General features: G+C 46.3%; 4 protein-coding genes, 2 long non-coding RNA genes and 2 pseudogenes across 12 annotated transcripts in view; 6 read left to right on the forward strand and 2 right to left on the reverse strand.

The window, feature by feature from the left end:
* Window positions 1-7,518: 7,518 nt before the first annotated feature.
* LOC110209360 (uncharacterized) lies at window positions 7,519-19,234 on the reverse strand. The gene is made up of 3 exons (XR_002324790.2): window positions 19,140-19,234; window positions 12,182-12,269; window positions 7,519-8,082 (listed from the first exon to the last, which is right to left on the reverse strand). It is a non-coding gene; the product is annotated as an uncharacterized LOC110209360 (long non-coding RNA).
* On the forward strand, window positions 18,925-90,537 carry SCP2 (sterol carrier protein 2). Of its 4 annotated transcripts, XM_020987797.2 has the most exons (16): window positions 18,925-19,116; window positions 27,823-27,880; window positions 29,622-29,693; window positions 35,523-35,654; window positions 38,148-38,212; window positions 42,014-42,140; window positions 44,734-44,797; window positions 47,411-47,497; window positions 48,862-49,012; window positions 50,378-50,525; window positions 51,259-51,366; window positions 62,164-62,329; window positions 76,813-76,906; window positions 80,265-80,394; window positions 84,616-84,695; window positions 89,473-90,537. In XM_020987797.2, the coding sequence occupies exons 1-16, from the start codon at window positions 18,940-18,942 to the stop codon at window positions 89,566-89,568; spliced, it is 1,755 nt and encodes a 584-aa protein (XP_020843456.2). In that variant the 5' UTR covers window positions 18,925-18,939; the 3' UTR covers window positions 89,569-90,537. The 4 variants fall into 4 exon arrangements, with proteins under 4 accessions (XP_020843456.2, XP_078012767.1, XP_078012768.1 ...); XM_078156641.1 differs by lacking the exon at window positions 35,523-35,654; XM_078156642.1 differs by lacking the exons at window positions 62,164-62,329; window positions 84,616-84,695; window positions 89,473-90,537.
* A 9,923-nt stretch (window positions 90,538-100,460) lies between these two features.
* PODN (podocan) lies at window positions 100,461-147,305 on the forward strand. Its single transcript, XM_020987798.2, has 11 exons — window positions 100,461-100,643; window positions 115,926-116,188; window positions 122,395-122,488; window positions 125,896-125,960; window positions 127,564-127,673; window positions 130,784-130,940; window positions 132,371-132,486; window positions 136,261-136,918; window positions 141,437-141,585; window positions 144,818-145,036; window positions 145,670-147,305. The coding sequence occupies exons 2-10, from the start codon at window positions 115,931-115,933 to the stop codon at window positions 145,011-145,013; spliced, it is 1,803 nt and encodes a 600-aa protein (XP_020843457.1). The 5' UTR covers window positions 100,461-100,643; window positions 115,926-115,930; the 3' UTR covers window positions 145,014-145,036; window positions 145,670-147,305.
* A 5,631-nt stretch (window positions 147,306-152,936) lies between these two features.
* On the reverse strand, window positions 152,937-230,458 carry SLC1A7 (solute carrier family 1 member 7). 3 transcript variants are annotated; one of them, XM_078154562.1, is made up of 11 exons: window positions 230,318-230,458; window positions 226,427-226,506; window positions 189,135-189,350; window positions 168,847-168,889; window positions 166,633-166,855; window positions 162,633-162,732; window positions 160,611-160,844; window positions 158,493-158,687; window positions 156,672-156,806; window positions 155,981-156,083; window positions 152,937-153,947 (listed from the first exon to the last, which is right to left on the reverse strand). In XM_078154562.1, exons 1-11 carry the CDS (start codon window positions 230,456-230,458, stop codon window positions 153,723-153,725), a joined length of 1,695 nt encoding a protein of 564 aa, XP_078010688.1. In that variant the 3' UTR covers window positions 152,937-153,722. The 3 variants fall into 3 exon arrangements, with proteins under 3 accessions (XP_078010688.1, XP_078010687.1, XP_020843175.1); XM_078154561.1 differs by having other exon boundaries at window positions 152,937-153,950; XM_020987516.1 differs by having other exon boundaries at window positions 152,937-153,956.
* Window positions 230,459-245,661: 15,203 nt separating this feature from the next.
* LOC110209435 (uncharacterized) lies at window positions 245,662-250,697 on the forward strand. Its single transcript, XR_013486747.1, has 3 exons — window positions 245,662-245,847; window positions 248,136-248,268; window positions 250,625-250,697. It is a non-coding gene; the product is annotated as an uncharacterized LOC110209435 (long non-coding RNA).
* Window positions 250,698-256,375: 5,678 nt separating this feature from the next.
* On the forward strand, window positions 256,376-260,112 carry LOC144457717 (carnitine O-palmitoyltransferase 2, mitochondrial pseudogene; annotated as a pseudogene). Its single transcript, XR_013487149.1, has 3 exons — window positions 256,376-256,651; window positions 256,750-257,676; window positions 258,572-260,112. The product of XR_013487149.1 is annotated as a carnitine O-palmitoyltransferase 2, mitochondrial pseudogene (transcript).
* Window positions 257,673-275,088, forward strand: LOC110209222 (POU domain, class 5, transcription factor 1 pseudogene; annotated as a pseudogene).
* A 3,552-nt stretch (window positions 275,089-278,640) lies between these two features.
* LOC110209363 (carnitine O-palmitoyltransferase 2, mitochondrial-like) overlaps window positions 278,641-286,749 on the forward strand; it is a 20,443-nt gene continuing 12,334 nt past the window's right edge. Inside the window, exons 1-3 of the mRNA XM_020987799.2 lie at window positions 278,641-278,915; window positions 285,328-285,408; window positions 285,943-286,049. Coding sequence (XP_020843458.1) covers window positions 278,734-278,915; window positions 285,328-285,408; window positions 285,943-286,049 — 370 coding nt within the window. The 5' untranslated portion in view covers window positions 278,641-278,733. The remainder of the gene's footprint in view (window positions 278,916-285,327; window positions 285,409-285,942; window positions 286,050-286,749) is intronic.

Genomic DNA, 286,749 nt, shown 5'->3' on the forward strand with positions numbered 1-286,749 from the left:
TTAACAAAAATGTGAAACCTTTCTTATATTAGCTAGCTTGAACTCTCATTTCCCATTCACTGGGATCACCAAGTCAATTAGAACCCCAACACCTCCCCCCACACATACACAACAGCTAGCATTTATGTATGGATTTAAGGTTTGCCAACTGCTTTTACACATTATCTCATTTAACTCTCACAACAATTCTGAACCCCAAATTCATAGGATTCAAGATTTTCCCCTTAATAACTATGTGATGATTAACCCAATCATAGAGCTAGAAGCAGCTGAAATAAACACAATCAAACAATACTTCCAATAGCAAGCTGTAGCCTGGGCTTATTTGCTACTCCCTCCCTTACGGCCCTTCTTTCTTCCCAGCTGGCCTGAGGGGAAACAAAAGGGTTTTTGTTGAGTTGTTGAATCTTTTCAAGTCATGTTGGACTCTTCATGACCCCATTTGGGGTTTTCTTGGTAAAGATACTGAAGTGGTTTGCCATTTCCTTTTCCAGCCATTTTATAGATTAGGAAACTGAGATAAATAGTGTTAAGTGATTTGCCCAGGGTTGCACAGGTAAGTAGTGTCTGAGGGCAGATTTGAACTTGGGTATTTCTCACTCCAGGTTCAGTACTCTATCCACTGTACCATCTATGAAGGGGTTTAGGCAGGTTTAAAAGTAATGGGCATTTCACTATTGGGCTCCGAGAAAGCAAGGGGAGAAAGAAACAGAGGTCGAAGGATATGAAGAGGCAATTTTGAAAAGAAAAGAGCCAAGCTATGAACAACCATATGAGAAAATGCACTAAACAATGAGAAATGCAAATTAAAACAGCTCTGAGGTTCTGCTTCATACCCATCAGATTAGGAAAGATGACAAAAAAGGAAAAATGAGAATTGATGGAAAGGCTGTGGGAGGATAGGCACATCAATACACTCCTGGAGATATGAAGTGGTCCAAATATTCTGGAAAGCAATTAAGAACTAAAGAAATACCCTTTGATCCAGCAATGCCAACAGTAAGTCAATAAAAACGTATTAAGCATCTAGTATGTGCCAGGCATTCGGCTCAGTGCTGGGAATACAAAGAAAGGAAAAAGTCTCTGCTCTCAAGGAACTCACAGTTTAATTTGGGGAGACAATATCTAAACCATTATTTTTTTAAAAATAGTCATTTTTTCCAATTGTATGTAAAGACAATTTTCCCCATTCATTTTTTATGAGATTTTGAGTTCCAAATTTTTCTTCCTCCCTCCATCCCCTCTCCCCTCCCCAAAACAGCAAGCAATCTCATATAGTAAACCATTATGTATTAAGCTATATATAGGATAAATTTGAAATAATCAAAGGAGGGATGATACTTGAATTAAGGAGAATTGGGAAAGATGATGGCTTTCCCAATCCCCCTTAATTCTTAATGTAGCTTAAATGGTTTAATAATGGTTTATATCTTAGTAATGGCTTCAAGTCCCAACTAAAATCCTTACTTTCCTATAAAAGGAAGGAAATCCTGTCTAGTAGAAGGTAGGGATTTTAGTTGGGACTTGGAGGAAGCCAGGAAGGCCAGGAGGGAAAGATGAGGAGGGAGAACTCTCATGGGAGACAGTCAGTAAAAATGCGCTGAGTCAGAAGAGTGAGTCTCATTTGACCAACAGGTATGATGTCTTGTTCAGGAAATACAAGGAGACCAAAGTCAGTGCATTGAAGAGCCCAGATGGGAGGAGGGGGGATATAAGATGCAAGAAGACTGGAAAGGTGTAGAGGGGCTCAGAGCCTTGAACACCAAGGAGAGGGTTTGATGTTTAATCCTGGAGGAATTAAAACTATCCTTCCAGTGGAGAGTGGAAGAAGCCCCTAGTATTTATTGAGTAGGGGATGACACAGCCAGGTCAGAGTTTTAGGAAAATCACTTTAGCAGCTGAATAAAAGATGGATGGAGTGGGAAAGAGACTTGTGGCAGATAGACCAACCAGAAGGCTATTTTAATTATCCAAGTGTGAGGTGATAAGAGTCTGTGCTAGAGTGGTGGCAATTTCAGAGGAGAGAAAGCACATTCAAGAGATATGCTGAAGTTAAAATCAACAGGCCTTCAAAAAAGATTGAATATGAGGTGAGAGGAAGGAGTCCAGGATGACACCTAGCCTTGGTGACTAGGAGGATAGTGGTAATAGGGACATTTAGCCCAAAGAGATCAAAGAGAAAGGGAAAAGACCCATACGCATATCAATATTTACAGCAATTCTTTTCGTTGCAACAAACAATTGGAAACTACAGGGATGTCTATCAATTGAGGACTGGTTGAATGAGGTGTGGTATATGAATGTCATGGAATACTCTTACACCATTAGAAATAACAAAAAGGATAGAGTCAGAGAAATTTGGGAGGAATTATATGAACCAATGCAGAGTGAAATGAACAAAACCAGGGGAACAATTTATATAGTAATGGCAGTATTGTAAAGACAAATAACTATGAAAGACAAGATTCATGATCCAAGATCAATGACCAATGACAACTCTATAAATTCACAGAGGATGCACACCTCCCACCTCTCTGCAGAGGAGGGGGATAGGCTAGACTGGAAGAAAGATGTGCATGATCAGATGTGGTCAATGGGTGGGTGTGTTTTGCATGACTATATTTATTTGTTATAAGCAAGAGTTTTTTACTGGGGGGGGAAGGGGAGAAGGGTGGTGAGTGAGGAGATAGTGAAAAGAACGCTTAAAAAAAAAAAGGAAATTTAGAAGAGAGCCCAGACAAGCAAGGAAATTTTGCAGCTACCATGTTAAATGTGAACTATACAACAAATGGAAATAGTAAGAAAACCCGCCTCACAAGGTGGTTGTCAGGATCAGATGAGATAATGTACATAAAGGTTCTGCAAACCTTGCCGGGCTCTATAAGCATTTGAAAGAAAACACGGAGCTGGAATTCCATTTGACAGAACTGACCGCAGCTCCTAGTTTCAGCATTGCTGGGCTTGGTTGTTTCCCACCTTCAGTCCACTCCCACCTGGTTCACACTGCATATACCAGCTACCCTGCAGCTGGAAAGTTATTAGTATATACCCTAAGGAAGCTGAAGAGAGAAAAAAGCCCTATATACATTCAAATATTGAGGGAAGTATTTTTGAGGGTGGCAAAGAGGTAGAAGCAAAGTGGGTGACATTGATTGGGGAAATGGCCCAACTTCTGGTGGCCCATAAATGTATTGGAATACTGCTGTACCATAAGCAATGTCAAATGTGAGGAATTAAGAACTTGGGGAGGGATCCTCTCTGAATTACTTCTATGAACTGATGCGGAATGAAGAAAAAACCAGGAAAACAATATACTGAAACAACTGTGAAAATGGAAAGAAAAAGAACCTGGAAGTTGGTCCCAAAGAAGAGTAAATACATGTCTTCCTGTTCTTTGCAAAGGTAAGGGATGTGAAAAAATGATTTCTCTTGGTAATCTGTGTCTTGGAGATTCAGAGCTCCACTCAGCTTTCTGCTTCAAAGTTCTTCAGAAGGACATCACTGATAATGAGATTGCATGGAATCTTCTTATCCTGGTCAAACCCAACACGAACCTTAACTGATTTTATCCTACTCAGGCTTGGGTGGAGACAGATACTACTGCCCAGATAGACAGAGGCTGGGAATGGTCTGGAATGACAGTGGGTTGATATGAGCTCCTGTTGAAAGGGTATATGATGTTGTACCCCAAATTCCCTTTTGAGCCAGTTCTGAACTGGCCCCCTTAGGGGGGCCCAGTTTTGGACTTAATTCCCATGCAATGCATGTTAAGCCAGCTTGAGAGAAATTAAACCATGGACACATGTACCCCAATTTCATTTGTCTCTTAGATAACAAATTGGGGTCTGTGGGGTTCGTGGGATTCAGGGTTCACAAGGACCATGGGCCTCCACTGCCAGACACAGTTGATGTGTGGGTTATTTTTGCTGAACTGCTTTTTTTCTCTTTTTCCTTCTTATAGGAGGTAACTTGCTAGACGGGGATGAAGGGTGGATAGGTTCAGAAATAAAGGGGATGCAGTACATCTTACAAAAGATAGTAATAAAATATGAATTAAAAAAGGATGGGGCATCCCAGGCCAAACTAATTTCCATTTTTGACAGTTACTTAGCTGAGAATCAGAGAAATGCTGTAGTCAATCAATTAGCATTTATTAAGCTCCTGCTGTGTGCCAAGAGGATACAAAAAAGGCAAAAGACATTCATTCCCTGCCCTCAAGGAGCTCATAGTCTAGTGGGACTGACAACAGGCAAACAGCTATGGACAGGGTAAATTGGAGACAATAACTAGAGGGAAGACAGCAAGTAACAAAGAGGGAATCGGGAAAGACTTCTCCTAGAAGGTGGAATTTGAGCTGAGACCTGAAGGAAACTCAAGAGAAGGCAAAATGAGGAGGTAGAGGAGGAGGCAGATGGCTCCAGGCACGAGGCACAGCTAAGGAAAATGCTTAGTCAGGATAAGGAGTGAGGTGTTCACAGAACTGCCAGAAGGCCAGTGTTACTGCATCACACACACAAGGTGGAGATGAGGGGAGTTATAGCTCACACAGATTTTAACAAAGCATTTGATAAATGTAGTTTCTTTCATGCTATTCTTATGGAGAAGATAGAGAATTACGAACTAAGTCAGGGACCCAACCTTTTTGGTGTCTTGGACCCTTTTGAAAGCCTGGGAAACCTATGAACCCTTTCTCAGAATGATGTTTTCAAATGCACAAAATAAAACACATAGGATTACAAATGAAGCCAATTACATTGAAATCCAATTATCATTTTTTTAAAAGTCCACCAGTGCCAGGTTAGGAACCCCTGGACTAGAGTTAGACTGGGTGAATGACTGATTTCTTTTTTCTGGCATGGAGGGAAGCCTGCAGGTGCTTCACCCGCCTAAGTGAGGGAGTGAGGAACACACAGGAACACAAACTTCCTGCAGAGGAGCCCTGGCATTTGAACAACACCTCCTGGGGATGGCGAGCACCCGGGAGAGGAGGAAGGAGAAAAAGAAGGAAGGAGGAAGGATTGATGCAGCAGGAAGGATGACGTGGAAGAGCCCTCTCGACCTGCCCTCTTGCTGGTCTGTGAATGACGTGGCCTGAGGAGGTCCTAAGCAAGGTGGACCTGCCGGAAAGGAGACCTGCTTGACATTCTGACTCTTGGTCAACCCTGAATTTCTTGTCCTTGTAGGGGCTGCCACCTGGGGTGATACTCGGAATTTGGAGAGCCATACTGGATCCTGGGGAGCCCAGGTCCACCAGAGGGAAGGAGAATTGTTTCGGTTGTTTAGGGGTTTGGGTGCGAGTTCTGTGCAATTTCTTGTGTGTGGGGGGGGCGGAGGACTAGTAAAATGTCTTTTATATTCAATATTTTGTTAGTCTGAGTGCCTGCCTTCCTGATCTAAGGGATCTTAGAGACTCCAGCTGATTCTGATGGTTCCAGAGGAAACTCCAAGGCATGAGACATAGGGTTATCATTGAGGAACCTCCCGGGGTAACACTAGGCTGTGTTAGGTGTGATCTGAGAGTCATGGTTGTAGGACTGTACAGAGGGAGGGAAGGCATTATCGTTGTGCCTTATTATTACTCTAAGGTGCTGGCCAAACCAGAGGGCTAAATGCCAACTTACACTTGAGCACCCAGTGACAAGAATGGTCTTTCTTCTCCCTCCAATTTCTCTCTTGCCTGCCTGTCCACTTGCGAAGATCTCCCCATTCTTGCCCAGAGGTGCATGGCATTCACGTCTCAGCTTTCTGCAATCTCCCTTCGGACCTCCTCGCTCAACTGGAGCTGTCCTCTCCAAAGTTACCAATGACCTTCTCATTGCCAAAGCCAATGGCCTTTTCTCCGTCCTCTTCCTCCTTGCCCTCTCTGCAGCCTTTGACACTGCTGATCACTTTCTGCTCCTGAACATTTGCTTCTCTCTGGGTTTTCCAGACACTGCTGTCTCCTGGTTCACCTCTTGCCAATCAGCTTGCTCCTTTTCAGTTACTGTTGTGATTTATCATTCATATCCTAGCTCCTGTTCCTGGGTTGCTTTCTCTTACCTCTCTCTGTACGCTTCCATGGAGTCCCCATCAGCTTTTATGGACTTAATCATTATCTCTGTGTACATGCCTCCTTTCTCTCTTCTCCCTTTGTTCTTCATGCTAGAGAGAACGACCTTGAGATTGCAAGGACAGAAGAAAATGGCTAACAGATCTGAAGCCATGAGCCTGTAGATTCAGAGCAGAAGAGAGCTCTCATTTTATGTCCAGTCCTCTCCTTTTATGGATGTGAAAACGGAGCCTGGGAGAAGTTAAGTGACTTGCCCAAGGTCACAGAACTAATAAGTGTCTAAGGTTAGATTTGAATTCATGTCCTCCTGAGGCTAAATGATCTAACCACTGTGCTACCAAGCTGCCTGTAATTTCAACTTGTGCATTATCCAGTGGGGCAGTTAGGTGGCACAGTGGACAGACAGCTGGGCCTGGAGTGAGGAAAACCCGAATTCAAATCCAGCCTTAGACACTTGTTAGTTGTAAGGCAGCTAGGTGGTGCCATAGTTCATGGAGTGCTGGGCTTGGAATCAAAAAGACTCATCATCATGAATTCAAATCTGGCCTCAGACACTTGCTACACGACCCTGGACAAGCCGTTTCTCCTGTTGGCCTCAGTTTCCTCATCTGTAAAATGAGCTGGAGAAGGAAATGACAAACCACTCCAGTACCTTTGCCGAGAAAACCCCAAGTAGGGTCATGAAGAGCCAGATATGACTGAACAACAACTAATTATAGTGCGCAGGGATTGATTCTAGATTGATTCCACAAATTGAGTCCAGAAGTGGGGTGCTGGAAATGAACTCCTGAGTAATTTGGCAATAGTAGGGACCACATAGGATTAGGGGAAGCAGCAGGTGAGGAGAACAGTGTTCTCCCCACTGTGACCACCATTGGATGGTATGGAAAAGTGAAAGAAGATAAGGATTGGGGAGCTGGCCGGAGAAGAGTGAGAGGTTAAGGGCTACGATACCAGAAAACGCCAGCCTTGGAAAAGATGGCTCTGTGGCTGGGGAAAAACCCCTTTACTTGCTTTATGCCTGCAGTGATCGTGGAAGATTGAACACCAGCCTTAGCCTGGAGGATTCATGGGGTGTGGGAGGGTGAATGAGGTGGAGAAAAGCAGTAGGCAAGGCTCTCCCACCTCCATGAGAACAGAAAAGATGAACACCAGGGAGATAAAAGCAAACCCAGGGAAAGTTAGCTTAAGGTTTTAATTCTCCATGTGTGTCTGAGGACATTTGTCTGAGTCTGCTGTTAGATTATATGTTTGTCAATGAATAAAGAGTTAATTTGACTTCTTCCTTTAGCAAACTGCCAAGCACAAAAAACCTTGAGAGGAAAAAAACCCCACCCCTCTGGCTGGGGTGTGTGTGTGTGTGTGTGTGTGTGTGTGTGTGCTCAGTGCTACAGGGGAAAACAAGGGCACTCTCACGATACTCTCATGGATTTATAGTTCTAATGGACTGGTTCTAGATTTTAGAGGCTAGAAATACCGCTTTATTCTTAAATGGGATACTCTTGATTCATTGATTATATACAAACCAGGGATGGCATATACAGAAAAGATGAAAGGGTACACATGCCAATCAGCTCTGCTGGCTGCCCCCCACTTGCTCAGCTGTTGATTCTGAGCCCCCAGAGGTAAAACAGCCCAGGTTCTCCGAGAATTCCAAGTATAACAGCTCCCTCGATGATTACAGGTTACATCTAAAAAGAGGAGGTAGTCCCAAAGTACTGATTTATAGGGATAGGGACTGGACCTGAGAACTCCTCGGTGAGGAAATCTCTTCACAAAGGTGGGTGGGCAATACTCTTTGCAATGTATAGTCTTTGGGAGTTTCCTCGAGCGCTGGGAAGGTAAATGACTTGTCCAGGGTCACAAGCCAGGATTTGACAGAGACGAGACTTGAGCTCAGGTCCCCTTGCTTCGAAGACAGCTCTGCATCCATGACCTTCCGCTGCTTCTCTTGGAAGGCTACTCAAAGATGATTGAATCTTGCTTTCACTGAAAGCATTGGAGTTGGCTATATGAGGTAGAGTCTCTTGATACTGTAGAGTAGGAAGAAAGAAGAGAAATAAATATTTACTAAATGCTTCCTATGTGCCTGGCACTGTGCTAAGTACTGGGAATGCAAATGCAGTTATCCTTCCACATCACAGGGTTAGGAGCTCGATGCCTCTTCGAGCTGGAAAATCTGAGTAAAATTTTTGCCCCTCCCTTCGTACCAGAGAAGTCTGAATTATTATGATATTAACAGATAAAATATGTTGGTATCACACAATACTATGCACATATTTTATACATTTCTGATTTCCAGTGTTGTCTACTGGTCCTTGAGTATTATCTGTGGCTTCTGCAAAACTCCCCCCAAATTCCCATTTAATCTCTTCATGCTGACCCGAGATGTAGCGAAATCAAGACGTGGGAAGTGGAGATGTGCAAGGGATAAACTGTACTAGGAAAAAGAAAGCAAGTCCCTGCCCTCGGGGAGCTTCTGTTCTAATAAGGGAAGGCAACATAGAAAAGGGAACTGAAAAGGCTGGGAGAGGAGGAAGGTGTGAGAGCCGAATTCTGAAATCCAAAAAAGTTAGTAGCAGGCAAGATGGAGGATGAAGATAGATCGACTTGGGCCATTCCATAAAACAGAGGTTCCAGGAAGAACTCACCAATGGGAGATGGTGGGGGGCACCTCAAGGAGAAATATTCCAGGATGAGTCAATGCGCAGAAGGCCTGGTTCTGAAGTTTAGAAGGTCAGAGATCAGGTGGGGAGGAGGATGTCTGACTTGACACCCCTTATTATCACACAGTGATCTGGGTACAAGGGTTTATGCTGATTGGCAAACATTACTCAGCAGTTCCAAAAAGATCGATGATTTTTCTCCCAGATCCAACAGAACTGAGAGAGTTTGGTCTAAAAGGTCAATCTGTGACTTTTATACTCAGAACTGGCTTAAATGTAATGCTCCCCTCTCCTTAGCTTACATCAAACTTCTCTGCATCAATGATAGAAAAGTTTAATATCTCTATGCATTCCTGAATCTATGGTGATGAAAGCATAGGGGTGAAATAATTTTATTTTCTTTTTTTCCCTGAGATCCTGACCTCTGATTTTATTTTCTTTTTCAAACAGATTTTGAACATGGCAAATTACTATGCTACATTTTCTTTGAAAAAAAAAAGCTGCTGTTCTACAGAAATGGAATAAAGAAATAGAATTTTGAGAGATGAAGAGTATGTACATGTACATATGTATATATAATTATGGTTATATAGATATATATATATTTATAAAATATATATATTATGAAATATATCTATATCTTTATAAAATAATTGAATCAGAAGCACTGAGACAATGCTGAAATATCCATGAAGACGGAGGATTTATCCTGTCTACAGCTTGTTTATATGTTGTCTCTCCCATTAGACTATGAGCTTCTCGAGGGCAAGGCTGGTTTTTTTGCCCTAATAGGCTGGCACTTACTAAACGCTAGTCTAGGACTTGACTTGAAAGTCACTTTATTTTATCAGAGGAAATCAAGACCACAGCTACAAAGCTATGGAGAAGCCTGCCCAGAAGCCTCAGCCTTTGATCTTGAGATTCTGGATAAGAGTCGAAGGGAGAATTTAATTGGCAGAAATGACAGTTGTGGCATTCACTTCCCTGCCCCCAACTTGATGTTAGGAAGAAGCATTGCTACCTTTCATTATGGAAAGGGCTGAAGATCCAGGATCCTGACCACACTTTTTTTTTTCTGATCACACTTTCAATAGAAGTTAAAAAGTGAATTTCCAGGCACTTTGGCTAAATTCCAGTCTTGGACATGCAGATCCATTAACAAAGCTTTGATGAAATGTGCACTTTTAGGAACTACGATAACCCTAAGAAATTTCTCAAAGATTCAGGTAGCTAGACTGTGCCTCTGTGCCTGGAATCAGGAAACCCGAGTTCAAATCCAGCCTCAGATACTAACCAGCTGTGTGACCCTGAACAAGTCATTTAACCTCTGGCTGCCTCAGTTTCTTCAACTGTTAACTGGAGATCATAGGAGCACTTATCTCTCAGGGTAGTTGTGAGAATAAAATGAGATGATATTTGTAAAAATCCTTCACAAATCTAAAAGTGCTAAAGAGATGTTAGATATTATTAGCATTAATAAAAATAAACTAAAACGTGACTTTCACCTGGAAGTCTCAGGAGTTCCTTATTAAGCTTATTAGCTGCCCACAGTATGCCCTCCATCTATTAATCTGTCTTTTCTGCACTTTGAGTCTGGTTCTGTTTGGACGTTTGAGTAGTGTGGGTGTCCTTGGGAAAATCCCTGCTCTCTCCTCAGCATTCTGACCCCCCCCCAGCACCCAGATCAGCTCACCTCATGGCTGCGGCAAGAGCCCCTCGAAGGGGAGACTCTCTGTTCTCAGGAGCCCTGCCTCCATGGGATGAGCAGGCATGAATGGGTCGATCCCATTACATTATCTTTCCCCCGAACCCTCCTCTCTCCCCTAGCTCTTACTGTCAAGGGTGCCATCATGCCCCCAGACCCCCAGACTCACAATCTAAATGTCAGTCTAAACGCAAAATCTTGTCATTTCTACCTCCTCGACATTTCTCACATCTGTGCCCCTTTTACTACCTTGTTCAGGCCCCAGCGGCTCTCAACTGTACTATTGCAAAGTCTCCTCATTGACCCCCTGCCTTAAGTCTCCGCCTCCCAGCCCACCCTCCACACAGCTGCCTAAGGGATTTTCCTAAAGTACAAGTCTGATCCTGTCACTCTCCTCAATAAACCCCATTGGCTCCCCATTGACTCTAGAATCCAGTATTATTTCATCTAGTTAAAATCTCTGTTTTTGTATGAGTTTTGTAATGCACCTGGTTATTAGTACAGCTTGGTCAGGCATTGAAGATGCCAAGGCCATCCACTGCGTCCTGGGCCATCACCAGTCACCCTAACTTTAGTTTTGCCACTGGACTTTAATGACTTAGGAAGAGAGAGAGGTCAAAAACTGTGTGCAACTCTGCCTCCCTTAAAACCCTTTCACATGCAACTCAAACCATAGCCATGATGTCACTGGTCCTCTTTGAAAATGAAGAACAAATGATGACAACAGCAGTAAATGCAAACAATTTCTAAATAAATATATATATGTATATGTGTGTGTGTATAGGTATGTGTATATATGTATCTATAGATAGATAGATATGGTGTGTGTGATCAAAAGGTTTTTACTGCAAGGGGCATTTGAACAAAAAATATGGAGACCATTGATGTAGGTCTGATGCTGGATTTGAAATCAGTTCTTCCCAACTCCAAACCCAACCCTTTATCCACTGACCTACCTTGTGGCCAACTTGTATTGGGGTCTTCCTCATCTGGGGGGGGGGCATTCCCTATCTCAATGAAATCACAGGCCCGGTCCCTATGCCTACCTCTATGGAATAGAGATTTTTATTTTTTACACACAAAAGATGGAAAGGATTCGGTAACTTAACCTAGAACTACTGTTATAGCCTCTGAGGAGGCTGATATTTAAAAGTTCATCTCAACATGGATACAGCAGGAGTTCCTCCATGCTCGGGGAACACCTGGAGCTGGTTGAAGCAATACAATAATGATATGATTTTGCCAGAAGGTGACATCATCCAGAGGATGAGTGCAAAGGATTATTGTTATGCCCAGCTCAGGGCATAGCCTGCTTGTTTGGCCTTAGCTCTGGAAAACAGGGTTCTCCTCATGGCATCTTGACACATCCCTTTTTGGCCAAAGGGAGGGTGTCTGAAAGAACCCCCACCCTTCAGGCCAGTAAAAGAGAGGCAGGTATAAGCCAAGATGCCACGAGAGGCCAATTGGTTCAGGAACAACATTTTTATCCTAGGAGGTCAGTTCCTCGAGGGGACCTATTGACAAGTATGTCCCGGGTATCATTGCTAGCTATTGTTTGCTTGCAAGCAGAAAAGAGAGGGGGGATAGCAATGGAGAGGGAGAAAATGCCAGCATACATTTGAATCAGGGCCTTGATGGTTGGGCACATAACGAAAGGGAAGAGGAGAAAAAACTAAGACAGTATACCCAGCCATCATTTGGAATTTTGGGACAGCTATCTGGTCCGGATGTAGGCTGCTTCTGGGCCTGTACTAGACCAACCTTGAGGTCCCTGGAGGGTTCTGCTGTGCACTCAGGAGCAGGGGCTTTCTTCAGATGATCCAGGAGTCCACACTCACAAGTTTGGCAGCTGTGGGGGTAGTGAGAAGGACCTGGTAAGGGCACTTAGAAGACATATGGGCTGACAATTGTGAAAAAAAACTCCTTGGACCAATCTTTGGATCTGAGTTTCTGGTCAGCATAACATACGTCCTTGATTAAGGATCTCTAAGCAGCACATAGAGATCCACCTTTTCCAGCCATACAGGGCTCATTTCAAATAACGCAATAAGGTTTTTCTTCTTTTCTTTTAAAAATTTTTTTTTTAAATTTCAAGGCCTTGCAACTCATTTAAATGGATTAAGGTTCAATGTAGTTATTTCAGAAGAGAATTATAATTTCTTTCTCTCTTTCTTTTTTTTTTGGCTAGGTAATGGGGTTAAGTGACTTGCCCAGGGTCACGCAGCTAGTAAGTGTTATATGTCTGAGGCCAGATTTGAACTCAGGTCCTCCTGCATCTAGAGTTGGTACGCTATCCACTGTACCACCTAGCTGCCCCTGCCATTAGTTTCAAGAGTCATTTCACCTGCCAGGAGTGCACCAGAGCATGGGGCCATTGCTCTCATGGGTACAGTGTGTACAGAGCACTGGACTTGGGAGTCGAGAGACCTGACCCTGCCTCCACCACTTACTGCGTGACCTTGGACAAGTCAGTGCATTTCTGAGCCTCGGTTTCCTTCTTTGTCAACTGGGGATAATACTATTTGACCTTCTAGCTACCAAGGTTGTTGTGAAGAAAGAGCTTTGCAAACCAAAAGTTACACAGAAATGGAGGTTGTTGCTATAGTAGAACAAAATAAATTTGCTTTGTTTAGTTACTGTAGTTGTACTTGTTTACATACTGTATATTTTCATGAGAATGGAAGCTCCCTGAGGGCAGGCAGGACATATTTTTCATTTTGTATAGTATAATGCCTTCCACAGAGCTTTTATTAAGTGCTTATTATATATCAGGCACTGACTTAAGTGCTCAGGATAGAAATAAATAAGCGACAGTCCCTGCCCTCAAGGAGCATACATTCTTTTTTTTTTTTGGCCTATTTTTCTTTTCTTTTTTTAAAAAATCAATTCATTTATTTTTAGTTTTCAATATCACTTCCATAAGATTTTGAGTTTTAAATTTTCTCCCCCTCCCTCTCCTCCCCTCTCCCCAAGACATCATGTGATGTGATATAGGCTCTACATATACATTCGTATTAAACATATTTTTGCATTAATCATGTTATGAGGAAGAATTAGAACCAATAGGAGGAACCACAAGAAAGAAGAACAAAACAATAAAAACAATAAAAAAAGAGAGCAAATAGTATGTTTCTTTCTGTATTAAGACTCCAAAGTTCTTTCTCTGGATGTGGATAGCATTTTTCATCATGAGTCTTTTGGAGTTGTCCTAGATCCTTGCATTGCTGAGAAGAGCTAAGTCATGGAACAACGTGGCTGCTACTGTGTACAATGTTCTCCTGGTTTTGCTCGCTTCACTCTGTGTCATTTCATATAAGTCCTTCTAGGTTTTTCTGAAGTCTGGCTGCTCATCATTTCTTATAGCACAATAGTATTCCATTATATTCATATGCCACAACTTGTTCAGCCATTCCCCAGTTGATGGGCTTCTCCTCAATTTCCAATTCTTGGCCACCACAAAAAGAGCTGCTATAAATATTTTTGTCCATGTGGGTCCTTTTCCCATTTGTATGATCTCTTTGGGATACAGCCCTAGAAGTGCTATTGCTGGGTCAAAGGGTTTTATAGTTACATATATATATATATATAGATAGATAGATAGATAGATAGATAGATAGATAGATAGATATATAGTTTTATAGCCCTTTGGGCATGGTTCCAAATTGCAAGGAGCGTACATTCTAATGACAGACAACATCCCTTAAAAGGGAGTTAGAAAGCAGGAGGGGCGGGGTGTTTACACACCAACGTATCATTTGAAAATAACTTGGTGGCCTGGTTCCAGGTAACACAAAGTGAGTTTGTCTATCAGAGATCAGGGTCCACCAGACTGGACTGTCTTGTTCCTTTCTTTTTTTAAACAGGTGACTGGGGGATGGGCACACTAAAAGAAAGCAGGGAATTAATCAAATCAGCAGTGTGTGGTATGAGTACCTTGCACCATTGCAGGGATCATGGAAGCACCTGGTCCAGCCAGATTCCAGTCTGTCTGCCAGCTGGTAACAATCCAGGGGATTGGGCCCCAACCTCCAGTCAGAGTACGGGTCCAAGGTTTGGGAGGGAGTTGTTGGTTTCACATGGAGCAGCCAGGTGAGAACTGGGCCCTCTGCTCCATATTGTGACCCTGGGGAGCCATCACTCTAGACAGACCTGTGCTCATTGTCCCCCTGCTCTCCTCCTCCTGTTCTAGTGACAGAGAACCTCAGCTCCAATCCTGGCTCCATTCCTTACTCCCTGGGCGACCTCGGGCAAGCCTCTTAACCTCAGTTTCCTAATCTGCAAAATGGGGATAAGGAGAATTGGCCTGTGAGGTCCCTCCTAGCTATAGATATTTGGGATCCTGTGAACATGCCGGACATCTAAGTTGAGCCTTTAAAAGTAGTATAAGGATCATAAGTTCTGTGTGATCAGAGGATGAAAAGACCACTTGAAATTGGAGTGACCTGGGAAAGCTTCTTGGAGGAGGTGGGCCTTGAAGGAAGGGTTGGAGTTTTTGTGTTTTCCATGAATAAGCAAAGTTGATTTACAGGTCAGTTAAAACAGACAACTGAAATCAGGGTTCTTGGGAAATAAGAACAGGCCTTTATGAGCTCCTGTGGTCCAGAAGCCTGCTTGGCCTCTGTCCCTTGGGCAGGCTAACCAGGGGGCTATGTCCAGGTTGGCTTCTCAGGACATGCTTCTTTCTGAGGCTCTTGACTCTTAAGGGGGCTTAGCTCCTCGCTTCACCTTCTCTCTGCATTCCTCTATAGCTCCCAGCAGCTGGAGCAGGTCCTCTGACCTTCCACCCTCTTCTGGACACTCTCCAGCTCACTTATATATTACCCTTCCTGCTGCTGGACACCACATCCCTCTATCATAGCCCAAGTTTACATCACCTTTTTGTTTTGGCTGCTACAGCATAGCTCAAACTGGCTTGTGTTCTCCCCAGTAGGATGTAGATGGATGATAAGGAGGCAGGGAGGTCATGGGAAATGGCTTAGAGCAGGAGCTAGGACATGGACAGTCTGCTGATTAGATCACTGGCCTGGAGGAAAGTTTTGTGCTGAATAGTACAAAGAAAAGTTCTGATTGCTTCAAGATTTAGAAGAATGTCAGAAATGGGATGGTTGAGAAGAAGACCTAGTTGGTGGGAAAGGGGTGGAGTTTGATTAGAAATGTGGCATTGGAGACCAGTGGGCAGTTCAAGGTTACAGATGCAGATGTGGATGGTACCATAAACAAGGTAAAGGTTGAAACCATGGGCATACATGTGACTTTCTTATTGTTGTTATTTCAGGACTCTTTGTGACTCCATTTGGGGTTTTCTTGGCAGAGATACTGGAGTGGTTTCCTTCTCCAGCTCATTTTAGATGAGGAAACTGAGGCAAACATGGTGAAGTGACTCACCTAGCATCACATAGCCAGTAAGTGTCTGTGGCCAGATTTAAACTCATGAAGATGAATCTTCCTGATTCCAAGCCCAGTGGTCTACTGTGCCACCTACCTGTTCTTACATATGACCTTTGTGATTGTGAATTTTGAAGGAGAGAAAATGATCAAGGCCTGAGAGGCTTGGGGTAGAGCCAAAGTTGGTCTCAAAAGAAGGAAGAGAGTTCAGTTAAGAAGATCAAGAATCAGCTGCCGGGGAGCTAGGAGAAGAGCCGAGGTAGGGTAGTGTCATGGAAGCCAAGATACTTCAAGAAAGTGGTTAACACCAATGTCACATTTAGCAGAGGTTGAATAGGATGAAGATTAGAAAGAGTCCTGGGGCTCAGGCGAGAAGGTCATTGGTGACTCACTCACTGATTGTTTGAATAAACATTTAGTAATCACCTACTATGTACAAGGCTCTGTTTTAGTCACTGAGGAGATAGGGAGGTGAATAAGACTTGGCCTGGGGCTGCAGGAATACAAGCATGCTCATACTCTGTCAGTGGAGTTGTAGACTGCTCCAGCTATTGTGGAACAATTTGGAATTACGTCAAAAAGGGACTACAGTAAAACGTCCATGCCTTTTGCACCAGATATCTCATTGTTGGGCTCATTATACTATAAGGAGGTCAAAGACAGAAGGGTCCCCCTATACCCAAACAGGCATTGGTTCTCTTGGAGAAGGAAGAATGAACAACAAGAAGTGGAAGTCCTGAATTCAAACTTGGCCTCAGATTCCTTGTAGCTGTGTGATCCTGGGCAAAAGATTTCATGTCTCCGTGCCCTAATTTCTTCATTTTACAGATGAGGAACAACAGCATCTACTCCCCAGGATTGTTTGTAAGAATGAGATAATATTTGTAAAATGCTGCATAAATGCCAGCTCTATTTTTAGTATTAGTTTTCTCCTCTCTCTTTTGAAATTGTTGTTACAAGAGGTGACTACCTGGGTAAGGGAGGAGGAAAGATACACACAGAAATTCAATTCAAAAAATATTTATTAAGGGCCTACTGTGTGCTAGGCACTGTGCTAAGTATTGGGATACAAAAAGAAGCAAAAGACAGTCCCTGCCCTCTCAGAGAGCTTACAATCCAATGAAAATAAATGTAATCTAAAAAGGCACATCGATAAAAATAAAATCAAATTTAAAAATGCATGCCCTTTGAGAAGCTTACAAACTAACAATAAAGCTAAAATATGTACATAAGTACATAATATGCGGATGGAGTGAAGGGCCTGGAGTCAGGAAGATTCATCTTCATGAGTTCAAATCCAGCCTCAGATACTTATTAGCAGTGTGACCCTGGGCAAGTCACTTCACCTTGTTTGCCTCAGTCTCCTCATCTGTAGAATGAGCTGGAGAAGGAAATGGCAAGCCATTCCAGTATCTTTGTCATGGAAACCCCAAATGGGGTCACGAAGAGTCAGATATAACTAAAAACATGACAGAATAACCTAACCATAACACAAATTTAACATGATAAGTACACATGAAAGATACAAAATGAAAGCTCCAAGGAGGGAGACAATACAGCACTTTTGTTTGGGAAATGAGGGAGACCTCAGGGAAGGCTTCCTAGAAGAGGTGATAGTGGAACTGGGTATTGAAAGCATGGGATCTGTAGGTAGGACTACTGAATAAATATTGAATTGAGCTGTTGAACAGAGCAAAATAGAGGTAAGTTGTATGTGGTGGGGAACCTCAGGCATAGGCAAAGGGATGATTAAAGACAGGAAAAATAAAATAGGCTTCTGCCTATATAATTTTAATTTGTGGGTGCTAGGGAAGGAACCCCTCTTCCCTTTATTGACCCCATTTTCTCCCAGAGGCCTTATATTCCTTTGAGAACAAAATAAAGGTCTGGTTTAACTGCAAACAAAATGACGTCTCCTGTCCTCAAGGTGTTTACAATTTATTTCATTCACACTGGGGTGTTTCAGTAAACTCTCAGTCTGTCTGGAGTAGGAACAGCAAAGCCCTGTTTTTCCCCCAGAGCAGTGAGGCCCCCATCCTTTCCCTATATCCTGATTAGGCAACCCTTTCCCCTATATTCTTAGCTCTATATACTGAGCAGACAACTACTTCCCCCATATGCTGAACAGGCAACCTCCCCACTCCGTAGCCCACCCTATCACCAGCAACCTTGTGGTCAAAGGACTTTCCCAAGACCACACAAGCGCAATGAGTCCTCAATGCCCGATAGTAACTTATGTGATGTCAAAGCCTCCATTAACATCTCATGAATATGATAATGAAGGGACTCTCGAGAGTGAAAGTATAGCTATTTCAAGATAGCCAACCGGTAGCAAATTTCCGTAAGTTACTCCTCTTTCAGCTCTGATACAAGCAAATCCCCACTCCCCTTCCACCCAACCAGTATTCTGAGCTGCTCGGCTCCGTTTGCTTTTACGACGACAATAAAGCCCTGCTTGGAAGGATTCTAGCCCTGGTGTTCCTACCGACTCCGAACCATCTCTCCCTCTGCATGTCTATCTGAGGCTCATCACTTCAAGTCCAAGCCACCCGCGTCATTTGACTGATACAATTTCCTTGGAGGAAAGCAACTTTCAGGTTATGGGGTTGGGTTAGTCAGCATTGATACTAGAGTCACAGAGAACGGTGGGAGATCTGAAATATGAACAAGGTCTTCAATACGTCATTCAGCAAAAAGAACGACTTCTGAGCACAGGATGCTTTGAAGAGGGTCCTGTGGGGGTGACCGTGGTGGTGCTGCAAGGGGATTACAAGCACAGCATAGGCTGTCGGTTACTATCCCAAACACCCATTCACCCTAGGAGCCCAGAGCCTCGAAAGAGATGGTATTTGCAAAGCACTTAGCACTGCCTGGAACATTCCTAGCGCTTAACGAACTTTTACGGACTAATTGGTTACTTGCACGCGCACGTGCACCCACAAGGCAGGCCTAAACCTGGCATCAGCAGGGCATGAACAGCAGCGCGCACGCGCACCTAGAAGTTCTCGAGGGTGGGGATGGGGTGTGTGAGGCGCCGAACCAGACTTGCGCACGCGCACAAGCTGTCCCCAGGGCTCGAGATGGCAGGAGCCGGTGGCGCGGGGGGGAGGGGCCTCTGAGCGCGGCTCCTGCTGATGACGCAAGGCCTCGCCCCTGCCCCCGCCCCCGCCCCCCGCCCCATCCCACCGGGAGCCTGCGCTCCGCTCCTGTCAGTCTGCCCCGTCACTCAGTCCGTCCGGTCAGGCTTTCAGCGCCCTCCCGTCATGGCCGCCTCCCAACGCGTGTTCGTGGTGGGCGTGGGGATGACCAAGGTAACGGCCGGCCGTGCGCTTACCAGGCAGGCCTGCCCTCGGGGAGCTTACAGTCTAGAGCCGCTGCGTCCGGACCTGCGAAGTCCCGGAGAAATTGGGGATGATTAACCGGAAGGAAAGCGCTGGAATTAAGAGGGGAGGGGGGAGGCTTCCTGTCCTTGGAGGAAGCCGGAGCAGGGAGGGCACTCCCGGCGTGGGGCACAGCCGGGGAACATGCCCGGAGTCTGGAGAGGGAGGGGGGAGCGACACATAGGCTAGTGTTGCCTGGAGGGAGTGAGGGAGCATTGGACCGGGAGGAGGGGGCCAGGTCGGAAAGGGCTTTGAATGCCAAGTAGAGGATGTTGTGTTTGCTCCTGGAGGCAAGAGGGAGCCCCTGGAGTATGTGTGTGTGGGGGGTGACACGATCAGACCTCCGCTTTAGGAAAATCATTTTGGTGGCTGAGGTGGGGGAGAGCCTTGAGGCACGGAGACCTCCCCCCGGGGGAGATGTCAGTCGTGAAAAGGGGGGCGTATTCTAGGCAGATGCAATTATTAGCAACAAATTAGAAATGTGGGAGGAGTAAAGGACAAGCATTTATTGAGCACCTACTGTGTGCCCAGGCACAAAGTCAGACAAAAGCAGCCTTCCTCTGTGTGAGGCTTGGGGTCTCTTGGAGCCTGGTGTCAGCACAAAGTTGGTGGTGCTTAGAAGACACTTGTTAAGGAGAAAGGTGGAGGGTTATAGGGCCATAGGATTTAGATCTGAGAGGTTAGGATTCTAGATTTAGAACTAGGGAGGGCCTCAGAGGGCATCTCATCCACCCCCCTTATTTTATAGATGAGAAAACAAAAAGACAACAAAGGAGAAATGGTGTGCTCGTGGTCACACAGATTGTAAGTAACACACACACACACACACACACACACACACACGCACACAGAGCCGGGCTGATGTTTATAAGAAAAAAAGAAAATGAAAACACCACGGGGCAGGCTGTCACATCTCAGGACACTTTCGGTTTTTATGTAAATGACAGAGGTAGAGTTTCAATGCGGGTCTCCTGACATCAAACTCAGTGTTCTTTCCTCTGCTCATGGAAGGTAATGTTTGGGACTCAGAAGCCCGTGGGGGAGCACGGTGGAAGCCTAGGGGAAAAGGAGCCCCCCCTGTAAATGTAGTCTTTTCTGCCAGCCATATTGGCTTTCCTGAGGGCAGTGGGCACTCCACCAGAGCAGGAGCGGCTGTGTTCTGTGGCATTTTTATCAGATATTCCCTGATTATAATCTAATCGCTTCTTGGCTTGGGCCAGCACTCAGGCTGGGGATAGGACTTGGGAGTAGATGGCCCGGAGACCCTTCAGTCATGGGGACTCGGTGGCCTTACAGATCTCTCCCAGTCCAAACGTTGTGTGATACTCGTGGTTTCACTATTGCATAAACATCCAGTCAATACTTGATATGCCCGTTGTTTGTCACCTTCTGAATACAGTTCACAGAATCACAAGACTTGAAAGAGAGCCCATCCAGGCTAGGCCAGCCCAGTCCATGCAGAACTCCACCAAGGAGAACTCCATCAAGGCTCCTGAGGCGGCCTATGCCACTGTGGCTGGCCCTCATCCTTAGCAAGTTTTTCCTTCCTTCAGATGGAATACGTCTCTTTGCCATTTCTCACCCTCTCTGAGGCCACACATGATCATGCTTCCAGGTGGCAGCCCCTGTGCTGCTTGAAGAAGCTGTTCTGCCTTCCTTGAAGCTCTTTTGCAGGTGGGCAGGCTGTTGTAACCTGCAGAGCTTTTACAGAAAGCCATCTCCCCCGCACATCTCCTGCTTTGAACTTGTGAGGACGATTTTTAGACTTCATGGGTGAGAGACTTTATATTTGTCTGCTCTCAGTAGGTCTGGCCCAGTGTTGCCACCTTGTCAGATCTTTGTGGATTGTATCCTACCTCCTATTAGTTATTCCTAGCTTTTTGTCATCTGCACATTGATGACTTTATTTAAGGCATTGATAAAAATGTTACGTAGTCTAGGCATAAACTATTGCCTTGCCACTTAACAGTATAACAGTTTATCCCTTTATATTTTTTTTGAATGTTTGATTTTGCTTTGTCTGATAGCATGATTGCAACACTTATTTTTTGCATTCACTTGATACATAGTAAATTTTTTCTTGTATTCTCAGTTTTATTTTGTGTATGCCTGTTTTTTACTCTGCCATCTTGGCTCCGCCCCCTTGTGTCTGTTTTTTAAATGTGTCTTGTAAGCAACAGATTGTAAGGTTTTGTTTTCTTATCCAACATGTTACTCTTTTTTGTTTTATTGGATTGTTGAATCCATTCACATTTAAAGCTATGAGTTAGGTTTATATTTTCTTCTGTTTCTACTATTGAGGATTTTTTTCGAGTTACAATTTTTTTCCTTCTGTTGTAAATACATTATTATATTTCTCTAGTTACTTTAATCTTTTTTTCTTTTTAAAGTACCTTTGTTCCCATTGGCTTTTTTCCCCTCGCTGCCGTGCTGCAGATTAGGGAGCAGGGGCCTTCCATTACATGTCATCCCCCTCTCTGGAAGCAGGTTTCCCAGCTCTTCCAGGTGGGCTGTCAGCATGCCTCACACGCTGTGAGGTGGAGCTCCCATTGGCCAGGACCCTGTTTAAAAAGTTTCTGATGCCCTTTAATTTCACATCAGTGCTTCTTTTGAAAATGCTTTGTTCCCGTCCTTTACCCACTTATCTGTTGAGGAATGGTGCTCTGTTTTTTTTTTTTTGCACATATGGCAGAAGATGCTTTATTAAATAGTAAGTAAACTATATGTGCTGCATTGTCCTGTTCTGCTAGTTTAGTGACACACCAAAAAACAAAACAAATTGAAAAAGACATTAGGTTAGCTTCGCGTGCCCTGGTTTTGATGTGCCAGACATCATCATTTAGTGACCCATTCCAAAAATTTCCCAGGAATCAAAGTCAGTGCCACTGGTTTGTCATTTTTGACTGTTCTTTTTATGTTTCTGCGAAGCAGACTTTTCTTCCCTTCTCTAGTGCTTTGGTGCCTGCCTGGCTTGAGTCCTTTCACTCTGAGAGTGGTTTGACCATCTCCTCTTCAGGGACTTTGATTCCTGAGGTTGCAGTTTGTCTTGGCCAGATGGCTTGGATTCACCAAGGATTGCTAGGTCATCTCTTAGAAGTTACTTATTTATATCCAGTCAGTCAGTTAACTGACACGCATTTATTAACTGCCTAGTGTCTTAGCCATCTTTGTTATTAGTCATGTTTGTCTTGGCATCATGCTCAGCTCTGCTATTATGCCCTTTGCCCTAGCAGACGTATCTTCTGCCCTGCCGATGCATCTGAACCTGTGGCTGACCCCTTATATATGTTGTTTCCCCCCATTACAAGGGAGCTCCTTAAAAGCAGGGACCTTCTCACTTTCCAGTTTGCATTCCCATCCCCTAGCACAGTGCTTGGCACATGAGAAGTGTTTTTTCATTCATTAACTTTGTTCTTTTCAGTCCAACAGGCAGTAAATCATTCCAAGGCTGGTTCTTTATGGAACCAGAAACTGGGGAATCTGACTAGAGGGCATCCCCTGCCTAACATGCATCCATACATTTATTAAGTGCTCATTGTGTGACCAACATTGCACTGGATGATATAGGAAATACAGAAGCTGAAGAAGGACATGATCCCTGCCCTTGAGTTGACTTAGAATCTATTTGTGAGATAAGGTTACAGGCACATGAAATCATGAAATAGCTAGAAGAGGATTCCACATAGTTTGGCAAGAGGTCCTCGAATTCCAAACCCAGGCCTTCTTCAGCAGTGTCACCTGGATGAGCCATTTGTAACCTATTATTATTAAAAGTACTCCATGATGCAGAGCCGACTTTCAGGGGCTGTGCCAGGCATACTAGCATTATTCATTCATTCATTCATTCATTCAGTGAGCATTTATTAAGTGCTTACTATGTGCCCAGCACTGTGCAAGGATACAAAAAGTAAAACCTGAAACAGTTCCTCACTTCAAGGAGAAATACATTCTGTCAGGAGGTAACAATATGTATACAGATAAATAAATGTAACATACATACCAAGTAATTTCAGAGGTAGAAGGGCTTTAATGCCTAGGGGAAATTGGGAAAAGGTTTGTGGAGGAACTAAGGTCTGAGTTGGCTTTGAAGGAGACTAGATTCTGAGCTTTGGAGGTGAGGGGCAAGTGCATTTCAGGTCTGGAGGCCACAGAAAGGGGCTGATTTTGGTGGACATACCTGTTCAACCAGAACTGTGTAGCTGTGGGTATGCAGCATATGATCAATGTAGTGAAATAGTGTATTGATTCATTATTCATAGATCTTTTTAAAAATTAAAAATTTCTTAATTAACACACACTTTTCTCTCTTGTGCTGGCTTTCACTGCACTTTGAACATTGTGACATCTTTTGTGTATCCTTGTACTACCTCCAGTAACCAGTAGGAGGCAGGAGACGTCAGCTTTTTACTGTTCCCCTTGGCAAAGCTCTACACTTGCCTGGGCTTCCATTTTCCCTTCTGTCAAATAACTGTAAGTGGACTAAATGATTTCTTGAGGTTCCTTTGACTCCAGATTCTGGTTTTGTTTTGTTAATAGCTGACTGCTGTAAATAACCTTTAATCTTTTGTAAAGAGTCTGTCTCTCTGAGGAGCCCTGGGGCAGGGACCACTTGGTCACAGTTTCCACTTTGAAGGTTTCTCTGTCAGAAGAACGTGGGGCTTTTTTTTTTTCTATGCAAGTTCTTATTTATTTTTCCCGCATTTAAAAAAAATTCTGAATTTTGCAAATATCAACTAAAATGGGCACACAGTAGAACAGAAAATGAAGGTTGTACATGAAACTGCAAATCTCCAATGAATGCAGTGGGGTTTTTTTTTCTTTTTATGTGTATAACAAGCAGGTTACTTTTAAAATAATAGCTTGTGGGGGCAGCTAAGTGGTGCAGTGGAGTCAGGAGGATCTGAGTTCAAATCTGACCTCAGACCAAACACTTGATACTTACTAGCTGTGTGACCCTGGGCAAGTCACTTAACCCCAATTGCCTTAAAAAAATAATAATATTAGCTTGTGGTTAATATCTTTTGTTTTAATGTTGACAGAATTTCTCCCAGTATCCTTTCCCTCTTCCTCAAGAGCTATCCCAAACAGCAAATAATATTTGAAAAAAAAAAGAGGAAGAGAAGAAAAATTCACAGAACTGATCAATACACCAAAAAGACCTGAAAATATATGTGATATTTTATCTCCATCCATGGACCTTTGGTACTTCTGCAGAGGAGTGGAGTCAGGGCATCTTCCTAAATCTGTCTTTTGGGCCATGTTTGTTCTTTATCATTTTGTGACATTCACCTTTGGTTGTTTTGTGGCAAACCTTACTTTTACTTGGCTGTCATTGGAGTAGGAACAGCAAGGTCCTATTTTCCCCCCAGAGCAGTGAGGCCCCATCCTTTCCCTATACCCTGATTAGGCCACCCTTTCCCCTATATTCTTAGCTCTATATACTGAGCAGACAACTACTTCCCCATATGCTGAATAGGTGACCTCACTCTCCTTAGCCCACCCTATCACCAGGGACCTTGTGGTCAAGGAACTTTCCCAAGACCACACAAGTACAATGAGACTCCTCAATGCCTTATGTGATGTCAAAGTCTCTATTTATATCTTATGAATATGATTATGAAGGGACTCTGGAGAGTGAAAGTATGGCTATTTCAAGATAGTCACCCAGAAGACCCAGGACAGCACAGGCACAAATCTTTTTTCTTGCATAGCACAAAGTTTATGCCATAAGCTACTCCCCCTTCAGCTCTGATATAAGCAAGTCCCCCATTCCCCTTCCACCCAACCAACCAGTGTTCTGAGCTGCTTGGTGCCTTTCGCTTTTATGATAATAAAGCCCTGTTTGGAAGGACGCTGGCCTTGGGATTCTTACCGACTTTGAACCAGCTCTCCCACTGCATCATTCCTTTGGCCTTCTTTTCTCTTCTGTGAATTTCAGAAACATGGTGCAGTGACACTCTTTTCTTACTTTTTCTTTCTTTTTGGGGGCAACCCCCTCTGTAGCTTCCCTCCGTCTCCACATGCCTCTCCCCCTCCCAAGAAAAAAAAGCAAACCAAAACCTTTGTAACGCTTAAGTAATTAAGCAAAACAGATCACCCCACTGACTCTGCTGGGCATACCTCCCTCACTGTACATCCTGAGTCCATCCTTACTCCCTCAGAGAGTGAGCAGCAGGCTTTATCATCTGCCCTCCAGAATCATGGCTGGTCATTGCACTGATCAGAGTTCGTTAGGCTTCCAAAGCAGCTTGTCTTTACAATGCTGTGTTACTGTATAACTTGTTTTCCTGGGCCTGCCCATTTCCCTCCACGTCACTTCATACAAGTCTTCCCAGGTTTCCTTGAAACTGTTCCTTTCAATACAGTAATATTTCATTACATTCATATGCCCCAATTTGTTCAGCTTTTCTCCATCAAACAAATGAAAAGCCTGAGAGACAGAGTTTCTGGGTAATTAATAGTCAATTTATTAATTATGACTAGCAAATAATAAATTGAGGTCAGTGATTCTTTTGAAAACTAAAGAGGAATCATGGAGATCATCCAGTGCTTAAATACCTTTGGAAGAGTGGGTGATCCAGACAGGTGGACATCAACTCTTAACTGGCTAACAATTAAGGAGAGGATGAATATTCTAAGGAGAGGTGGTGATCAGACAGGCGGACATCAACTCTAACTGGCTAACAATTAAGGAGAGGATGAATATTCTAAGGAGAGGTGGGCTTTTTTTCTAATGAGGGGCTGGGAGATATGACTGATCATGTCAGCACTCTTAGACAAAGAGACTCATCCCCACCTAGATCATTATGCTTCTAGCAATCTATACAAAAGAATCTATTCTCCATTCAGTCCTCCCTGAGTAGAATATGGGCTAGAATTCACCTAGATTAGGGTCTCTTTACCTTTTAATCAGAAATAGCTGTCCAGTGGGGGCAGGGTCCCCACCCAAGCTTGAGGAGAATGTCTCATTGTCAGCCTTGTCCTTTCCAAGGACTGGGTTTTGAATGAAGAAACAGAAAAGGGAAAAAACCCTGGGTCTCCCCCTCCATATGAATAATTGGTTATTAATAATCATTTCTCAGGGCAGCTAGGTGGCACGGTGGATAGAGCACTGGCCCTAGAGTCAAGAGGACCTGAGTTCAAATCTGGCCTCAGCCCAAACCCTTGATACTTCCTAGCTGCGTGACTCTGGACAAGTCACTTAACTTAAAAAAAAATCATTTCTCTCACCCAGTTGACAGACATAGGGGAAGGGTGTTTTTCCTTATTAGGGAATTTGTGTGTGACACCTTTTATATGCTATTATCCCCCACATAACTTTGACTTCATCCCTGTGACAGTGAATGCTTCTAGTTTCTGGAGGGGCCAAATTGTGCCCTCCTACCCTCCTGTCCTTCCCCCATTTCTTTTCCTGTACAAATCTGCAGATTTCTCACCCTCCTCCTCAAGGAGCTTCAGGGGTTCCTTCCATCCAATAAAAACTTCTGCTTGGCATTTAAAGCTTTCACAGTCTGATTCCAGTTCACCCTTTCAGACCGATTTCACCTTGTTTCCCTTAGACACTCTACATTCCAGTGAGAAACTGTCCTATTGACCATTTGAATTTTGAATATTGACCTATTGAAACTGGCCCTGTGGGTGACATTCCCCTTACCTGACCCTGCAGTACAGGCCTTAGTGTACTTCCTGGACATTTTCAAACCTTGCCACTGCACCTCCCCTCTCCCTTTCAGTTTCTAGCTCCCCTTTAGATGTTCCTTCATCACAATGTGAGCTTGTTGAGGGCAGGTACTCTCTTCCTGCTTGTATTTGTATCCTCAGTGCCTGCTTGTATTTGTATCCTCAGTGTTCAGCATGATGCCTGTGACAGAGAAAGCAGTACTAAATGCTTTGTCATCAGTCAGACCTAGCACTTTGAGGATTGGAAATAAGAAGGGGAGTAGAATATAGTGAGTGTCTTGGGTGTGGAATCAGGCAGAAAAGGAGGGGCAGTGTGAAGAAAAATCATGGAGAGAAATGAAGGGGGAGCTTGGAGCATGTCTTAGGACTACGATTTCCAAAGTATCCTCCTGGTGAGTAGATAGAGCCATGTGGATTCTGGCTCTTCCTGCTTCATTTCGGACTGGCATGCATCCAGACCATCATAGTCAATGTCTGGTCATACTAGCTAAAGATGGTGATTGCTGTTAAAACATTTGATTATAAACTCAGTAACCGGCAATGAAAATGAGTCATCAAATGGACATGAGAAGCTTAGGGTCAGCATCTTATTCCAAAGCCTTGGGCTTTAACAAGGCAGAAACAAAGGAAAGAGCCAATGAGCAAAGATGAAGCCTTTGTTGTGTGTCCTCCTCCAGCGGGCCTGAGGCCCTGTGATCTCTTCCCACTTCCCTTTACCTCTTCCTTCCCTTCTGACCCCTTCCCTCTCTCATAGCTAATTATTAAAGACCTTTGAATTCCATAAGTAAACAACATTCAAATAAATTATCAGTAACTCTGTTCCCTAGGTTAGTCATTGTTAAAATAAGAAAAATTACTCCCATTTCTTTATGATGCATATTTTTAGCAGATGTGCGACCCAGTTGGGAAAATCGCAGTGTGGTACTTGTACTGATTATTTTCCTCTTGTTTTTCTAGTTTCTGAAGCCTGGGCTTCAGGATTCAGTGGACTACCCTGACCTGGCAAAAGAAGCAGGTAACCAACCCGTGGAGAAAGTGATCTTTCATCCTTCTTCATTTTTGAGCAGACAGTCCCTGTTCCTTGGGGGTGAGGTGGCCTTGCCATTGGCCCAGTGTGGCAGCACTGCTGGGGGGCAGCAGAGGTTGTCTCCTTTAGGGTCAGGCTGTACTTCCCACATTTTCGGTAGTGGCATGATCAGTAGGGGGGTTATTACTTGACAGCCCATGATCTCTGTCATCCGCCGCTGAGTGGCCGGGTATATTGCATTGAAAATGGCACCTAATCTGTAACAGGAAATAAAGACTGGCTGCCTGGTTTTGGGAAGGCAATAATCTTGCTTTGCAGACAAGATTGGGAAACTGAGTCATGCGTGATAAACAGGAGCATTTTCAAATTCTAGAGAAGGCTGTCTTTTAAGTTGAGCTGCACTTAGTCTTTCTCGCTGTTGTGGACTGGCTGGCAGGGTGTCACTGAAGGGAGACCCCAGAGGTATGCCCGAGCGGGAGGCAGGAAGCCTAGGCCAGCGTGAGCAATCAGGGTGCCCAGAGATCGGGAGGTAGAATTAAGAAGAAGATTCCGAAATGAAAGTTGGAGAGAAGCGGTGCGGTTCAGTAGGAGGTTCTAGTGATATGGGCAGCCCAGCATGGGGGCATAGCATGTCAGTGCCCATTGGGCGCCTCAGCGGCTCAGGCAGAAAAGTGTTCAGACTGACTGTTCTCAGGATCCTCATGCAAAAAAGTCTTTCGAAACACGTCCTGTGTACTATGTTGTCTCCTGGGAGAGCAGACCTTGGCTCCAGTCGCCTGCTGAGGTTCGCCTTCCCCTCGGAGGAGGGGAGTTTGGTGCTGCCCTCTGTGTCTAGGGGCAGGGTCATTTTCCTTGGAGAGGTGGAGCCTTGCCTGATAGATCTCCATGGTGGTGGGCGCCGCATCCTCTTCTCTGTCACACTCGCTCCCTTGAGGACGCCCTGCTCTGCTTGTAGCTTCGGTCTTTCATTCCTGGCTGTGGGCAGCACTGCTGTCATTCTCCCTTCCCCCACTTCCCTCAAGACAGGGTGAGGTGGAGGTGGGGTAGTGGCTAGAGCAGGGACCCTGGAGTCAGGAGGACCTGAGTTCGGATGTGGCTTCAGATACTTACTAGCTGTGTAACACTGGGCAAGCCAATTAACCCCAGATGCTTCCAAGGAAAGGCAAAAGGAAAAAATAAAGACTTGAGGGGCTTCAAATGCTTCTCACTGAAAGGGACATAGGTCACTTGTTTGCCCAATTGAGTCTTCTGGGCTTTGACCTGTGTTAAGTCAGCTAGCTGCTGGTTTTCTCCTTCCCTGACTTAATTTAAACTGCTCCTTAATTATTATATTCAACTGAAAACACATGTGTTAAGCTTGACTCTAAGACTGTGTGAGAGGGGCAGCTAGGTGGTGCAGTGGATGGAGCACCGGCCCTGGATTCAGGAAGACCTGTGTTCAAATGTGGACTCAGACACATAACACTTACTAGCTGTGTGACCCTGGGCAAGTCACTTCACCCCATTGCCTAGCCAAAAAGAGAAAGAGAGAGAGAGAGAGAGAGAGAGAGAGAGAGAGAGAGAGAGAGAGAGAGAGAGAGAGAGAGAGAGAGAGAGATACTATGTGAGGGTATATTTGCTGTTTAAACTTCGGAGAGTGCTAGAACTTAATTCTTGACTCACCTAAAAAAATGGTAAGTGTCAGCTGACAGAAGTCTTTTTGTTAATATACTTTTTTTTCTTTTTGTAGGGCTGAAGGCTCTGGCTGATGCCCGGATCTCTTATTCGGAAGTGGAGCAGGCATATGTTGGCTACGTGTATGGTGAGTTAGTGCTTGGCCTTAGCTCACTATAACTGCATGGCCCTGGGCAGGTCTTCTCACCTCTCAACCACAGTGGCCTCCTCTGTCACATGGGCAATAATACTGTCATCCTCACGTGAGCAGGAGCAGGAAACAGCTGACCGCTCCAGCATGTGCCCGGAAAACCCAGATGGGGTCATGGAGACTCAAACACGACTGAACAATGGGAGGAGCCTCAAGGAAAGCCTAATGTGCCACGTAAATGCCAGTTACTATCGTTATTGTTATTAATTATCTTTAATAAGAAAGAAAAGAACAGTTCTGGAAAGCTCACCAGTATATTGCAGAAGTATGACATGTGATGGTGTCCCACCCCCATGGACTGGCAGAGAAACGCGTGTTTCCAGTTCTTTCCTTATTAGAAATCCTCATCCTTCTTGACCTTTCTGGAGAATCTGTGCCTGTCGACTGCCCTGGCCCCACGGGCTTTTATGCCTCCACGGTCGGTCTCCTGGCTCTCCTCTTGCCTGTCTGACTCCTTCTCCTTGGCTTCCTTCTTGGGCTCATCACCAGTTCCATGCTTCCTCACTGTGGATATTCCTCAAGGCTCTATCCTCGTCCATGGGTTTAGTTATCATCTCTAAATCCAGCCTCAGGCGCTGTCTCCTGAGCTCCAGTCCAGCATCACCGAATGCTGCTGGACATTTCAAAGTGGATGCCTCATGTTGTCCATTGTTTCAGTCGTGTCCGACTTTTTGTGACCCCATCTGGGATTTTCTTGGCAGACACTGTAGTGTTTGCCATTTCCTTCTCCAGCTCATTTTATAGATAAAGAAACTGAGGCAAACGGGGTTAAGTGACTTGCCCAGGGTCACACAGTTAGTAAGTGTATGAGGCTGGATTTGAACTCAGGAAGATGAGTCACCCTGACTTCAGGCCAGGCGCTGTGTTCGCTATGGTGCCCCCTCGCAGCCTCATAGACATCTCCTAATTCAGCACGTCCCAGAAAGAACCATCTGTCCGCTGCCCTTCTGAACTTTCCTCCTGTTATTGAGGGTGTCTCCATCCTTCCACAGCCTCCTGTCTTCTTTCTCACTGTGCCATCCAGTCAGCTCTCAGCCCTTGTGTCTGTCTTCACAATATCGCTTACCTCTGACCCCTCGTAATCACTCACACGCTTTCCCACCAGCTGAGTTCAGATGCTCACGAGCCTCTTCCTAGACCAGAGGTGGCAGACTTTGGCCTAAGGGCCCTGGCCTGGACTGTTGTAGAATTCTGCCATTGGTTTCCCTGCCTCACAGCTATCTCCTCTCCAGTCTGACCTCCAAGTCAAGCCAACAAGCGTTTGTTAACTGCTGTGTGCCAGACGCCAGGCCTTGCCACTCTCCTAATCAGTAAATGCCAGTGGCTCCCTCTTGCCTCTAGGATCGAAAACAGACTCCTCAGGTTGGGTTTTAAAGACCTTTGTGGCCTGGGCCCAAACTGCCTTAGGAGCCTTTTGCATCTTTCTTTCCTGTATTCTCTGGTCCAGCCAAACTGACCTTGCTGCCCCTCTCACACAGTGCTCCATCTCTGGCCTTGGCCCTTGGCCCTCTCTCAACCTCCCACCTTCCATGCAAAGCCTTCCTTAATCTCCTTGGCTCCCAAAGCGAGCTACCTCGTGTGGATTTTGTATCTATTTGTTAGGTATGTACCTGTTGGCTCCTCCAGTGCAGTGTAAGCTCCTTGAGGGCATGGGCCTCTGTAGGGCCTGGCTTACAGTAGGTGTTTAATAAGTGCTTGTTGATTGATTGATTGATTGGTGTCAGAGCTTAGCTGAGTATGGAGAAATCTCATCACCAGCAAGTTGGCTGCTAGGTGATGAGTTCTCTGGCTGAGCCTTCCGAGGGTAGATAATACAGAATTGCCCTCAGTCCTGTGTGGACTCATTATGTATCTGCAGTGATGGTGGCAGTGCCAGAAAGTGGTCAGAGAGTTCTAAGAATCACCTCAGTTTTGGACTGTCTGGCGTTGTCACTTTAATAATTTGTCTGACATCTCGAGTGGGCACCACATGAGGGAGATGGAACCATGTCCATGTTGACATCTTCAATATAAATGAAACCAGATGACATTAAGAAGCTACAATTAGATGGATGGATGGCTTTCAGGTTCTCCCAACACATGACTGACAAAGTTGGTGGAATTGATTTCCTCGTGCCGAAAGACAGAACCATCTCATGGGATGTTTGGCCGTGTCACCTTGCTGTGCTGGGGATGAACAAGTCTGTAGTGAGGATGATGGCAGCTCAGGGTTCAGTTCAGCAGGAGCTGAAGAGGTTAGAGAAATCCTACGAAGAGCTGGACCAGATTTGCCTTTTTATTGTGAAGGCACGTGCACAAGGGTAGGACAGGGAGAAAACTTGACTGAGAAAATATTATTTGGGATAAGAAGTGAAAGTGGCCAGAGCTGGCTCAGAAGCCTCAGGCCTAAGTATCATAAGTACTTTCTTCAGAAAGAGATTTGGAAGGCATTAAGCATGGTAGGCCCCAAATGTCGCAGAAAGTGAAAGTGGTTAGTCTGAACTGACAATCAGTTGAGTTTTTGTGTTGGGCCACTTCTGAGTCAATCATGTGCTGGCAAACCATTGACTAGTTAGAGCAAAGGTCATATTATGTTAGAAAATTAAGGTAAACTGAGAGATAGTGGTCTGAGCATAATCAGTTTATTAGTTAGTCTAGCAATAGCCGATAAACTGGATCTTTGGCTGTCAACAGCCAGAGAACTTGAGGTAGCCTTCACATAGGGTTGGGAAGACAATGCGATTGGTTGGAGGGTGGACAGCATTGTGGGGGTGGGGACAACATGATTGCTTGCCGAGAAAGCAGGCTAATAACCACCGCTGTCTGACAATCAGGTAAGTTCATTGTTTTATGGGACCCATCCTCAGCTTACAGTCTTTGTGAGGGGATCAAAACTACCAGACCTGCCCCCTCCTTGGAAGAGAGAAAACCTCCCTTAATTGCACAAAGACAGGCAGGAACAGACAATAGATCTTGTAGGCCTTTGAAGGCAGATAAACAGATCTCCTGGAATTTTCCAGGAGCTGAAGGTATGAGGGATAACAAGTTTTCTTTTAATTATAACTTTAAACTAACTCAGAGGGAAAGTTTCATTCCTGAGCTTAACTCAAGGACATAGAAAGGTGGCTTTAGGTGGATATAACATGAAATCAGTTACATTGTAGAATCAATACAGTAGAAACTCAAGGTAATATTAATTTTGATCTTCTCAGTCAAAATCAATGCCAAATTAGAAGAAAAAATAAAGATAAGATCACCCTGCATGTAATTATAATAGTGCTAATCCAATCTGTTGACTCCAAATCATCTGTTCACTCTAAAACATGGGCCACCAGGGGAAGGCTGTTGCCTCAGATTGTCATCATTTCCTAGAGAAGCTTAGCTGAAGTAAAGCAGCCATCACAAAGAGGCCCCATCACCAGTAGTGCTTCATCTCCTGGCCAAGTGGGCAGCCCCAGTTTTAGAGCAAAAAACTTGTAAGGAAAGGATCATGTGGTTAATTTGCCTTATAAAGACCCCATCCCTATTCCTGTTACCTTCTAAAACCACCAAAAGTAGTGAATGGGAAAATTAGTCTGTGGCAAGGATAATGTGAGGCCTGAGGTCCTCCTCGAAGCATGTACAGATGAAATGGGAAGAACAGCAAATAGATGCTTACTGGAATGGTTTTGCCAGTATGTTTTAGGCAGCCTGTTTCACTCATTGATGATAGAACCAGCACAGTTAGGCTCAGGACGCCTGTTTGTTATGCAAAAAAGAAGAAAAGCTATGTGAATTCAATTTGGAAAGAACAGCAGAACCTGGCCAAATAAATACGGGAGAAATTTGTGTTAAGAATGATACCATTTGAAAGCATTGAGGGTACAAACTATCTCAAACAGGGAAAGATACCCCAGAAAAATGAGAGTTTGCTATAAGAAATGATGAACAGGCTGACTGCAGAAAAACCTGGAAAGACTTACATGGTCTGATGCTGAGTGAAGTGAGCAAACCAAGAGGACTTTGTATACAATAACAGCCACGTTATGCAATGACTAAGATTGTTAAACTGAACCTTTCTCAGCATTACAAGGACTGAAGACATCTCCAGAGGCCTCGGGATGGAAAATGCTGTCCACATCCAAAGAAAGAACTATGGAGGTCGAATCGCTATCACTTATTTTTACCTTCTGTTGAGTTTTGTCTCATCTTTCTGATGGTTCCTCCTGTTGGTTTTAATTTTTACTTACAACTTCACTAATGTGAAAATATGTTTAACAGGAATGTAAATGTATAGCCTATATTAAATTGTGTGCCGTCTTGGGGAGGGTGGGGGGGAGGAAGGGGGAGAAAAATTTTCAACTCAAAAGCATATGGAAGTGATTGTTGATAAATCAAAATAAATTAATAAAATTTAAAAAAATGAGAGTGTCATTGTCAAAAAAGGCTACTAAGTAGACTTATTTACTGACCCATATACTGGTGTGAATGGTCTGTATGTATATGCAGGGAACCCTTGAATAGATGAGAAGGGGATATGTGTGCTTCCAGATAATCTTCTGTGGTAGAGTGCAGCTTTGTGGTCACATTTGACTGAAAGGTGTAGAGACATCAACGAGCATTTATTAAACACCCACTGTGTGCTAGGCTCTGCTGCTGAGCTCTGGGGATACAGAGAAAGGCAGAAGACAGTCCCTGCCCTCATGGAGCTTACAGTTTGCTAGGTGAACAACTAGGTACAAACAAGGTCTATACAAGATCAAATAGACGTGAGCTCAGAGGGAAGGCCCTGAGGCTAAGGAGGCCTGGAAAAATACCAGCTCCCACTGTGTTTATAGAAAAAAATTTGATTGAATAAACAAGGCATTTCCTACGCAGAGGTTGAGATGGGACCAGATTCTCTGTTAAGTGAGAACAGCGAGCCTCACGTTCTTACTGATAGTCAGGGAATAGCAGGGCTACATATACTCACCAAAGGTGTGCTCTGTGTCCTGGAGCATGTTCCTTAAAGAACTGAGGTAGAAGATGGATTCTCTATGAGTGATTCTGTTATGGACAAGCTTCTCTTCTTGAGATATTGCGTTGATGGCATCCAGTTCAAGAACACTACGGTGTCACCTCCTATAGATCTGTGTCCACTCTGTCTAAAGACAGAGGTTCTACCTGATGCATGCAGGAAAAACCAAATGGTTGACAGATTCCTCTGGCCCAGATGGTGACATGGAGTTATGGGGGTGACCTACTGAGTCAGCTGAGTAGTACATGTATCTTAAACAGGTACTTTGGAGAATTTAGATAAGGAAAAGATGAAAGAAACACCTCTGTGCATTTAATCTATAATTATATTGTTTAAAATGTGATTTATAGCTCTTTTGTTATGGATGGCAAATGTCTTTGGTGAGTATGTGTGACCCTGCTTTATACCTTGCTTGGTACTAAGAGTCAGAGGTTTAATGTGCTCTGCTCTCCTTTATCAAACACTCATAATCTTCCCACGTTTGCCCGTCACTTCCAGATCTCTGAGCCTCAGCTTCTCTGTCTGCAGAACCAGAAGAGTGATGCACTCCCTGTTTTACAGGACTGTCATCAAGAAAGTGCTTTGTGAACTGCAAAGGGTGTTCACCACCATGACTCTCGTGATGCTGCCTTGTAGCTCTCTGCTTCTGTACCCTCTCCTGGCTTAGAGAGTGGCCCGGTTCATGGAGGTGTCGCTCATGAGACACTCTGTTTCCCCAACAGCGCCTTCTTATTTCTGTGGGATGCTGTTGCTTCTTAATTATTCCTTTCTGTCTGCTCTCTTCCACACAGGTGACTCTACCTGTGGCCAGAGGGCCATCTACCATAGCTTGGGATTGACTGGAATTCCAATCTTCAACGTACATAACAATTGTTCCACCGGCTCCACGGCTTTGTATATGGCGCGACAGCTGATCCAGGGCGGTAAGGCACCCCCGGGATTGGCGTCGGGCTGTCTCAGCAGAGGGACCGCAGTGGGCTGTCTTAGTGGAGCGACGGCTGGTCCCTTTTGTTCCTGTATGTGTCTTTCAGTGCTGTTCTGTAATGTGCATGAAGCAGGGTGGCTAAAATCTTTCTTGTTGACAGACAGAACTGGACCCACACCCCTTTGCAGAGAACCCGCCCCATGGTGCCGGTGGCATCAGTGCTGACCGACCCATGCCCTGTAGGGATTGCAGGGGCTAAGGCCCCATGCATGTGATGCTGCGGAGGCTTCCCAGGAGCCCTTTGGTGTCATGGGTCATGTAGCCCAACCCCTGCTTGGGGAGATGAAGCCCATCCACAGCCCTTCATTCAGCCTTTGCTCTAACACCTCCCCAGTGAAGAGCTCACCACCTTAGAAGAGGGAAATGAATGACGAGGCCTGTGCTGGCTCTGGGCCTGCCTGGTGTGCCTTTTCTGTCCCTTCCCTCTCAGTCCCACCTGAGAACTGCTTCCTCCAAGAAGTCTTCCTTGATTCTCTGTGGTCAGTCATGGCCTTCCCTCAGGCCCCACTTAGAGCTTTGCTGGGCAGCTGTTTAATACCATGCTTCATAGCTTTGATGGATTCATGAACTCATTATTGTGTGTCCCTCCCCTCCCTGGTGCAGATCACGGCCCAGCCATCCCTTGTGGTCCTGAGCCCTTCTGTAAACCTTACACACACGCCTACAGCGACACACACACATGCATACACCCTCTCTCTCACACATACACACACACACCACAGACAGACACATACACACACAGACACATGCACACTCTCTCACACACACACACACACACACACACATGCATATGCCCTCTGTCTCACACATATACACACACACACCGCAGACAGACACATACACACACACACACATGCATACACCCTCTCACACATACACACACACACCACAGACAGACAGACACATACCATACACACACAGACACACGCCCACTCTCTCTCTCTCTCACACACACACACACACACACACACACATGCATACACCCTCTCTCTCACACATACACACACACACCACAGACAGACAGACATGTACACACACAGACACACGCACACTCTCTCTCTCTCACACACCACAGAGACATACACACACACACACACACACACACACACACAGACACAGACACACACAGACACATGCACACTCTCTCTCTCACACACACACACACCACAGACAGAGACATACACACACACACACACACACACCACAGACAGACACATACACACACAGACACACACACTCTCTCTCTCACACACACACACATGCATACGCCCTCTCTCTCACACATACACACACACACACCACAGACAGACAGACACATACACACACAGACACACGCACACTCTCTCACACACACACACATGCATACGCCCTCTCTCTCACACATACACACACACACACCACAGACAGACAGACACATACACACACAGACACACGCACACTCTCTCACACACACACACACATGCATACGCCCTCTCTCTCACACATACACACACACACACCACAGACAGACAGACACATACACACACAGACACACGCCCACTCTCTCACACACACACACACACACACACACACACACACACACACACATATTCTGGGGATGTTCCTCTTGGAACATTCTGTTGTTATTTCCTAGGCCAGCTGGCCTTCTCTTCTGCTCTTACATTTCCTTGATGGTGGATAAATGTCTAGGCCTGAGCCGGGGAAATCTGGGCTCACGTCTCAGCGGACACTTCTTGGCTGTGTGACCACGGACAGATCAGGTCACTTCTGACCCTCAGTTTTCTCATCTGTAAAAAGGGAATGGTAAGACCTGCGCTGCCTGCCTCCTGGTGTTATTGTGGGGTGCACACGAGGGAATGCTCACGGGTGTTTTGAGCCCTTCAGAGCACGGTGCCAGTGCCGGTGAATGATGGGCTTGCGCCTCCTGGTGACCATTTGGGGCCTCCTGTGTGTGCCCTTTGGGCCACCTGCGGTTTCGCGTGTTCAGAGATCATTGTTTCACTAGGTAACATGTGGTGTTTATGTCGTGATTTAAGGTTTGTAAAACGCTGTACGTGGGTCTCATATGATCCTTGCTACGATTCTGGGAGGTAGGTACTTTTATCCCGATTTTACAGATGAAGAAACTGAGAGGGTCAATGACTTGGCCAGGGTCACTCAGATGGGAAGCATCTGAGCCTGGATTTGACTTCTGATTGTTTCTGACCCCCGGCTTAGCACTCTGTGCACAGCGCCACCTAGTGGTAATTTATTATCTTATCTCAATAGGAGAATATTGGTATTAAAAAGAAAACGTTGCTAGCCCTGGTAGTAGCCTGGTAGGTGTACTCTGCACCTTGTACAAGGTTTGTTTTCCTCCCATGATTAATGAACTTATGCTTCTGAGTATTTGGAGACGTTGCTTTAATAAATCCCTAACTTTTATTTTCAGGTTTGGCAAACTGTGCCCTGGCGCTTGGCTTTGAGAAGATGGAAAAGGGCTCTCTTGCATCAAAAGTGAGTGTCGTTTGCATTGCGTGGCTTTGAGGCACTTTATACGTGCCAAATATAATCTTCATAAGATAATGGCTAGCGTTTCACTGTTCCTTCTCGCGTTTCTTTCCTGCCCACTGCTTTTATTTAGTGGCCATGATGTAGAGCCAGATTTGTTAGATACAGCTTCATATCTTTGGCTCCGCATTTAAGAAGCTGTGTTTGAATGTTGGTGGTTGTGTCAATGTAAGAAGCTGAGTTTTTGCTTCAGTGTGGAACCTGATGTGGGTCATTATCAGTCTTGGATAGAAAACAGATTACCGCCCGCGGACCTAGCTGCGCAAGATCCTTATCTGCGTCTGTGTGGCCAATCACGGAGATTTCATGAACTCTCTTAGCACTGCCCAATCAGTGTTTATCATCTTTTTGTGAACCTCTTCCTCATATTCAATGAGAATCTCTTCTACTATCATTTGTTTTTTGTCCTACTGTGCAGAATGATTATGATTAACATTTCCCATAAAGCTCCTTCCCATATTTGAAGGGAGCGAACACAGCTAGCTGAACGTTTCCTCAGCGTGCTCCATATGCTGCTCTCTCTGGCACACAGTAGGCTCTTAAATTGATTGTCTGACTCACTAACATTGGGGACATCTCAAATTCATCATGGAGAAGACAGAACTCAGCTTTTCCCTCATCCTACCCTTCCTCCGAACTTTCTGTCGAGGGAGCCATTGTCCTTCCAGGCCCCAGGTTGGCAGCTTCTGAGTCATCCCAGATCCATCCCTTGCTCTCACTCCTATATCCAATCAATTGTCCAGTCTTGTTTTTTTTCTTTTTTAAAATTTTTTTTCTTTTCTGAACTTACATAAACCATAAACAGCAGAACAAAAAAGGGTCTACAATGAAATTGTAACTCTTCCTTTTGTATTGTCTGCTTTTTAAAAAGTATGTAATTTGTCCCATATGTTTCTTTCAGGACTGTCCTGCCCACCCACGCTTCTTTCTGAATCCTCTTTTGTACTCTTGGGGCCCTTCCTTTAAGTGCCTCAATGACCCCTGTTTTTTTGACATCACTATTGAGACCTGCCCTCTAATTAAAAAAACCAAACAAACCCAAAACAACAAACCCACCCCAAATATCTCATAACAAACAAGCAGAATGACCAGGTCCCTAGAAATCTGTTCCCCATCTTGGCTCGTCCCCTCTGGCAGAAAGTGGACAATGCCTTCATCCTCAGGTCTCTGGCCAAGACCAGAATTCTCAGGTATCGTCTTCACAAAGTTTGTCATCCTCATGTCGATTGTTTTCCTGGCTCTGCCCACTTCATGTTTCCCAGGATGAATTTGTCTTGCATCCAGATACCAGCTTTGTTTGGCTGTTCCTTAGTGGAAGGGTGGCCCTTGGATTCCAGAGCTCTGCTTTTCTCTTTCTTTTTACTCCCCTCTTGAGGATCAGGATGTCGTCTCTGGCATTTGCCTTCTGCCCTGTTTCCCTGTTGAGTTTGTTGTGTTTCTGTGCCAAACTCTCTGTACACGTGTGTAGCCTGCCCTGTACGGTTAGTTTGTGCACCCTTCGGCTACCTCCAGGTCTGAGAAATAGCAGGAGACCGGTCTTCTTTGTTTCCAAGCTAGTATATTCCTTTCATCTCCCTTTTCTTTTTCTCTCTTGAAACCTTCAGAATAGAACGGCTCATATACCTCGCACAGTTATGGGTGAGAGATGAATTCTTAACCAAAGAAGGGATAGAGGCAATTGCAAAAGATAGAATGCAGAATTTTGATTACATAAAATTTCCAAGAACTTTTGCTCAAGCAGAACTAATGCCTCTAGGAGGAGAAGGAATGCGGTCAAAGGGGAAAAGAGTCTTTGCATCAGATTTCTTACATGAAGTATGGTAGCCAAGGTTCACAGTCAAGCATCAGCAATAGATAAGGCCAAAAGCTGTTCCCGAGCAGGCAAATGACCAGCATGATTAACAGCCACTGACAATGCCCCAACTTGCTAACAAAGGGCATGCAGATCGAAGCAGCCCAGAGGATTCACAGGCTCCCACCCAGCTGACTGGCAAAGATGACAGAAGGTGGGACTAGCTGAGGTTGGGAAAGACCAGCACATTAATGCAAAGGTATTAATACTGCTACCGCGCTTAGCGCTGTGCCTGACACACAGTAGATGCTTAATAAATTCTGTTAATGAACTGGCGGAACTTTGAATCAGCGTGACCATTTGGATTATGCCAGCAAAATGGCTCCAATGGCCATACCCTTTGACCTAGAGATTTCACTCTTCCGTGTCCTCCATGGAGATCCCTGATAAAGAGAAAGGCTCCATAGACAGCAGTGTATTTTAGCAGCACTTTTTTTTTGTGGCCAGAAAGAACTAGAAACAGAGATGATGTCTGCCCATCAGCTGAGGATTGGCTAACCAAATTGTGGCACACGAATATAATGGGATATCATTGGGCTGTTGGAAATGACAGCTAGGACGAATGGAAGGAAACACGGAAAGACGTACCCGGAGCAAGGAAAAGTGAAGAAAGCAGAGCCAAGGAAGCAGCACAGACAGTGATGAGAGCCACGTGAGGAGACAGAACAACCACCTCGGGACCACTGATGATGAGTGCTGCCATTTACGAAGAGCAGGCTTGGGCCCAAAGAAGAGACGAGGGCAGGCACCTGGCACCCCTTTGTAGGGAGGCAGGGTGTCAGTGGGTGTGGGACACTGGAAACACTGTCAAATTGTTGTTTACGTATTGCTCAACTTTCCATTTTTTCTTTTGATTTATTTATTTATTTTGTTAGAAGGGATGGGTTTCCAGGAGGGGTGATAGAGAGGGGGAAATGAAGGCATTCCGGGATAATGCAGGGTGATACAGAGAGATACTAAGTTGTTGTAAAAACAATTAAAACCCCTTCAGAATAGAGCCAATATAGTCCTAGGTCCTCTGTTTTTCTTAATGAATTCCCGTGACACCCTCTGAAGACATTGGGGTTCTAAGACCCACTTGATTCTTTTTCTTCTATTAGAATGTAGGCGATGTAGTGGGTAGAGCACCGGGCCTGGAGGCAGGAAAACTCATCTTCCTGGGTTCACATCTGGCCTCAGACACTAGCTCTGTGACCCTGGGCAAGTCATTTCGCCCTGTTCACCTCAATTTCCTCATCGGTAAAATGGGCTGGAGAAGGAAATGACAAAGCACTCCAGTATCTCGGCCAAAACCCCCCAAAGGGGGTCACAGCAAGTCAAACAATGGCAGCACCATCGCATCATCGGCATACTTCCCGCTGCTCAGATACATTTATCTTTCCTGCTTGCTCTTAATCCTGCCCATGACCTTGTATTCTCTTTGTGTTCCGTAGCGGTGTGCCCAGGATTATGAATGTGGAGCCCATGGGGGCCAGTCTCCTAGGTTAGGACACTGAAGTCAGAGGTTAAGTGGCTTGCCTGAGGTCACGTCCTCCTGACTCCGATCCAGCACTCTCTCCGCTCAGCCATACCTAGGATGGAAGCTCTTGGAGGGCCGGGACTGCTGGGGTTTGGGATTTGTATCCTTAGCACCTAGCCCCGGTGTCTTACTCTTAGCATCTGATTAATAAATGCTTATCGAATTGAACTGAATTTCTAGGGTGTGTCTGCTGATGTATTTGATTCTTCTCTCCTGGGACACTGGAGAGCAGGGGCGTTTCTGCCCCTCCCCTGGTCCTCATCACTATCATTTCCCTCTGCCCACAAGTCTGTACTTGACAATAATGTGTTTTCCTTTACACTCCATCAGGAAAGAACCATTTGGTCAGCATCTTGAATTTTTGTGTTTCCCTCAGTACTTAGATCGGACCAATCCAATAGACAAACACATGGAGGTGATGGTTGACAAGTATGGCCTGTCCCCAGCTCCCGTGGCAGCTCAGCTCTTTGGATATGCTGGCAAAGAACACATGGAGAAATATGGTACCTTCAGAAATGCTACTTGAGGGTGATTAGGCAAGGCAGACTTGTGGGAGAACCCGGCTGTTCAGGTCTCTGTTGTGCAGAGCGCAGAGGGGCTGGAGGAGGGCCAGGTGGGGCCTGAGCTGTACTTGCCCTTAGAAACCCCCTAGATTGTTGGCCACGTGCCGAAGGCTCTGCCCCTCCTGTGGGCAGGAAGGCGCACACAGGGCTTCTTTTTTAAGCCCCTTGGGGCACTCTGTTCCTATGTGACTTGGATGACCTCTTGGTACCGCTTTCACGTTATCTAGCTGGGTGGGATTTGCTTATATCACGTAGGGAGGCCACATTAATCTAAAATGATATTGGAGTCTCAGCCCATAGCAGTTCTTGCTGCCTTTACTTTCTCCATTGTCCTTCTGTGTCTCTGTAGCAGCACGGTATGGTGGGGGGGGGTGGCAGCCTGGGTTCTCACAGCAGAAGGCAGGCCCTGGCATGTCCCAGCAGGCTGAAATGTTTCATGCCAGGGCCCATCGAAAGGCTTTGTCTATTATCTGATGAACAACCCAATTCAGCCTGGAGAGGCTTTGCCTTGGGATTCCTATGGGATGATAAATGCTGTAGCCATAGCAGATTTCCAAGGGGTTGAGGGTCTCTTGCTCCCTGTTGGCAGAAGGAATCTGCACACTGATGCCATCGTGGCTCTCTGAAATACTGACGCTTACATACTGATGCGTCTCTCATTTAAAAAGTGTGGCATTATGTCTGTTGCATCCTCACATCCTTCTCTGATGACTAGAGAATGGTGGTGGCTCTGGTGAAGCTCCCTGGAGGGCAAGTAAGCTCTAGCAAATTTAGAGAGGACCTGGCCACAGAGGGCGTGAGGGTCCAGCCTCACTCTGCTGTGCCGGACTTGGCACCTGGAACTCAGCCACTTGCGCAGGCTGTCTGCTGATTCGCTTCTGTCAGGAGAGAAATCAGAGATCATTGGTGTATGTCACATCTTTTCTCTGGACGATCTGCTTCCTTGTTTTTACTGTAAATATCTGGAGAGCGCCTGTCTTTGCTCAGCATTCAGAACAACCAAGTAGTGTAGGTGCTGTAAAATAAACCATTCTTCTTCGGACTTTGAACTGTGCTTGGTTGGTTAATGCTACCTAGCTTATTTTCTAGTGTGTTTTATGAAGTTAAAAGAAAAAAAACTGGACCATTTGTTGCCCTCCTTACAGCAACTGAATGTTAGCTTGTTGCAAGTTTTATGCCCACTCTGCAGATGAGGAAACCAAGGCTCAGAAAGTCACAGTGACTTGCTCATTTTCACATGGCTAGTAGGCACAGGAACCAGGGCTTGAATCCACTCTATTATGCTGCTCCTCAGGATGGCATCGTGGCTCAGACTGCGATTTTAAATATAAGATTGGAAAACATCTGGAAAGCAGAATGTGGTGTGTCTCCATTGTTAGTACTGTTAAGTGTTAATATACACGCCCCATTTGGGAATGTTTTTCTCGTTTCAGACTTTATGATATTTAAAACAAATGTCAAGAAAATGCTAAGATTGGAAGCAAATTTTAGTTGGAATACTATTTCTCATTCCCGTGACCTTTCACTGAGCCAGAGACGTTATCAGAATTCGAGGGTATTATTTTACAGTTGCTAAGAGCTCTTGATATGCCTAGCCAGCATATACAGAAGATTATTAATGTTTTTAAACATTTTGAAAATGAGAAGATTGATACAGTTTGAAAGTTGGAGTACTTCATCCTTGATCACTTGACTCTGAGGGTGGAATGCTCATGTCTCCCAGATAATCCCATTCCAGTCTTGGAAAGGCTCTTCCTTTCATTTGACTGATGAAATCTATGTCCTCAGAATTTGCACCAGCTGCTTCTAGTTCTAGCCTAGGCCAGTGTGTCCTCTGGTATGGGGAGTTGGGAATCATGTTCCTTCTTGGGCTTCCCTTCTCTATGCCAACTGGGTCTTAAGATCACTTTGGTCCAGGCAGACCCCTCAGTAGGTTGAATCTGAGTGCTGCTGATGGATGAGCCTTGCATTGTTTTTTCACTTGGTGTCCTGCTAAAAGTTGGCGCTATCACATCAAGTCCTTTGCTCAGATCCAGCTGCTGCTGCTTCAGGCTCCCTCCCTTTCTCACCAATCTTGTATAAGTGTCTTGATCAGAGGAAGAGCAGGATACTCAGCAGGCCTTAAAGAATGATTGTAAATCAAGGAAGTCCAGAGGAGTATAGACATTATTCCAGCCTCTCTGGACAGTTTCTGTCAGCTCTTTACTACAATGGACTCTCTTACATTTTTAGCAGCTTATTAGTGAGCCCAGGGAACCAGCTGAAATCAACCCTTGGGTCAGGTAGAATAGGCTGGTTTTTAGATATCTTCATTGTTTCTGCTTACTAGTTGACTCCAGTTGATAACTAGATTCCAATTTAATTGGAAATAGGTTTTTACGTGTTGGGACAGTTCAGTATGCTTTCCAAGTGGGGAAGGAAATGTGGCATGATTGAATTCGGTAGAGGGTACCATTACCTTTTATTACTGTTATATAAATAAAGTAGTAGGAGACACTTATCTACTTTTAACAGATGTTTAACTTTTCCACAGGCACAAAAATTGAACATTTTGCAAAAATTGCTTGGAAGAATCACAACCATTCAGTCAATAATCCGTAAGTACCCCAGAGAACTGGCAGAATGAAAAATCCAGGGTTTCCTGCAATGATAGGCAAAGCTTTATTGCTCATAATAAAGCGGAGGCCAAGAATCCAGCTCATGTTCTCTGACTCTGAATCCAGGCCTCTTCCCACTCTACTCCACACATCTCCCTTAGTCTTATCTAAGAAGCAAGACCAGCCACCAGTAAGATGGTTGAATCAGCAGTACTGGGATCAGGTGAAAGGGACCTGGGTTCAAGTCAAGTCAGCTAGCATTTATTAAGCACCTGCTTCATGCCAGGCACTGTGCTATGCACTGAGGGTACAAAGAAAGGCAAAAGCCAGTCCCTGCCCTCAAGGAGCTTGCAGTCTAACGGGGGAGACAACATCAGAACAAATATGTCCTAACAAGATACGTTCAGGCTAAATTGGGGATAATCAACAGAAGAAAGGCCCTCGCATGAAGGGAATTGGTCGTTCATTGAGGGAGGCCCCCCTGGGCACTGATTCAGCCCTGGGCTGGGCAAAGTGTGGATGATGGAGGAAGGAGAGGGCACGGTGTGATTTTCTGGGAGTCTACCAGCTGGTTGGGAAGAAACGATCAATATCTTAAGTGATAAGATAACAATATAAAACAGATTATAATTCACCACAAAGTCATACATTGTCATGTTTGAAGAGAGACATTGATGGGCTAGGGAGCCATAGGATGGTGAGAAAACTGGAACTCATGTCATGTGAAGTAATGGTTGAAGGAACTGAAATTATTGAGACTGGAAAAGGTATGACATGGTGGCTGTCTCCAGATGTTTGAACAATTGTCTCATAGAAAGAGCAGTCACACTGATTCTGTGGGGCTTAAGTGGTCAGAAATGGACTGATTGGTGTGAAGCCTTTCCCAAGGTCATTGCACACTGACCTCATGCATGCTCGATGCCAACTGAACAGGACACCTTGTTGTTATTATTACTCTTTTTTTTTGGCTAGGCAATGGGGTTAAGTGACTTGCCCAGGGTCACACAGCTAGTAAGTATTATGTGGCTGAGGCCGGATTTGAACTCAGGTCCTCCTTACTCCAAGGCTGGAGCTCTATCCACTGTGCCACCTAGCTGCCCCTGGACGCCTTGTTGTTCTGAGCTCCCAGCCTTCCATCTCACCCTGCTGGGCCTGGCCTCTGTGCTCGGAATGCCTCTCCCCACCATCACTTCCTGTCAGTGACTACCTTCCCCCTTGGACCTCCTGTAGAACTTTGTTTCACACCTTCCTGAGGCACTTAGGTGATTTTGTGGTGCCTTGCAGTTATCTTTGTTGGGATCTTATCACTTTCCTGGACCGTAAGCTTTTTGTGGGCAAAGATCCTATTATATCTGAATTTGGCAGTCCCCCTTGCCCGGCACAGTGATCTGCATTCAGAAGGCACTTAATCAATAAGAAGCATTTATTAAGTGCTTGCTATATACAGAATGCTGGGGATACAAATTAAAGCAAAAAGAATCCCTGCCCTCAAAGAGCTTACATTATAATTAGGGAAGATTACACAGAAAAGGGAGTGGAAACAGTCAGGGAGGAGGAGGTACCAGTGAGGGAGCATGTTATCAAAGTCTGAGAGTCAGCATGGAGCCAGCAGAGCAGCAAAAGCTGGTGAGCTTTTAAATGGAGGTTCTGGAAGGAACTCGCCAAGAGGAGGAAGGTGCCTCTGAGGCAGAGGGATCCTCCAGGATGAAGAGGCAGCTGAGGCCTTGTGCCAACATCTCGTGAGTCAGAAGCAGAGCCAGGAGAGGAGGAGGAGGAGGAGGAAGAAGAAGGAGGAGGGAGGAGGACAAGGAGGGGGAGGAGGGAGGAGGAGGAGGAAAGAGGAGGAGGGAGAAGGAGGACAAGGAGGGGGAGGAGGAAAGAGGAGGAGGAAGAAGGACAAGGAAGAGGAAGAGGAGGAGGAAGGACAAGGAAGAGGAGGAGGAAGGGGGAAAGAGGACAAGGAAGAGGAGGAAGAGAAGGAGGAGGAGAAGGGAGAACAGGGAGGGGGAGGAGGAAGAAGAAGAAGGACAAGGAAGAGGAAGGAGGAGAAGGGAGAAGAAAGAGGAGAAGGAGGACAAGGAAGAGGAGGAGGGAGAAGGGGAGGAGGGGGGAGGATGGAGAAGGAGGAGGGAGGAGGAAGAGGAAGGAAGAGAAAGGAGAAGAAGGAGGACAAGGAGGAAGAGGAGAAGAAGGATGAGGAGGTCGTTTGCCTCATCTTCATCAGATGTGACTCCTCCAAACAGGCACAGAATCTGGCCCAAAGGGAACCGATTTGTCTGGATTGGCTTTGGCCCTTATTATGTTATCCTTTGAGAAGAAAATAAAGTATTTAAGAGTGAGGATTTTTTTTCCTACTTTGAACAGTAGCTTTGGATAGTAAATCCTTGGCATCCAGGAAGATGCGTTGCTGAACCCTGGAGCTGTTCCCAAAGACCTTTGCTCTTGTCCTGGCTGCTCCCTCCCTCCATCCCTCCCTCCTCTGTCCCTCCCTCCTTCCTCCTCCCTCTCTCCCTCCCCCTTCTGTCCCTCCCTCCCTATCTCCTCTATTCCTCCCCTTTCCTGCATGGTAGCCCCCATCTCACATGCTCTAGTAACTGACCATTTTGTACCTAGGTATTCCCAGTTCCAGCAGAAGTACAACTTGGATGAAGTGATGAATTCTCGAAAAGTCTTTGATTATTTGACTCTCTTGCAGTGTTGGTAAGAAAGATCATTCTGACATTGCGTGGAATCTGCAACAACCCCTGTTCTGAGGACAGGCACCACCTGCCCTCGGGGCTCTCTCTGCCGAGGATACCCCTGCCAGTAGCAGAGGGAATCCTTCCTCTGCTGCTCTGGAATTGCTGCCTTTTCCTCTTTCCTCTCTTCCTTGCAAACTATTAGACACATTGCTCTCAAAACTTGCCTTCCTTTCTCTTAGTTCTCTGCTGAGTTTTCATGTTTATACCTAGTTGTGTAGCATCTTTTTAAAACTTTATCAATTCCTTTTGTTTTTACACCATCCCACTCCATCTGAGCAGGCCATAAGAAAAACCCACCCTTGTGCTGGGAGGAAGGAGGTGTGTTCTCGTGTCTTCTCAGTGGCCAAGATTGGTCATTAGAACCACTCAGCATTATTGCCTTTAATTTTTATGCTGCATTGATGTTACTGTTAAATGTTCTCCCTCTCCTTGAGCCTTCCCTTATAACCAAGAAGACCGTTTACACACGACTAAGAGACCTAGCTGCCACACCTGGGTGCCTGTGCCCTCATTCTCAGCTGTGGTTCCCCCTTCCCCTCTGCCCAGAGGAAGGAGGCGTGTTTCAGCCTCAGCTCTTTGGGGCCCAAGCTCGGGCTTCACTCTTAGTCAGAGCTCACCTGCTCTGCAGGGCGTATTGTTCTCAGCCTACTCGCTTCCTTGCTTGAAACCCCCTTGAGAGGAAACTGCAATGTGACCATCCAGCCCCTCCCCATTGGGTTCCGGTGAATCCCCCCAGCTGTAGCCTGCTCTGCGATTCGAGGCTGTTCTAGTGAGCTCCCTGGGAGGGGCTGGCAGTGATGGAGGCAGGCCCTTCGTGGCTCTGGGTGTGGATGCGTGACAGCCCTTGGCAGCTGCCCGTGGCCACAAGGCAGGCAGAGACACCTGCAGGACCTTCCTTGGGTGCTCTTCCCCCTCTGTCAAAGGGACCTTTGTGATGGAAGGTGCCTTCTCCATAGTTGTCCCATGTAATGGGCGATAGGGACAAGATGGACAAGTGAGACCCATAAGTGAGGCCTACACCTCCTAGTTGCTTCATAGAGCTTTCAGTTTCTAACACTTTCCTAGAAATGTGAGAAACTGCATGTATGATGCAGTGTGTTTTCTTCTTTCTGTTTCCCTGGGGCCCACCAGTTCAAAGTAGGAGTAGAATAAGGGAGAGGAGGCTAGATGCCCAGGGCCTGGATCCTCCAGTCTGTAGAAGCCAGGGGGGTCACCAGGAGCTGGCTGGACCAGAATGGATAGGCATTTTTCTCTCTATCCCAGGGTGAAATGTAAGGCCTAATCATGGTCTGTGAGGAAATGATGATTTCTGCTTTTTCTCAGTCCTACTTCTGATGGTGCGGCCGCAGTGATTTTGGCAAATGAATCATTTGTAATTAAGCATAACCTGCAATCCAGAGCTGTGGAGATTGTGGCCCAAGAGATGGTGACGGACCTCACCAGCACTTTCAAAGACAACAGCATGATTAAAGTGGTACGCCTGAAGTTCTGCTTTTTCCTTTACTTCAATTTACAAATCATAGCAACTCTTAGGGTGGGAGGGGATGCTGGATACTTCTGTACCCAACCAGAATCTCCACCAGCTTTTGCTTGGAGGCATCCAGGGAGGGTGGAGCCCATCCCCTCTTGGACATCTCTGATGGTTGGGAAATTAACATCTGTTCTGTCTAGTCTGAATCTTTCTCTCCCTACACCCTGGTTCGGAGCTCTTTCCTCTGGGGCCAAGCAGAACCAGTGGGGACTTCTGGTCTTTCTTCACATGGTCACCCTTCAGATACTTGAAGGCAGCCTTTCTATTCCCCCTTAGACCTTCTCTTTTGAGAAATACTCAGCGGATTTGTGTGTGTGTGTGTGTGTGTGTGTGTGTGTGTGTTTACACATTCTTCGCATTATCTATCATCACACTCTTATTTTCTCTTTTTACTCTGGTCGTTAAATTAACATGCAAAATGAGTGAGGCACAGTGGGCAGAGTGTTGGCCATGGGCTCAGGGAGCCCTTCTTCCGGCACGTGCTAACTTTGTGACCCTGGGAAAGCCTCCTACCCTTTCAGGTGCCAAGGCAGCTCTGGAATGCTGTCAGATCTAGACAACTGGCTGAAGTCCATTGATGGAGAGAGTTTTGATACCAGGACCTCCCTACAACAGTAAAATTGTAGACCTGTCTGAAAAAAAATCCCCAAATTAACCTACATGGTTATCAGCTCATTGGCAAACCCCAGGACCTCTGGTCAGTAAATGGGAAAATGCCCAGTCACACAAGGTTGTTCTTCGCTGGGCTGGATCACTAGAGAAGATGCTGCTTAGAAGGGCAGAGGTTAATTAAGCACATTCCACATAAATTGTCCTCACCAACTTTGTTTTATAATCACATTGTTATGTTAATCTCTTATAACCAAACGCTGCCTTAGAGGTGTAAAACTTAACTGTGGCATCACTGGGCCTTGGGACTCCCTGACCACCATGATGTTGTGGTCATTTAGTGACGGGCAGGATATGTCTCTACATGGAAGCAGAGATTAGTTGGCTATTAGTGTATTATTCAGGAGACCTGAGGTGTGTTTTAGAAGCTGCTCTCTAATAGACGCTTCATAAAGGCTTGCGAGGGTCTAAGGCAGGGGTGGGGCCTCCGCTTAGAGACAGAGTCTTTGGATTGTCTGTCTGTAAGTGGGTGGATGCCTCCCTGAGTACTACAAGTGGTACATTTGCCTGTTCTCTGGTGTGGTCGATCCTCTGCTGGCAGGGCCATGTACAAGTTAACCAAGGGTTGTATTTCTGTAAATAATTTTTGCTGAAGCCACCCCATTTTCATGCTGTTAATTTGTTTCTTTTTGGCTTCAGGTCGGCTTTGACTTGAGTAAAGAAGCAGCCAGAAGGTGCTATGAAAAGTCCGGTCTGAAGCCAAAGGATGTCAATGTCATTGAACTTCACGACTGTTTCTCTTCGAATGAGCTCATCACTTATGAAGCTCTGGGATTATGTGCTGAAGGTACGAGCAGTGCTCATGCCGCTCTGGGCTCTGTACCCAGAAAAGGTGGATGGGACATCGGCGGATGGGGATAGCTTGTGTCTATGTGGTGCTGTAAGGTTTGCAGAGGGCAAGACAAATATGGTCTCGTTTGAACCTCACAGCCCTGGGGAGTCAGTGTTATTATTAACCGTTTTAGAGATGAGGAAACTGAGTCAGGCAATGATTAAGTGACTTGCCCAGGGTCACACAACTAGTAAGTGTCTTCTGCTTCTAATGCTGTTGACATGTCTTCTGGCACTTCATATTAGCTGACAGGAAGCCCAGGTCCTGCTGGGCTGGTTTGTGATGGGCCCCTCCCTTCTTCCAGGGAGCCATCTAATATCACGAATGATTAAGCACGAGAAGAGGAGAAACCATCCGTAAAACCAATCAACACTTTGAAACAATTTGGCAGGAGGTGTAGCATTCCTTGCCAGGGACCCTGCCTCACGCAAAGGGCAGGGGGACTTTTTCTCTTTCTTTCATCTTGACAGTGTCCCAGCATCTGATTTGGTTTGTCTCACGGTGGTGATTCTTTCCATGTATGTGATTGCACCAGTTCATAGAATTTTTTCTATGCCCCTCTGTCAGAATTGTTTTTAATTTGTACTGCCATGAAATGTTTGCCTAAATAAATTTCCAACCATAACACTGAACTTAAGAAACATGTCTGATATCAGCTTCAGTTTTATTTTTGATCTTTATTTTTTAGGAAAGGCAGGAGAGCTGATTGATAGAGGAGACAATACTTACGGAGGGAAGTGGGTCATAAACCCTAGTGGTGGATTGATTTCCAAGGGCCACCCCCTTGGGGCTACAGGTAATCCTAATACCGATTTTATACTTACTAGTGTCGGGTTTGTGCATTAAACGGGGTGGTTCTGGGATTGGTCTGAAGGGAAATGTGTCTTCTCTGGGCTCAGATAGTGCTTCCAGAGCAAGGATTCCTCCTTTTTTTGTGTCATGGATCCCCTGGGCAGTCACTCTGGGGGAGCCTGTGGCCTCTTCTCAGGGCAGTATTTGTAAGTGGATCAGATAAAATCTGTAGGACTGCAAAGGAAAGGAGTTATGTTGACATACCGTTTTCAACACGCGCAGAGGCTCGACTTCATGGGCCCTGGAGATTGAAGACCCTACTCTAGAATGGGTGATCTCCTTCTCCCTAGTGTCTGCCCCTTCCGCTCTGCTGAAGAGGCTCTTTGCAGAGTCAGAGATTGCGTCCTCTCTAAATCCAGAGGTTTCACCCACGTCCTCCTGCCTCCCTTCTTTGTCTCCTTGACTCCTCTGCACTGTTTGGCCTCCTCAATAGCCTCTCATCTCTTGGCTTCCATGGCACTGCACCCTCCTGGTTCTCTTCCTGCCCCTTTAACATGGATTCTAGCCTCCCTCGTTCTCTGTCAGCGCCCTCATCACGTCCACTCCTCTGCTGTCTGTGAGTGTCTCTGTGCAGTGGGCTTCCAGAGTTCTCTAGCCAGGCTCGAACTGCCCGGGGCTCCTGGGCTACGTTCCCGCTCCCCTGTGCCGAGCTGCCTTGCTTGGCTCGTACGCTTGTGCCTAATGAAGACAGTTGGTGACATTTGCCCCCAGTCACTCTGGGAGCTTATGTGCCGCTGCCTCACACCAGGACTCTCCTTATCGCCTTCCCTTTGGTTGACATAGTCACTGACCACTCTCAGAAGGTTAAAAAAAAGCAGCACAGAGGGGGTTTAGTTCAATTCCATAAACATTGAGTAAGCCCTTATTGGTTTTGATTGACTGGGCCGGGCACTGGTGATGCAGGGAAGGAACGAGGGGCACCTTCTGCCCTTGGTGAGAGGGGTGCGTGGGAGGCTCTGACTCCAGGTATATTGTAATGAGGGCTTCAGAGAGGCCCAAATGGTGGTAGGAGGACTGAGGAGGTGCAGTCAGGGGATGTGGTGCCATGAGATTAGGGGTGGATTGCCACAGGTGCAGATGTGGAGAGAGACTACGTCACACCTGGGGTGGTGATTTAATCTGCATTCCTGGCTGTGGACAGGACTAGATAGAAATCATTTTTGCCAGATGAGATCCTACCCTTTTGTCAAGAGATAAGAAAGAGAATTCCCCTCATTCCAGTGCTTGAGTCTTCATGGAGAGTTGATTCTTCTTGAGTCTCTGGGCGAGTATCTAGTGATGGGGCTGCTCTTTGGGGGAGACCATGGAAACCCTGATGAGTTGAGTTAAGTCATCTGAAAAGGGCTGACAGTTACTGGAAAGTAAAAGTTTACATGCCATATATTGACAATTTGGCCACATTTTGAGGACATCTGATGTGTGGCCAGTGGCTGGAGTGTCATCTAAAATAGAATTTAGATTCCTGGAAAATGGCCTGGGATGATGACCTCCGAGGCGTTGTTCCACTGGCTACTTGAACAACACATGACAAGAGGGTTCTGAGAGAATTGGAAAATGAAGCTTGGAAGGGCTTCCAAGCATGCAGCAGGAAGATGGGATGGTTGGGGGGAGAGGGGCAGGATGTGGAGCTGGTATCTGGACCTGAATGGGCTCAGTGGGGGCATGAGGTCAGATCAGTTTGGTAGCAGCTAAACATTTCCATAGAATTAGCTTTGAAAATGTGCTGCCTGGATCTGTGAGATGTTCCTACCTGCTTTAATACTGTCCAGTTAGGGCAAATGGGCGTATGTGCTTAAATTATGTATTTTCTGCTTAATTGCCAATGAATTTGGTTATGTTTTTTGAATAAATATTTGTTGAATTAAACTGACCAATTTTACTTCTTCAGCTAAGAAAGAGTCAACAAGCATTTATAATACTATGCATATAAGGAAAGGCAGAAACAGTCTTTGCTCTGAGGACTCACAGTAGAGTGGAGGACACCATTTGTAGGTGTCTCGATACCTACAAGATATGACTGAATAGGTGGAAGGCATCTGAGTAGAAAGGGACCAGGAAAAGGGACCATAGACATTTTTCTTTGAGTGAGAATTTTCTTCAATTTTGACCCAGGAAACTGAGAAGTCACAGTAAATCTGCTGATCTTTACAAATGTTAATAGTGGTTTTGGAAGTGTTATCAATTTTTGGGTCATTTCAAGGCTGCTTCAAACCTTCCTGTTTTTCGATCCTTTCCAGCTATAAAGTTTTGTGATCTCTGAATTAGGATTGGGATGCTATTTTTTGTCCCTGCCAAAAAGGGCTGGAAAAAAAATGATAGAGGGCATTAAGGAGAGGCTAAGGAGTTAACACCTTATCTAGGAGGCTTTGGGGAGAGGTTTTTGATTAGAGGAGGGGTATAATTGTAGAGATATATTAGAAAGATTACCTGGGATATAGTGTAGAAGGGAGAGACCAGAGGTCGAGGGAAGTGGGCTGGGAGATTTTAATTAAGGCGATTGCTGCAAGGGAGGGGACCGACAGAAGACATACTTAGCAGGACTTGGCCGCCGGCAGAGGGAGGGGTCAGAGGTGACTTCAGAGTTACCGTCCTGGGTGACTGGGAGGATGGTTTCACCATCAACAGAAATGCAGAATTTAAGGGCAGGGGCTGTGTTTTGGTTTGTTTTTGTTTTCTGAGGGGGAATGTAAAGTTAGTTTTGGTCATGTTGAGTTTTAGGTGCTGGGGAGGCTAGGGAGATTTCTAGCCAGTGGTAAGAAATAGGGGCCTAGAGCTGCAGGCAGAGCTTGTGTTGGAGATGAACATCTAGGAGACATTTGTAGGGAGGTGATGAAGTTACAGGGTAAGTCAACAAGCATTGATTGAGTGCTCACCGTGTGCTGGGCTCTGTGCTGAAGTGGGGATGCAAAGACAGGCTCACATGGGATGGTAGAGGTAGACATGCCTGAGAGATGTCGTGCAGCCCTTGACACGGCCATGTTCAGTTGGGCCTCCTGGAATCCCGGGGTCTCTTCAAGATTCAGATCTAATGCCACCTTCTGGATGAGGCCTATCTGCTGCTAATGTCTTCTCCCTTCCAAGGCTACCTTGTATTTGGTTTGTATGCTATGTGGTTTGGTGGATGGAGCACCAGGCGTCGAGTCAGGAAGACCCATCTTCCTGAAGTCAAATCCCACCTCAGACACTTACTAGCTGTATGACCCTGGGCAAGTCACTTCACCTTGTTTGCCTCAGTTCCTTATCAGTGAAATGAGCTGGAGAAGGAAATGGCAAACCACTTGAGTATCTCTGCCAAGAAAATCCCACATGGGGTCACTGAGAGTCAGATACTACTGAAAGGACTGAACAATGAAATGTCTTATAGGTATCTGTAAATGTATGTACTACTGAATTATACAGTGAAAGCTTCTTGAGGGCAGAGATTGCTTCAGTCTGGCCTTTGGGTCCCTACTGCTGAGCACAGAGCCTGCTGGCTCTGTCAATGCTTGTTTGACTGATTGAGAAGAGTGAATGGGTCTTTTTTTGGGGGGACTTAGGGTTAGATTTCAGGTGAGGGTGATAGATAAGGTGGAGAGACAGAATCCATTTTGTATACAACAAAAAGAGTTTTTTGATTTGAAAATCTTTTGGATTGAGACATTCATTATTTGAACACTTTGTGTTATCCAACTGTCTGCTAACTTTTCTAAGGAATTCAACAGAGTATAAATACTGGTCCTGCTTATCTTTCTCACAGACAGTTACATGCCTCACTCCTGAATGTTGGACTTTGTTGCCCAGATTGGCTGTGACCTCTTATCACACCTTGTTTTGAATTCTCTAATGCACTTCTCATGCAGGGTATGTTGTCCATATTTAAGTTTGAGCCGCTCGCTGCTCCGTTCGGTGTAGAGCATAGAGTCCTTAGAGCTGGGGCAGCATGTGTTCTCCTGGGGGATACAGTAATAACAAAAATAATAACTTGGATTTTGATAGAGCTTTGAAACTTACATGCTGCTTTCCTTGGAATGACCCTGCAAGGGAAGCAGTGTGTTATTGTCTTCTTTTTACAAAAGGGGAAACTGAGACATGAGTTGACTTATTCACATAGTAAGTGTCCTGACTGCCTGACTTCACAACCTAACTTCAGCCCCAGAGTTTGATAGAGAAGCATGCTACAGGGGTAAAGGACAGATTAAAGATCTCCAGAAAAGGAAATTCAGTGAATGGGAGGATCAGGGAAGGCTTCCCAGAGGAGGCAGCATCTGAGCTAGCTTCGAAGGAAGGTAAGGATTCTAAAAGGCTAGGAGAAGGAGAGGGGAATTCATTCCAGGAATGGAGGAAGGACCAGGGCCTGCATGGATGGAGGAGATGGTTGTCAGGTTTGGGGAGCAGTCAACATGGCTAAGTACCAAGGGGAGGACTGTGAACTCTGCCAGGGGCATGGCCGGTCCAGTCCCTTTCTCTCTCCTGGTGAATCATAAGCACCCTCTGCCTTCTTCCAAATGGCCTCAGGGAAGGATGGAGGCTCTGTTCATTTCAGAAGGGTTTTGTGTATAACCTGGGGGAAAGTCAGCACCTTGAACTGATTTGCAATGCAGTGTGAATGTCTGAGTAATCTTATTCCAGTGGCCTTGCTGCTTTATTCACTTTATGTTTATGCTATATTTTTGTTGTTCAGACACTTACTAACTGTATGACCCTGGGCAAGTCACTTAACCTCTGCTTGCCTGTTTCCTCATCTGTAAAATGAGATTATAATAGCACCTGCCTGGCAGGGTTGCTGTGAGGGTCAAATGAAACAATATTTGTAAAGCGTTAGTGTAGTGGCACGTAGCAAGCACTATATAAATATTAGCTATTATCATTATTATTATTAATAATCTATTCTCATCTCTCCCATCAGCTTGTTGTCCTTCTTGTCAGCTCATTTCCATTAGGAATTCTTTCATTCTTTGTGCTTATATCCCCAATGCCCAGCACATGGTAGGTGCTTAATAAATGCTTGTGAATTGGTCGATTGATGTGAGAGCTTGTGTTGACTTCTACCTTTGATCTGAAGAAGCCTCCTTAGGATTTTTGGGACTTGGCCTCTTTGCCATGGCTGACTGTTGCTTTAAACTGGAAACAGGCTTCCTTGTTTGCCCCCCTTTAACAGAGAAGTTTTAAGAAGCAATTGAATAAAAGTGTTGGTTTCCATGAGAGAGGGAACATGTTCCAGATGAAAGGTTCAGATTGCACAATTTAATGTTCTAGTTGAGCAACAGATGGATTGCATACAATTGAGTGCCCTTAAAATACTTAGCACAATGTGATTTGATCTCCTTAATGTGTCGTGAGGCTTGGGAGTTAGCTTTTTCTTATACAACACATGTTCAAGTGAGATGATTTTGGACCAGGGCCTTCATGACCTTTGCATCTGATCTTGATATCTTAAATAAGTAGAAAAAACACTTAAACGTGGTTAAAAATTGACTTCAGCCTTCAGCTTATTTCTGTGGCTATGTTTAATATACTTTTGGGGTGAAGGAGATCAGATTCGGCAGAATTGGTGTTATCTTTGTTAATGGAATAATAACTTTGCAGAACAATCAGTTGGCTAATGTTAAAGTATTTTGGGGGCTAAAATAAAGTTATCCATCTGCTTGCAATTAATTAATGTAATTGTAAGCATAAATTCCATTTGGAAATATCTGGGAGATTGATTTTTAGGCCTAGCCAGTCAAGTTACTTAGAAATAAATGTACAATAGTAATATTACTGCTGAAAAAATGACCCCTAATTTACATAAAACTTTTAACTTGGCTAAAAGCTAAGAGCTGGCACTGATTAAGTCTGTAGAAATAGAAAACTAGATAACTTGAAGTCTGGTTAGCTCTCAGCATGTGACTTATTACAATGAATTTTCAATGATAGGCTTTTTCTCATCAGCTGCCATGCAATGAATTCTTGGGAAAGCAAGCTAATTTTTGATATTCAATCTCATTTTAATACGAATGTTTGAAACCAGTTGGTTTCTTTTTGGTGATATCACAGCATTGAGGTTGGAGGGCCTTCTCTCTAGAGGCCATCAAGGCCCCTTTCAGAAACACCCCAGGGGCCATCCAACCTTTGCTGGAGCCCCTGGTGGAAGGCAGGCTGTCTCACTCTCTGTCATTAGGACATCTTTCCTGGAATCTTTCTTCCATCGCTCTTGCTGTGCCCACTGGTGCCAGGCAGAACAAGGGTCGTCCTCTTTGTTCACGATAGCCCTGCAAATGCCTGTCAATATTGTGTCCCCTGGTCTGCGCTTCAGGTAAATCAAACATCCTCAGCTACTTCCGTTGCTCCTTCTCTCCTGACCTTGAAGCCCTTCCACAGCCTCTGGGTGTTGCCCAGTATATTAATGTGTTTCCTAAAATATGTTGCTCAGAATGAAACCCAATGTTAGAATGATATGTTTGGGTCTTTGATTTAGAACTAGTAGAGACTTTAGAGGCCATACAATCGAAGCCTTCCCTTTCCTGGGGAGGAAGCAGAGCCAGAGAGGTGACTTGCCAAGGGCTCTGCAGGCTGCAAGTGGCAGAGCAGGCCTCTCCATTTGTTCTGACCAGTGTTACCTTCCTAAGCCTGCACTCGATGCTTTTCTTGCTGTAATAGAAATGCATTCTGGCTGTGATATTGGTGTTGACTCATACTGAGCTCACAGTCTTATCCAATCCCAGATTTTTTTTCAGGTGAGCTCCTGGCTCTCCAAGACTCCCCCACCTCATCCTTGTGAAATTGATTTTTGGAACCCAAGCCTCAGACTTATTATTTTTGCCTTATTAGATTCAGCCCAGGGTGCTCTGGCCTGTTGAGAGCTTTTTAGATATGGACTCTGGTGTCTGAAAACTTCATTGGCTTTTCTTCTTTCTTCATCCAAGCTGTTGATAAAAAGTTAGAAAGCACAGGGCCAAGAATAAGATCCTGGGGCATTCAATAAAGACTGACCTTAATGACTCCTCTTGGGATCTAGCATTTCAGCCAGTTTTGAGCCCACCTGCTCGAACTATCATCTAGCCCCCACCTTTTTCTCTTTTCCTCAGAAATATCACGAGACTTTGTCAGAGGCTTTGCTCAAGTCTGGGTAAGCAGTATATGCAGCATTACTCTGATCTCCAAGCCTAGTAACCCTGTCACAAAAGAACCTTAGGGTAAATTGGTTTCTCTTTGGTTGATTAAGCTGTATTGGCTCTTAATGGTCATGGTCATTGCTGCCTTTTCTCCGTGTTTGCTAACCAGATTTTAAATGATACATTTTACAATATTGTCATGAGGTGAAGTAAGGCTCATTGGCCTGTAGTCAATATTTTAAAAAATAAACTCAGAAGTGCACGAGGAAGGTTAATCTGCTAAAAAATTATGTTGTACATTCCAAAACCAAATTTTGCTGCTATAGTGATTATCGTGTTGGACAACTGATGGATCTGCTTGGATTTTCTGTGGCATCTAAAGGCTAAATCCTCCTCTGCTCAGCCCCAGGCTATCTTGTTGAAGGGGCTGAACAGTAGAATGTTGGTACAACTAAGGAGTCTGACTTTATACTTCCATCATCCTGGTCCAGTCCTTCTTTGCCTCATCTGTCATCAGGGCCTGTGAAGGCCTCTCTTTCCTCAAATACACCAGATTAGGAAACTTAATCCACAATTGTGGTCACATCACTGTGCTGCTCCCAAATTTCTTCTTGTTTCTCACTCCCTAAGAACTAGATTCCATAGTCCTGGTATTCTAGATCTGGGGTTCTTAGCCCTGGGGTCTGTGGGTAACCTGAGAAGGGCTTCCCCAGAATGACTGCCCAAGGGGCTCAGGACACAAAGAAGTGTGTCCAGCCAGGCTTTCCAGTTCTAATTCATAGCCCCTTCTCTCATCTCCTGTAAGCTCCAGCCAAACACACTACAGTTTGGCTGTCCCAGATAGGTCCCCCATATCACCTCCCTCTATGCCCTTGCCCATACCTACAGCATTCTTCCACTTTGCCACTGTGAATGAAGGCATGAAGCATTTACTAGCATTTACTATGTGCTAGGCCATGTGCCAAGCAACACTGTTCCTGTCTTTAAGGGCTTACATTCTAATGGGGAAGAGAACAAACACATTTAGGAGGGAGGAGAGAGCTGGGAAGTGGTTGGAGGGAGGCCTGGTTTGGACATGGTTGGAAAGAAGTCTGGTGGCTTTTTTTTACCAGGCAAGACTGGTGAAATCTCACCTCTCAAAACCCATGGGCCCAGGGCTGGGGGCTGACCCATTTCCCTCTGGTGAAATTCTGCCCTTTAAGACCTGGGCCAAATCCTTTGTCCAGGAATCTTTCCTGATCCACCCTAGTCAGAAATGGTTTTTCTTCTTTGAACTCTTCTAGCTGTTTACACCTCTTTTATGCACCTGTTCCATTCTGCCTTGATTCATGATTTTGGGTGTCTTCTTTCCTACTAAGCTCCTGGGATGTATGTCCTGTTTATCTTTGTACCCCATATAACACCCTCACACAGGCCGTTGAAGAGAAGTAGGTAGGTAGTCAGTCAATGTTTTGTGAGTGAATGATTTTTTTTGGACCAGACTCGTAATTTTCCTCAGTGTAGGGAGCCTCAGGTGAAGAACTTCCCCTCTCAAGTCAGGGTATTATCTTCACCCTGTGACTTGCCCAGGGTCACATGGCCAGTAGGTATAAAAGGCCTGACTCAAACTCAGGTCTTCTGATGCTGAGGCCAGCTCTTCATCTACCACACCATGCTTCTGGAATGGATATTGACAATAAGAAAGAAAATTGAGTGGCAGAGTATAACCTTTTTTACCATTTATCCATTCTTTTCTATTAATTAGATAATAGGATTAGATTGAGCCAAATAAAGAACCTTTTTCATTTATAAGGGTAACATTACCATGTTTCCACAGCATTTCTCCTCCTCCTCCCCCCAGGCTTAGGGTAAAAAAAGCTATTTCATGAGGGTGATTATATAAGGAAATAAAAACAAAAGGCAACTTGTTCTAAAATCTTTTGTGTTTTAGTAACTGGCTGTGGGGATTTCCTGGTAAGTGGATTTCTGAGGTCAGCTTCTGATTTCTGTTGTTCCCAGAGGTTATAACGAGCTCTGAAGGAAACTCTTTACCCAGGAACCTTCTTGGAGAGCAAAGCCTGGGAAAGGTGGGAGGGAATGAATAAACAATAAAAAAGCTGAAGGAACTACATTTCCCACCTGCTGTCAGCTTCTGTAAGAGTGAGAAAAATGACAAGGCAATAAAGGATTTATTGTTTAAATAAAAACAACTTCCCAGATATAGCACAGGGCCCATGTGGATTTGGACTAATGTGCCTGTGTTGAGAGCACTCTGTGATAATGTTCCATTGGTGATGAATGAGATGAAGAGAGTCAGTCATTATCAGGGACTCTGCGTGTGGTGGTGTGTTAGGGAGTGAGTCACTGCCACATCATCTGTCTTTGAGGAGGCCAAACCCTGGAGCAGAGGTTAAGGTCAACACTAAGTGAAAAGGAAGGATGAAGACTGTGCAGTTACTGTAGTTCCCGTCTGACTTATTCAAATGAGCCATTGGCAGAGAAAATGGGAGATGGGTAAAGGAGAAAGTCGGATTCTGATCCTTACCATTTTCTGCATGTTTCATAGGATCCTAGATCCTTCCACAGACCTGTAAGGAAACTTAGAGCTCACTTAGGCCATGTTTTATAGATGAGAGGACTGAGGTCCAAAGAGGTGAATTAATAAGTCCTCCTCCCTCAGGCTCCTCTCCTCGCTTTCAAATTGATCCTCCCAAATAGCCAAATGGATAGCCCTAAGGCACGGGATCTGACCACATGACTCTGAGAGTAAGGGCTCCTACTGTCCTATGCCAGTGGCTCTTAGCTTCCTCTGGGAACTACAGGCTCCTCTGTTCGGCATTTCAAGCCCTTCCTATTCTGGCACCAGCCTATTTGCAGACTGATTGTTGTACAAGGTAGTATTTGAACCAAGCTTTGAAAGCAGCTAAGGATTCTAAGAAGAGGTGAAGAGGGTGTGCATTGGAGTCATGAGGCACAGCCAGTGCAAAGCCATGCATCGGTTCAGGGAAAATATGCAAGGGTACCAGTAAGCAGGCCAAATTTAGGCATCATGTAGACTCCGCACTGTAGAGAGCAGAGGAGGAGTAATTTGGAATCAGTTTGGAAATAGATTGGTGACCACTGAGTGGAAGCTGGCCTGGAATGGGGTGAGACTGGAGGCAGCCAGAACTCCGCCCCATCCCCCACCCTGCCAGCAGCTAGTCCAGATGTGAGGTGATGAGGGCCTGCACCAGGGTGAGGGAGGGGGCAGTGTCAGGAGAGAAGGAGGCCTATTGGAGAGATGTTGCAGAGGTGAAATTGACAAGAGATGCTGCAAGGGTGGGGGGGGTTGCGTGTGTGAAATAGACAAGAGATGGGGGGGCGGGGGTGTGTGAAATAGGCCTTGACAACAGCTTGGATATGGGGGCGCAGAGAGTGAGGAGTCCAGGATAACTACGAGGTTGTGAACCTGAGGGACTGGGGGGGGGGAGAGTTGGACAGTGGTGCCCGGGGCACTGGTGGCAAACCCGGGCTGCGTTGTAGCCAGGAGCTCCTCTTGCTCTGGGGGTCGGCCATCGACTGAGCTTGTGGGCTTCTGCTGTTGCGCACGCGCTCTTGGCTCGCTTGCTCCAGGCGTGACCGGTCGGACCTGGCTGACGGCGCGCTCGCTCGCGCGTGCGCGCTCTGTGTCTCTGTGCTTGACTCGGCAGGCCTGGCGCAGTGCGCGGAGCTCTGCTGGCAGCTGCGTGGGGAGGCGGGCCCGAGGCAGGTTCCGGGGGCGAAGGTCGCGCTGCAGCATAACCTGGGCCTTGGCGGAGCGGCGGTAGTGACGCTCTACAGGATGGGCTTCCCCGACAGCGCTGCGGCGGCCGGCAGGTGAGGCGGGGGCCCGGGACGGGGCGGGACCCTGCGGGGAGCCTCGCTGAGGCCGAGGCGTCACCCTCACCCCCAGACTCGCCCGCGTGGGGCTGCCGCGCAGGGGGCGTTCTCCCGCCGGCGTGCAACAATTAAGCACCTGCTGTGTACCGGGTGCTGGCGGACGGGCCCAGGCGACATGGAGCAGGCCCGGGGGCCCCGGCCGGAGAAGCCCCGGAGAGGAGGGGGCGTGGGAGGGCTTGGATCGGCCGAGCCGGCCGTAGTTCTGGGCTGGGGTGCGGACGCTGAGCATAGAGAAGGGGTTTTGGAGGTGACGCCTGGCCGTCCCCCCATCTCTGAATGGTGAAAAGATGGGGACTGGCAGTGTTCAGAGGAAGAAACCCCAACCGTCGTCAGCCATGTGAAATGCTCTAGGTCACTGCTGATTGGCCGAGTTGTGGGGCTGTGGGATGTCAGGTGCATTAGTTCATGGCTGGCAGAGCTGTCAGCTAGCCCACCCATTCTGGAAAGCAGTTTTTTGTTTTGTTTTTGTAGGCAGTGGGGTTAAGTGACTTGCCCAAGGTCACACGACTAGTGTCAAGTGTCTGAGGTCACATTTGAGCTCCAGGACCAGTGCTGTGTCCACTGCACCACCTAGCTGCTCCCATAAGGTTTTGAGTTACAAATTTTCTCCCCATCTCCGTCTGCCCTCACGCCACCCCAAGATGGCATGCAATCTGGTATAGGCTCTACATATACATTCCTATTCAGTAATGCCATCATTGAGGCCATTATTAAGTCTGTATTCCGAGGAGATAGAAGGAAAAGGACCCAGAAGTACAAAAATATTTATAGCTGTTCCTTTTTCTAGGGCAAAGAACTGGAAATTGAGGGGATGCTGAGCAATTGAGGAATGGCTGGACAGGTTGTGGTATATGATTGAGATGAACTATCATTGTGTTTTAAGACACGATGAAGACTTGTTGAGTCCTTTTTCAACTCTTTATGTCCAGCTCTTCTTGGCCCCATTTGAAGTTTTCTTGGCAGAGATGCTGGAATGGTTTGCCATTTCCTTCTCCAGCTCATTTTACAGCTGAGGAGACTGAGGCAGATAAGGCTAAGTGACTTGCCCGGGGTCACATAGCTAGGAAGTGTCTGAAGCCAGATTATTTGACTCACCTTGACTGGGTGCTCTATCCACTGCACCATTTAGCTGCCCGAGGAAGATGCTGAGAAATGTGGTGAAACTTGTGTGACCTGATGCAGAGTGAAGTGAGCAGAGCCAGGAGGAAAATTTCTAGGATAAGTGTGTTGTAAAGACAAGCATCTTTAAAAGCTGTAAGCTGTCTGATCAACCGAATGACAAATCTCAATTCCAGAGAGTTTATGATGAAACATGCCACCCACCCACAGATTGTGATCTGTGTGATTGTAATCAGGCTGCAGTTTGAGACATGTTGTTTTTGAATGTGGCCAGTGCAGGAATTTGTTTTGCTTAACTATACAGGTTTGCAATGTAGGTTTTGTGTTCCTTTCATTCTCAGTGGGGGAGGGGAGAGAGGTGGGAAGGAGAGAAAGGAGGCTCTTCATAAAAGAAAAGTTAAGAAATACTGGACAGCCAGTTGGGTATGTGGCAGATGAGGGGAAGTAAATAGTAGCAGAATGTAGCTGACTCCTGTGTCCACTACAATGTTTAATCTCTGGTGAGGCTAAAAAGAGAGAAAAAGAGAAAGAAAGAGAGAGAGAGAAATCATGCGGACCAGGGGGTAGCAAGTTATGAACAAGCTCCATTTATTGATCTGAGGGTTAGGGTTATTATACCCCATTCATGGGAACAGAACCCAGAGTGGAAAAAGCCAAGTATCAACAATTAATTTTTCTCATGGTAACGGTAACTGGGGGGGGGGTTTCCCCCCAGAGTCGTCTCCTCACTTCCCGATTATCTTTCAAGGTTTATTGAAAATCCTTCATCCTCTCAAGGGACAGACAGCACCTGGAAGAGGTCGGAGAGCCTACGTTCTAACCTAGACGGCTCTTAGATAATGGACAGGAACATCATACCTATATCCTCAAACCCATCAGTGCAAGCCCTCAACAGCAGAAGGATGCCAACTTACCAACCTGGATGACTTTCAGTATGGTGGTATCCTCAAAGAAATGGGAAAGTTAGGGAGAGGAGGGGAGCATTTGAGGGAAAGATGAGTGCTTCTGTTTTGTACATAGGAAGATAGGATGTTGAGTTTACTATGCCTATGAGACGTTTGTTTGGAAATAAGACCAGCACACTGACTTGGGCTAGAGATCCAGGTCTGGGAGTCATCTGTAGAGAGACGGTAGTTGAACCTGTGGAGACTGAGGAGATCACTGAGTGTAGTGAGGGAAGAGAAGAGAGCCCAGGATGAGCCTTGGGGGAGACTCACAGTGAGGTGTGGGATGCTGGGGATATACCGATAAACAAGATGAAGGAATGGCAGACAGGCCAGAGGAGAACTGGGAGAGAAGAGCATTGTGAAAACCGAGCAAGGAAGGAAGTGGTGAGCGGAGTCAGAAAGGATGGGAAAAGACACTGAATTTTTCAGTTGAAAGATCACTAATAAACTAAGGTCGTGTGGGAGTTACTGAAGGAGCCAGGGCTGGAAGCCAGCTCTCCAGCACTGTATTACTGCTTTCACCAGGCCATTGTCCTCATTTAGATTCATCCCCCTTTGTTGAAAACTGTGAGGGCCTTAGCTTCTGTTTTAAACAAATACATTTTTAGTGACTTTTTTTCTGGTCTTACATCACCTAGATTTTCCTCTGGATCCAGAGAGCCAGTCTTTATGACGAAGGTTGACCTCAGTGTCTTGTGAGAATGCTGGCACTTTCACTTATTTATCTGAAGGATCTTTTTTCCTAAAGGAGATCCTGTCATTTTTACTTAAAGGTGACCCAGGTATTTGTAGCTGTGCGTTCTGTTCAAGTCTGTACAGGCTCATATAGCCTGGAAGTTGTCGGTTGGGAAGTTCTGCTGTGTAGCCTCGTTAAGTCACACTGATTTTATCTGTCTGGAGCGATCTTGTAGAAGCTCCATGGAGCAGTTAAAAAAACTTAGTGGCACCTGCTGTGTTCCCAAACCGGATCCACTTACCGCCAGGCATCGTTTGAGTAGCATTTGGAGGCAGCCTGATGGAGCTGACCAGCTAGCAGATTCACAGTCAGGAGACTCGCACTGGGGTTCCCCATGGGATGTCCCCTCGAAGAGCCTCAGTGTGGCCCTAGTTTTAGACATCGAGTACCTCTCTCCCTGCTGTTGTGAGGATGCAGTGAGGAAGGTATGCCCGATGCTTTCTGAGTTGCCACTTGGCCAGAAAGGGAGTAAGAAGAGATCTCTTGAGCTCATGTCCCGAGTCAGAGGCCAGTGGCGAGGTATCGGCAGGAAAGTATGGGCTCCAGGGTCAGAGATTCTGGGCTCACATCTTGCTTCTGACACCTCCTGTTCCATCTTGAGCAAATCAGTTCACCTCTCAAGGTCCCAGTTTCCCCCTCTGTGAAAGAATGAGGGAGGAAGTTTGCCTAAAATGGCCTGAGGTCTCCTCCACCTCTAGACCTTGGACCCCTAGCATCGTAAATCGTTCTTATCACTAGAAAAATGAGAACATTTATTTTTCCAGAAAATCTTTCCTAGGTAACCATGGGCAAGTAGACACATGCACAGAATGTAGACATCTTGTCCTAAGCCAACTGGTATTTCATCCCACGGTGATTGACCTAGTTTAAAGGGCACCTTTCTTCTTTTCGACCCTGGCTATGTTCTCCCCCACCAGGTAAGACTGAATCTTCTGCTGAAGCTTTCTTCCATCACTTACTGGCCCATCCCAAGATATGCCAGTAGCCCTTCCTGGCCTGACTTGCCTCCAAATTCCCCTTCTCTCATTTTCACTAGATCATCCACCACCTACCTCCTCCTCCTCCTCAGAGTCTTTCCTGATTGCTCCCAGGTTTCACATTCGCTCCCTCCTCTGAACCCCAAGTAATGCCTTGTTAGAACCTAGTTTTAGTCACTTATTTTACCCACAAAATTATGTGTTTTTTTGTCTTCAGATGCCCCAGAACAGCTGTGACAAGGCCTTCTGTGTTGTGATGTTGAGTCATTTTTTTGTTGAATACATGACAGCCCCCTCTAAATACCCTTTGCAGTCAGCTGTTCCTTTCCCTGCACTCTCAGCCGGCTGGGGTTTCTCTGTGCCTCTGTCTCATCCTCCCATTTCCATTCCTGGAGACCGTTCCCCACGCTTGAGCAGTCACTATGGTCACTTCGGTCATTGCTCTTTGAAATCTTGCTCTTCTTTCTAGGTACCACTCGGGTGCAGCCTCTTCTTGGAGCTTTCCCTACCACTCTCAGACTGAAGGTGCCCTCTTCCTCTTCCAGTTTCCCTGAATCACACTTCTTCTTTCTGCAAGCAGCCACATGGCACATTCATCCAGGTTACATTGCTGTTTAGGTTTAGGCTTATGCTTCTCAAGAGGAGCAACTGTGTTGTCTTTGATCTTGTATCCCCAGCTCTGTATTTGTTGAATTAAACTGAGTTTTAGATTTAGTGATTTCGGAAAATCGTCACTTTTTGAAGCAGTTAATTGGAGAAGACTTCATTAGAAAGCATTCAATAATAAATTCATACAATTCTCTGTCCAGTTTTCTCATTCCCCTGCTCCAGAACTGTGAGTGCCATAGTCTAGAAAAATAAGGACTGACAAAGGTTAAGAGTAAAGCCAAGGCTGGTAAGAAAAAAATAATTATAATTTAATACCATAGTGTTTTGAGGGTTTTTTTTAATATGGAAAGGTCTTATGAACCAGTAAAGCTATTTCAAAGTGAAAAAACAAATAGAAAACCCAATATCTAGCCCTGCATCATCTGAATAAATATTTACCTTGTATTATGCCCCAGGCAGGATTTATATTCTTTTAGAAAAAATAGTGAAGGAATTTTAATGAATTGCTTTTAAGCATCAGCTTAAGGAATCACAACTTTAGAAAACAGATAGCATTTTTTCCTTCCCGTATAATAAATTTCATTAAGATTCACTAACTTGGAATTATTATTGTGGGTCTGACAGGAGGAGAGTGGAGTTTCCCATTTAAGTGTCTGTGAGAGAAAGGATTCACTTATGTAAGGAGTGTAAAAAAAAAGTGTCAAGGGAATTGATTTCAGACATCCTTAATTTCAGAACATTTTGAAGGCTCTTTTCACAGAGAAACTGCAGATGTACTAAGAATCATTTTTATTTGTTTATTGAAGAGAACTGGATCATTTAGTTCAGTGAACATTTATTAAGCTCGTACTTGTGTGCCGTATCTCATTCTGTGCATCATTGTTTGCTTCTGGTGTCCCATTACAACTCCTAGAAGAAGGGACTGGCTTTTGCCTCTTTCTGTATCCCCAGCGCATGGCACAAGGTCTGGTGCAGGCCCTGCCTTAACTGACCCACAAACAGTTCTTGGCCTCAGCGAGTTTACATCGTGCTGGGGGGATGCTGCAAGCACACGAGGAAGTGAATAGAGATCTTACCCCAAGTTTGAGGCAGCACTCTGTTAATTCAGATTACTGGAGGTGCTCTGTGGCAATAAAAACTGTATTCCTTTAAAAGCATTCTCTGACTGACTCCTTTATCCATCAGTTAGTCTGAATTAGCAAAGTTTTACTGTGATTTCCTTCCCGTGTCAGTCTATTCTAAGTTAAAAATTGAAAGGGCTTCTGTAGATAGGAGGTTAATAGGCTGATGCTCAGATCTGTTACACATTCAGTAAAGTGCGTAAAATAGATGTGCAGCTTAGCTGCTCTAACTTCCTACCCAGACCCTGTAAACAAATTAGCAGTCAATTTTAATTTACCACAGTTTGGTTCGTCCATTTCTGTCTGGAGGATTTTTTGTTGTTTGTGTGTTTGTCTAGCTTTTTGTGTTTGTCACTTTTGTAACTGCATTTTTCCAGGAGCAAGAGCTGAGTGTTACATCCTACTCAATAAATAATTTCTTCTCTTTCGATAAATATTTATTGATTTGACTTCTTATATAACATGTTGACTTGTTAGACCCAAGAGTTCTGGCTAGAAATATTGGAAGATTCACTGTTTATCTAGTTTTCTGTTTCATGCTCCTTACATTTGTTGCTTGTCATTCGTAAGTACAGATGTGACATGTAGGTGCTTGATAAAGAGAAATGCTGGACCGTAAGCATACATGATCATGGAGTGGGAGGCGCTGTACTTTTTGCATCTCTAGAAAGATTACTTCCATGAGTACTTGATTGGCTTCACGGTCTCATGGACATGGGGGTCCTCCCTCCATGGGTACAGATTGTAATTCATCCATACCTGCTTGTGCTGTATGATTTTTGTTTTTGTTCATCATGCCGTTGGCCTTCCTCCAGGTCTTTGACAAGACCACTCCCTTTCCCTAGTGTGCATTTCATTGATAACATCCCTTATTTTCAGCATAGCGTAGTCCTAGAGAGCTAGAGTTTGAGTCAGGAAGACCTGGATTCAAATTCTGCCTCCAGTTTTGGGCAAGCCTCAGGCAACTACTGCTAACCCAACTATTGTCCTTGTGGTAACTACTGACTTTGAGAAGGCCAGGGATCTGGGTTATTGGAGCAAGTTCCTTTACCTGTGACAAAGCAGAGCCTTGCTGAGATCGTGAGTCCTTGAAATGAATTCCTTCCTGCTCACCATGTTGACTGTGAGAAGGTGGTGCTGTATAGTCAGTGGTGGCTTCTTTGCAAGAAGGTATAGGACAAACAATGCCATTAGGGAATTGGCAAGCCAGACCAAAGCAGCTGGGTCGGTCTCATAGTGAGGATGAGGGCTAAGGCATTGATGGACAGCCCAAGGGTCCACCAGTCTCTACAGAGTATGAAATGCCTTTCTGGAGGATTTCTAGGGTAACTAGGACAAAAATAGCACAGGATGGGAAGGCCCTGGGTGGGCCTGTGACCTGCACTAGCAGGTCCACAAGGATCATCTGAAGCCTCAGGGAGGTCAGAGTTCTCCAAGTATGAGAGAAATAATAGTTAACTGGTTTCAGAGTGAGTCTTGTAGCATGTTAAAGTGAGTTATGCTGGTACCTGCCATTAGGCACATCTGCTGTAGATAAGCCATTTGCCTGTCCTTTATGGGGGTGATATCTTCATATTATAATTAATTGAATTGGGAGAAAACTCATTTTTACCCAAGATACATTTCAAAGAGGAGTTGTTTATCAGTCTTCTATCTTAATTTTGTTTTTCTTCCTTAGAGCTTTCCTAACCAAGGAAAGTCATTTGAAAGATTTTATCAACCACATAAAGTATTCTTGATTACAGAAGAGTAAAGTTTCGTTTTATCACTGGCTTAAATGTAGTGGGACGTATTTCATTGTTATTTATTAGGGGAAGGACAGTAAATGTTTCCGTTGTAAAGAAATAATGGTAGTTGTATTTTGATTATCAGAGCATTCAGTCCAAGCTCTGCTCTCATAGCCAGATTGTAAAACTGTCTTTAAAGAAGAAAGCCAAACCAGAACAATCCCATTTCTTTTATCTTCAGAGAGTTTTGGTTTGCAGTTTGACCTTCCCTCCATTTAGACCAGCTTTGAACGTGCCTGGGTGTCGCCTGGGCTGTATAACTCCTCTTGGGGAGAAGGTGAATTTTATTTTTAAGTAGGAGAACCAGCCAAGAATAGAATTAGAACAGGTTTATATTTTGAAACTGGTCTGTTTAAGGAAAAAAACCCACCACATTACATTGATTTTTAATATCAAACTCTTCTAGTTGGTTTGAAATTTTATCCTGTAACATTTGTTGTATCTTCAAACTCTTCCTCCTTTTGATTCCCCTCTACCTACAGACATGTTCCACTACTCCAAAAAACCTCCCTTCTTTTGACCTTGCTGCCCCCTCAAACTACTCCCCCCCCTCCCCCCATACTAGCTGATAGATGGGGAGACCGAGGCTAAGGGAAGTGGCTGCCTGTGGTCACACAGCCAGTAAGTTTGGGGGGAGGGGTGAAATTCACACCATTGTCTTTCCTGACACAAGTTTGCACTTCATCCTGCCGTGTCAGATTGCTGCTGTTTATTGCCAGCCTTTTAGAAAGAAGAGTTTGGACAATCCCGTCCTTGGTTCCCTGCATTCCAGCTGCCTTCCTTGTTTTTGAAACTTGGCTCGTAACCACGAAGGACTCGTCTGACTTTCGAGTCATCCGACTCTGCTGCATTTGCTGCTGTTAAGCATTCCCTCCTTGTTACTTGTCTTTCTTGACTTCCATCACTTTCCTGTCCTGCTTTTTCCCTTACTTCTCTGTACTTTCTCAGTCTCCTTTGCTGATTTTTTTTCTTTCTTCCTCTTCAGTGTGTTTACCAGACTGTCTTCAGCCTCATTTTTTCCCTCTCTTGCCTCTCCTCCATTCCCCTAGCGTCAGTTACCACCTCTATAGCACCGAGTTCTGTTTGGTGGCATTCATTTTATCTTGCTTGGTCTTAGGCCCACCGTGACACTTCTGGCCATTTCCATGTTGGGCCTCTTGGACTTCCCTGTCTAAACACTCTGAGAACTGTCTCATTTGCTTATATTTGTAGCCCCTGCTCTTAGCCCAGTGCATATGATTGAACTTAATCAGTGTTTCCTTTATTCTTAACTAATCTGGCCCTCTGTCCCTGGTCTTCTGTTGGTCGAATTCTCACATTTCCATTTTTCTCTGCCCTGCTGGCATCTCACATTTAACGTGCCCCTGACTGATCTTCTCTTCCCCAGACCTGACTTCCTCCCCTCACCCTTCATTCCTGCATCTCGCTTGATGTACCACTCTTAGTCCAGTCACTCAGGCCTCAGACTTTGGAATTATATTTCATTTTTCCCTCATCCTCCCATACCCACCATCCAGGAATTTGCTAAAACCCATTCTTTCTGCTTCTGACTAATTCGGGCTCCTACGACCTTTTGCCTATTTACTTGAATGCCATCCTTGCCTCCTCTGCAGTCTGTCTTTCACAGAATTGCCAGAGGCCTCTTTCTGCCTGTTCATCACTTAGCTCCCTGTTCAGATCTTCAGTGGTTTCCCATTTCTCCTCACTCTGGCATTGAAGTCCTTCTCTCCTCTATCTCCAGGCTACTTTTCCATTTTCATACTGCTCCCTTTCATGGGGTCTGCATTTTAGCCGCTCTGAATTAGTAGCTGGTGTTTGATTCTTCTCCTGTCCTCTTAGGTTCTCTTTGCTTATGACATTTCCCTGCCTGGAGTGGCCTTTGCCTACGTCTCTGCCTCCTGATATCCTTCTCTTCCTTGAAGATCTTGTTTAGGTGCTGCTGCTTCATAAATTTACCTTTCCCTGTTCCTGTAAGGTGGAAGTGATCCCTCGCTCCCCAGTCTCTCGTCCCCTTTTGGCTTACTCTGTGCGCTTTGCACATTGTAATTTAATAGTTATTTGTGTACATGCCTTGGCCTCCTACTAGGGTATAAGCTCTTCAAGGCTAATGGCTGGTTCTTCCATTTTTCACCTTCGTGTCCCCACTACCACAAACATGCTACTCTGTGGTCTCCACGTAGTATGGAAGTGACTCTAGGTTCCTGAAAATCACTTAAAGAACTTGTCTTTTAAGCTGGGAAGACTTGGAAGGTAAGTCTGTCACCAGACTCCTCCTGTCCAGGGGACTCACGCAGTCAAGGAGAAAGGCTCCTCCACAGGCTGCATATTAGGAGATGAAAGTTCCAGCCTCAGTATCCCCAGAAGGCCATCTCCTAAGCTGAGGGGGCTGTAGTTCGTGTTGGTGGAGGCCGAAGCTGGACTGATGAAGTCGGAGATCCTGGAAATACTGGCTTGTGGTCCCTGAACCGACATGGCAGTTTTAAGGTCAAACTAATACTTTCTCTGTGTGTGTGACACATTATTCTGTCTCTGTCACAAAATTGACTGAGGTGTAGAGAAGTCGAGATCCCACTCTTATTTATTTTTTTGTCGTCCATAAAAAAGCACTTGGTTTGGTAGAACAAAGCTCAGCCTTTGAGGCTCTCCATGTCTCGTGTTGAGGACCTACGGTCTTCATGAGCAGATGTTGCAACAGAAAACCTGGGATGAACTTCTGAATGTATCAAACAAGGAATGACAGGGGTCGACACAGACTCCCCACGGGTGTTTGTGCCTGTCGTGGAGGAGCGGAGCGTGTCCAGCCCAGACTCCTTGTGGGAGTGGGACTCCTCCATGGTGAGGTCCTCCAGGCCCTCCTGGGGGTGGATGGTGTTGTGCTGATTGCGGACCTTGCCATGCAAGGCGGCCCAGCAGCTCATCTGGACGGTGACGTGTAGGTGAGATGGGGTGAGAACGGGGCCAGGTGGTACACAGAGGATTCCATGTGCTTTCAGTGACCCCAGAGTTCTTGAAAGACCCCCCCCCGAAAAAAAAGAAAAGGCGATCCTTCCTTCTGAGAAGCCACAGGAGCTCTTTCCAGCCCTGAGAGACCGTGGTTGCAGAGGTGCCCTCAGACCCGGGAAGGCCTCGCTCGTGTCAGCCCGGTGACTCTGGGAAGGTCCCCAGGCAGCTCTCGGAGGCCTAGCTGTAGGAAAGGGGCCTGTCTGCAGTGGCCGCAGGGATTCCTGCCCACGCACTCTTCTTATGCTGATGGAGCCCCAGGTCTGTTCAGAAAAAATGAGTTTGGGTTGGGGCGTGTGGCAGTCTCCAGGGAAGCCCTGTGGCGGGTGCAGCAGCAGCAGCATGTTGACGCTTTTCGTGGAAAGGCTGGCAGAAGGAGGCCTCCAAGCTGTACAACTTGGAAAGGAGCTGTCCTGGTTAGATAGATAGTGACGTGGAGGCTTTCTAGTAATAATCACTAACATTTATGTGGCACCTACTGTGTGCCGAGTGTGTTACAAATATTATCTCATTTAATCCGCACAGTAACCCTGGGGTTTTACAGAGGAGGAAACTGAGGCAAACAGTCCGTGATGTGTGACAGGACATTGAGTAATATCCCTCAGGCATGCTGGGTGAACCTCCACATGGAAGTTTTCTTGAAGACCATGGCCAGGAGCCACATTGGATGAGGGGGTGTTTTTGGAGCCATGTTCCACCCTGACCCCCAGTTGTGATGGGGGGCATGTGTGATAATTAAATTGGAAATCTTGGTGGCTGCCCCATGTGCCTGGAACCCAACTTCTTTGTAGACTGGCTGTGTCAGGGCTGGGTGTCTGGTTCCAATGCTGTATTTCCTTGTCGTTCTGGTGCTCAGAAGCAAAGGAGGAAATCACACCCAGTGCCTTGTTTGATTAACTGTTTGAGGAAGTTTTCTGGGTGGTAGTTGGCAGCAGCGTGGCCATGGTCAGGGCCCTGGTCCCGGTAGAAAGAAGTTTCTCTTGGATTTTCATCTGTCTCTTGGCTTGTAATTTTCTGGGTTTGTGCTTTTTTGGAGCGTGTGACTTTGGCGGTGATGGGGAGTGTCTCCCCAAGGCCTCTGTGTAGAACCTTGCCTTCTGTAGATCGATCCCTTAGCGAACAGTGTGAATCAGAAAAAACTGGTAACAGGTGGGGCGCTGTGAGTACGCCTCTAGTGCCCCCACCACAGAGAAAAGCGTGGACTTGGAGGCGGGTGGAACTGGAGCCCTGCCGCTCTCAGAAATTAATGTGCTATTGCAAGCTTTAAAAACTGGATCCGGTCATAAATGAATAGGGTGGCCTGCCGTCTAAGGGAACCCTGAGGCAAATCCTTTTATGTGGACCATTATATTCTATCATTTGGGCTTTTTTAATACTTCATAAACATTGATACATTGATTTTCTTTGTAAGTGAATCACATTTGAAATAAGATGTCAGTAATACATAGGGTCAATAATGCCTATGATCAAGGCCTTTAAATATTTGAAAGGCTGTTGTGGAAGAGAGATTAGCTTTGTTCTGCTTATCTCCAGAGATAGGTACAGTGGGTGAAAGTTGCCTGACACAACAGGGACCTCCTAATGGTTGGTGGAATGGACTCTTCCCTCCCTGGTAGGGAGTTCCCAGCTGCTGGATGTGCCGAGGCAGAGTTTGGCTGGCTGCCCATTAGGGATGTCAGTGGGATCCTGGGAGGGGTTGGACTGCATGACCTCTGAAGGTACCATCTGACTCCAGGCTCCTACCTAGAGAGACAGAATTCTCAAGTAATGATATAGCCTTGGGAGGTTTGGTCCTTTGACAATTTTGTCAGTGATAGAGGTGATAGAGCAGAAAGCCAACTCATCAGATTTATAAATCATTCACAGGGAAGCCATTTAAAGCAACATAAACTGACCTTACTATGTAACTGAGGCAATAAGAGGGTGTGGGCTGCTGAGGACACACAGGCCAGTTCACTGGTGTTGGCATAGGAAGTGTTCTTATGGGAAGGAGAGTGCGAAAGAGCTGCAGGCAGCCAGCTTGCATGACGGTGGGCAAGTCAGATCTCTCTCTGCCTCAGCTTCCCTATCTATACAAATGAGAGCATTGGCCTAGATGATCTTTAAGGTTCTTTCCAGCTGTAAACTTCTGTAATTCTTTGTGATTTTGGAGAAGGGGCAGAGTTGATTAGGAGGTAAAGTACCTTGGAGGTATTTTAGTCCAACCTTGGCTTTTTAAAGATAAGGAAACAGGCCTGGAGGGGTAGGGGGAGAAGTGAAGTATTGCAGCTCAGCGTCTTTGCCTCCCAGTCCAGAAAAGGTCACAGGAAAGAGAAGTTGAGAAGAGACTTCATAATGGTGTCCAAACATTTCAAATCATGACTGAAAAGATGATGAGTTTTGGGAGTTTTTTTATTCTGTTGAAAAGGGAACAAAATGAAATGAGCAAAGGGCTGTGCTGCTTGGAAGCCTTGCCGGAACAGTGTTCATTTGGGTTTGATTAAAGACAGGAGGCTTAGAAGGATCCTTCAGGGCCCAGGCTCCTCTGAGGCCTCAGCACAGTTCCTGGTGCATAGCAGGGCCTGGAGAAATGTCAGTTGATTAGTTACCGCCTGCCTTGAAGGGACCCAATGCCCCCAGCCAGGCAGGGCCAGGAGCAGAGCCAGGTGGAAGCCCCCAAGGGTCACATTTCAGCTAGATATAAGGAAACAGAAGGTCACAGTCAGCTGCCTCAAGGTTAGAAGGGGTCGCTTTGGTAAGCGGTAGGCTGCCTGTTATGGGAGGACTTCAAGTTTGTGTAGGTGTAAAGGGCTGACCTAGATGGCTGCGGAGCTCTATTCCAGCCCTAACAGTCTGTGGTTCTGTGGGAGTTTCACATACTGACGAATCTTAGTCTGGGCCAAGCACAGCTAGAAGGCATTGTCCTCAGCGTTACTTCTGCTGGGTTGCCTGGAAGCCTCTCAAATCCAACATGGCCAAAACAGACCTCGGTCTCTTTCCCCCAGCTCTCCCCTCCTCTCTGCTGAGCTTCCTGTTACTGAGGATGTCAGCTTCTGTAGAGTCCCCCAGGTCTGCAGTGAGGCCCGAGCCCAGCTTCACCCCATGTGTCCAGTCACTTGCCAACTCTCATGTTCCCCCTCTCAAGACATCTTTTTAAAAATTTTTTTATTGATTTATTTTGATTTATCAACAATTGCTTCCATAAGCATCTGAGTTTTAAATTTTTCACCCCCTCCCTTCCCAAGATGGCACGCAATCTGATATAGGCTATACATACACATTCCTATTAGACCTATTTTCACATTAGTGATGTTATAAGGAAGAATTAGAACCAACAAGAGGAACCACAGGAAAGAGGAAACAAAACAAAACAGAAGAAAAAAAGACAAATAGTATGCTTCCATCTGCATTCAAACTCCATAGTTCTTTCTTTGGATGTGGATAGCACTTTCCAGCATGACACTTTTGGAGATTTTTTTTTTTTTTGCTTTCTGATGAGGCAGTCAGGGTAAAGTGACTTGCCCAAGGTCCCACAACTCGTAAGTGTCGAGTGTCTGAGGCTGGATTTGAACTCAGGTCTTCCTGACTCTAGGGCCTATCCGCTGCACCACCTAGCTGCCCCCACCAACACCGTATTTAATAGATGAGGAAATTGAAGCATGTAATGGCTAAGGGTCTGAGGTAGAATTGTAACTTTTATTTTTCTTCACTTAGCACTCCAGTTCCCGGGTCCTCTGCAGCCCATGATGCTCCCTCATGTCACTCTAGTGGCCCCAGGCTTTTGACAGCTTGGCTCCCTGTGCAACTTCATCTTTCTAAACCAGCTCTTACCTTCCCTGGCTGTCCTCCACGCAGATACCACCCAAGCACCCCTTTGGACCCAAAGCCTTACCTGGGCCCTGCCCTGACTGCTGACACCTGCCCTCCCTAACTGCCGCGCATCTCTTTATTTTGTTTTACTCTGTGTGTACCTAGATGTGTACCTGTCTCTCCTGGGAGACCATGAGCCTCTGAAGGCAGGGATTGTTTTGGTTTTGTTTTTGGGTCCCCATTGCCTGTCATAGTGCCCGGCACATAGGAATGCTTAATTGTGCTTGTCGATTTGAGTGTTACGTAAACTGACTGGTTTTGTTCCATTCTTCCAGAAGTCATCAGATTGAAGCTTTTCCTACCAGTTCAGCACTTGATGGATTTAAGGCACATCTTGTCTTTAAAGAGATTGAGAAGAAGCTTGAAGAGGTCAGTAACCTTTTTCATCTTTGTCTAGAAGAATGTGGGATAAGGGATAGGGCCCAAGGGAAAGGAAGAGAGATTCATGATTCAGATACAGTCATGAGATGATCTGGATTGAGAATGCTGGGAAGAGCCTTAGCTGTGGAGTCTGAGACCCTCAGGGCGAATCCTGCCTTTGCTGTTTGTGTGATCTGGGCTCTCGATCACTCCTGTGATCCCAGGTACTGCAGACGCTTTCCATTTCTCAGTCTCCTATCAATGAATGATTCTAGCAAAAGGCGTTTGATAAATGCCCAGGTATCCAGGCCTGGCTTCTGTAATGAAATCCAGTGGAATGTGGTCAGTCACCATGGGGAATGGGGAAGGGAGCAAACAAGCCCTGTGGGCCTTCTTGATTGTCTCTGCATTTAAGAGAAATGACCAGGTGTCATGTTAGCTGGTGACGAACATGGGTGGATTTTTAGAGCATAAGTCAGTGCTTTGGAACAAGTTTTATATACCTGGCTTGTGTGTACTGTATTTTGGGAATACTCAAAATGACACTTCTGTCAGAACAGACCTTTTTTTCTAATGCGCATTTTAAGTCTTGAATAAAATGTGTCTGTTTTGCTTGATTTTTTTTCATTACCCCTCTCTAAAGAAGTCTTGAGTCCATTCTTTTTCTGTTACTTAGACAGCTGTCTTGAATAATTTATTTAACTTGACCTTTGGGTGTATGTGGGAAAGCGGTCCACCTTTTTAGGTAAAAGAATCAGGGCCCTGCATCCATTCTCTTCTTCCCTTCTCAATTCCTTTGTAATATTTTCTAGTGGGATCACCATAGGCCACAGTGAAAATATCTGAATATCTGGCTGAATATTAACCAGTCTAGCCACCCTCATTCTATAGGTGAGGAGCCCAAAGGGTGAAGGAACCTCTCCAAGGCCACAGAGTTATTTTAAATCCCTAGAATTTATTTTTAAGTTTTTGTGACTCAACTTGTAAGTGAATTGGAAAAACCCCTGTATTTTAAAAAGTTAGAACATAAGAAATATCATGCTGGATCAGTCCAGGAGGCCATTTAAGATTCTGCCAGTGATGTTTTATGGGAGAAGTAGGTTTTCACAGAATCGCGAGTTCCAAGGGCCCCCAGGTGCCATCCAGTATAACCTCTCTTCCACCTTTTGACAGTTGATCGTCAGCCTCCTGGTGAAGACATCTTCTAGCCGTTGGGACCCCACTATCTCTCGAGGCAGCCTGTTTCACTTTGGGATGGTTCTTGTTAGGAAGTCTTTGCTTCTGGATTTCCCATCCCTTTTGCCTCGTTTTGCCAAGGGGCCAAGCAGAAGCCAGCTGGCCCTTTGTTCACCTTACAGACTTTGATAGACTTGAAGATGACTGTCCCATCCTCACTCATGGCTTCTTTTCCCCAAGCTAAAGGGTCCCCATTCCCATTCCCTCAGCCAGTTCTCGTGTGTCTTGGGGTCTAAGCTATGGGAGTCACCGTCCATGAAGCTTTAAACAAAACTTCTTAAACTTCCTCAAGAAAATCGAGGTTTGTTAAAGAGCCTCCATTTTGATGCAAAATCAGGTTTTTCTAAAATTCTCGTGTTCTTTTGCTTTTTTTTCTGTCTTGGCTAAGGAGTGCTGACATGCTGCCCAGTCGACTCCAGAGAGACCACTTAGATGGGAGGTTTTGTGAGACTGCCCTAAGCACCAGCTGGGAGGCACGGGGGGGCTCAGTTGTGACTCAGCCGCCCCCTGGTGCCTGTCTGCTGCTCTCAGGGGCTCTGGAGATGGAGGTCAGTAGAGCATCGCTGCCTCCTTCACAGGCTTTTTGGAGGAAAGAGCTTTAAGGCGACTCAGGAATCTGATTTGTTAATAATTAAAAGTGTCCCTAATGATTATCATGGAGATGTAGAGGTAGCGTGGCGTGGTGGAGAGATGCTGCCTTTGGCACTCAGTGGCCTTGTGAGCCAGGACACGGAACTTCCTCTCTGTTGCTCAGACTCTCCTTCTGCTCTTGGGGTTATTTGAAGAGTTGGGGAGGGCCTGCGGTCCCCACCAAAGTATGGCAGGCCTGTCCAGTGGCCTCTCAATTGGGATTGCATAGCATCGGGTCTTTTGTCTTGCCCCAGAAGCACCGCGAGGGTTTGCTTCTTTCATTCTTTGGCCCGAGGCCCCAGCTCCATGGGCCTTTCCCGCTTAGTAAGTTCTTCCCACGATTTTCAGTTTTTCCTTGTTCCTCCTGTTAGCGGGAGAAAGCGAAAGCCCAGGACCTTTGGGAACCTAACACTTACTGTGAAATAGCAAAGGAAGCCCCTTTGTCCTGGTTGGCATAGCCCTCTATACCTCTGCTTGGAATTTGGTTGTGAGTCTTTTTGCTGAGTCAGTGTGTGGGGCAGCCCATCGGTGCGGGAGCCTGGCTGCTCCTCGGCATGCGAGAGCAGGCCTTGAGATGGGAGCGGGGTTTTCTTTCTGCAACCCAATACTTTCTTTTCTCTGTTCTCGTTTCCTTCCCACCCAGCCTCCTCCAGTGTAGCACCGTTCAGTGACCCAGGGCTGTGGTGTTGGGAGAGGCCTGACCAACAGCCTGGGCATGTCCTGTGTGTCCAGCGTGGGCAGGAGGGAATCTGGAATGTGCCCCTGGGATTTCTACCTGTTGGTTCTGGTTCTGTCTTTGGGGTCGAAGCAGAAGAATGTGAATATGACATGTGCTTTGAAGACACTTAACGCTCCAGTTGGCTCACAGTGATGGGCAGACAGTTTATGAGCTTGAGGGAATCCTGGCGGTGCATGGGAGGGGCCTTAAAGGAGGAGGGTGCTTTGGTGCAGGAGAGGAGGTGCAGCCTGGGCTCCCCAGGAGTGGGTGGGGGCTCCCCTGGAAGGAGGGGGCCCCTTGGGCCCGGACAGCTTCAGGCAGAGGCTGGAGAGTGGCTTGTTGGCCATGGCTCAGAGGAGCCGCCCTGGTCAGAGGACATTGCCTCCCAGATGCTGAAGGACTCTCACTGTCTGAGGCCCAAAGGGCTGGATTTGTTTGGGCTTCATTTTCGTGGTGCCTTCCTCAGAGCCTGTTGGATTGGTGATCATTGGGAGCTTTGGCGCAGCGTGGCCACCTCTCAGCAACCTTATGATCTGACAGATGGAGATGGTGTGAGTGTTGTGTGAGCAGAAGCTCAGAGACCAGTCTGCTCTCTTTGTTTGGTTTTCATAATTGATACAAAAATAAGTTCAGTCCGAAAAGCCTGAGTGCTCCCCTCATGAGTTTCCTGTGGCTTTTGTCCCCGCAATGGTGGGAAGCTGTCCTGAAGGACGGTCCCCAAGGAGCCTGCGGGGCTCCATCAACATCAATACCTGTAACTCTGATTTTTCTCCTCATTTATAGGACGGAGAACAGTACGTGAAGAAAATCGGGGGTGTTTTTGCCTTCAAGGTGAAAGACGGTCCTGGCGGGAAGGAAGCCACCTGGGTAGTGGATGTGAAAAATGGCAAAGGCTCCGTGGCTGCTAATTCAGGTCAGTCTCTGCAGCTGCGCTCCCACTGTGCTCTGGGGCAGCTGCAGACTCTGCTATGTGGTAAGCTCTGGGAGGGCAGGGGCAGGCCTCCTTCATCCCTTCGGAGCATCAGGCCCAAGTGCCTCGCCCAGAAAAGCTGCTTACCATGGCCAGGAGTGAATGCTGGGTACTAAGCAGAACCGGGCAGTGGCTCTTTGACTGGCCTCGCATGTGGCCCTGGGGTGAGGCCAGAGCACAGGGACAGGAGCTCCTCTTGGCCAGACCCGGGCTTTATCAGGCCTGAATTCTCCCTTCTCTGCCTCCAGTTGATCATAGGCCCTTGGGGCGGGGACACCCTTTTCCTCAGCTTCCTTCGCTATTCCTGCATGGGGTGTAGTAAGTTCCACCACGGCTGCCTCCCAGGCTCTGGGAAGATTCTTGTGGCAAGCTTTAATTAAACCCCTCCTATGACCCCCATGTTCCTGGCTCCGAGCTTGGGCACTACAGGTAGAAGATGAGACAGAATGGTGTACTGGAAAGGAGCTTGAGAGTCTCTTGGGGGAAACAGCTTGTACTCAGGCCGATGCCCCAAGCAGGTGCCAGACCCTGGGAAGGGAGCTGAGCCTGGAAGGGAATGTGAGATTCTGTGACGGAGGCTGAGGAGGGGAGGGCAGTCCCGGCCGTGCAAAGGCTTGGAGAGGGGAGATGGAGGTCAGCTGTGTGGAACAGCAAGTACACCAGCATGGAGGGAATTTAGAGGGCCTGGAGGGGCAGGAGCAGACGGAATTTGGGAGCCCTGCAAGGTTCCTGGGCTGGGAGCTGGGGAGGTCAGAATTGTGTTCCCAGGACATGCCATTGGCCGCTCTGTGGAGCATGGGAGGAAGGGAGGCGGGGTGGGGGCCAGGTGAGAGGGTTGGAGGCTTACACTGGGCTGGTGCCTCGGAGAGGGGAGGGCCAGAGACCCAGATGTGAGACTGCTTTGTAGAGTGTGTGCAGGGCCCGCTTCCTGCCCGTGGTCACCAGCATGCCAGAGTGGGTCTCCACCTTCCTTTTCCCCTGAAACCCTCAGGTCTTCTGATGGCTGTCTCTGCCTGAGGGGAAAGAAGGCGCAGCCTGGGAGAGTTGTGCCAGATGGCCCTGATCTTGGGAATGAGTAACTCTGATTGGTGGGGCATTAGAGAAGACTGTTATCTGGGAAAATAATGAGAAAAACTGGCAATGAAGCAGGATCCTTTATGCCTCGTAGAGCAGAGCAGATGGCTGATACAGTAACACTTTCTCTCTTACACCACACACACACACACACACACACACTCACTCACACACACTCTCACACACACACACACACTCTCTCTCTCTTTCTCTGTCTCTCTCACTCACTCTGAAATGCATGTAACTCACACTCACATATGGAATCATTTCAGTTGTGTCCAACTCTTTGTGACCCCATTTGGGATTTTCTTGGCAGAGATTGTGGAGTGGTTTGCCATTATTTTCTCCACATCATTTTACAGATGAAGAAGCTGAGGCAAACGGGGTTCAGTAACTTGCCCAGGTCACATAGCTAAGTGTCTGAGGTCAGATTTGAACTCAGGAAGATGAGTCTTCCAGACTCCAGGCCAGGCGTTCTGTGCACTTTGGCACCACCTAGCTGCTGACAGACACGTATACATTTTTAGCATTTAAAGGCTTACAAAACAATTTCCTCAGACATCCCTGGGTTAAGAGTAATTATCCTTCTTTTACAAGCTTAAAAATTGAGGGTTGAAGGAGTTAAGTGACCTTTGGCCATTCAGTGTCTGAGCAGGGGGTTGCCTCAGGGTCTCCTGTGGTCCAGTACTCGGGACACAGCCTCGTTGTTCTGTGGAGAGACTACCACCTTGTCTTTCAGACTTTGGGGATCTAATTGAAACAAATGCTTGAGGACTTACTCCACTGTACCAGGGTAATACAGTTTCTTTTTTTTTAGGCGTTTTTCCCAGTGAGTTCCAGGAAAGATGTCTCCCCACATTTTCTCTTCTTATTTCCTGTTCATGCAACTATTTACCTTGTGCCTACTGTGTTCGACTAAGATGGGAGTAACATAGGATGTAGAAGAGAGCTCGTCATTCCCAGAATGTGCCCAATACTCTGACAACTCTGGGTCTTTACTCATCGGGTCCTGTGGAAGGAGGTGAAAGGAGAGTTGTCAGAGGAGTAGGAGAAGAGCAGGCCAGGGGAGGGGACCGTAGCAAGGAGGGCGCCTGGGACACCGGTGGGGCAGGCGCTTTGGCTAAGAAGGAGTGATTGTTAGAGGAGGAGGTGAGGTGGTCGTGCAGAACCAGGATGTCCTTGTCAGAGCATCTTGTTCAGGGTGTGATCAGGATGTAGACCCTCCACTGCTGTGGGGGCAAGGCCAGAAGTGGATTCAGAGGCCTCTGACAGAGCAAGGGTAGAAAGCAGCAATGGTGACCGCAGGCTGGTCTGGCCTCATGCCTGTGATGGCAGAGGACAGCAGGACCTGTGTTTCTCCAGGACAAGTGGAGTTGAGGGGATGTGTTTTTCAGGGGACAGGAGTCTATTTCCAGGCAAATGGGAAGGAACCACTGGAAAAGGAGAGAATAAAAGTGCTTCTGTGGCGGTTGGCAGGGTCAGTGACAGATCCTCTCCAGGGGTGCCCCGTGAGTCCAGTGATGGAGCTGGGGCTCAGACTCAGGGGTTCTGAGTGAAAGGTCCAGGTCCAGTAAAAAGGCTACTGACTGTACCCCCTCTTCCTTCTTCAGAAAAAGTTAACCGTGAGGAGCCTGGCTTGTGGAAGGACATGGAACAGCTTTTGTATTGCCCCGGGCACTGGTGTCAGCTTCAGCCCTCCCCATCAGGCTGCCCCCTCCAGGCCAGAGCTTTCTCCCCCACAGGGAAGGATAATCTGCTGAAACCACTGCTTGCCAGCCCCTGGAATCGCACAAGAAATCTGCACGTGCCCCTTGGGAGTTGGGGCCATGCCTGCACCTTTTGTGTGGCCAACAACTGGCCGTTTGTTAGCGGGCACCGGCATTCGAGTGCTCCTAGCACGTCCTAACTTGGACTGGTGTTGGAGAGGTGGTTTCTGTTCCAACCCTGGAGTCTTTAGTATTAATGGATTATTTATTCATGGCGGTGTTTGCTTACATACCCTCAGGCTCTCTGCACTGCAGGTGGGGGATTTGTTAGGTGACTTAGATGTCTTTCCACCCTGTGTGACAGGCCTTCCATACCTTCTCTCCATCTCCCGAGAATCCCTGTCTCACTTTGCCATCCGATGTGCACTGACAGCCCGTCCATCCCCGGGAAGCCCTCCGTGATTACACATGTAGGATTCCTGGATGGTTTTACTGAGCGGTGCTGAGCATCCTGCATGCTTTTTCAGGGGCTGGCCACCGTGTGCACCCTACCTTAGGGGCGGGGATTGCCTTGCCCCTGAAGTCTGGGGCAGGGGTGACTGCCTTTGCGCAGCCAGGAGGCCACGTGCCCCACCACTAGTCATCCCAGCCAGGGGGCAGCTGGCTCCCTGCTGCTGCGTGATGACGTTGTGGTGAGCATGGGGGGGCCTGTCGCTTGGCTTCCCACACCTCTCCCCGCGCGGGAGCCAGCCGCACATCAGTCTTGCTGGGTCTGTCATTGCTGATGGACCTTCACGGTGCCACGGCCACAGCTGGTGCAGCCCTCCCAGTTGGTGGGCACCCACTTTATTCCTAGTGTTTTGCTGCTACAGAAAATGCTGCTGTGAATACTTTGGTATCTGTGGAACTTTCCTCTCTCCCTCGTCCTGAGATCACGAAGGGGAAGTTCCACATGGTTTGCCGCTCTGGCCGGCCTGGCCAGCAGCTGGGCCAGTGGTACAAGGGCTGCCTGGGTCCCCGCCAGCTAGACCGTGCCTCTCCTCTTTGCCAGTTTGCAGGGTAGGATATCGTGGAACCTCTGGTGCGTGACTTGGAGCGCTTTTCCGGGGGGTGTTTGCAAAGTGTTTCTTCGGATCCTTTGAGCGCTTCTGTTGGGGACTGGCCTTGAGCCTTCTGTGTTCACGTCTGTTGATGTGGGCTGTCAGGCTTCTGTGGGACTGGGAAGACGAGAAGGATTTTCCTCTCCCCGTCCTCTTCCTGTAGCTACCTTGGGGGTGTTTGGGCTGGTGGCTTTCTCAGTGAGAGCTCTGGCTCCTGAGCCTTTGATACAGCTTGTCTCCGTGCTTACTTTCCTCCTTTCTTCCCCCTCCTGTGTCCATTCTAGAGAAGAAGGCTGACTGCACAATTACCATGGCTGACACTGACCTACTGGATTTAATGACCGGCAAGATGAATCCTCAGTCGGTAAGCGCCCTAGAGAAAGAAAGGTTAGAAAAGGACGGCCTCAGTGCCTCATCAGCAGCTGCCCGTAGAGGTTGCCTCACTTACCCCTCCATTTCACAGATGAGGAAACTGAGGGCCGGGGAGGGGAAAGAGTTCTCCTGAAAGGTCACAGGGCCAGGGAGTTGGAAGTTGGGACTTCAGCCCATGCTCTTGACTCTCCTGCTGTGCTCTGTGAGGATTTAAAAACTCATCAGAGCTCTCTCTTACTTGTAAATTCCACAGAATTGAAACGTCCCATGATGTAAGTAATAGCAGTGGCCATAATAATGACCAGCGTGGCTGTAAGGCTTTCAGGTTTGCCAAGTGACTTCCACAGATTACCTCCTTTGGTCCTCCCAGCAACCCCGGGCAAAGTAGGTCCTGTTCTTAGACTGAGGCACAGAGAAATTCAGTGACTTGCCCAGGGTCACACAGCTAGGAGGTGTCCGAGGCTGAATTTAACTTGTGAAGATGAGTCTTCCTGACTCCAGGCCTGCTGCTCTACCCACTGCACTAGCAAGCTGCCTCCAAATGACACATCAGTATTAGAGCTTTGAGACGTCTTTCAGCTTAAATGAAAATGTTTGCCTGCCCAGAGCCTGATGTGTTTTAGGCTTGGACCAGTGTGCCATGGGAGGGGGAGAGGGGACAAGTGAAGGAGTGTTGGGCTTGGAATTGGGAGACCCGGTTAGACTCTTGGGCCCAACACTTAGTAGCTGTGTCAGGGTGGGCAGATGACTCCTTCCCAGAACCTGTTTCATTATCTGTAGAGTGGGGATATTACCTTCATTGCCAGCTCTGAGGGTGGAGTGGAGGAGGAAACTTGGAGCCCTCTGCTGGTGGGCTGAGCCAGCTCTTCAGAGAGAGAAGGGGCCGTGCCTGAAGTCCCCAAGAAGGGGTCACCGCCTCTCTTCTTGAAGCCACCACCTCCAGAGGCAGCCTGGACACGAGGGGACGTCATGCATTGCGTCAGAGATTGTCCTGGCTTGAGCCCACGGCTCCTTCCTATCGGGCTCTTTCTGCTCTCAGGGCAGCCCTGCCCCCGCATGGCGGCTGTTGTTTGGACCCTTTAGTCTTCGCCAGGCTAAATGTGCCTGCTTCTTTGTCCAATCCCCGTGGACTCGAAGCCCTTTGTGCTCCTCATTACCCTCCGCTTGGCTTCCTGTGTTACCTCTCTTTCCATACATTCGATTCGAGGAGCTGGCGGGTTTGGGTATCGGCACCAGCGAGAGGTTTCTCTTTGGTGTCCCCCCGCAGCCCTGCCCCGCCATAGCCGTGGCGGGGATTGGTCAGAGGCCCCCACCGCAGGCCCTGCTAGGCGCCTCGGGGCCTGACCCAGCCCAGACCACTCAGCCAGGTGGGTGGTGGCTTTGGGGGCAGCTCCTTTCCTCGGACCACTTGGTGTTACCAAGTAAAGGCTGCTCATCGTCACAAGAGGAGAGTCAGGAATGCCTGAGCTCACATCTGGCCTCAGACACTTACTGGCTGTGTGGTGATCTAACTTCTGCCTGCCTCAGTTTCTTCATCTGCAAAATAGGGGAGATAATGGCTCCTGTCCCTCAAGGGTGCTGTGAGGCCCAAAGAACACAAAGTGTGCCAAGTGCTGTGCAGATCTGAAGGTTCTATAGAAATGCTGGTGGTGGTTGTTACAGAGAGAAAAGGCAGGTGGCTATTACGTGTTTGTGTACTTCCACCGGGCACAGCAGAAAACACAGAATGCAGAGGACAGTTGAGCATTTAGAATTATCTAACTCTTTGGTTCTGTTTTTTTCTACTGCCAACAGAAAAATCCCATAAAGAATACCTGGAGCAGGACCTGAGGCAGGCAGGGTGATGTGGGAAGAGCTCTGAATTTGGAGCCAGGATGCCAGGGCTCAGATTCTGGCTCTGGCATGCGCCAGCCGTGTGACCTTGGGCAAGTCATTTGACTTCTGAGAGGTTTGGACTAAATGGTCATCAAGAGCCATGCTAGCCGCTAACCTTAGGAATGACTCACGTTTGTATTCCTACTGGAGAGCAGTTTGGCCCAGTGGCTGGAGAGCCAGTCTCAGAGTCAGAAAGACCAGGGTTCGAATCTTGCTTCTGACCCTGTCGTGGCACTGGGCATGCCTCTCAGGTTCACAGGCAGCACTCGTCTGCATCACGGAGGAAGCTCCTCATTGGGAGGACCCCACGCAGCTGCAAAACTGTCCAGAAAGAACTGGTCATGCCAGCTTCATGTCCAGCTTTCATACAATTCAGCCTGATTCAGGAGGCATTGTTCTAAGCACAGACTCGTTCTGCTTGACTTAGTGACTAGAGAGGGGGGTTTCAGTGGGTGTCCCATCAGCACGCTCTTTTTAAGAAGACATATGTTAAATAAATTGTACTTTGAAGCCCCTAAGCTTTAAACCTCTGGGCAGGAGGCTGTGGTCCATATAGAAAGGAAACATTTACTTTGTCCAGACAGAGGAAAAAAGGAATTAGTCATCCTTCCCAGGCAGCCCAGGGAAAGCCAGCGTTCTTTACATTCTCCAGTGTGATGCATACAGAGGCTGTGCCTTTTTTATTTCCTTGCTGAAAAAGTGGAGACCTCCTGGCACTTTTCATCCAACCATTTCTGAATTTAAAAGTATTGAAGCATCAAAAACATCCAATGTGTTGTGTTCCCAGTTCTGCCATTTCTCCTGAGTTTTCCTGGGATTTTATTACATGATAAATTTAGTAGTTGTTAAAATGGCTTCCCAGTACAGATTGGATTGACTTTCCTCATGGAGCCAAGCAGTAACAGGAGTGCCCCCGAATTGGCGGGCCTCCTTCTGTGGGGAGAAGTCCTTTGTCAGGCAGCCCAAGAGTTGGGTGATATTTAATCCACGCTGTGCTGCCTTCCAAGGGCTTATGAATATGTTCTGGTTGGTGCTTTTCTAAAAAGAAAAACTATAGTAAACTTAATCCTATACACGAAGTCCCTGGGCAGTAATTTTAAAGAAAATTTAAGGCCAGGCTGCTCTGCCAAATGTTGCAGATTTGAGTCCTCTTTGTGGGGCATCCAGCAGGAACCGGTTTCCAAGAAAAGGGAGGTGGGGAAAGTTCTCTTGCCTGCTCTTCAGGACAGCAGGAGAACAGAGTTTGGAGGAAGCTCTGAAGGCATCTAGTCAGACCCACCCGGAGAATGCAAGCACTGGCTTTGAGGCTGCCTGGGCGACCTTGGCCAGGGACCTTTCTGGGCCTCCTTTTTCTCATCTGTGAAGTGAGGGGTTCAGCTGGGCTACTTCGATCTCGTAAATCTTACTGTTCCGTGCTTGTCCAGCACCTGCCTAAACACCTCCCAGTGATGGTTAGTGGAAAGCTCCATTTGAGAAGACTCAGGTCAAATCCGGGCCCTCTTATTTGCTCTGTGCTCGAGTGCATGTGTGTGCGTGCGTGCGTGCGTGTGTGTGTGTGTGTGTGTGTGTGTGTGTGAGAGAGAGAGACTTTGGGTGAGTCCCATCACCTCCTGGGCTCCAGTTTCCTCATCTGTTGAAAGAAGAGGGTTGGCCTCATTGACCTCTCTGCTCCTTTCCTTATGCCTGTAGAGCATGCCTCACAGGACCATTCTGAGTTTTAAATAACATAGTAATAACTGACTTTATTTACATAGTATTTAAGGTTTGCAAAGTGCTTCACATACATTTTCCCATTTGCCTCTCACAATCAGCTGTAAGTACTAGAAATATTCTTTGCATTAGAGATGAGAAAACTGCATCCAGGGGAGGTTAGGTCCTGCAGCTGGTGTACAAGCTCAGCCCATGAGGCCTGACTGCCCCTCGCTACATGTAAAGCCTGTCTGAGCGTCTGCATTAGTGTGATGTACCTCCGCTAAGGTCTTCCTTGTACTTGACCCTGGGCTCTAAGGTCATTCCGCTGGAGCCCAAGCTCTGGACCTGAGCTCGGACAAGATGCCTCTTACCCAAGGTCTGTCCAGCATAGCTTCATTTAGAGAGGTCCTGCACTGAGGGGCTGACCTCACAACTCCTGAAGACTGTCCAAGAAGACGGAAAGGGATGGCAGTCTGCATTGGTGGAGGGTGTGCACCTCCAGTGAAATCAGGATCTTCCCTCAGGTTTTGAAGTGCCATGCTACCACAAGGCAGTTTAGGTCATGTTTATTTCTGGACAGATCTGAGTGGACGTTTTTCTTTGTTTTTCTTTTTTTTTTTTTGCAAGGCAGTGGGGTGAAGTGACTTGCCCAGGGTCACACAGTAAGTGTCAAGTATCTGAGGCCAGATTTGAACTCAGGTTCTCCTGACTCCAGGGCTGGTGCTCTATCCACTGTGCCACCTAGCTGCCCCCGGACATTTGTCTTTATGTTGAGCTGAGTCTGCCTCTCTTTCATTTCTACCCCTGGCTCCTGGTTCTGCGCTGAGAGCCAGGCAGAAAGAGGCTTACCCTCCTCTTCACACAGCCCTCCAAGTCCTTGAGGACACGATAATCCTGCTCTCTCTCAATCTTCCTCCTCTGGGCTAACTACCGATAGGCTCCAGCCCCGGCTCTCCTTGTCACCCTTTGGACTCACCTCAGAAGGAGTCTCTTCTGGTCGCTCAGAAGGTCTGTGGCTTTTGAGGAATTTGGTTCTCCTTGAAGCTTTGTGAAGGAAAGAAATTGAGCCTAGCTTCCCATTAGCTGAGCCCAGTGTTTGAAGGATTTCAGATACCCTGGCTAAGCAGCTGATCCAGGAAACGTCAGAAGCCGCGGAGCCTGAGAACAACATAAAGTAACGCTTTTTTCCTTTGCTCTTACAGGCTTACTTTCAAGGCAAATTGAAAATTACTGGCAATATGGGTCTGGCCATGAAGTTACAGAGCCTCCAGCTGCAGCCTGGCAAAGCGAAACTCTGAACACCTTGGAGTCAACTTCTGCAGAACATTGAGACTTTATGTACATACATGTATGGAGTGTGGGGTGTGTGCGGGCATGCACATGCACACACACACATGCACACATGTGTGCCCACACACATGCATGCGTGTCTATGTCCTTACAATCTGAAGCTAGCCAGAGATGGCTTGGCAGTAGTATGGACCATGGGCATCACTGGCCTTGTCCTTCTTAAGCCCTGTATTAACAGAGCTTGATGATACTACTGTGGCCTTGCTGAATCACATAAAAACTGTGCATTGAAAAGTTAATGGGGTAATTATAGTCTGGGTTAAATTGAGGTACAGGGTACAGCAGAAAAATCCAAGAACTCAGTAAACAAAAGGTCTCATATTGCTTATAAAATATATTTAAGGATTATTCTGCTGAGATTTCAGTTTTAGAGTTTTCCTTGGGAGAACTGGATGAAACAAAACACCACTAGCTGGGCAGTAATTAGTGTTGTACACTTGAATACCTAATCTCTTTTACTTAATATTTTTTAAAATGTTGTAATGGAACTTGAATTTTTAAAAAAGAACTTAATTCTTTGTTTCTGTGTAACTGAAAAAGATCAGGAGTAGGTCATAGAGAGAGACTTCCGCCACCTCTTTTAAAATCAAACCCTGTAACGAGAGGGGGGTTTTCTTGGAAATCAGTGTGTTAGATTCTTGAACTGACCATTATTCACAATTAGGTAGCCAATAAAATTGCTTTGAGAGGCACAGAATTTATTGGATTCACTTCACTAAGCAAACTTCATTTGTTCCTTCCTCAAAATTTTGCTATTTCATGTACGTTTCATTACGTAGCCTGATTTAATTTTTCTGGTGTGTGAATGTTAATTATGCAATGTTTCTTTTTGACTTTCTTGTAATTTACTAAGATGGGGGTAAATAATGACTTTGATCAAAGGTTTAATAGAAAATTAAATTTGCTTCTTTCCTGTTTTCCTTTGTTTTTATTTTTATTGTGTGATTTTTGCTTGGGATTCTTTTTGGACAGTGGAAAAGAAAACAGCTGTGACGAAGGTGCTTGTGTGCTGTTGGCAAAGTTTGAGCAGTCAGTCAATAAGCATTAAGTGCCTACTGTGTGCCAGCCACTGCACTAAGAGTTAAGGGCGTAAGAAGGGGCAAGAGACAGTCCCTGTCCTCAAGGAGCTTACTGTCTAATGGGATAGTATGTCTTGTGTTGCTCCAGCCCACTGAGGCTTTGGGCATCACGGTAACGTATCCCAGCTTGGGCAGCCAGGTGGCGCAGTGGACAGAGTGCAGGGCCTGGAGTCAGGAAGACCCATCTTCCTGAGGTCAAATCCGGCCTCGGACACTTAACTGGCTGTGTGACCCTGGGCAGGTCACTTAACCCTGTTTGCCTCAGTCTCCTCACCTGTGAAATGAACCGGAGAAGGAAATGGCAAACTACACCAGTATCTTTGCCAAGAAAACCCTAAATGGTGTCATGAAGAGTTGGACAGACTGAAAGGACGAAACAACAGAAATTCACCTGCCGTAAAATAAACCCCCATGGGCCATGGGGGAGAGCAGAATTCTTCCGCATTTGTAGGAAGCCACATTAAGTGGCCCTTGCGCTCTTGTGTGTTGCAGCCTAGCTGGCTGTCGATCGCGCCTCTCCCCACAGATGCGGCTCTGGAAATGACCACTCAGCTAGAGGATGGGTCTGGGGCCTCTGTTGTAATGTAGCCTTTGTGGGGGGGGGGGTTCCCCTCCCCATCATCCCTCCAGATTGGCATGTTTTAGCTGTACCTGCCCCTCCTTAGGTGTGCTTTCCCCCTCCCTAGGTCATTGACATATCCCATGTCACATTAGGGATCTCCTCTGCTCTTAACACTCTTCCCACCAAGCTTCTGGGCTGCCTCGTATTTCTTTGGCACACACCCAACCACCTCCAGACTGTACTTTTAAGGAATCCTTGTTAAAAGACTCCTCTTCCCCCCTTGGGTGATATTCTTGTCCCTCCCCCACTGCTGGGGTCTCAGGGAACATCAGAGCTTCTCAGCAACCAGGACAAACATTGTAAGGGTGGGGAGAAGCACCCCGAATAAGACAATGCGACAATTAGGGGGTTGTCCCCTGCTGGGAATCGGGGTGACCTTTCACCTGTCTCTGGGAGTCTCGGGCTTTTTGTTGATAACCCAGGACCTTTCCTTCACCGAGCAGCCCCTCTGCTAGAGAAGGAATCAAAGTCTGACTTTATCAGCCGAATGCATCTTTTTCCTCGTTCATTCATTCCACAGACATTCGTGTTTCTGTTAACGTTATTAGACCCGCAGATCACATCCCCCTTCTAGTCCTGAGGACAGAGACTGTGTCTTTTGACGTTGGTGTCTCCTCTGGGCCCTGGCACAATCTTCTGCATAGAAACGGGAAGGAAGGAAATAAACATTTATTAAACACTACGTGGCATGCACCGTGCTAAGTGCTTTACAGATATCTCATTTGATCCTCACAGCAACCCCAGGAGGTAAATCCTACTATCATCATCCCCATTTTACAGATGGGGAAACTGAGACAGGCTGAAGTTAGAAGACTTGCCCAGGGTCACACTGCTAGTAAGTGTCTGAGGCCAGATTTGAACTCAGGTCTTTCTGACTCTGGGTCCAGAACTCTGTCCACTCTACCACCGAGCTGCTGGTAATTACCTGCTGGGAATATGCTACACATTTGGATTAGATACTCACAACCTACACTCTTTTAAGGGATTATGGATCTCAGTTAAGACTTCTGCAACAGGCTGGACCTTGCCATCAGCACAGTGTGACCCTGAAAAGCCCCTGGAGGACAGCACCATCCACAGGGAATCCCCTACAAGAGGTGCGTTTGCATGGGGACGGAGACCTTCAGTGAGCACATCCCTGTTTTCTGCCTAATTTGAAAGCAATAACCGGTCATTGCACAAAGTGATCTTTGATTTATCTTGGATGGTTTCATTATATGCCAGGGGAAACCCCTCGTTGGAAGAGAGCTGTGAGGGGTGGGCTTTGCTTTCCTGAGGAAGGGCTTCGTTAGAGACAACAGACAACATTTGTGGGAGCTTGGATTCCCTGCATCTCTTAGTCAAATGTACCACAATAAAAATGTGGTCTTCAGTAGAAAATGGCACGAACTTGTCTGTTGTCTACTTTGAGGCAGATTCCCTCAAATGCACGTTTAAGTGATTCTTATACAAACTGGGTAGAGAAAGGAAAGTGAGTTAGCTGAATGGGCAAACAGTTGATGGGATTCTTTCCACTGCCCTTTGGACCAGCAGGTTGGAAACGTATTCTAAGTGATCTCCTCCCCCACTTTCAGGTGCTTTGGGCATCTGTCCCTCACTGTCCTCCTCTCTGTGGGCTTGGTCTAGACTAGCTGTGGCCTCATACAGGCTTTCTTCAGGGCTGTTTCCCTTTCCTCATTTAGCCCATCTGGGCCTCTGATTTTAAAGTCTAAATGAGATCACGCCACTGTCCTTGATAGTAAAGAGATGGTTGCCCTTTGTGGCGTATGGGTGGTAATATGTAATATGCATGGAAAGAGAGATTGGAGCCAGGTTGTGAAGGGCTTTAAATACCAAAGAGAAGAGTTCGTATTTGATCCCAATGGTAACAGGAAGCCTCTGGAGTTTACTCGGGAATAAAGGGATTATCAGACCTGTGTTTTTGGAAGGTCTGGTTTTTTTGTTTGTTTTTTTAAACTCTGTGATCTCATCAGTTCCCATGGATTCAGGTGATTCTCAGATCTACTTACCAGCCCTAACCTCTACCCTGGCCTCCAGTTTCACAGCTGGATGTCAAGTAGACTTTTAAATTCACCATGTCCAAAATTGAACTCATTATGTTGTTGAAGGCACCACCATCACCCAGTCATGTAGGCTTCCAACCTAGATATATCATCCTCCATTCTTCACTTGTACCCTCTCTAGCAAATCAATGGACAAATCTTGTTTCTATCTTCATAACATCTCTCTTATATGCCCCCTTCTCTCCTTCAACACTGCCACCCCTTGGTGCAGGCCCCCATCCACTCATACCTGGACTATTGCAGTAGCCACTGGCGGGTCTGCATGCCTCAGTCTCTCCCCACTCCACTCCATCCTCCATTCAGCCACCAGATGGACCGTCCTATTGCACATCCCTTTTATTCAATAAACACCTTAAAGCTCTTCCTACTTTTACAGTCTTCTTATCCCTTAATTCCCACCATACACTCTGTCCACCTTGGCTAGGAACACCTAGAACCCGGTGCTCAGTCTCCTAACTTGACATGTACAAGACGGATTGAAGAGGGAGGAATTTGGAGGTAAGGAGCCTAGTTTGTAGCCTATTGTAATATTCCAGACAGAGGTAGTTGGAGTTGAATGAGTACAGAAAAGAGGGGACCTATGTGAGAGGTGTTGTGAAGGTAAAATTGCTAAGACTTGGCAACTGGGTAGATGTGGGGAGGTGACCGAGAGTAAAGGGCTGAGGAGGACCTCAAGGCTGCAAAAAAGTTGTAGAGGAGAAGGATGATGGATGTGGGCAAAAAGGGGATGGATTCTATTCTAGACATACCAATTTATTTAAGATAAGCATTTATTCTGAATCTTTTTAAGTTCCAGTGGTAGCTGGTTTTAGAGTTAAGGTCAGTTCAAATCTATGTTGGCTGTCTAGTTTCTTATAGGTTGCTACAGATTGAATGGATTTTAATAGTTTTGGCAAACCTATGTGACCTTGGGGAAGCCACTCAAATGTCTGGGCATCTATAAAAACCAGGGGGTTAGATTCCTCTGAGGGGAAAGGAAGAGGTCCAAGGCACCCGCCATGTGCCTGACACTGTGCTAAGCACTTTACCCATCTTATCTTATTTGATCCTCACAGTAACCAGGGCGATCAGGGATGTTATATAAGATTGAGGCAAACAGAGGTCACGTTCAGGGTCACAGCTAGCTAATTGTCTTAGGCTGGATTGGAACTCAGGTCTTCCTGACTCTGGGCCCAGTACTCCATCTACTGTGCCAACAGGTGTCTCTTTATCTCTAATGAACCTTTTGGCTCTAAATCCCATGATCATCCATCCTATAATCAGAGATGTCAGTTTGGCTTTCAAAAAGTTTGGGTTTCAAAGATTGCACAGATAGCAGGGCCAGGATTCGAAAATAATGCTAGCTTCCTTGACAGGCATGTTTTCTTTTCATAAATACTAAGGAAACTTATGAAATCATTAAATAGAAGGAAAGGTGGTCAACTAGGTGGAACCACTGTATGAGCTATTTGGCAGGTTGACTTTGGGGAGAGACCCATTGGCTCTTTGAGTCACCTCTGGTCAGATTTGGGAAAAGCCAGCTGTAATGCACTGCAAACTAACTGGGGTCTGCAAGATTTATCTGCTACCAGAAAGCAAATTTGTTATTAGGATCTGGCCAAATATTAGGGATTCTTCTTAACAGTAAGTTCAATTCTTATAGGGATTCTCAGAATCCACTGAGCCTGCCCATCATTTATCTCAGTCTTAATATTACAACACATAAAATAAATCCCCAGTTCATTGTAAATACAGAAAATCTTGGGCCAGCATTTGAGCTCTCAGGAAATGGGGAACGTGATTCCATTTGGCAGTGAGTTTGGTCTGAACTACAGTCTTATTTAGCAGGATTTTTTGGAGCAGTTGGTTGATTTGAGAAGAACTGGGATTGATAGAAATCCCAGCAGGACTGAGTATGCAGTCACATTGGTTCCATAGGAGGGTTTGGATTCCAGGTGGGAGAGGGTCACTGCCTGGAGCCAGGCTCAGCTGGGCTCTACCTTTCAGTGCCTGAATCTTTTCTTGATTCACATTTTTACAAAGTAGGGGGAGAACAGAGTTACACCGAGCTCCTGGATTAACATCTGATCTTCGGATTTTAGTGCCTTTACCCCTGTGCCACACTTCTTTTCAAGCCCTAGCTTCATTGGCAGTGGACAGAGACATGCACATTGAACTGACCGGATTTCTCCAAACTGTTGTGCCTGGTTTCTTTCGCTGATAGTTGAAGGCTAGTGTTTTAGGAGGAGGAGCCTTCCTCAGTATGGACAGACTGCTTTTTTGCTGAGTTATAAACACCTGTGTGCCTGGGCAGACTGATCTTCTATCAAAGAAGAAAGCAGCAGTCAGAGAGATGAGTTAACTTGAGAAGGCAGAAACCTTCTGCTTGGCAAAGTGATAACTAAGGCAGGGCATGATATCAGTTCACAAATATTTTGAGAGATGGAAACACCAAAAAGGGAGAGGAATTATTTTGCCTGGTTACTAGGAGGAATTGGAGGAAATACAGGAAAAGGAAATTTGAGCCCAAATATCAGGGAGAAATTCCTGAGGGTGAGAACTGGTGAGCTGTGGGTCAGAATGAAAGTTCTGCTCTCTTGGACACTCAGACCAAGGTGGGTTTGTGGGCAGCAGAAATAGAGGGTGATTTATTCATAGGGAGACATTTACTCCCGGCAGAGGTGACCTCAGGCTTCTTCTTGGAGGCTCCTGTTTATGAAAATTCTTATTATAGTTCAGCATAGAGTAGTAGAGAAAACCTGGACTGCAGAGTTAGCATACCCAAGTCCAAGTCCAGAGGTTTACCAGTCTTATGACCTTGGGCAAGTCACTGTATCCCCCCTCTCAATCTCAGTTTGTTCATCAGTACAATGGGGATAGGCAGCTAGGTAATGCAGGGGAGAGAGAGCCAGACCTGGAGACAGGAAGACCTGAGTTCAAATTTGACCACAGATGCTTACTAAATGTGTGACCCCGGGCAAGTCACTTAGCCCCAAATGCCTAAAAAAAAAAGAAAGATGGGCTTCAAGCTAAGCCCTGAAGGAAGCCAGGAGTCCTGGTCTCTTAGGCTTAGTCTCTAGTTTCCCTCCAAGCTCAGGCTAAGGCCACCCTTCCAGCTTAAGGGCCTCTCTTTCCCTCCTACCAAACTACCTTGTATTTATTTTATGTGCACTTTGCATAGAATTGTTTCTATGCCCAGTTACTTCCCCCAATAGAATTGAGTTCCCGGAGGGAGGCAATGACTGTTTTTGTTTTTGCTTTTGTGTCCCCAGCACAGCACTGGGCCCACAGGAGGGTCACTTGATATGCTTGTTAACTGTTCTGTGAAACATATGCTACTGTTAATATTGCTGGGCGTTGTTTTTCTCTAAGCTTTTTTGGGAAGATGCTGCTTCTCTGCCCTGAATTCACCATTCCCCAGGAATTAGAGGTTCATCCTAACAATCTCCTATTGAAAGCCCAAACATACTACAGAAAACAAAGCTGCCATGTCTGGCCACTTGGACAGCATGGGACTTTTCCATGGAGGACCCAGGGGCCACATTTTATGTAGCCATGGTTGGGTTCAGCTTTGTCTTCATGGTGCCTCAATCTTGCATTCTCCAGAGGGTACAATATATGTGCATAAGCAGATACGGAGAGGGACTAAAGCTGGGATGTCTTTGATCAGCTCGGCACCTTCTTGGACTAGAGTTCTGTGATGTGGCCAGGATCACGCAGTTAGTGTCTGAGCTGGGGCTTGAGCCCAAGTCTTCCTGGCTGAGAGGCTATGACACTGCAAAGTAATTTGGGAGTTGGGGAAAGCACTAACAACTTGGGGGAGAAGAGGGTCAGGAAGCATCAGAATTGGTGCTGGAGATGAGTAGAAGGGGCTGGAACAAGATTGAGAGAAGTAGACTAACTTTAAAACAAACCCATTTCTCTCTTTAAGTTTGGGGACATGGGATTGGGAGGGAGATGAAATCTCTCCAGACCATTGTTCTCTTCTGTTTCTTGACTGTGAATAATTTGTTTTAATGGTTACTCGAGTTGGGGATTTCTCTCTTTTTGAAATAGATCGCTTTTCCTTCCTTATGAGAGAAAACCAAAAGAACCAGAAGAAATGAATGTCGAAGGCTTCTTCGGATCGATGAGGGGAAGCACCACTGATGACTGCACCAGAGATGATTTAGCTTTAGACAGATTTCTCAGGTAGCTCTCGTCTTAAATTTGCAAAAAGCCACGAAACCTTTCAGATCAGTATTTTGTACTTAATTACTTCAAAAGATTTGTGATTCCAGTGGTGTGAGGGTATCCCCTTTACCAGTACAGATGGCCACCCCTCCAAAATCCTAGTAGTCTGGCTCCTGACTTGCTGTGGTTTTAAGAAGCAAGCCAATCTCTTGAACCTCTGGAGCTGAGCCTTTCGGAGCTGATCAGCTCTACCTCCAAGGAAGGCAGATTGTTCCAGAGCCAAATACTTTTACAACTTGAACCCTGGAATAGATAGATGAGAGGTATTCAACCAGAGGTGATTTCTCCCTCACCTGATTTGAATATTTTAATTGTTTAGTGTTTACCTAAGTATGTCTTATATGCACCTGTTGTTTCTAAGTGACTTGTGGACTGATATCTGTGCCTGTGTCTAAGGAGTGGGAACTTGCTAAAAGTTTGTGAAATTGAGTGACAATTAATCTTGTTACCCCTTATGATTAACATGTGATTTATGAATTTATGATTAAGTAACACTTAACAGTATGGATCACCTCACTATTGTCATCAACACCTCCCATTCCCCAACAGAATCTTAGACTGACCTTCAGTGGAGTGGGCCTGGCAGCTCCTTGTCCTCCGGACTTCACCTGAACCCCTTCTCAGCTGCCACCTCAACCCTTCTTCCCTAGGAAGCCAGCTGGTCTGGGCCTCAGAAGGCACACGGGCCCTCTCCTAATGCCCTGCTGAGGGCCGTTGTTGAGGAGAGAGCAGTGATGTCTGGTGACCAAAGCTTCTCTGCCTCTCGTTGGGGCCCTCAGCAGAGGAGACCTCTTCCTTTTTATAGGTGAAGAATCGGAAGCTCAGGGGGTCCTAGAACCTTCCCTGAGATCCCACAGGTTTAGTGGCAGAGCTGGGATCCATACTCTGGTCCTTTAACCTCAGACCCGGAGGATCCCAGCTCAGGAGCTGGAAAGAACCTACAAGGCTATTTAATCCAACTCTTTACCACGGCTGAGAAAAGGGAGGCCCAGAGAAGGGAGGAGTTTGATCCATCCCAGAGCTGGTAAGTGCTGGAGGTGGGATTGAATCCCCAGCCTGCCCCTACACTCTCTGAGGAACATCCTGGGCTGCCAGGAAGCCCATAGGAGCCCCAATCAGTCAGCGGCATGTCGGCATCACTAAGTCCCCAGACGTTTGCACTGGCTGCAAATGCCATGCTCTTCCTCCTCGCCTCTGCCTTCTGGCTGTCTCCAGCTCTCTGCCGAAGCCCCTCTTTCTGCAAGGAGTCTTTCCAGGTTCTTCTCAATCCTAGTGCCTTCTCTCTGAGACGATCCCCAGCTTACAGCTTGTTTGTGTTTAGCTGTTTGCGTGCTGTCTTCCCTTAGACTGGGAGCTCCTTGAGGGGCAGGCACCGTTTGTCTGTCTTTTGCCTTTCTTTTTATTTCCTGAGCTCAGCACAGTGCCTGGATCATAATAGGTGCTTAATAAAAGCCAACTGACTGACTGACTCATCTGCCTTCCAAGATTCTCCCCAGCAGAGCCTCTCTGGCCAAGGGCATTACAGCCTATGGAATCACGCTCTCCGGGGCCTCAGGAGACAGCCCAAATGCTGTTGTGCTACTGGAGATGTTGGTGAGATGTGCAGGATGGGTATCCAGGTAGCATCCAGCCTCTCCCACCGGCAGCCAGGCCCTTCCCACACTGGGACACTCGTGACTTAGCTGGTCCCAGTCTGAAGGCAGGGGAGGCTGGCACTCTGCTCCAGGCCAGCTTAGGAAGGAGGAGATTGGATACAGTAGCCGCCCCTCTCCCGCTTCCCCTCCCCCCCAGCAGTGGACTTGCTGCATTGTTGCCACTTGGCCAGAAGATGAAGCCTGAACCACCTCTGTGTTCATCATACATACGCAACTCAGGCCAAAACACAAAATGTTGCTTCAGCTGTTAGCAGTTAATACTAGTTTGCTTGGAAATATTCTTGGCTCGTGGGCTCAATATGGCACTGTTCAGAGAGAGGGTTTACTTCTTCTCTGTCTTGTGATTGGGGTAAGCAGGCACCCCGATCCCCTGCCCAATTTACTGTCCTCTAAGGGGCTGGGGTTCGGGGGAGGGAGACAGAGAAGAGAGGAGAGGGGGCATGATGGGGTGGGGTAAAAGGTAGTTTCCAGGAAAATTCAGCCTTGGCCCCCATTCTGTTAGCAAGGTCTCCAGATATCCCTCAGGCTGGGGGTAAGTAGAAGGAGGCTGACCTACTGGGGCTGACCTAGCGTTCCTTTGTCCCCTGATTTTTAATTGGATTGAGTTAGTAAAATTCTCAAAGGATTGAAGCAAGTAATATTTTTATTGGTAAATAAGGCAAGAGTTCCTTCTGAGGGAAGCTGAGAGGCTGACCACTTCTGGGGAGATGCTGGAAAAGGGTTTTCTGGTCAGTTATGGGTTGGAGTGGATGGCCCTCTTCCAATTGGAGAGGCTGGGATTCTGGTCTCTTTCAAAGAACTCGCTTCCATTGTTGGAGTATTTTTTTTTCTTAGCTCGGGCATGGTCTCCTTAATAAAATGCTTGTTACTTAAATAGTTCTAGAATTTTAACTTAAGGGAGAGGGTAATTCTGGGGCACAGCGGGGAAGCCCCTATCTACAGCCCTCTGGGGACGAGGGAGGGGGCCAGAAACAGAATGTCCCAACCCCCTCCCCCCAAGTCAGGATTTCCTGCAGTAGGAATGGGGGGGGGTTGCTGTGGGGCCAAACCAGGCAGCAGGGGGACAGAGAGGGGTCGCTCCTACGGTTCTGAATCACCAGGAAAGGGAACGGGCCAAAGAGGAGAGGAGCGGAGGGGTGGGGAGGGGGAGGCGGGAGAAAAACCCAATCACTTCCCACACTGGCTTTTAGGAACCTGCGCCTGTGTCCAGAAGAGGAAGCGGTCCAGCAGATACATGCCTAGGAGGCTGGGGGGGGGAGGGGGGTGAGGAGAACCCGACAACAAAACTTGTGTTGACGAAGCGGGAGCCTTGAGTTGAATGGAAGGAGCCAGTGTCCAAGGAGCTCAGCGCAGAACCCCGGGAGAGTCGTAGCAAGCGGGCCGACGCCGCAGGTAGGTACGGCCGGCGGTCCTGGAGGGGCGATCGGGGACCAGGAAGGGGGAGGCGGCGAGGGATTCCCCTCCAGCCCTGCCAGCTACGGCTGGGAGAAGGGGGGAGAAGGGGGAAAGCCGGGCTGCTTCCTCTCCCTCGTTGAAGGCTCGGGCTGGGCTGGGGTATGGAAGTGGGGTGCAGCGCCACAGAAGTCCACGACCAGCCCCACTCCGCCCCGCCTCACACGGCCCTGCCCTGTCCTCGAGAGGGCTGGGGTCCCCCGCTCAGGTTCTTGGGCTCCGCCGCTCTCTCCACCCCACCTCACCCTACCTCACCCCACCCCACCCCCAGTCTCAGGCGGGGATTTGGAAAATTCTCGTCGCGGCTTCCCTGAGGCAAAGGGGCAGCCGGGCTGTCTCCTCCGCCCGGAGGGAGGTTAGTCCTTCCCTTGTCCGCTGCCCCCCCCCCCGGCGCACATCTGGGAAGGATCGGCTTGGAGGACGGATTGGGGCGGGGAGCTGTGCGTGGGGCTGGGGCTGGGGACCTAGCGGGCCAGACAGACACCTTTGCGGGGGCCGGGGGGCCGGAGCCGCGTGAGTTGAGGCTCGATTCGCTCCTTCTCCAGCCTCGTAGCCTGACCCCGGACCCGGGCGCGCACCGACACTCTAGGGCGCAGCCACTAGCAACCTCCGAGGCAGGGCTCTCGCTCTAGCCTGGCGTCCCAAGTCAGCCGGGCTCTCCCTCTGCCCCTGGGCGGACAGATGTTGGTGGAGAGGCAGATAGAGAGAAGGGGCAGGGGTTAATGAAGCTGATTGGATTGGACCATAAACCCCGTCTGCAGTCTGGTTGGAGTGTGTCAGAGATGAAATCGGGTGGAAAGAGCTCGGGTCTTGGAGCTGAAAGGTCTGGCGGCTAGCCCTGGCACACTCGCTCTTTCTAGTGTGTGTGTGTGTGTGTGTGTGTGTGTGTGTGTGTGTGTGTGTGTGTGTGTGGCTGTGGGCAAATCAGAGGGTCGCAGGATACTGGGTCTAGGGCGGGAAGGAACGTCAGAGGAAACTGAGGTCCAAGAGAGAACAGCCGTCTTGCCCGGAGTTACACAGCTAGTAAGTGGAAGAGCTGGGATATGAACCTGCTTTCTTTAACGATTCATCGATCTTTTTACTGGACCACACTGTCTATTCACTTCTGGCCTCAGTTTCCTCATCTGTAAAATGGGTCCTTGTAAGATTTGTAAGTCTTAATGTGCTCTAGAAATGTGCATTATTTTATTCCCCCCCCCCAGGTCCTCACCCCCATTTGATCTTTGTCTTTAACCCCCTACTTCAGTGAGTCATAGCATGGGAGGTCTGGAAGGGACCTAAGAAGTCATCCACTCTGCAACATCCCCAAAAGCTCGTCCAGCCTCCGCTTGAATACCTGTGGGGTTGAGGAGCTCACTTCCTATGGAGGCATCCTTTTCCCCTTTTGGACAGCCTGGATGATACACAAGTTCTTCATTCTATTCTGGCAAAATCTGCTTCTCGGTCACTTCCTTCCCCCAAATCCATCTTTCTCAGGACTTCTTGAATTCGGCCCAGCACTCTATCCAGTGCACCACTTAGCTGCCCCATCTGACACTTGCTTGGTAGGCACTTAAAAATGCTTGTGGGTGATGGCCCCTGTGAAACAGACCACATCTTTGCCTTTCTAAAGTGCAGGCTAATTTTCTGGCTCAGCTGATGTCTGATCTCCATCAACAGCAAATACCTGGTGAAAACCTCCCTTTTGGCCACATATCCAGAGTCACAAAATTGGGGAGAGATCAAGTCTAGCCCCCCTTTAGAGACTGTGGCTTCCAACAACTGAATTTAGTTTTACAAATGAGGAAACCGAGTCTCAGAGAAACAGTACCTTACCCAAGAGTCAGTGGCAGTCACCCACAGCATTGTAGCATGTGTCCTTCCAAACACTCGCTTGCTGTGTCTGTGTGTGTCCCACATGAATGTTTGACATAACAGATGGCCCCCTCAGGCCCGTCCCCCCAGATCTCCTGTTCAAGCTGACGCCAGTCCCAGAGAAGTCCAGTTACTTTAGCTTAGCTTAGGTGCTCTAGGGCCCTCACCAGGCTTTCTCTAAGTGTTAACCCTGCCCTTTACTTTCATGCCCCTTAGAGACAAAGAACACAGAAAGCTAATAGTAATATTAACTAGCATTTATATAGGCACCTTCAGGTTTTCAAAGTGGCTTCACAAATAACCTCCTTTGATCCTCACAACTACCTTGAGAGGTAGATGCTATTATCATTCCCATCTTACAGATGAAAAAACTAAGGTGTACAGAAGGTGTCACACAGCAGTTAAATGCGTAAGGCAGGATTTGCACTCATGTCTTCCTGACTCAAGCCCTACCATTCTATCCACTGCACCACCTAGATGCTTCTTTTCTGTTAAAAGAAGGTGTGTTTTTCACAGGGACATTCTGGAGACAACACTCCAGCCTTTGCTGTGCAGGGATTGTTGAGCCTTCATGTGCTCACAGGCTCTCAAGAGTTGGAAGGTTCACACTCCCTCCCAGGCCAGCCCATTACCCTCCCCGCCTCCCCCATTTAATCATGTTTTATTTTTTCCAATTACATGCCTATTGCACTTTTGAAAAGCTGTAATTGTTAGGAAGTTTTTTCTCCCACCAAGCCTGAATCTGCCTGTCTGAAGCTTCTGTAGCTTCTAGGCAGCAAGGTGTCCAAGCTGATAGAGCGCAAGACTGTGAGTCAGAAAGGTGGGAGTTCAAACATGCCTCAGACACTTCTAGCTGTGTAACCCTGGGCCAGTCACTTAACTGCTGTTTGCCTCAGTTTCCTCATCTGTAAAATGGAGTACTAATACATAATGCCTACTGTGAGGGTCAAATGAGGCAATATTTGTAAAGTTCTTTACAAACCTTAAAGTGTGCTATAAATGCTAACTATTATTATTATCATCTCTGTATTCTGGGTCAAGTCCAATCTTTCTTCTGCTTCATAGCCTTTCGAACTCTTGAAGACCGGCATCAGCTTTATAACAGGAAGGGAAGCTGACTGGATCGTAAGACCAGAAGTATCAAGCTCAAGTCAAAATGGGACCACTGACATGCACAGAAGGTTCCTGCGGGCCAGTGACTTAGTGTTAAAATGAAACGTCATCTCTGTTGTGTTGTTTTTATTTCTTTTGTTAACTATTTCCCAAGGGTCAGAGTGGGGGCGTCTTTGACACCCCTGGCGCAGACTATAGGGACTGTTGTGAAGGGACACAAGAGCGTCAGAGCCCATTGGATCTGGGAGGACCTTAGGAATGGCCTGGAGATGGTGTGGAGTAGTGCAAAGGATTCTGGACCCCAGGGCAGAGACCTGGGTTCATTTCTCAGCATTGTCACTTGCTGACCATATGACCTTGGGCAAGTCACAGCCTTCCTGGGCCTTAGTTTATTCATTTGTAACACAAAGGCATTGACCTTGGACAGTACCTGAAGGTTCCTTTTAGTTTTAAATTCTGTGAATTTTATGTACCCCTTTATTTTATAGGAGATAAACCTGACACCCAGAGGGGTCGTGACTTATCTGAGATCTCTCAGGTAATAAGCAGAAAGGCAGGACCTGAATCCACGTAAGGGCGGCTTCGGCTTCGTGGTAAAGGTCATGGAAAGGGTGCTGGGCTTGGGCCAGGGTGTTTGACTTTGGAGCCTGACTTGTGGTCTTGGGGAGATCCCTCAGCCTCTTGGCATTTCAGGTTCCTCATTTGTGTCAGACAGGACCAGATAACTCCTAAAGGCCCCTCCAGCTCTGACCTTGTGATAAATGTGTAGTATGTGTCCCTCAGGCCACTGCTTCTGCTGATTCATTAGTCCTTGCTGCTCCCAAATTAAGTAGAAGGCTTTGCAGCATCACTTAATCATTTTCGTGGCCAGAAGCAGGCTCCCTAAAATCCCACATGTTGGATTGGACCCACCAACGTTCTGTTTACCCCACCAGTAAGAGATGCATCTGAGCATTCGCTAAGCACTGGGCCCCCATGACAAATGAATGAAATGCATGAACGAATGAAGGTCTAGACTAGGATGACACTCGGAGGAGGAGGAGCAGGATGGCCCAGAAGGGACCCTTGAACAGAGTGACCACGGTGGTGAGCTGATCTGTGGGCAGGTGATTAACATATCCTTGCCAGAGGCTTCACTGGATTTCAGTCCTGTGCCCAGCATATGACGGTCCATTCTTGACACTCACGAGACTGATTTTCACTCTGACTTAGTCACCTCCAGTGGTTCCCAGGAACTTCCAGGATCAAATAGAAATTCCTTTGTTTAGCTTTTCAAGCCTTTCAGAACCCAGCCCCGACCTCTTCACAGCCTCCTGGACATGATTCCTCCCTCCTCCAGCTCACTGCTCCTTCCTGACACGTGACGCCTCATCTCCTGTGTGGGCCTTTGGGCCAAGCATGCCTGATTTGCCTGGAATGCCCTCCCTTCTTCCCTCTGCCTCATAGAATCCCTGTATCTTCAAAAACTACCATCTACAAGGACTACCAGCTTCAGGAAGCCTTTCCCAATGCCTTCAGCTCCTAACTCTCTCTTAATTATGTGTAATTATTTTCTATTCTGCAGTTACTTACATAAGGGTAGTGGTTTACCTTTCTTAATCACAGAAGGCTCTGACAGCTAGATCGAATCAACCAAGGACATAAATGAGGTACAAGCAATCAATCTGAGAGGAGTGATGCTAGCTGACAGCACACAAGAAATGTCTTATTATTGGCCCTGCTCTGGTCCTCTGTAGGACCCAGAAAGCTGGTGGAACATCCAGGACCCCAGTAGCTGTGGCCAAGGTCAGTGGTGAATGGACTTCAGAGAGGGGAGTACCCTGAGGGGAGGAAGGATGGAGTTTCTAAGCCTCTGAAGGGGAGTTCCCATCGACCTCAGCAGCTGCAGGGGCCAGGACTGCCTGGCCTAGGAGACACTGAGGTCCAACTGAGGAAAATAAAGCAGCATCCGAACATTGCAAGATTCTTCCTTTGGAGTCCAGCTGAGAACTGCTGTCTCTGGCGATGACTGTCATGAGGACTCGTGGGGAAGAGAAGAGAGCTCCCAGGAACCAGAAGCCTTGAATTGATCCTGGGGCCGTGTCTGCTTTCTAAGTTTGAGTTCACTTTCCTGAGGGACCTTGTGTGTGCAAGGGCACTGTGTGCCCCTGGTCTGGGAGGATGCCTATCGTGACAGCTGCCCTTGAGTGACTGTCCACCCTCTTCTTCCCTCCCCTCCACCCCCAGCCCTGACATTCCCTCTTCTAAGCCCTTCCCAACTCTGATATTCCCTGTTCTAAGGCCCTCCCAGCCCTGACATTCTCCCTGTTCTAAGGCCCTCCCAGCCCTGACATTCTCCCTGTTCTAAGGCCCTCCCAGCCCTGACATTCTCCCTGTTCTAAGCTCCCTCCTAGCTCTGATATTCTCTGTTGGAAGTTCCCTCCCAGCCCTGACATTCCCTGTTGTAAGCTCTCCACCCCCCTCCAATGACACTTTCTATTCTGTGGTTCCTGCCCTTCTCAGCCTCTAGTATCCCATGGCCCCAGAAGCCCCGGCTCACATCCCATGCAGGCCTAGTGTTCGCAGACGCCACATGGTCCTTGTTATTCTTCTCTCATTTGCCTCATCTGTTACTGTTTCTTTAGTTGGAGGTGGGCGGGCCACCCAGGAAGCTTAGGGCTAATGTAAAAACTGGGGATCAGTGAGACTGGACCTGCGAGGACACTGGGTGGTGCTGGAATCAGGTGGTCTGAGTGTAGAGAGAGAAGCCCCTGAGGAAGCCCCCCAAGGCCCTGCACTGTCAGAGCTGGCAGGTAGCTTAGAAATCATGGGGTCCTAACTCCTCAGCCCATAGGTGGGGAAAACTATGGCCCCTGCAGGAGAGATGACTTCCTAGGATCCTCTGTGGTCCCTGGCAGGCCCCAAACCCCAGGCTGAATCTAGAACCTCAAGCTGGAGCCAGAACCACAAGCTGGATCTAGAACCTCAGGCTGGAGCCAGAACCTCAGGCTGAATCTTGTCATGCTGCCTTCCCAGCTGAGGCAAAGCCTGTTCTTTGTATTAAGGGGCTCCCAGGGAGCATGGGCTGCTGATACTTTGAATTAATAATAGAGTCTAGGCCCGGAATGAAGAACTCATGGAACACTTCTCCCCAGCAGATTGGAAGTTCCTTGAAGGCAGGGACTGGCTTTGTCCTGGCACTCCTCAAGCCTTGCAGGGTGCACTGTGCAAAGCGGGATCTTAATACATGTTTATTGAACTGGCTTGATCAGAGGGAGACCCCAAAGCTGGTTAGGAACACTGGCCTCAGGAAAGAGGGGAGGAGCTCTGGGCTTTGGGAAGCCCTAGAAAAGACTCTTCCTCATTGCCTGCAAATGGTCAGGCCGTGGCACTTTCTGAGTCTCCATTTTCCCATTTGTAAAATGGAGCCAAGAAAACCTGTAGCCTAGCTTCTGCCTCACAGGGTGCTGAGGCAAGTGGGGGTCCTGTGTGTCTTTGCTCCCCACTCCCAGCCCCTGGGCACTGTTGATGCAGGAAAGCGGCTGGGATTCACCAAGAACAGACCAAGACGAATGCTCCTCACTCTCCCTTCTTTTGACAGGATGGGAGAAATGTTGCATAAAGAATTTTTTTTCTTAGGTGTTAGCAAAGCATTTTACAAAATATTTTGCTGTATAGTAGCAGCCTGGGAGCATGATAGCTATTTAATCCTTGGTTTTATACACAGATGACACTGATAGAGGCAGTATGGTACCATGGACAGAGTGCTGGCCCCGGGGTCACAGGGCTTGTGTTCAAATCTCTTTTTTCTTTCTTTTCTTTAAGTGACTTGCCCAGGGTCACACAGCTAGTGTCATGTGTCTGAGGCCGGATTTGAACTCGCGTCGTCCTGAATCCAGGGCCAGTGCTCTATCCACTGCGCCACCTAGCTGCTTCCCTGTGTTCAAATCTCACTCCAGAGACTTCTTACCTGGGTGACTTTGGGCAAATCCCTTTCCCTCCCTGGGCCTCAGTTTCCTTATATGTAAAATGATCGATTTGGGCTAAACAGCCTTTGCGGTCCCTTTCAGTTCCACATCTGTGATCTGTCAGACAGACAGACAGTTGGGTTGTTCAGACCTGACTGGAGGGAGGACTCAGTGCAGCTTGTCAGGGTCCAGGGAGAGTGTATTTGGCACAGAGCTGCAGGCATCTGGGCTTGGCCCTGAGCTGGTAAACAGTTTTATCAGCACCTTAGATCGATGCAGACATACAAGGCAGGCCCATCAGGTTTACAGATGATGCAGAGCTAGGAGGGGGAGCCACCACGCTTGGTGACAGAATGCAGAAAGATTTTCACAGGCTATAACAAGGATGGAATTTAATAGGAAGAAATGTAAACTGTCTGACACTTGCGTTCAAAATTCCGGCTCACAAATACAAGCTGGAGGAGGCCAGCCTGGATGGCGGCCTGTGAGCTCAGCTTGAGTCAACACTGTGGTTTGGCAGCACGAAAGCCTGGGAGATCTTGGGCTGCTTGGGGAGAGGAGCTGTGGCCCCTCTGTCCTCTGCCCCCGCCCGGCTGGAGTATCCCACTCTGTGCTGGGATTCCCATTTGAAGGATGCTGTTGACGATGGAGACCTTGAGCTCTTTCCACCCACACCACATTTCGTCTCAAGCCAGTGGGTCTTTGCTCACGTCTAAAGTGTGCCGCTTCCCTCCAGACACATCTCAGGTGTCCCCTTCCTGCTGCTCATGGACCTTCCTGATCTGCCCCCACTGCCCCGTTGTCTGGCACACACTGCTTTGTGGGTTCATGTGTTGGGTACCACAGAGACTATGGAATATATGTCTCTATATGTCCAACATCTTTTGCATAAGGATAGGGACAGCAGGAGCAGTGATTTCACTGGCGTGGAGTTGCAGGTTCCCTAACTTTTTGGTCTCAGAACCCCTTTCCATTCTTAAAAAATTAATACCAGGGGCGGCTAGGTGGCGCAGTGGAGAGAGCACCAGCCCTGAAGTCAGAAGGACCTGAGTTGAAATCTGGCCTCCTATCAAACACTTGACACTTACTAGCTGTGTGACTCTGGGCAAGTCGCTTAACCCCAATTGCTTAAAACAAACAAACAAACAAACAGAAATTGAATACCACAAAGAGCTTTTATTTATGTGGGTTATGCCAATATCTAACATATTAGAAATTAAAATGTCAGCATTATTATGGAAATAGTTTTGATGTTGCAGACCTGAAGGAGTCTGAGGGACCCCCAGGGGTTGGTCCCTGGGCTACATTTTGAGAAGCCCTGGTGGTAAGTAAACCACTAACAAAGGCTGGCGAAGCGAAGGGTCCCAGAGTCCCAGAGCCAGAATGTATCAGAGGTGGAATCTGCAGCCAAGCTAGACTTCTCCCTGGTAGAGTAAAGTATCCCTGCAGGCAGGTGCCAGACTGCATCTCACCCTGCACAATCGACATCTGATGAATGTCCTAGAATAGGAGGTTTAGGGAGCCTGGAATACTTCGCTGGCCCGGAGGAGAACACTTAAGGTGTCTTGGAGGCTTTGCAGGGCTGTCTTGTAGAGGAACCATCAGACTTATTCTGCTTGGTCCCCAAAGGCAGAACCGGGAGTGGGGGGGAGGAGGAGCTGTAAAGAGGTGGTCATTTTAGACCAGATGCCAGCAGAAACCTCCTAAGCAGTAGAGCGGGGCACAGGTTAAATGGCTGCCCGGGCACAGGGAGTGGCTTTGCCCTCACCAGGGGTTTTCAAGGCCAGACTGGATGCTGTCCAGTTAGGTGGGATGTAGGAGGGCTGTGGAGATGCCTCCTGGGTACCTTGCTGTAGTCCTGACATCCTGTAATTCTGGATGATACCTGTTGGGAGAGTCATTGCCACAGCCCCATGGCTGGGACAGCCTTTCTGCTCTTCGTGTGGGAATCTCCCTTAAGTTGCTCTCAGTCATTCCCGGCTCCCGCTGGGGATGGATTCTGTCTTCAAATTGCTGAAAGCTTAGCAGCTTGTACTTGGCCAAGAGGGTGGAACCAGGACCAGTGCAAGGCAGGCATGTGGAGGCGGGTCACCCTCCCCACGAGAACCACCCACCAGGGAAGGGGCTGTGTCTCCTACAGTGTCTCCAGCTCGGGCCTGGGAACCCCCCTGGCAGGTTTGACCTCATGAGAAAGGTCTCTTGGTACAGAACTGCTAGCAGACTGTATGCTTTCTGAGTACCAGCCTAGCCCAGCGTGGAGGATACATGGCAGACTGGCTCCTTCCTTCAGGAGGAATCATTTGGGCCACTGGGTGGTGTAGGAAGAGAGCAGCGAGGGGAACCTTCGACCCCGAGGCCACATCAAGTATGGCCCCAATTCTGACAATTCCTGGCACACAGGAAGCCTTCCATAAATGCCTGCTGACTTATCAGTAAAATCAGAATAACAACAGCACCTAATTCAAAGACTTGTGAGAATCAAAGAAGATAAAAGTGTAAAGTGTTCTTGGAACCTTAAAGTGATATGTAAATGCACGCTTTTAGTATTACCAGGGCGGCTTGGTGGTGCAGTGGGTAGAGTGTCCCACCTGGAGTCAAGAGGACCTGAGTTCAAATCCAGCCTGTGTGACCCTGGGCAAGTCACTTAACCTTGTTTGCCTCAGTTTCCCCATCTATAAAATGAACTGGAGAAGGAAATGGCAAAGCACTCCAGTGTCTTTGCCAAGAAAACCCCAAATGGGATCATGAAGAGTTGGACACGACTGAAACAACCTAACGACAACAGAGATCAGGAAAGAAGAAACACACCAGGAACGAAGATATCATATGTTCACAGACACATGGTAGCCAGATAGAAAGACAAGTTCACTTTAGTATGTTTTTGGTGTGATCTCAGGTGACTTTGATGGATCTACGACCCTCATAGGTCACCAAGGCACTGCCATCTTAGGATATTCATTGACCTAAGATCAAGGAGGTGCCACAACGAATAGAGTCCAGGGACTGGATTAGGAAGACTCATCTTCCTGAGTTCAAATCTGGCCTCAGGCACTTACTAACTATGTGACCCTGGGCAAATCACTTAACCCTATGTTCCTCAATTTCCTCATTTTTAAAATGAACTGGAGAAGGAAATTGCAAACCATTACAGTATTTTTGTCAAGGAAACCCTACAAGGGGTCATGAAGAGGTGGACACGACTGAAACAACCTAACGACAACAGAGATCAGGAAAGAAGAAACACACCAGGAACGAAGATATCATATGTTCACAGACACATGGTAGCCAGATAGAAAGACAAGGCCATCTATAAAATGAACTGGAGAAGGAAATGGCAAAGCACTCCAGTGTCTTTGCCAAGAAAACCCCAAATGGGATCATGAAGAGTTGGACACAGCTCAACAACATTATTGTTTTTATTTATTTATTATTAATTTATTTTGAATTATCAACAATCACTTCCATAAGCTTTTGAGTTTTAGATTTTTCTCCTCCTCCTTCCCTACCTGCCTCTCCAAGTCAGCATGCAATCTGATATAGGCTATACATAGACATTCCTATTAAACATATTTTCACCAACAACGTTGTTATTATGGTCTACCTGGCACATAGTAAGTGCTTGATAAAAGTTTATTGACTATTATTATGGAAACCCATGACTGGAATGGGCTGCCTTGGGAGGCACTAAGGGCGTCATTACTGGAAGTGTTAGCAGAGACCAAAGAACCCTCCTTGGATGCTGTAGAGGGGAAATTCTTATCTAGGAACAGACCTTGACTCCCCAGCATGGTCTGCTGGTAAGAGCGCCGGGCTTGGCATCAAAGGCTCTGATTTGAATTCTAGCTCTGTTATGTGCTAGGTGGGTGACTTTTTTTTAAATGTATGTTTATTTATTTTTAGAAATTTTTTCCCCAGTTACATGTAAAAGCAATTTTTAACATTCATTTTTAAAACTTTGAGTTCCAAATTCTCTCCCTGCTTTCCTCCCCAATTCCATCCCCCACCCCGCATTGAGAAGGCAAGCAGTTTGATACAGGTTATGCATGTGTAGCCATACAAAACATATCCATAATAGTCATACTGTGAAAGAAAACAGAGACCCAAAAAAACCTCAAGAAAAATAAAGTAAAAAAAAGTATGCTCCATTCTGTATTCAGACACCATCATTCTTTCTCTGGGGATGCATAGCATTTTTCATCATCAGTCCTTCAGAGTTGTCTTGGATCATTGGCTGAGAATAGCTAAGTCATTCACAGCTGATCATCTTACAATATTGCTGTTACTTTGTACATAGCACATTTTACTTTGTATCAGCTCATGCAAGTCTTTCCAGGTTTTTCTGAGAGCATCCTGCTCATAATTTTTTTTTTTTGGCTTTTTGGTAAGGCAGTCAGGGTTAAGTGACTTGCCCAGGGTCACACAGCTAGTGAGTAATGGCCGGTGCACTATTCGCTGCAGCACCTGGCTGCTCATCATTTCTTATAGTACAGTAGTATTCCGTCATTCGTTCAGCCATTTCCCAATGGATGGGCTTCCCCTCAGTTTCCAATTCTTTGCCCCCAGAAAAGAGCTACTATAAATATTTTTGTACACGTACGTCCTTTTCCTTTTTGTTTTTTATCTCTTTTGGGATACACACCTAGTAGCGGTATTGCTAGGTCAAAGGGTATAGCCGGGTGACTTTGAGTAAGTTACTTTCACACTGGGTGGGGGGATTCCCTGTAAATCTCCCTGTAGAATGAGGGGGTTAAGCTAGATGTTAAAGTCTAAATCATATGATCCAATTTCCCTGAAAATTTTGGGTCGCAATCAATCAACATGTATTTATTAAGCACTCGCTATGTGCCACAAAATAAGAAAAAGTTAGGTAAACTCTTCTCTCAATGATCTTGCATTTTAATGGAGAAGACAACAAATATTTATACGTATATATAGAATGAAAAGAAAAAGAATAAATAACAGATGCTTAGAATCTTAATTTCCCCCCCTCCACCTTTGAGCCTCCAGTTCCTCATCTGTAAAATGGGGATAATACTTACACTGCCTACCTCGTGGGTTGCCTGTCTTCCATACTTTATGGGAAAAGTGCTTTGCAAACCATCTCGTGCTGTGGAAAGGTGAGTTTGCATTATTCTGTTATTATTCCAGCAATTACTCTGCATTACTCCAGCAAGCAGAGTGTTCTAAGACTTGAAGGAATGAGAGTCAAACCCTGGACTTGAAGGGAGAAAAGGAGGCAAGGGGTCAGAGCATTTCAGGCACGCGGATGGCCTGTTAAAGACAATGTTGAGGGGAGCAAGAAGGCCGCTTTGGCTGGATTTCAACTTTGCTTGAAGAGTCTGTAAAGGAGAAGAATGTATAATCAGGCCAGAAAGGTGGAGAAGCTGGAATTATTTTTTTCATTTTTAAAAATTGTAAACTTAATAGTTAATGAAAACAAACACAAAATAAGTGGTAAAATCCTGACTCAATTCTTAGCCTTAAACAGGCAGAAGCAGACAACATCAGACAAGCAAAGAACAATGTTAGGAAAACAGCACATTGGTCTAGAGCTTGGGTCTACCAAGTATAATCTACTAACAGATTATACTGTTGCCCTCAGTATTGCAAGCAGTTATTATGCCCATTTTACAGGAAACTGAGGCTCTGAATAGTTAAATGACTTGCCCACAGTCATACGGTTTAATGAATAATGAGAATTGTTGCTTATGTTCTTCCTGTATGCCAGGCCCTGTGCTAAGTGTTGGGGCTACCAATATATAAAAAGAGAGAGAGACAGAGACGGTACCCTCAAGGCACTTACATTCTGATAAGGAATGACGGGGCGTCTGGGGGAGGGGAGACCAGGGAAGCAAATTTTGTCCTGGTGGGAGGAAAGGGAGGGTACATGGTCAGTGGCAGGCAGATGGTGAGCTGGCTTGAGTGCAAGGCGGCTGGCTGGGCTGTAAAGCTGCTGAAGCATCCAGCCCGTGGCTGGAGAAGGCTAAGAGGTCCCAGTGTAGATATACTCAGTCAGTATCCAACTTCAAGGAAGAATAGACTGACTGTCCTGGGGACTGGGGCTTGGGCTCTGGAAGGCTTGGGTATGGAGCATGGTGGGAGAGAAGCAGGTCAATTAGCTGTATGGTGGGATGGGTAGATGGAATAGGAAGCTGAAGCTGGTGTCTGAGGCAGGAGAATGCTTCTGTCTCCTAGGCTGCCTTTGTTGGGAGCTGGAGGTTTTGAAGGAGAAGGTGGAGGGCAGTCACTTGGGATTATGGGGCACAAGTGGGGACTGTGATAAACAGCCTGAGGAGCCTGGGGGCCTGGAGGGGACCTAGGAAGGCAGAGGGTCACAGAAGAAGGAGTGGGAGAATGCCAAAGGGAGAAAGCTCTGACTCTGTTTTTCCAAAGACTGGTGTCATCAAAGTGAAATGTGGGAGCTTGGACCTAGGGATGAGAATGTGGGGTAGTGGTATGTGTGTATGTGGGCAGAGGGTGGGTGTGGGTGAGTATGTGTGTGTAAGGGGCTGAGCTTTCCCAGAATCAGAGCATTTGAGAACTGGAAGGTGCCAGTGGTCATTTAGTCTGACGTGCACCTCGTCACCTGTCTTCTCTGAATCGATCCCTTCCTCAGGTCTTCAGTCCACTCCCACACATCTGCCATTTTGGTATTCCCAAAGCCCAGGTCTGACAGTGTTACCTCTCCTGCTCAGTAAACTCCAGTAGCCTCCCATCTCCTCTGAGTTCAGATTTAAACTCTGCTTGCCTTTGGAAAGCCCGTCATACCTTGGCTTCAGCCACCTTTGTGGCCTGATTATACATTTTTCTCCTTCACAGACTCTTCAAGCAAAGTTGAAATCCAGCCAAAGCAGCCTTCTTGCTCCCCTCAACATTCTGTCTTTAACAGGCCATCCGCTGTGCCTGAAATGCTCTGCCCCTTTGCCTCCTTGTCTCCGTTCAAGACCCAACTCAGATCCCACCTGCAACTGGGGACCTTTCCTAGGTGCTCCTCCATGCTTTCCCTCTGAAACAATCTCTTCTGGATAGGTCTTATACGTGCCTGCTCATTCAGGTGTTGTCTTCCCCAGAGACTGGTGGGGACTGTTTTTGCCTTTCCTTATATCCCCAGGGGTTGCCTGGCACACAGTAGGTGCTTAATACATGCTTGGTGACTGACTGGGCCCCAGGGTGCTTGTCCTAGTTTTCTATGCCCTGGGAGGGATTATTCTGCCTGCTGCCTGAAGCTCAGAGGAAGGAATGAAGGCCAGCCCCAGACCTGTGGTTGTCTGAGTTCTGAATTGTAAGGAAAAGGAGATGACAGTCTCCATGGGAAACTTTGACACCTCCCCCCAATATTGCCTTTATAAGGAGAAAAAAAGAGTTGCATCCTCCTGGCGGGGGGTGTGTGGGGTCCAACTGCCAACCGCAAAGCTTTCTGTGGGTCCAGTGCAGCTCGTGCTGGCCCTTGGGGCTTCCAGCCGGTGCCAGCCAGTGTGTGGTTACACCCCTCGTTCTCTCCAGGAGAGACAAGAGTAGGACCCCACAGGGCAAAGTAAGCAGGGGGAAGGGAGTTGGTAGAGGGCTCTAGTTCCCTCAGCTCCACTCCAGGCTTCTGTTCTGGCCTCTTTCCACCTGGAAGCTGCCCATCTTGTCCTCAGCCCCATCTTTTCTCACCAGCCACTGGCTTCACCATCTTCATCTTCACACCTTTCAGCCCTTCCGGATTAACTGTGTGTTCACACGGACACATCTAGGTGATACCTGGAGAGCCAGACATAAACAGAAATAGACACTCATATACCCAGACTTTTTCTCCACCTCCTCACCAACCCTCCCCCCACCCCTGCAAAATTCCATTCAGAGAACCTGTAGGTGCAGACTCAGACACCACTGCCAGGAGCTTTTATACCTCTTTTACAGATAAGGAAATTGAGGCTGAGAGAGATGACCCTGGGGTCACAAGTGTCAGAGGCAGGATTTGAACCTAGGTCCTCCTGACTGCATATCCAGCACCATGGCCCCAGAGAAGTCTTGGGGAAAGTTGTCAAGAGGCGCGTCTATGGTGGTCTCCGTTAGAACGGGTGACCCCTAGGAATGGCAGGGGCTGTTTCAGGTGCTGATAGCCTCTCTCTCCAAAGAGGGCTTTCAGTGATGGCGGGAGGAGCACCTCCTGAACATATCGATAGGGGAGATGGGTCGGGCTGGGTGGCCTCCGGGCTCCCCCCAGTTCTGGATCGGGGGCCAGGAGCCAGTGAGGAGCAGCTTTGCCAGCCCTGATCCTTCTCCCTCAGCCATCCGCATCACTGTGCCTTTCCTTCCTTTTCAGAGGCAATGGTCCCAAGCAGGACGTTCCTGCTGGCGCTCTGGGCATGGGCCTGGGGGCCCCACGGCGCTCATGGTCAGACCGATGAAGATAACGAATTTCTGGAGGATCCCATCCTTTTTCTGAGGCCGGAGCCGGGGCAGGGGAGCCTTGATTGCCCCCGAGAATGTGTGTGCACACAAGAAGGTGTGGTAGACTGTGGGGGCATTGACCTCCGGGAGTTCCCTGGAGACCTCCCTGAGTATACCAATCACCTGTCCTTGCAGGTAAGAGCCAGATGCCTCAGTCACACAGCAAACTCTCCAGGCAAGATCTTGACCCATAGTGAGCTTTGTAAATGCTGAAGCCCCTTACAAATATCACTTCTTCTGTTCCTTTGGACTTAATCCAAACCTGGGCATTTAGCGGTGTAGGAAACTTCCAGTGTGGACAGCCCCTCCACAGCTTCTAATCATCAACTCACCTGTAATTTACACTCAGAGCTTGGCCTGGGGAGAAATGAGGTGATTTGCCAAGGGTCACACAGCTAAGATGTCTGAGATGGGGCTTGAAGCCTGTTCTTGCTGGCTCCAAGATGGATCCTCCGTCCATTCCATCACTCTCCTTATCAGATATCAAGTGGGGAAAGAAGGGAAAGAGTGTTGCCCCATTTTGAAGCAGCAAATGTGGCTTCAAACCTCATCCCATCTTCTGTGTAACCCTGATCAAGTCCAAAAACAGTTATTAAGCACCTACTATGTGTCAAGCACCATGCTCAGGGCTGGGCACACAAAGACAGCACACAAATACAGACAAGAAGACAGTCCCTGCCCTCAAGGAGCTCAGAGTCTAACAAGGAAGACAGCATGCAGGCAACTACATCCTCTTAACCTCCTTGGACCTCAGTGTGTGTGTAAGATGAGGAAACTGGTCTAGCTAATCTAGAAGGCAGGAACTCTTGACCTTTCTGGTGTCATGGATGCCTCTGGCAGTCTGGGGAAGCTTCCTCAGAACCATGTTTTCAAAGGGATAAAATACCTAAAGTTGTAAAGGAAATCCATTACATTGAAATAAAGATATATTTGTGTGTGTGTGTGTGTGTGTGTGTGTGTGTGTGTGTGTGTGTGTATTTGCCATCCAAGTTAATTGACCCCTGAAATCTATCCCTCAGGTTATGAACATCTACTCTAAGGTACCTCCCAGCTCTACATTTATGGGTTTTTTTTTTTGTTTTTTGGGTTTTTTTTGACTAGGCAATGGGGTTAAGTGACTTGCCCAGAGTCACACAGCTAGTAAGTGTTATGTGTCTGAGGCCAGATTTGAACTCAGGTCCTCCTGAATCCAGGGCTGGTGCTCTATCCACTGCACCACCTAGCTCTACATTTATGAACCAAAGATCATATATATGCATATATACATAACTAGTTGTAGATAGAGATATTATGTAAGAATGACTGACAGTTCTATGATGCTTTAAAAACAAGTTTTCAAAGGGTTTTTCTGGCTGTTGTTCATACACTTTACCCTCCTAATAAACTGAGTGTTCTCCGTCCCCCAACCCAGTCAGCCCTACTCTGTCCTGTCCCTGTTTCTTTGCCAAAGCACTTACCTGTATCTGGACTTACCTGTAACTGTGTCTGGTCTCCCTGTCCCCCTGCTCCTCTTCACCTCAAGAAATCTGCCTCATCCTTTGATGTCCCCTCCTCCAAGAAGCTTCCCTGGTCCCGTCTCTCCTGCCCCCAAGTCACCCTTTTTCTCCTCAAACCTCTCTAAAGCTCTCCTCCGACAACATGCAATGTCAGGTCTCCTGCCTGTTCTCCTGCCAGACTGTGCACTGTTTTGTCTCCTCCTTCCTTGGTCACCCCAGCTGGACATGATCTTCCCTTTGTGATTTGCAGTTGAATTGGTGCCGCCTCGTAACACTTTAATTAGTCAGCCAATGGTCTAGACTAGATAAACACCTCCCATCTCTAGAGAGCATGCTTTGCCACCAGCTCCAGGTGGCAAGCCCAGGTAACTGGGGGGGGGGTGCTGGTGCCCTCAACAATAATAAAGAAGTTGGAGAAATAATATAGATCTGGGAATTAATTAGCTGTTTAGAGATGATTGTTAAGCCCATGGAAGCCAATGAGAGAATATGGAGGGAGAAGAGAACAGTACTCAGGATGGAGACTTGGGGGACCCTTGTGGTTAGTGGACATGACTTAGAGGAAGAAGCAGCAAAGGACGCTGAGAAGGAGCAATCAGACAGAGAGAAGAAAAACCAAGAGAGAGCAGTGTGGTGAAAACAGAGAGAGGAGAAAGTATGGAGAAGAGAGTGAGCACCAGTGTCAGAGGCCACAGAGAGGTCAAGAAGGAGGAGGATGGACAGAAGTCCATTAGATTTAGCAATTAAGGAATCACTGGTGACTTGGAGACCTTAAAGTGCCATAGAAACACTAGCTAGCTCTTCTTTGGGCGTCAGTTTCACCATATGTAAGATGATGGAGGTGGACGAGGTGCTCTCCAAGGTCTGGTGCTAAGTCCTGTGATTCCACGAACATAAAACGTTAGGACCCAGAGTTTTGAAGCTTGAAAGGTTTTTAAGAATCTCTCAAATTACACATGAATCAGAATTTTGTTAGAAAATGCTGATCCTGAGGACAAATTAGTATAGTATGGTCCTACATAGATGCATATGAATGTATAAGTCTGTCTATGAGTATGATTATAGATATCTAAGTATATGTATGTGCAAATGTATGTATGTAAGGGTATATGTATGTATATAAGTACATATATATTTGTGTGTATGTGTCTATGTATGTATGTATGTATATATCTATACATCAATATATCCTTTGGGGACAGGGAGGAAGGGGGGAAAAGAACAAGAGAACAAAAGAAAACTTACAAGGAAGCAAAAAAGAAAAGACGGACAGCTCTCAACACAGTATGTAGTATTTATTATACAGCCTTTCTTGAAATGAAAATTTATTGCTGTATATTTCGAATCCTCTCTTAGGTTCTGCTGTTTTTTAATTTTGTGTTTAAGTTTCAATATTTAAGTTTATAATATGTTTCTTTTTCTTTTCTTATTGTGTATTTAAGTCTAAAATAAAAAGAAAAGAAAATGCCAATCCCAGTGCTATTTTCCCTTCGGAAGTATTAAATCATTTCTATTCCAGTGCCTGGCACATAGTAGGTGTTTAATACATGCTAAATGATTGATTCCTATTGAAAATATGTATTAAGTGTAACATTTTGGGGTGTTAAATTATAATTTATACTTTTAATTTTATATTCTTGTAGAATTTCTTGTTATTTTTATTAATGTGTTTTGACATTTCCTTAACCTCTCTCCCTTTATGTGGGAGAAGTAAGGTAGAGGATTCATAGTCCAGAGGAGCTGGAAGGCATCTCCTTCCCTGAAAGGTCCCCCAAGCCCTCCACCATGGACTTGGCAAGTGGTCAGGTGACTTCTGCTTGACAGTCTCCTAGGAGAAAGACAGCTTCTTCCTCTTTGGGACAACTCCAGTTCTTAGAAGGTTTTTCCAGATAAACCTAAGTTTCTCTAAATTCATAATGTCCCCCTTTGCTCTCAGTTTGCCCTCTGGGACTAAACAGGACAGATCTTACCCCTCTCTGTACCACAGTCCTGGAGAAGTTTAGCGCTGGACCTCACCTGCCCCGGGAGTCTTCTCCAGCTCACCAGGCCCACGTCCTTGAACTGATTCTCATACGTCAAGGACTTGAGACCCTTCCTCATTCTGGTTGCCTCCTTCTGGAAATTCTGCAGCCTATTCTGGGCACCCAAAACTCAATGCCCTCCTCCAGGTGCACTCTGACCAGGAGGAGTGCAGAGGGACCATTCCCTCTTTCTTCCTGGAAGTGTGGCTCCCTTATTGCTGCTGCCTCAGAGCTTATCAGAGCTTATCGGCTTGTCTGACTGGCCCATCACATGACTGACTCACAGCAAGCTTGTCGTTTAATGAAACCCAATATTTTTTCCGGACAAACTGCTTCCTAGCTCTGCCTCTCCTATTTTGTATTTGTGAAGTTGGTCATTTGAATCCAAGTGTAAAACTATATTTATTCTTACTAAATTTCTTTTTTTTTAAAGTTTTTTTAGGGTGAGGCAGTTGGGGGTAAGTCACGCAGCTAGTAAGTGTCAAGTGTCTGATGCCACATTGGAACTCAGGACCTCCTGACGCCAGGCCTGGTGCTCTACCCACTGCACCGCTCAGCTGCCCCAACCCCTGATCTCTTTTCCAGGCGGTCACTAGTCATCACTTTAATAATCCATTGTAGCATTTCCCAGGAATCTCAGTCAAGCTCACCTGCCTACAGTTTGATTTGATTGACTGGAGAGGGGCAAATGTCCCAATTATTGTGAAAGGGAAGGCCGTCCCATCTGCCCATTCTTTCAGACCCCACTGATGTTGTGCATCTGGGCCAAATGACTTTTGAATTCATGAGGAGCTGCTCACTACTTCTTCCCATCTCCTAACTTATTATGGGCATCAGCTCCTGGTCGATCATTTCAGTTCTGTCATTTCCTATTAGAGGACCTTCTCTTTGGCAGAGGAAAAAAAAAACAAATTAAGAGTTGAATGGCAATGCCATCTCCCTGTTGTCAGTTATTATCCCATACGTCCCAAGCATTGGGAATCCATTCTTAGAGCCTCTTCTTTCCTTCAGGTTCACTTCAAACTCCCATTTTTGGTTGAATTTAGCTTTCCTCGACATCTTCCACTCATTCTGAGCTTTATCATGTCTGACTGTTCTTGTGGTAATAAAAGTGCTCGTATATTCATCTTCACCCACACGTCCCATCAGTTGCTACATTTTCTTTTCTAAAAATTACTTTTATTTTCATGATCACATTTTCAACCTCCCCTTTCTTCTCTCCCCCCACCCAGCCCACTGAGAAAGCAAGAAAAACAACCGCTGTTACAGACGTGTACAGCGAGGCCCTGATTAATGCAGATATTGAGTCCCATGAAGCAGTTGCATGTATTCAAATTCACACTATTCAAAGTTATAATTAGGTAAATTTGATAATTGTTTTAGTCCAATAGAAATATGCCATGCATATTCAAATACTGTGACCATTTCAGGTGATTCATTATTCGCACTCATCAGAACAAATTCCCACCTTGGCCACGTCCCCCCCAAAGAGCCTCTGCACTTAGAAACCATCGGGAGGGAGGGTAGCATGGTTCCTCATTAGTCTTCTAGAATTGTGGTTGGTCATTGTGTATATACTGGAGCAGAGTACAAGCTCCCTGAGAGCAGGGCAGGGCCTGTTTCACTTTCATCTTGGTGTCCTCACCCCTAACACAAGGCCTGGTACATGCTAAATGCTTCTAACATGCTCAGTGCCTTACTGCTCCTGTTATCTGCCCTCGGTTCCATCTTTTCTATGTGTCTTTTCACATAGAAGTCAGTGCTGAGTTCCCTGGGCCTGATTGCCTTAGACAACTCCTGATTTTCCTTTCTCTTCCCATTGTCACCCTTTGTGCCTTCAGAACCTCATTCTTGGTTAACTGCGTTCCTTCCTCCAGACTCTGCCCCTAGAGTGGGCCAGCTCTTGGGGGGGGGGTGTCAGACTCGGCCTCGTTTTCTCATCCTCCATCACGAGAGCTGGGAGGAGGTGACTCCTATCTTCCCTCCCCACCAGGGTTCCCATCATTCCCATGCAGCAACCAGGGCTCACCTGTTAGCCAGAATCAGACCCGGCAAGGAATTTCTTCCATTGGTTCTGCCACTTTTGAAAGGCAAAATGATCTTTAATGCAGATCTTGAAGTTCTGAGCTGCTGCTATTTTGGGGGGTGGGGTGGGGAGGGGGAGACAGAGAAAGAAGAAAGAGAGAGAGGAGGAGGGAGGACAGAAAAAGAAAGGGAAGGAAGAGAGAGGAAGAGAGAAAGAGAAAGGGAGAGAAGGAAGGGAGAAGGAGGGAGGAAAGAAGAGACAGAGAAGAGAGACAGAAAAAGAAAGAGAATGAAAGTGGAAGAAGGGAGAGGGAGGAAAGGAGAGAGTGAGAGGAGAGAGAGAGAGAGAGAGAGAGAGGGAGAGAAAGAGAGAGGAGAGTGAGAGAGAGAGAGAGAGAGAGAGAGAGAGAGAGAGAGAGAGAGAGAGAGAGAGAGAGAGAGGAGTCTGGATACTTGGGCTTCTTCGCCATTGCTGTGTGATGCCTGTACCTGTGGTGCCAGGCTGGTGATCTGTTTCCTAAGCTCCTTCTCTATTCGGTCTCTGTGTCCAGGGCACTCTCTGGGATGCCCCCATCATCTGGCTTTCTGCTGGCTTCTCGCCCCCCACCACCTCAGTGCCACTGATGGTTCCTGTCACTGTATTTCAAGCCCCAAAGTCCTGTCACTGAGTTGCTGTGGGAAACTCTGGCCTAGTCCAGCTCTCTTTTTACTGAGGAGAGAAACTGAGGCTCAGAGAAGGGAAAGCCTTGGAGATCTTCATCCTGTTGACGATTAACATTGCCCATGTCCCCTCCCACAGAATAACCAGTTGGAGAAAATCTACCCTGATGAGCTTTCACGACTCCACAGGCTAGAGACCCTCAACCTTCAGAATAACCGGCTGACGTCCCGAGGTGAGCAGGCCCCCGGCAGGGAGAGGGTGAGGCAGACCTCCAGGAAGTGTGGGATGCGGAGCATTGAAGGGATCAGGGGGTGAGCCTTGGTTGTCGGGGAGGCCCCTACCTGTGGCTAGCCCTGGGTGTTTGGGAGTGTCTACACCAGTCCAGGGCAAGGGAGGGCTGGTCTTCCAGGGTTGGGAGGATAGTGGGGAGGTAGGCACTCAGCAGGTATGACAATGAAATCTCCTTTGGAGATTCCTAATGTGCTTCTTCTCCCTCCAGCCCTGAGAAGGAGAAAGGAACAGGTAGAATCCCAGAGTGTCCGAATGAGAGGCCCCTCGGAATCTCCAGTGTTCATCCAAGCTGGGCTGGAATCTCTCTAGTGACGGGGAGCTACTGCCTCCCAGGGCAGGCCCTCTCACTCTTAGTTCTCACGCTGACCTGAACTCTGTCTCCCTCTTCTCCCTCACTCCACACCTCCTTTTTCCCAAGCGAAACGTGCCAGGCCACATATGACACAGACTCTTAATTTGTCAATGGCTTTCCTCAAATGGGATGCCCAGAACTGAGCCCAGGACTCCAGGATGGAGGCTGGCCAGGGCACAGGACGGTGGAACCATTACCTTCCTATTCTTGGACGTTGGCCCTTTCTCAATGAGTCGTCTTGACTGCCGCATCATACTCGAGATTCGTATTGAGCTGGCAGCCCACTCAGACCCCCAGATCTTCTTCTAACCACAGTCTGGCCAGGTCGCTGCTCTCTGTGAAGTAGATTTTTTTGAGCCTTGGTGGAACCTTTTACCTTTATCCCTATTGAATTGGTTTCTGCCCTCTTCAGGTGCCACCTCCAACTCAGCTTAAGGCCAGGATGCTCCCAAAGGCAGTGATTCATCATGGTTACTGCCCTCCTCTCCCCCATCCCTCCAATCATTCATACAGAACAAGCTCCAAGGGAACCAGGGCAGGTCTCCTTGTTCCCATTTTACAGATGAGAAAATTGAGGCCCAGGTTGGGGAAGGGACTTGCCTAAAGTCACACAGTGAATTAGTGCCCTTCTACCCCTCCCTTTCCTTGCTGTCCTGCTTTAGCTATTTAAAGAGCTGAGAAGGCCACCAAAGAGGGAATTCCTTTAAGTTCAGGGTTCACAGAGACTGTCTGGTGCAGTTTAGAGGATCCAGGAGTCAGGGGATCCTGACCCCCCCCATGACCTTGGACAAGTCACTTCTGTCGAGGCCAGACAATCCGTAATGACTAAACCCCAGCTGAGTTCTTTCCTTTTAGGCCTGAAGCGAGGTGTCTCACTCCCAGGAATGCTGCCTGGAGCACAGGGGAGCAGGGGAGGATGAGGATTGTCCCAATGAATTATCACAGCCTCCCTGGGAGGGAGACAAGGCAGAGAGCTTTTTCAGCCCAGAGAGTCCTGATAACTGGCCTACTCTGAGACACACAACAAGTCAGTGGCCAAGCTGGGATTCGAACCCGTGTCTCTTAACTCCCAGCACAGTGCTTTTTGCATTAACTCATGGCTGTTTCCCCAGTATTTGATAAGAAACTTAAAAAATAAATCAGCCACAGAGACCCTGAACCTGTATAGTTATTCTGGTCACTAGCTGCAGGTAGGGTGGTCAAGTAGAAAGAATGCTGGAATTGGATTCAAGAGACCTGGGTTTGAATCCTCCCTGCCTCAGTATCTGCTAGCTGTGTGACTCTGGGCAGATCCTTTCACCTCTATGGGCCTGTTTTCTCATCTGTAAAATGGGTAGAATAATATTTGCAGTCTCTTACCTCAGAGGAGCATTGTAGACAAAAGATTCTGGAAATGCTTCAAGAACTTTAGGAATGTGAGTTGTTATTATATACAAGTTGTCAGAAAGAAGCTCAACAGGGCTTGGGGAGCAAAGGATGGGGTGATGGGATGGGGGGCTGTGTGCTAGACTAGAGGGCTCCCTGGGAACCTTCTGTGCTCTGGGGCTAAGGAAGCAGCTGAGGAGTCACGGGGATCCAGGACGTTTAGGGGCAGTCAGATGGAGAGAGCAGAGCTAACATGCCATCGATCAGACTGGCCTCATATGTTGTAGAAAGTGGAGACAGTGGAGGCAGAGAGGCCAGGGGAACTTCTCTCGGGTGGGGTTGGGAACTTTGAGTCCTAGCCTTGTCCTGTGTGTAGGGCTTTCCCTCAGTATCCTTGGGGATACTCAGGGGATCTGGGACTTATCCACGGTCATAGCCAGTGACTTAATGGCTGAGCCAGGGTACCTAGCTAGCTAGAGCGTTTATTATGTGCTTACAGTGCTCGAGGCACTGGGCTAAATGATGGTGATGGAAACGTAAGAAGCAAGGCAGTCCTTGCTCTGAAGGAGCTTACGTTATTAAAAGTACTTAATTAACAAGAATTAACAAGAATTTATTTCTCTCCCTTCCTTTTCCTCTTTTCACTAGAAAAAAAGATAAGCAAAACCTTTGAAACAAATATTTCTAGTTGAGAAAAACAAATCCCCACATTGCCCATGTCCAGGGATGTAGCAATCTTAAGTCTGTCGGCTCTCTCTGCATCTTATATCATTACCCTGGTCTTCGAGGTTAGTCATTGTGTTAATCAGAGCTCTCAGGTCTTTCAAAGTTGTGCTTTTATTACAATGTTGTTGTTATAGTATAAATTGTTTTCCTGGTTCTGCTCATCTCACTCTGTACCAGTTCACACAAGTCTTCTCAAGTTTCTCTGAAACCATCATTCTCTAATTGATGGGCACCCCCTCAGGTCCAGGTCTTTGCCACTTCAAAAAGGAGCTTCTATAGATACTTTTGTACGTATAGGTGCTTTTCCTCTTTTTGGGGGGGTATGGGCCTAGTAGTGGGATTGATGGGCAAAGGGAGTTCCAAGTTGCTTTCTAGAATGGCTGGGCCAGTTCACAGGGAGCTTAGATTCTAATGAGGAAAAATACATAAGGGGGGACTGGAGAAGGTGGGTGGGTAGGGATGGTGGCCAGAGAGCAGGAATCATGGGGTGGAGATGGCCTGAAAGTAAGCTGGAAGCTTGGACCAGGGCACGATAATGGGAAAACTCACCTGTTGGAGGCTAGGGTGGTTCCTGGGATGGAGTCCAAGTTTCAGGTGGGAATATTAGGTAGAGTGGAGGTGCCATGGTTCAGAGATGGTTTGACAGTGATTTGAACCCAGATCTTGTGACCTCCAGACCAGAACTCTTACCAGGCTGCCTGTGGCTCTGATCCTTGTAACTCTAAGAGCTGCTGAGACTGGAAAAATAGCAGGAGGTAACGATGCTGGACAGCTTGAGTGGGACCACATAGTGCAGGACCCTGAATGCCAGGCTAAGACCCCAGGGGGCGTTGCGCTTAGCTCTCTAGCCCTGAGCATTCTCCTCTGTCCAAGGTACTGACCTGCCTTCATCCTTTCATTTGAAGGGCTCCCAGAGGAAGCCTTTAAGCAGCTGACAAACCTGAATTACCTGTATCTGGCTAACAATAAGGTAGGCTGGGGTGTGTGATCTGGGTGGGGGGAGGCAGAGGGGTAAAGATACCTGGCTCAGGCAGATTCTTAGAGTGCCTGATTTCCTTCCAGGCCACAAAGCTCGGAGAGGGGGTAGTGCATGGCCAAGAGCTCCTCCCTGAGCAGACAGAAGAAAGGCTGGTACTTGGCTGTCGACAGGCCCGAGTTAGAATCTAGCACTTCATTAACCACAAAATTTTGTGGGGGCTGCTGGGGTCCAGAGGCTGCCTGGAGCTCACATTGTCCCAGCTGGTTGGAAAGAATAGTTTCTTCCCTCAAGGTTAAGGTTGGAAGAAGTGACCTCTGAGAACCTTTCAAATCTGAGTCTATTTTGGAGGGAATTCTGGGAAGGACCCTTACTAGGAGCATGACGGGCAGGAGCTTGCCTTCTGTCATTTTTTAGTAGAGGGGGTAGAAAAAGGAGCAATGGCCTAAGTCCCTGGGGGCCCTACCCCAAAGCTTGACAGTTTGAATGGATCTTCATGGAGAGTGTGTGTGTGCGGGGACAAGTCCTAGCCTCTCTCCGGGCCTCAGTTTCTTCCTCTATAAAGTGAGAAATAAAGTAGGCTCTAGGAGCTCCCAGGTCCCTTCTAGCTCTGCCAGACTCTACTCTGTGCTCCTTCCATATCTTGGGGGGAACCATCCCTCTGCACATTTCTGGTCTGGCACTGTCCCTGGAGTCTCTCCTTTGGCCTTTTGGGACCTCAGGGACATCAGTATAGCCTCCCTTCCTCTTGCTGAATCATAGTCCTTTCTTTTCCAGTCATACTTGCCTCCGAGGCCATCCGATCACACACTCATATGTGTGTGTGTGTATACATATATAAATATGTGTGTATGCATGTATAAACACATCCCATTAGACTGTGAGCTCTTTGAGGGCAGGGATGATTTTTTGCCTTTTATTGTATCCCCAGCCCTGGCACAGAACAGGTGGTAAGTAGATGCTTGGCGGTCAATTGATTGGGAATTCAGCTATGTAAAGTCGCTTGGTTTAGGCTAACACTAGAAGGGTTAGCCTAATGAAGGCTGGAGTCTCTAGAGGATGTTGCAAGGAGGAGGAAGGGCTTGGGGGCAGTGGGGACAATGAGCCTGGATGTGTGGGAGTGGTTTGGGGAGGATCTCGCTTCCCTAGAGCCTGTTACAAAACTCAAGGGCAGGGTCAAGGGTCATGAAGTTGTTTCATTGAGAAGTGAAGGCCAATCAATCCCTTCCTCAGAGGGGAAGCCAAGAACTTTCAAAGGAGTAGGCTTGGAAATCAATTCCTCCCTGTCCAGCCCTGGGAAGGCATTTCAGAGCCAGCTGGCATCCACGTCTGTCCCTGGTGCCAAGCAGGAAGTAATCCAGCCAGCGGGACTGGGGGAAGGCTCGGTGCCGCCGTTGGCCTGTCTGTCTTCTCATCCATCTAGCTATCTGTCCATTCATCTACATGTCCACTTGTCCACTGCTTGTTTGCCTTTCTATTTGCTCATGCGCTGGTTTGCGTGTCCCTTAGACACTGCCATCTGTCCATCCATCATCACTCATCTCCATCTCCATCTGATCTTCTCCCCACCCCCACCCCAATCCTGCCCCCTTTCCAGCTAACTCTGGCTCCAAGGTTCCTGCCGAGTGCCCTGGTCAGTGCTGACTTCGCTGCCAACTTCCTTACCAAGATCTACGGGCTCACCTTCGGCCAGAAGCCAAATTTGAGGTCAGAGGTCAGAGTGGAGCAGGGTCGTGGCAGCGATGGTGGGTGCAGTGGGTTGATTGGATTGGTGAGCACCTTATGTATGGCATGATGGGGTGGGGGTGGGGGAAGGATGTAGCTCAGAGGAGTCCCGGGCTGGATCCACCTCCATTTGATGGGAGTGTGTGGCTTAGCATGGCCTCTGGCACTCAGTAAGTGCTTAGTAATGCTCATTGAGTGAGTGACTGACTGACCAACCACTTTTTCAACCTGGTGAGTCAGGGGAGGGAGAAAGGGAAGGGGGTGTAGTATGCTAGTTGGTTTTCTTCCCTTGGGAAAATATGAGACAGGAAGAGAGCCAACATGAAAGTTAGGAGAGTTAAATTAACTCTCTCCCCTGCCCCACTGTGTGACCCTGGACCCATCACCTCCCCTTTCTGTGCCTCAGTTTCACATCCTCGTAAGATCTTAGATTTAGAGCTGAAAGGGGCCCCTGAAAGGGGACAGAATGCTGATTTCCTGATGGGTGCTCTTTACCAATCCATTGCTATTGCCTCTTCCAAGATGGTGGGTTGGGGGAGATGCTGGCTGTCCTTAGGAGGGGAGCCGAGTCTCCCAGAGGCCAGTGCTGAGCAGGGGTTCTTTGGGGGTCGGACCCCTGCTGCCCTTCTTCCTCCCTCTGGGAAAGCACAAGCAGAACATGCCGTCCTTAACACGAGTATGCCAAATACCTATTGGCTGATTGCTGCTCCCTCCCAGACCCCTGGCCTGTCCCTGCTCGGTATCAGGGGGTAAAGAGCCCTGGAGGACTTGGGTTCTAATTCTTACTATTAGCTCGGGCTTTGGACACATCCCTTTCCTTCCTCTGCTCCAGGCCTCCCTGGGAATGATCTCCAATAATTCCCATGCCTGCCCTCAAGACGCCCTGGTGCTGCTGCAAGGGGGCCAGTTCTGAGGAGGCAGTGACTTGTCCAAAGTCACACAGACAGTCAGTTTCCGAGCCAGGATTTAAACCCAGGCCTCTTTCTCCTGTTCCAGCCTCAGCTCCCTGGTGCCAGGTCACTGTGACACTGGGAATTTCTTCTCTCAGTGACTCCCACTTTTCTCCCTCTCCTGACACTTCCCATGGGGAGGGGAGGCTGGGCTTGAGGATGGGAGGAGCTGACCCTGTGGAATTTCCTGTACCTCCTTCATATCCCAGCTCACAAAGCTGATCCTGGGGCACCTGGCGGGGCCCAGAGGCAGAAGGGGATCAGCCTGTCTGCAGATGGGACCGTCTGTGTGCAGAGCAAAGCTTCTGGGATTCTGGGCTTAACGACCAAGAATGTGAATTAACCCCCCCCCAAAACCCCGGCCCTTCTTATATTGACAGGTAGTCCCAGAACATAGACCTGAAGCAGGGGCCCAAATCCCCAGGTCCCCTTCAATGAATTCAAAAGCCAGGGAGACTGGCTTATTAGCTTGACGACTTTTGCACTCAATAAAAACACTTTGGTTTTTTAAAGGCATTTCCTAAATCATTTTGACTGTTCATATTCAGTTTTGGAAGAAGGCCTCTCTCTGTACATATCTGTTTCTGTCTGTGTCTCTGTGTGTGTGTCTCTTACACACTCAGATTCTCACCCACTCACCCTCACACTCAGCCAATTGCACAGCCTTACTACCCATCAACATTGTCCTTTGTGCTCACATCCTGACACTTGTTCACTCACACTCAAATTCACTTGCAGTCAGACATACGTTTGGCCTCACACACACTTATACACACATGCACACATGCACGTACATGCAGTCACCCTGCCCTAAACCTAAAGTGATAAACCAGCTGCAATCGCCCCACATAGATTTGTTCTCCAGCAGCGTCTGTGCCCAGCCATCAGTGTGGCACAGCAGGGAGAATCCTGAGCTGGGAGTCAGACGGCCTGGGTCTTAGAAAAGCCACCACTCTCTTCTGGGCCTCAGTTTCTCCATCTGTAAAACAAGGGAAATGGCCCCTTCCAGCTATAATACTTAGTGATCTTACTCGTTTTCTGTTCAGCGTAACCTCTGGGTAACAGAGAATTGTAGAGCAACACGGCTTGGCACTTCAGGCCAAGACTAGGTCTATTGCCCAAGGACAATATTTGTAAAGTGCTTGGTATCTAGCAGGCACTTAATAAATGCTTGTTCCTTGCACCCATCCCTCCCCCAAGGATCATTTAAGCCTAGCTAAGTACGGAGAAGCTTATGTCTGGAAGCTGAGAGGGTGGCATCAGTGCTGGGGGACAGAGAGAAGAGGAGAGGGGAGGAGCACCCCACCCTACCCTGAAGGGACCCCAGCTCTCATAGATGCCCATACACTTGTGCCTGCACACACCCATGTACATGTTTTATATGTGTATATGGATTTTGTGGATGTGAGTGTCAATGAACTTGACTTCTCCCTATGGCAATGCTTCGGGGTTCTGGGCTTTCAGTAGGGTGGAGATTCCCTCCTACCCAAAGAAGGAAGAATGATGGAACTCAGAGATGACAGGGACCTGGGGGCATCTCCTCCTGTCTTAACTGAGCAGGAATTCCCAACGTCCAACCCTGACGAGTGGGTGTCACCCTCCAGGACAGGGGAACCTTCTCCTCCCCTTCCCTGCAGCCCAGCCCATTAGGAGCACCTCTGACTGACTGGGAAAAGTGTTAACCCAACATCTCTTTCACATATGTGGCATTGAGCCCCCACACACACCTTCCCTCCTTTTCCCTCCACACAATAGTCTTTAGACATTCATTCATTCAATGTAGTCAGTCCTTTCATGCATTCATTCACACATACAACCCTTTGGTTACCAAGGACTGTGAATCCAAGTCTGTTTTCATTTATACTATGGGGGAGAAAGGGAAAGGAGGAGACATGGTCCCCACCCTTGATGACCTCCCAGTTGCCCCAAATGAGCAGATTGATGCAAGATGGTAGAGAGCCCTAAGGCCTAGAGGAGGGCTGGCCTGCTGGGAAGGGAAAGAGGAGGAGGGCTGGGATTTTTAAAGATGTGTTATTGTGTGGGAGGGCCATGGGTGGGCTGGGAATAAACTCTGTGTGTGGGGGGGGTTGGAGCTGTAGGCTAGACCCTCCCTCAGTGCAGCACAGTCCCTTGATCCCCCAGGTCTGTCTACCTTCACAATAACAAGCTGGCCGATGCCGGACTCCCAGACAACATGTTCAACGGCTCCCACAATGTGGAGGTCCTCATCATGTCTAGCAACTTCCTCAAGTATGTGCCCAAGAACCTGCCCCGGGCCTTGTACAAGCTGCACCTGAAGGTAAGGGAGACTGGGAGTGGCCTGGCCCTGGGGAGAGGGTTGCACCTGCTTACTGTGAAGGGAAAATGGTGGCAGAGAGCTCCGGGAGGCCTTCCTGGAGGAGATGGTGTCAGGAGCCTTCTGGGGGATACGAGAGGAGGAGCAAGTTAGAGAGGGGGAGCTCTCTGGAATGGCCTCAGCTTTTTAGTGAAATATGAGACAAAGTTCTCATCTGAGAGAGTGGGAGAAGAGGAGCCCTGGGAGGCTTGAGGGGAGATGGAAAGGTTTGGAAGAGTTGCTATTGTGAGTGGGATGATGAGTTAATTAGGGAGATGTAAAAGGATTAGGTGGATACAGGCCTAGTTAATTAAGGAGCCTTGTGGGCCATCAGCAGCTTCATGATTTTCCACCTTCATTTAGCAGCATGTGAACAGTAACGGCAGTAGATGGTAGGAGTGACCCAAGGCTGAGGCTCGGCAAGGCGAGATTAGTGAGACTACAAAGAAGAGGACAGTGTCCACTGGGACTGGTTCCCCAAGGGTTCAAAAGGAGATGGATAAAGGAGAGGAGAGTAAGCCAGTACAGGTCTGATGGCCTGGGAAAGACCTGGGGTAAGGAGGTCAAAGGATTGGAGCCCATGGTGTGGATGGAGAGCAGGGCCTAGGATTGCAGGGCAGAGGAAGAGTGCAATGACAACAGATTGCAGAGTTCATGGACATGGAGGTGGTGCCTTTGTGAGTGATGGTAAGATCTGGAGCATGGTGCATGTGTGCATTGCTGATGTAGGATGAGGAGGGGGTCATGGGAAATGAGCAGGCTGAGGAACTGTGAGGTTAAAGTGATTGAGGGGCTGCCACTATCTGGACTGAAGGCCCCCAGGATGAGCTAGCAGGAGCAGGGGATGAGAGAAGGGCTGTGAGCCAAGCACTGAACTCATTGAGGAAGGAAGGGCAGTGTCCTAGAGGTCTGGAGACAAGAGCCATCGGAATCTGGATTGGGTGGTCAATGTGGGTGGAGTGACCCTCGAAGGAGGAGAGATTACTGAGGGATGGAGGGAGAGGGTGAGCTTGGAAATGGCTGTGAGGAGTGGCCCCATCCTCATCCTGTGCGTGGGGGAGGGAGGAATGAGAGACGGGGCAGCCAGTGCTGGAAATGGAGGCCAGGAGGCTGCATCATCAGGAAGGAGTCAGGTTTCAGTGAAACCAGAAGATGAAAAGATCAAGAAAGGAAAAGGTTTAAGATGAAGGGAAGTTTGTTATCATGAAGCAGGCAGCTAGGTGGCTGAAAGCCTGGCCCTCCTGCCTCTTTCCTCCCCTTGGGACCCCCGCCCCCTCCCCAAGGCTTCCCTCCTCTCCTGCCTTGCTATGGTCTCCAAGGCTCCTGGGGCTCTGGAAGTCCCCTAGAACCAACCCTTCCCTTCATGCTGCCTTCCTACCCTCTCTCCTCCTCAGAATAACAAGTTGGAGAAGATCCCACCAGGAGCCTTCAGCGAGCTCACCAGCCTTCGGGAGCTCTACCTACAGAATAATTACCTGACCAATGAAGGCATGGACAATGAGACCTTCTGGTGAGCCTCCTCCTCCAGTCACAGGGGCAGAGCTTTAGAACTGGGAGGGACCTTAGGAGCCCTGGTAGCCAACCTCTGCTTTCACAGATGAGGAAACTGAGGCCTAGAGATGGGAAGGGATTTCCCCAGAGTCGGATGGGTAGTAAGTGGCTGAGCTGTGATTTGAACCCAGGTTTTTCTAGCTTTTGAGTTCAGCTTTCTATCTACTATACCACGCTCAGGGTCCCATCCACCTCCAGCCCCAAGATTGGCCAGGCTTATTCTCTCGACCCCCCAAGCCTGGTGCTTTCTTTCCCTCCAGGCCTGATGAGCCCATTTCTTGGGAAAGCCCATTGTTAAGGAAAGAGACATGAGCTTGAAGACTGAAGAGTAGGGCTTTTGGGAAACTGCTGCCCCTCTCCAGGCTTTGGCCATTAGTGGTGGTGCACATTTCCATCACCCTCCGTGCTTTACAAATGAGGCTTCCCATCAAGTGAGCTAATGTCTGGGTAGCACTTGGCAAGGGTTACAGCCCTATGGTGATTGTTGTTTACCAAATGCTTCCTGCATAATCTCTGTGGGAGGTAGCTAGTGTAAATATTATTACCCCATTTTACAGAGGTCGAAACTGAGGCTCAGTGGTGGCATGACTTACCTGTGCTCACACAGCTCATAGATGTCTCTTCTAAGCCCCCGTTTGTCAGAGACTCTCACTTCCTTGGCCTGCCCTGAGTTCCTGAGTCACTGTAGGGCCAGGTGGATGTGAGCCAAGGGCAGGAGAGGCGTCTGCCAGGCCAGCTGACCAATCTGTCCCTGCTTGCCATCCTCAGATGTCAGGTCAGGTCTGACTCACAGAAACGTGGTGGTTTCCATCAGGATTGGCAAAAGAACAATTATTATACACCTTCTAAGTAGGGGAATCCAAAGACGAAAATAAAACAGTGTTTGCTGTCAAGGAACTTCCGTTCCACTGAGGGAGATGGCATTGTCCATGGATATGTGTATGCCAGACCCATAGAGAACAGCCGTGAGGAAACCCTGGAGAGGAAGGTTAGCAGCTGGGGGACCAGATGAGGCCTCCTGCAGAAAGGTGGTTTTTGAGCTGAGTTGTGAAGGAAAGCAGGGATTCTAAGAGGTGGAGATGAGGAGGGCAAACTTTCTGGGCATGGTGTGGAGATGGCAGATTGTGGGTCACAGGTGAGGTCCAGGGGAGAGCAGGAAGCACATTGGGTCAGTCTCTAGGTTGAGCTGCTGTCAGAGAGAGGGCAGAGCAGGTGGCATCAGCAGCCTGACTGAGGATGGGCTTGGCGAGAGGCTGCCTCTTATCCTGGTCTGGACAGCAGCCACCCTACATGCACTCCAGAACACCCCTTAGAGAGTCGAGAAGGGGCTCAGACCAAATAACTTGCTGTATCCAGAAGAAGCCATGGGGGTTAGTATTACAGCTCTGAGTCTGGGAACTCCCCTGAAACTGAAAGAAACATTTAAATATGAAAAACCCAACAAGGCAAATGGGCAGACTCAGGGTTGGGGAGAGAAAAGGTTTTTTGCTGGTCCAACCCCTCATTGTAGCTTTAGATTGGGTCAAGATATTGGTCTGGGAGTCAGGAGACCTCGGTTCTAATCTAGGCTCTATGAGCCTAGGCAAGGAATTTAATCTTTCTGAAACCCAATTCATCCACCTATGAAATGAGGAGAGTAATTTTGGCCCTCCATGCCTCCTAGAGCTCTTCTGAGGAAAGTGGTTTTTAAGCCTTAAGCTGCTGTAGGTGATAGTAATGAGAATGGGTCCCTGGCTAGTGCTAATGTTCTATGTTTTCTTATTCTTTCCTTGTATGATCTGGGAGAACCCTATAGAAAGCAGAACCCCAGCACATAGGGAGCTATGGTCCAGCTGGGAACACAGGTCTTTCCCCAAGGTGCTATTTAGAGCCTATCCACCAAGTCTTGGAGTCAGGCATGAGCCGTGTGATATAAACTCAGCACTTGGAGTGTGGATTCAAGGCCTGGCTCTCCTACGCCACGTGTGATCCTGGGCAACATTTCCTCATTTATAAAATGGAAACCATGGTCTAATTCTCAGACAATTGTACACGACACGGGGTTGGAAGAATGTGAGCTGTTGTGATGATGATGCTGGCAGAAAGGGAGAAATCTGCCACCTCTAGCCTCCTGCCCCCTGCCTCAGCTGGAGGGAGTGTGGTCAGGGCCGGTTCTCTGAAGGCCTGGGGCAGGCGCCAAATCCCTGGCCTGCTGCTGACCTCTGGGTCTTGTGTTGGAGAGCTGGGGCCAGGGCCTGTCAGGCCATGCTGGGGCTCCCAGCCAGAAGACTCCCAGACGTTTCCAGTAACTCCCCTGTCCTCAGAGAAGTTGGCTGCAGACGGGGTTAGGCTTCTCGAACTCGGGAGAATTCTGGACTCTGTTGGCCCCTGGGGTGAGGAGGGGAGGAGAAGGCACGTGGACTGAACACAGTCTTTTCAGAAGAAAGTGGGATGAGGCAGAAGATAGGGGCAGTGAAGAGGGAATTGAGAGGTGGAGTGGCAGAGCAGAGGGAGATGCGAGGGGGTCCTTGGAAGGCCTGGGATTGAGGCCCGTCTCTGACACTTCCTGGCTGTGGGACTGAGGGCATGTCAAGACACTGCTTGACTTTGATTCCTGTTCTGTAAAACAGGATGATAATGCTGAGACTGCTCCTGGCCTCCCGGAGTTTAGTTCAATGAACGTTAAAGGGGCAGAGATGGGAAATGGTCTGTGGAGTTTGGGGGGTAGCAAGTGGTCTTGTCTGGTAGTAATCTAGAACATGGGAAGGGAGCGATATGAAATAAGTGTGCAAAGTTAGGCCGGCACCATAGGGTGGGTGGCTTTAAATGCCAGGCCAAGGAGGTGATATTTTAACCCAGAGGCAGCAGGGAGCTAGTCAGGAGTTTTGAGCTGGGGAGTGACATGGCCAAGCCTGGACCTTAGGCATATCTCTTTGACAGCTGTGCTGAAGGTGAATAGGACAGGGGAGAGACTGGAGGCAGGAAGGCCAGTTAAGACCAGATATTACAATAGCCTAGGGGTGAGATGAGAAGAGCCTGAGATGGGGTGGGGGCCTGAGTGAGTAGAGACAGGGAGGGAATGATTGAGAGAAGTCATGGAAGTGAATGGACAAAACTTGGCTAGACCAGAGAAGAGAGAGTCAGTGAAGGGGATATGTCCTTTTTGGCTTGCCTTGAGGGAGAGAAAGAAGACCGAGATTGTTTAGGGTTTGTGAATCCTGGAAAGATAGTGACATCCTACAGAGAAGCAGGAGAGTTGGAATAACAGGAGCATTTGGCGGATTTGGTGGGGCCCAGAATGAATTCGTTCTGGCACATTCTAGCATGTGGGATTGGAGCTGTCCAGCAGGCGGCTGGTGAGTCTGGGCTTCAGCTCAGGACAGAGGCTGGGGCTGGATGTAAAAACTCGGGGTCGTCTGTGCAGAGATTTTGAGATGACAAGCCTGAGGCCTTACTTAAGTGGTTAACCCTGGCCACAGAAGTGTAAGGATAAGGTTAATCACTGAGCTTGTGATTTCACTGATACAGAGAACTCCCAGGTGAGGAGAGTTTCTTTACCAATGCAGGTCACACCCTCTCTGCAATGTAGAGAGTTACCAAGAGCATTGAGAGAGGAAGGACTTGAACCCAGACTTTCCTGGCTCTAAGGCCAGCTTTTTATCTGTAGAGCTAATGCTGCTGATGTATAAGCGCTGGCTCGAATTTGGGTCTCGGCCCAGAGGTGTTTCAGTCTTACCTTCCCCTCTTTCTTCAGGAAGCTTTCCAGCCTGGAGTACCTCGACTTGTCCAGCAACAACTTGTCTGAGATCCCTGCAGGGCTGCCGCGTAACATTGTGCTTCTGCACCTGGAGAAGAACGCCATCCGGACGGTGGGTCCCGATGTACTGACCCAGATCCGCAATCTGGAGTACCTGCTGCTTCACAGCAACAAGCTTAAGGCCAAAGGAATCCACCCACTGGCCTTCCAGGGCCTGAAGAAACTTCATACCGTGCACCTGTACAACAACGTGCTGGAGCGCGTGCCCAGCGGGCTCCCCCGCCGGGTCAAGACCCTCATGATCCTACACAACCAGATCTCCGGGATCGCCCGCAACGACTTTGCCACCACCTACTTCCTGGAGGACCTCAATCTCAGCTACAACAAGATCACGAGCCCCCAGATCCACCGGGAGGCATTCCGCAAGCTGCGGCTGCTCAAGTCGCTGGACTTGTCGGGAAACCTCCTGCAGACGCTGCCGCTGGGACTCCCCAAGAACGTGCAGGTGCTCAAGCTGAAGAGCAACTACCTGGAGGCCATGGCCCGTGGGGCCCTGGCCGGCATGGCCCAGCTGAGGGAGCTCTACCTCACCAACAACAGGCTGAAGAGCCGGGCAGTGACCCCGCGCACCTGGGCCGACCTCAGCAGCCTCCAGGTAGGGCCCGGCGCCAGCCGCCCTCCAGCGCCCCTGGCCTGGGCACCACCGAAGGGGAGGTGCTGGGGCTGCAGCTGGAGGGCTGGGCGGGGGCTTGTGCGTGCACAGGGTCTGGGGTGTTAGAGCTGGGAGGAGCCTGGGACATCGACTAGGCCGACCTGTCCTCTTCCAGGTGGGGAGACTGAGGCCCACAGGGATCTGTGTGACTTGTTCCAAGAGCACACAGATGATAACTGGCCAAACCTGGCCAAACTGGGATTGGGAGCCTTTGTGTTTTTTTCACAGCATTTACTGCTCGTTGCCCAGCTTGGCTGGCCCTGTTTATAACCTGGGATTTATTAGAATACACAAGGGGATGGGGGGGGGGTCTGGGCATGTCCCCCCATCTAGTACCCTGTAACCACTCACCTCTTTCACCTTCTGCCTCCTAACATGTATTTATCCTATAAAATCTAGCATACACACTCGTATCATGAAGAGGTCAGGTACATCAGGCACACAATGTGTACAGTTTTGTACAGACATGGGGATGGGGTCAGGGTTAGCAAACAGGAATCTCTGGGTTTAAGTTCTCCTTGTGATTCATACTAACTGTGAGCCTGGGCAAGTCACTTAACCTCAGTAGCTGAGGCAGCTCTCTGAGGATGTCAGTTAAAGAAGATCTGCTGACCTGTACTGGTGGAGGGAATCTGCATGTTGGTAGTTCTTTTCATGGATTAAATTATGGGCACAGACCCTCCTACCCTTACCACTGAAGAAGGAAAGAGACAGACAGATGAGTTCAAATCCTGCCTTGGACACTTATGAGATGTGTGACTACTCACAGCTACTAAGTATTCGTGTTGGGATTTGAACTCAGGTCTTCCTGACGCCAAGCCCCTAAAGCACCACCTGACTTCCTCATTTAGGACAGCAGTCCCCCCATTTGACAGTTCTTACAGAAAGTTGGGGTCCCTAGAAGGGTTCCTCCCCCATCTCATGGGATATGAACCAGGCCCTTCCTTCCTTCCTCCCTCCCTCCCTCCCTCCCTCCCTTCCTCCCTTCCTCCCTCCCTCCCTCCCTCCCTCCCTCCCTCCCTCCCTCCCTTCCTTCCTTCCTTCCTTCCTTCCTTCCTTCCTTCCTTCCTTCCTTCCTTCCTTCCTTCCTTCCTTCCTTCCTTCCTTCCTTCCTTCCTTCCTTCCTTCCTTCCTTCCTCTTCCATTGCTTCTGCTTCCTCCTGCTCAAGTGCAGGGGAGACTCCCTGTGTCCTTTAGAGCCCCTCCTTCTCACTCTGGTTCTGTGGTTCTGCTGTCCTTGGTTTCCCCTTGGCCCCGCCCTGTACTGATGCTGGGGATACAAAGAAAAGGCAAAAACATGGCCTGTGCCCTCGAGGAGTGGGCATTGGGCAGCCCGAGGGGGAGACAACAGGTTAGTGACAAGAGAGATTCAGAGATGAAGAAGACCAATCCAGGGGGAAGGCGCCAGCAGTGGGGGCCCAAGAGAGGCCTCCCGCAGGAGGTGGGATCCCAGCTGGATCACATTGGAGTGAAACCAATTCATCCACCCAATAAACATCGAGGAAGGGCCCTTAGGGGCCGTTTGGTTCAATCTGATCGATTTTTTACAGGTGGGAAAAGGGAGGGAAATGCCCCCCAGATGGGCAGTCGAGCCTTGTCTCCAGGTCTCCTGTATTCAGGGCTCTTCCCACAGCCATATCTGCCCAGAGTTGGCCCCGTGTCCCTGAATGCTGCTGAGCCATCCTCTTCCCTTTGGCCAAGGGGGCGTGGGGGGGGGCAGGGGGAGGCAGAGGTACAGCTGCCTGGGGCCCCTCCTGGAGTACCCGGTGAAGATCGGGTGGCTGGAGGGATTCGTCTCCAGAACAGTCTCTGGGGTGCTTGCCAGACCAGCTGGGGGGGAGTTAGTAATGCAGCTGGTCCGAGCTTTTCCTTTCTCTCCTGATTTCTGCTCCGGGGGGTGTGGGGACAGGCGGGGCTGACCCTGAGTGCCGGGCTGCGGCCTCCTACCCACCTCCCCGGGCTGACCCTGAGCTACACGGAGGCGGGGCAGGGAGGAGCCTCCCACTGGAATCTAAGCTTCTTGAGGGCAGGGTGCCTGGTCTTCACTTTCATCTCTGCACCCCCAGTGCCTAGCACTGTGCTCTCACCCTAAATGTGCTTGTTGATTGGTCGGCGGACAACCTGGAGTGTGTCCAGTGTCCAGAGGAGGTGGCCAGGGCGGGGTCAGACTAGAAGACCTCGTCAGCATTGCACACTGGGAAGAACATCGGCTCTCGAGTTGAAGGACCTGACTTCAAATCTTGCCTCTGATACTGCCTATGTGGCCTTGGACAAGTCACCTCACTGCCCTGGGCCTCAGTTTCCTGCCCTGTAAAATGGAAGGATCGGAATATGAGCCCACATACTGCTTTACAACAGTCCTTTGAGAGAAGCAGTGGAAATGTTATCTCCATTTTACAGCTGACAAAACTAAGTCTGAGAGAGCTGAAATGCTCAAGGCCGTACACTGAGTGAGTCTCAGTGTCAGGATTTGAGTCCAGGTCTTTGCAGACCCCAGGTTCAGCACTCATTGGGCTACCAAACAGAGTCTCTTGGTGAAGTTAAGGGGGCGGTGTTAGAAAGAATTTACCTGGGTTTTAGCAAAGCATTTGACAAATTGTCTCCTGCTCCTCTGGTGGACAAGGCAGGGGGTCACAGGCTAGACCCCAAAGGGTCCTCTGGGGTTGTGCCCCAGGGCTCTGTGCTTGGCCCTGAGCTGCTGCCTGACATTATGAGGCAGAGGATGGGTGCCACTTACTGTCTGTGCAGCCTTGGACATGTTCCTTCCTGCTCTGTACCTTACTTTCCTTATGAAGGGGGGTGCAGTGGATTCAGTTTTCTCCAAGCTCGTGACCCGGTGACCCTATGATTCTCCAGAATGGAGTCAGGATTCAGATCAATTCATCAAGCATTAATTAAGCACCTACTATGTGCTAATACTGTTAGGTGCTGGGGTTGCCAATGCCAAAGAAATGAAGCCCCTCCTAAGGAAGCTTCTGTTCTCTTGGAGGGTAGCGCCACGTCCCTAGAGGTGCTCAGTAGCTACGTTTTGGTTGGTTGCAAAATAATTTGGGGGTGCTCAGAATTGGTGGGATCAGGCTGGCCTTCCCGTAGATTCTAGTGCTCGAACAAGCTTCTAAGGGACTGGGAGGCAGCGATGGGAGGAACACATCCCTGTCATGAGGGACAGTCTAGGCACAGACAGAGATGGGCGATGGACTACTGGCTAAGGGAAACGGCAAACGAGCCAGGTTGGCTAAACCAGCAAGCAGGCAAAGGAGAGTCACACACAACAAGTATGCAAGCTCTGGCTGGAGCCAGACTGTGCAGGGCAAGTTTGTATTCGATCCTATGGGCAGTAGGGAGCCTCTGGGTCTGCTTGAGCAGGGGAGCGACACGGTCAGACCTGGGCTTGAGGAACGCCATTTGGCCGCTGTGGAGAGAGCAAATCGGAACAGGGAGAGACCAGTGTCAGGGAGACGAGTCAGAGGCTTAGTTCAATTCAGTAGCTATTTTTGAAGTGTCGGCTGCGTGCCCAGCCCTGTGTTGGACGTGGGGGTCTGGACTTGTTTCTTTACTCATGACTTCCTCAGTGCCTGGAATCAGCTCTGCCCCCTCTAGCTTCCATCTCTCTGCTAAAGTCCTCTCCTTTTTTTTTTTCTTTTTAGTGAGGCAGTTTGGGGGTTAAGTGACTTGCCCAGAGTCATATGTAGTTCCCTCCTTTCAAGGCCTAACTTAGAAGACTCCTCATTCAGGAAGCCTTCCTGGACATGCTCTTTATTTTTCCAACTTTTTTTCATAGTAATTTGTCCTTGTTTTCATCGTGCTCACCCCTCATATGGGAGTTATATGAGTAGTTGTCTCCCCCCGCCCCATCTCATCAGTCAGATCAGTGGTGTAGTGAATAAAACTCTGGGCTTGGAGTCGGGAAGACTTGAGTGTTCAAATCCCAGCTCCGACACTGACTAACTGCTGGACCCTGGAGTGTCCTCATCTGTAAAAGAGATGGTTGGACCAGACAATTTTCTGACTCTAAATCCTCCAAATCTATAACCTTGTGATCATTGGAATGCCTTGCACCTAATTGGCAATCACTGAACCTTTGCTGAACTGAAGTGACTGAATGAAGGTCATGTAGACTCAGGTCTTCTGACTCCTAGTTGGACACTCCAGGCTTGGCTCTTACACTTGCAGCCATGTGATCTGGGGAAATGTCTGGGTGGCAGCTCCCTCCCTCTTCTGTAAAATGGGACAGTAAACTATATGCTGTCATGTAACACAGCATGCAGCCCTATCTCTTAAGGACTAATGTGGTGAATCAACCCGTGGGGCAGAGGAAGGGTGGGGGATCTGGAGGCCTGGAATGGTACTCCTGCTCCCACCCATTCTTGACTCTTCTCCAAATCTAGAGGAATTAAATTCCACTCCCTCTCCTCTTAACCCCTTCCTATCTATCTCCCCATCTCCCCACACCCTCTTCAGCTGCTCAACATGGCCGGGAACCAGCTCACAGAGATCCCAGAGGGGCTGCCCGAGTCCCTGGAGTACCTCTATCTGCAGAACAACAAGATTAGCACCGTGTCTGAAAATGCCTTTGAGTCGACCCCCAATCTCAAGGGGATCTTTCTCAGGTAGGAGGCTGGGCGGGGCCCCCAGGATCCAGGGCCAGGATATGCCTGAGGAAACTTGGGTTTCCTCTGAGTGCTTCTCCTTGTACCTATTCCCCAGCGACCCCCTCCCTGTCCCCCACATCCTAGGCTAGGTTCAAATCATTTAACACAGAACATTAGAATACAGAGTGGTGGAGTGGATAGGACCTTTAGAACATAAAATTAGAACATAAGATGTCAGAACTGGAAGAGGTTCTTGAACTCAGCTTCCTCATCTTACAGGGGAAGAAATGGAGGCTTTGTTTGCCCAGGGTGACATAATGGCTTAGCTTCAGAGCCAAGATTACAACCAACAAGTCTTTATTGAGTCCCTACTATACACCCAGTTATACACTTAGAATTGTGGGAGAAACAGAAAATGGAGCCTCAGCCTCCAAGGTACTGAAGGACCTTCAGGCTGTCAGTCTTGTTAGTTGGCTGGGTTTCTTGGGTCTTACCCCAGAACCTCAGAACTGGAAAGGAACCTCAGAAGTCCTCTTGTCCAATGCATGTCTGAGCAAGAATTCTCGCCTTGAACAGCTCCAGTGAGGGCTAGCCAGCCTCTCCTGGATAACCTTACTACTTAAGGAGGCAGCTCTTTTCGCTGCTGGACAGCTCAGTGCCAGGAAGTTCTCTCTATAGATTTGAAATCTAGCTCTCTGCAGCTTCTGCTCCTTGCTGCTGTTTCTGTTCTCTAAATGGCAGCCCTTTGGATATTTGAAGATAGCTATAATATCCTCTCCAAGACTTCTCTTCTCTAAGATAAATACTCTCATTTCATTCAGTTGACCCTCTTTGACATGGTCTTGAGACCCCTCACCATACTTGACACTCTCCCCTATCTGGGTTCTATCTGGTCAAGATCTTTTCTAAAATCTTATCTAGAATGGAATACAGTGCTCCATGTATGAACTTTTTCCTTTGAATTCTTTGAAATCTGTTCTCCCCAGATCTCAGGTGAGCATCAGACCACAGGAAACACTCTGGCTCCTGCCACTCTCATCATGCCTATCACAAAGATTCCTATTGTTTCTGTTTCCAGAACTCACAATCTCTTTCTTCCCTCTGGCTAGGTGGTCTGTAGCCTGCCCTTCCCACAATATTGTGTCAGTTTCTCTCTCCATTTATCTTCACCCAAGCGCTCTGTACCATCCTTCCTCATTCCAGATTTTGGATTTCTTCACATCATATATTTTCTTGATATACTGCTCCACCCCTTTTGTCCAATCTCTTTGTTTTAAATAAGAAATCTAATATCTTCATGCCTCTGCAGCTCAGTATACTGGAGGAGTTGTTCACCTGGGGTGAAGGAGGTCTGTGGACAGACTCCAGGTGAACTTGGATGGGAAAATGACATCTTTATTTCAATAGAATTGGTTTCATTTGTGAGCTTATGGCTTTTGTTTTGCGCATTTAAAAATAGCCTTCTGACAAGAGATCCTTACACAAAAAAAGAAAAGAGTCCTTGGTGGAGTAGATAGAGGGCCAGCCTTGGGGTCAGGTTCAGGGTCCACTTCTGACGCATACTGGCTGTATGACTATGGGCAGAGGAAGTTGGGGGCAGAGTGGCTAGGGTGCTGGACTTGGAATCAAGAAAACCGGGGTTCAAATCTTGCCTTGAACACTTACCAACTGTGTGACTCGGGGCAAGTCACTATGCCTCAGTTTCCCTGTCTGTTAAATGAGGGATCCTTTCCAGGTCTGATTCTAGGATGCTGTGATGCTTTAAGTTGCAAACAGTTCCCCCTTTACATCAACAGTTCATGTCAGAGCTCTCTGTCATTGAAGACCCACCAGAGCAGCCCTTTGCATTGCTACATTTTCATCCGTGTCACACCTGTGTGTGTCCTGAAGGCCAATCTTTGCATTCAGCATTGGCGACCTGTACATTTGTGGGCAGATGCTTCTGGCCATGAGTATTGGATGTTCTCTCCCTCTTGGACACCGTCTTCTCCAAGGGTGTCTTTCCTCCTTTGTCCTACTCCCTGTGGTCTCTGGCTTGGCAGACCTATGTGAGATGTTTCCTCCTTCTCCCTCTACATCCACTTTGGATCAGAGCCACAAGTCTCTTGGCAGATATAGTTTTGCTGGCCCTTCTTAGATGCCCAAGCTCCCTTGCCAAGAGCCTGTCATTCTTTGGCTGAAGCTCTGGTCCCAGAGTCCACATCCCAGTTTTAGGCACCTGAATTATAGCCTCTCAGCATGGGGAGGAAACTCAGTGGCAGCTAGTCTGACCTGTACTTGAAGAAGAATTTCTAGAACCACAAATCCAACTGATAGCCATCCAGCCTTTCCTTCAGGACCTTCAGTGAAGTGGCCCATCCCACACATGGGGCACTCTGACGCTGAGCCAAGTGTGACTTCCCTTTGCCTCTCCTCGTTCTAGCCTCTTGTGCTAAGCACATCCAAGTCAAGCCCTTTATCCGTGACAGTCTTTCAGGTGCTGAAAGAGAGGCATCGTGTTCCCTCAAGCTTCCAACATCCCCAGTTCCTTCATTTGATCTCTGTGTGGCAGGCTCTTGGGGCCCTTCATTATCCTGGCTACCATCTTCTGGAAGGTCTTTAGCTTATCAATCATCTTTCCTAAAATGTGGCACCCATAAGCGAAAAGAGTCCAAAAGTAGTCTGACCTTCTTATCCCCTCAATAGCTTTGGACACCATGCCTCTCTTACTAAATGCAGCCTGCGATTGCATTTGCCTTTATTTATTTTAGTATTATTATTATTTTTATTATTTTTTTGCTGCTTTATAACTCTTATGTTGAACTTGTGGTCCACCTAAACCCCCAGATCATTTTCAGATGAACTGCTGTCCAGCCAAATTTTATAGTTCTATATAAATATAAGATATACTTGTACACATATATATAATACTTGTAAAATGGATTTTTTAAACCCAATTAAACTTTTTTTTATAACCATATACTGATATATAATTATTATATATGGCTGGCACTGTGCTAAGCACTTTACAATTATTTTCTCATTTGATCCTCATAATAACCCTGGGAGGTAGGTGCTGTCATTATCCCCATCTTACAGTTGAGGAAACTGAGGCAGGCAGAGGTTCAGTGACTTGCCCAGGGTCATACCACTAGTAAGTATCTGAGGCTGGATTTGAACTCAGGGCTTCCTGACTCCAAGGTCAATACTCTCCTACCCCTCAAGACTTTGCATGTATTCCAATTGAATTCCATCTTCTTGGTCTGTACAGGTTTAACAAGCTGGCTGTGGGCACCGTGAGGGAAAGCACCTTCAAAAGGCTGATGCACCTGCAGGTGCTGGACATTGAGGGCAACTTTGAGCTCGGTGAAGGGTCCAAGAACCGTGGGCGCCCAGAAGAGGAGGAAGAGGAAGAGGAGGAGGAAGGCGAGGAAGAGGAGGAAGAAGATGAAGAGGAAATGAGATAGCCACATGAGCCGGACTAACCCAGGTAGGGCAGGGGCAGGTCCCAGCCAGGTGGACTCAGTAGGTGTGAAGGGTCATCCCAGACAGAGCCCCTCCCTGCCACCCCTTGGGCAGTGGGAGAAGATCCTTGTCCCCTTTGGGCACCTGCTTCTCTAATGCATCCCCCATCCTGGAATCCAACAGCCTCAAGCCTCTTCCTGCCATGGCCTGAGATCTAGGCCAGACTCTGCTGGAGTACTGCAGTGGGGGTCTGTCTTACTCTTAGTGAAAACCAGAGCTTGCGGCATGCAGTTCATTCACTTGGGAGGCTGGGGCATGGAGGAAGCCGTATCTGTGTGGGTTGGTCATGGTTGGGTGTTCCTTTATGAACGTGAAGGTGTGTGGCCGTGTGATGACGTACCTCATGGCACTGGAGGTGAGACCCTGGTCTTTGAAGGCCGATCCAAGAGAATCTGATGAGTCAGAGTCTGATGTATGTTATTTGTTTGAGGAGAGGAGACTCAAGGCCAGGTTACCTGCAAAATGTAATTTTAGATGACATCAGCTCTTAGGGGGGGTCTTTGAAGTCAGAGAAGGGCCATGAGAAGGGGATGGCTGGAAGTGTGAGCCCACCTGTCTGACAAGGCCTCACCTTGCTTTCTTCTTGTGTCTCCCACAGGACAGCAGATGGAAAGTGACGCCTCTCTGTGTCTGCGTAATTAAACCCCTGTGCTTCCTCCCACCCAGACACGCTGGCATAGCCCTACACAAACTACTTACCCACATAGTCAGCATCTCTCTGTCTGTCTGTCTGTCTCTGTCTCTGTCTGTCTCTGTCTCTGTTTCTCTCTCTGTCTCTATCTTTGTATTTCTGTTTCTCTGTCTGTCTGTCTCTCTGTCTCACACACACACACACACACACACACACACACACACACACACACACAATCATAGCCACATTTAAGCAGTCATCCCTCCACCCTACCCCAGGCCCCCAGCCACACCTGCAATCTCATGGATTGTCACAAATCAGCGCACAATCACCCACACAGACATACATTCAGCACTAGCTCCACATATGTAGAGAGCAATGTGGCTCCTTAATCCTGGGTGGGGAGAGCCTTCCTTTCCATTTCCAGACCCCAGTGGCAAAGGTCCAGGGTCTCTAAAACTCTCCACAAAAGCTGGCTTTTGTTTCTTCTCCCTGTGAACAGGAACCTCGTAGGAAGGTTCCTCACCATCTTCCTCCCTCTCCCCACCATCTTCCTCCCTCTCCCCACCATCTTCCTCCCTCTCCCCACCATCTTCCTCCCTCTCCCCACCATCTCCCTCCCTCTCCCCACCATCTTCCTTCCTCTCCCCACCATCTTCCTCCCTCTCCCCACCGTCTTCCTCCCTCTCCCCACCGTCTTCCTCCCTCTCCCCACCGTCTTCCTCCCTCTCCCCACCGTCTTCCTCCCTCTCGCCACCGTCTTCCTCCCTCTCCCGTCTTCCTCCCTCTCGCCACTGTCTTCCTCCCTCTCCCACCGTCTTCCTCCCTCTCCCCACCGTCTTCCTCCTCTCCCACCGTCTTCCTCCCTCTCCCCACCGTCTTCCTCCCTCTCCCCACCGTCTTCCTCCCTCTCCCCACCGTCTTCCTCCCTCTCCCCACCGTCTTCCTCCCTCTCCCCACCATCTTCCTCCCTCTCCCCACCATTTTCCTCCCTTTCCCCCCATCTTCCTCCCTCTCCCCACCACCTTCAAGGATCCCAGGCCAACCAGCTGTAGGCTGGTAACAACATTTTCATCCTTTATCTAACCTGCCTTCTCTCCAAAGTGATACATGTGCCCCTGAGCTCGAGGCTTCAGAGGATTTAGAGCTGGGTAGGCGAGACCCTGTGACTTGTCTGAGGTTGTACAATTGGAATTGGCCCAACTCTGATCCAGTGGTCCTTACACAGCCCAGGGCCATTTTTAGTGGCCACAAATTTCTCTAGCCCCTCAGGAAGACCTTGTCAGAGCTCTGCTGGGTCTTTGCCCAGTGGCTGAAGGTGTCTTGTGTTCCAGTGGGGGGTTAGGCTTGAAATTACACCTGCTTTATTGTGGGGTGGGGGGCTTGAGGTGGTGGCTGATGTGGGTACCTGGGGGAAATAGAAGCAGGCAGAGATTCCTCTCCCCAGCATGGTCAGTCCCAGCCCTTTGGAAAGTATTGTTTATTTCTGTCAGGTTTGGTGGTGGATTTCTTCATGTTTTGTTTTATTTTGTTTTTAAAGAAAGAAAAAATTCGTTTTTGTGCCTTGTTAAAGAAAAAATAATATAAAAAGCATATTCCTTTCCTTCTGGCCCTGGGTGCCTGCATGTGTGTGTATTTTTTTTCCCTTTCTTTCTGGGTTCCTGCGATCTTGGTCCCCTCTCCCTGGAATAATGGCTCTTGTACCAGGGCTGCTTTGACAGGCTGGAAGGTTGGATATTTAGCAAAATGCCTGGTATGCAGTAGGAGCTTAATAAATGCTTATTGCTTGACTGGGCCAAAACCCGGCAAGAAGAGAAAGAATGTTAGGTGCCTTCCACTTGGCTTCAGAAACTCCAGACTGAAAGAGATACAAGGTTGGGGAAGGGGTCAGAAAGTGGAGAAAAAGGTCTCTGGATTCTTGACTGAGCACAAATGTAGGATGAGTTAGCAGCAGGATATAGAAACACAAAGAGCCGGTGGGATTTAACAGCAGCCTGGAGTCCAGAGTGAGGGTTCTCCTACTCACCCGTGGACAGTGATGAGGGAGGGACAGAAGCCTGGGCACTGCCCTGCTGCTATTACCACCCATCTCTCTGCAGCCCAGTGGGTGTCTTCCTAGCACCGAGGGACGGATTCATGGTGTCCTAGAAGAGACCTTGCAACATGCAGCCTTGTGATACCAGTGCTTCAAGGCCCCTTAGCACACAGACTGTCAGAGCTAGACAGGGCCTTGGAGACCACCAGGTTCAGCCCTCTCCTTTCACAAATGAGGAAGCTGGGACTGCAGACCACACAGCCGGTAAGCCAGGAGAGGCATCACAAGCCTGGAGAGGGACAAATGCTCTGACTCTTTTAAAAGGGGTGTGTGCGGGCAGCTAGGTGGCACAGTGGATAGAGCACCGGCCCTGAAGTCAGGAGGACCTGCGTTCAAATCCGGCCTCAGACCAAATACTTGACACTTACTAGCTGTGTGACCCTGGGCACGTCACTTAACCCCAGTTGCCTAAAAGCAAAAAAAAAAAAAACAAAAAGGGTGTGTGTGTTTGTGTGTGTGTGTGTGTGTGTGTGTGTGTGTGTGTGTAGATAATAAAATCTGCAAACCATAGGCCAATAGGCTTGACTTCAATTCCCAGGAAAATTCTAGAATTCATTATTAAAGAGACAATGAACATCTAGAAAGGTTTTTGCAGTGATTACAAAGAGCTTCATCAAGAGCAGACCTCATGCCAAACCAACCTTATTTCCTTTTTTGACAGGGTTACATCGAGAGAACGAGGCAGATGTCATTTAACCACCAGGTGGTGCTGCTGGCCACTCACCTGATCCAAGTCCCAATAAGAATCAGGTTCTGGGAAATCTCACATTCACCTTGATGTCTATGTGCTCACCCAACACCAAAATAATCTGTAGGAAGGTGTTAAATCCTTTATCATCCTCAAAGAGCCAGCCACCTTTCCCCCTCCAGCTCCATCTCTTTCTAGTTGGTTTTGGGTATTTGTCTGATGGGTATGGTTAGGATTTATCCAATCAGATTAGCCCTAAACCCCATCCCGCTTGGAAAGCCAGACTCTCCCTGAAGCAGTTCTGTGTCACCGATGGCACCCCACACAGAAGCAAACATATGGGCCAATCTGTGTTAAACTGAGTCTTTTTTTAAACTCAGGAACAGAATCAATAAAAAAATCATAACTGGAAATAGATTTAAACTGCTATAATCCCTGTAACGTTTCCCAGGCCTAGGCAGTCTTGGATCAATTTATTATTGTTGATCTTTCATTCTCGAAGAAGACCACGCCATCAAAAGGATGATAGCCAGTTTAGAGATGTGCTACAAGCCCAGTCATTTAGGAACACGGTTTAATTGTTTGGTCTCACTTTTTGCTTTCCCTACCCTGACCTCTTTCCCCCAACATTGAGCCAAGGAAGCTCATACAATAAAACATTTCCAAATGCTGATTCACTCTTGGCTTCTAGAGGGTCATAGGAAGTTGAGGAAGTTGGTAGGGAAGAAGGCTCTAGTTGTTTTGCCCCATGAGCCTTTCTACTCACAATTCTGTCACAGTGAGGGACTCTAATCCTCGCCCCTGTTGTCTCCTAGCTCTCTCTGAACTGGCTGGGCTGCAGAGCACTTCAGTTTCTCTTCTTGGTGGAGCCTTGGAGTGTGGTCAAGGGCAGGCCAACCATGAAGCCTCAGATGTCATCTTACCTTCTCTATCCCTCTGACCTCGAACTTCCCTATCCTTCTGTGTTCCAATTCTGCCTGGCTGAGAACAACAGTACGTCACTGACCTTTCAGCATCTTCCAATCAGCCGATGAACTTGACCTCTTCCTCCTCCCCCACCCTAGCCCCTAGGGTCACAGCAAGAGTTACAGCTGCACATCTTGAAAACCATTAGCTAGAACCTCTCATGCTGCCCTTATGGAGAAGATGAAAGGATCAGGGCCAAATCCTCATCTAGATAGATAGAAGCCAGATTGGTTGGCTGGCCAGAGCTACGGAGCAGTTGCCAAAGATTGGAGGTCATCTTGGAAGGAGAGGACCACTGCCGAGCCCCAGGGATCTGGGCTGTTTGATATCTTTTTTTAATCAAAGGTTTGGATAAGCAAGGAGGGTTTGCTAATATATTCAATGACAGCATCAGAATCCAAAAAGATCTTGTCAAAATTGAGTTAAATTTTAAAAAGGCAAAATAAAATAGTTGCATAAATGCTTACAATTGGATGAAATAAAATCTGCTTCATAAGTAAAGGTGCTAGAAGCCTGGTTGGACAGCAGTTTGTAAAAAAATGGGGGGTCTTAGCAGGTCACAGAGAGCCAGGAGGCAACTGGGGAGAGGATTAGAGGTCATCCCCTGTGACAAGACTGTGAGTAGAAAGGTTCGTGGGGCAAAACAACTGGGGCCTTCTTCCCTGGCACAGCCCAAATGACCGTGACCCTGCGCAACTTGGAAGCCTGAATTCCTAATACAATCTTGGGCTACATCAAATGTGTGGAGGGGGTGGGGCATGGCTACCAGGATTGAGAAGGGGATAGTCCCTCTGTCCTCTGCCTTGGTCAGACCAGGACATATCTGGCTCAGCACTGCATTTGAGGAAGGACATTGGAAAGATTCTGTTGTTCAATCATGTCTGACTCTTCATGACTCCATTTGGGGTTTTCTTGGCAAAGCTATGGCAGTGGTTTGCCATTTCCTTCTCTAGCTCATTTTACAGATGAGGAAACTGAGGTAGACAGAGTGAAGTGACTTGCCCAGGGTCACACAGCTACTATGTGTCTGAGGGCAGATTTGAACTCGGGAAGATGAGTCTTCCTGTCTTAAGGCCTGGTGCTCCATGCTTTATGGCGCCAGCTAGCTGCCCATTGGAAAGCTGGTGGGCGTCTGAAAGAAAGCAGCCAGGTCTCAAGTGCATGCCCCAGGAGCATGGGTTGAAGGTGAAGTTTAGTGTGGAAAGAAGGCTCAGGTCGGGCACAGAGCTGCCTTTAAGTATCTGGTGAGTCACCGTGTGGGAGAGGGATTAGCTTTGTCCCATATCTGCTTGGCCGCAAAGGAAAGAGCTGGGAGCAACACATGCCAGGCACTATGAGGGGACCTAGTGGGAATCTGTTTCAGCTTGCTTCCTCCTTGTGTCTCTGCCTCACCTGTTAGGTTCACACTGTTTTACCTTTTCAGAGACTAGTTTTCTAGGATTAGCAACCATGCAGCATCTTGTGTCAGAGGGCAGCTCGTTGGCTTTATCATCGCTGAGCTCACAGCTGCCCTGTAGCTATTCCCTTCATTCTATGAGATTCTGGTCCTAGCTCACTGGCCCTTCTTTGGTGCCTGCCCACGGCTTACCTCTCATTGTGAGGTAACGGGCTGGTGCCCATTGGAGCAATGATGGATCTCATTGAAGAGGCTTTGTCATGGTCTGCGGTTCAACGTAGCACAATGTCACCCACAGAGGGGCATTTGGGGGACCTCAGCATCTGGAGGGCCTGTGGCCTCTTTCATCTGGGCCCCCGTGGGATGTTCTTCATCTCAGGGGGACCCCCTTCAGGGAGCCCTTGGCTAGCTGCTTCGGGCTTCCGTTGACCACAATCTTGGGGCTTGCATTTACTGAGGAATCCTTCATAGGACACCACCCCCCTTGGAGGAGCACCTTCAAGGGCGCACCTTTCTCTTCCAAGCCAAGTACTTTTGTCATCCCTCTACCCCTAAACAATAAACAGCACCACGATTCTCTGCAGCTTTTGCTCACTCATGTGGATTGTAAAGACGAGGCACAAATCTGGCCTCAGACACTTGAGACTTACTAGCTGTGTGACCCTGGGCAAGTCACTTCACCCCATTGCCTAGCCAAAAAAAAAAAAAGATAAGATATGGTGAAGCCTGTCCAATCCTCTCTCACGTCTCATCAGGGACATTCTCCATAGGAATATAGATCATTTTCAAAAAGATTTTACAAAGAGAAGGTAAGCAACTTTTCCCAGCTTAACATATGAAAAAAAGATATGACAAGTCTTCTCACAGTTAGGGCGCTCCTGCGATGGCATGGAGGCAGCAGGTTTCCTTCCCTGGTGGCGGTGCCATGGCCACAGGCCAGGGCAGACTTGGTGGCAGCTCACTCGGAGCAGAAGCTTGGGCCATGGTGGGGGGCCTTGGCCCTCAAGCTGCCTCACAGAGCAAGGGGGAGATTGAAAGAGACTGACCCATGGTACCTGCTGCTGGGAGAGAGGAGGAGGAGCCAGCCTTGGTGAGTCGAGGTTCTGCAGCAGAGCAGGGTTGAGATGCAGGCATGCCCCTACCAGAAGCCAGCCAGGGGAGCCTAGATGTGTCCATGCCCAGGCATCTCTGGTGCCCCACCTGCAACTGACACCTGTGACCTGAAAAGCTCTCAGCAAGGCACTATCATAACGGTGTCACCCTGCGGCCACCCAACGCTTTCTGTACAGGGCCCGTGACGGACAGTTTCTGCTGTCTGAGGACCAGCCCAGCTACGTCTGAAGACAGTCAACCCCAGGTTGGCTAAAGAGGGATGGAGTTTTGGGTTACAGCCTTTCTCTAAGGCTTTCTAGTAAGCCCTGGAGAAGTTGTGATTTGTGTCAGGGGACAGAGTACCCACCCTGAAGAAATCACAGTTGGTGAAGGATCAATGGATGTGGGAGAATGGACATGAGCAGACCTCCACTGACATGCCAGCACCTCCTGAGAGTTTCTCGCCATCATGAACAAGAGCGCTCAGCCAGCGGCTCTTCCATTGGTTGTACTCTGAGTAATTCACCAGAGCCCGGTCTGGTGGGGTTCGGAATTGACCCAGCACATGCCACACAATGGTTCTGAAAGGGATGGGGCATTTTAGTGGAACTACAGATCAACCTGGGTGAGCAGTGGGGTGTGAATACCTCAACCTCCTGTAAAATGACAAAGTTGAATTTTAAAAATCCTTTCCATCATTTTCTTAAGTCTGACAATCAACAATACAAGAAACGCCTCTCCCTCATGTAAAGCATCTGCAGATTTCTAAGGCGTAAAAGCGCATACCAAAAGTTTAACAATGGGCTCTCCAACCAGTTCAGCTGTCACCAGGCCCCACCCCTCATATAGTAGGTGCTTCATAAATGCTTATGGACTGCTCTCTACTCACCAGTCAGGCTGCTGCTGCTGCTGCTGGGATTCCTCCTCTCGCCCTTCCCCTCCTTGTCCGCCAACACCTCCCCCCCCCTTCGATTCAGGTTCAAATAGGCTTTTTCCCAAGCTTCAGGTTTATTATGAATACACTCCCATGAAAACCAGGAGCAGCTCTGTCCTTGTTATCCCACTGCAAACGCCCATCCCCACCTTCTCCTTTAACCCCAGGACAAAGTGTGGGGCCCAGAAGCCGGGAAATCTCCGGTTGATGTCAGCAGAGACAGAAGGGCTCCTGAGCTGGATGTCTGGAGGCCCCACTTTCAGAGGTCCTGAGAGCCAGCCTGTACCCAGGCCTCCCATCAGGGAGCCCCTGTCAGGGCTGAAGGGGTGCTTGGAGCTGGCTGCCTCTCACCTGCCAGCTAGGGTGAGTCCCTATGGAATACCCTTGGGCAGGACAAATCACAGCAATAGAAGGTCCTGGAGCCCTCATTCTGGGTCTGAAGGCCATGGCTCTTCCCAGGCTTCTCTGCCCTGGCCCTGAGGGGACCCCCAGTTTCTGGCAGGGAGCTGTTTTGGCTGTGGCCAGGGGCCCCTGACGAAGCTTCCAACAAAGAATGGCTTAGGGGCTGAGGCGTCTAGGGCCCAGGAGTCATGGAGGTATGAGCTGGGCAGCCTTAGGGAAAAAAAGAGGCAAGATAATGCCCCCACACCAACGGAGCCACAGGGCAAGGCTAAGTCCAACTGCTTCCCAATGCAGAGAGCAAGGACTTTCCTGGGGCACAGGACCTCCCCACATCATTGACTTCCAGGCTCTGGGCAATCCTCAGAACCCTCTGAGTCTGGGAAGAGGCCCCCGGGAGCCTCCTTTGACCTCCCCATGGCACAGGGGTGTGTTAGCCAGAGAGGCTGCCTAGACGTTTGTCTCCAGCTCGTTTATCTCGATGGTGCAGTGATCGGCGCTGGACGGGGGCTGAGCTGTCTCATCGTCTTGTTCCACTTGCACGGGGACGTGGTGAGAGATCAGGGCTGTGTCCAGGGCTGGCCCATGGGCCCCTGTCATACTCTTCACGCAGCCATTTCTCTGCGATGCCACAATCTCTTCCAAGCTGACGGGCTTGGTGTCACAGGGTGGCGGCTTCTGGCCCTGGAGCGAAAGAACGGAAATTGGAGGCAATGAGCCTTGGCAGTAGCAGCAAGAGATTGGGGTTAGACACCAGAGGCATGAGGCTTGTTGGGCTTGGCCTTTAAGGACCCAACGAGGGGCAGTGGGAGGTCATAGGGGCCAGATTTTTGATCTAGCGCATGGAAGCAGAGCTGTCCAGCCGTGATAGAATGGTGGCCTTGGTAGGGTAGGTAGTGAGCTTCCCATAACGTGGAAGGGGAGACTCCCTCCCATGAAGGGTGAAGGCTGGTTACCCTTTATGAGGATGTTATGGGGGCCCAGTTCTTAGGTACAGGTTGAACTGCCACTCCCAGATCCTGTGGTTGGGCAGAGCACCAATCTCTGAGGAGTTAGGAGAGTGGTAGATACAACTCCAGCTGGGAGTGGAGACTTGGGTCCAGTCCTTGTTGTGCTTCTAATGCACTGGGTGACCTCAGACAAGTCCCTTCTGCTCTTGCGGTCTCAGTTTCCTCATTTGTAGAACAGGAACAATAGTGAGAGGCTCACGCGAGATGGGCCACACAAGGCCCTGTAATCCTTTACCATCACCTGATCAGAGTTGCAATGGGCCTTGGTGGGTGCCTAGACCAACCCCGAATCTGATCAGGGATGCTTTCTACAAGACACAAGACAAGCGGTCATCCTGCCTCCGTCTGAAGGGCTCCACCGATGGGGAGTGAGTTCCCCATCAAGCGGCCCCTGTCGCTTTTGGGGATAGCTCACTTGGTAAGAAGTTTTTTCTTTCCTCTTTCCTCCTCTTTGATTCTTGAATTCCTATATAACTTGTAAAGCCTAACCCCCTCCATAAAGCTTTCCCTGATCCTGAACGCCAGAGAGGGAAATGGCAAAGCACTCTGGCATCTTGGCCAAGAAAACCCCAAATGGAGTCATGGAGAGTCAGACACGACTGAAAAAAGACTGAACAACAAAACCCTCTAAATGCACGTGTCGTTTCCGCTATCCTGGCGCTCTTTGTCCTGTCTTCTCCTCCAATTAGACCGTCTGAAGCGCGAGGACAGAGGCGCTCTCTTAGCCAAACTTGGTGTCTCTGCCTGAAGCCAGCACATCTGGAATTCCGTAAATGTTCCTTAAATTTGTCAGTAAGTGATCACTAGCCCTCGCTCTTATGTGGGACTTTAAACTTTTGAGCTATTCTCAGCAATGCAATGATCCAAGACAATCCCAAAGGACTCATGATGGAGCATATATACTATCCGCCTCCAGAGGAAGGGCTGAGGTTGATGGAATACAGACAAGCATGCTATTTTTCTTTCTTTCTTTCTTTCTTTCTTTCTTTCTTTCTTTCTTTCTTTCTTTCTTTCTTTCTTTCTTTCTTTCTTTCTTTCTTTCTTCTCTCTCTCTCTCTCTCTCTCTCTCTCTCTTCTCTCTCTCTCTCTCTCTTCTCTTTCCCTCTTTCTTTCTTTCATTTTTCCCTTTTATTTGAGTTTTCTTGTACAAAATGACTAATATGGAAATGTTTTACATAATTGCACATGCATAACCTCCATCTGATTGCTTACTACCTCAAGGAAGGGAGAGGGAAGAGAGGAAGGGGTAGGGGAGGGAGGGAGAGATAGAATTTGAAACTCAAAACTTTAAATAAAAATGTTAAAAATTATTAAAAAAAAAAAAGAAATGAAATCCTTTTCTGATCTATCATCTTATCTGAGCCCAGAACAAGCCTGTGTGGCTGCTGGGTATAAGCATTCCCATTTGATTAAGAACCGAGGCCCTCAGAAAAGTGACATGCCCAAGGTCACATAGCACAGTGGTAACAAAGTCTGGGTTTCGGTCCTGTACTCTGACCACTACCCCACACTGCCTTTTACAGAATTATTACTATTATTTTTTTAAGAACAAGAAGAAAGGGAGCTTTGGTATCATTGAATCTAACCCACTGGATTTACAGGTAAGGAGACAGAGAGCCAGGCTTGATGAGATTTGAGGGGATGGCCAGGCCTGGGTTCAGGCCGAGGACGCGAGTGAAGTTTGAGCCTCATTCTTACCGCTGTGCCCACATCTCGGGCAAAATCCTTCCGGCAGATGTGAGCCATGATCCCAGCAGCCAGTGCGTCACCCAGGACATTGATCATGGTCCGGAAACGGTCTCTGATAAACCAAACCAGGGACTTCAGAACCAGGGGCCAGAGCCCCTGATCCCTAGTCATTCAGTCCATCAGCAGGACTCTATCCCAAAGTAACTCAGTCCTTCTCTGGGCCAGATGGCCCCTTTGTTTTCTGGGCTAAAATGGTTTGCCAAGCTAATGAACAAGGCAGGCAATATGGTGAGGGTGAGGGAGTAGACTGCTGAGCCTCCTAAGGACAAACTCTGGGCCAAGGCCTTCATTGGCTGACCAATGTGCTAATCCCATATGATCTGCTCTTTAAAGCGTGTTGGACAGTACATCCACTTGGCAAAGTGTTGTGAGCTTTCGGGTTTTAAACTAGTCTCCCAGACCTCCAGACATTGAGAGGAGGGAGGGAGAGATAGAATTGGCCCTTTGGGGGCCAAGAGGACATTCCCAGAACCCACCAAAACACCGTGCAGGAAACTGTGTAATCCCTGTCTGATTAAATCCGGCACTGGGCCGGGCAAAGGCCAAAGGGAAGAGGTCCCCTGACTTTACTCTGCCTATTCCCCAACATAGTCCCCATGGGGACCCTCCCTACCCCTTCCAAAGAGACTGGGTGACTCACAGGGCCCAGTCAACGGCAACGATGAGTGTGATGTCATCAGTGGGCAGCCCCACAGAGGTGAGCACGATGACCATGGTGACGAGCCCTGCCTGTGGGATCCCAGCTGCCCCAATGCTGGCCGCGGTGGCTGTGATGCTAGAACAGGAAGAAGGAATAGAGGGAGAGAGGACACAAGGCCAGGGCCCATGAGAAAGCCCAACTATCAGGGTCCCATGACCTGTGATACGGGGTCCCCCAAGAGAAGGGGAAAGAAAGGCTCAGAGGGTGTTGTCGAGGACTTGGCCAGCGCTGCCCTTGTGACACAGAGTCATTATCCCATCCTCTGGGGTTCTCTGGGTGAAGGCCTCAGGTATCTCTCAGCAAAGCCCAAGGCACAAGATGCCCCAGGGGCACCCAAGGAGAGTCACCCAGGTAGCTTGGAGAAGAGTGATAGCAATAATAATAATAATAATAATAATAATAATAATAGCTATAACAACATCCTAATAATATTATTAAACTACAAAAGGCAGTGATTTTAGCCACCTGTGCAAGGAAGGGTCCCTAGAACATTAAATATGAAAGAGTAATAGCAGGATAGAGACTTGTCTCAAGGTTAGGTTTTTCTGAACTCCATCAAACTGAGAAACTAATGACAATAACAATAATAACTTTCATTTCTATAATACTTTAAGATTTATAAATCACCTGGCTCTGGGATACAGTAAATAGAAGGATTATCAATCCCTCTTTTATAGATTCAGACACCGAGGCTCAGAGAAAAGACTTGCCTGTGATTGTAGCTAGCGAGAGACAGTAGAAAGAATGATGCCTAGGTTCAAATACTGCTTCTGTCACACACTTCCTATGTGGGCAAGTCCACTATTCTCTCTGAGCCTGTTTCCTCATCTGTAAAATGAAAGGCTTGAACTAGCTGGTCTATTGGGTCCTCTCCAGCTCTAGAGCTAGGATCTGGAGCTCCACTGCTCTCCACTACCCCAAGCTGCCATGAGAACCTAGAGGGGAGAGAACTCACATGGCAGGTGCCCCATAAATGGGAGGCCCAAGCACCACTTTTGTCTTTGCTACTAACCATTGGTGTGATCTTGGGGAAGTCTTTCCCCTCTCAGGTCTCAGCTTCTTGATCTATAAAATGATCAAGTTGGACTGGATAGGAGCTAAGGTCTGTCTTTGCTCTAAAATTCCCTGTTCTAAGCTCCCTCCCAGCTCTGACATCCTCTGCTCTAAGGCCCCTCCCAGCTCTGACATCCTCTGCTCTAAGGCCCCTCCCAGCTCTGACATTCCTGGTTCTCAGGCCCTTCCCAGCCCTGACCTTTCCTGTTCCAAGGCCCCTCTCATGTCTGAATCCCTTTTTCTAAGCTCCCTCCCATCTCTGACATCCTCTAAGCTCCCTCCCAGCCCTAACATTCCCTGTTTGAAGGTCTCTCCCAGTGTTAAGATTCACATTCTAAGGGCCCTTCCTTCCTTCACTGTCTTTATTCTACGGTCCCTTCCAGCATTACCATTCTATTTTCTGACATCTTTTTCAGTTGAATTTAAGACAGTTTCCAGTTTGGACTTCCTTAGCCTAAGGCCTCGTCAAGCTCTAACACTCTAAGCTTTATGTTCTATAATTCTCTATTCTAGGGTCCCTTCCATATTCTAAGGCCCTACCCATCACTACCATTCTGTGTTCTGTGTTCCAGGGCCCCTGCTGTCTCCAGCGCTGTGTGGTTTCGTGGTCTGCCGTAGTGGGTGGTGGGAGGCACTTTGACCCTGGTCTTCCCCTCCTCCCCTCCCCCTCCTTTCCTTGCCCCTGGGTGTGGGGCTGGGGGTTGGCACCTGACGGTGACGATCTGGCCAAAGTCCAGCTCATGGTTGTTGACTTGGGCGATGAAGATGGCTGCCACAGCTTCGTAGAGGGCCGTGCCATCCATGTTGATGGTCGCTCCCACGGGGAGCACGAAGCGGGCAACGCGCCGGTCAATGTGGTTGTTTTCCAGCAGGCATTTGAAGGTGATGGGCAGAGTGGCTGAGCTGTGGGAAGGGAGGCGGCTTCAAATCCTGCTCCCTGGCCCTCAGAGCTCAGGAGAGGGCGCTTACTGCCCCAGGCATTACCAGGCTCTGTGGCTGCATTCCTACAGGGCCGTCCAGAGCTCTCTTGGTGTCTGAACCAAACTGACTGCCCTGCACCCTTCTGAGACTCCCTTCCTTATTCTTTGCATAGATCTTGTATGTATATGGTTTGCATGCCCTCTCCCTCATTATAATGGGAGCTCCTTGAGGGAAGGGGCCATGAATTTGCCTTTCTTTGGGTCCCCATTGCTTACCACAATGCCAGGCACACAGTAGGTGCTTGTTAAATGCCTGTGGACTGACTCCCTAGCCTTCCTCCCTTTCCCTTTAGACCTATGGGAGATGTGCTGCTGAGGTGGCAGGGTTAGCCATAAATCAGGCCTTGTATGAACATGGCAGAGCATAGGCGTGCTCACAGAACCTCCGAGGTGGAAGACACCTCCCAGGCCATTGGCCAGCAAAACTGAAAAGGGATGTCCATAATAATAAATTTAGCCGGCGCTCCTCCCTTCTCATAAACATCTCCAGTGACAGGGAGATCACTACTCCCCAGGTCATTCCCTTCTCCTTGGGGCCAACTTTCCTGGTTAGAAAGTTTTCCTCCATAACAAGCTTAAATTTGCCTCCTTATAACTGCTCTTCCTCCCTCACCTTCCATTGCTCCTAGCTCTTTCCTCTGTGTCCAAGCAGAACAAGGCCAATCCTTTCTTCACAAGACAAACACTTAAAGATGTCTACCACGTCCTGGCCCTCCCTCCCCCCAAGTCTTCTCTTCTCCAGGCTCAATCCATCTGAGGACATGGACTCAAGGCCCTTCACCATTCTGGTTGCCCTCTTTATGGCCACTCTCCAGTTGATGAATGTCCTTAAACTAGGGAGTCTAGTACTAAACGCAAGACTGCTGATGAGGTCTAATGAGGTCAGAGTCCAGTGACATGATCCCTTCCCTCTTCATGCAGCCCAAGACTGTATTAGAGTTCTTGGCCGCCATCTTGCATTGCTGACTCCTATTGAGCTTGTGGTCCATTAAAACCCTCAGATCTTGTTCAGAATAACTGCCATCTGACTATTCCTCACTCATACTGTTCTTCAAGTTTTTTGTGAAGTTGATCCTTTGAACCCAAATTTACAGTCTGGCTCCAAAAAGATCTCAGGCCAGACCATAGACTTGGGTTCAATGTATTTGTTTTCCTTCTAAGATCCCCTCCCCAAAGGGACATTCTATATTCTAAGCTCCCTCTCATCTCTGACATTCTCTGTTCTAAGACCCCTTCCATCTCTGACATTCCCAGTTCTAAGATGCTTTCCAGCTCTGACATGTTCTGTTCTAGGGTCCATTCTATGCCCACCCTCCCCAGAGTTGCCATTCTCTGAGTCAAAGAGTCTAGGTTTGGAGCCACAGGACAAGGGTGGTGGTTGCAATGGCAGCAGGACGTGCCTTTAACCAGCCCCAGATGCCTGGGTCTAGTGAGGTCAGGACTTTAGCCAAGAGCCCAACTCGTTTGGATATGGCTTCTTCTACATGAACAGACTGGCCCCACCCTCTCAGCAGCACTCCAATCAGTAGAAACCTCTCCCATACTCTCCCCCTAGTTCTCACTCCCTTCCAGCTCTATCTTATGACTTGGAACCAGAGGAGTTTGGTTCCAGTCTCTATCTTACTGCATACTAACTGTGTGTCCTTGGCAAATGAGCCTCCTAATAGAATTGGGCAAGAGGTTCAGTTTTAAGACTTTAAAATTTTGTGAAGCCAAGACTCTACTCTGTCATTCTGTGGTTGTAGGACATTATGGTTCTAAATAAGATTCAGTGGGTCTGGGTTTCTAAAAGCCTCAGATAGTTGGAACTCTGAAATCTGAGGGTACTTGAAGCCTGCGGTTCTACCTGGAAGATGTGGCCAAGGCAATGAGCAAGGCTTGGAGGACGCCCCGGATGAAGACGATGGGGTTTTTCTTAGTGATGACGAAGTACAGCATGGGGAGGATGAGAAGTCCATGCACCACCAGGCCACAGACCACAGTGACAGCATAGAAGCCGAGCTTCTTCCCAATGGCTGTGGGGTCGTCCATCTCCAAGATCTTCCCAGCAATGAGGAACACGATGCCAAAGGGGAAGTACCTGAGAGGGCATGGCAGTCACTTCTCACTATGTGGCCTTGAAAGCCCTGGCCAGGCATCACCTCCCAGGGCAGCCTTCCCTGACCACCCCTAGCCCACCGTGCTCACTGTGAGGTTCTATGAGAACTTGGACAGCCCCGACTGTTTGGGCATCTCCCCAGTGGATACTGATAAGAAAAAAGCCTTGCATTACCATTTTGTTTTGTTTTGTATTAACTGTGCAGGAGACACAGACTGATAAAGTTGGGAAGGAACCTTAGAACTTGGAATGTCAGAGCCTGGAGGAGCCTTAGAACAGAGAGTGTCAGAGCTGGGGAGGGGACTTAGAACAGAGAATGTCAGATTTGGGAGGAGGCTTAGAACAAAGTATAACATAAACCCTTGGAGATAGGCAGTACACATACTAGTAATCCCAATTTACTGATGAAGAAACTGAGGCATGAAACCCATGGTCCCAGTCATCAAGTATCAGAAGCAGGATTTGAACTTTTGCAGCCAAGTAGCAAAAAGGATAGAGCCCTGGACCTGGAGTCAAGAAGACCCAAGTTCAAATCCTGACTCAGTCACTTACTAACTTTGTGAGCCTGGGTAGGTCATTTACCCTCTTATAACCTCAGTTTCCACATTTTCAAAATGGGGATGACAACAGTGCTTACCTCCCAGGGTTGTTATGTGAATCAAGTGATATAGGTATTTGTAAAGCACTTTGTAAACCTCAAATATCTGTAGAAATCTTGATGGTTATGGTGACAGTGAAGATGGTGATAATGGTGATGAAGGTGATGATGATGATGATGGTGGTGGTGGTGGTGATAATGGTGATGGTGATGATAATGGTGATGAAGGTGATGATGATGATGATGGTGGTGGTGGTGGTGATAATGGTGATGAAGATGATGGTGGTGATAATGGTGATGAAGGTGATGATGATGATGATGGTGGTGGTGGTGGTGATAATGGTGATGGTGATGATAATGGTGATGAAGGTGATGATGATGATGATGGTGGTGGTGGTGGTGATAATGGTGATGGTGATGATAATGGTGATGAAGGTGATGATGATGATGATGGTTGTGGTGGTGGTGGTGGTGATAATGGTGATGAAGATGATGGTGGTGATAATGGTGATGAAGGTGGTGATGATGATGATGGTGGTGGTGGTGGTGATAATGGTGATGAAGATGATGGTGGTGATAATGGTGATGAAGGTGATGATGATGATGATGGTGGTGGTGGTGATAATGGTGATGGTGATGATAATGGTGATGAAGGTGATGATGATGATGACGGTGGTGGTGGTGGTGGTGGTGATAATGGTGATGAAGATGATGGTGGTGATAATGGTGATGAAGGTGATGATGATGATGATGGTGGTGGTGGTGGTGATAATGGTGATGAAGATGATGGTGGTGATAATGGTGATGGTGATGATAATGGTGATGAAGGTGATGGTGGTGATAATGGTGATGGTGGTGATAATGGTGATGAAGGTGATGATGATGATGATGGTGGTGGTGGTGGTGGTGATAATGGTGATGAAGGTGATGGTGGTGAGGCTATCTCCCTCGACTCCATGTCCTGTGCTCTGTCCACTTCACCATGTTTGCCCTCCTGGCATTCATTCAATGTGTAACTCTGGACAAGTCCCCTCTTCTCTCTGAACCTGTTTAAGATGGGGGCAATAATCCCTGCACTCCTTCCATCAAAGGGTTATTGTAAGGAAAGCATTTTTCAGATTGTAGACGTGAGCTCTTCTGAGCATGTGTGGCTCCAGTCCCTGCATACTCACCACACAGCCACAGCCACGATCTTCATAACAGACTCATTCAGGCACTGGCAGAAGCTGACCAGGGGAGCTCCGCTATCCCCCATGCGGCCCAGCATGATCCCTGTGGTGGACACAGGCAATCATGGATGTTGATTTTGTACATGCAAAAGCTTTTTAATTGCATGAAATCAAAACTATTTTCTTGTGTGAAAATGTCCCTTTATTTTTTTTTTAAAGTTAAGAATTCCTCAAGCAATAGCTACAAAAGGTCCTTATTGTGATAGGGTTTTTTAAGTGTGATCTTTAATAGTCATTACATGTCCATTTTGTGTTTATTGTGGTATATGGTGTAGGATGTTGGTCTAAATTAATTTCTGCCAAACCACTTTCTGGTTTTCTCGGCAGTTCTTGTCAAATAGGGAGCTCTTCTCCAAGTAATTTAGATTCTCAGGTTTATTGAGCACTAAGTTATTGAGATCAGTAGTTTCTGATCCTTCCTTGTCTAGTCTGTTCAACACACCTGCTTTTCTGGGTTGTTTTTAAACCAATGCCAAAAAATCTTTTGTTTCCAGAAAGTTTTGATGCTGACTGCTTTATTGTATATTTTGACATCTGAAAGTGTTATTTCTCCTTCATTTTCCCTTTTTATTGAGACCTTAGGATTCTAGACCTTTTATTTTTCCAAATGAATTTTGTTGTTATCTTATCTAGCTTTATAAAGTATCTCTTTTGTAGTACTAGATCTATAAATTAATTGAGGTGTTGTTTTTATTGTAATTATTTTATTGTATCAGCATGTCCTGCCATCATCACTGACTATCCTCTCAATAATTTAAGTTGTTCTTTGCTTCTCTAAAAAGTTGCCTTGGTAGATTGATTCCTAGATATTTTGTGCATTTTGTAGTTATTTTCACTGGGACTTCCTTTCTATTGTTTTCTTCTAGATTTTCTGATTTATATAAAGAAATGCTATTAGTTGCATGGGTTTATTTTGTATTTTGAAAATTTATTGAAGCAATTACTCATTCCAATTAATTTTTTTTGCCGATTTGCTGGGGCTTTATAAATACACTATCACATTGTCAACCAATAAGAATAGTTTTGTTTTCTGTCTGTCTATGTTTGTACCTTTAATTTCTTCTATTTCATTGCCATTGCTAGAATTTTTAGAATTATATCAAATACCAGTGGGGAAAAGGGACATGCTTGCTTTGCTCCTGTCTTTATTGGGAAAGTCTAGTGTCTCTTCATTTCAGATAATACTAGATTTGGGGTTTAGATGTTTATTTTTTATCTTATTGGAACGGCCCCAATATTCCTATGCTTTGTTGGGTTTTGTTTTTAGCATGTATGAGTGTTATACTTTGTCAAAGACTTTCTCTGCATCTATTGATGTAACTCTGAATCCTTTTCAAGTTACCTGGGCCATATCAACTATATCTTAGCATAAGAGTGGGTGTCTACCCTTACCCCAACTAATCACTGAAGGCCCAAACATCTATTGAATCAACCAATCAGTCAAAAATAAAAAAGGCACGCATAAGTTCTTAATTAATTTGAAAGGATCATAAGTGCTCTGGGTCATTGCATTAAAACAAATTATGTCACAAGGGGATATCTTATGATTAGTTGATTAAAAATAGTAATATTCTGCAGGGCCGTGGATAAAACAAGTTCAGAATCACACACTCTATTAGCAATCCAGTTGAGTATTTGTTGAATCCAATGGTGAAGATTCCTAAGAGAAAACTGCCCTTTTGGGTGGGGGTATTTCTCTCCTTGACCCCCCTGCACTGACTAGGTGAACTCAGAAGATCTGGATTTCCCATCAGCATCAGTAAATATTTTCATGCTGCAGTGGCTAATGGCAGCATCAGCCTCAGGAACTGAGAGAAATGCCAAAGAAAAACTTGACGCACCAAGGAAAAAAAGTGTTAGGGCGTTAATTCTTGGAGCCCGGGAAAGAACAAACTCTTAGTAACCAGGAGCCCTGAGTTTATACTTTGGCTACATGTGCCCTCTAAGCTTGAGCCCATTCTCCCCGAGACCTTTTGTATGCAAGGTGAGAATACATGTCTAATTTGGGGGAATGTGTCTATAATTGCTCTTGTTCTATCCACTTAGTAAATACTCTTACTGAAAGTTGATCCATTCTGACTGGTAACCAATGGGAAGTACACTGGTGGGGGCTTGTGGACAACAGTTCTGGAAACTCTGATTCCATTCAGAGTTACCTCAAGAACTCTGAGTGAAATTATTGGTATCAACTCCTCTCTGGGGACCTGGCCTGCCAATTCAAGGGGGAGTTAAAGAATTAGCCCTGAAGGGGGTGCTACATTTGCAACATGGAAGAACTGGTATAAGCTATTTCTGAACCACTGTTAATGATTTTTGAAATATCATGGCAACTGGATGAGCACAAATTTTCTGATTTTCCAAAGAGATTGGGGAAAAGATGGTATTTTGTCAGTCTAAAAGTCTAAGAGGTGGGTCCAGATATTCCCATTGTTCTCTTGCTGCCTTGGTCTCCTTCCATCTCTGGAGTCCTGCAGTTCCTCCTCTTCTGGGGATACATGTACTTCTCTAGAGGCGGTAGGGGGCCAAGTGGTCTTATCTCACAAGCTTCTCTCCCATTCGTCCAGCTCTGTCTGTACCTGTCTGGGCAGCTCCTCCAGTCCATTTCAGCTCACTCTCCTCCCCTGTCTACCCTCACCCTTCATCCCCAACTTCGAATATCAGCTCCTCACAAGTAGGGGTTGTTTTCATTCTGTGTACAGCTGGAGAATGCCTGGCACACAGTAGTTGCTTAAAATGCTTGCTGATTGATTGAGTGAGCCAGCCCCATCCCACTCTCCTTTTTAAATCCAAGTTCAAGGGCAGTCTGGACCATTAACATAAGCAGCAATCGGGTAATGGAGGCTAATTCAGCGGAAATACAGGACTTAACCAAGGACACATCTCAATGACCAAAGGAAGCCCTCATCTGTGTTAACTTGGTTTGTAAGGAGTTAACATTATCAGAGAAATGCTTCTATCCCTCCTTAAGGAGATAAAGGTGATTTTTTAAAAAATTCAATTTTGTTTTGCTTTCCTTTTTTTCAATTAACAAAGCAGTTATATATCCCTTCCCCATTGGACAAAAAAAAACCCCAACCCAATAAAAACAATAAGAAAATCCTTGTAACAAATATGCATGGTCCAGAAAAGCACATTTCTTCATTGACTGTGCCCAATAATGTATGCCTCATTTTGCACCCTGAACTCGTTACCTCTCTGTCAGAAGGTGGGTAGCATGTTTCCTCAGCAATCCTTCAGAATCATGTCTGGTCATTGCATTGATCAGGGATCTTAAGTCTTTTTAAAAAATTTTTTTAAGGTCATTGTTTTCCTTTACATTATTTTGATCATTCTGTAAATTGTCCTCTTAGTTTTGCTCACTTCATTTTACATCAGTTCATACAAGTCTTCCTAGTTTTTTCTGAAACCATCCCCTTCATTTCTTACAGCACAATGGAATTCCATCACATTCATATACTGTAACTTGTTTATCTGTTCTCCAACTGATGGGCATGCCCTCAGTTTCCAATTCTTTACCAAAATGTTTTTGTACCTATGTGTTCTTTTCCTCTTTTTTGTACGAGAGGGAATTAAGAAAGTTTTACCTGGATTTTCTTAAAAAATAACCTCTACAGAGAGAATGTAAGAGCTGGGAGGGACCGTAGAGCATGGAATGTCAGAGCAGAGAATATTAGAACAGAAACTGTTAGAACTGGGAAGGCCATCATCCAGGCTCTAGTCCAATCCCTGCATTCTATAGATGAAGGACTGAGGCCTGGGAAGCAGTGATTCTCTCAAGGTCATACTGCGAGTTAGACACAGTGCAGATCTCCTTTCTCCCAGGCAGGTGCACTTATGGTAGGTCCAGGGGAGCTGGGTTTGTTTTCTCCCTTCCCCGATCATACCTCCAAGAGATACAGACCCCAGGGAAAGGTGACCCTGAACCCACGTGGTGGACACCTACCCATGGTGGCTGAGAAGATGACGATCCCCAGCACATTCATGCCATCGCTGGTGCCCGGCTCTGACTTGTACACCACCTCGGGAGGAGGCGTGAGGTCCAGGGCGAAGTTCTGCACCTGGGAGCCATTCTCCTCCTGGACCCCATAGATGAGGATCCGCTGAGGGGTAGTCTCTGACGCCACGGCCTTGCTGGACTTGACCATCGGGATGTTCTTGGTGCGGTACTGTTGGATAACATCCGCATCCCCACCGCGTCCCAGGAAAGCAGCCAGGGAAGAATCAAGGGGGAGGTCAGAGAATTGTTACTTGTAGATCTATGCATACAGTAGGCACTTAATAAATGCTTGTGGTATTGAAGAGTATTACTCCATATGGTTATTATAATAATGATAAACATTATAACTTAATAATAATAATAAAGAGGCAGCATGGAATGCTGAATAGAAAGCTAGGCCTTGGAGTTAGATAGATCTGCTTTCAAATCTTGCATTTGGCACCTTCTGGCTGTGTGACCCCAGGTAAGTCACTTGACTTGTCAGTGCTCCAGACACCTTCCCTAAGACTGAGAGCTGTAAAGCAGGTGATGATTTGAATTGGCAAGGGAGAGTTTTCTTAATGAGAGTTTTCTAAACCAATAAAATCATGGGTTGAGCTAAAAAAATTAATATTAATTGCAGTGTAACTTAAAATAATAAAAATGAATGTTAATTACAGCATAAAATAATAAAAATTAATATCAATTATAGCATAACTAAAATAATTAAAAATTGATATTAATTACAGTATAAATAAAATTAATATTAGTTACAGTATGTGTGTATTATTAGATAATTAAGATATTTTAGAGTTGACATAGTATAGTGGATACAGAGCTGGCTTTAGAGTCAGGAAGAGCTGCATTCAAATCCTACCTTAGATACTTACTAGTTGTATGACCCTGGGCAAGTCCCTTAACCTCTCTGTGACTCAGTTTCTTCACCTGTAAAATGAGGGGGTTGGACCCAGGGGCCACTAATTTCCCTTCCAGTTCTAAACTAATGATTAATGTAGACTGTTTGATCAATATTTAATGATATTAATTAATGATGAGTGAAACACATTAATGAATATAATTACTTATTATACTTAATCCCTGACGTTTTCCCATTTCTGCTCTCATTTGGCCTTCACAATGGCCCTGCTGGTTTCAACAGGATGGAGATCATTATTACCACTAGAAAAGCAAGGAAACTGAATCTCAGAGAAAGGAAGCAACTTTTCCAGGGTCACATAGCATCCCCCAAAGGGGGTCATCCACCCTCTGTTAGAACACTTCCAGTGGGGTGAGCTCGAGACCAGATGGAAGCTTGTTCTGGTCTTGGACCTCTTGAACCCTAGGATGCTCTGGGTTAAATTGATCAGAGATTTCCCCCTGTAACTCCCCCCTTGCTCCTCTTTACTCCCCCTTCCCAAGCCAATCTGTCCCCCATTCTCTTGGACAGCCTGCTGTGGATATGGAGGACAGCCGTCTTCTGTTCCCCAGCCTATTCATCTCCAGTTCCTTTAACTGATCCTCACGCTCTCAAGGCCTTGCTCACTCTCCTTTGGAGGGACCCCAGGTCATCAGGGTCCCTCCAAAAGCCTGGGGCCTGGAACTGCAGACGCCACTCTGGATGTGAACTGACAGGGAGGAAGATGGCAAGACTGGCTTCTCCCTTCTTGTAGACGGTGAACAGCCCAAGATGGTATTATCTTTACTAGCTGCTGAGCCAGACCTTCCAATTTTGGTTCAGTTTAATTCAACAAACATTTACTAAATGTCTAATATTTTCCAGGCTCTGTCCTAAGTGACAGGGATGTGAAGATAAAAAACCAAAATGCTTTTAATGGATATTGAACTTGTGGTCTACAAAGAAAACCAGCTTAGGAAGCAGAATGTAGAGCCTTGAGCAGATGGGATTCTTTTGTTTGGGGGCAAGTCAATGAGGAAGGAAAAGTTCTGGGGCATTGGGCCTTGGATAATCAAGTGGCTGTCCCAGGGCTCCATGAACATTTCATGGTGGGGGGATGCACAGTGGGAAAGGGTCACATGAAGGGAGAGGTAAGGGCATTATGTGCAAATGTTGCGCCCTTCCCAATCTGGCCAAATTTGGTCCTATAGGACTGTCCTCCTGGGTTGCCAACCTCCCATCCCATCCCATCCCATCCCATCACATCCCAACACTAACCCACTCACCTGTTTGAAGGTGGCTTCGACTAGGTTTGCCGGAAACATATTCCTGGAAAGAGAAGGAAAGGAAAGGAGGTAAGCCAGGTAAGATGTTCTGCTTAGACCTTGGCCCTAGAACCACGTCCCCTCCCTGGCACTGAAAACCTCTGTGGGATCAAGGCCCCCATTGGAGGACAGGAACCTGTCTCTAATCTCCTGGGATCTCAGAATCACAGGTTTAGAGTTGGAAGGGCCTCAAGATGCCATCTAGTCTAACTCTCATTTTAGGCCAGAGAACTGCGTGTCCCCCAAGGTCACATAGGTGCTAAGTGATACTCCCTCCACACGTCTGCCTGGTCACCTTCTCTTCTTCCCTCAAGCCTTCCTTGATGTCACCAGCTTAGAAGGACCTCTCCATTGGTCAGCACTCCCAGATCATTCTGATAAGCTCTCTCTTTTGTCCCCATGTCTCCCGCAACTTGTATCAGGCTTATGAGTGTCTATGGCAGATGCCCCCACCCCAACACAGTGTTAACTCCTTGAGGGCTGGGATTACATTAGTGAACTCTTGATGTATGCTTACTGAACTGAAACAAGTTGATGGTGAAGAGTGATATCCATGTAAGGAAGTCAGGAAGATCTGAATTCAGATGCTAAGCAAGTCATTTAACCATTGTCTGCCTCAGTTTCCTTATCTGTAAAATGCAGATAATAATAGCACCCACTTCTTCATGTTGTTGTAAGGATATAGTGAAATAACATGGAAAGCGCTTTGCAGGCCTGAGTTTGATAGAAATGGTGACCATCATCCTTATCATCATTGCTGTTATTAACACATACCTGAAAAAGCCCATCTCTTTGGTACTAACATTTTCCTGGTCCTGCTGGGAGTTAACAATAATATTATTTGTCCTAGTAAGAGACATAAGTGGATAATGTGATGCCAGCATGTATTCTAATGTAATAAATGCTGGTCCCAGGAGAGCTATCCTAATGTACAGTGAAAGGGGGAAGAGGGGAGAAGGGTGGAGGGGGAGAGGAGAAAGGGAAGGAGTGGGAGAAGGAGAGAGGAAGAAGAAGAAGAAGAAGAAGAAGACACAAAGATGAAGATGAAGAAGAAGAACAAGAAGAAGAAGAAGAAGAAAGAAGGAGGAGGAGGAGGAGGAGGAGGAAGCAGGGGAAGTGAAAACTCCCTTGGGCCCCATCCTCAAGACTGGGGGATTTGGACATATCCATTCCTCTCTTGCTGAGGCTGCCTCCTGGCTGCTGATGGATGTTGGGATGTTTCCTGGCCCTGGCTCAGACGTGGCTTGTGGGGATCAGTGAAGGCCAGGTTCTTCCAGACCCCAGCAGACCTCACCATCCAGCCTCTCTCCAACAGCACTGATTTCCAGATCCTGAACATGCTCCATCGCTATGGTGATGGAGAAGTTGTTATCCCTTCCAGCTTCTGTTCCCTAGCTTGACCTCTGGGCTGGAGCTGGGCCATAGGGCTGGGCTCAAGACCTGCTGTTATCCTCCCTGAGGGTGGGGGGAGGGTGAAGCAGTGGGCCTGGGGCCACAGGGGCTTGGTTTGGCTGGGCTTACCCAGGATGTATTAGTATTTCTTTTTCATATCACAAGTTTGCTATTTTAAGTAAAGCATTTCTGTTTTCCCAATGGTGTGATGTCATCTCATTAATATTAAAACTGCCCAGTCTTTTCGAGGGGGAGAATGGAGGCTGAGAATGGGAGGTGAGCCAAGGTAGACAGTATGGAGCTCCCCTCCAAGCAGGTTCTTAGGAAGTAGCAGGAAAGCAGTGGGGAGGGGGCGGGTGAAGGGTAGCCCCCATCTGATCTGTTCAGAGGGTCAGAGGATCAGATGGAGATTCAGAGCTAGAAAGGACCTTAGAGGTCACCAAGTCTTCTCCCACCCATTTTTCAGCTGAGAAAATTGAGGATCAGAGAGATAAATTGATTTGCCTGGAGTCACAAATCAACTGATAACTATTTCTCAAGTACCTATACTACGCTAAGCTAATAAGTGTCCCAGGCAGGATTTGAACTCAAGTTTTTTCTGCCTTTAAGTCCAGCACACTCTCTACAACTCCACATTGTTACACGGATGAGTTCAGAAAGGCCTCAGGGTCAGGTCCATTTTATATGACTCATGAGTAGTTCAGGGCCTTGTCTCTAGTCAACACAGCTGGTTCAGAGCTGGGTCTAGAACCCAGATCTTCAATCTTTTTTTTTAAATTTTAATTTAATTTAATTTTTTAAATACAGATCTTAAATCTTGAGCTTATTCCAAGGTACCAAAGCCTCGCCTGGAATTGCTCGGACACCAGAAGTCAGTGTACCAGTTTGTACCAGCTCATGCCTGCTTCTTATCAGAGCGGGGATGGCTGAGAATGGCTATGTGCAGTCAGGGCACTTGGAATCCTGAATTCCCAGGCCAGCCAGGGCCCAGGTGGGGGTTTAGGCATCTCCCTCCCACAACCAGGGCTTCCTGAACAAAGACAGCCTTGTCTAGCTCACATAGCTGGAAGGGGTGGGACAGTCCCTGTGGAAACACTGCCGGCAGCCAGGACAGGACTCCCACCTTGCTTCTGGAGAGATATACTTCATATGCTCATTACATGCAGGTTTCAGAAGGTGAGTCATGAGCGAGACACTCCCAGACAGCTCTCAGGAACATTCTCTGCTCCTGGTGCCAATTTCTAAGGCTGTCTCTTGGCACGCCTGGCTGCCCCTTGCTCATGGAGGTAGGAAGATGTCCTCACAACCAAACCCTGCAGACCACCCCGTGACCAAGCCAAGTGTTCCCAGTGAAGAACATAATAGGCTCCCTGTCTTTTGTCCTGCTTAGACTCTAGTGTATTGTGCTCTGTTCTGGATGTCACATTTTAGGAAGGTCAGTGACCATCTGGAAAGCATCCCAAGGAGGGCAGCCAAGACAGAGGGGAGATTGGAGACCAGGCTGTGGGCTGGAGGAGCCCGGCCCAGCTTGGGAGTTGCACAGAGTTCACAAAATTCCAGAATCTCAGACTTGCAAGGGGCCTCAGCAGGCAAAGTTTGAACAAGAATGCTGTCTTCCATGTCCCTGGTGAATGACCACCCAGCCTCTGCTTGATGAGGTGGTAAACCCAGTACTTCCAAGAGAAAAATAATTTTGTTTCTAGAGAGCAAAATACATGCATCAAATCAAATCTGCTTCTCTGCAATACCCCCTCCCCAATCCTGCTCATCCCTAGGTCCTAGGTCCACCCTCTGGGTTCAAGGAAAACAAGTCCTTCCATTTGTCAGCCTTGCAGATGCTTAGAGATGGCTATCACACCTCCCCTATCCCAGACCCCATTCCCCAGCCTTCCCTGCCACAAGCTAAGCATTCCGTGTTCTTACATGGCACCATCCTGGTTGTCTTCCTCAGCACGGTCTCCAGCTTATGGATGTCATTACTAAAATGTGGTGCCCAAGAATTGAACACGATACTCCACGTGGCATCCGACCAGAACACACTGCAGAAGGATGGCTTGTTTCTAGAAGCTGCACCTCCCGTAATGATGTCAGAAACCCCAGTAACCTCCCCACTGCATGGCTGACACAGCGCAGTCCACTAACCTCCACCCCCTTCTAGATGTTCCTCAGACAAGCTGCTCTCAAATCATGCTTCCCCCAATCCTGCACTTGTGACATTGATTTCCAAGCCCCAATATAAGACTTTTTGTTTACCTTAAATTTCATCTTCTTAGATTTAAACCAAATGCTCTAGCCTGGCAGCACGTTTTTAGAGTCTGGCTTTGTCATCTAGTGTGTTAACAATCCCTCCTAGCTTTGTGTCTGTCATCTGCAAATTTGGCAAGCCTGCCGCCTTTGTCTTTATCCAAGTCGCTAAGGAAAATGTTAACCAACACAGGGCCAAACACAGACCCCTAGGACATCCCATTGTAGACCTCCTGCCATGTTGGCATTGGACTATTGGCACCTTCTCTTTGGGTTTGGCCAACCAAGCGGGTACAAATCCATCCAGTTATAGTCTCATCCAGATGTCCTTTCTCCATCTTCTCCACAAGAATAACATCAGACTCCTTAATGCTTTGCTGAAATCTAGGCATGCCATATCTGCAACATTCCTCTGAGTTAGTCATTTAACAATCTTGTTCCAAAAGGAAATACAATTAATGTGGTATGACCCATCCTTGGTAAAGCCAGGCAGGCAGTTGGTAATCACTACTTTCTTTTCTAGATGTTCAACTACTTCTTGTGTGATCTTTTTGAGAATTCTGCCTGGAAACAGAGCCAAGCTCACTAACCTAGAGTTTTGAGGACTTCCATGACTTTTTTGGAAACTGGGACTCTCCAGTCCAGTAGCCCTCCAACCCACTCCCTTTCAAAGATTACTGATAGCAATTCAGGCTGCTTTGTCAGGCCCGAGGATATTATTCACCTGATCCTTGACCTGATCCTTGATACTGGGCTCCCTTCCTAACTCCTTATTTATCTTGGACACCAATTCCTAGCTCATCATTTTTGTCCTGCCTTTGTCCTTGTTAGAGAAGTAAGAAGCAAATTAAGGACTGAGCAGTTCTGTCTTTCCTCCTCTATCAGTTGTCATCATCCCATCTATCCCAGGCCAAGGTCTTAGTTCTTCCTTAAAGCTCCTCTTTCCCCCAATCTAGCTGAAAATGCCAATTCCGTCTTCTTTTGGTCCATAGCTTCACTCTCCAAATGGGTTTCCCTTCTGTGAGCTCATCAGACAGAGACTGGATGATCACTTGCCAGTTTTTTTATAAAGGAGATTGTTTTATGGTATGAGTTAAACCAGATAGCCTCTGAGGGAGGAAGGGAGGAAGAAAGGAAGGAAGGAAGGAAGGAAGGAAGGAAGGAAGGAAGGAAGGAAGGAAGGAAGGAAGGAAGGAAGGAAGGAAGACATGTTTCCTACCCGTCTAGTCTCTGATAACATGGCCAAAGAGAGGGACGTAATAGTCCCTTTGGACTCCCTCCCTCCATCCCTTTGCTGCCTTCTGGTATATGTACAAGTGTTTCAAAGTTCTCCTAAGCCTAGCATCATCCACCCCATGAAGTTCCTCTGCTATTTAAAATGTACAGGAGGGTGGCTAGCTTGCTTGGTTAGCCAATCACACTACCACATAGTTGGTGCTATGGGACTAAAGCTCAGGAAAGAGAATGGAGGCTGGATATGTTGATATGGGAGTCATCAATGTAGAGAGGGTCATTGAACCCATGGGAGTTGATGAGGTCACTGAAAGAGAATGTAGAAAGAGAAGAGGACCCACAACAGAGCCTTAGAGAATACGTAGAGTTAGGGGGTATGCTGGGGATGATGATGCTGAACCAAGCTCCAGCACTCAGCATCCCAGGGAGGAGAGGCTATCCAGGAGGAGAAGGTGGTCAGCAGAGTCTAATTAACAGAGGGATCAAGAAAATAACAAACTTTTAACAGGAACCATTGAGGAAGCCCTAATCTGCTACTAGACCTTTATTCAAAAATAGAAAGGTGGGCTATATGAAGGAAATGGGATTTTGGCAGCATGGAGAATTCTGGGTGTAGGAACAACCTCATTTCATTGAGGCAGGTCACAGATTGCCACCCATCTATGACTGTGTTGGTTTTCCTCCATGCTTGGAACGCTCTTCCTCTTCATCTTCACCCCCTGGCTCGACAAAATCCTGCCTTCTACAGAAGGTCTTTCTAAGTCCCACCCTTCCCCACTGCTAGGGTTTTCCCTCTAAGATTACCTTCCCTCATACTCTTGGATGTACATGGTTATTTTCATGTTGGGCAGCTTGGTGGTGAAGTGGATGAGTTGCCAAGTCTGGAGTCAGGAGGACTCATCATTCTGAATTCAAACCCACCCTCAGACACTTACTAGCTGTGTGACCCTGGGCAAGTCACTTCACCCTGTTTACCTCAGTTTCCTTATCTGTAAAATAAGCTGGGGAAGGAAATGGCAAACCACTCTAGTATCTTTGCCAAGAAAACCCCAAATGTGGTCACAGAGAGTCAGACATGACTGAAAATAATGAACAACAAGATTTTCATGTCATTGATCCCATTAGAATGTTAGCTCGTTGAAGGGAGGGCCAATATTTTTGACCTTTTTTTTTGTATCCTCAGTGCCTAGCCCAGTGCCTGGCATGCTGTAGGTGCTTAATCAATACTTGGTGACTGAATGACTGGATTTAGATATTAGAGAGCTGCACTTGACAGTCAGGAAGATGACTGAAAGGTTGTGGCAACTCCTTGGACATATGGCCTGAGTGAAGAGAAAGACAACTTCAAAGTTGGAAATCTGGAAGACTAGAAGGATGGTGGTGTCCTTGACAGGAATACGGTCTTGAGGTGCGGGGGTAGTGTCAAGATAAGCTCCAAGCAGAAGGTAGCCCTTATGCTGAGCCTTGAAGGGAGCAAGGGATTCGAGAAGGCAGAGATGAGGAGAAAGAGAGCATTCCAGGCATGGATCATAGGATTATAGATCTAGACACCTCAGAAGCCCTCAGATTAGAAAACTGAGGCCCAGAGAGATCAAGGGACCTGACCAGGGTCACATAACTATTAAGTGTCTGAGGTGAGATTCAAATCCAGGTTTTCCTGACTCTGACCCAGCACTCTGCCTGAACAATGAGGAGAGTGAAAGATGGGGGAGAGCCTGCAAAAAGCATAGAGATGGGAGATGGCATTTTCCTTTAGAGCAAACAGGCCAGGTTTCCTAGACTATCCAGTGCATTAAAAGCCAAGCAGAAGCTTTTATAAGGAATATAGAGTGCTTTGAAGACTTTTAACTGCTGTATAAACATCAGTTATGTGTGTATCTGCTCTAAACCTGTGATTTCATTACCATAAAGAACTCTTGGTGTCAAAATCTATCCACTGATACATATCAGCATCTCGTTGGCAATTTATCATCTTAGAGAGCTGCCAGGGGCCCTGAGAGCTGAAGGGACTTTTCAGGATCACGGATACAGAATGTATCAATGGCAGGACATGAGCTCGGCTCTTTCTGACTCCAAAGCAGGTCACCCCAGTTTTCATGATTCAGGAGGAAAAGGCTGGATTTGGAACCAGAAGACATTGGTTCAGACACTGGTTCTACCAATTACAGCCTGGGAGACCCTGAATGAGAACCTTAAACTCTTTCGGCTTTGGTTTGCTCATCTTTAAAAGGAGACGATTGAACCAGATAGCCTAACTTCCCATTGAATATAAACTCCCTGAAGAAACAGAGGAGAGAAACCCTTAGCCCTGAGGGCCATTACATTGTCCCTAGGCTTAAATCGAGAGAATTATATACATACAGCGTAGCCACTGTATATACATAAATATTGAAATAATACATACATAATAGAGAAATATAAATATGTATATGTGCTGTACATACATATACCTACAGACACATCTATATCTATATATTTATCTCTCTGTGTATGTGTGTATATATATGTGTGTGTGTATGTATCTATATCTATCCATCCATCTATCTATCTATCTATGTCTGTCTGTCTGTCTATCTATCTATCTACTTATCTATCTACTGTGTGTATAGGGTGCCCCAAAAGTCTGTTTAGTTTTAAGCTTAGTAAACCCTCCCAGTCTTTACAATCCATCTTCTCTGAGAACTCATACCTCTCTCCCAGCATATTGTATTTACCATATTTTCCCTTGAATGTTATATAGAACTTAGTTATCATGGAATGCTATTCCATACTACTATAGAATGACTATTAAGTCATCCAAGAGATCTATGGTTTCCCCCTCTCCTGCCCCATCTCCCCCCCCCCATGTTTGCATCCCTTCTGGATGCTGCCCTGGACCCTCACTAGCTATGTGACACTGGGCAGGTGGAGTCTCAATTTCTTCCCTCGGAAAATGGAGATAATGATAGAACCTACTTCATTGGGTTGTTGTAAGACTTGAATGAGATAATATATGAAAAGACTCAGGAAAGCTTAACATGCTAGTTAATCACCATCTCTTTTTCTTAGGTTAAGTCCCAGGGAGCAGTTTGAGGCACAGAAAGATTAAATACATTACATATTATATTACATAATTATATATAATATATTACATATTAGCTAGCAATCAGTCAACAAACATGTCTTAAATGATTAATTAGTAAAGGCTTGTTGACTGATCGTCGGCCGCCTCCTCTCTGTGAGACCGGACTCTCTGGGTGAACTCTGACATCCAGGTCCTCATCAGCCCTTGCCTGGACTCTTGCAAAAGTCTCCCAATTGATCTCCCTGTCTTGAATCTCTCCTCACTCCAAACCAGTCTCCACTGAGCTGCTTGAGTGATATTCCTGAAGTGTAGGTCTCATCTTGTTGCCATCTGCTAGGTACATTTCCTTGATGATATCCTTTATTGTGGTTCTTTGTTTTCTTAAAAAAAAACGCCACTATTCCCTTTAAAATTTTAACTTAAAACACAAAAAACCCCCAGAACATTTCCATACACACATCAGAATACAAAAAAGGATTCTATATGAAACACTGAATCTCCATTTTCATACTGCTTGCTTTAAAAAAAAAATTTATGCATATGTATAGGCAATGAATTCTAGCTGCTACTTTCAAAACTATCCTGTTTATCTGTGCTTCCTTATGAACTCCCTTTTGTTTTCTCCTGTGCATTTTGAGAAATGTTTTAATGGTCACTTTGAAAACAAAAAGATATTGCTGAAGTCCTCCTCCCACTAGCTCCTTCACCTTCCCCCATAGATAAGAAAAGTTTAACTGATAAAAAGGAAAAACCTTCTTTATAGCATATAAATGTAGTCAAGCAAAACAAATCCACACAGTGACCATATCCAAAAATGTGTCTCTGTACCTTGTATCCATCAATTACCTTCTTGTAACGAGGTGGGTAACATGCTTCCTTTCTCCCTTGAGACACGTTGGTCATTACTTTGATCAGACTTCTCAGGTCTTTCACAATCGTATTTCTTTACAACGCTGTCTTCCAATAAAGCGTTCTCCTGGTTTTGCTGACTTCATTTTCCATCAATTCATATTGCCCAGGATTTTCTGAAATTGCCTCTTTTATTGTTTCTTATGGTACGATAGTATTTCCTTATATTCATAGGTCATAATTTGTTCAGCCATTCCCTAATTGTCTAAGAAGCAATCTAAGGCCCCTCCTTAGATTCTAGTTCTCTTCTACCCCCACTTCCCACCCTTTTTACCCTCTCCTTCCCTGGAGGAGGAAGTTTATCTTGTTTGTGACTGTCCCTTTCCCAGTGTTATCCTCTCTTTACCACCCCCCCTTGCCTATCTCTATTTGTTTACCTGTTAATTTTGATGTGAGTGTATGCGTCTTCAGCTCTTCTTTGTTCATCTTAGATAAGGGAGGTTCACCTGACAGAGCATTAGGGGCCTCAGAGCCCCCCTGGCCTGGGTCGATAGGTATGAGTGATGTGCACAGCACTGGTCAGAACCACGTTGGTTCCCGCCCTCTACCACTTCTTGGCGCTCCCAAGGTCCCCACTCCAGAATTTTCTGACTGTGCTGAGGCTTACCTCAGAAGACTCTCTGTTCTTGCTGCTTCTAGACACAGAGCCTTGAAGACTGCATTTGGCTTGTCCCTGGTGTTACTGGTGCTCACTCTGGGCTGAGGATCCCTTTCCTATTTCTCTTAGGCCTCTGGCTGACTTTTTCTGCAATTTGGAGGTGTAAGAAGTCAATGTAGCTCCTCACTGGATTTCTTGATTGTTTTTTCAGTCCAGCGAGAACTTCAGGTTTTTGCTGGAGTTGGTATGGGAGCCAATCCGGTGGCCATCTTGGCAGGAAGTCGATGGCTCTCTTTCCTAATGCCTTATTTATACCGGGTACAACCTAGCATGTCACCCCTGCCCTCTCGGTGATCCTTATTTTCAGTTCTTCAGTGTTAGTGTGTACTGTTCCATGTTCCATTTCTTCAGTATAGCGTCTCATCACTAGCACATCCGCACAACGTCCAGCCTGAACTTTTCTTCTTATGTCCAACTCGTAAAACAGATTGAGTGCATCCTAAACTCCTATAATTGCAGCGTCCCTTTTCTCATTACTGCGCTTTCATTTTTATTCCCCTGCTTCTATTCTTCCCTGTCCAATTCATCTTCCATGCAGCTCCCTCACTAAGGCACAGGTCTGGTAAGTTCCTTTGTATTTACGTACCTGTACCATTGTGTCTCCATGGAACATAAACTTCTTGAGGGCAGGGGCTATCCTGTTTATATGGTCTATGGAGGCCCAATACTTAGCCTCACTCACTGAGGGTACTTAAATGATTGCCAAGGTTGGCATTGTTTAAACCTGGAGGTAACAGGAAGCCACTGGAGTTTATTAAGGGGTGGTGATGGTAACATGATGAGACCTACACTTTAGGAAAACCATTTTGGCATCTGGGTAGAGGATGGAATAGAGTAGGGAGAGGCTGGATGCAGAGAAACCATGTAGAAGGCTCTGCCTAGTCTATGTACCTAAGTCCTGGTACCTAAGTTGTGAACCTGATGAATTGGGAGTATGGTGGACAGTAACAGAGAAGTTCAGAGGAGGGGAGGATTTGGTGGGGAAGGATGAGTTCTATTTCAGAACTTGCTGAGTTCATGATACCTGCAGGGTTCAAGATGTCCAGTTTGAGATCTCCAAGAGTCAGCTGGTGATGTGGGCCTGGAGTTTAGGAGGCAGGTTAGGTGTTGTCTGGTACTTTTTCCTGGGCGCTTATAACTCTTATTCAGAGAAGTGTACATTAAAAACTCAGTCATTATTTAATTTCTCTGGTGTTTTAATGAGGTGGGGATGGGGAGGAGAGGGAGGGATGGAGTGAGGGAGTTCAGTTCTCTGCCTAGTGCCTTGAATCTTAACACCAACTTTCCAGAGTCCTCTGCTGATGATTGAGAAATGAATTCATCACTTGGCGGTCCTTCTGGGCCATGGTCTGGTTTTGTTTTCTTGGATCATGTATTGAAAGGAGCATTAACAACTCCCAGACTCAAAACCTCAGTCTTCTTGGCCTCATCTATTGGCCCCACATCATCTCAGCCATCAAGTCCTGTTGATATTTTAAAGTTCTATCTCTTGTAATCCTTCCCTCCTCTTCATTCCCACTATCTCCTCCCCATCCTAGGCCATGCTCTCATCACATCAAACCTGGGTGATTACAACAACCTCCTGGCTGGTCTTCCTGTCCCTGGGCTCTTCTTTCCCTCCAGTTATCAGTCACTAGACACACAGCCAAATTTTCCTTAAACTCTATTTACCACAAAACTTTCCTCCTCACATACCTTTGATGGCTTTCTATTTTTTTTTTTAGCCTGGCATTCAATGCTCTCAACAGTCTGGGCTTGAACCTACCTACCAACCTGATCTTCCCTTCATATAATCTAGGCTCTCTATGATTGTCCTCATGTCTCACCTCTACTTATCTCATTTCCTGATCTCGGGAAAGGGAATTGGCTTGGAAGCCAGAGCACTTGGGGTCAAACCCAGACTCTGCTCTATACGCTACTGTCTTTGGCAAGTTCCATAATGCATAAGGTGAGGGGGTTAGACTGGATGATTTCAACGGGCCTTTGCTGCCTTACCCTCTGAGGACTAGGGGCTAGGTCCTCCATTATTCATCTTCACCTCTGTGCATTTGTACACACCATCCCCCTATCCTTTGAGTGCAGCCCTTTCCCATGTGGGCCTCTCAGGATATTTATCTTCCTTCAAGCCTCAAGTGTCGTCTTCTCTGGGAGCCTCCACTGATTCCATTAGTTATTACTTTCTCCCTTCTCAAATTACCTTCTGTTTATTTGACTGTTTATACATTGCATCCACCTAATAAAAGAAAGATCCTCAAGGACAGGAATTCTTTCCTTTTTCACAGTAACAAAGGGGCAATTTAATGGACCCTAAAGTTCCCTGGTTCCCTCTTCTTTGGATTTAGGGGGTTTATTTTAGAGTAAGAGTTCTGAGTTCAGTCTGAATCACCCTGAGCCCCTAGTTAGGAAGATTCACAGCATGTAGGCAGAGTTTGGCCTCTCTACTTAACTCTACAATTATATCTATCTTTAGTTAACCCTTGATATCTGTGGTTAAGGTAAAATTCAGTTTAATGGAAATGTTTGGGTAACTAAACAGCAAATAATACGGTAGTTCTATGGATAGATAGCCATGGCAGTGTGTGTGTGTGTGTGTGTGTGTGTGTGTGTCTATCTCTCTGGGCCCGGGGTGGGGGGAATTGGGGGGAAAGAGCTTCCTTTTTCTTGGGATTTCCCTCATTCTGAGTCTTCTGCTCTGGAAAGGCTGTAGAGCCATCGAGTATCTTCAATATGCCCTTCTCTACCACAGCTTAGTCCTTCCTCCATTCTGCGCTTTCTCTAATTTCTTGAATGTGGAGGTCTTAGAATCTTTCCCCTTTGATTCTGAGTTGGCTTATATTTATTCTACAAGTTGCTTCGGGGTGAACCAGTGTCTCACACAATGACTCTGATTGATTCAAGGAGATGCACAATGCCTGTTCATTTCTTCAGTGGTTTCAGCCATGTCTGACTCTTTGTGACCACATTTGGGTTTTTTGGGGCAAAGATCCTGGAGTGTTCGCCTTCTCCTTCTCTTGTTCATACTCATTTCTGATTGTTCCATTCAATCAAAAAGTGTGCTCATAGGGTCTTGCCATCAGAACCAAATGGTGTTGGTTTAAACCACCATTGTATCTCAACAAGAAGCTGGGGCTATCTGCTTATTGAATGGAATTGGAGCTGCACTGTCTCCTCCAATCTTCCGGAAGCAGTTTGTCTGTCCTTTCTTTGCTCCATCACCCTAGCTTCATTTACTTATCTGTTTACATGTTGTATTCCCATCAGGAGAAAGGAAATTCCTTGGTAGTGGTAACAGTGGAAAGGACACTTGTTCTGGAGTCAGAAGATGTGGGTTGAAATCCTCCTTTTGGTGCTGAGACAAGTTACTTCTGCTCCCTTGATCTCAGTGACCTCATCTGTAAAATGGATCCTCCGAATATATGGTTTTTACTTTTGTATTCCCCAAATCTCATATAATTACTTGCTCTTTGTAGATGCTTAATACAGGTTTAATGAGTTGAATTGAAATGAATGCCTTGATTCTATAATAATATTTCTGCCTTCCTCCCCCTTTCTAGGACCTCTCTGCCTTTCAAGACCTAGACCAAACCTAACCTCCTCCAAGGAAGCTCCCCTGATCCCCTAAGTCTGTAGTAATTCCTCTCTTTTCTGGGTCCTTATACTCCTAACTGCCTGAGTACACATTGGGCCTTGGGTCATAACTCTCCTGCCTCATACCTTTAGCAAGTGCTTTAAAGACTGGCTTAGGAAGTGAAGGGTTAAGTCATAAATTCAAACTTACTGCCTCATTTGTACTTCTTTGCTAGTATTTCATCCACTGAGCCATGAAGCTTCTTATCCAAATTCCCATTGAAGTAGCACACAAGCCATCCATTTAGAGAAACATTCACTGCTAAATAAATGGTAGGAGAAAAGGAGCTAGAGAACTTGATGAGTCCTTTCCCTTTAAAAACTTATGAGCCCAAGAATGGCACCAGTTCAATACAATAAACTCCCATTTTAATAGTGCTTTTAAGATCTAAAAAGCACTTTCCTTCCAATAACTCCAAGAAAAAATGTTGCAAGTTTTACAGTTTACAAATGAAGAAACTGAGGTTTGGTACTTAGCACAGTGCCTGGCAATAGTAAGCATTAATGAATTCTGCTTAATTCATTACTTTTTACCTGGAATCAAAGTTGATGGGAATAACTTTTACCCTGCTCCTGTTTGGGGATAACTCTCCTATTCTCCACAATCTTTCAAATATCTCTGCCCCAGACATCACAGCAGTGATTCTTTTTTAAGCACCCAAGGACATAGCTCTGCTGGACCAGGCGACTTGAACTCTTCAAGGACAGCTAAAAGCTTTCTTATTGTCTCTTAATTTCTCTTGAGTCTCAACTCGCTATTAGCTATTTTGGGGTTGTTGTTCTAACCTTTCAGGCACTAGTCATTCTCTTTGGCAGACAGAACAGCCCCAGAATTAACAGGCACCCCAACTACAACAAACACGACATCCAGTCTTTGTAGGAAGAACTCCACTGATGGGAATCTGACTGCTTCTCACAGGAGAGGATGAGTGAGTCATAAGCAGACCTTCACATGGCCAATGCTTGGAGGAGAAACTCTACCATGTCCCCAGAGACTCTTTGGAATCCCTTATTCCTGCTACCCCCCACTGCCTACCCAAACCCTTGCCATCACTCTTCCTTACTCTCTGCCCAAGGAATGAGGAGAGGGCTACTTAATCACCCAACTTTCCAAAACAAATGGCCTCTGGGTTGAGAACAACCATGGAAATATCCTCAAACCAAAAGGATCAATTTTCACTGAGTTAGAAGCAACCATAGCCAGAGAATAAACTTGGAATGCTGGACTTTCCCACAGCCCCCAACCAACCCTGAGAATCCCAGAGTCAGGGATCTTGGCCACAAAATCTTAGAATCCCAGAATTTGTCATCCATCTCCCAGGGCAGGATTCTCCTCAATCCCACGCAGCATCTACGGCAAGCAGTCGACCACCTCTTTGAGAATGCAGACAGGGAACTCACTTCCCTGGGAAGCAGCTCATTCTCCTTTCCTGAAAACTCTGTGTGCTCAATGTCTCCCTTATACTACCCAAGGACTTCAATGGGTCTATAAACTCATTGATGTGGACATTCCCTCCAACAAAGCAGATTGCAATGTGCCCATGCCTCCCCATCCAACAACATACCTAGGTCCTTCTTTGTTTTCTCTTAACATTGGGAGGATAACATTGGGAGCAAAGATGCTGATTATCTGAGGGTTAGCCCTTGTTCTTGGCACATGACTAATCCACCTTGTCCCTGCCATCCTCATCCTTTATTCTGATTCTTTCTCATAATTCCCTATTTGTCATGTGTTGTAGGTTATTCATACCCACCATGAGCCTCTCAATTGTCCTTTGAGTGATACTCCAAGTCAAGTCTTTGGAAGCTATAGTATTCCAAGAATCACAGCCATTGTAGGGACACTATTAGAATTATGGCATTAAAAAGAGCCATGCCAGCCTACATTCTTCTTCCTGTTTAATTCTGGATCCAAACTCTTGTCCATTTACTCTCTCTCTCTCTCTCTCTCAGGTTCCATAAATTATTCATCTAACTGACTACCTGGTTAATAGGAATTCCTCATCCATTTGATCATTCCTATGTAGATGGTTACTCCAAACTCTTCTAACTGGTTATAAATCTTTTCCAGGAGATCCTACAACATTTTATGTCAGATACAACTAGTCCAATGTCATATACATACAGGAGCATATGGAAGATTTCACCACTAACATGTACTTTGCGCCATGTCTCCTTCATGAAAGTGGTGAATACCTTTGGGACATGTATGTCTCCATGTTTTATGCCTCGTCACATATGCATGAGTGTGTATTTATCTATCTCCATATCTATCTATCTATCTATCATGATCATCCATCATATCAATACATGTATATATTTGCCTGTCATGATATTAAAGATCAGGGAGAGCTGCAAAGGTTAACCCTATTGTTATATCTTTCAAAAAATTTCACATTATTTTGATGGATGGATGGAGACACCACATTGGAAGAAATCCTTTAGGTCAACATTTTGCTCCACTAAATCAAAAAGGTTTTCAAATAGTAAAGAAATAATAAGCACAATGGGATCTTGTATTTGATGCTAAATATGTGATTCACTTTGTAATATCATTGAAGAAAGCCTATCTGTTCCCAACTAATATCCCTATCGAGAATGACCTCAATGCATAAATATGTCTATATTATAGCACATCGTTCTCTGAGATCTATATGCCATAAAATTTTATGAAAAAGGAAAGTAGGTATGTAGTTAAATAGCTGTTGGTTGCCCTTAAGGGAAATTAAGGTCTGAGATTCTTTTCCATGCCTTTAGTATCTTCTGTTTTTTCAGATACCTTATGACTCAACCCCTCAATGTTTGCAGTTATATCACCTCCAGCACAGGTCCCCTTTAAGTACTCTTGGCTTTTATTCCCTTCAGTCCCATTTCTCCCTCTAAGTACCTCTAGGACTGTGATGTTAGAGGTCAAGCATGGTGCCTCCACTTTCCTTGATGTTGAATAGAGTTTGTCATAAAAATCTTGTCTTATCTTTTCTCTTTTTCACCATTTTGTGGTCCTTCTTCCAGGCTCAACCTTAAATCCATTCAGAATGATTCTGTTAAGTTCACTTTAGCTCTCTCATCAAGCTTTTTAAAACTGGGTTTTACCCTTCAGTGCTTCTCTCTGTTTTATGAGGCAATGCCGTTCATAAACTACCATCATTCTTCTTTGTGAGATATTACAAATGAGCTTATGTTCAAAATGATATTGTCCTTGGCAGCCATATCTCTACTTGGTGAGTATGCCAAGCTACTGAAGTACTTTTGGGGTTTTTTTTAGTTTCCCTATGACAAACGATTTATATTGGTTGAACTTTAATCAATCAGATATTTATATTAAGTGCCTGCTATATTCTAGTTATTTAAAATAAACATTTATTGAGCACCTACTAAGAGCTAGGCAATATGCTAAGCAGTAAGCTAGGTGCTGGGGATACAAGCATTTTATTAGCTGCCCAATATGCGCCAGGCATTGTTAGGTGCTGGATATATGAAGTATATATATGCTGGGTATATGAAGATAATTATGAAACAGCCCCTGCCCTCAAGAAGCTTACAATCTTTTAGTTCATAGAACATCTCCATCTACAAATATATACAAAACGTACAATGTAATGCCTGGTAATTTCAGGGTGGGCAGAGGCACCAGCAGCTGGGGAAGACCGAAGATTCCTTGGAGTATCCATTTCTTTTTTTTTAGATGATGCCTAAAGCTATATGCAGCCCATCAAAACCCTTCTGGATTCAGACTCACCATCTGGGGGTTAGATCTCCCTCCCTGCCTTGTGCCATCTGTAGATTTGATGATGAGACTGCCACCCATGCCTTTGTCTAAATCTCTGCTAAAAATGTTAAGCAGCTTGAGAGAGAAGACCCTCATTCCCTTCATTTAGGGTGAATTTTGGCTAGCCCTCCCCTCCTCTGACAGCACCTCTCAGGGTACAGAGCTGTACAGAGCTCTCATGATTTCTCTCTGTTTCCTGTACAGATATCTTAGCTGCTTCTTGCCAGAGATTCCACGTGGGCTGGGAATGTGTCTTATCTAAATTCTGTGCCTCCCTCGGTGCCCTGAAGTGTTGGAAGAGCTGACGTGGGATTGGGGCCCAGTTCTGTGGTTAGTTGTGTTTATGTCTGATTTTGTACCCCCTTCCCCCCATACGACTGTGGCCTCAGAGAACAGTTTGGCTGGGAGTACTGAGAGATGAGTCTAAACCTTTAGGCTTTTGGACTCCTTTTGAGTTAGGATAATGAGAAGTTCATTTTGGGTGCGGATCTATCTGGAGACAGGCTCAGAAATGGGAATGGGGGGTCAAGGGTACATTTAACCAACCACAAAGTATCACAGCAGACTGGCTACATAGTAGGTGTGATACAAATGCTTTTCCCTTTCCTGACCCGCTTCTAAACTCCCTTTCAGAGCTCTAATCCCATGATCCTTCAAATACATGAGGGTGGCTAGCATATCTCCCCTGAGCCTTCTCTTCTTCAAACTATACATTCCCAGTTCTTTCCAACAGTCCTCACAGGATACGGACTGAAGACCCTTCACCATGCTGGTTGCCTTCCTCTGGACACTCTCCTGTGTATCAACATCCTTCATAAAATGTGGCTCCTGGAACGGAACCCAGGACTCCAGATGTGGTTTGATGAGGACAGAGGAGAGTGTGACTGTCAGCTTCTTAGTCCTGGGAGCTCTTCCTTTCCTAACACTTTTAGCCATTACTCTGGCATCTCCCTCTTCTGGTCCACCTGAGTCCCTCCCCTGCAGGCAGACCTCTTTTCACTTCATCCTCTCCAGGCCCCAGAGCCCCCTAGCTCTCATTCTCCTCTCATCTTTGCTTTAAGTCAAGGTTTCACCTATAGCACCTTAAGAGGGCTGCTCCCAAGGAACCCACCACCCCAGTGCAATGCTGGAGAGCCTGAGGCAGTGGGGGGAGGGGGAAGAGTACTGACTTTGGTATTGGAAATCCTGGCAAAGAATCTCATCTTTAACACTTATTAGCTGTGGGGACTTTGGGTCTGAGCCTCAGGAGGTTTTTTTGGTAATTTTTTTTTTTGTGAAGTGAGGACCACCGACCTAGAACTGGAGGGGATCCTAAAGACTTGCTAGTCCAATCCCCTCATTTTACATGTGGAGAAACTGAGGCCCAGGGAAGTGAAGGGATTTGCCCCAAGGTCATACAGGCAGTAAATAGGAGAGTCAGGATTTGAACTCAGGAACTCTGAATCAGTGTTTATGCTATTTTGCTCTCTTTCCCTCACAGAACTGTGGAAAGGAAAGTGCTTTGTGTATAGAATTATAAGGTTGGGACGGATCTTGGAGGCATCTAATCCAACCTATGTCTGGACACTACAACACCCAACAAGTATTCATTCAGTCTTTGTTTGAAGACCTCTAGTGGGGAAAAATGCCCACCACTTTCCAAGCAGCCCTCCCAGTCTGGGTCAGCTCTCATTGTAAGAGTGTTTTCCTAGACATGGAAACTACGCAGACAGGCCACAGCTGATGGCTCCCCCACCAGAAAGCCCCTTATTGTTTGAGGACAGATAACACTTCAGCCCTAGGTCCTCTTCTCCAGGCAACTACCCCCAGTTCCTTCAGCTAATCCTTGAAGAGCATGGCCTCCAGGCCCTTTATGAACCTGCTCCCTCGGCTCCGGATGCTATCCAGACAGCTGGGGTGCCCAGAAAAGGACACAGTTCTCCAGAATGGAGCACAATGGGGCAACCGACTCCCTCTTTCTAGACCATCTGCAGCCAAAGATCACACTCCCAGATTTATTGGTGATGTACACTCAGACTTCAGACTTGTTAGAGCAAGTATCTAAAGGAACCCATCCCCTTAAAAAAGAATAAAAATGAAAACAAGATATGTTCTTATTAATTTAAAGAACTCCAAGCCAATATACTTAAATAATAGTAGATTGACACTGAAAAATGGGAAATGGATAGAGGAGTGGACATTGACACAGATTATGACCTTTTCCTAAAGAAGTTTAATGGATGTAAGTCAATTGCCACAGCAAGGAGACCCATATAGGGCTGTTCTACCAGTACACATATTTGGACAGAGGCCACAAATTAACAATGTTCTGAGCTCAGAATTGAATAGGATGAAGGGAGCAGGCTGGTTGCCTTTGAAAAGCTGTGCAGTTCTATTAATGACCTCTAGCCTTCCCTTTAAAGAAAGTTCTACTCTAGTCAAACTGCTATATCTGCCAAGGATTGGGCATCACAGCATGCTAGACCTAGCAGCTCTCTGGCCAGCTACATGGGTAGATGTCATCTGCCGATGATCCAAGGTAAGATTTTCCCTTTGCTATTTGAAATCTATTCTGGGAGGAGAGGCAGGGACTATTTTGTATGCCAAGTGCCTTGCACATTATTATTATTATTATTATTTTTTACCAGGCCTGAGATTTCATTAGTATAAGGAACTCCCAGTGAGAAACTTCCTCTCCTATTACATAACAGCCTCTTTTCTTCAATTTCTAGTCTCAGAAAATTTCCTGGGTTGTTACTTAACTAAGGCATTAAATGATTTGCCCAAACTTGAACCAAGGTCATGCTGGTTCTGAAGCTAGCTCTCTGTCCAGGGGCTGAACTACCCATTACCAACCACCAACAAACTGAGCGTTGAGAAAATATCTTGACTCTTATAATGAAGAAGGAAATTCACAAGCGCAGATAGCTGCAAGGATGTCCTGCCTTCCCTGCTCATCTGTTTGCTTTCTTCCAGGGTTCTGAATGGTTCTGAGCAGTTCTGATCTATTCTCCTGGTTCCTGGCTCAATGTAAACTCCTCCAATGCAGGCATCCTATCCTAATCACACAGAAGTTCTCAGGAAATCAATCAAATCTGGCTTATTGGTTTAGATTCCAAAGCTCATTGCTCATGGATTATTTGCTGGTTGATTGACCTTTTTTTAGATTATCTATGTCAATATCCCTCCAGGGGCCCAGAAAACTAAGAAGTGACTTATTTTCCTTTGGCAATTTCCTTGGGAAGATATTAGGGCAGGTTTCCCCCCCCCCCTTTTTAAGCCAGGAGCAGAGTTTCCTGTTGGGTGATTAGCCAGTGAGAAGCAGCCCCCTCTTAGGAGCCAGACTGGTAGAGATTGCAGAGAAGTGAAATTACCTGATAAGGTCCAGCAGGGCATCAGCTGAGCTCATGATGGGCTTCCCACTCTGGCCGGTGGTTTCCTTCTGAGCTGCACCACCAGGGTGGATGATGGAGACCATGATAATACCCACAACGACGGCAACAAAGGTGGTCCAGAGGTAGTAGGCCACAGTGAGGATTCCTAAGCGACTGGAGGTCTTGGCGTCCAGGGATGCAAGGCCTGACATCAGGCTAGGAGAGAAAGGACAGAGCATCAGAGCTGTTCACCAGTCACTCAATCAATCGACAAGCATTTATTGAGCATCAACTGCATATTGAGCATTTAGTTGGGTACTGAAGACACAAAGTCAAAAGTGACACACACTTTCTTCTCATAAAGAACTTACATTCTGCTGGGGAAAACAAATGTGCTTATGAAAGAATGTGCAAAATATATACAGAATTAATACGTGGAGACTGATGGCTGGAGGTATTGGAAAAGCCACAGGTAGAATAGGCAGTGACACTTGAGCTGCATTTTGAAGGCAAGGAGGGGTGCTAAGAGCAGAGGTGAAGAGGAAATGCATTCCAGGCATGGGAAACAGCCTGTGCAAAAGTATAGAGGCTAGAGATGGCATCTCTGCTTATAAATCATAGAACCTTAGAACAACATGGAACTTTAGAACAGCAGCCCCTTAGAACCATGTAGAATCCTAGAACTTTGGCATAGAATATAACCATAGAACCTAGCATGCATAGAACATTCAATATTTAGAAGTTTAGAGACATATAACCAGTAGTGTGCTGGAACCAGATGTTACCAGCTGGAGAGAGCTCAGTGTGAGCATTTACACCTTGGAACGTGGCAAATGTTATAAATAATGTATGTGTTTTATATATGTGTATATATATGTTATATATATACACACACACACCATATATACTATATATGTACTATACATAATAGTATATGTAATATAATAAATAATATAAATAAATGCTGTAAATCAGCATTACTAATTAATTAATTGAAATTATTACTTTGTTGATTATCCAGACTTAAGAAAGTAATGGAGAAAATCTTAATAATGCTATTTAAACTTAACTAACCCCATGTGGTAGGGAGTAGGTTGCATTGTTATCTCAGTTCCATCATTACTCCTTCCTGCCCTACCTTCAATCTGTCATGCTCCAGGGCTCCAGCCTCCCCTTCCATCCAGCTTTCTACCCTGGGGCCCCAGATTTCTGATGGGTGAGCATTCACCATTTCTGGCAAGGGGCTTCAACCCACCACCTCTTCCCCCACCCCAAATACTTTTTTCCTCTCTCTTCCTCACCTCCCACCCCATTCCTTACTCTAGCTCTGAGAAGGATCAGCCCACCACCATCAAAATCCACCTCCCTGGCTACCGCTCCCCTGTATGCATTGTCTTCTATTAGAATGTAAACTCCTTGAGGGTTTCTCCTTCAGCAGCCAGTTCCTGGTGAGGCCACAGCTGGGGTATAATGTTCAGTTATGGAAGACATAGTTTAGGAAGAATGGTGGTTGACTTCAGACAGTCACTTTCCTTCTCTCTGTTGTGGAGTGGGAAGAATAATGGCTTGGGAGTGAGGAGATTTGAGTTCTAGTCCTGGCTTGTATGAAGTAATTCTGTGCTCTTAAGCCACTTCCCCATTCTTATCCTCAGTTTCCCACTTTGTAACATTAGCAAGCTGGACTAAATGATCCCCAATGTCCTTCCCAGCTCTGGGATTCCACGACCCTATGATCTTGCCTACCTTTAGTTGCTAACACTGTCTTGAAGTGGAATAATCTGCCCAGAGAGGTAGTAAGTTTCTCATCACTCAGATCTTCAGCTGGAGCTTGGATAGCCACTTACAAGCTGTGTCACAGAGGGAATTCCGCTTCTGGGAGAGATGCAGTCTGAGATCTTTTCTAACTCAGACACTCCATAGGCCATGACCATTGTCTTTAAATGTCTTAAAGGCCCTCGTCATGGGCAAGAGGGCAGAGATTGATTCCATCTGGCTTCAGGGTTGGCCTTGGTGGTCCTATTTGGTGCTGAGATGTTGTGTTCTTGCTGCATAACTTCTAAAAGGCTTCTAATATTTTTTGGAAGCAACATTGGTTTTGCAGTCAAGAGGCATGAGTTATAATCTTGGTTCTGACATTTACTAGCCTTGGGTAAGTCACTGCCCTTCAGGTTCCAGCTACGCAAGATGAGAGGATTGGTCCAAGAGATCCCTTCTCGTTCCCTATCAAGGATTCTGTCATTTCCAAGGTCCCTTCTAACTGTGGTCTGTGGTCTTTTTAAGCTCATCCCACACCATCATTATTGTTGGGTAGGGGCGCCGCCCTGTGGCCAGCATAGGTTTTCACTGCCTTCAGGGCCATTGGTATACCTGGGCTCCCCAGGGGAGATGCTCCCCAGGGAAGCCACATGATATTTTCCCAGAAGCCTTTAGAAAAATCAGCACTGCTGTCTCCTGGAGGTGGGGTTTGAGGGTGGAGAAGTAAGTCCCTGGACACCTGGCCTTGAACCCATGCCTTTTGCTGGCACAGTATAGATTGGAGACACTTCACGAGCATAGAAACAACCCAAACTAGAAGGAAATCAATTCATAGATGGTCCTAATTGGAATGGACCTTTGAGGCCACCTAGTACAACCACCATCCTTTAAAGATGAGAAAAGGGAACTCCAGAGAGGAGTGACTGGTCCAAGGTCACAAAGCAAATTTCTAGGTCTGGAGCCCAGGTCTTCTGATTCCTGAAGTCCAGCACTCTCCCCAGTGCCCTGCCCTGCCTCTCTCCCATTTAATCTCTAGTCTTTATGGTGGATTTGGGGGACTGAAAAGAAGGGTTGCTTCTGGTCAGGAGACCCAGCCAGATTAATTAACTTGGGGGAAGGGCAGCATTTGCTCTTCCAAAGAGATTCCCCCATCCACCTGCCCACCCAGACTGGGCAAAGGAAAAGTCCACCCTGAAAGATAAAGCAAGACTTTGTTGGCTTTTCAACCACATTTGGTAACAACTCATCTCTTCTCCTTCTTGGCCTTCTTCTTCAAGATTCATGGGAAAGGCTGAGGGTCTTCTCTGAGGCTCATTGGGAGGGGAAGGGCACAGGAGTGACAAAGATGCAACCCCTGCCTCCTAGACCTCACAGTTGAAGAAGGGTGTCTCTTCATTACTATAAGGGACTTGGAGACCCCAAGCCCAACTGCCTCATTTTACAAATGAGGACACTGAGGCTCATGATCTCACAAGGGGGCAGAACTGTGAAATACACTGCCATGTCCTCAGTATGGTACAATGAATAAAAAAATCATTGAATTTGGAGTCGGAGGGTTTGGGTTGGAATCCCAGCTCTGCTATTTACTGTCTAGGTGACTGTGGGCCAGTCACTTCATTTCTCTAGGCCTCAATTTCCTCATCTGTAAAACGGCTTTTCAGGACCAGTCCGGCTCTAAAGCTATCAAAAAAGAGGAAAAGAATCAAAATGATTTATAGCAGGTCTTTTAATGGTTGCGAAGGATGAGAATCTGAGGGGGCGTCCAGCAATTATTGGGGAATGTCTGAACAAGCTATGGCATACAAATGTGATGTAATACCATTATTGTGCCATTAGAAATGATGAAGGACAGCTAGGTGGCACAGTGGATAGAGCACTGGGCCTGGAGTCGGGAAGACCTGAGTTCAAATCTGACCTCAGACACTTACTAGCTGTGTGATCCTGGGCAAATCACTTAACTCTGTTTGCCTCAGTTTTCCCATATGTAAAATGAGCTGGAGAAGGAAATGGCACAAATCACTCCAGTATCTCTGCCCAAAAAACCCCAACTGGGGTCACAGAGAGTTGAACACGACTGGAACAACATTAACAACAAGAAGAAAAGAAATGATGAAGGGGCTGGTTTCAGAAAAGCCTAAGAAATGTTTTGTGAACTGATGCAGAGCAAAGTGAGCAGAAGCAGAACAATTTATACAAGGGCCAACAAATGACAAAGTCAAACAAAGACTTAAGATCTCTGCTGATTCCAGAGGATGGATGAGGAAGCCTGCCACCCACCCCTGACAGAGAGGGGAGACACTCGTGACACAGCCCAAGACATGTTTTGGGGCATGGCCAATGTGGGAATTTGTTTTGCTCAACTATGAGTATTTGTTACAAGCGTTTGATTTTTCTTCTTCAATGAGGAGGTGGGGCGGGGGGAAAGAGGGAAGGAGAACAAATAAATGCCTGTTAACTGAAAATATGATTGAAAAAGCTTTAAAAAGAACCTCAAACTTCAAGAAACATTTAAGCAGTCACTGTGTGTAAAGTTACCATCCTCTGGATACTCTCCAGTTTATCATTATCCTCCCTAAAATGTGGTGGACAGATCTAAACATAATATTCCAGATGTGTCTAACCAGGACAGAGGGGTAATCACCTCTTTAGTCTATGCTTCTCTGCTACTGGGATCATATTTTTGACTGCTATGTTACACTGTGGGCTTACATTCAAGCTCACGTCCACAGAAACTCCTAGAACCTTTTCATCTTATCCTGCACTTGTGAAGTCAATTTTTACAACTCAAGCATAAGGCTTCAACATTTGTTCCTATAAATTTCATTTTCTGCATTGCCTATATAGCTCAATGTTCTGACCTGCTGAGGTTTTTTTGGAGACTGGTTCCATCATCTAACATGTTTGCTATCAAGCTTTGTGTCATCTGAAATTTTCATAAACATTTTTTCTATACTTTCATCTACTTCCTTGATGAAAATGTTAAACAACACAGATGTAAGGGCAGATCCCCAGGGCACTCCACTGAAGACCACCTTTAGAGTCGATATTGGACTCCTGACTATCTTTTCAGTCTAGCCATTGAGTCATATCTAAATCAGCTGATTCATCTATTTTGGATGAATTGGGCTGGCTCTTAACGAGAGCTTTCTCTTTGTAGAAATTCATCAGCTGCTCCTTTACAGAGTCTAGGATTTTGCCAGGAATAAAAGTCAAACTTGCTGGCCTATTACTTGAAGACTTCCCTCTCCCACTTCTCTGGAAAACAGGCACAACAGTTGTCCTTTTCAAACCTGCAGACTTTCTCCTATTCTTCCGAGTCTCTCAAAGATCCCTGATGGGAGTTCATCAATCCTATCCTAGATCTTTTAGGACCCAAGCATGGATTCCATCAGGGCTTGGGGAATTGGAGTCATCAAGGACAACCAGGTATTCCCTTATTACTAACCTATTTATCTTAGCTTTCCATCCCACATCAACTGCTTTTATTTTGTCTTTTAATGCCCACAGAGAGAGACAGAGACAGAAAGAGAGAGACAGAGATAGAGAGAGACAGAGACACAGAGACACAGAAAGGGACAAAGAGAGACACAGAGACACACAGAGATAGAGACACACAGGGAGACAGAGAGAGACAGAGAGACAGAGAGACAGAGACAGAGACAGAGACAGAGACAGAGAGAGTTCCAGCAGGTGACTAAATAATTGGAGCTTCTCATCACTTGCATCACAACTCTGCCCTGGGCTTGTGATATATTTACTGAACTCCCCATCCACTTCCTCTCTCTGTCCAAGTGTCTAGAGGTCACACTAATGATACTATTGCTTATATTTTTACTTCAGTTGATCCTCACCCATGTCCCTGCTACCAAGTTTGTACCATTCTATTTCTTGGATTTCCTCACATGACTATATCTTTTTTTTAAAGGCAATTGGGGTTAAGTGACTTGCCCAGGGTCACACAGCTAGTAAGTATCATGTGTTTGGTCTGAGGCCGGATTTGAATTCAGGTCCTCCTGACTTCAGGGCCAGTGCTCTATCCACTGTGCCACTCAGCTGCCCCTAAACTATATCTTTTTAATGTGCAGTGTTACCTTAACCCTTCCCCCTTTCCCATAAGGTGGGCCAATCCAGAACCATATTCCAGTCATCAGACCCATCTCACCAAGTCTCCATGATACTCATGAGGGCCAAATTGACTTCCAGCTTTAGGAACTCCTGTACCCATAGTTTGAGCATTTATGTATAGATATGTAATGTCATGAATTTGTATAGAATCATGGTATTATAGCTCTAGAAATGGAAGGGACCTCAGAGGTCATATAATCCAACACCTTCATTCTATATAAGGGGAAACTGAGACCCAGGAAGGTTAAGTGACTCACCCAAGGTCACACAGGTAGAAAGTATCAGAAGTGGGATGGCTGACTCTTTTCTCAGATTTTGCCTCCTATGAATTTCTAGGCCTCTTCACTGCTCCTCTTTGTGGTCTCCAGTTAAGTAGATCTATACACAGGCAGTTTTTTTCTCTCTCCATACCTTTTCAGTTGAACGTTCTTTTGATTAATTTTGTAAGACTCTAGGGAGATACGTTTGTACCAGTACATTTTATAGAGCTAGAAAGATCACTAATGAAATTCATATGGAGGAATAGAAGGTCAAGAATCTCAAGGGTAATAATGAAAAAAAGTGTGAAGGAAGTGGCCCAGCAGTACCAGATCTTACACTGTACTACAAAGTGGTAATGAAAAAAAAAGAGGTCAATCAGTGGAACAGATTAAACACCAACATACAGAGATGGGCAAAAACAGTAGCTAATATTTGATAAAACCCAAAGACAGCAGTTTCTGGGAGGAGGACTCACTGTTCAACAAAATTTATGAGGAAGGTGGACGGTAGTCTGGCAGAAATTCCATTTAGACCATACCCTCACACCATACACCAAAAAGGCTCCAAATCTATAACCTATATATAAAAGGTTACACCATAAATAAATTAGAGGAGGGAGGAAGACATTGCCTTTCTGATCCATTGATAGGGAGAAGTCTTCATGACTATACAAGCAACAGAGAGGATCACGTAAGGTAAAATGGCTAATCTTTACACGAAATTAAAAAATATAACTGAAGCAAGCTTCTGCGGTAAAGGAACACGCAAGATAAGGAACTGATTCAAATTTATAAAACTAAGAGCCATCCCCCAATAGATAACTGGTCAAAGAACATGACAAAGGCACTTTTCAAAGGAATAAATCTAAGCTATCAGCAACCATATAAAAATGCTCTGAATCACTGCTAATTAGAGAAATGCAAATTAAAATAGCACTGATGTTACACTTCAAACCTATCAGATTGGCAAAGTTGATAAAGGGAAAACAACAGATGCTGGAGGGACTGGGGAAAGCAGGTACTCTAATGCACTGTTGGTGGAGGTGTGAACTGGTCCAGCCATTCTGGAAAGCAATTCAGAACCATGCCCAAGAAGTTCCTAAAAATAACCCAGTGGTACGACTATTATGCCCATACCCCCAAAGAAATCAAAGAAAGAGGAAAAGGACCTATATGCAAAAATATTTATAGCGGTTCTTTTCATAATAACCCCAAATGGTAAACAAAGGTGGGAGGGGTCCTCTTTGGGGGAATGTCTAAATAAATTATGGCCTATGAATATAACCAAATATCACTGAGCCATAAGAAATGATGAAATGGATGCTTTCAAAGAAAATTGGGAAAACCTCTTATGAACTGATCCAGAGTGAAGTGAACAGAACCAAGAGAAAAATTTATACAATGATAGTAACATTACAGAGAAAAAAGACAAGGAAAAACTTTAAAACTCTCATCAACACAACGATAAACTACAAGTCTGAAAAAACAAAGATGAAACATACTGCTCATCTGCCAAAGGAGGTACCAAACTTAAAATGCAGGCAGAGAAATACATTTTCAGACACGGCCAGCGTGGGAACATTTTGCCAAACTCTGCAGCTGTATATTGAAGGTTTTATTTTGGGGGTTTGTTCTATTGATCAATTTGGGGGAGAAGAACAGAGGAAGGGACAGATTTTTAAAAAACTAAAACGACAAAGAATATTTGCTATGATATACCACATTTATTCTTAATATAGCTTATTGCTGTAAAGTGGTATTGATCAGAACGAAAGCACCAACACTGAACCATGATGCCAAAAAACCAGTGAAAATACATCACATCATCTTGTCACTAAAAAAAGTGATTCGACATGCTGCCCTAGTGCTGTAGGACTGCTATTGATATTACTGTTGTTGGGAATGAACGGGGAGTATTTATTGAAAAAATGTATTAAGAGCACAAGATTGAAAATGGACATCATTCATATTTTAAATTGTTGCATGGCCAAGACATATATATTATATAATAAAAGAAAAAGAAAAGAAGAGTTCATTCCATCCTCTACCATGGCCAGGAGCCTCCATTTTAAGCTATGGTCCAGAAATCTGAATCCCATTGACATACCGTCTTTCTTAACCAGCTGTTTGCTTTTCAAGTCTGTCTTTCTCTTCTGAAGCCTTTGACTTCAAGCCAGAGCTGTGATGAAAATACCCTCTGAGCTCCTATGAATCCTTAGTTTGAGAGCCAGCACAGCTCAGGTAAAAGAACACTGGGTTTGGAACTGGAAGACCCAAGCCTGAAGCCCAGCTTTGAGGCTTCCCACTTGTGTGACCTCGGACAAATCACTTCCCCTCATCTATAAAACGAGAGGGTTGGATTTGATGTCCTCTCATGAGGAAAGTGAGACAAAGTTAAATGACTTGGCCTGAGTCACACAGCTAGTAAGGGTCTGAGGCCAGATTTGAACTCATGTCTGTCTTACTCCAGAGCCAGCACTCTATCCACTGCACCACCTGGTTACCCTCATCATAATGATATCCAGGACTTTATTAAGAGAAATGCAGAGTGAGGGACATAATACCCCCTCCTCTCCTTCTCCCCATCTGGAGTACCATGTTCAGTTCTGGGCATCTCTTCTTAGGAAAGACGTCTTGATAAACTGAAGGTCCTTGAGCTCATAGCCTGTGAGGATTGTTTGAAAGAACTGGGACATTTAGCCTGGAGAAGATTGGGGGCTGAGAGAGAAGGGGGACCCCAGAGGGCAGAACTTGGAGCAGTGAATGAGCATTCCAAAGAAGCAATTGAGGCTTGATGTAACTCAGGAAAAACTTCCTGAGCTATCTCGAAGTGAAATGAACTGCCTTGGAACATAGTGAGTTCTCTACCCCAGCAGGTCTTCAAGAAGCGATCATATGCCCCCTTGTCTGGCATGTTCTGGTCTTGTAGGGACTGGACTAGAGGTCTCTGAGGTTCCTGCCAACTCAGAGAGTCTATGATGCTCCATTTTCGGAACCTTTCCAACTCATCACTAAAGGCTCTGCACATAACGCCCAAGGTACTCAGTCCAAGCTTGCTGGCAGCCAGATGGTTGGAGGGAATGTGCTGCCATAGCTTATCCTCAGCAACCCCCCACCTCGGAATCAGCCCCCCCAGCTCTGCTGTGTGTCTGGGCCTTGGCAGATGTGGCTGTTGTCCTGTGCCTGGGCAGGGCAGCCCACGTGCTCCGTCCCAATTGGTTTTAGCCTTCCACCCCAGGGAGGGTCTTGTAAGCTAAGCCCTGAAGAGGCTAATTGTGGCCAGATTGCCCTGCTTCTGCCTGGGCTTGGGAGGTGGCTGGCTAGGACGTTCATTCATCATATCATCGTCTCTAATGCGATTATTCCTTGAGCAGACAAATGGAGATGAGCTCAAGCTGGGAGGAGAACTCTCTCCCACAATAATGGAATCATGGAATGTCTGAGAGGAAAGGGACCCCATGGTCTAGAGCACAGCAAATGATGCCAGAGCTGGAGGAGGCCTGGGAACGGAGGATGCCCCAAAGTGGAAGGCCTCCCCCTCACTGGGGTGGTGGTGAGGGCGAGGAGATAAGAGCTATCTGGGAGAACTTGAGTCTCACAATCCTCTGGGAGGTGGGTGCTGCTAGTAGTGTTATACCCATTGCAAAGATGAGGAAACTGAGGCTCAAAGAAGGATCAAAGGATTTTAGATCCAGGGCTTAAAGGGAACTTAGAGGACAACTGCCTCATTTACAGATGGAGAAACTGAGGCAGACAGCAGTGAAGAGACTTGCCCAGTGTCACACAGCTAGTAAGTATCTGATGTAGATTTGAACTTAGATCTTCGTGACTCCAGGTCCAGCACTTTATCCGCTGCGCTCCCTAGAGGAAGTGCCTTGCCTAGGGGCAGACAGCTAGTGGATGTCCCAGCTGGGATACAGACCCAAGTCTCCAGACTCTGGGTCCGGCATTCTATCCAGGGCACCACTGCCTCTGAGCCTCCCAGGACTGAAAAAGACAAGACAGTATGGTGAAACCCAAGATGCTGGGGAACTGGGAGCTATTGTTTCTATTCTAACTCCCCCATAACCTGACCCTTTCTTACGTCCTTCTAATCCCTGTCCCCCTCCCTACAATGCTCTCCATCCTCACCTCCACCATCTGCAAGCTTTCCTGGCTCCCTTCAAGATTCACCTCCAATCCCACCATCTTTGGGAGGTCTTTCTTATTCCCCATCCCACTCCCCCTCTCCCACCCAGGACCCTTCCCTTCCAGATGCCTTTCCCCTCGGCAGGCATCTTGTATGGACGTGGTTCTTCACACATGTTGTGTCCCTCATTAGAGGGTGAGACCTTCAGGGAGCTTTTCCTTGTATTCACAATGCTTGCCCCAGTGCCCAGCTCACAAGCATCTGCTTAATAAACGTTTGTCAATTGATTGATTAACTGGGGACAAACTTAGCTTGCTTCCTAGACATTCCCCATTCTGAATATTCTAGCTTTCTAGGAAGGGGCACTGGAGGTAGGCTGGGGTGCAGGTGGAAGAGAGCATCTCTGGGGCCCTCTGGCCATGGCAGGGGATTGAAGATGGGGCATCCCTTCTTCCCCCAGGCTGAGCTGCTGCTCCAAGGCTCAGGTTGGGGGTGGGGAGACGCTGCTGAGCAGAGGAGAGGCCAGGAAGTGGGCCTCCTCTGGGATCTTGGTTCTCCCCCGGAAGCCATCTGGATATTGCTTTGAAACAGAGGGATTATGGCTCAAATTGTCCAGGGGATTACAGGGATTAGAGGTGCATTAAGCCCCCTGGAGAAGAAGGGATGGCTAAGTAGGGCTACCCTCCCAGAAACAGCCGACTTTCCATCTGTTGATTGCTTGGGCAAGAGGGAAAAGCCCTGGTAAAGTGGGATCAACTGTAGTGGGGGTGGGGAGTGTGGAGACATGATGATAATGAGGAGGAAGAAGTACAAACTCACTGCCTATGCAGACCAGGGGTGCAGAGGCAAAACTAGTGTGGGGGCCAAAGGGACTTTGCCTCAGGACACTGACTGACTGATGGGGCAGGGTAGGGGCACCTCTTCTTTGGGCGCCCTGATAGTATATGGCATAGCCACCCTTAAGGTCTGGCCAATTACCAGTCAATCAGTGAAGCATTTATTGAGTTCCTACTATGTCCAGGTGCTATGCTGGGACAAAAAGAATGAAGCAATTCCCACTCTGGAGGAATGTACATTGGAATGGTGCTGTAACTGTGGCACTCTTCTCCCCCGGCCACCTTCCCTCCAATCCAAGTCTTTCTGAGGGGAGCAGCTACCTCCCCCCACCAACTCCCACAGCTGACTTTGTCTCATGGGTGACCCATAGGACACAAAGGCTGTCCCCATCACACAGTCTCTCAAAGGAGGAGTGGCAGTTCTGGTTTGGACACTTCAAGAACACAAGGCAACGCCCATCCACCAGTGTAGATCTCTCTGCCAGTGTAGATTAAGACCCCTCTGGGGGGTCTTTGCAAGTTGTTCAGCTAAAAATCCAGCCAGCAGCCTCCTCACTCAGCAGCCATAGCGGTGCTGAACCTCCCTCCTCTCACAGAGTCTGGGCTTACAATGACAAGCCAACAGTATTACAAGCATCGGATTCAAACCTAAGCTTTTCCCACTTGGGAGCCCCCCTCAGAGCACGGAATCCCCTGCCATAGCCATCAATGGCTTGGAGCTGCCACTACATCGAGAGGAGTGAGCGGGGTAGAAATTCATTGGAGGAATAAATTGGGAGCCAGATCTGGGGAACTCCTGGCTTGGAAATTCTCCCCCCCAGTTCATACCAGCCATTCCTCAACAGGACCATTTGGATTCAAGTTCCCTTGAGAATAGGGATGCTTCATGGGGCCAGGAAGAAGTGTCTCCCTGAGTGCTTTCTTTCCCCCGGGCCCTTCCACTAACCGCAGTATGGCATGGACGCAAGGCCCTTCACTATCGGGGGTGCCCTAGTAAATGTTAGAGCTGGGATTTGAACTCAGGTCCCCTGTCCCCCATGCCTGGAGACCCTCCTCACTCTTCCTTCAAGATATAGTTCAGGAACCATCTTCTGCCCCACACCTTTCTTGATCCCTTCAATTTCCAGGGCCCTCCCTCCCTCCGTCCTCCCCCAACTCCCTTGTCTTTAACTACTTGTAACACATTTGTATTTTCCAGTTTTATGTTTATTCCAAATGTACTTTCATGTGTACGTATCTCCCCCACAGGCGTGTCAGCTCCTTGGAGTAAGGACCTAGCACAGAGCCTGGCACACAGCAGGCGCTCAATAAATGCCTGCTGGTTGGTTGCTTGATGTAAGATCAGCATCCTTTCTACTGTACCATATTGCCTCTCTAACCTCCTGTTCTCCGCCCCACCCCCACCTGGAGGAGAAGGGGAAGTAACACGGCAAGGCCCAGTGGTGTGAGGAGTGAGCCTTGGAGACAGCTTCTCCCCTCTTCCCTTCTCCCTCCAAGCCTTCCCTCCAGTGCCTACTCACCTCCTCCTGATTCGAATCCTGCTTCCTTTAACCAGCTGTGTGAGGTAAGGCAAGTCACCCCTCCCCCCAGCCGTGCCTCCGTTTCCTTTTTGATCCCATGGGGAGGTTGGATTGGCTGAATCTTTGGGCTCCCATGCTTAGAGAAGGGAGAGGGGAGAAGCACGGCACCAACACCATTCTTCTAGGATATTGAGGCTCACCAGAACTTTCCTTACCGCAGCCTGGGAGGCAAGGAGTGTGAAGAAGAGACAACTCATTTTACAGAGGAAGAAACTGAGGCATCCCTGACAATCCCACCCCGCTGGTGGGGCTTCCCAGAGACAGGCCCCAGGCTATGAGGGACGGGTAGGAGAGCCAGCCAGAAGGCAAGACTTGAGGAGCAAGGATCGGTTTCACCACCGGCAGATGGCCCGGGGGAGACGCCATGACCTATTTCTTTCCCCTGAGAAAGAACCCTAAATGTGGCTTGGGGTTTGCCTGGTGGTCCAGGAGGCTAATGCACACATGCCACGTTAGTACTGGCTCCTTGTGGCTCTCAGATGGTTTCCCTTCCCTTCTGCCCTGCCCCTAGCCCCACCAAGCAGATGGAGCTGTTTGCTGATGAAGGCAGTCTCCCCTTGTGGGCTGGCCAAAGCACCCAAAAGCAAAAAATTAGCCCATGTCATTGACAGGGGGCCAGGTCTGTGGTCAGAGGAGGTGTGAGTTCAAATCCTGACTCTGACACTGACTGACTGTGTGGACTAGGCAAGTCCCTTAACCTCTCTTTCTGGGCCAGGCAAGAAGCAGAGAGAAATTCCACTCATGCATTCATTGAGGCAGCGAGATGGAACAGCAGCTAGCACACTGAACTTGGTGTCAACAAGACCTGAGCTAACATTCTGCCACAGACATCTAGGTGGACTCCGGGAATGTGTCTCTCAGACTCAGTTTCCTCATCTGTAAAATGAGGATTCTAATAATTCCAACAAATCATGGGGTTGTTGTCAGGCTCAAATGAGATAATGTGTAAAGCATTTTGCTTACATAAATGCTAGCTATGATTATTGTTACCATCAGTCAAAAACAGGGCAGAAGGGCAGAGCTGAAGAAGCCTCCAGGAGCCTAGAGTCATGGTGGAACCAAAGGTTAGGTTGAAGCACATAAAGGCTGACAAGGCAGGAGGGCAGAAGCAGACTGAGAATTCTGGGGAGAAGACAGCTTCGGAGCTGAGGCGTGTCTCCCCATAGTCACCAGGCCTGTTAGAGGAAGCTAGGGCTGGTTCGCCTGCTTGTGGCTTAACCTAGAACCTGACGAGGCATAAGTGACCTGCTCGCAGCACCCTGCTAATCGGGTCAGTCCAATCCAATCCAACAGCAATTTCCTTAGCAGCGGAAAGGACTGGTCTCAAGTCAGGAGGCCCTGGCTTCAAACCTCAGATCCTGCCTAGCTGTGTGACCTTGGGCAAGTCGCTTCACTGCTGTTTGCCTCAGTTTCCTCATCTGTAAAATGGGGATCATAATTGCATCCACCTCCTAGGGTTGTTGTGAGGATTAAGCATTGGATGCTTCTGACGTTCAAGGCCTCCTGGTGGCCCCCAGCGTACTTGGCCGACTTCCGTCTCTGCTTTTCCTTTGTACCCCCGGCACTTGCGGCCAAGCACGTAGTAGGTGCTTTATAGACCCTTGATGTTTAAGTGCTTACTGTGTGTAGAACTGGGTCCTCAGCCCTCTAGAAGATGGTGAGCACCTGAAGGGAAGGGCCAGTTTGCAACTGAGCTGAGACCAGAGGCCAGGTCACTGCAAGCCCCCAGGCTCAATCTGCAGGCATAAAAAAAGAGGTCTGTGCTTGAGGTGCAGATGGGGTGTGAGGCTCAAAGGCTGAATCTAGAGTCAGAGGGCTGTGGGTTTGAATCCTAGCTCTGCCACCTACCACAGGGGTGACATTAGGCAAATCACTTCACCTTCCCTGGGCCTCAGTTTCCTTTTCTGTAAAATGAGAGGTTGTTAAGCTCCTCTCCAGTTCTGGTTTGTGGTCCTCTGGACACCTTTGTCAAGTCAAGTCAACAAGCATTTATTAAGCACCTACTATGTGCCAGGCACCATGCTAAGTGCCGGAGACACAAAGCAAGATGGAGGAGTTGATGCAGGTCTTATGATCTCTATTTTGTAGTTGGGGAAACTAAGGCTCAGGGAGAGGTAAGGGGATTGGGGGAAGGGGGACTAGAGAGATGGGGTCTAGGTAGAGGCCCCTCCCATCTCTAAGTCTCTGAGCCTGTGATCCCTTGAGGGGACGACATGCAGGAAACTTGAACGGCAGAGAATTGGAAGGAAAGTCACCTAGTGCGAGAACCTCCGAGTCCCAGAACCTCCAGGTTTGAAGAAGCTTCTAGGCGTTATCCTGGCCAGCCCTTACCCAAAGCCTTCCTGGTGGCTAATCATCTTCTCTTCCCATCCTCCACCCTGGACCTCCTAAAGGGCTGTGTTTGAACCTCCTGATTCTCTTGTCATGTTTTATTGTATATTACCCACATGGATTTTTGTCAGCTGACAACAATAACAATAATCGCTAGCATTTATGCAGCCCTCAATTTCAGGTTTGCAAAGTGTTTCCAAATACCTTATCATTTGATCCTCACAACCATTCTGGGAGGTATGTGCTTTTAGTGTCTCTATTTCACACCTCCTGTAGGAAGCCTCCCCCAACCCTTCTTAATGCCAGGACTTTCCCTTGTTTAATTATTTCTTATTTATCCTGCATATAGCTTATTTTGTGGATATTTGTTTGCATGTTGTCTCCCCATTAAATTGTAAGCTCCTTGAGGGCAGGGACTATCTTTCGCCTCTTTTTGTATTCCCAGCACTTAGCACAGTGCCTAGCAAATAGTAGGCACTTAATAAATGTTGATTGATTGAGGCTGGGATAGGTTAAGTGATTTGCTCTGGGTCACACAGTAAGTATCTGAGGCTTAATTTGAACTCAGATCTTCCTGACTTTAAATCAAGCATTCTGTTTTACCACTTAGCTCCTACCAGACAGTGAACTCCACAAGGATAGGAACTGTTTCATTTCTGTCTTCATATCCTCAGTTCACATCACAGTCCTTGGTACACATTAGCTAAGTACTCATTAAGTGATTTATAATAGGGGTTTGAGAATTGTCTAATATGTTGGGATTTGCAGCTTAGAGGCACACAATCCTTCCCTCTCTGCCCTGAGAGTGATTTGGATTCTCATGATCTCTGAGCCTGACGGAGGACTTGAGTCACAGCCGAGAGTTTAAGTGAGAAGGCAAGGTGAAGAGGAAGGTTCAGGTCTACATGAGCAGCAGTGGGGGAGACACTATCCCCAGCCCTTCATGGGACTTGACAAATAAGAAGCAATGGGAGCACAAGGCAATAGGACAAAGGAGAAACTGAAAGGGGAGCTGAGCTGGGACTGAGAAGGGAGAGGGAGGGGAGCTGGAACAGGTCCAGAGACTCAGGCTAAAGCCATAGTCTGTATTTACCTCTTTAAAGACTGAAGGGATTTCCAAAAACTCTACTCCTCCTTCCTTTAATTCTTAATGAAATCATTCAGATGGTTGCTACTTTGTAATACAGTCTGCAGTGGAACAGATTAAGTACACAAAATACAGAAACCTAAGATAAGAACTCACTATTTGATTAAAAAAAAAAAGCTGACAGGAAGAAAAGCATTCTGGCAGAAACTAGATATAGACCAACATCTCTTACCATACATCATGTCAAGTTCCAAATGGATACATAACATACACAAAGGGTGACATATATAATAAACAAATTAGAGGAGCAAAGAAGAAATCACTTTCAGATCTATGGATAGGGGAAGAGTTAATGACCCAATAAGGGATAGAAAGGATCACACAAAATAAAATGGACAATCCCAATTACATAAAATGGAGTTTTGCATACACAAAATCAATGCAGCTGAAATTAGAAGGAAAGCAGATAACTGAGGGGAAAACAATCTTCACAAGTTTCTCTGATAAAGATCTCATTTCCAAAGTACACAAGAAACTGATTTAAACTTGTAAGAATAAGAGCTCTTCTCCAATTGACAAATTGATCGAATGACATGAATAGTTAGTTTTCAAAGAAGAAATCCAAGCTATCAACAACTATATGAAAAAAAAAGCTCCAAATCAGTAATAATTAGAAATTCAAATTAAAGCAATTCTGAAGTCCTACTTTCCACCCATAGGATTAGCAAGGCTGAGAAAAAAGAAAAATGACAAATGTTGGAGGGAGTGTGGGAAAAGAGGCACATAATACACTATTCATGGATCTGTAAACTGGTCCAGCTATTCTGGAAAGCAATTTGGAATTGTATCCAAAAAGTCATCAAACGACATCATACCCTTTTACCTTGCAATATTACTACAAGATCTATATCCCAAGTCAATCACAGAGGAACTCCCCCCTATGCATAAAAATATTTCTAGCAGCTGTTTTTGTAGTAGCAAGAAAAACCTCTGCTTACCCAAACTCTAAAACTAGGAAATAAGGAGGTAACCATTAACTGGGGATTGGCGAAACAAATCACAACATATGAATGTAATAAAATTCTATTATGCCATAAGAAATGGTGAAAGACATAGTCTCAGTGAAACCTAGGAAGGCCTGATGAACTGATACAGAGTGGAACAAGGGACTCAATGTTTACAATAACATGATTGTAAAAATAAACAATTCTGAAAGGCTTTGTAATCAACGCAATGATCAATTATGCTTTCAGAGGACTGATGACAAAATGTGTTACCCACCCCTTGACAGATGGACTTGGGATGCTGTTTGAGACATGTTTTTTGGACGTGGTCAATGTGGGAATTTGTGGTACTTAATTATGCACACTTGTTACAAGGATTTTACTTTCCTTTTCTTTCTTTCTTTTTCTTTTCTTTTAATGGTGGGGGAGGGTAAAGATGGAGTGAAATAGATTTTTGTTCATTGAAAAAATAATATTTAATTCTACATAATTGTTTAGTTCCTTAAGGAAGTTAAAGTTAAAGCATAGTCCCTTTCCAGTGCCTTGAAAATCCATGTGGCACAATTCGCAAATGACCAGGAACTAACATTCTTCCACACTTCCAAATACATGGTAATACAACTTGACAAAAAGATGTCATTTTACCAAATTCTCACAGGTTACTGTCTATTTTGGTGCTCACAGAAGGTCTGCCTCAATCCAAAGACAATGAAAGAAAGAAAAAGGGAAAGGGAAATCAAGCTTCCCATCTCAGACAGAGAGTCTGGTTCATCCAGAGTTCCTAGAATATATGGTGCTCTTCCCCCACGGATTAGTAACTCACTCAACCTTAGGTGAGAATGCACACTGTCCTGGGTGAAATTATTCCAAATTTATTTAAAATACAGGGCAATCCAACTAGAGGTCTGGATACAAATTCTCCAAGTGTCCCTTTCCATGCAGGATATACCAAATGTCTTCAGGGATCCCTTATCACACACAAGGTATTCCCACTACAGACAAAAACTTTTGTGTAGATCTCTGAGCCACAAGGCACCCCAAATTTTCTCCAAAGGATTCCTGCCCATGCACAGGGCAATCCAAATGGAGTTCCTAACTCACCCCTTCCTAGTACAAGCAGATTAATGTAAATGGAGAATAAATTTAGAGTAGCCCCCAAAATGAATTAGACAGTTAGTGTTAATTTATTTGGGGTTTCTAGGTCAACAGTCAAACCTGATACTATAGACCTTCAGCCCATAAGAATCTCAGACAAGTTGTCTTGACTAATGTCACACGTAAGGCAAATAGTCTGGGTCTGCTTAAAAGTAAGAAGCAAACAAACAAAAAAGAATATTCATGAATCATCATAGAGTCAACAAACTCTTATTAAGTGCCTTTTGTCTTTCTTGCTGTTGGGTCAGCTGTGGCTAGAGCGCTGGGCCTGGATTCAGGAAGACCTGAGTTCAAATCCAGTCTCAGACATATAACACGTACTAGCTGTGTGACCCTGGGCAAGTCACTTAATCCCGTTGCCTAGCCAAAAACACAAAAACAAAAACAAAAAAATGCAGAGAGGAGGAGGCAGCTAGGTGGCACAGTGGATAGAGCTTTGGCCTTGGAGTCAGGAGGACCTGAGTTCAAATCTGTACTCAGACACTTGACACTTACTGGATGCCTGACCCTGGGCAAGTCACTTAACCTCACCAAAAAGAAAAAAAATGCACAGAAGAGCCAAACTTATCCCAGATGAGCCCCTACTTTGTAACGCTCTAGAGTATGTCTTTCCTGAGTTGGCCACCGCATTTTGTCTGGATCCCTTCTGCTCCCTCTCTCTGTAGGAAAGGGGTAGATCCAAAATCTTCTCAAGCCTCATTGATCTCTCTGCTTCCTTCCATTCCTAGAAATGCCATAGTTTCCCCAATTATTGCCCTTCTTCCATGCCCCCTTCTCTGGCAATGCAATCAGCCACATTCTGTTGGAACAATTAGCTTATGGTTAACTTAGGAACAATATAATATCCCTCGGGTCAATGTGGTCCCTTTCTTTGCTATTTTATGGAGTTTGCATCAGCTGAAAAGCCATTGATGTGATCACAGCAGCTCTGAGCCTCCTCGTTAAAAAAAAAATCCCTCTGAAAGTGGTTCCAATTTCTGCTCTAATTTAAATTTTATGTATTTCCAGCTAACCTCTGGCTCCTGTATATCTGAAGCCAGATCAAGAAACAGGAAATGTTTAGGTGAATGATGCAGAGTCTATTACAGTGCCTGTTACTGGAATGGAACAGGGAGGGAAATTTGGGGAGAAGAGTGACCTTCTTCAACGACCTGAGATGGAGTCTTGGTTCTACTCACCATGTTACTTTCTCTCTTAGATGTTTGCCTCGGGCACACACTGCATGAGCAGCTGAAGATGGCCAACCTCAGCCCTCTTGCCATAAATGGTACCAGATGGAAGAAAGAAATTGCAGATAAATGGAAGAACAGTTTGCAAGTTCTCCATGGAGATGCAAAGAAAGGATTTGGCAAGAGTTGGTTTTATAGAGAGTCATAAGCTCAAGTGCCCTTTTGAGTGTGGACCAGGGATATAGATATGAAGATGAAATTGATGCTACCCTCAAGGAGTTTCTTTTCTACTAGGGAGAGGCAACCTGTGCAGATTATGACTTCTTAGAAGACGTGGGGTTAAATCCTGGCTCTACTCACCATCTTTCTTTCTTAGATGTTTTTCTTGTCTTCTCAACTAGATTGGAAATCCTTGAGGAGAGGGATCAAGTCTTATATTTCTTTTCTTTTCTTTCTTTTTTTTGGAGGCAATTTGGGTTAAGTGACTTGCCCAAGGTCACACAGCTAATAAACATGTGAGGCCCTATTTGAACTCCTGGTCCACCTGACTCCAGGGCCAGTGCTCTATCCACTGAACCACATAACTACCCCCTCATATTTCTTTGTATCACCCACAGTGGTGAAGAACACACAGCAGGTGCTCAAAAAATGATGGACTGGTTGGTTGTTTTATTTAACTAACTCTCAGGTGCTGCTTCCCAGTCCCTCCTTCAAAACAAAAGGAAGGTAAGGTGGTGTCAGATTGTGGCAGCCTTTGAATGCCAGGTGGAGGAGTTTGAAGTTGGGAACATCTGGGATGATTGATCAGTTTCTATTTCTGATTATAATCATCTGTGGATAATAACAACTTTCACTGCATTTGAAGATTTGCTAGACAATTTCCTCCCAACCACCCTTAGGAGGCAGGTGTCACATGAGTTATTGTTATCCCTATTTTTACAAATGAGTAAACTGAGGCTCAATGCAGTTAAGTGACTAGTCCAGGATCACATAGTCCATGAGTGCCTGAGACAAGATTTCAGCTCAGGTGCCTTGACTATTTCCAGCATTCCGTCCCTTAAGCTGCACTGAATTTTATGCTGTGGTTTCCCCATTTCTGCCCTTCCCCACCCCCATCCCCCAAGCTTGGCACCGTTTCAGTGTCCTAAAAATCTCAGTGCCATCTTAGGCTATTATAGCTTAACACTATTAAAGCTTTGGGTCAGCCTGATTCAGAGCAAAGATCCCAATTTCTTTATCTTTGTATCCCCTCATCCCTGTCAAGCTCGATGCCCGTCTCAGAACATAATAGGTGTTTAGTGAATGTTCATTGAAAATCCATTTTGATTAGGGAACAGCTAAACAAATTATGGTCCATGAATGTAATAGAACAATCCTGTACCATAAGAAATGAGGAATGTGAAGAGCACGGAGAGAAGTATGAGAAGACTTACATGAACTGACACAAAGTGAAATCTGCAGAACTAGGGAAACAACATACATGATGACTTACAATAATGTAAATGGAAAGAATCATAACAATGAAACAATGCTATGAAATTAAAATGACCAATGACCCCAAATAAGACATATTAGAATTCGCTTCCCTCCTTCTTTCAGAGGGTGGTGGGGTAGGGAATGGAGCTTCTGGGTGTGGAACATCACATAAAATATCAGACTTCGTTAATGTGCTAGTTAGTTTTACTGAACTTTAAAAAAATTCTCTGTTATGAGGGATGGCTCTCAGAGAGGGGATACGGGAAGACATATTGGGAAATGAATGGGATATTAAAACAAAAGATATCAATGAAAAAATGTTTAAGTCTACTTACTGAGTTGTCCAACTCCTCTAGCACCAGACGAGTTTCTGCCTCACCCTGGAGACGTTATCTGGAATGATTGCTTCCTCACCCCCCCCACTCCCACACTGGATGAGTCAGTCCAAGCAGCTGCCTAAACAGCAAGGCCAAAGGAGAGATTCAGCGATTCCTAAGGGAGCTGTTGGGCCAGGACAGGTTCTGAGTTTCTTGGACCATTTGTCAGAAGACTCCACAGTAAAGCCCAGCCCCACAACATGACATCACACAGTGATGAATAAGATGCAAAGCCTGATGTTTTATAACAACAGCAGGTCCTGTCTCTATAAGTTGCCTTAAGTTTACAAAGGGCTCCTTTTTCCTCAACAGAGCTATAATTGTTTTCACAACGTCCAAGGACAAATTCACTCGTAGGGTGGGTGGGAGACAGAAATCTCTGAGGGTGTTGCTAGGTAGATCCGATCACTGCTAATCCCAGGTAGGCCACCAGTCACAGACAATCCAGCCCAGCAGGAGTACTAGTAAAGCAGTGGTGGGAGTTGGGCCCCAGGTGAGGGGTGTGATAGCAATTGGACCCTTGTTGAGAAGGGGGTGGGCAGAGCATCAGCCCAAGACTGGGAAAGGGCTAGCAAGAAAAACAGGGTTATCAGAGAACCTGGAGGAATGGAGAATCCTTATAGGAAAGAAGTTAGCTCCCCTTTTCCATGCCCCCTCCACGTCAGTGCCCTGGGACAGAACCCAGTTATTCTATCTTAGTTATGCCTCTACCTCAACAGCCCCGTGAGTTATGTGCTGCAAGTATTAATATATCCATTTTACAAATAAGAAAGTTGGGGCTCCTATGTTATGTAAAGCCTCACAGGGCATGACTGATATTCTTCAACCAGCTGTGGTCTTATCTCCTTTCATTCAATGCCTATGGTCATATGGCTAGGAAGTGTTACAGCCAGAACTTGAATCCAATCCTCTTGCATCAATAACTCAAAGCAACAAACATTCATTGAACACCTGTTTGCCATGCACCATGAAATTAGGATACAAATACAAAAAGCAAACAGCCTCTGCCTTCAAGGAGTTTCCATTATACTGGGGAAAATTATGTATACAGACAAGAAGGTACAAAATATGTGTGGTACTCCCTTTGGGTTCACTCTCCCAACCCCCACTAGCACTGTCCTGTTTGGTTCCCTGAAATAGGTGGGACTATGTCTTTAATCAGGGTTCTAAGAGTTACTCTGGAGAACTGAGGAGGGAGGAGTTCTAGGAGTAGCACTCATGAGCCCCCACCAGTGTGCTCCCTTTGATCAGCATTTAGCCAGCCAGAGTTAATGAGCTTTTAAAAACAGATATTTACTGGGATGATATAGTAAAAACAATTGGTTCCAAAAAGTCGTCTCAAAAGTCTTGGATTCACTCTCTGGAAAGTATATGCAGAATCCAGGAGAATTTGGGCTTAAGCTTAGAGATCACATGTGGTTGGATGGATATCCTTTTCCCCCTGGCAGAGTCATCACAAAATCTCCCTGAGTTTGGTGTAACTCTCTTCTAGGCTTTACAAGTCAGTGACCTGGTGTGGTCCTGAAGCTGCCTTTCCTCAGAAGCTGCTGCCAGCCACTGATGTTCCGGGGACCTGCTATGACATCTTCCAGTCCAAATAGTCCAACTTTTCAAAATTCAAAAGGTCATCCTCTGGTCTAGGTGGAAGAGGTGGGCAGGGGGAAGGGGTGAGGAGGAGACAGAGACTCTTTCCCTTTTTCCCCAAGAAATTCTCTTTTAGGCTAGTTGGCTATTGGGATTCTGGATTCCAAGTTGGCTTACTGTCTCCCTACCCCCCAATGCCTAATAGGGCATGACTAATTCTCTTCAACCAATTGGAAGACATTTCCTATGTGCTCTCATCTCCTTTCATTCAATGACCCAAGAACTTTACTCACAAAATGACTAAGAGGTCTGTATCTAGTTTGTACCTTTGATTGATTCTGAAATTTTATTAATAAGGATAGGGATGTAGTGTACTTTATTAGTTACATTCTTTGGGACTGGGGGTGTGAGACAACCTTCTCACAAATGCAAAGTATTTTGGATGGGGAGAACAATATTTTGGTGGAGGGAGGTGGTGGCTGAGATGTGCTTTGAAGGAAATGGGGTTCTATGAGGAGGAAGAGGAGGCAAAGAGGAAGGATATTCCAAGCCTGAGCTTAGTCTGTGCAAAGACGCTGAGGTGGGAGACAGGATTTCCTGTATGGGCAGCAGTAGTAACCAGGCTGATGTAGCTGGAATGTAGTGTGTGTGAGGGGGAGCATGTATGGGAAGCTAGTTGGGAGCCAGACTGTGAGGGGCTTTAAATGCTAAGTGGGGGAGTTCATATTTTACCTCAGAGGCAGTTAGGGGCCACTGAAGCTTTTTGAGCAGGGAAGAGACATGGTCAGATTGCATTTTAGTAATATCAGTTTGGTGACTGAGTGGAGGATGGATTGGAGTGGGAGGGATTGAATTTGGGGAGACCATTTGGGAGGCTAATGAATAGTCCAGGTGAGAGGTGATTGAAGCTTACACAGGGCAGTGGCGACATGAGTGGACCAAAGGGGATGGACCTCTTGGGGAGGCCGGCTATCGGGATTCTGGATTACAAACTTGCTTGCTGGTTCTGCCTTCACACACACCTCCCCCTAAAAGGCTCACAGGGCAGGACTGATCCTCTTCAACCAACTGGAAGACATTTTCCATGAGAAACATCGAGGAGATAGAATCATGAAGACTTGGCAAGTGATTAAATATTTGGACCGAGGGAGAGGAAAGAGTCTGAGGCTGGGAATCCAGGTGACCAGAAGGATGGTGCTTTCAACAGAAAGGAAAGTTAGGAGCAGAAGTGGGGTTTGGAGGAAAGACCCTGAGTTCTGTTTTACACACGGTGAATTTGAGGTGTTTATGGGACATCCAGATGGAGATGTCCAGTGGAGAAGTGGACACGTGGAGCAGTGTCTGACACCCGGGAGGCAATTCTCAAATGTTTGTTGGCTGATCGGAGCTCAAAAGAGAGATGAGGGATGGATGTGCTGAAAGCTGTCTGCTTAAAGATGAAAGCCAAACCCAAGGCTGCTGATGAAGGAGGGGGCAGGGGGAGATAGAGGCAGAGGTGGAGAGGGGGAGAAAAAGAGGAGGGGAGAGAAGGAGAGAGCAGCCCAGCAAAGGTGGCAGGGCCTGGTTGAAGGTCCAAAAGCAGTGAGAGAGGAGCAGCTAGGTGGTGCAGTGGATAGAACACCAGCCCTGGAGTCAGAAGGACCTGAGTTCAAATTCGGCATCAGACTCTTGACACTTACTAGCTGTGTGACCCTGGGCAAGTCACTTAACCCCAATTGCCCACCAAAAACAAAACAAAACAAAATGTTCGGAACAAAAGCGGTGACAGAGAGAAGAAAAGCCAAGAGAGAGCAGCATCATGAAGGCCTGGAGAGAAGAGTGACAGCAGGCCTGGGCACCATCCACTCCAGAGTCTGTGCCTTCTCCTTCTTGTCCTCCTCCTTCTCCCCACCGGCCACTCACCATAACATCTCAGACTCTTCCCAGGGCAGCCCCTCTGAATCAGCAGCTGTCCTTCCCCACCCTTCCCAACCCCAGCCTCTGCTCTGGCCAAGCGTGGCTGCAGTAAGGGGACAGGTCCATCCCACCAGCCTGAAGACTTCAGAGGGAGGGTGGGGATGGGGAGTACAGGAAGGGGTGAGTTTCTCCACCCAAGCATCCTGATTCTAGGAAAAGTGGATTTTGAAGGCTTAGGAGAAAAAGAAAGAAACAAACACACACACAACTCTTGGCATGGAAAGCGGGTTCACCAAACATTCTGATGAGTTCAGCACAACTTGAATCAGAAACACATGGACCCAGTTTTCTTGAAATATGCCTGGTTTGAGAACATGGGCCTAGCAGCAGGGAGGAGGCTTGGAAAGGAGGAGATGATCCAGGGCTACAGGCCCCAGGCCAGTTCCAGATGTTGGAGGCAGCCTTTGGGAGCCACCCCTGGATTCCCTGTGCTACTCTCTTCTGGGGATGTGTAAAAACAAGGCTTGGGGGCGGGAGTCAGGGGCTTCCCAAGGCCTGGAATGGAGGTCAGAGACTAGGAGAATCTCAGAGCTGGAAGGGAGTGGTAGAAAGCATCCTAGCCAGTCAAACAATCCTCCGGCTAGAGCAGCAAGTGACCCCAGAAGCCTTCAAGGGCAACCTTCTCATTTTACAGATGGGGAAACTGAGGCCTGGGGAGGTGACATGATTTGCCTAAAGCCACATAGCTTGTAAGGTTATCCAGTCCAATTCAATTCAACAAGTATTTATTAAGTTCTTAATATGTGGATACAAAGACAAAAATGACCCAACCCCTGCTGTCAGAGCTAATGTTCCTTGGTGGGGGAGGGGGCCACAACACATCCTCCGAAGTGTAGACAGAGAAATTTCAAGAGGGAGAGAAGGATAATACCTGGGACAATGAGGAAAAGCAGAGGAGGCCGCCCCTGAGCTGTGCAGCCCCACTCTTGGAACACAAGATAAGTCTCAGGCCCAGAGACAGGCAGTAACTTGACCAAGGTCACACAGCAAGTTATTTATAAAGCCAGGTCCTGACTCCCAGGCCAGGATTCTTTTTACTGTGTATTCCTGCTGACTCTGGGTGTACTTAGAAAGGCAGAGCATCACAACAGTGTCATCTTTGCTAGGAGTCACTTAGTTCCAGGACTCCATAGGTAATGCAAGCAGAGAAAGTTACGAGTCCCAGAAAGGGTCCTGGTGTTAGAGGCAGAAGACCAGGGCTCAAATTTCTTCTAATCTCCCAGAGTTCAAATTCCAGTGCTCCTCCATACTGCATGTGTGACCCTGGATAGGTCATTTCCCCAGCCTGTTTCTCCATCCACAAAATAAGGAGATTAGACTGGATTTAGGGATTGGCTCTTGACCTGGGCTCTGTGGATCAATTTCAGGGGTTTGTGAATTTGCATGGAAGAAAAAATGACATCTTTATTTTTACTTACCTATAACTGAAATTTAGCATTTCCTTCAATTATGGATGTAGACAGCCAGACAAGAGTTGGTTAATGGCCACACCGAAAGAGGGAGGCGCTGGGTGGCACAGTGGATAGAGCGCCAGGCCTGGAATCAGTGCCAGGCCTGAGTTCAAATCTAGCCTCAGACACTTGCTAGCTGTATGACCCTGGGAAAGTCACTTTACCCTGTTTGCCTCAGTTTCCTCAACTGTAATATGAACTAGTGAAGGAGACAGCAAACCACTCCAGTACTCTTGCCAAGAAAACCCAGTCACAAAGAGTTGGACACAACTGAAAAATGACTAAACAACAGCAAAGAGAAGTCATGAATGGTTTGATGCCAGCTTATCAGGAGGTCCCAAGTGGAATGTCCCAGGGATCCATGCTCGGTCCTGTGTGGTTTCTTATTTTTCACTTGGATAAAGGCACAAGTAATAATAATAATAATGATAGCTAGAGTTTATAAAGTGCTTCAGGGTCTTAATCCCTCCTGCATGCCCTCCATACTGGAGGCAATCTTTGTCCCCTGAACATGCCTCTAAGCTGACATCAAACCATTAATGACTTTTCTCTGGGTCTAGCTATTCAACCAGCTCTTGGTGCATCTAATTGGACTATCATCTTGTCTTCTTCTCGCTATCTTATCCGTAAGCAAAGTCTTTGCAAAATCTGGGCTAAATTATAACCCCAGCATTCCCTAGGTTTAGAGTTGAATAAAGTCTGAGGTGGCTCCAAGCCTCTTTTATAAAAGGGGACTTGTGCATGTGCTTTGTGATAACTTTGCTTCTTCCAGTGACCTCTGCATTCAGAGTCAGTCAATAAACATTTATTAAGTGTTCATTCTGAGCCAGGCACTGTGTTAAGTGCTGGGGATACAAGAAAGGCATGATAATCTCTGCCCTTGAAGAGCTCACAATTTAATGGGGGAAGAGTACAATCTAATGGGGTGGGGGGAGAGAATACTCACCACAAGGGTGTGGTAAGTCCTACAGCTGGGGTAGGAAATGACCTTAGCAAGTGTGAGTTAGAGTTGAGTTCATCTTGCATAATGATGAGTTTTGAGAAATTATGAAATCCAGGAGATCAGCCAGGTGGAAAATGATGAACACTCCCAGTTGTTAAGCTCTTACTAAGCTCCTACCACATACAGAGCCATGTGAGTAGTGCTAAGGGAGAAACCAATGTGAAATAATACATAATCCCTGCCCTCACGGAGCTCACAATGTAATAGAAGATCTACAGCATAATACACATGAAAATAGCTATGATATAAAATGTTGGATGAGTGAGAAACAAAATTATATGGGAATCTGAGGAGACAAGAAGGTCATTTGAACTGGGCTCTCAAAGGATGGGGGGGGGGTGTCGATGGCCATAGGTTTAGCGTGGCATTCTCGATGTAGGGAACGGCCCAAGCAAGGGCAAGGAGGTAGGGGAGTGTAGGATACAGAGGGGAAAGTGAATCGTTTACTTTAGCTGGAGCAGAGAAGACTGACATAAGGATGGAAATGTATTTGCTGGCAGAGGGAATAAAGGAGGGGACAAAGGTAAGTCATATTGTGGAGGTAGAGTGAACAAGCCCTGACAATTGACTGGATGCCATTCATTAATTAGGCAGCTTGTACCAAGTGCCTACTGTGTGCTAGAGGCAGTGGAGATTCAAAGACAAAAGCCAGAACAATCCTTTCCCTCAGGGAACTTATGCTAACAGAGGAGGCACATAGATGTTTATGCACACACATATTTAAATGAACATTTGTAAACATGTCAAACACATGCAAAAACAGATACATGAGGGCAGCTAGGTGGCACAGTGGATAGAGCACCAGCCCTGGATTCAGTAGGACCTGAGTTCAAATCTGGCTTCAGACACATGACACTTACTAGCTGTGTGATCTTGGGCAAGTCACTTAACCCCATTGCCTAACCAAAAACAAAAATAAAAACAAAAAAACCAACAGACACACAATACCTTTGGGGAAGTATTGGGGAAATTATCAAAGCTCACACCAATATTTCAAATGTGTTACTCCTGGTGTAGAGCAAAGAACACTGACTTAGATTTAGGAAATATCTGAGTTCAAATCCTGTCCTAGCTACTTACTCACTTCATGACACTCGGTAAATCATATTGACTCCAGGAGCTTCTGTTTCCTCTAGCAGTAAAATGGGAATATCTCCTAACTTCATAGGACAGTTCAATTCAACATTTGTATAAGAATGGGGCTCCACTGATTATTCTACCCCCTTAAAATTGATTTTTGTTAGATAAGAACAATTCTTGATTCAATCAATCAGGACCAAGAGTGAACAGGACCTGTACACCGCCTCAAATCAGTCAAAGCCATAGTGTGAGAGATGTAGTCATGCCCTGAGAAATTTACATGCAGTTGTTGTTCAGTTGTTTCAGTCCTCTAAAACTCTTTATGATTCTATTAGGGGTTTTCTTGGCAAAGATACTGGAGTGGTTTGCCATTTCCTTCTCCAACTTTATAGTTGAGGAAACTGAGACAAACAGGATTAAGTGACTTGCCCAGGGTCATACAGCTAGAAGAAGCTAATTCAGAATTGGAGAGTGATTCTGAGGGAAGACTCTGGAAACAGAGATTGGAGTAAACTTGGGGCAAGGGTAAGGTCCAACACATCTCTGAGGGGAAGGCTAGCCCCGAGCTATGACAAATAGGGAGATGTCGGAGAAAGCCATCAGCTCTATAGGCACCTCGAAGTAGATCTTGGCTGAAAGAAATCCCCCCAAAAGATCAGTTTGTCCCTGCTTTTCCCTCAAGGTACTATCTGTCCACAGATACTATAACATTGAAACATGTGGTCTCATTACCCAAATATTTCCAGGAAAGTGAATTTTGTCTCATCCACAAAAAGCCAGGGGTTAACTGGATAGATAAAATTGTTGTGTTCATCCTTTGTTTCTAAAAGGACCAATGACATCACGGTGATATCTTGACTTTCTCATGAATTGGATTTAAGTGAGGCAGAGTTATGCAAAGTTATCAGCCTCATTCTCCCTTCCAGAGTCTTCCAATGGCAAGACAAAAGTCAGGATGACTAATGATGGCCCAGGATGCCAAGGATGACCTTGACATCTTCGATGTCTGACCACGCTCTAAGCACTCTTCAGCACCTACTTTAGCCAACTTCGTGGCCATTGGAACAAATTGTTCTCATCCGCCCATTCCAATGGAGCAAGTCTTCACAAGCTTGGGGGTAACATCCCCCTAACTCACCAACAGGTTTGAGGCCCATCAGTTACACTCAACCTGGTTTAGTTAGAATTGTACAGTTAGGTAGGGAGTCCAGCCTCTGTCTAAATGTTAGGAATTTGCCTATTCAGGGGCTTAAAGCAACTGTGACTAAACATAACTTTTCATCTAAAATGAATTCCATAAAGATGAAGAGGAAGGAACCAAGTGGATCTTTGGAGCTGACCCCCCCCCCTTTGGCTAAAATGCACTGATTATTATAACTGTTTTACTTATTAAGTATCTGCTATTAAAGTTTCTCATTCTTCTAGTTCGATCCGATGATGTAGACAATGAAATAATTATTATCCTGATTTGACAGCTGGGGAAACTGAGACTCATAAAGAAGGAAATGACTATCCAAGGTCACACAGAGGACAAGTGGTAGAGCCAAGCCTCAGACTCTGTTTATCTGAATAAAAGACCAAGGTCCTTTCCACTGCACCACATGGCCTCCTCTTAAGCCTCAGTATATCTTCCTCTAACCAAGACCATTCCTCAGGGAAAGCATCATAGGGGTTCAGGTACAGATGGTGATTGAAGCTGGATGCCACAAATGGGGAGAGGAGGAAACTTTGGTCTGGTAAGCCACCTCGTAAGAGAAATCATTTTTATGGCACTCTAAAGTTTACAAACCCTGTGAGGTAGGGAATGTAAATATTACTATTCCTTTTTGCAGATGAAGAAACTCATATGATAAGGCTCATAGAGTCACAGGGCTGTTCAAGGTCACAGGCTTAGTAAATGCCAGAGCTGGGATTGGAGACCTGGTCCTTTTGACTCCGGTGATTTTTTCCTGGGAACAAGATAAAAATCTTTTTAACCCCAATGCAAATATATGTGTGTATGCTCTCATATGTACACATACACACATATATTTATTCTTATCAAGTTATCTCCTGCCCTCTGGTTCAGAGCTCTTCCCACACAGCACAAGTTCCAGACTCCACAGCCCCTAGAATCTTAAGCACATGCTGTAGATGACAGTTTTCCCATCAGGAGAGAACAAGGGGGTGGGAGGGACCAGCAAAGATGGTGGAGGAGGAAAATGTGCAGCCCAGCTCTCCCTGATAACTACTCCAGCAAAGACCTAGGAAGAGCATCAGCGTTGTGATTGGGAAATGAAAAGAAAAAGAATCACAATGAGTTCTTTTTCCAGCCCAGGTCAGCTTAGGTAGAGGTCTATGGAAACTATAGAAGAGATCTAGCCTGGGAGGTTGTACACTGGCACTGAACTGGGGCCTGTGGCTATGTATGATCAATCAATAAACATTTATTAAGTGCCTACTATGTGTCAGGCGCGAGCTAAGTCCTGGGGATGCAAAAAAAGAAGCAAAAGACAGATCCTGCCCTCAAGAAGCTTACAATTTAATGGGGGAGATAACATGGACCAAAAGACATCCCAGATCTGGTAGAGAAGGGTCTGATAATGCGAAAGGAGTAGGAAGGGGAGCCAACTAGCAGCTCTGTTGTTTGTACCCTTGTCTGAATAGAAGATCCAGTGAGAACTGAAGAGGGGAACTGCTCCTAAGAGTGACTGTCTAGGGCAAGGGGTGGTTATGGACCTGAAGTAGGAACTGATTCGAGCAGCAGCTAAGCAGCTCTGACCTCTGGGTAGAGTCTTGTATTCAGCCCCCAGCCCAGTCTGAGTTCTGTGGCTAAGGCAGGGAGCCTGCAGTTCTGTCACTGTAAACCTACAAAGCCTTGCAGCTGACTGAGAGGGGCTCCAGCCTGTAGCAGTCTACTGGAGCTCCAACCAGGGGTAAACCTACAGTCATGTTGCTCAGACTCCAACCAGGAACAAGAGCTTGCAAAGCTCAGACCAAGTGGCCAGCAACCAGACTTTGCCCTGGGTCAGACTGCTTTGAGTGCACTGAAAGGTTGATGTTCTGCGGTCTCAGCTGCCTCTAAGGTCCTTGCAGAACAAAGAGTTCACTACCCAGCAAAAGCAGCAGCAAACCCCCACAGAATACAAATCAGGATTGAACAAGGTCCAGATGTTCCCACCAGAAGTGTACAGAGCCTGGCCCTAACATAAAACCCTGTTTGCGGAAATAAGGCTGAAATGACAAGTAAACAAACAAAAAAGACAACCACTGCCAAGAGCTATTCTGGTGCCAGAAATACCCAAGACACGAACCCATAAGAAGGAATGATTCCAAAACATTTACAAGACAAGCCTAAAAATACAGCTTTGAGGGGCAGCTAGGTAGTGCAGTGGATAGAGCACCAGCCCTGGAGTCAGGAGCATCTGAGTTCAAATCCAGCATCAGACACTTGACACTTACTAGCTGTGTGACCCTGGGCAAGTCACTTAACCCCATTGCTTAGCCTATGTGTGTGAGTGTGTGTGTGTGTGTGTGTGTGTGTGTGTGTGTGTATTTGATATACGATCAATTAGAATTTCTGAAATGAAGGCAATTTTTTTTAAAAAGTTTTAAAATTATTTCCTAAATGAAATGAGACCATTAGAGGGAAAGACTAGAAAAAACGAGATCTTTGAAGGAAAGACTTGGAAGGAGGATTGACAGTTTGGCAAAAAGGATAAAAATCCCTATCCAAGCAACAGACTGCTTGAAAATTAGAATAGACCAAACAGAAGTGAATTACCATTTGTATCTTTTTCTCCAATTCATCCTCCATGAGACAATGAGAAATATTAAAATAAAATCAAAAGACTGAAAAAAATAGAAGAAAGTGTAGAGCATCTCAAAGAAAAAAAAACTGACCTGGAAAAGAGATCAAGGAGAAAGAATTTAAGAATCAATGGATTACTTGCTGTTAGGTGGTACAGTGGACAGAGCACTAAACCTGGAGTCAAGAAGATCTGAGTTCAAATCTAGCCCCAGATACTTACTAACTATTTCACCCTGGGCAAGTCACTTAATCTCTGTCTGTTCATTTTCCTCAATTGTAAAATGGGGATAATAATAACTCCTGCTTTGTAGAATTGTTGTGAGAGTTGAATGAGATAATATTTGAAAAGTTCTTAGATAGTGCCTGGCACATAGTAGGCACTTAATAAATGCTTATTTCCTTCCTTCCTATCTGAAAGCCATGACCAGGTTAAAAAAAGCCTAGATGTGGTATTTCAAGTAATTATAAAAGAAAACCTTCCAGATCTCTTACAACAAAAGAGGGAAAGTGAAACTAGAATCTACTGGTTGAAAGAAATTCTAGAATGGAAACTATCAGAAATGTCACAGCCCAGATCCAGACCTTCCAGGTCAAAGAGAAAGTATTTTCTATATTGCAGCCAGAAAGGAAGAATTGGAGTACTGAGGAGCCTGTTTGGATCATACAAGAATTAGCATCTCCTACTATAAAGGAGCAGAGAGCTCGGAATATAATATTCTAAAATCCCACGAATTAAGTGCTTACAACCTCAGAAGAACATACTCAGCAAAACTTGGTATAATCCTACAGGAGGTAAAAATAAATCTCTAATGAACCAGAGGACTTCCAAGCATTTCTTTTCTTTTTCTTTTTTCTTTTGGTGAGGCAATCAGGGTTAAGTGACTTGCCCAGGGTCACACAGCTGGTAAGTATCACGTGTCTGAGGCTGGATTTCAGCTCAGGTCCTCCTGACTCCAAGGCCAGAGCTCTGTCCACTGCACCACCTAGCTGCCCCTTCCAAGCACTCTTGATGAAAAGACCAGTGCTTAGTAGAAACATTGAAAGACAAACACTAAAGTCAAGAGAAATATAAAATACAAATCTCCTTTGATGGATCTTTGTCCGGGTCATGTCCACTAATGGCAAGTGTCCACTAGTTTTCTCTTCTGGGCCATTTTCTCTTTTCTCTATTTCACTTAGTGATCTCATCAACTCTCACAGATACAATGATCATTTCTATACTGATGAGTCCACTCATCTAGCCCCAAGCTCTCTCCTAAACTCCAGACTTATATCTCCAACAGTCTATGGGACATCTCACACTAGATGTCCCATAGACATCTTAAACTCAACATGACCAAAACTGAACTCATTATTGCCCCTGCCTTTTAACTTCCCCATTACTGTTAAGGACACTAATATCTTCCCAACCATCCAGGCTCACAACCTAGGTTTCTTCCCTGAATCTTCATTCTTTCTCATCTCCCTCCCCCCAGTAGCCAACCAACTGTCAAGTCTATCTTTGTAACATCTCTCACGTACATGCCCTCTTGCTCCTCTGCTGCTACCATCATCACCTCATGTCTGGACAATTGCAAAAGCCTGCTGGTTGGTTCTTTTTGCCTCATCTCTTATTACAATCCATTCTCTACTAAGCTGTCAAATTAATCTTCCTCAAGTACAAGTCTGACTGTACCATCTCACTATCCAGTGAACCTTAGTGGCTTCCTATCTCCTCCAAGATCAAATATAAAACCCTCTGTTTCATGTTCAAAGCCCTTATAGGGGCAGCTAGGTGGCACAGTGGATACAGTACCAGCCCTGGAGTCAGGAGGACCTGAGTTCAAATCCGGTCTCAGACCAGACACTTGATACTTACTAGCTGTGTGACCCTGGGCAAGTCACTTAACCCCAATTGCCTCTCACAAAAAAGTCACAAAAACAAAACAGGAAAATGATAAATGTTGGAGAGGATGTGGGAAAATTGGAACACTAATACATTGTTGGTGGAGTTGTGAAATGATCCAACCATTTTGGAGAACAATTTGGAACTATGCCCAAAGGGCTACAAAAATGTGCATACCCTTTGATCCAGCAATAGCACTTCTAGGGCTATATTCCAAAGAGATCAAACAAATGGGAAAAGGACCCATATGTACAAAAATATACATAGCAGCTCTTTTTGTGGTGGCAAAGAATTGGAAATTGAAGGAATGCCCATCAATTGGGGAATGGCTGAGCAAGTTGTGGTATATGAATGTAATGGAATACTATTGTGCTATAAGAAATGATGAGCAGGCTGACTTCAGAAAAACCTGGAAAGACTTGTATGGACTGATGCTGAGTGAAGTGAGCAGAACCAAGAGGACTTTGTACACAATAACAGCCATGTTATGCAATGACTAAGATTGTTAAACTGAACCTTTCTCAGCATTATGAGGATCTAAGACATTTCCAGAGGCCTCGGGATGGATAATGTGTTCACATTCAAAGAAAGAACTATGGAAGTCAAATCGCTATCACTTATTTTTACCTTCAGTTGAGTTTTGTTTCATCTTTCTGATGGTTCCTCGTATTGGTTTTAATTTTTACTTACAACTTCACTAATGTGAAAATATGTTTAATGGGTATGTAAATGTAAAGCCTATATCAGATTGTGCACTGTCTTGGGGAGGGTGGGGGGGAGGAAAAGGGAGAAAAAATTTCAACTCAAAAGCATATGGAAAAAAGAAAAAAAGAAAAAAAAAGAAAAAAGTCACAAAAAAAAGGTCACATTCAAAGCCCTTCTAAACCTGCCATCTTCCTACCTTTCCAGTCTTCTCATACATTACTGACCCCAACCTCTATGATTCAGCAACATTGACCTCCTTGCTAGTCCTCTTACTAGACCCTCCATCTCCTGACTATGGGCATTTTCACTCACTGTCCCCCAGGCCTGAAATGCCCTCCTTCCTCTTCTCCACCCCTTTCTTTCCTGGTTTCCTTCAAGTCCCAGCTAAAATTCCACCAATTAAAAGAAGGCTTTCTCATTTTCCCTTAATGTTAGTGTCTTGATCTGGAAATTATTTCTAATTTATCTTGTGTAGGGTGACCCAAAAATTTCTAGTATAGTTTTAGGCTTTAAAAGCTCAAAGTTGCACTAAGGCATTTGGAACATCTTATTTACGCCTATTTTGTTTTGTCTCCCTCATTATACTATGAGGGGTTTTTTTGTTTGTCTTGTTTTGTTTTGTTTTGTTTTAGAGCAAGGGCTGTCTTTTGCTTTTCTTTGTATCTCCAGTGCTTAACAGAGTGTCTGGCTCATAGTAGGCACTTAATAAATGCTTTTTCACTGACTGACTGAGATGATACAAGTTCTCCTCTGAACCCTAATGTTACCAGGGGTCATAAAGGGAGTTCATTAAGATCTGGGAATGTTTTTTTCCTATGTTTTAATTACATTAAAAGAAGAAAGAAAAGGGAGGGAGAAAGAAATACATTAGTGAAGAAAGGGGAAGGAAGTGTTGGGGGAATTAATTCTCTCACATAATTGGGGTGTATAAATAGAAGATGATACAAATGAGGAAGAAGGGATGGGGGTAGCAGATAAAACTTAAATGTCACTGTCATCTGAACTGGGTAAAGGTGGGTAGAATCTTCATATAGAGGTGGGTGTACAAATATACTTAATAGGGAAACAGGAGGGAATGGGGAGAGGGGAGAGAAGAGAAGGAAGAATGGGGAATAAGGGAGAAGACAGATTCGGGGAGGGATTAGTCATAAGCAAAACAAACTCTAACCTTGGAGGGTGGATTGTAAAGAGGGATTTAAAAGGAAGGGAAAAAAGGGAAACCTCTAATTAAAGTCTGGGCAAGGGAAAGAGAAAAGGGGTTGGGGATTAGAAACAAATTGCATGGAGCATACAACACTGGTGCTTGAGCACATTCCTCTCTTTCTATGGTCTTCTTTGTTAAGAGGAGGGAGGGAACAAAGAAAGGAAAAAGTACAATAAAATGAATTGGAGGGAAATACACAATTAACTGTCATGACTGTGAATGATAGTGAGATGAATTTATAAAATGGAAGAGAATAGCTGGTTAGATTACAAAACAGAATCCAACAATATGTTGTTTACAAAAAACACACTTGAAATAAAGAATTTATGCAGTTTAAATTAGAGGATGGAGCAAAATCTATTGTGGTTCCTCTGAACTAAAAAAACAAGGATAGCAAATGTGATCTCAGACAAGGCAATGACAAAAATAGTCTTAAATAAAAGAAATAAACAAGAAAATTACATTGTGTTGAAAGGTAGTATAGACATTGAATAAAATATCAATACTTAACATATATGCACCCAAAGGCATAGAATTTAAATGCTTGAAGGAAAAACTAAATGAATTTCGTGGAGAAATGTACAATAAAACTATAATAGTAGGGAACTCCAATGTACCCCTGTCAGAGCTAGACAAATCTAACAAAAAAGGAAAAAGAAAATTCAGTACCAGAATATTACTTTTTTGAAAGTTAGATATTGATTGAAAATTGAAAGGACTATATATATTATTTCTCAGCAGCTTATGATCTCTTTACAAACATTGACCATGATATAGGACATAAAAACCTCAAAAAGAAGATAGAGAAAAGCAGAAATATTAAACTTATCTTTTACTGACCACAATGCAATAAAATTATATTGAGCAAAAGTCCAATGAAGAAAGAAGTAAAAAAGTAGAGACTAAATGACTTAATCCTAAATAGAAGGTAGATAAAAAGAATAAATCATAACAACAATAGATAATTTCATTAACAATGATAGCAATGAGACAATGCAGCAAAAAAAATATTTTTAGGTGAAGCTTCCTTAGGGGAAAATTTATATCTCTAAATATTTTCATCAACAAAAGATAGGAAAAACAGATCAACAAATTGGGCAACCAACTTAAAAACTAGAAAACCAACATTTTTTTAAAAAGCCATTTAAACACCAAAATAGAAATTCTGAAAATCAAAGAGGAAATTAGAAAAAAATTGCAAACAAAAAACTTCCTTTGATTTAATAAATAAAATAAGGGCCCAATGAACAATGGGACCCAGACAACCACAGACTCTCTTCAGCACACACACACCCCATATATGTACTTTGTTTATACCAAGCATTGGCCAACATCTTGGTAGTCACTCACCTTGAGACAACAAGGGGCAGGATCAGCATCTTCAGCATCCTCATCAGCAGCTCTCCAGGGAATTGGAAGTAACTAATTTCCTAGAAGCGAAGGAAGAAGTATGGGTTTCTAGCAGGCCCTCACTCGCTTGTGTTGACCTAATACTGTTACCACAGTCTTTTCATGGGGAAGAGGCCATTCTCTACAGGTTTCACAGGTAGTAAAAAAAAAAAAAAAAGCCTGAGCTTAGGGGTCAGGGTTCCTGGGTTCTCATCTCTGTTCTGCCCCTGATTTGCTGTGTGACCTTAAGCAAACCACTCCTTTCTGAGCTTTGCTTTCCTCACCCATTAAAAAATGGGAAACTGGAAAAGATAGCCCTTTGAAGTTGTTTCTTGCTGCCTGATTCAGCTCTGTTCCCAGGTCTGGACCATGATGACTTTAGAGATCATCTGATCTAAGTCCATTGTATATGTAAGTCAACAGAGACAGGGACTTCCCCAAGACAACCCAGCTGGGTGACTCTGAAGCTAAGACTCAGTACTGTCCAACCCATTTCACAGTTGGGAAAACTGAGACCCAAGAGAGAAAACTGACTTCACAAAATGACAGTAGCAGAGCTGAGACCAGAACCCAGGTCTTCTAATTCCTAGCCTCACACTTTTTCTACCATACCATGAGAAAATAGTAAGTTAAGGTAAAAACAAATTGTATCCAAACATTGCTTAAAAGGCACCTTATAACTTTTTTTTTCCATTTAGGCTTTTTAGTAGTCCTGTGAGGAATAAGTACAAGTAAGATTAGTCTCATCTTGAGGCTCCAAAAGGGAAAGTCATGACTTTGTAGAATGTCAGTGCTGGAAGGAGACTTAGAATATAATGGTAATGATGGTGTCAATAAAGGGAGGATAGCCTCTAGGCAGTTGTTGGAGAGCTGACCTCAGAGTTCAGGAAGAGCTGGGTTCAGGTTCTGCCTTTGACACATACTGGCTATTCCCAGAAAATTCTGTGAGATGATAAATTGAAGGGCAGGTGCCAATCTGCATTGGTGGTGGGACCTTCCTCACCAGGAATTCTTTATGTCAATGAAATCACAGTCTAGCCCCTCCCCAAATTATAATGATAATAATAGTAATAATAACTACAATATTCACTGACATCCATACAGAGTTTCGAGGTGTGCCAAGTGATTCAATCAATCAATAGATAAACATTTGTTTCTTCAATATGATATCTCATTTTATCTTATCACAACCCATTGAGGGAGATTCTATTCTTATCTCTCTTTTTTTTTTAAAGCAATTAGGGTTAAGTGACTTGCCCAGGGTCACACCAGCTAGTAAGTGTCAAGTGTTTGGTCTGAGGTTGGATTTGAATTCAGGTCTTTCTTCCTTCAGGGCTGGTGCTGTATCCACTGCACCACCTAGCTGCCCCTCTTATCTTCTTTTTACAGAAGAGGAAACTGAGGCTCAGAGAAGAAGTCATTGCGGGAAGTCACACAGCTAGGGGTCTGAAGCAGAAGCGGAGATTTGAATTCAAGTCTGAGGGGCAGGGGTCATCTAGTCTAACTGTTCTGTTGTAGATGAGCACACAAACTTGGGCCCAGAATGTGCCCCCAGGCCCAGGGCCTGCTAAGGGTCAGAGCCGGGAGGGATGAGCTCCTGGGACCACCCTGGGCTGTTTATCACACACAAGAGCATTGTTTAGGGAAGGGGTGATCCAGGGCTCCAGTCCCTGGCTGAGACATCAGACGGCCACTGGGGGATTCTATTTCAAAGGGAGACACTGAGCTCCATGGCTCCAGCCAAGCGCTTGTCCCCATCCTTCCTGCTATCTCTCTGGCTCGGGAACTGCAGGCTCATCCAAACAGATGGAGAGGGATGCTTGGACAAGAAGGGCCCCCCAGACAGGGCCGGAGACACACAGGAATTCCAAATCTGTTCTCAAGTTAAGCCCTAGCAGCAAACAAATATTTGGTCCTGTGTTAACTCAGGGACAGCCAGCTACCTCCCTGCTGCCCAGGGTCTGGGGAGAGGGCTCTACATGGGAGACTGGAAGGGACCTCAAAAACCACAGAGTTCATTCTACAGAGGAAGCAACTGATGCCTCTATGGGGCAGTGACCTGTCCAAGGCTCCACCGTTACTCAGATAGCTGCCAGGTAGCCCAGTGGATAGTGCGCCAGACATGGAATCAGGAAGACCTGAATTCAAATCCTGCCTTAGACACTTCCTAGCTGTGTGGCCCTGGGCAAGTCACTCACCTCTGTTTGCTTCAGTTTCCTCATCTGTCAAATGAATTGGAGAAGGAGACGGCAAACCACTCCAGTGTCTTTGCCAAGAAAACCCCAAATGGGGTCACAAGAGTTGGACACAACTGAAATGACTGAACAGGGATAGGAATGGGCCCTCGAGTCCAGGACAGATCCAAGGAACTGGGAATGTTTGTTATGGAGAAGAGAAGGGCTCAGGGCACTTATGGGAACAGATGAAGTCTGACCATTCCTGGAAGGTATACTTCTCTTAATGCTCCAATGAATGTCAAATAGTAGAGACTGCTTTGGCCCCAGTGAGCTGGTGGGAAAGGTATACTGAGGGGACGAAAATCCCTGAAATGGCCCTCATTGGGTTGCTGCCTATGCTGTCGTGTGGTCAGGCTTTCCTTGGTCCCCCTACAATGCTTCTGTATCTAACAGTCTGGCTCCCTAAGGAGCTCCAGGGCATCGCAAAACCTGCTGCTACCTGACTTCTTCTCCAGCCTGGGATGCTCCTTAGATTTGTCCTCTTGAGGAAGTCATTGGGTTTCTCTGACCCTCAGTTTTTTCCTTTGTAAAATGGGTATATAACTCTTGCATTTACCTTCCTCACAGAGCTCTTAGGATGACAGGGCTTTGAGAGCAAGGAGTAATCATCATCGGAAAAGGAAGTAGAAGGAGCCAGAGATAGAGAGAGAGATGGCAGGAGGAGCCAGAGACCTGGACAGAGACAGAGACAGGGACAGAGAGAGAGAGAGAGAGATGGCAGGAGGAGCCAGAGACCTGGACAGAGACAGAGACAGGGACAGAGAGAGAGAGAGAGAGAGAGAGAGAAGAGAGAGAGAGAGAGAGAGAGAGAGAGAAACAGAGAGATGAGACGAAGAGACAGAGACAGAAACAGAGGGAGTGCCACAGACTGATATCTGCCAAATATGCAAGGATTTTTAGGGAGGCCTTTTATGTACTGGATTTATAGGAGGAACTTGGCTAGAAAGGCCCAGGATGGGAAGTCCTGGGTGGGCTGAGATCTGTACCTGTGGCAGGCATGCACCCATCAATGAAATCACCCTGACCCTGGAGTCAAGAGAGATCTAGGTTCCAATCCTACCTCTGACAGTGATGAACAGTGTGACCCTGGGAGAGTGCCTTCCTCAGTTTCCTCATCTGCCAGGTGAGGATACCAACACCAGTCCTACTGCCCACACCAGGCTGTCACTCAGATTCAATGAAAGAATGAGCAGGAAGAGCTTTTTAGACTTTGAAGGGCCACCCCTTGTTATTATGGAAGTATTATTAATATCATTATTATTACCTTCATTATTCAATTAGATTCAATTCATTAAGTGTTTCTTGAGCACCTACTGTGTGCCAGGCACAGTGCTGACAGCCGAGGACACAAAGCTGTCCCAGAGCTTGCATTTTTTTTGGGGGGGGGAGGGATGGTCACAACAAGCATCCAGATGTACATAGTCATGGGGATGAGGAGAGTGCTGCCCACTGAGGAGGGGGGGGTGAAGAAAGGTCTTGAGTCCCAGGTGGCCCCCGAACCAACTCTGGAAGGAGCCTGAGGATTCTAGGAGGTGGAGGGGAGCAGGAGAGCATCTCGGGTCAGCAGGGTGGGGGATGGGAGGCATGGCCTGCCCCAAGACTTGAAGGGACTGACCTGGGGTGAGAGGTGCTGTGTCCTCAGGAAGAAGCCCAGGAGGCAGCCTATGATGACAGAGAGCACAGACAGGATGAGCAGCCCATTCCTCCGGCACACATCCTTCACCCGAGCCAGCAGAGCATCCAAAGCCAGAGCCATGGCGCCCTCTGCCCTGGAGGCAGGGTCCTGGCGTGGGGTCAGCCTCCCATGGAGCCTCCCTCTTGCTCCGGGCTCCCCAGGCCGTCTGGGGTCTGGGAAGAATAGCTCCAAGCTCCCAGCCCCGGCTGCTTAGCCTGTGAGGTCACCCTTCCCCCCTACAGCCAGGCCCCCAGGCTCCCTCCCGCAGTATTACTGCTCCAAATGAATGCCCACAATCCTATTATCAACTACATCATTAAGAGCCTGGGAGCAGCTTAGGGAGCCCTGGGAAATTAGAGTAAAGACCGGAAGGGTGTCAGTGGCATTGGCCAGGAGGGATGGGGGCAGGGGGTTGGAGCTGAAGACCCCCAGCTTCTTTCTGGCTCTCAGATTCTAGGAATCCATGATGCAAAAGCAAAGAATTCCCTCTTAAAAAGAAGTAAAAGGGGTTTGAGGATGGTGCCAATTTCAATAGGACTCTTGTATGCCAAGAGGCAACCCACCTGGGTCAGATTCCATTTCTACTGGGTGTCTCTAGCCAAATCATTTCCTTTCAGTGGTCCTGGGTTCTCAGCTTTACAAAAGGAGGGAAGCAGGCTAAATGGTTACTAAGCATCCTTCTGGTTCTAACATTCCATGATTCTGTGATCAGAGAATCCTAGTACTAATAATTATGATAATAGTAATAAGAGTCAATGTGGCTAGCCCCCCAAGTGCTTCACTGGGATATAGAGGAAATCCTCCTCCATAAAGGCAGGGCCAGCAGAGACTGAGCTATAGGGGGTCCTACCAAGCTGGAACCAGGGACAGCCTGGGTGTCGAGAGAGCTTTGAGAGAGCTTCAAAGCCAAGACGCTCCAAGCTCAGGCTAGAGTCAAGAGTCGGGCTAACATCCATAGCATTACAACAGTCTGCTAATGAATGAATTCAGTCTTTTTGCTATAATTCTCATCTCAGAGATAATTGTTTGTTTGTTTAACTAAAAGCCTTTTGGTTGGAACAGAGGGCAATGTTACATAAGTCTGACTTCCCAGTGGGAAGTGCAGATTTCAGAAAATCAGACATTCTTGGGAAGTGAGAACAACCTTCATTTACTAAGGGCCTATAATCAAAGAATATTTTTTAAACCAATGGGCAAGCCCTCTTTTTTTTTTCATGTAGAAAGAAATTTGTTGTTGTTCAGTCCTGTCCAACTCTTCGTGACTCTGTTTGGGGTTTTCTTGGCAAAGATACTGGAGGGACTTGCCATTTCCTTCTTCAGCTCATTTTACAGATCGGGAAACTGAGGCAAACAGGGTTAAGTGACTAGCCCAGGGTCACACAGCTAGTAAGTGGCTGAGGCTGGATTTGAATTGAGGTCTTCTGGACTCCAGGTCAGGTCCTCCACCTAACTATGGCACCACCTAGCACCCATAAAAAGAAATACATGTTCTTAATAAATTTTGGCGCAGTGGAACGAGTGAGTGTTAGATTTGGAGTCAGAGGGTGCAATTCAAATCCTGGTTCTGCCTCCCACGACGGCTGTGATTTTGAGAGCATTGGCTCATTCTCTCAGTTTCCCACTTTCTAAAATGAGGATGGAGGGATTGGAGTCAATGACCTCTCAGGACTCTTCTAACTCTATGACTCCCAGGATGTCACTGGAATGTTCCTGCTTGAATCTCCTTCCCTACCGTCCACAGGCTCAGAAGTGTGGTGCCTCATTCTTCCAATGAACCTCAATACATTTCTTGTGTAGCGTCATCTGACTTCATCCAATGGCTCAAAGTCATTCCCCTCCCCTCAGATGACTAAAGACATATTCATACCAAGGGCTTGTGCCTTTGATTGACTGATTCAAAGAGGATTCTCACTCCCTAAAGGTCTAGAGCGACTCAATTCAATTCAATTCAATAAACATTTATTATCTACTATATACCAGGCACTGGAGACACACATTTTTTTTTAAAAAAAGACAGTATCTGCCCTCAAGGAGCTTACAATCTAATGGGGAGACAACCAAAAAACCCCCAGCATACAAAGTAGCTACAATGATGTAAATGAAAATAACGCAATAGAGCAGAACTCAACAGATTGTCTTTGCTCAGCTGGACTGATGACTGGCAGTTACTGAAATGAACTAGATTTTTGCCTTCCCTGCTGCTTGAGGTCTTGGAGAGGGGACTCATAGAAAGCTGAACCCCAATTTGAACCAGAGTCTGCTCTAAGAAAGAGACAAAAGAAATTGGGGTACATGTGTCCACGGTTTAATTTCTCTCAAGCTGGCTTGACATGCACTGCGTTGGAGTTCAGTCCACAACTGGGCCCCCCTAAGGGGGCCAATTCAGAACTGGCTCAGTTTGGGATTCGGGAGTACAGCCTTATATGCCTTTTGAAGAGTAAGTGTTCCCAAGGGGTGCCAATCAATCATGATTGGCTGACACACTAGGAGGTGGGTCATATTAAAATGAGGTCTTGAGTATGCGCTTTAATCACTTAGTCCACAGGGGTCAATATCTCTTGCCATCAGAGGAAATACCAACCCCAGTCTAGGGACTCTGTCTCCACCCAAACCTGAATAGGATAAAATCAATTCAGGCCTGGGCTGGTGTTTGACCAAGATAAGAAGATTCAATGCAATCTCATTATCAGAAATGTCCCGAACAACTTTGGAAAGAAGGCTGGCAGGGTAAAACTGTGAGTCTCCAAGACACAGATTACCAAGAGAAACCATTTTTCACAATGGTGCATGTAGCTTCTTTGAAATTAATGTGCATATGTGTCTTTCATTAAACGTTCTTCCAAAACAATGATCTTAGCAAAGGGGATTCAATAAAGGTAGAGCTTAATGGATAAAATGAGTGAAGCTAGCAGAATGGGGAACTGGGCCAAGAAATCCCACAGACACACACACACTCTCTCTCTCTCTCTCTTCTCTCTCTCTCTCTCTCTCTCTCTCTCTCTCTCTCTCTCTCTCTCTCTCCTTAGACACAGACCTGAGAAACAGAAACCACCCACTCGGGGGCAGAGCTAAGGGGTAATAGACAACTGTCTCTCTTGAGAAATTAACAGGAAAGAGGCAGCTTGACTAATTATCCAAGCATCCTCTGGTGTTGGGGAGGTGGTGGTGATGCTAATCTTTTTTATTATGTTGCGACATCCTTGATGTCTGTTTCCAAGAAAAAGGTGGAATAGACTTTGAAATCCTGGGTCTGGTTTCCAAATTCTAGGAATTAAAGTATAGCACCTAGCCTGGCAGATGGCACCCGATTCATGTAAAGGAAGCTATATGATCACTATAACATAAGCTTGGCACCAAAGAAGAAGTGAAAAAATTCACCTCCCCTCATTCTTTGCAGAGGTGGGGGGCTATGGGTGTGGAACATTGCATATACTCTTAGACTCAACTGATGTGTTAGTTTTTCTGAATTGCCTTCAACTGCCCCCTCCCCTTTATTTTTGATTCTTTGTTGCAAAGGATGGCTCACTGAGTAAGGGAAGAGGGGAGGAAAAATATACACAAAAATAAAGATGATATAAAAACATAATGGAGTTGACTGTGATGGACCTTTACAGGCAGGGAGAAGCGTGTAGAGTGCAGTGGATTCCAAAAGATGCATTTTCTAGCTCTGAGCCTCAGTTTCCTCAAATAGACTTGATAATCTCTGCTCTATCAATTCCCTCCAGATTTTGATGCTCCAAAAATAACTTTGCGGATGTTGTATTTATTTTGAATTTACTCATGTGCGCCCATATTGTCATCCAGCCTCCCCACCCTCACCCCAGGTAGACTATAAGCTCTCTGAGGTTATGGACTGTTTCACTTATGTCTTTGTGTCCTCAGTGCCTACAATGGTGACTCATGGTTTTTAAAATGCCTGTAGAATTAAATTAAAATTAAATTAAGCAAGGGGCAGCTAGGTGGCATTGTGGATAGAGTACCAGCCCCTGGAGTCAGGAGAACCTGAGTTCAACTCCAGCCTCAGACATTTACTAGCTGTGAGACCCAGGACAAGTCACTTAACCCTGATTGCCTCCCCACCAAAATTAAATTCAGCGGTCATACGTAGTAGAACTATACAAAGGGACCTATGAGGAAAAGAGCTTGGATGCCCTGCTGCGTGGTTTTTAAGTTGGGTTTTATAACAAAAAATTGTCTTTTATGAAAATTGAGAGTGACCTGGGTGAAATGTTTCTGGGTTTTGGGTGATGGGAAAATGTGAAGGTGTATTTTATTATCTTTTTATTTCTCCCTCCACTAGCAGTGCAGGCACTTTCGGTAAAGAAGGGGGTTGGGGACCTAGCTAGTTCTGAGATTACATAGGAGCACAGGCATAATATCCCCAGAGAACTCTTTGAATGTAAGAGACTTCCTGATAGACTAAGAAAATTTGGGATTATAGAACAGGAGGATGAATTCAATTCAGATTTTCCAAGTGAGTGAATTCCAGGTCATTGTGTAAGTGAAAACGCCGGGCTCAGTCTAAGCCAGGACTACTCCGTGGAGGTCAGCGTTCTTTGACTCCAGACTGCAAGGGTCCAGGGACCTTCCAGGGACACGTACCCTCTTGAGAAAATAGGGAAGGGCTTTGTAGTTCTGAAGGTAAAAGGGATCGCCCTCTCTCATCCCCAATTTCTCACTACTCTGTGACCTCTCCCTGTCCACGGGCGGCTTCTCTCGCCCTTTATGAACATGCACACGTTTCCCTCATCCTCACAAACTCCTCACTTGATGTCGCCGTGCCCTCTGACTATTGTTCTACAGCCCTCTTCCCTTTCATGACTGAGCTCCTGGAGAAGACTAGCTATGAATGGTGCCCCCACTTTCTTTCCTCAAACTCTCTTCTTAGCTCTTTTCAGTCTGGCTTCGCTAGTTATTTAACTAAAATGGCTCTCCAGATTTACAGATGATATCTTAATGACCACATTCCTCTTCTCAATCCTCATGAGTCTTGACTTCTCTTCACCCTTTTGTCAATCCCTCTTGAAGGGGAGGGAGGGATGTTTAGCCCACGCCTGTGAAGACTTCCCCCAGGGATGGGCGTAGGAGAACAATTTGTTCTAGTGGCCATGAAGGGGAATGAAGCTGTGGAGAGTTTAGAGCTTGGTGAGACACTGAAGACCCCAAGGGCATCCAGTGCATCTCAGGCCATTTGCCAGTCATCTGGACTTTCGCTCTGCCCCGGACTTCAATGATTCTGGAAGAGAGAGTCAGGCTGACGACTCTGCAATTCTGCCTCACCGAAAGCCAGTTCATAAACAAGTTAGGGTGTCACCCTGTGATATCATTGGTCCTCTTTGAAAACGGAGGACAAACAACTGTCTTTCCTCTCGGTTTTCATGACAGTACTTTATCCTGGTTCTCCTCCTACCTGTCTGATCTTTTTATTTTCTTAGCCTCCTTTGTTGGAACTACGTCCACGCTGCTCCCACGGGGTGTCCCCCAAGGCTTTCTTCTGGCCCCTCTTTTCTTTCTATATGATTTCACTCCTATTCTCATTGGTCCCATAGATTTACTCATCATCTCTTTGCTGTGATTCTTAAGCCTACTTATCAAGCCCCAACCTTTCTGGTGGCCTCCAATTTCAAATCCCCAACTGCCCATTAGCCATGTCAAACTGTACATCCTGTAGACATCTGAAATTAAACGTGTCCAAAAGGGACATTATCTCCCTCCACCCAGTGAGGTGCCCCCCCCACCCCAAGCCCTTCTATTTTCTTATTTAAGGAAGGGATATTATCATCGAGAGCACAAACATCCTCCCAGGCTCCCAAGCTCACAACCTGGTGTAATTCTTGACTCATCACTCTTTTTCATACCCCTCCCCCCACATCCAATAAGTTGCTGTCAGTCAGCAAACATTTATTAAGCACCTACTTTGTGCTAGGTACCATGCTAAAGTACAGAAAAGCAGAAAAATAGTTTTTGCTCTCAAGACACTCACAGACTAACAAATATTTTTGTTTTGTTATTTTTAAATATGTTTTTAAGTTAGTGCAGGGAGCTGAAAAATTCGTTCTTTCCTACCTATGAAATAACCGCAGCAATTATTTCCCCAGGTACTAAAGAAGGGGGAAAGGGGTGGAGGGGAATTGACCTCTCCCAATCAGGCGTTGCAGCTGTTCAAGGGTTTTGAAAAACCTTTATGGGGCCAAAACACCAATCTTGCAGTGATCTTAGCAGGCCTCCTCTGTGGACTGTTTGTACAAGAGATTTCGCTGGATTCCACAGTGTTCCTAAACACACACGATAGTACACTTTTAATTCTTTATTTTTGGTGACCTCCTTCCATCCCACAGGGCCCCTTTCACTCCAACCAAAGAACAGGATGAGCTAAAGTGCAGCCGTCGTGTGCTGGGGCAGGCCTGACTAGCTCTGGAGGCCTGAGAAAGAGGGAAGGCCCAAGGAAACCACGTTCTAAATGGGGGAAATTAGAGATAATCACCAGAGGGAAAGCACTAGCGTGAAGCGAAAGCAGGAAAGGCTTCCTGGAGAAGGCAGGATTTTAACTGGAACTTGAAGAAAGTCAGGGAAGCCGGGAAGCAGAGATGAGGAGGGAGAGGATGCCAGGCATTGAGGACAGCCCGAGTGAATGCCTTGAGTCAAGAAATAGTGTCGTGTGTGAAGAACCCCAAGAAGGTCAGGGTCACTGGATCAATCAATCAGTCGACATTTATGTAGTGCCTGTGAGTTTCCCTGTCACTGTACTGAGCACTGAGCTGCAAAGAGAGGCAAAAGACAGTCCCTGCCCTCAGGGAATTTACAGTCCGATGGGGGAAACAACATGCATACAAATCTATACAAACAAGCTCTACACAGGATGAATAATGGACAGAGGGAAGGCACTGGGATTAAGAGGGGTTGGGGAAGGCTTCCTGTAGGAGGTGGGATTTTAGCTGGGATGTACAGGACTGCCTAGTCCTGGTTCAGAGAGAGCCTAGAGGGCAGAAAGACTGAGTATGGGGTGTGGGGGGGTTAATCCAAACAGAAAATTTTACCTTTGATCCTGGAGGCCACTGGGAACTATTGAAGCTTATTGAATAGGGAGATGACGTAGGCTAGGGCTTTAGAAAGATTAATTTGACCCCTAAATGGAGGATGGACTGGAGGCTGGAGAGGCTGAGGCAGGCGGCCCCACCAGCAGGTGATTTCAATAGTCGCGAAGTGAGAGGATAGGGCTGGTTACTTCTCTGGTGGCAGCGTCAGAGGAGAGAAGGGGGTATGTTCAAGAGGTGGTATGGAGGTGGTATGAAGGTGGAGATGAAACACTTGGCAACTTGAGGGAGCAAGAGCCTGGGCTGGCGCAAAGCAACTGGTAGAATTGGTGCCGGAAAAACTGGTGCTTGGGAGGCCAGGAAGCTCTCCCAGGCAAACCAAGGAAAGGGGAGTCTCGATAGCTTTCATAACCCTTCTCATCTACGCCCCCTGCTCCCCTCTGACACTGCCCCCACCGTGGCACAGGCCCTCATCACCTCCCACCTGGACTATTGCAATGGCTGCTGAGGGTCTCCCCACTCCAGCCCATCCTCCATTCAGCCACGGAAGGGATTTTCCTAAATTGCAGACCCATTTGTTATCCCTTTCGTTCCCAATAAATTCTAGTGGTTCCTTATCGCCTCCAGGATCAACTAAAAAACCCTCTTGGGTATTTAAAGCCCTCCATAGGGGGCAGCTAGGTGGCGCCATAGACAGAGCTCCTGCCTCAGAGTCAGGAGGACCTCAGTTCAAATCCGTTCTCAGACACTTGACACCTACTAGCTGTGTGACCCTGGGCAAGTCACTTAACCCCCATTGCCTCACCAAAAAGCAAATAAATAAATAAAAATAAAACCCTTCATAACCTCATCCCTAACTAGTTATCCAATCTTCTCATACTTTACTCCCCTCCCCCACATACTTAGCAATCCAATGCTCTTCATTATCACACACACCTCCAGTCTCCAGGCCTTTGCACTGGCAGTTCCCCTGGCCTGGAATGCTTTCCCTCCTCATCTGTTTCCTGGTTTCCTTGGCTTCCTTCAGGTCCTGGCTAAAATCCCACCTTATGCAGGAAGCCTTGCCTGATCCCCCTTAGTGCTACTGTGGGCCCTCTGTTGATTATTTCAAATTTATCTTCTATATAGCTTCTTTGTACGCAGCTGTCTGCATGTTGTCTTCCCCATTAGAAAGTAAGCTCCTTGAGGGCAGAAATTGTGTTTGCCTTTCTTTGCAAACCCAGTGCTTAGCACAGTGTCTGGCACCTAGTAGGAGCTTAATAAACACTTGCTGACTTGGTTCAAATCCCAACACTATTACATACTACTTATGTGACCCTGGACGAGTCACTTAAATTCTCTGTAGATTCTAAGATCCCTCCTATTTCTAAATCTGTATACCCCTATAGACTAGCCCACATTTCTCCATCTCGTACACAAGAATAATCTGAAAGACTTTGGTAAATGCTTTGCTTAAATCCAAGTATACCTTAGTTATAGCATTTCCCTGACACGCCAATCTGACGACAAGGTTAAAAAGCAAAACACAGATGCTATTAGTCAGGCACAAGGAACCCATGTCTGCATTTGAAAAGTTGGAATAAAGGGAGTCTGAGCTATGGCAGAGATGGGAAGCATGAAGCAGAATTCTTGGCTCCATCCATAGATTTCTCAGAGAGGACACCTGGACTGAGGGAAGTCCGCCAAAGGTCAACTCTCTCCCCATTTGTCCTCATTCCAATGCTTGTCACCAAGCGCAGACATCCAAATGTTTCCAGGTAACAGAATTTCACCTCAACTACAAAAATGCCCCAAAGAGATAGACATAGAAGTAGAGAACCCAGCCTCTGCCTAGGAGGAATCTTTCCTGGCTGGGGGCTTGGAGCAGTTGTGAATGAATTCATGACTTTTTTGTCTAAAATAAACTCCCTAAAGCCAAAGAGGAGGAAATTATGTAGGCCTTAGTGACTATTATATTACTCCTCAGCTTAAAATGAGCTGATTATTATAACAAGATGTTAGTCTTCTTTATCATTCTTTTTCCAAGTCCTTATGATAATGCCAATTTAATAATATTTAAGAATTTTGCCAGGAATTTGGATGCAATTCATTCTTCCTATAGAACTAATGTATGGTTCTTAATATAAGGTCTACGAACTTTAAAAAAAAACTGTAACTGTATTTCACTGTTATTGGTTTCCTTTTCCATGCTATATATTTTATTTTATGCATTTAAAAACATTATTGGAGAAGAGTTCAGAGACTACACACACACACAAAAGGTTAAGAATCCTTGGTTTGGAAGGAGAAGAATCTAACTTCTTATGCATTCTGAAAACTGATACAATATTTGTCCATCTCCAGCCCGGGACACCCCTTCTGTCCTCCGAGATTTTCCAAAGAGCACTGACAGCTGTGTTATATTGGAAAGTACCCTGGCCCTGGAGACAGGACACCTGTGTTCAAACTCTACAATTTGACACTTCCTAGCTGTGTGACTCTGGGATCACAGGGTTCTGTGATTCTCAGTTTCCTCGTCTATGACATAAGGAATTAAGTGAAATGATAGAAGTTGCAGAAAGGCAGATTTCTGCTCAATAGGCTGAAACATTGATCAGCCCACAAAGAGGGATGGATTTTTTCGGGAGGAAGTGACTGTGCTGTCGCTAGAGGGTTTCAAACAGAGGCTAGATATCTACTTGTTGAAAGCGTTGCTAAGAAAATTCCTGCCCTTTTAAGAATGGGACTAGGAAGTCTCTGAGGTTTCCTCCTGTTCGGAGAGCCTGTGGTCCTCTCCTGGAGCCCCCTGCCCCGCCCACTCCCACTTCCCTCTGTTTCCTGGATGACTTTGGGATTCATGCCATCACCACCTGCCATTTCTGGCTCTCCAACACTCCACTCCTGTGGACGGAAGCTGGGATCAACAAGCAGCTGGTGTCCCAGGCCAGGAAGCTTTCCGGAAACAACTTTGAGGCTGTGCCATCTCTCTGGGGCCTATGAAATAATGTCTTTTGGGGGAATCCAAGTTCTCATTGACCTCAAATTTCAGGTGTTAGGGTACCCTGGGGAGCTCAGGAAAGCAAAACATAAGAAACAAATACAGCCCTGGCCTCAAACCTTACGCTTCTGGGAAAGGGGGATTGGAAAAGTCAGAAGAGGATAAAAATGGATTCATCCAGGGCCAGCCATGATCTGGAACTTTGTAGGCAAGGAATGATGGGAGAAAAGCAAAGGTCTGGGGAAAGACCCTAAGTCAGAAGTGAGGAGATCTGGGTTCTAATTTTGGTTCTGCTGTGTAACCCTGGGAAAATGACTTATGCTCTCTGTTCCTCACAGCCTCTATGCTGATAACTCTCAGATCTCTGTCTCCATCCCTGACCTCGGTTTGAAAGTCCAGGCTCTGTGTCCAGGTGCCTCCAAGACACCTCCACTTTGATGTCTCACCAGATCCTCAAAAAGTGATTTTTTAAAAATTCCTACATCTTCTCCTCTTTCTACTTTTCACTTTTTGTTTCCACAATTCCATTATTTGTCTTGCATCTTGGCTCTGTAATCCTGGGGATTCCTCACCTCTTGAATTCAATCCGTTGAGAGGTTCTGTGGATTGTGGTCACTTAACAGGCTAAGGGCCAGGAATACTGAGGATGCCAAGGAAATAAATAAGTAAACAATCAACCAACCAAATAAATAAATAAATAAATGAGTGAAAGAATGAATAAATAAATATGATTCTTACCCCTCAAGGAGCTTATAGTCTGATGGGGAAGGTAACATGGAAATAACCAGATAGATACAAGGCTTGATGGAAGGTCATCTCAGAGGGAAGGCATTAGCAGATGGGGGGGTGGGGGTGGGCAAGAAAGGCTTCCTACAGAAGGTGAGATTTAAGCAGAGACTTGAAGGAATACAGGAGACAGAGGTGAGGAGGGAAGCATTCCAGGCATGGGGCACAGCCATTACAAAGGCCTGGAGTCTGGAGATGGTTATTTTGTGTGAGGAAGAGCAAAGAGGCCAATGTCACTGGAGGGGAGGGAGTAAAGTATAAGCAGACAGGCAAAGGATGAAAGTCATAGAGGGCCACCAGAATTAATTGATTAGGGTCAGATATGAGCAGTAGGAAGCTCACTTTGGCACCTAATTGGAAGAGGGATAGGAGTGAGGAGAGGCTTGACAGCAAGGAGGCCAATTGGGAGGTTATTGCAGCAGTCCATATGTGAGGTGATGAGATCTATAACCAGGATGGGGACCATGTGGGCAGGCAGAAGGGGTATATGTGGGCAATATGTGGAAGTAGAAATGACTCCTGATTCACTATGACTGTTCACTCCTCTCCCTAGGATGCTCGTTTCCCCAAGAGTCACTGAAATAACAATCCAGGATGATCCCCTTCTGCTACCTCCTGTTGTCATTATTGTCACTGGTCAAGTTGAAGCCAAGTTCCAGGCTCCCCTGTCATCCTGCTCACCGGTTGACTGCGCTTGCATATCTAGGTGCCTCAGCTGGCATCCCCCTCCTGCGGCTGATGTCCACTCTAGAGATCCTTGTTGTCATCTGTATTTCTTGGGATAAAATGCTTTCAAGGGTAAGGAAGGGAGTTTGACAACCGTTCCTCAATAAAATAACAGACATGATTAAGTTGTCCTGGAGGTAAGCTGGATCTACCTTGGTTAGTTTGTAAATTATAGAAATGCGCCCAGTCTGACATCACCCCCTACCCAGACCCCACTTCTATTTGGTCCCTGCCTCCTCCTGCAAATCAACACTCTGGTTGTCATAACACAAAGCAGCGGTAAGACCCCTAGAAACGTTACATCAGGGTTATAGAGATTTGGCCGGGAGGAGGTTACAATGTAGCTAAAGGGATCTTAGAGGCTGTCTGATACAGCTCCCTTGTTTTATAAGCAGGGACAGGAGGCCCAGAACGGGAAAGAGGCTTGCTTTCTGCTGCATTCCAAAGATTCGTGATGCCGATTTGACCCCTCCTTGCCTTATTAACCATCTTTATGGGTTACTGCGGTCAAAAAAGTGGCCAATCTGGTCATAGGCCTTTCTGGATTAGGCTAGCCTGGGGTTGGTAGGTGCCACACATGCATGCACACCACACAGCACCAGGCATCCTATCTGGATACCATCTGCCAAAACCTTTGCTTTGTTACCATAGCCTTAAAGAGCCCAGGGTCATGGCCACCCCATGAGAAGACATCCAGGACATCATCAGTGGACTTCCTGGGACCCCACCTAGCCCTGATACGATTCTCCATGGTTTTCAGAGTGCTTGTCCATCTCACCCGGCCCTCACCAGGATCACGATTAAGGCGGGGTGACCCGTACTCTGCTGGGGCAGCACCAGCGCGTAGAAATCACAAAAATTCAGAACGATGGCTTTTGAAGATTGTGCAATTGAAAATGGGTTACGTTTGCGTGTTTTGAAAAACATGTTTAAAAACCTTTTGTTTTTACATCCAAGTCACCAGGCCCCCCACCCCCACATCCTGCTCCCCCTCCCCACATTGAGCCCTCACTTGTAACAAAAACATCTAAGGGAAATCAATAGATGTTATGACCTCATCCAACTGTGTATGCCTCATTCCACAGCTGTACTCCTCTGCTTGTCTACTGAGAGGAGAGAGGTGTATTGCACCATTAATTCTCCTCAACCCAGCCCTGCCCTGATCCCCAACTGCCCTGACTTTGCCTTAATTACTGATATGGTTGTACTGCTGGCCCAAACCTCCAGTATAGCTGTGCCCCTCAGGGAAAGAGATTTGCCCAGTCATAGATTCCAATAACAACTGGGCCAGGTCTAGGCCAGGGTTTTGGACTTTCAGCCCGGCTCTCTTTCCCTCAGTGACTCACGTTATATGCCAGGGCAGCTGGTGGTGTAATGGATACAGCACTAAGCTTGGAGGCAGGAAGATTTGAGTTCAAATCCAGCCTCAGATACTTTCTAGCTGTGTGACCCTGGACAAGTTACTTAACTTCTGTTTGCCTCAGTTTCTTCATCTATAAAATGGAGATGATAATAGCACCTGCCTCCAAGAATTGTTGTGAGGATTGAATGAGATGATGGTAAAGTGCTTAACCCAGTACCTGGAACGTCTCATTGAGCTGTGTCTAACTCTTACTGATTCCATAGACCACATCCAGTCAACACTGTTCATGGGTTCTTCTTTGCAAGGATACTGAAGTGACTTGCCATTTCCTTCTCTAGTTCATTTTACAGATGAGAAAACTGAAGCAAACAGGATTAAGTGACTTGCCCAGGGTCACACAGCTTGTAAATACCTGAGGCTGGATTTGAACTCAGGTCTTTCCGACTCCAGACCCTATCTGCTGAGCCACCCAGCTGCCTTATAGTAGGGGTTATATAAATGTTAGTCATTATTATTATTACTTTAAGAGTGCTAGGCCGTCAACTACTCCTCCAGGCCCAGCACCAACCTGTCTGCTACGCCGATCACTCCCTCATTTATCATTCCACAAACAGTTTCTGCTGAGTGCCAAGCCCTGTGCTCCAGGAAGGGGAAGCTATGGCACGTCTCTCCCTCTCTCTGGGGCTCAGTTTCCCCATCTGTAAAATGAGGAGACTGGACCAGGGGAGGTGCCAGCTCCCAAAGTCTACACATCCATGCCTGGCTCTGTGATTTCTTGGGCCAGGAGGGAGGAGCCCACCAGAGCTGGCTTGTCCTCAAAGGTGGAAGCAGCTGGGCTCTGACACTTCAGAAAAGACAGAAACAAACAGAAAACAAGCCTCTGGGCCAAGCAAGACTGAGCCTGGAAAGAATGTTGAGAATGAAGTTCAGCCGAGTTGTTTAGAGCTTGGCACCAGTGAGGTCACAGTCTTGGGTTGGATTCCCTTGTGGCCCAGGGAGCCTGGCTGTGTTCCTCAGCCATAACCAGGAGATGCTGGAGGCACCGGAACCAGTAAGAGCGTATCGTAGTGGTCCAGGACTGAGGTGGAGGGGCAGGTAGGTGGCGCCACCATGCACAGAGTGCCAGACCTAGAGTCAGGAGGACTGGAGTTCAAATCTGCCCTTGCTAGCTGGGTGACCCTGGGCAAGTCACTTCACCCTGTTTGCCTCAGTTTCCTCATCTGTAAAATGAGCTGGAGAAGGAAATGGCAAACCAGTCCAGTATCTCTGCCAAGAAAACCCCAAATGGGGTCGTGAAGAGTCGGATACAACTGAACGACAGTCTTTATATAACGATCCCTATGGGCTGTGTATTGACTTGGCTTCACAATGCACCATTACGTATGTTTTATTATATTTTTGCTTATTTCCGAGGGGTTGACACCTCTGCTATGCCATGCTACCCTAATCACAAACATCTTTACGAAGAGGAAGGAGCTTTGGCTTCAGAGTCAAAGAACCTGGTGTGGAATCCTCATGGTGACAACCGTGTGGGCCCTTGGCCAAGTCACAGCTTCAGACTTCTTTGTTGGATGAGAGGAGGAACTCCAGAGAGTCCCTTCCTGCTCTGGGTCTGTGATCCCAGGCACCTGATGAGCCAGAGATCAGTAAGCACCCTCTACCTCCTTTCTCTTCCCAGCTCCCAGGATCCATGTTTCTGTTCCCCATCCATTTCCCAGGGGAATGGAACTTCCAGATGAAGTGATTTTTCCTTTGGGGAGGACTGACAGATATGAAGAAGACCCTCTCCCTGATTCTGGCTATATAAAATTAAAAAACAATTAAATCACAAGAGGTGAAGGCTAAAAGTGGATTGGGAAGAAGAGAAGAAGAACTGATTTAAGGGAGAAAAATCAGTGAAAATATTAAGCTAAGCTTCCCACTTCAATTCAGTTCATCTACTATGGGCCTGGTGGTAAGGATTATAAAAACAAAGCATAACAGTCTTTGCCCTCAAGGAGCTTCCACTCTATTTCATTGGAATAAGATGCAGACCTATAAATGATTTCCATGTCACAGGATACAGACATGGAAGGAAATGTGGGCTTCATCTAATCCAACCCCTTCATTTTATAGATAAGGAAATGGACGCTCCCACAGGGAAGCGACTTGCTCACAGCCCCAGTTAGGCTGCAGCTGGGCCATTCACACCTAGCTAGGTCTCATGATAAAAAGACACTCAGGGAAATGAGAGGGTTTAGCGTGCTCGAGAATGGGATGGATTCTGAGACAATAGCCTCCTTCCATGGGGATGGGGTGAGGGTAGCTGGACCCCAACCCCCATTCACCAACTTCCCCAAGAAGGTTCCACAAGCTGATGTCAGTTGGCCAGGCAGCTGACCACTGGCAACTGGCAGCCGTGGGGCATGGAGAGAATTGTGAGGGCTGAGCCCCCCAGGTCGATCATGGGGGCTCCTCGGCCCCCCAGTCTGAAGTAGAGTAGGCCTGTGAGGGATTCTGGTGAACATGGGTCTTCATGGTGACGTTTTTCCTGGGACAATGAATTTCAAGGGGTCACAAACATCTCTGTGGGCCAGTGTCACAGGTGTGTGAGTAAGCTAACGGTTCCTATTTTCTCTTCTTAATTCATGCTTAATTTCAAGCTCTCTTGACTCTTCTTTGGCAGAATGTACCTGCCTGTTCTTTGCAGGGGATAGATTTATTTTCCTTTCAAATAGAAAATCTTACACAAACTAGATCTTTAGTGTGGACAGTTCTGGAGATGTTCACAGTCTCAGGACCAGTCTTGGTGTAGGTCACAAACGGCGCCTACCTGCAGGGGATAGAGACCTGTCCCTAACATGTAGAGGGGTTGCAATATGCATCAGTGAAGGGAAGACAAACACCCCCAAAACCCAGCTCTCAGTGTAAGGCAATGGAAAGAACACAGGTTCAAGTGTCTGCAGATCTGAATTCAGATTCTTCCTAGCCTTGTGACTGTGGGCAAGTCTCCTCACCTGTATTTGCCTCAGTTTCCTCATCCGTAAAGTGGGGATAACATCACCTACTTCTCAGAGTTTCCATGAGTATAAAATGAGATATACGTAAAGCAATTTGCAAATCTTAAAGGCCTATATAAATGCTAGCTATTATTTTTGTTATGATTAAAACAGGTAGGGCCCCTGAGGTCTCTTCCAACTATACATCTTGAACCCAATGTCTTAAGCCACTTAACTGAGTTTTCTAACCTGTAAAAAGGGGGTGTTAGACTGGATGGCCTCTGACATCCCATTCGTCTCAGAGCCAGGATCCTTGAAGCGTACGTAACACTATGCTTGGTCCTCATGGATGTGTGAATCACGGTCAAGGGAATGAGATCATAGAATCAGGAGTTGTACTGAGAGAGATGAGGAAGGAGAAGGGAAGCTTGACCCTGTGCTCCCAGGCTGTGGGAGAGGATCAGGGCATCAGCATCAGGACTTCTTCACCCTCTGTGCTTGACGTCAGGAAAGGCCTGGCTAGGTAATGAGTTCCCTGTCATGCAGAGAGCGGTTTGCCACTATTGGGGATGTCAGGAGAGGAGATTCTCAGTCAGGTTGCAGGATTACAGATCTAAGCTGAAAGTGACTTCAGAGTCCAATCCCTTCATTTTATAGATGAGGAGAAGAATTGATTAACCCAAGGTCACACAGATGGTAATTGTCAGAGGTGGGATTTGAACCCAAGTCTTCTGACTCAAGAAACTGGGCTATTTCTACATTACTCTCAGATGGTCTCTGAGGAGACTTCCAGTGACTTTGAAGACTTAGTTCCTACCCTCAGGACACTTATAGTTTAATTGGGAAAGACGGAGCTTGCACCTAGGAAAATAATAATGATAATAATAAGTAACAATAATAATAGCTAGCATTTAGGTAGCATTTTAAAGTTTGCAAAGAGCTTTACAAATATTATGCCACTTGATCTCCACAATAATCCTGGGAGGGAGGTGCTATTATTATCCCCATTTGACAGATAAGGAAACTGAGGCAGGCAAAGGTGAAGTGACTTATCACACAGCTAGTGAGAAGCTGGACTTGAACTCAGGAGTTCCTGGCTCCAGGTCCAGTGCTTTGTCCACTGGGCCATCTAACAACATAGAACTGTCTTTAGGGGTTAAGCTAACGACCCAAACAAAACGCGTTTTAGGAATTGAGCAGAGAAAGAGAGAATCCAATCTTTGCTTTACAAATGAGAAAACTGGAGAGAGAAAGACACAGAGAGAGACAGACAGAGACAGACATAGAGACAGAGAGAAAGAGAGACACAGAGAGAGACAGAAAGAAGTAAAGAGAGAGAGAGAAGGAAAAAGAGAGACAGACAGTCAGACAGACAGAGAGACAGACAGAGAGACACAGAGAGACACAGAGAGACACAGAAACACAGAAAGACACACAGAGACAGAAAGAAGTAAAGAGAGAGAGAAGGAAAAAGAGAGAGAGAGACAGAGACATACAGAGACAGAGACAGAGAGATAAAGATGGAGAGAGAAGGAGAGAGAGAGAGAGAGAGAGAGAGAGAGAGAGAGAGAGAGAGAGAGAGAGAGAGGGAGAGAGAGAGAGGGAGAGAGAGAGAGAGAGAGAGAGAGAGAGAGAGAGAGAGAGAGAGAGAGAGAGAGAGAGAGAGAGGGAGGGAGAGAAAGAAAGCCAAATGAGAAAGAAATCTACCTGGAAATGAGACCCAAACAATGGACAAGCGTTCTGTCATGTGCTGGGCACCAGAGCCATGAGGACAACAGTGAACCAGCCCCTGGTCTCCATATTGGGGGGGAAGGAGGGGGGCTGGGAGAGAGTGCCCCACACGGGGGCATTGGGGAGGACCTAGCCATTGCTCTGTCTCCTTATTCCTCACCAGGGCACTGAGCCAGGTAGATGCTGGAGCCCAAGCAGGACAGATCTGCTGAGGAGTTGGGGGAAAGCCTCGTCAATGAAGCCACCATGAAAGAAATCGGCCAAACAGAACCAGATGGAGGTGAAGCCAGCCTTTTGTAAGTGAAGACAAGTGTCCCAGTCCAAGGCGGACCACAGCAGCACCCTGCAGCTTCCTGATTGCCCACTGGTCCTCTTGTGGGGTGGGCAGCTTCCTTCTTGGAGTAGAAGATGCTTTGATGCTTTCTGGAGGCCAAAATCACCCACAGGTGCCTCTCCATGAGGCCGGGCACCCTTGTCCCACTGGACCTGTGGGGAAACAGGTCTGGGGAGCAGCTTTAAGCAAGCACCTCCCACCCCATCTTTACCCCAGTACGGTTCTTGGGGTTGGGAGCCAGGCTTCACAATCAGATGTAACTAGGGGCCCCGCTGCAGAGGCTAAATTATTAAGGGGGTTAGGGAGGGGCCACCAAGCTTCTAGAGCCCATGGCCTGTGCCTGGCACTATCCCCTGGGCAGGTGGCTGCCAAGAGAGCCTTAAGGAAGCTTATAACCTGCCATAGAGGCACTTTGAGGAGTTTAGTTCCCTCCAGGGACCTTTGGGCCTTCCGAACTCATCCAATAAAGCACACAGACTACCTACATCACAGCATCATGGACACCATGTACCATCAGTAAAGCCTGCCCAGGTAAGGATGTGTTCAGGTAAGGGTATGGCCAGGTAAAAGCCTACCTAGAGAAGTGCCTGCCTAAGGGAGCTCCTGTCCAGGTAAATGCCTGCCCAGCTAAGCTCTTGGCCAGGTAACCTCCTGCTCAGACAAGCTCCTAACCAGGTAAGTTCTTGGCCTGGTGATCAGAGCCTGTCTGGATAAGTACCTGCCTATGCAAGCTCCTGCCCTGGTAATCACCTTCTCAGGTAAGTTCCTTTTCAGACTCTTGTCCAGGTAAATTTCTGCCAAGGTAGATGTCCATCCAGGTAAGAACTTTCACAGATAAATGCTGACCTGGGTAAGCTCTTGCCCAACTGAATGCCTATCTAGTTAAGCTCCTGCCCATGGTTAAGCTCCTGCCCATGTAAATGCCTGCCCAGCTAAGCTCTTGGCCAGATAAGGGCCTACCCAGGAAAATAACTGATTAAGTAGAAGTCTGAGCAGGTAAGCCCCCAGCGGGGTCAGCTCCTGCCTAGGTATACACTTGTCTAGGTATTCATCTGCCCAGGTAAGAGCTGGTGAAATTGAGGCAGTCCAGGCAGGTCCAGAAGCATCCAATATAATCCCTGGCTGCTTCTAGGGTCATTTTCCCAGTTTCCAAAGTTCTTTCTCAAACATAACCTCATTTGTTCTTCATAGTAAACTGGTGGCGTAGGACCTTGTAACGAGCATTGGTGTCTTCCATTCACAAATGGGAAAATGAAGGCCCAGAGAGCCCTTTAGAACAAGTGTTCCTTACAAGCTATAACTTCATGAGATTATTACCATAGTCAAGGGGAGGTCAGATGATGGCCTAAACTTGAGTAGAGGTAGAAGGAGGGAAGACTAGGGGACGGATGTAAGAGGCAGAGGCAGAATCAACAGAGCTGGGCAACCAGCTGGTTTAGAAAAGGGAAAGGGAAGGGTCCACGGTGACTCCGGTGTTTCAAGCCTGAGTGACGGGAAAGACAACGGTGCCACTACCAGATAAAACCAATGAAAATGGAGAAATAGGAGCCCTCCCAACTAGCCTCCTCATCTCTCATCTCTCAAGTCCAGTCAAGTCGACAAAAATTGAGTGCCTACCACACGCCAGGCATTATGCTAAGTTAAGCGTGGGGATAAAATCCATCTTTGTAGGTATAGAGAGGAAGATGTCTAATTCCATTTTGGAAACGGCACACTGGAGAGGCCAATGGGACATTGAGGTGGTCACGTTCAGCAGGCAGCTGGCCACGTAGGGGCCTGGGACTTGGGAAAGATACAGGCGCTGGATATACAGATGTAGAAACCTCTGTATAGAGTGGATAAATAAAGCCGTGGGAGTTGGCGACCTTAAAAAAATCTATCTTGTTCCTAGGGTCTTGTTATACATTCACTTTAGAAACAGCAAAGAATCAACAACCACGTCCTGAGTACCTAGAGACAACAAGGTGGAGTAATGGATGGACTGAAAATCAAGACAGATCTGAGTTCAAATCCTATCTCAAACATACTAGCTTTGTGACCCTGGGCAAGTCACTTAACCTCTGATTGCCTCAGTTTCCTCAGCTATAAGCAAGGGACGATAATAGCACTTACCTCCCAAGGTTGTCATGAGGATAAAATGAAATAATATCTGTAAACATTTGGCAAACCTTAAAGCACCATGAACATGCTAGCTATTATTATGTGCTGGGCACATCTAAGCTCTTGAGGATGCAAGCTCGAAAAAGTCCTGATATTCTAATGGGGAAGGCAGCATGTACACACGCAGACTTTAACCTACCTTTTCTCTTCCCTTTCAGGCTGCCTGTCCCAGATCTGATAGACTCTGTGAGAAGACACTTAAATGCCCAAAAGCCTATTTTAGATGATGACCAATTCAGGTACAGACTGGTAAAGAGGAAGCCTCCTGACCCAAGTCAATGGGGGAACCCATGTTTACATTCACAGCCACCCTCATGTCCTTTTCTCTGAGGCTTATGAGAACTCTGTGGTGGGGTGGGGCATGGGAGAGCCTCTGGCTCTTCAGCCTCACCCTCCAAGATGATGTCAAGTCATCAATCGTGACATCTTTGGGTTTAGCCATTCCACTAGCTCCAAATCCATCTAGTTCCTGTATCTCCATGTTGGCAATTACAATGGCATGAAAGACTTGGTCAAATCTTGTATTTCAACTCTCTATTAGTCATTTTTGTACTGTCCTTCCCAATCTAAAGGTAGTTCTTCTTGGCATAGAAACAAGGAAACAAAATATCGAGTATGTTGAGGATGACTGACTTCATTTTTATCATCATCCTATATCAGGAGATTTTGGATACCTCTACTTTGAGTCTCTTCTCCAGTATGGGAGAAAAAAAACCCAAACATATATGCAAACCAAACACACAGACACTTTTTGTTGTCCCTCACATTCTTTGCCAGCCATTTTGCCATCTTGAACTGAAGAACTCTTAACACTCTTAGAAGACCAGGCCGTGCCTCTGTGGTCATCCTTCATTAGCTCTCTTATTCTCTCTGCATGCAGTTAAAAATCCTAAGTCAATGTGCTCATTCTGTGTTGACCTTGGTCTCCCTAAACAACTTTTCCCCATTCTCTTCATCCAAATGGATCCTTTTTGGTTTTCAGAATTTCGATCTTGAGAACTTCCCATCCCCTCTTAAGCTGACCCTTCCTAAGGGATTTCAGTCCATGGAGTTCTGCTCATGCTCCTGCCCAAGCCCAGCGGGTCCAGCACACATGCCAGTCTATGCCCAGCTTGCCTCTCCTCCACTGTCACTAAGGCTAAGATGGACTGGTCATCTGCCCCTAAGCTTCCCATCATGTTGACTTCTTGGTGAAAATCAGATCCAGAAGAATGAGACCCTCCTAGTTTCCTCCTCTTCCTCCAGAAGGATGAAATTATTGTTAAGTCACGCCGTGAAGTGATCAGCTGCTCTGCTTTGGGGAGAGAGAACTGGGTAACTGAAGCCCGCTTCCATTTCCCAAACTCTTCACCCACGCCTGCCTTCTGTGAAGGGGGTAGGGAGGCCATCCCCCGAGGGCTCTCCTGTCTTACCTCCTTCTCTGGTTCTTCTATCTTCTCACACATCTCTCTCTCTCTAATTCACAGTGCTTGCCCCACCTCCTTCTCCCTTCTCCTGCCTTCTCCCTTCTGGCCCTTTGGAAGGAGGTGGGCCCTTCCAGAGCCTTCCACTCCACAGGTGCTCCATTATGCCTTCTTGCATTAGGATTCGCCTTACTTATTAACCACACTGTGTAGAAGACATCAGAAGGCATGGGTTTTACTACAGGCTCCTTCATCAGCTTTGATCTCTTGCTGATTCCCGGACATTTCGCCCACTGTCCTACATTAGAGCTGTTCTCTGTGGGAGCCAGCTTGGCAGGAGTACAGAAGCCATTTTGTCCCTCTCCCTTCCTTGGTCAGTTTAAAGAATTTAGATTAGATGGATAAGACTACAGGTAAACACACACATATACATGCATGCACATGCAAATATACACGCATACACATGTGTAGGTATGTATACAGTGTGTGTGTATGTAAATGTGCACGTGTAAATATATTAAGGATACTGCACATTTATGTGTATATGCATGTGCTTATATGTATGTATGTATATGTAGGGGCAGCTAGGTGGCACAGTGGATAGAGTGCTGGACCTAGAGAAAGGAAGACTCACCCTCCTGAGTACAAATCTAGCCTCAGACACTTACTAGCTGTGTGACTCTGGGCAAGTCACTTAACCCTGTTTGCCTGTTTCTTCATCTGTCAAATGAGCTGAAGGAAATGGCAAATCACTCCGGTATCTTTGCCAAGAAAACCCCACATGGGGTCACAAAGAGCTGGACATGACTGAAATGACTGAACAGCAGGTGTATGTGTGTTTTCTTGTGGCTCTTCAGTCATTTCAGTAGTTTATTACATATAGATATAATATTTATATAGATTACATAATATATTAAAAACTAGACCTTGTTAGATATACTCCTTCCATTGCCAAGCTTATATTCCAATATTTTAAACAACAGTCCAGAAATTCAAATCATATTCTCAGATAGAATCTTATTAACCAGCTGTTTGCTTCCCCCAAATGTCATCTCTTCTAAAGCCTTCACAGTCAATTGGTAGCCTTAATGAAAACACCACCTGTAGCCCTAAATTTTTCAGTTTCTTCCCTGGAGCTTCATCATAATTCTTAGCAATGCTTTCCAGATTTCTTCTAGCAGAATTTTATTTCTAGATTTCATTTAATTTTTTTTATTTGACAAAAATCTGTGAGAGTCCCTCTCACCTTACCCTTATTTAAAAAAGAAAGTAAACAAAACTCTGGTAAGAAATCTACATAATAAAGCAAAGCAAATGCCCATGATGGTCATGTCCCATTCTATAGCAAGCCCATCCCTTCTCTGGTAGGCGGTGGGTGGATGCCTCCCTGTCGTCCTCTGACATGATGGCTGGTCATTGTGTTAATCAATATTCTTAAGTCTTTTGAAGTTGTATTGTTGCTGTTATGTAAATTGTCCTCCTGGTTCTGCTCACTTCCCACTTTTTTTTAAAAACCCATCCCTTTTGTCATTTCAGACAGCAAAATAGTGTTCCAGTCTATCTATATACCACAATTTGTTCATCCATTTCCCAGTTGATAGACACCCCATCTGTTTCTACTTCTTTGCTACTACAAAAAAAGCTGTGCATTTTTTGTACTTGACCTCTTTGGGAGTAGAGACCTACTGGTGGTATTGCTGGGTCAAAGGGTCTGCATAGTTTGGTAATTTTCTAAGCATATTTCAAATGCTTTCCAGAATGGCTGGGTCAGTTTACAGCTCCACAACAGTGCATGAATGTGCCTGTTTCCCCACAGCCCCTCCAACATTTACAATTTTCCTTTTTTGCCAACTTTGACAATCTTATGGGTGTGAATGAAATCTCAGAATTGTTTTATTTTGCATTTCTCTGTTTATTATAAATTTGGAGGCTTTTTCCATATGTCTATTGATAGTGTGGGTTTCTTCCTTAGAAAACTCCAATAGCATTAATTGTTTCCATGTGAGTCACCCAAAGTGGGTAGGATAGGTGTCAGGTTAGATTAAGGCATGGGAGATTCACCAGCACATCCCAGAGACACACCCCTAAAAAGACAGTAGATCTTTCTATGGCTCACTTTTGCTTGCCAAAAAGCCACCTAAGTGCCCCCTCATCAGAGATCTCCCTGTCACTACTTACCTCTTCTCCTGCAATGCTCTTCTGATGATCTCTCTATCTTTTTCTGTCTTTCTCTGTCTCCCTCTTCTCCTCTTCTTGTCTCTGTGTCTCTATCTGTCTCTCTGTCTTTTTCCCTCTGTTTCTCTGTATCTCTCTCTGCCTGTCTGTCTCTCTATATCTCTCTCTGTCCTTTCTGTCTCTGTCTGTCTCTGTCTGACTTTCTCTCTCTCTGTCTCTCTATCTCTCCCTGTCTCTCCTATGAATAACATACATCATAAAGTGTGAGCAGCTGCTTCCTCCTCTCAGGGTCCAGCAGCCCTCTCTGTAGGAAGAGCCTTGTATCTAGTACATAGGTCCTTCTTCCAGCCCCATTAAAGAGATGAGAAAACAGAGGCTCAGAGGAGTTACCATTTGCCCAAGGTCCCAGGGCTCCTGAGACTAGAAGCCAGGGGTCCCCCATTCTGGTCTGCTGCCCCTTTCCTCCTCCCTTTTTCCTACAGAGGGGCATCTTTCCCTCAGTTCCCCACTTCATTTTTTTGCTGTGTAGAAGCCACTTCTGTGCGGACCTTCCCTGCAATGGTTAAAACTCTCTGTTCTCCCTTCTTAGGAAAACAGAACTCTTGAGCCATTTTTTTAAATATGGCATTGGAAAAGATCTGCATGAAGAGCTAGGGACCCTGGATGAGCTCCATCAGGACACCAGCTACATTTCAGGTAGGAGGAGAGACGGAGGGGAGTGTCCAAGGCCCGGAGGCCACCCAGCCTAATTACAGAGAAGGAAACTGAGACCTGGGGTGGGGGGGAGTGACCTGCTCAACTAAGAGGTTGCTGACCTAGTGACTCCCACTCCTGGAAATTCTCTTGTTACTACCGTGGTGAGACTCAAGGCCTCCGATTTATTTTCTGTAAGCAGTAGGATTGAATAGCTGAGCTCTAAAGCTCATTCGGGCTCTTGAGACCCTGACTCAAGATGGCACAACCTAGTGATGCAGGAGCTCCCTATCTCTACCACCGATGTAGCTCTGTGCACTCACATTTGGGCTTCCCTGTTTCAGAGGTGACCAACATGCCTGGGAAATATCAATGTCAATCCAGGGACAAAGGGAATTATCAGGACCCTCTCTGAATTTGCACTCAGGTGACCCCTTACTGGACTCAGCGCAGGTCTGAGAGAGTGGAAGCTTTCCTTTCATACGGCCTGATAGGGGAGAGTGAGTTGGCCTTGCTAGGGTTAGGCAGGGCTGCCATAGCTGGGAGACCACAGAGTAGGAGCTCTCCTCACCCTATGACTATCTATGACTGACTATCACACTACCCTGAGCTAGGGCCTTGTCCAGCAGGTCAATCCATGGCCACTCATGCCTCTAGCTGCTAACAGGCCCCAGAGGGTGTTCCCTTTCCCTATGTCCTAGGACAGCAGAGACTTGGGCTAAGAGTAACATGCCATCGCCACTTGGCTTAGAAAGCTCATTCTCTCTGCTTGGTTGGCACATACTGGCGTTGAGCAGATGTCTGGACCCCACATTTCAACACCATGGCTCTCATTCATTGATTCAATAACCACTCATTGAGTACTATACGCCAGGAGCTCTGGGGATACAAAAAGAATCAAAAGACAGCCCCTGCCTTCAAGGAGCTTACAATTTAGTGGGGGGGGACAATATGCAAGCAAATATGTACAAAACAAGCTAGATACAGGCTAAGTGGCAAATACTTAAAACTCATGTTTCCATCAGCCCCAGGACCAGAGAACAGATAATACAGCACACCTCCTGTGAATCACCGAAAGTTGCAAGGAGCAGAATCCTGCATCTGTTGTCAGATACAAACACCCTGCTGGGTGTTTGTGCTTAACTGGGTTTCTTGCCCCTGGACCAGCCCATGCTTGGCATCAGCCCAAGGGCTAGCAAAGAACGTGAATTCTCCCTGCAGACTCCATGTTGGACACTGGTATTCAGTATAGTTATGTTTTCCCATCACTTCTTTAAGGATGATATAGGGAAAGGGCAGCTAGGTGGTGCAGGGGATAGAGCACCGGCCCTGAAGTCAGGAGGAACTGAGTTCAAATCCAGCCTCAGACACATAACACTCACTAGCTGTGTGACCCTGGGCAAGTCACTTAACCCCAATTGCCTCACAAAAAAAAGAATGATATAAATTGGAATATTTATCAATCTTTTTGTAAAAGCTCTATGAAGGCAGGGACCTTTCTATCTTATCTAACCTTGGCCTCTCTCCTGAGCCATAACAGTGGTCCCTAAAAAAATGTGTTTTGAATTGAACCAGATGGAATTGTTGGATTTGATCCTTATCAGCGATCCTTTTTTTTCCTTTTTCTTCTTTTCAGCAATGTGGATCGAGGCATTTTTAGCTCTTCGGGATTCTATAGCTTTCCATAGCAATGCAGCTCCTGCCTTCCAAGCAAATCCAAAACCTGAACAGAATGACCAGCTCACCCGAGTGACCAACCTGACCATATCTTCCATTCAGCTCCTGAAGACCTTCAGGGCTGGATCCCTTGAGCCAGAGGTCATGCACCTGTATCCAGAGAAGACCGACAATGAACAATTTAAGAAACTCATTCAGTTCATATCTCCAGATCTTGTGTGTATGGCAGCCTCCGTGGTCAGCACCTATCCTCTGGATATGTCTCAATTCTACAGGCTTTTCAACACAACCCACATTCCCCTAAATAAGGATGACTTGGTCACTGACGAAAGCAGGTGCACATTTTGGTGCTACGAAATGGAAATGTTTATGTCTTTAATGTCCTGGATGATAATGGTAATATCGTGACGGCCTCAGAAATCCATGCCCACCCGAAATACATTCTCTCCCATGAAAGTCCCACCCCTGACTTCCCCGTGGCATACCTGACCAGTGAAAATAGAAACACCTGGGCCAAGCTTCGGAATGAGTTGTTGAATAATGGCAATGAAGAAGCCATAAGGCTTGTGGAAACAGCCATCTTCAGCCTGGGTCTAGATGACTTTTCCGTTACAGATACTGACCAATTAGTTCGGACCCTCCACCATGGGGAGGGGATGAACCGCTGGTTTGACAAGTCTTTCAACTTGATCATCACCAAGGATGGGTTTGCGGGCGTCAACCTTGAAACCTCTTGGGGGGATGGTGTGGCCGTGATCCGTTTCATGAATGAGATCTTTAAAGACAGCACTCAGGAGCCCATGATCACACCCTACTCTCACCTCGCTAATGTGGACTCCTCTTACGTGGTGAGGAAGCTGGACTTGTACCTGAATGACACCTTAAGAGAGGGTATTTCTGAAGCCAAGGAAAACTTTGAAGCTAAGAAGAAATCTTTGACTTTTCAGTGTTTCCACTTTGAGAAAGGAGGGAAGGCCTTCCTCAAGAGGCAGAAGGTGAGCCCTGACGCCATGATCCAGCTCTCTCTTCAGAGAGAGCTTTCCTTTCCCCATACAGGCAGATGGTACCAACGTATGAGGCCTGCAGCACCAGGACCTTCAAGCATGGACGCACAGAGATCATTCGGCCTGCCTCTGTTTACACCAAGAGATGCTCTGAGGCTTTTGTAAGGGTGGCTTTCCGATACAAAGTGAGGGACCTTCGGAATATGCTGTCTGAGTGCTCAGAATACCATGTCTGACTGATCCGAGAGGCAGCGATGGGTGAGTAGGAATGCTGGCTTTGAGTTCCTTACCGAGTACTCTTTCCAGAGGAAGGACAATGCCTTTTTTTTTTTTTACCAATTCAAGTAGCAGTGCAGAGTTTTTTGTAGACAAGAGGTTGTTACCCTTCACTAGGACCCCTTCCAACGCCTCATTGCGGCGTGGAGATGACTGACTTCCTGAAGGCTAAGTGAGTGTCCCAAGAATTCCATAGGCCTGTCAAGCTAGAAAGACCTGGGGATGAACTGAGTGTCTGTCACAGAATCATAGACCACGGACTGACTTCAGGCATTGTTGAGGAAACTGAGGGCCAGAAAGTTAAGTAGCTTTCCCGAAGTCACCTATAAGATCCCAGATCTAGAGCTGGCTGTGCTTTCAGCTCATCACCACTTCTCTTTGCCTCAGTCTCCCATGCTCTGTAAGGTCCCCACTGTTCCTCACATTGTAGAATTGGTGTGTACGAGGCTGGGGGTATATGTGAGACTCAATGCTCTTTGAAGTTTCTTGGTCAGCCAACTGACATTTATAAGGAACCTACTATGAGCCAGGTTCTAAGCTAAGTGCTTATAGCCCTAATATTCTATGTTCTACGTTACAGGGTTTCCTCTAACTCTGACATTCTCTCTCCTAAGGCCCCTCCTAGCTCTGATATCCCTTGTTCTAAGGCCCCTCCCAGCTCTGACAGTCCTTTTCTACAGATTGTTTTAAAATGTTTTTAAATTTACCCTTCTAGCTTTGAAATTTCATGATCCTGAAAACCGGTCACTTGGGTGTTCCTTTTTTAGCAGAGCTGTCCTCAGCTCCCCAGGAGCCAAGGCCTCCCACGATGGCATCTTTCTCTTTCCCTCCGTTGGGGTCCATCGTCAGCAGTAACAACATTGTATCTGTTCCCTAGGTCAGGGATTCGACAGGCACTTGTTTGCCCTGAGGTTCCTGGCAGCAGCAAAGAGAGGCCCCATGATTCCCGACTTCTTCCAGGATCCTGCGTGTACTTATCTCAATGAAAACATCCTTTTAACCAACACGCTGAGCAGCCCCTTGGTGGCCAACATCGCTTTCACACCGATGGTGCCTGATGGCATTGCAGTTGGCTACTCCGTCCACCAAGACTACCTGAAGTTCACAGTCTCCTCCCACTGTGGCAGAAACGTCGGCGAGTTCAATCAGGGAGTGACAAAGTGCTTGGAAAATGTTTTTGGTATTCTAGAAGGCAGACCTATTCATAGCTAAGGAAGGCCCATAAAACAAGTGGGAAAGGATAAGTCAGAAGACTCAACTGCCAGGCTTGGAACCAGCGTTAACTAAAGGCCGACTGTTTGCTCTGGTCTAGGCCTTCCACTTTTTCCCAGAGAATCTGAAAATGGAGGGAGAAAAGGGGGGATCTCTCTCTCTAGAGTTAAGAGACCAATCTTATGCCCACTATCCATTCATTCACATGTTGGCACTCAGCTGTGCCATCCTCCAATAATAAGAGAAGTATCTTGTTGTCCCTCCATGCTTCCATTCAAAAGTGTCCCCTTGTTACTCTTCTGAAAGGCTCTAACACCAGCATAAGGGAGAACCATGTGGCTGTAACTCTTAATGGTATACAGAAGCCCTGAAGTCTTTCCCGGGTATCAGAAATGATTTTTATGAGTAGTTACAAGAGTAAACAAGTTCACCCTGTTTGGAGGTAGTTGTGCTACATAAGAGGAGAAGGGGAAGGATAACGTAGGACAGCCCTTTTTTCTGGGGTAACTGATCAAGAGTGAGTTGCACTCTTTGAATGACATTGGTTGGGCCTTATCCGGTGGATATGGCGATGAGGCTTGGGTCTGTCCAGGACACGTGAAGAACATCCCTCTTCTCCCAACTCTTCCACTTAAAAGTCACTTAACTATATGTCCTTGAAGAAAAAAAGTTGGGTCATGTTAATAGAGCTTGGCCACACCTTTCAGATGTAGCTTATCGGTGCGAAGGAATTTAGAATGACTTTCCAAGGCACTTTCACAAGGGGAGCCCCCTCTGAATGGAAGCTTGAACTGATTTTTCCCCCAAGAGACAACAAAATATTCTGGTCTAGTTAAGTGTCCAAAGCATAAGGAATGACTTGTAAGCACTAATTTGACAAGTCTTTCATTGTTGATGTGTTTTAAAAGTTTCTGCATCACTGAGAATTAAAGACAAACAAAAAACTCCTAACCTACCATTTGCTGCATGTGAATCATGTCTCTTTTGAGAGTGGAGACTTGTGTGTTTTGAACACCTGATAGGTACCTAGTAAAGATGGTGGTGTTGTGGTGGGTGGTGGTGGTTATTAATTGAACGGATTGCTTCCCCTTTGCATTTTAGAAAAATGTGAATCTAAACTGGATTCACTTAAGAGTTGAAATGTCTGTTAATGATGTTTTCTCCCTGTGTTTTGGAGAAAAGTTTACATTTGAATAAGAATTCTACTTTGAGTCAAACATGGAGTCTCCTGTCTTTTCTTTGAAGATTTTAATTTGGTCGATGTTGACTATTTAATATTAACATGGGAACGCATGGAGGGGTTGCAATCATCTGCAGATCATAGGTGCCTAGCATTCCTAGAGTCTAGTCACCCCTTTCCTGGCTCAGGTAATATATTCTTTAGGCCACCCATCTCAAAGAAATGGCTTCCCAGAACTCTATCCCCAGGGGAAATAAAAGGAATAGATAAACCCCACAAATGTAGAATAATAATTATTGTCTCCCAAGTCACACTCATCAAGTTAAGGTCGTATTTTAGGTGAAGACCAGGTGATGCTTTAGGTGGTAGGTCGGGTGAAGCTGTTCTTCAGCACCTTTCCTTAATCCCCATAGGACCATCTTTCTACCTCCATCTCCCCTGTGTACTCCTGCTCTCTTCTCCATTCAAGATTTACCATCTCCATCAAAATCTAAAAGATTTTAGATAAAAATTGAGTTCCTGATCAATTCATTCATACCACTCCTTCGCCAGCCAACAACCAGGGGAAGGGGTCTACAGTTTGAGCCCAGCAGCTGAGAATGGCATCAGGGTGGGTCTTCTTTGCTCTGCATCATGGAAAAGGGAGTTTTTCAATTAGGTCTGAGCTGTAAAGCTGGTGTGTCATTGTCAGACTGGCCAAGTTTGGGGGGAAGTCATGGTGTCACATGTGAGAGAATAAAGGCACAAATAACCAGTGAAAAGCTTGTAGAGGCTCCACTCTGGCATCTATACTATGGAAGAAAACTGTCCTCGGAACTTTAGGCACAAGCCTGCTGGAACATTTTTATTCATTTAAATTATTCTAAGTAAGTATTTTTTCTGCTGAAAATCCAGGCCTTTGGAAATTTCTCTAACACAAGTCAATCTGGAGTTTACAATTTATAACATTTCTAGATAATAAACAAAATTTCACAAGATGCATCTATTGGTTACAAAGCCCAGGTGAAAGCTTAGGTAACTTTTCTTTCATCAAACAATAACCTTTTAACTTTGGGCACACCCTAGAGAAGCATTTTTTCTAAAACCTTTCACTCCATTTCTTCAATACTCCAAGTGACCTCAAGAGATACTTCCATTAAACTGAAAAAATCAAATATTTCTTCCTTCTCTTAGTCTGATAATTACATTAATCCAATCAAGGCATGGGGAAAGAGGTCCTGCTCTTAAGCACTTACATACTGCTCTTAGATACATGCCTGCTTTTAAAAAAAAAATTCTAGAAAACATAGAAATTAACAGATCTTTCTTTAATATGGTAAGTAGTATCTAAAACCAAGAACCAGTAATATATGTAATGGGGATAAACTAGAGGGCTTTCCAGTAAGATTAGGGGCAAAGCACAAATGTCCATTATCAGCACTACTCATTGATGTAGTGCTAGAAGTGTTAGTTGTAGCAATAAGACAAGAGAAGAGAATAAGCATAGGTAAAAAGGAAACACAATTGCTTTTTTAAAGATGATATGATGGTTTACTCAGAGAACCCTAGAGAGCAAACTAAAAACTTAATTGAAATAACAACAGCAAAATTGAAATAAAATTAAAATTGAAAAGAAAATTAAAAGAAATCATATGAATTACATAATCGATATACATAAACAACATAATCCAGTGGGGAAAGATAGAAAAATTATATTTTAAATTACTACCAAATGCATAAAATACTTGGTAGCCTATGTGCTAACACACATAGGAACCATACAAAAAGCAACTACAAAACACTCTTCACATAAAGATAAAGCTAAATAATTGGAGAAATATTTACTGCTCATGCATCAGCCAAACCAATAAATAAAAGTGACAATACTACCCAAATTAATTTAATCAGTGCCATGCCAATCAAACTATGAAAGGAATACATCATAAAGCTAGAAAAAATGATAATGAATTTTATCTGGAGGAACGCAAGGTCAAGAATCTCAAGGGAAGACATCTCCAAAGGCCTCATGATGGAAAATGCTATCCACATTCAAAGAAAGAACCATGGAGTTTGAATGCAGATGGAAGCATATTATTTGCTCTTTTTTTAATTCTGTTTTGTTTTGTTTCTTCTTTCTTGTGGTTCCTTCTGTTGGTTCTAATTCTTCCTTACAACATGACTAATGTGAAAATATGTTTAATAGGAATGTATATGTAGAGTCTGTGTTAGATTGTGTGCCATCTTAGGGAGAGAGGTGGAGAAAAATTTAAAACTCAAAAGCTTATGGAAATGATTATTGATAAATCAGAATAAATAAATTAATTTAAAAAAATATCAAAGGAAAGGAGCAGTTAGGTAGTGCAGTGGACAGAGCACCAGCCCTGGAGTCAGGAGGACCTGAGTTCAAATCTGGTCTCAGACCAGACACTTGACACGTACTAGTTGTGTGACCCTGGGCAAGTCACTTAACCCCAATTGCCTCACCAAAAAATAAAAACAAAAAAATTAAATTTGGGGCAGCTAGGTGAATCAGTAGATAGAGCACTGGTCAGGAGGATCTGAGTTCAAATCTGGTTTCAGACACATAACACTAACTAGCTGTGTGCAAGTCACTTAACTACAATTGCCTCACCAAAAAAAACTCCCAAAAACAAAACTCTCAAGGGAAGTAAGTAGAAAAAAGTAGAAAAGAAGAGGGCCTAAACCAAAACTCAAACTATACTACAAAACTGTAATCATCAAAATGAGTTGCTGTGGTTAAGAAATAGTTTGTTCAGTGGCATAGATTAAGTACAAAACATATAGAAGCAAATGAACACAGTAACCTAATGTTTGATAAACCCAAGACCCTAGCAACGGGGACCAGCGCTCACTATTCAAACAAAACGGCGAAGAACATCAGAAAGTCATTTGGCAGAAACTTAAGTATAGACAAACATCTCACACCATGTGTCAAGATAAGTTCCAAATGGATTTATGACTGAGAGGGATAAAGGGTAACGTTCTAAACAGAATGGCAAGGAAGAAATTATCTTTCAGATCTATGAAGAGGAGAAGTATTCATGACCAAACAAGGGATAGAGAGGATCACAGATGATAAACTAGACAATTTTACATAAATGATTACATAAAATGCACACGAAACTGCAGCTAAAATTAGAAGGGAAACATAACTGGAGAAAAAATCTGTGTGGTAGGTTTCATTTCCACGATGCATAAGAAACAGACAGATTCAAATGTAAAAAAGTTATTCCCCATATCAAAGGATATGAGTAGACTTTTAAAGGAAGAAATCTAGGAGGAATAATAATGTAATATAATACAATATAATATGATATATAATATAATATACAATAATAATGTAATATAATACAATATAATATGATATATAATATAATATATAATGTAATAATAATGTAATATAATACAATATATGATATATAATATACAATGTAATAATAATGTAATATAATACAATATGATATATAATATAATATACAATGTAATAATAATGTAATATAATACAATATAATATGATATAGAATATAATATACAATGTAATAATAATGTAATATAATTATTAGAGAAATGCAAATTAAAGCAACTCTGGGATTCTTCCTTTTACCCGGTAGATTGCCAAAATTGATGAAAAGAGAATATTAATACTACAAATGTTGGAGGGTATGTGGAAAACCAGGCACATTAATGCCCTGTTGGTGGAACTATAAACTGGTTTGACATTTACTCCATAGATATAGTAAGAGTAAACATACATTTTCCCTTGACACCTTCGGGGCACAATCCCTTCTGTAACTCCTTGGTCTCCGGGTATAGGAGGTATTAGGCTCATGTTTCCTACAGAGCATTGGTCCTACTAAATTCACACCCAAAGCCAGAATCACTGTCAGCTTCTGCTGAGCTAGGACCCTTGCTCCTCAGGGCACTGATGCTCAGCTGTCTATAACACCCAGCCTGGGATCCTGGACTGACAGATCCCCGTGGTTCCTGCTCCTGGCCCAGACCAAAGACTCCGCTCACCCAGTGACAGGTAGGTCCCCAGGAACCATGAGAATGAGAAGGAGCAAGAGGAGGAGGTTGTGAAGGTGATTTCTCATGAAACTGATTTAAACTTACATATGTGTGTGTGTGTGTACACATGTACATACGAGTGTATATACACATACATACATATGTATGTATATACATTATAAAGAATTACTATTAGTGAGGCAGCTAAGTGGCACAGAGTCAGGAGGACCTGAGTTCAAATCCAGCCTCAGACACATAACACTTACTAGTTGTGTGACCCTGGACAAGTCACTTAACCCCATTGCCTAGCCAAAAAAAAAAAATTACCATCAGTAACTAGTAATTGAGTCACATGCCTACTTTCTTAACAAAGGGCCTGACACATGGTTAAGCACTTATGTACTTCCTTATCTCTAAAAAAATTATGAGAAAATATCGACCCACATATTCATAATCAATGAAGCATCACTGATATGCCAGGCACTGTGCTGAACCCTGAAGTTATATCGACATTCTTCTTGAGGAAAATATGTGGAGGAAAGGGTCAAGCTTTCTCAAATGATTTCCTTCAGCATAACTCGCTCTTTACAGTCACACACTTGACTGAAAGGTAGACCCAGAGAATACAAAATCCCACCGGGTTTGTTGTTTATAGATTATAAAATGGAATTTGCTTTGCTGTGAATGATGATGCTGATGATAAAAAACATTTACCTAAGCACTTACTATAGACCAGGCTCTGTGCTAAGTGCAATACAAATATCGCATTTGAAATGAGGAAAAATCATTTATTAAGTACTCAATGGGTGCAAAGCACTGTGCTAAAGACTATACAAATAGAAAAGTGAGATAGTCCTGCCCTCAAGGAGCTCATGTTCTCATAAGGAATAAATGTTTGTTAAGCATCTACCATCTACCAGGCCCTAGCTAAATCTTCACAAATATTATTTCATTTGATCCTCACAATGACCCTCTGAGGTAGGTGCTATTAGGAGATTCCTGACTAGAGTGTGGTATTTTGGTTTAGAAAGTCATGGGGAATTTGAGTGGAAGTATAAGAGGGTGGACTGAAGCCCCTTTCCCAATGGTGGTACCATTGGGATTGGAGAACTGAATGGTCTTCTGGGATTTGTATTGCATCACAGCTCTGAGGGATTCTAGGGCTTCTTGAAAAAGACTCTTCAAGGGGGGCAGCAAAATGGCGCAGTGAATAGAGCACCAGTCCTGGATTCAGGAGGACCTGAGTTCAAATGCAACCTCAGACACATAACACCTAATAGCTGTGTGACCCTAGGCAAGGTACTTAACCCCACTGCCTAATCCAAAAAAAAAAAAAAGAAAGAAAAGAAAAGAAAAAGAGTCTACAAGGGAGTAGAATAGGAGAAAAGGGCTACATGAACACTTGGGTAGAGGGGGTGTCCTTAGCCCCTACCCTGGATTTAAGGAGCTGAGCTGGAAGGGGAATCAGCAGCCGTGGGGCAATGAGTGATTAAAGAGAGAGAAGAGCTAAGCTGCCGAAGAAGAGAGTAGGCCACTGAATTCCTGGAAATTTCCATCTCCACCCCAATTAAGGGAGCCCCACAAGGCCCAGACATCTTGAGTCAATCAAAAGTAAACTAGATGTGGAAAGTCCTTAACCTCATTGAAAGGACCATGAGGGCTACTGTTGTTGATCCTTTGTTCTGGAAGAGGACGGGATATCAGGAAGGTGACGCCGTGACGTGCAAGTGAATTGGATTGAAGTGAGGGAGGCCGCGCTGTAGTCAGGACTCAAAACTCTGAGGTCAGTTCTCTAGTGCATGCTTCCTAGAAGACTTGTTTAAGAGTGACCTTACACAAGTCAGGCAACACCTCTAAGCCTCATCTTCTTCATCTGCAAAACGGGAGGAATGGGATGGCCTCTGAAGTCTCTTCCAGCTCAGAATCTAGGATTCTATGCTTTCCACGGGCAAAAGCCCATGTCTCCTCCACACGACTATGCACGTGGTGATGAATGTTCTGATGCGGTCTCCTTGCCCAGGGTCCCACAGCCAAGAAGGGCCAGGCCTTCAATGGGACCCCAGGGCTTCCAAGCTCCAGTCCAAGGTCTTTCCACCACTCCACGCTGCCTTCTCAGGCACGTCATTGGCAGAAGTCCATGCTTGCCTCATATGATGGGTTTTCTTGGGTATTTTATGGAAATCTCTTTCATTCATTCCCAATGACACCATGTCCTCTTCATCTGGTGTCTATTCACCCACAGGATAATGGAGTATGCAGGTTCCAAAAGAAATCCCTTTCAGGCTTCCTTCTTTGGATGATCTAAAATCCTTTCCTGGTCCCACTTGGCTCAATATTGTACCATTTATTTACCACCTCTTGAGCAAGCTTGTCCCCTCAGAGATCAAATCTCATAAACTTAATAAGGAGTGGGAAAAAATGCCTTCATCTGCATGTGTCTAGGATGAGCAAGGTGACAGCCCCTTCCAGACCAGCCATGGAATGGGAGAGTTCAAGTCTGGGGGCCACACTTTGGAAAGGACATTGATAATGTGGGAGGTATCCAGAGGAGGGCAGCCAGAATGATAAGGGAATGAGGGACTGTGCTACATAGGGATGGTGGATGGGCATGTCTGGGTCAGGTCAGAAGGAAACTGAGCTCTGTCTTAAATGAACAGAAAGGTTGTTCTATGGGAAAGGAAGCCCGCTGGTTCAAGTTGGCACTAGAGGCAATGGCTGGAAGAGGCAAAGGGACCAATCTAAGCTCAATGTGAGGAAGTACTTCCCAATGAGTAGAATTATTCCAAAGTAGAACAGGCTACCCCAAGAAAAAGGGGGATCTTCCTCACTAGAAGTCTTCAAGGAGAGAGGGTGGAGAATGTTCTAGTGAGGATCCTTGTTCAGGTCTTGGTTACATTAAATAATTCTTACAGTCTTTCTGAGCTCTGACAGGCCCTGATCTAAGACCCCTCCCAGCTCTGACATCCCTTGTCAGAGCTGCCAATAGTCTGGTGGGATCCTCTGTCATTTTACAGATGAAAAAACTGAACCTCACAGAGATAAAGTGACTTAGCAAAGATCACAGACATATTGAGCCGCAAAGCTGGGATTTGAACCCTGGTTCACTTATGCCAAATCTAAAGCTCTTTCCATCACCTTCCCTGTAGGAGGCAGGGAAGCCAATTAGGAGATTACTGCAGTGGGATAAGTGAGGGGTAGAGAGACCTGTGGAGCAAAGGGGAGGGAATTTCTGGAGCCCATTAAGGTTTCCATCATCTCTTCAGCACCATGATGATCCCAGCAGGCAGGCTCCCAGGCATTTTTGTCCTCATTTTACAGATGAGGAAACTTGCGCTGAGGCATGAAGCCACCTGTCCAAGGTCACACAACCACTAGGTATTAGAGCTAGGATGGAACCTAGGTGTAAACAAATGTGCAAACTAATCATTATTTGGTTTGGTTTGGGGGTTTTGGGGGGTTTTTTTTGGAGGCAACTGGGTTAAGTGACTTGCCCAGGGTCATAGAGCTCTAACAGTGTCTGAGGCCACTTACTAGCTGTGTGATCCTGAACGAGTTACTTAGCCTTGTTTGCCTCAGTATCCTCACCTGTAAAAAGAGCTGGAGAAGGAAATGGAAAACCACTCCAGTATCTTTGCCAAGAAAAACCCAAATGGGGTCACAGAGAGTTGGACATAACTGAAATAAATGAACACCAAAATTGTGCCATGGCTTACGAAGTCAAACTGAAGGTATAAATAAATGGAAGAAAAAATATTTGCCCTTAGAGGCTTATCTTATTTCCTAATTGTTCTTATGGTGAAACTAAATTAGATTATTATTTTAACAAGTCTGAAAGAATAGAATTATTATCAGTCAACCAGTCATCTACAAGTCTTTATTGAATCCTCACTATTCCCTAAGCACCATGGATAAAAAGTATGACAAAAACATTCTTGTTCTCAAGAAGCCAAGTTTCTATAATGGGGGACTCAAAAAATAATTAACTACATCAAATATATATACACACACATATCTACATACCTATATACATATACATAATTGCACATAAAAAGGAAAATAAAATTAGAAATTAGAACCTATTCCATAATAAAATGTTAACTATATATCCACTTTTTGAAATTAAAAAAATTGTTTCTTTTAAAAAAAAGTGTCTGAGGTCAGATTTGAACTCAGGTTTTCCTGACTCCAGGACCAGTGCTACTCACTGTGTCCTCAGCTGCCCCTAAACCAAACATTGTCAAATCAACATCTGTGGCCATTTCGAGATGAGTAACTCTATTTATATACTTTGAAATTCCTTTACATTAACCTAATAAGTATTTTGTAAATAATAACACATGTCTGATAAGCTTTTATTACATGAAACAGATCCAGGAAACTTTGGCATTGGTTTACATGTTTAAAAATAAATGAGGAGGGACAGGGTGAAAGGAGAGAGAGAATAGAATAAATGGGAGAGAGGAGAGGATGGAGGAAAATACTGTTAGCAATAGTAACTGCGAAAAAAAAATTTTAAGGAAGTTTCTCTGATAATGGCTTCATTTCTCAAACATACAGTGAACTGAATCAAATTTATGAAAGAGCCATTCCTGAACTGATAAATGATTAATTATATGAACAATTTTCAGATGAAGTAACCAAAGCTATCTACAGCCATATGAAAAAATGCTCTAACTCACTATTGATTGGAGAAATGCACATTAAAACAATTCTGAGGTACTACCTCATATCTAGATTGGCTAATAGGATGGAAAAGGAAAATGACAAATGGTGGAGGGAATGTGGGGACAATGGGGCATTAATGCACTGTTGGTGGAGTTGTGAACTGAGCCAACCATTCTGTAGAGCAATTTGAAACTATGTCCAAAGGAAAACCATACGTATCCTTTGACCTAGCATATCACTACTAGGTGTGTATACTAAAATAGATAAAAAACAAAAAGGAAAAGGATCTGTATGTACAAAAATATTTATAGTAGCTCTTTTCTAATGGCAAAGAATTGAAAATTGAGGGGATGCCCATCAATTTGGGAATGGATTATGGTGGAATGCTATAGTACTATAAGAAATGATGAGTAGGGTGTTCTCAGAACAACATGGAAAGACTTGCATGGACTGATGGAATGAAATATACTACGTACAAAGTAATCGCAACATTGTAAGATGATCAGCCGTGAATGACTTAGCTAGTCTCAGCAATAAAATAACCCAAGACAACTCTGAAAGATTTATGATGAAAAAAGCTGTGCATCCCCAGAGAAAGAATTGATGGTGTCTGATTGAAGCATACTTTTAAAACTTTATTTTTCTTGAGTTTTTTTTTTGTCTTATGTTTTCTTTCACAACCTGACTATTATGGAAATGTTTTGCTTGACTACACATATATAACCTATATCAAATTGCTTGCTTTCTCAATGAGGCGAGGGGGAGAGGGAGGAAGGAAGAGAATTTTGAACTCAAAGTTTTTAAAATAAATGTTAAAAATTGTTTTTACATGTAACTGGGGGGAAATAAAATACTAAATAAAGAGAATAAGATATTTATACTATTCAAAACTCTTTAAATGTTTTGAGCCATATAATTCGAAAATCCTGCATAAAATAAAATCAAAAATAGTGTCAGGCTGCCGGTAGGTTGTATTATAAAAGCTGACATGTACGTTGGATGCTCGCACTCTCCTAGGAGATAAAGCACCAAACCCAGAGTTAGGAAGACCTGAGTTCAAATTCAGTCTTAGACGCTTACTAGTTGTATGACCCTGGGCAAGTCACTTAACCTCTCTTTGCCTCAGTTTTCTCATCTGTCAAATGGGGATAATAATAACACCTACCTCTCAAGGATATTGTGAGGATCAAATGAAATATCCGTAAAGCACTTAGCACACAGTAAGTGCTGTTAACTATTGTTAGTATCTTATAAATATAATACAAATTTTTATTGGTTCACCATCCAGTCCACAATATTATAAATAGAATTTAGTTTCCCAGGCTATCCCAGAATGTTGTAAGGGGACTTTAGGTTCCCAGGCTAGCCCACAATATTGTAAGTGGTGTTTAGATTTACAGGCTACCTCACAATCTTTCAAATGGAGCTTACGTTCCCAAGCCAAACCACAATATGAGGATGAGGATGAGGATGAAGATGATGATGATGAGGATGATGATAATGATAATAAAAAATGTTTAAGTTTCTAGGATAGCACACAATGTTATAAATGGAGTGTGAATTCTCAGGCTGGTCCACCTTGGATGAGGCTGCTATGAAAAGTGGTAGAAAATATTCCTGGCATAAAATGTCCGTATATCATCAGATTCTTGGGGTCCAGCAACTTCTACAGATAGGCGTCCAGCAATCCCAACTCAGGCTCTTAAAATCCTTCACACTCAAATATAAATGACCGTAGTAGACAAAGCTTTGCTATCAGTGATCAAAAGAAGAGTCCAGACTCTGCCAGACTCGAAAAAATTCCTGTTTTCTCACTGTATCTAGTCCCCTACTCACTTCCCAGCTAAGTGGCCTCCTGAGCACCATCTTCCTCATTTGTAAAATGAAGATGATAATGCATTTCCTGGCCACCTCAGAGGGTTGTGGTTAGGATTAAATGAGATGGTACCCTTTTGTGCTGGACCCATTTGGCAGGAACCCTTCCCCAAATGTTTTCAAATGCATAAAATAAAAGGCTTTGATTATAAAAGAACCCAATTCCATTGAAATATGGTTGTAATTGTTTTTCCGTCCAAGTTCATGGACCACCTGAGATCTGCTTAGAGACCCTTTGGTGACCCTGTGAACCCCAGGTTAAGCACCCTCTTAGTGGGCTTCATGTGTATTGCTGTTCAGTTGCATCTGGCTCTAGGTGACCCCATTTGGGATTTTCTTGGTTAAGATACTGGCGTGGTTTGTTATTTCCTGTTCTCAACACTAGATGGTACTGTTTTCCCTTAGTTGATGCTAACCCTTAAGAACCAGGCACCAGGCAAATCCACATTCAGGAGGGAAGTTCTGGGTTTCACAAAACCCCAGGAGTATCAGCAAAGATCCAGTTCAGCCATTGAGTCTCAATGGCAGCGAGCCAAGAGAACCATACACTAAAACCCAATTCCCAATTTCGTTCAGTCTCCAGGAAGGTCACAGGCAGTTGTAAATGGGGGACTCGAGGTGTGAGGTGACGCGTCTCTTTCTTGTAGCACAGAGTCGGGACTCAGGATATGCCCCCAGACCTCCCTGCATTTACTAGGAAATACTCATATGACTTTCTTGAAATAGACTTCCCGTTCCCACTCTGGAAGACTCACTGAGGAGATGCATGCAAGCCCAACAGCCATTTCTGAATGATAAGCAGTTTAGGTTCTGATTATTGACCCAGTCAAGGAGACAAGCAAGGCAGCAGACCTTAGGGTAGAAATTCAACTGCTGCCCACCATCTGCCCATAGACAGGAAAAGGACAGCGCCTCTCACCACTGTTAAACTGGTCCACGGCACTAGGGGAGCTGGTAGCAAGGGGGAGGTAGCATGGTGCCTTGACGGAAAGTGATGAAGTTTTCTGACTGCTCCATTGATTGTATGGTCACTAAAATCCTTAGTTGCTTTCACTCATGCTGTTGTCTGTCCCTTTCTTCCACATTCTGATTCTATGGAATTGACTTTTTGAACCAAAGGGCAGGACTTTGCATTTGTCTTTATTAAATTCTACCTTGTTCAGTTTGGCTCAATATCTAAGCTGTTAAGTTCTTTTTCAAACCTGACTTGGTCATCCAGCATGTTAACTCTCCCTCCTAGCTTTATCTCACCTGCAAATTCAAATAGATTGCCATCATGGTCATTCACCAAGTCACAAGTAAGGTGAGATTGGTTATTTGGTGATCCAATCCTTTACTCAGAACTCAAACATGATAGAGAGTAAAGAAATCTAGACTGCCTTGCCAGACAATCTACTGTCCCATAAAAACTTACTTCTGATGTCAGTGAACTCAAAAGTCAAAACGTAACTCAGCTAATTCATGGACCACTTTCCCACTGTTTCTGGACAACAGAAAAGCCCTGCTGGGATTTAGAAAATGGGGTTAGAAAAGAACTCCTTCAATTCCTAGTTCACCTGGATGCAAACAAGTTATAGCTCAATTTCTCTGGCTGTAAAGGGGAAGAAGTTGGAGTAGCTGGCCTCTGGTTCAGTGAAAATCACCCCACGAGTCACACTTGGATGGCCAGTTCAGACAATTGATTGTGAATCATCAGAGACATTCTGTATCCCTGTTGATGAAAATGTCTTTGTCAATTCCAACTGCTCTGACATCTCAGGAAACCTCATGGCCAACAATAAGGTTCATTGAGCAGGACCATGGGCAGACCAGGCTGCATGTGTATGATCTGCTTTTAAAAAAAACAAGACCCCTGGGTGTGGCATGGTTTCTCATCCTTTCTCCTGTTCACAGAATCTGAATGTAGAATGCTTCTTCTCTTTCCCAACTTTCCCCCTCAATCTCCAGCCTCCACTACCCCATACTTGACTACTGTTCTAAACTGGGTGTCTGGACCCTATAAAGGGTCTTAGCTCTGCCACTTGTGACCTTGAGCAAGTCCCTTCCCTTTCTAGTCTTACTTTCCTAGTTGTGAAATGAGGCAGAGAGGGAGAGAAAGAAGGAAGGAAGGAAGGAAGGAAGGAAGGAAGGAAGGAAGGAAGGAAGGAAGGAAGGAAGGAAGGAAGGAAGGAGGGAAGGAGAAAAGGAGAGGGAGGGAGGGAGAAAGGAAGAAGGGAAAGAAGTGAATGGGATGTCCCTATGAAGACTTCTCAGTTAATTAAAGTTTGGGATAAGACTATCCTGAATCTGGTAATGGGTTCAGGAGGTAAGATAGGGTTAAGTATAGATTTCTGAAAGTTCTTTTTTTTAGTGCCAGATATCAGAGGTTAAAATTTGTCTAGTTGTTAAGCCTTAGCCTATCTTTTGATCTTATCCAGATGCGCCTTTGTCCCTCACCCTGGAAGAATCTGGCTTCCATTCATCTATAAGCCCCGGAACACCCTTAAACTTTCAAGTCCCCTTATCTCCCTTTGAAAGGACCTTACTCAGATGCCTTCCAGTGCCCTTCTTTGTCTGTTCCCATTGTTTATTCAGTCTGTCAGATCTTCCAAAACAATTGTAAACGACCTTTTATGGTGGCCTGGCTCCACAGTACAAAGTCGAAGCTTCACTGCACATTTTTTGCTTCTTTGACATTACCTCAACAAACTAAGGAATGTAGAGACAGTTGGAGGGAGGGGGGTTCGCCCACTAGGGCTGTTTAATCTGGTTCTCTGCTTCTGTGTTTGTCTCCCCTCATCAGAGCACACTGGTGGAGGGACACCCAAATCTCGAGATTTGAAATAACAATAATAATAATAAACTTTCTGTTTCTCCTTGGATACCTCTGTGTTTTGTTTTGTTTTGTTTTTTAATTTGAGTGGCATCCCCCACAGAAAGAAGAAAGGAGGGAAGGAGGAAGATGGTTTGAATGAGAAACTTTAAGGTCCCTCCCAATGCAACATGATCTATTTTGTGTTCTAAAATCCCCTATTCTAAGGCCCCTCCCAGCCCTGACAGCTCCTGTTCTAAGGCCTCTCCAAGATCTGACATTCTTTGTGTGTTATTTTAATAAGGTCTATGTTTGGTTTTCCACGGTCCATTTGGGGGATGTGTTTCCTTAGACAACAGGTCGTTTCAGTTTTGTTAAACACCAAACGTGCTAACAAGCCCCAAACGTTCCCACTTCTGGTGCAAGTTTATCTTCAGGATTTCTCTGTCAATGAATTGCTTGTTGCCCAGTTCTCTTTCTAAGGTCTGTTTAAATCTCCTTTGCTGTCCTTAAACAAGGCAAATAAAGTCAACTTGCTGACTGAACACTCGGAATGTTGAGATTTTTGTTGATCTTTAAATGTTTCTTGTTGTGAATAAAAAGTTCAGTTTGGGAAAAACCAAACAAACAAACAAAACCCGAGTCAAGGTGCCCTGCTTCCGCAGGGCGGGACATCTGGCTCCTGAATATTTCTCTCCACCACAGGGGTCAGAGCCTTTGCGGAATTGGCGAGGCTTTCAAGGCCCACCTGGTGGGGCTGGAACAGGGCCCGGACCTGACAGGTGGGAAATGGCCCAGTACCACCCCTTGTATGATATATGGGGAGGAGGTGTCTACTGTGAATCTCAGCCCAATGCCCAGGAGATCACAGTCCCCGACAGCGATGCAGGACTTGGGGTAGACAGCCCTTCCGAAGGCAGTTCCCCAGAGTCCCACATGACTGGTCAAGTCACCAAGATTGAGCTGGTGGAGAGTGGAGACGAGCAACCACAGGAGACCCCCTCCCCAGAGAACTGGAGCTGTTTGTTAAGGAGCTAAAGCAGAAGGGGATCACTCTGGGTTATACCCAGGCTGACGTGGGCATCACCTTGGGGACTCTCTTTGGCCAGGTTTTTAGCCAGACCACCACCTGTCACTTTGAGGCACTACAGCTCATCTTCAAGAACATGTGTAAGCTCCGAACTTTGGTACAGAAATGGCCAGAAGCTGCAGATGACAATGACTACCTTCAGGAGCTATGCCAGGCTAAGACAGAAAGAGGAAACACACAAGCCTTGAGAACGGAGTTTGGGGAAACTTGGAAACCATGTTTCTCCAGTGTCCCAAGCCCACACTTCAGCAGATCAGCAATGTTGCCGAGGAGCTGGGGACTTGAGAAAGATGCCTGAGTTGGGTTCTGTAACCAAAGGGCAAGTGCAGCAGTAGCAGCACAGTGGAGAAGATTGTGAGGCAGCTGGCTCCTTCCCTGGGGCACCTAAGCCTTTTCCCCCTAGCTCCAGGCCCTCCATCCAGTCATCCCAATCATGGGGGCCCTCCTGTCACCACTCTCTATTCCCCAGCTCCTTTCACAGAAGGGAATGCATTTTCCTCTCTCCATGTTAGGCCCCTGGGCTCTACCATGCATTCAAGCCGAAGGGTTTGGGGGGAGGCGGTGAGAGATTAGAGATGAGGAACCCAACATATTGTTTTAAGGTCTGGGAGTTGATGGTTGAGCTATCTATATCCTGGGAATGTTTAGGAACAGGGAAGGACAGGATCAATATTTCAGAGATTCATAAACAGATTTTGTGAGGGGAATGGATGGGAGGGAAGTTGAGAAGTGCACTGTTTGCTAGTTCTGCATCTCTTTCATCGCTTAAATAAAGCAATCTAAAAATAAAAAAAATACAGTTTGAAAGTTAAGGAGTCTCAAAGCTTACTGTGTGGCGACCCCTTCCTACTAGACACACATGTTGTCACTCAGACAGATGTCTGGCAGTTTTTTTCCAAGAGGAAACAAAGATAAACCTGCCAAGCCACCAGAAGAGGAGCTAGATGCTCACCTGTTCCCTGAGAGGTTGGAAGCTTCAAAACCAGTAGGGTCCAGTGGGAAAAGTGCTGGATTTGGAGATGATGACCTGAGCTCAAAGATTGGTTGGGTCATTTACCTGTGTGACCCTAGTGATCACTTCACTCTATGCTTTAGTTTCCTTACTTGTGAAATGAGGATCAGATGAGGTCCAATTAATCCACAAGCATTTGTGAAACTCTTCCTACCCGGCAGGCCCCGTGGACAGAAGGAGGATAGTGACTGTTGCTGGAAAAACCATAGCTCTGACTTTATGGACCTTTGTCAGCAAGGTGACATCTCTGCTTTTTAGTACGCTGTCCAGATTTGCCAGTTTTCCTTCAAGGAGCACGTGTCTTAATTTCATGGCTGCAGTAACTGTCTGCAGTGATCTTTGAGCCCAAGAATATAAAATCAGACACTGCTTCCAAAGATCTGTGCGGTCAAAGCTATGGTTTTTCCAGTAGTAATATATGGCTATAAGAGTTGACTATAAGGAAAGCTGAGCATTGCAGAATCAACATTTTGAACTGTGCTGGACAAGACTTTTGAGAGTCACTTGGACAACAAGGTGATTAAATCAGTCAATTCTTTTTTTTTTTTTAGCCAAAGACAAGGTTTATTAGAACATCCATCATATTGGGCAAGACTCTCAAGGAGTCTGAACATTAGTAAGCTATTGGCTAGATTTTAAGAATCTGACCAGTGGCTAGTTTATAAGAATCCCAGCATCTTAATGGAGACAAGGTGGACCCTATATACAGAAAGACTGTGGGAGGGATCTAGGAGTGGCCAGTAAGCTGGGTGAATAGAGGACCTGGACCTCGAGGCCAAGGGAGAATGGAGCCTAGCTAGGATTAAGGGTGGGAAATGGCCAGGGGCCATAGGGAGGTAAGACAATGGAGGGGAGATTGGGTGTAGCCACAATGAAAGGCCAGTTAAATCAGTCAATTCTTAAAGAAATTAATTCAGGCAGTTCACTGGAAGGTCAAATACTGAAGCTGAAACTTGAATACTTTGACCACATAATGAAAAGATGGGACTCATTGGAAAAGTCTCTGAAGTTGGGAAAGATTGAAGGCAAAAGGAAAAGGGGACGGCAGAGGAAGAGATGCATAGATCATGTCATGGAAACAATAAACTTGAACTTGGACAGACTCTGAGAGATAGTGGAGAAAAGAAGGGCCTGGAGGCTGTGGTCCAGGAGGTCAGGAAGAGCTGGATGGGAATGAATAACAATAAGGGACTGTTCTTGTGAGCCTGTTGGGATAGGTAACTCCCAGGTGAGAAAATGCCTTCTACCATTCCAAGCTCACACCTTCCCTGCAGCTCTTACAGAGTAGTCCTGAGCCCCTAGCCAAGGTTACACAGCCACGGTGGGTCAGAGCAGGACTCAAAACCAGGTCTTCTGACTCTGAGGCCAGCTTTCTCTATCCACTACTACTTGCTTTTCCCACTGGGTATAAAAAGAAAGGCAAAAGCAGTTCTGATTCTCAGGGAGCTAGTGAGTCAAGAAGCATTCATTAAGTGCCTACTATGTTCCAGTTAGTCAACAAGCATTTATTAAGTGTTTCCTGTGTACCAGGCACTGTGCTAGATGCTGGGGATAGGTAAAAGACAGTCCCTGCCCTCAAGGAGCTCACAGTCTAATTGGGGAGCTAGCATACAAACAACTAGGTACAGGTGGGATAAATTCCAGATCGGCTGGAGATATCTAACAGACAGAAAGTGCTGTGCATGCAGGGAGATTGGGAGAAGGTGGGACTTTAGCCGAGACTTACAGGAGGCCAGAGAAGCCAGAGGCAGAAGAAGGAGACAGATCCAGGCCTGGGGCCAGGCAAGTGACAACGCCCAGAGTCGGGATATGAGAGGGACTGGGGGCTCAGGATGAAAAAAGATATTGAGGGGCTGGGTCGGGGGCTCCAGCATTTTGGCATCATGGATCCATGTGGGACAGCAACCCCAACCCAAATGAAACTCAGAGACTTCTCAAGGTGGAAAGCAAAGGTTACCTTTGGTACAATCTCGTGAGATGGCTGTCTGCTCCTTGCATACAGGTGGAGAGAGATAGAGACCTCGTAACCGGCCGCCTTATAAAAGCTATTCACCGCCCACCACGCAAACAAGTCTCCACCCACCACTATCCCTTACCCCCTTAACTGGGGGTGGGCTTACATTCTAACTGGGAGGTGGGGCTTACATTCTAAGCTGGAAAGTTTCTTCCTATCCCCTCAACCGGGAGGTGGGGCTTACATCCTAGGTGCAAAATTCAAAGACAAAAAAAGAGGCCTGAAGCCAAGGGCAAACGGCTCAGGTTGGGGATGAGGCAGGGCTTATTCTTAAAAACAGGGTCTAAGTGGGGGAGGATTTTGAAAGTAATAATCAAGAATTATTTGACCCTTTGAGGAGCCTTCACTTCTGAGAGTTCATTTCTCACACTACCTTCTGAACTCATTACCTTAATTACACTGAGAAGTCTTCCCTGGGACATCCCATTCAGATCCTTTTGGCAGTCACCCTTTGGACCCCTTCTCCCAAGAATGTTTTCAAACATGTGAAATTGCATACAACACACTGTGTCCACCCAGGAGGGGCTTCAGCCTTGACACCTCGGACTCCAGTGAATCTACAAAAGATGGCAACTCAAGAACACAGGTTAAGTTGGCTTCAGGGCCACACAATAAAATACATAGGGCTGCAAAGGAAACTGATTACATTGAAATAGTTGTCACATTTTTGTTAAAGCTTATGGTCCCCAGATTAAGACCCCCCCCAGGGCTAGAGATGGTGACCACCGTATGCCCTTGGCAGCTGCAGCCCCTGGCACTGCCATCTGACCTAGCCCGTGCCCTCTAGGGCCAGGCCATCCGCCCTGCAGCTGGACTCTCTTCTGTGTACTGTCTCCCCCCAGCAGGACACGGGCTCCTGAAGAGCTGGGGCTTCCTGGCCTTTCCATTTTCACATTCATTCATTCATTCATTCATTCATTCATTCATTTAATCTAACACGGAAAAATGCAGGAGGGAAAGGTGGTGGGACAAGAGGAGTTCTGAAAAAGATCCGGGGGCTGTAGTGGACTGCAAAGTCAGCAGGTGGTGACTTGGCGGGTGAAGCCAGACAGCCGGAGCCTTGTGGAAAGGAGCCGTTCTTCCCTGGAACGGTGGACAGGCCGCACGTGGCGGTGGGGGCAGGGAGCGGGCAACACTGCGCAGATGCCCCAGGTTGCCTAGGCAACGGGCGGGGAAAGAGAGGCCGGGCCCCATGGTGCTGTCCCCGGGGCCCAGCCTGCTCCGGTTCATCTTTCGCCTTCAACTCGGCCGTCACAGCCGCCCCCCGCGCAGAAGCCTCGGGGTCGCCTCCACAGGAGACAAGAGAGGCAGCAAAGACGTGGGCCTGGTGCCCAGCATCGTGCCCACCCTGCACTTCCAGGACAGCCTGCCCCGGTGAGGCCGGAGGTGGGGGGGGGACGACGACAACGACTGACCAGAGAAGGGGCGGGGCCAATTCAGGGGCGTGACAAGGGGGCGGGGCTTTATCCAGTGCTAGGCCGCTTAAACGCACAGCTTGCCCCGGGAGGAGTCGGGGGTGGGGCCAGATAGGGGGCGGGGCCGAGGGAGGAGGGGCACTTCCTAGGAATCCTCGTTGTTTAGTCTGGTTTTTTTTTCAGTTCTGTCTGACCCTTCGTGACCCCCATTTTGGGTTTTCCTGGCAAAGATACCGGAGTGCTTTGTCATTTCCTTCTCCAGCTCATTTTACAGATGAGGAAACTGAGGCAGACGGGGTGAAGGGTCACACAGCTGAGAGGTCGAATTTGAGCTCAGGTCTTTCTGACTCGAGGCCTGGAGCTCTACCCCCTGCTGCACCTACCTGCCCCTTCCCCACCACATATCTATGCCAGGGGGACCCAGAAGCATTTATCCCAACCCTGACCCACCTTTACTCTTGGATCCAAGGACGCTGACCTGCTGACCCTCCATCTCCAGACTTGGGGCATTTTCTCTGGCTGTTCCCCATACCTGGTGCTCTCCCTCTCCCACTGCCATTACTGACCTTCTGAGCTTCCTTTAAGTCCAACTAAAACCCCACCCTCTTCAGGAAGCCCCTCTTGGTGCCAGGGACCTCCCTCTGTTCATTATTTCCTATTTGTCCAGTCTACGGCTTGCTTTGTACCTATTCATTTGCTTGGTGTCTTCTCCATTAGACTGGAGGCTCTTGGAGGGCAGGAACCATCTCTGGCCTCTTTTTGTTTCCCCAGCACTCGGCACAGTGCCTGGTACACAGTAGGTGCTTAATCAGTGTTTATGGATTGACCGGCAGAGCAAGAATCTTCAGCCCAGCATCCCCAGTGGATGAGCCTCAGTTTCTCCATCTGTCAGATGACTCTGAGACGCATGCAGCTGCAGAGCTATAGTCCGAAGCTGTGAATCCCAGGACTCAGGCCTGGAAGAGGCTTCAGAGGTCCCTTCCCAGCCTCCTCACACCATCGCAGGCACTTGCATGGGGCAAGGGGTCAGTCTTCCCTGTCAGATGAGGAGGCTGGACCAAGTGCCCTGTGAAGTCCTTGGCAAGGTATCCCCAACATCTGGCACAGTGCCTGGTGTATAGAAAGAAGCGGCTTAATAAAGCACTTATTGATAGATACCCAAGTGGCACTGTCAGGTGGTGGAAGTAGACAGTTAGGATCTGGAATCAGGAAGAGCTGAGTTCAAATCCAGCCTGGACCCTGTGCCCTCTGGAATGCTTTCTTCTTAAATCTTTTCTTTACTCCCTCCCTCCATCTTCTGGCTCTTACTGAGACCTGGCTCCTTCATGATGCCTGCCCCCCGATGGCCACCCTTTCCAGCACTGTCCCAACTTTCCCTCGTTCCTTCCGCTGCTGCTGGGAGAGTGGGATTATTCCTTGCTCCCCATTGCCACTTTCAAATTCACCATATTCCGTCATCACTTGGTGACTTCTCTCTCCATGGGGTCACTCAATCTGTGTCTGACACCCAGTCAAAATGCTGGTGGTGGCTGTTCTCTGCCAACCACCAGGACACTCCCCTTCCTTTCTCAATGAGTTTGGTGCCCAATTCACAGACCTTCTCTCCCCCCAACTCTCGCCCCCACCCTAGAGGACTTCAGCCTACCTATTGATACCCCCTCGAAAAGCAGGCTGGGCGAAGGAACACTCAGTTTGGGCAGCAGGTCACTGGCCTGCAGAGTGAGCGCCTCCTCCACCAGCAGGGATGGTCACGCCTTTGACCTTGGCATCGCCCATGTGCACCACCCTCATGTTCATGAACTCTCAAATTCCCTTTTCTACTCATAATCCATTGTCATTCAGCGTCCCCCTGACCTCCAGCCCCTTGGCCTCAGTTCTTTCCCAGGTCATCCTGTCCTGCCCTGGCTACGCTCTCCTCTTCTCTTGAGGTGTCTGCCCCTTTATCCTATAGCAGATCTCACCCTGCCAGACCTGAGCCTTGGATTACTCCTTCTCCCTTGTCTGGCACACAGAGGCGGCCCTTCTCATTGCCAAGGAAAACCTAGGCACGGTCCAGCAGATTCCCCTCTGTCACGCTCAATCTCTCCTACTGGCCACCGTCCTCTACCTGTATCTGACATCCTGTACCTCTTCTCTTCTGCTGTTAAACTCCTTGAGAAGACTGTCCACCTCCTCTCCTCTCCCTCCCTTCTCCAGCCCTTGCAACCTCATCATTCCACCAGAATTCCTCTCTCCTAAGTTTCCGAGGATCTCTTAGAGGCCACATCCAGTGGCTTTTTCTCCACTCCCATTCTCCTTGATCTCTGCCGCCTCTGGTGCTGTTAATTACTCTCCCTTCCTTGACACTCTCTTCTCGCTAGGTTTCTGAGTCACTCCTCTCCCCTGGTTCTCCTCCCTCTCTGCTCCTTCTCGGGCTCTTTGCTGGATCATGGCCTCTAACCCTAGGAGTCCCCCAGGGCTCTGTCCTGGGCCCCCTTCTCTTCTCGCTCTGTAGTGAACCCTAACTCTAACCCTTCATGTGTTAGCTCCCATGGATTTAATGACCATCTTGATGCTGACGAGCCTCAAATCTACCCCTCCTGCCCCAACCTCTCTGCTGACCTTCAGTGTCTGCTTCCAGCTTCTGTCCAGACTTATTTCATGTCCCTCTTCTGCACTCATTTTATATCCCAGCCAAATGGGCCTAATGCCTTGCCTAATCTTGGTCCCTGGAATGCACCCCCTGCTCCTCTCTGCCTCTTGGGATTCTTGGCTGGAGACTCAGTTCATGGTCTGCCTCTTCTGGGAAGGATCCCCCCTCCCATTAGCTTGTATTTCTTTGTCAGTTCATATTCCATTTTTCCAAGTAAAATAGAAACTTTGTGGGCAGGGATGGTTTTATTTTTGTTTCTGTATTCCCCGCACTCAGCACACAATAGGCACTTAATAAGGGTTCACTGAATTGGACATATTTTGATTTTATAAATATATGTAAGAGCCTTCAAGGAATTGTAAAGGGAAGGGCAAACTCCTGACAGCCGTTAACAAGGTGTGTGGGCATGTGCTGAGACCTCCCGTGGCCACGTGCTTTGGTGGAAAGCAGCAGCAGCACATAGAGTCAGGAGCCTTGGGTTCTAGCCCTGCCTGGGTCACCTTTGTGGACCTCAGTTTCCTCCTCTGTAAAACAAGAGGGTTGGATTAGAGGTCAGGTCTTTTCCAGCCCTAGACTCGGCCTGTGGTCCTCTGGGGCCTTCTTGTAAGCAGGGAGCTGACTTTGGGCCTTTCTAAGCTCTGGGCACTTTTATCCCAGCGTACACTCACACGGATTAATTGAGTCCCAAGAGGACTCAGAGATGGCTACTGGGTGTCCCTGAGAGGCTGGGTGTCCTTCTGTTGCTATTGGCTTGAGAGTCCATTGTGTTCTCCCCAATACCAGTCACCAGCAATGATGATAGTAATGGCACTTATATAGTATTTTAAGGTTTGCGGAGCACTTTACAAATATCTCATGTAATCCTTACAGCCTTTGGAGGTTGGTTCCATTATCCCCATTTTACAGTTGAGGAAACTGAGGCAAACAAAGGTGAAGTGACTTGCCAGGGTCAGACAGCTAGTAAGTGTCTGAGGTCAGTCAGTCAGTCCTGACTCCAGGTCCAGGGCTCTATCCACTGCCCCACCTAACTGTCAGTGAGGAGCCCTCAAGTACTGGTTAACCCATTAACCAGTTAGCTCTTACCAAAGGATATTTCCTGAGAAGACAGGCTAAGACAGGAGCTTCTACGGCCAGCTGCACAGGGCTACTTTCCTCACTGGTGAGTCCCACTTTGGACTTTCGAAAGCCTGCACCAGCCCAGCCCAGTCTGTACTGTCTCCAAGCCTCCTTCCTGAAGGCAACAAAGAGTGACATTTGGACAAACGTTGGATATTCTGCCCAACACAAAATGACTGGACAGAGGATGGCGCCCTGTAAGAAATGAAGAAACAGAGGGTCCAAGAAGGCTGGGAGGCCTTGCCTGAACTGCTGCTGTGACAAGACAGCCAGACCAGCATGGGCTGTGACGTCGGTACTGGAAAAGGAACAACTTGGGACGATGTCGAAACATGGCTCAGCGCAGCGACCCTCCTCCACAGCGGGGGCCAGAGCGGCCAGATGAAACACGTCCGGACGTGGCCAGCAATGGCTGTGTGTTACGAGGGTTTAGTTTTTCTTTCTTTTGTTAATGGGGGAGAGGGAGGGAAGAAGAAAGAAAAAGTGCTTGGTAACCTTGAAGAGTTTCTACATGCCTACTGGATGTATGCACACATGTCTAGTATATGGAATTAAGATTCTTAATGGCCTTGCAACAAAGGAGGTGTTGAATGGGTGCCAGGATGTAGGGCTGCCCCCCTCAGTGGGGTCGTGAATTCATGGAGAATTGCCACGTGTGGTCAACACAGTATCTGGCCCAACTCTGGCTAAGCACTGGCCCTCCCCTTCCAGAGGTCTGGCAGCCAGGTGAGAGCCCCCGCCAAGGCAGAGCACTGTGAGCTGAGGAGACCAGAGGCGCCCAGCTGGGGAGCCATTGGAAGGGACAGTTCCCAACTGGCAGAATGGAAACTGATTTCAGAGTTCAGCTCAGGTGCAGCCAAGACTGGAGTCCAGTTGCTAGGCTATTCAGAGAGGTCCAGGAAGTCAGGCAGGTGGCCGATCGGCTGGTATTTAAGTCTGCGCTCTGTACTAGGTGCTGTCAGCAGGAAGCAGATAGGGAAGGATGGATGGAGACTTTTTAAAAATTAATTTTAAACTTAAATACAAAATAAGAAAAGGAAAGAAGCATTGCCCTGTGCACAGCAAAATATAAGAGAGGATTCAAAATATACAGCAACAAATTTCCATTTCAAGAAAGCCTATATAATAAATACTGTGTGTTGTGGTGGGAGTGGTCCCTCTTTTCTTCCTTGTAAGGTTTTTTTGTTCTCTGCTGTGTGCTTCTTCCTTTGTTCTTTTTCCTCCCTTCCCCCCCAAGCAGGCTACAATTAAACACAGACACATATATATACATACACACACATATACATACATGCACATATCTATAATTATAATATCTATAATTTCTGAGGGTGGATAACTTCTTCCTTCATAAGTCCAAGTCTTTCCATATTTTTCTAAGTCCACCAACTCATCATTTCCAATACCATAGGAGCATCAACCTTATACTGTCTACCTATTTTAAACAATCTAAATCAATATTGATTAATACGGCTGACCTGGCATTTCATACCTTTAAATTCAGCGTCTTTAGAAAGGGTGCAGGACTGGCCAGAGTAAGATCCTGGGTGTTCTCCAAACTTGTCATTCCTTCTCTAGCCTCAATGCCTTTGCCATCCTGGCCATTGCAGCTTGCTCCAAGGAGCTTCTGGAAACCCCTTTCTTTCTCCCAGGGCCCTTCAGACCGTCCCCTCTGATGCTCAGGGCGGCTGGGGTTTGGCAGTTGGAGCCCCGAGAGCCAAGTTCTTGTGTCGGCTCTGTCACCAAGGCAAGTCACTGCCCCTCTTGGCCTCAGACTCCTCCTTTTCAAGTTGGTTTTGGAAGAAAGTGGTCTGTGATGCCGGAGATGGTGGAGGGCAGGGGCTCACCTCCCCATTGCAGGGCCGTGAAGTCAGCTAGCCTGTGCCAGATTTAGGAGGATGCTATTACAGCTCATAGTACAGGGGAGAGATGTCTCATTGCCAGTTCCATCCATGGAGTGTGGCAGCATCGGGTTCCATTGTATCTATTGTTACCTGGGCCATCAGCCAGGAGGAGCTGGCTTTACCCATTTGGTCAGCCAGGCATTCAAAGTGTGGTCAATAAATGCTAGGTTTGGAGTCAAGAGGCTCAATCTGCATTTCCCCTCTCTTGGACTCAGTTTCTTTGGCTGTAAAATGGAGTGATTGGATCACAAATGGAAAGAATGACAACAAAATACTGTGAAATTATAATATTACCAGCAATGACCAGGCAGAGACAGAAAGAAGAGAGATGAGGACGTTCTTCCCTCATTGCTGCTCAGGACTCGCGCACTCTAGTGAAACCAGCCTCCTTGGGGTCCTCCAGACTTTCTGGTCCATCTCTAGCCTCCGTGCCTTTGCATAGATTACCCCCCATTCTTGGAATGAAGAGGTTGGGCACTGTAGGACGTTGGCGTTGACTGAAGGGCTGGTGAGCTTGGCTTCTTGGGTAGAAGGGATAGCTGGTTCTTTGGGCGGAGCATATGAGGGGACATGCCAGTGTCGTGAAGCAGATCTATGGCTGGGCCCTCTCCTCCCTACGTGCAGGGCCTGGTGATGGCAGGTGAGCCCTTCCTGGGCCCCTCATTGCCAGAGCCTGGGGCCAGGCTGGACACAGCCTAATGTGACTGTTTTTTCTTCAGATTGCCCATTCCCAGACTCGAAGACTCTATCGCCAGATACCTGAGAGCGCAGGAACCTCTGTTAACTGCAGATAAATTCAGGTAGAGATGATAAAGAGCAGGAAACGAGAAGCCCACAGGTGTAAGAACCAGGCCCAGCTCATGGGCCCAGCAGAAATTATGGGGGTGGGGAGCACACCACACACCTCCTTTCCAGTCATGCCTTTGACTGGCAGGACCCGGCTAACTAGAGATTGATTAGCCACCATTTTAGTGGATTATTTCTAGTTACATTGACTGTCCACTCAGTCAGAGCTGAAGAATGCCCAGAGAATATGTCTTCTTCTTTCTTCTCCCCTCACTGATGCCTCCTAAGAGCCCCAGGAGGGGAAAGCAAGAGGGCGGGCTGCTAGTCTGCGGAGGCCAGGGAAGGTTGGAAGTGGAAGGAGATAGCGTCCACAGCCGTAGGGTGCTAGCCCTGGCTACACCGCCCCCGCGGCATCTTGTGGCCAGTCTCCTAGATTTCAGTTTGAATCTCAGGGCTGACGAGGGAAAGGAGGAGGAGGGAGACAGAGAGGAAGCTGAAGGTGCGGCCAAAGGCCACCGCACAAACCAAGACTCTGCTCTGTTTTTCAGGAAAACAGCAGCATTTTCCCACAAGTTTCAGCATGGCCTCGGCAGAGAGCTGCATGACATGCTGATTTTCCAGGATCGACACAGTCAGCACACTAGCTATATTTCAGGTAGGAGGCGATGATGTGGTCAGGGAGCGGGGTGAGGCAGCTCTGGAGGGCAGAATCTAAGAAGGCCATAGCTTTGTCACAGGGGCCGAGCTCTGAGGCTCTTGTCCCTCCTCTTCACCCAAGAAACCATTTTTCAGGATGTCAGAGCAGGTGGGGCCCACTCCTGAGTGATGGGACTCTGCCTCTGCCACTTACCTACTCAACATCATTTTTTTTTAGGCAATTGGGATTGAGTGACTTGCCCAGGGTCACTTTGATTTGAACTCAGGTCCTTCTGACTCCAAGGCTGGTGCTCTATCCACTGTGCCACCTAGCTGCCCCCCAACATCACTTTTCCTAACTTTAACATGAAGAGGGTAAAGCAAGCCTGAAAGTCAGGAGATCTGGGCTCCAGCCTCCACCACCCAACTTGTGACTTCGGTGTCGTCTGTGTCCAAGGCTGGAGCCCCAGACTTGGCGGGGGTGGGAGTGGGGGTGGTGAGGAATGGGAAATAAGCATTTGTTAAGCATCTACTATGTGTCAGGCACTAGGCTAAGTATTTTACAAATAACTCATTTGATCCTTGCAACAACCCTGCAAGGTCGGTGCTATTATCATCCTCATTTTGCAGCTGAGGAAACTGAGGCAAACAGAGGTGAAGTGACTTGCTCAGGGTCACCCAGCCAGTAAGTGTCTGAGGCTGGATTTGAGCCCAGGTCT

Source organism: Phascolarctos cinereus, unplaced genomic scaffold, assembly GCF_003287225.1.
Source record: "Phascolarctos cinereus isolate Bilbo 61053 unplaced genomic scaffold, phaCin_HiC Scaffold_5;HRSCAF=322, whole genome shotgun sequence".
Taxonomy (NCBI): Eukaryota; Metazoa; Chordata; class Mammalia; order Diprotodontia; family Phascolarctidae; genus Phascolarctos; species Phascolarctos cinereus.

Bases quoted from the DNA above. Each gene is read 5' to 3' on its own strand.
- SCP2 (XM_020987797.2), top strand. From the start codon at position 18,940: ATGACGCAAGGCCTCGCCCCTGCCCCCGCCCCCGCCCCCCGCCCCATC. The intron at 19,117-27,822 runs GTAACGGCCGGC...TTGTTTTTCTAG, and splicing joins TGGGCGTGGGGATGACCAAG to TTTCTGAAGCCTGGGCTTCA. The intron at 38,213-42,013 runs GTGAGTGTCGTT...TGTTTCCCTCAG, and splicing joins AGGGCTCTCTTGCATCAAAA to TACTTAGATCGGACCAATCC.
- PODN (XM_020987798.2), top strand. From the start codon at position 115,931: ATGGTCCCAAGCAGGACGTTCCTGCTGGCGCTCTGGGCATGGGCCTGG. The intron at 132,487-136,260 runs GTGAGCCTCCTC...CTCTTTCTTCAG, and splicing joins ATGGACAATGAGACCTTCTG to GAAGCTTTCCAGCCTGGAGT. The intron at 136,919-141,436 runs GTAGGGCCCGGC...CACCCTCTTCAG, and splicing joins CCGACCTCAGCAGCCTCCAG to CTGCTCAACATGGCCGGGAA.
- SLC1A7 (XM_020987516.1), bottom strand. From the start codon at position 230,458: ATGGCTCTGGCTTTGGATGCTCTGCTGGCTCGGGTGAAGGATGTGTGC. The intron at 226,507-230,317 runs GTCAGTCCCTTC...CTTCGCTTCTAG, and splicing joins CACAGCACCTCTCACCCCAG to GAAATTAGTTACTTCCAATT. The intron at 156,807-158,492 runs GTGCCAACCCCC...TTCCTGTTCTAG, and splicing joins GGCCAGATCGTCACCGTCAG to CATCACAGCCACCGCGGCCA.